General features: G+C 32.9%; 10 protein-coding genes across 15 annotated transcripts; 5 read left to right on the top strand and 5 right to left on the bottom strand.

The window, feature by feature from the left end:
- Window positions 1–5,400: 5,400 nt before the first annotated feature.
- On the bottom strand, window positions 5,401–7,361 carry LOC125073346 (CCAAT/enhancer-binding protein gamma-like). Of its 2 annotated transcripts, XM_047684137.1 has the most exons (3): window positions 7,170–7,361; window positions 6,895–7,063; window positions 5,401–6,570 (listed from the first exon to the last, which is right to left on the bottom strand). In XM_047684137.1, exons 2-3 carry the CDS (start codon window positions 7,006–7,008, stop codon window positions 6,319–6,321), a joined length of 366 nt encoding a protein of 121 aa, XP_047540093.1. In that variant the 5' UTR covers window positions 7,009–7,063; window positions 7,170–7,361; the 3' UTR covers window positions 5,401–6,318. The 2 variants fall into 2 exon arrangements, with proteins under 2 accessions (XP_047540093.1, XP_047540092.1); XM_047684136.1 differs by having other exon boundaries at window positions 6,895–7,361.
- A 486-nt stretch (window positions 7,362–7,847) lies between these two features.
- LOC125073400 lies at window positions 7,848–65,913 on the bottom strand. Of its 3 annotated transcripts, none has more exons than XM_047684215.1 (19): window positions 65,453–65,913; window positions 51,926–52,050; window positions 20,544–20,683; window positions 19,800–20,084; window positions 18,558–18,747; window positions 18,067–18,157; window positions 17,598–17,723; window positions 17,268–17,513; window positions 16,093–16,201; window positions 15,876–15,983; window positions 15,695–15,796; window positions 14,829–14,915; window positions 14,552–14,659; window positions 14,183–14,324; window positions 13,869–14,005; window positions 13,065–13,170; window positions 12,507–12,625; window positions 11,919–12,150; window positions 7,848–11,357 (listed from the first exon to the last, which is right to left on the bottom strand). In XM_047684215.1, the coding sequence occupies exons 3-19, from the start codon at window positions 20,600–20,602 to the stop codon at window positions 11,229–11,231; spliced, it is 2,376 nt and encodes a 791-aa protein (XP_047540171.1). In that variant the 5' UTR covers window positions 20,603–20,683; window positions 51,926–52,050; window positions 65,453–65,913; the 3' UTR covers window positions 7,848–11,228. The 3 variants fall into 3 exon arrangements, with proteins under 3 accessions (XP_047540171.1, XP_047540173.1, XP_047540172.1); XM_047684217.1 differs by having other exon boundaries at window positions 11,919–12,144; XM_047684216.1 differs by lacking the exon at window positions 51,926–52,050.
- A 569-nt stretch (window positions 65,914–66,482) lies between these two features.
- Window positions 66,483–69,460, top strand: LOC125073414. Of its 2 annotated transcripts, none has more exons than XM_047684235.1 (7): window positions 66,483–66,724; window positions 66,795–66,891; window positions 66,969–67,086; window positions 67,181–67,280; window positions 67,556–67,647; window positions 67,787–68,048; window positions 68,172–69,460. In XM_047684235.1, exons 1-7 carry the CDS (start codon window positions 66,617–66,619, stop codon window positions 69,456–69,458), a joined length of 2,064 nt encoding a protein of 687 aa, XP_047540191.1. In that variant the 5' UTR covers window positions 66,483–66,616; the 3' UTR covers window positions 69,459–69,460. The 2 variants fall into 2 exon arrangements, with proteins under 2 accessions (XP_047540191.1, XP_047540190.1); XM_047684234.1 differs by having other exon boundaries at window positions 68,166–69,460.
- An 835-nt stretch (window positions 69,461–70,295) lies between these two features.
- On the bottom strand, window positions 70,296–72,963 carry LOC125073426 (dysbindin). Its single transcript, XM_047684249.1, has 3 exons — window positions 72,344–72,963; window positions 71,732–71,896; window positions 70,296–70,490 (listed from the first exon to the last, which is right to left on the bottom strand). The coding sequence occupies exons 1-3, from the start codon at window positions 72,852–72,854 to the stop codon at window positions 70,405–70,407; spliced, it is 762 nt and encodes a 253-aa protein (XP_047540205.1). The 5' UTR covers window positions 72,855–72,963; the 3' UTR covers window positions 70,296–70,404.
- Window positions 72,964–73,403: 440 nt separating this feature from the next.
- LOC125073409 lies at window positions 73,404–81,390 on the top strand. Its single transcript, XM_047684226.1, has 13 exons — window positions 73,404–73,589; window positions 73,874–74,012; window positions 74,373–74,517; window positions 75,139–75,302; window positions 76,048–76,174; window positions 76,727–76,859; window positions 77,098–77,227; window positions 77,731–77,925; window positions 78,426–78,570; window positions 78,893–79,030; window positions 79,525–79,609; window positions 80,189–80,400; window positions 81,122–81,390. Exons 1-13 carry the CDS (start codon window positions 73,480–73,482, stop codon window positions 81,358–81,360), a joined length of 1,962 nt encoding a protein of 653 aa, XP_047540182.1. The 5' UTR covers window positions 73,404–73,479; the 3' UTR covers window positions 81,361–81,390.
- Window positions 81,391–96,872: 15,482 nt separating this feature from the next.
- LOC125073316 lies at window positions 96,873–104,773 on the top strand. Its single transcript, XM_047684094.1, has 3 exons — window positions 96,873–97,472; window positions 97,917–97,978; window positions 100,046–104,773. The coding sequence occupies exons 2-3, from the start codon at window positions 97,924–97,926 to the stop codon at window positions 103,555–103,557; spliced, it is 3,567 nt and encodes a 1,188-aa protein (XP_047540050.1). The 5' UTR covers window positions 96,873–97,472; window positions 97,917–97,923; the 3' UTR covers window positions 103,558–104,773.
- A 1,094-nt stretch (window positions 104,774–105,867) lies between these two features.
- LOC125073311 (peptidyl-prolyl cis-trans isomerase FKBP1A-like) lies at window positions 105,868–107,193 on the bottom strand. The gene is made up of 3 exons (XM_047684089.1): window positions 107,032–107,193; window positions 106,669–106,829; window positions 105,868–106,425 (listed from the first exon to the last, which is right to left on the bottom strand). The coding sequence occupies exons 1-3, from the start codon at window positions 107,066–107,068 to the stop codon at window positions 106,297–106,299; spliced, it is 327 nt and encodes a 108-aa protein (XP_047540045.1). The 5' UTR covers window positions 107,069–107,193; the 3' UTR covers window positions 105,868–106,296.
- A 2,776-nt stretch (window positions 107,194–109,969) lies between these two features.
- On the bottom strand, window positions 109,970–244,665 carry LOC125073368 (calbindin-32). Of its 2 annotated transcripts, XM_047684171.1 has the most exons (13): window positions 244,545–244,665; window positions 192,785–193,130; window positions 178,470–178,555; window positions 130,517–130,606; window positions 129,734–129,820; window positions 124,661–124,717; window positions 123,583–123,666; window positions 122,360–122,415; window positions 118,856–118,901; window positions 117,853–117,864; window positions 116,616–116,672; window positions 115,348–115,419; window positions 109,970–114,385 (listed from the first exon to the last, which is right to left on the bottom strand). In XM_047684171.1, exons 2-13 carry the CDS (start codon window positions 192,933–192,935, stop codon window positions 114,233–114,235), a joined length of 951 nt encoding a protein of 316 aa, XP_047540127.1. In that variant the 5' UTR covers window positions 192,936–193,130; window positions 244,545–244,665; the 3' UTR covers window positions 109,970–114,232. The 2 variants fall into 2 exon arrangements, with proteins under 2 accessions (XP_047540127.1, XP_047540128.1); XM_047684172.1 differs by lacking the exon at window positions 117,853–117,864.
- LOC125073370 (probable salivary secreted peptide) lies at window positions 140,894–148,631 on the top strand. Its single transcript, XM_047684174.1, has 4 exons — window positions 140,894–140,971; window positions 141,815–141,942; window positions 142,197–142,428; window positions 148,569–148,631. Exons 2-3 carry the CDS (start codon window positions 141,815–141,817, stop codon window positions 142,426–142,428), a joined length of 360 nt encoding a protein of 119 aa, XP_047540130.1. The 5' UTR covers window positions 140,894–140,971; the 3' UTR covers window positions 148,569–148,631.
- LOC125073369 (probable salivary secreted peptide) lies at window positions 147,041–148,631 on the top strand. Its single transcript, XM_047684173.1, has 3 exons — window positions 147,041–147,094; window positions 147,645–147,772; window positions 148,337–148,631. Exons 2-3 carry the CDS (start codon window positions 147,645–147,647, stop codon window positions 148,566–148,568), a joined length of 360 nt encoding a protein of 119 aa, XP_047540129.1. The 5' UTR covers window positions 147,041–147,094; the 3' UTR covers window positions 148,569–148,631.
- Window positions 244,666–246,931: the final 2,266 nt, after the last annotated feature.

The raw sequence follows: 246,931 nt of genomic DNA, 5'->3' as shown, positions 1-246,931 counted from the left end.
ATAATCTGCGCCCTGTTGGCACACCTATAGTGTACCATAAACTTTTTATAGAAAGGACACAACTCATTATTAGGGAAAGAATTTAAACACAATCGTGTAAAAAGACACGCGAAATGAATCGACACTAAGTATTATATTTACGATTAAATTTTGTAAATAGTTCCGTCGTGTAATTTAGTTATAAAATTGATAAAATGTAATTATATTTACGTTTCATATATATTTGTACGTTACGTGCCTATATAGGTACCCTTGATAATTGTACGTTATTATTTTACTCACGTCATTCTGATATCATCCTTGGTATATATATATGAGCATTTTGGATTTTTTGGTGAGGTTTTTACTTTTTTACGCAAACCAATTTCAAAATTTTCTTTTAAATAAAATATGTCACTTTTATAAATATGATTTAATCAGATTCTCAATTACAATGGTAACTACGTGAATTATAATCACGCTATTTTTATTCATGGTGTTGCCATTCATTGAATGATTTATAAAGATATATATGATACCTATGTATTAGAAAAAAATAAGGCTGCATATCTACCAGAGATGGGCGAGGGATACTAAAAGAAATCCACCTATAGTATCATTTCATTTTACTAGCCTCGCTCAGCTACACATTGTTCAACAGCTTTGCTACGCATCTTTGTATCGCGGAGTGTCCTCTCTCATCTCTGGTGGAAAAAATCACACTGTTTTACACCTTCGCTGTACATCCTCGTAAAGTCCATCTTACTCAAAGTTCGCAGCTTCGCAGCCGAATAAAAAACATCCTTCTCCATGGATGAAACTTAAACATATGCATAGTCCTTTATAAATATAAACATCGGGTTTACAAAAGAAACTGTAATTTGGTCTGATTGTAGCTCATTAATTTTTGGCAACTTTTATAGCAGTTTGGTTATTACTATCTAAAAATTTTAGTGGAGATTTTTCTCACTTACTCATAACTGAGCTTTTAACTATAAATTATTTTCAATGCCATAAAATTAAACGACTTACCAATAAATATTGCTTGTGCGTTAATTAGTTAAACGATACTGTCTTATTTGAGAGAAACTCTAAATGAACAGTTTTTTTAAATATTGGTGCTGTTATTTCTATTCTTAGTAAACCTATTTTAATTAAAATTTATGAATTTGTTAGTAATTCTCTTAAACTGATTCAGTCTTAATTTTTGAACCATTTTTGATTTATTTTTGCGTGTGACGATTCGAAACATAGGCTGTCCATAAAGGCCCCTTAATAATAATAGGACAAAAAAAATGCTGTCTTCCTTTTTCGAAGGTTAAATCAGTTAAGACGAAAAGAGAGAAATCAGTATTTATCACTCGAGGAAATTATATATACGCCCGATATTGATGTTTCAAACAGTCCCAGCATGGTCTTGTCTATTACTTACATTTATATTACACTAGCGACTCGCCCCGGCTTTGCACGGGTGCAATGCTGATACTAAATATCTTACAACGTTCACAGTTTTTCAGTCATTAGATAATACAAACCGCTGTCCCTGCGTTTTAAATCTGTAATATCTTCGAAAATATTCATTTAAATTACACGGTGTAAAGGGCCATATTGGTCTATATTAAATGCACAATGTGTTTAAGGTACTTAATTTATTAGGTTATGGATTAATGCTGTATTGCTTTGTAAATAAGCCATTATTTCTCGCAAAAAGTAAAGGATAAATGTAAGTAAAGGAGAAATGGTTATTGTGGGTTAACTCTAAGAGATAGTCATATAACATCGCGGACTTTTTTGAACACCTTTTTAGTGTGTAATATTGTAGTACATTATTTTGATCTATGTCGTAGGGTTCAAACAGCGTTTGCAATGTTAGCGCAAAAAAAAGTATTTATTTAAGACATCACTTTAGGAACCTTTAAAATGATCAGTGTTTCTCTACTATATTGTGCATGTATTATACATATAAACCTTCCTAAAAATACCGCATCAAAATCCGTTGTGTAATTTTAAAGATTTAAGCATACATAGGGACAGACAGCGGTAAGCGACTTTGTTTTATACTATGTAATGATTACTTATACTTACATCTTAACTTAAAAGTTACAAAATTCTTAATGTGACTAGAAACGAACAGCCAGTAACTATGCGAACAATTCGTCCGTTCAGTTAATGGTTTTTTGAAATATTTTTTTAAATTAATACTTATATAAAATGATTCCGTAAAACCATTAGCTGGAGTTATCAAGTTTTTTATGCCATTTAAAAAAAGCTCGATTTTGCGAAATAATTAAGTTTAAATAAAATTCGTAAAATTATTTCTTAAAATCAAGGAAAACGTCAATCTTAATAGATAGGTACATTTTCTATTCCTTTTAAAGTTGTTAAAACTAAATACAGTAGATTTTATCTACAATATTTTTAACAACATTCAGAAAACTATTTTGTCAGAGTTAATCTTTTACAAACTAATTTAACTTTATACAGGTATGCCAAAAATTATTTGTTGGTACAACCTTAACGTTATACCATAATAGCTTGGTTAGTTTGTTTTTAAGTTTTTTTTCAATTGTAAAAGAGCGTCTACTTTTATTTTATTTTGATTTACTTTTATTAACATTATCTTGCACTTCGGCGGCGTGCATATTTTCGAGCTCTGCTAATCTTAATTTGCTTATCACTTCTTCCAGCTTGATGTCTCCTTGTGAAATAATTTCTCTCTGTGTGTATTTGTCCGATGTTCCAAAAATTAATTTGTCCCTCACGGCTTCCTCTTCACATACAAATCTGCAATCTTTTGCTATTTTTTTTACATCTGTTAAAAAAATATCAAATCTCTCCCCAGTATATTGTTTCCTTTGATAAAATATAAATCTTGACTGTAATATGTTCTTTTTAGGTATACAATATTCCCTAAACTGTCTAATTACGTCATCGTAGGTTGATTCCTCTGGATCTGGAAAGCTATTGTAAATTTGAACTCCGTCTTTTCCTATGATATTTAATAAAATAGCGATTTTTCTTTTATCATTTTCTTTTTCTAAACCAGAAGCGATTAGATACAAAGTTAAATTTTGTTCAAATATCTTCCAATTTTTCCATAAATTTCCAGTCAAAATTAAATTTTCAGGAAGATTAAATGACGTCATCTTCACAATTCACAATAATTATAAAGAAAATGTCATAAACGACTGCGCCATGTGTACAGTACACAGGCGCAGTCTGTATTATCATAAGATAATTTTAAAAAAGAATTATGTTTATAAATACAATGTCTCAATCAGAGTCACAATTTCTTATATTATCGATTATATTTCGTAGGTTCTAGGTACGCCATCTTTGTTGATTGTGTTGCCATCCCCTCATTCAAATTTTAGATTACGTAGATATGACAAAATAATATTAAACAAATTATTAATTTGATAGAAATAAGGACGAACCCGAACGAGAACGGAGTTAAACATCGCGCGTCATGATGACGTTATTATGATAAGATCTTAGGGGGCGGAGCTTCGGCTGCGGTACGTAATACACAAAAACTTTGTGTTTTTATTATTAGATTCTGTTTTTATACGTTACGTATGTGTTTTGTAGACTTTGGTATTTCATTATTGGTAATTCTAATACGTTTAGGAACATTGTACCTATTTTTATCTGTTTAATATGTTCTTTAATCAAATCTTTATTAGATATTTAAATCTTCGCAATGGTTGCTGTGAAAGTAGATTTTTTAATTTTCATGGCGCGTTAACTGTAAGTTTTGATTCGTTTTTCATTAATGTCAAGTATAATGTTCATGATTAGAATTTTGAAACGAAAAACAAAGCAGAATTATTATGCATAATTTAAGATATTTAACGTAAAAAATATGAATTCAAAAAAATAATTTTCAATGTAGGAAGTTTATTTTAAAATGTTTTACTCTGTCAACAATTAAATATTAGTATATAATTTATTTGTATTTTATATATTTATTTGTGATGTCTGGAAAATCAATTCAGACTATACTTAATTAATTGTCGTTTAAAAATCGACTGTTTAAAGTGCCAAACAAAGTCATATCTATAATATCGCAATTACCAATAATAATTAATAGTAAATATATGTACAATGGTTTTGTTTTAATACGCAAAACCGGCATCATGGAGACTCGTAGTGCCGGAGTTACAACAATCGCTGTTAGGTATTGCCAAATAGGTTGATGGATATTGCGAATAGATCTGTTATCAGTTACCACCTTTAGGCACAAGTGCTAAAAAGTCCACTGTCCGTTTGCTATCTACGAGAAATATCTGCTAATGAGTGCTGTGTAATTTACGTCAGCTACTGTGGTCGATTAACGAAATAAAAAAAAGCAATATAAATATGTATACCCTATAATATTCCAATGGAAGTAGGAAAACGAACCTTAGACTTATGTCTTTCATGCAATTTGCTAATAACTCTTTGCTATATTGTGCAGTACTGAGAGTTTATGATTAATATATATTTATTTTTAACACAACATTATTGCACTTAACTGCTTATTTACACTATAATCTTACTTCCAAGATTCCGATAACAGTTTCGTCGACGTTCAAAAACGGCATTTTTTCGCAAATCCATAGTGAATATCATAGATTTGATTAATCTCGACCAATGATATCGTGTCAATTTGCTGTCAAATTTATTTGGCTTTTTTTCTGTTATGGTTGGACTATAGTATATGTACTTACTTAAGTTTATATCTAAATGTTCGCAACCGTATCCGTAATATTTAGACGAAAGGACAGGAGCAATGCATAAATTATATATATTATGACTTTTCCTTTGTATGTCGATCACGTGAAAATGACTTACTGAACTTAATCTATAATCCACGCGGAACGGTACGTAGTATTTTTTTGATTTCCATTGATGCTTACTTCTTTTTCAGGTATATTTTATGCCCTGCGAAGCTAGCGGGTAACAAAGTATAGTATTAATATTATATTATACAGTTTTACCCGTATCTAACTTCATTATTCCTTGCCCTGGGTCTCGTGATGTTATAAGTACTACCTTGCTCAATAAATAGGCTGTCTATTTTTTCTTAAATTGGGGCTTTGAAACAAAGTTATAACTATACTAAGTTCTACTTTATAATATTAGTAGTATTTAAATAAAACAGACATGGTAAAGTAAAATATGATTTAATTTTTTTGTATGTATCACAGGATATTTAAAACATACATACATAGATTAATAAATTCTGTCTTGGAGAGAAATTTAATTAAAAAAATTTTTTCATGATCCTCACATCAATTAATTATTAAATTACTTATTTGTACACAAAAAATGTCAATAAGCAAAAAAAAAACATGATTAAAAAATCTACATATAATGTTCTATTGTCTATTACTTTATAAAGATAAAAAAAACTGTTAAAATTACTTATAAGAAAACTGATTTGATGAGTTCTCTGAGTACATTTGAATAGGCTTTATTTTAAATGCAAATAAGAAAAATAGACACTTAATTAGATATTTAAAAAAATAACATATCTATTCAATATATTTGAATTTTGTGTAAAATATTTTACTTATAGTCCACACTAAAGACAACAACATATTTTGATTGTTTATATAATTTTTTAAGCTATTTTTTTAAAATCCATAATGTAATATTTACGAAAATAATAACAATTGACTTTTCTTAGTTTAACACATATTTGAGACAATTATAAAATTAAATCAATATGGTTTTAAAAACCTTTGCAAAAAGACCTGAGCCTCTTTATGTAACATTAAAAAAACTATTCAATAAAATTTATATCAATCAACCTACAGAAATTGTTAAGGTATTTTATAGTTAAGAATTAGTCAGTTTACTAAAATCCATTTCATATAAGCTTAAATCATTTAAACAAAAAGCATGTTTCTTAGTAATTATATATTCTGTACAATAGACTAATTCTAAATTTAATCGACTCAACTTGTACTTTTTTAATTATTTTAACATAGCAAATACCTAAAGTAAATTATGTAAATTTTACTCTCAGTAATATATTGTCAGTGAATTATATTTCTTATGGGTTACACTTTTATGTACATAATATATCCAATTTTATATGCTAGTGTTTACCTAGTGGTCAAAATCTCAATGTTATAATTAATTAATATTAAAAAAAAACTTTTTTTAGTTGGTAGCACTGAAGGTCCTCAAAAGCTACCAAATTAGAAATAATAGTCAGTTGTCAAATGCAAGAGAAAAGACTGGTCTGGTCTGGACTACTGAGGTGTTTCGTCTTTGTGTATATAAATAGATAATTGTGATATTAACGCAAATTGCATTATATTAATATGAGATCTTGTCTTATACTTATTATTTACTGCTATTAGAATCCTTCTTGTCATCTTGCACATCTTCTAGGAGTTTTTCTAGATCGATACCCTCAAATTTAGGGTCTTGTGAATTAGACGCATATTCCATAAATAATTCCTTAAGAAATTGGAGATCTTTCGTTAATGTTTTCACTTTTTCTTCTAGCATCTGGTTTTCAGCCTTCAGTTTATTTACCCGTGTAAATGTCTCCTGTGTCCGCTGCTTAGACTTATATCTGCTCTTCTTGACTGCCTGCCAACATTTTATTTTATTATTATTTTCATGTAAATAACAACCATTAAATAACTTGCATAGAAATGTTTGATTTTATTTGTTATTGTTTACAAAATCATGTAGTTTGCTATAACGCATAATGAGCAGAAATCTTTTTTATATAACATTCTTTTAATTACATACTTTTATGTAGTAATCGTCTAGCCTAATAGATTTAGATCTGCAAGGCATATTAATAAAAAGGTTAACTATAGTATATAGAAAATATACCTTGTTAGATAATTTTATGCAACTTAATTTATTGTGACACAATTTGAATTTAAGTTATAAAAGTAATTTTACCTCATTATTACGGTCTCGACGTCGCCTGTAGTCGTCGTCCTCATCATCAGCATCACTAACCCCCCGTCTCCCGCGTTTTTGTGGTGGCATATCCCAAAAATCGTCTAATATCATCAAAATTCTTTATAATCACTGGATTTGATTGTGCACGGAGAAGACCGTATATTCACTTGGATTTATAAAAATAAAAGTGTTTATTGTAAAAAAAACTATGATGACATTATTTTTTACAACTATATAAAATATGACGCAATTTAGATTTTATATTGACTTACTTTTCTCGCGCAATAACAAGCCACACTAAATTACGTAATAATCGTTTATTAAGATAGATATAAGATATTCCACAGCACTTTACGTATAAAAAAATATTCGAGTAAAGTTCAATTGTTGTGTAAACTGGCGATCCAGAAAACAATAACGTCACTCACTTTAGAGATCTCACTTGTGTCATCACAGACACAGTTGACATCACTGCTAACTGACAATGACATTAGCTATACAGTATCACAAATAGTGTTGTCAAGTGTAATTAAAAATAAAGTAAATAGGAGAAAGGATTTTTTTTATCAAAAAATCTCTTAAAAAATTACACAAAAGCTTACATAGATGTGATTTTTTTTTGGTGAGAGCTCATATGCGGCGTACAATTATACAGTAGGTACACGAAAACTGTAGCAGTGACAGCACACCCGAAAGACATTTATTAATATTGAACCAAAAAAATGTAGTAAAAAAACATCGATTCGTTGATTAAATAAATTGAATTTTCTATAATAATATTTAGAAATACGCCACCTACAATGAACATATAAGGGTATAAAGCGGCATCAATGGAAGCAAAACGATTTAAAATATGAAAGCTGCAGATGCTAAGACCCCGGTTCGGATCTCGAGGCAAGTTTATAAAATGACAATTTATGAATAGGGTAGGATGAAATAAAACCACATTATAATACTCATCAGACCACAATATAATTCTTTCTTAACATTAAAATTCTAACAAAGTACGTAAATCTTTTTTACACAAATAATGGAAGCATCCAATGCTAAACGACCTAATACTGTAACTCTAACCATATTAGTACACAATAATAAGTAAAACGAGTAAACTACGTTTTGGCTAACCGATTAACCATTCATACATATTATATTGAGAAAATTGTTACATAGAAAACGTATTACTTGAACATTTTAAATGCATAGAACACTTTTACTATTACGTAGTACAGACACACAATTTATATTATATTATACTATCACAGAAATAACAATAAAAATGATAAAGAGACGGCAGTCTTTCAGAATCGGAAATATTTTTAGATAAAAACGTTAAAAACTTGGAAATTATAGATACAATACTGGCAATACCTTTTGCACTAAAATTGAATTAAATCAAGTTTGTAGAGTACGATATATTACTAGATTCGTTTATTGATTATATTATTCATAAAAATATAAAGTAACTCTCTATAATATATATATATATATTCATTTCATTTTAATTTTCACATTCAAATTAATTGTATTGAGATGAAATTCTAATTTTCAAACGATCATATATTATTGTCCAACTAAATAAAGTATCATATTATTAATTATTAATAAATATCCGATATTCATTCAAAAGTTTAATGTCATTAGGTATTGTCAGAATTTATTAGACCTCAGTAAAAGTAATAAAGTAAAATTACAGACAACGTATATAAAAACATTAAAGAACACATTTGAAAACAATTACACTTAAAATACTATTTCTATGATACTAAAACGAGAAGAATTTATTTACAGTTAGACCATTGTTTCAATGTAATGTTGAATAAGGCTGCTTCGACAAATGAAAAATTGGCAACTTGCGTTTTGTTGAACCCGACACCAGTTTCTTTAATAACCCTTTGTCAACAAAAATGATTACAATGGATTGTCATTGTGGCTTACTTTCAGAAGATTAAGCAATCACATCACAAATTTCCAACCATTTCATTGGAAACGCACCTTTACATTGAAATCGTTAATATTATGCTTTAGAATAGTAGGTATTCGTTTGTATGATATTGTCATATTTCTCTCAGTTTAAATTATTAATTTTATCCTAGTTTTTTTTTTTATAACCGGTAATTGTACTTTTTGTTTTTATGTGGTTATTTCGATTGATCTATCCTTATTTAGACGCAATATGGTATTGTCTAAAATTCTAAATAATAATCAAATTATGATTTTTAAATGTCAATGATAATTAAAGTTGTCTTAATTTTAAACTGTCCTATTGTGAACATTTTTTTACAGATAAAGATTTTTTTTTTATCAATTGGGCACAGAAAACTGTTTCAGTTATTTTTTTTGCCATTTTGTGCACATTAATCACATGATGTAAATATATTTACATCGATAGTATTAATTTCTATAATCTTAAGTTAGAATTATAATTATAAATAGAGAATATTTAATAATGACCAAATCCGTAACAGGAACATTTTTTCATAAATACCGATAACGTTTTAAATTTCATTGTATTTTTTGGTTTTACATGAGCCAAGCTCTTCAGTAAAAGGCCACAGAAACAGAAAGATAGTATACATTAAAATTAAATTCCAATTATTGACGTTTAATTTTCATCCAGGTAAGGATGGATCCAGATCCTATGCAGATGACGCAGAAATATCATATCGAAGAAGCTTTTTTTTTTTTTTAAATACGTGAAACAGTTAAAAAACACGAAGAGTAAGAATTGAACTGAAATAAGAATTAGAGTAAATATAAATAATATCTTAGAGGCCCGTTAATATTCCAACCGCAACCAAAGACAACCTTAAATACTTGCTGTGTCATTTTTATTTGATTTAATGATTTTATTTTTAACCTATATTTTATATTGAGCTTTTTTACAAAGGCTGGAGTAATTTTAGTGTTACTCGATCTAGCGAACTATATTAAAATCAATAAAACGTAATATATTTGAATCAATACCAACGTTATAAATATAATTTAGAATATTTTTTTAATAATAGCTTCATATCATTTCAATATAGAGTCGAAAACATGATGAAGTAATTTTCTTTGAAATTATTGCCATTCCGAAAAATTTCGACTTTTTAAGAAGGTATAGTACTATAATAAAATACGAATTTGAGTAGGCAACTATCTAGCGATATTACCAATTTAGTGCCTTATTTTTTTTTATAACTAATTTGACTTCTAACACTAAGCTCGCGACTTGTACGTAGAAAAAAGACAAAAATACAATTTATTATTTGTCCTTAGAATATGTACTTCGGGGCTTTAATTAGCTTAAAAATGATTAAAATTATACTTTATTATATGTATTTACAAAAAATTTAATATCAATATATCTACATCAATGACAGACAAGAAAACGAATTTTAAAAAGTTTTATAAAATATGATGCTGCGGTCACACATTTTATTCTATTAAAAGTATATTTTTATAAGTATTTTTAACGTATCCTTTTTTAGAGCCACAGATGCTTTAGGTGACATAAGGTGCAAACTTTTATATAATTCTTCGATGATCTATAATATAAAGATTAAAACAAAACGGTCTTTGAATTAATATTAAGAAATATATATACATTACGATATTATTGTGAGGTTAATACTCGTTGTATGATTTACTCATTATTTTTGACTAGATTTTTTTTTTGTGTACGTAATGACGTTTTCTAACAAAAGCAACATAGACACAAATTAATTCTTTCGACGAGTTGTTATTTTAACTTTATCTAAGTTAATGAACGAGGTTTTGCCAAGTTATTCAATGCCAAAGTTATTTTTACACATGTAATATTTTTTAACGATATTTTTAGATAGTCGTGTTACAGATAAATAAAAATTCCATCATACATCCTTAAGTTTTAAATGAATAATATAACGTTATTATAATTATATGTACTCACATATAAAGACCGTGTAATTGCCTTAACCATTTTTATAACATATTAATTGTTTTAAAAATAATTCGATGACAAAAAGTAACGAAGTAATATTTGGTTTAAATGTTAATTTTTATTTAATTTTCTTTACGAAAATCATATAATAATCTGATTAAATATATAGGAATCTAAAATTTATATGATGGTTAAAAATATTTAAAAGATTATTTTCAACTATGAAAAAAAAAAACTTTTTAAATTGTTAACGTTTTTGCTTACCAAAATACCGTAAGAGGAAATCAAAATATTTTGAATCATACATTTTACTAATCAGTTCCGAAATACATAAAAATTATCCATATAAATATTTATCTGTGGTTTTTTGTTTAACGTCAAATCCTTAAATGTCATAAAACAAAAAGTTTATTTTGTTTTTTTTTTTGGTCTACTGAGGCGGTTGCATTTGAGCTTTGCGACACTGGCATAGCCATTTAATAATTCTCGCGTTTCTTTCGACTACGCTTGGCGGTTCCGTGTTGCGGTAGATCTGTTTCTGGATACCAGGACCTTGGACCTGGAATAAAGGATAATATTATTGGGTAAACATATATTACTGATTAATTCTTGGTCTCATTATTTATAAATATTGTGTCAAAATGTTTTATTATTTGTACTAGATTAAAAGTTTTTCTAGTTTTTCATTTGTATTACTCGTATTATACTTAAACTAATTAGGCAAAGGTAGAGAATTTAAGAACCAATGTTTTTTTAGTGGCAACACACGTATATTTAGATTGGAAAAGACTGAGCGATCTAGTTCTTCATTTCGTATAAGCCCAGTCTTTTATCTAAAAGTCATCGTCATTCGCGTCATTTTCCATCCTCATTCCATTGCATTACGTCATTATTTGGGGTAAGCGCAGTATCAAACTTTTTGATTCTGCAAAATAGGTTTGATTCGCCTTTGCCTTCGTACGCGTCATATATATATCTCTTAAGAAAACATTTCCTTGAACGGCTTTTATGACAATAACATAAGTAAGAATTAAACCTATTCTACACACATCGACAACTCACCAAAGACAATATTACAAAGAGACCTTAATTTTTATTTACTAAGATATAAAAATCTTACCGTGTAGTCTGCTGCTGCTGCTATTTGATTCGAGTCCACGGTGGACGCAGACGAGAAAAATACGGGGCTGTCATCGTCTCCGTCACGTATGAACGCGTCGTACTGTCTCGAGTCCATGCCCAAATAGTCGAAGAACTGCTGAAGCCTCACGGACTCCCCTGACGGACTGTCGGGAGAGTCTTCACCTTCGCATGGCGCTGAGGAGGGACTTCTTCCATCTGCGCGTCTGTATCTAGAGCAGATCATTTTAATATAGTAATTCCAAATTAGATTGCATGACAAAAATTAGTTAATAGCAAGCTTGAAGATTAATTGAAAAGAGTGAAAGATTAAATCACTGCGGGGTGCTGAAATAAGTTCCAAAGCTGCTCCTCAAAAGAAGATGAGGCTTTTGCCATTTGCAGACATTTTTTTTTTTACTTTAGACAAATATATAACCATTTAATGATATTGATATAATGCGATACAATATTTGGCCTTAATCAGTGGCATTTTTAGCACTCACTGGGGATGATAAATATAAAACAATTCCGAATTAAACTTCACTTGTACATGTAATTCGTAGCATAGTAATGAATCGTCACAGACCTGTCAGATATGTCTGATTTCGAGCGTAGAATGGGTCGCGGACGCCGTTGCTTGTAACGAAGACATCTCTGACGTTTGAAAGTACCGAGCGGTGACGTCACCTCTTCCGGAGGACATATCTGAAAAAAAAAAAGATCAGTCATGTAAATTACTGACATTTATTAGTGCAAAACATGCAAACATACTAAAGTAAAATAAAAACTGTACAAATTAAAGATTATCTGATGTATCCAAAGGCAAGGAAACCATGTCTGTGGATCTACAAATATAACAAAAAAAATCTCGTTTCAAGTACCAATTTTTAAATAATTCTCGTTTTTATAAGCTACCTATTATTTATAGGGTCATCCTTTTCCATGGCTATAGGGGAGAGCAACAATAGCTTTATAGCTCTAGGGGCGTCCACTAAAAAGTTCGTTGCCTGTTAGAATCTAAAGATTGAAATTATTTGAGACGAGATTGTTTAGTTGACAGAAAAATATCTTAACCAAAACTTGCAAAATTCGAATCCGTACAAGCATTACAGATTTCTTTAGACCATTTTCATTTTTCATTTACCTGAGCGGTGTTGACGTATTCCTGCATGTCGTCCATGCGAGGACGCATGCGCACCTCCTGGTACTGAGGCTGTTTGCTGATCAGTTCCGTGCTCGGCTCATGGTATCTACAACGAAAACTTTACATTAATTTTTCTAGGTCTTACAAAGTTAAAATCTACAATACTTACAACCCTAAAGTTAGAATTATAAAAATTAACGGTGAGCTAAGAGAAAGTCTATGAACGTTTTTTTACACAATATAAAATATAAGGTGATTAATAATAAACAAAATATTCAAGCAAATGGTTAAGGATTGCCTGTATATACAGTCGAGCAATTTTAATTACGTAAAGCTTATTCCCAATATTGTTCTTTATATAACTATCCCTTGTTCCGCGCACGACCGTCAAACCTAACTAAAAACCGTTCAACAAAAAGTTCGAACCCAAGTTCAAAGAGTAGGCGTTAGGTATTCCAAAAGTAGTGTGATTCAAAGTCCAGTAATTAGAAACTGCTGTAGACTGTAAAAACTCCTTTATTAAGTAGGATTTTACAAGCAATTTTATTTATCTGTGATAATGCACTGTGTATATCGTGATAGGTAGTTTTTCTCCTGTCTTTAAAAATCCGTGAAGCGTCGTCAGTACACAACACAATATCATAAATACTTTTAAGACAGCAAGGAAGATCATTTAAATATACTAGAAAAAGAAAAGGACAGAAGACTTTATTTCATTAATGGAAACTTGTTAAGACTCTTTGACTTTAGTATCAAGTATATTTATTATTTTTATTTATCTAAATAAAAGCGATAGACCATCACCTCGTATATTCCCTTGTGCTGGTATATTCTTTCCTGCTGACGTTCAAACACTTGAGGGGGGTTTTGTATGTGCAATCATAGTCCCCGTAGTCGTACAGCGGCGGCTCGTCTTGGAACTGGGGCGGAGGAGCGCTCGCCTTCAGAAAAAAACACAAGAAGAGTACATTTAGAGACGAAAATCTATAATCCATATCTAACAGAGGATTTGTCATAAGGAAAAACTAAAAACATAAGATTTTTATTTCTTTTCTTTGGTATTTACATTATGGCAATTTTATTTTAGGCTCCTATTAAACCTGAGGTATTTTTGCTACCTGGAAGTGTATCCCGACGCGCGCGTGCGGCGCGTGCGGCGCGTAGGGCGGCGGGGAGGGCGCGCCGTCCTGGAACTGCGGCGGCGCCGACACGTAGCACTGCTCCAGCGCGCTGCCGTTGTTCGCCTGCCACGTGTAGCCTCTGCGGTGGAGTCATACAGTCATCTTTATATAACTTGACATGTAAAGTAAACGTTGAGTACTCAATGTCAGCTGTGTTAATTTTTTTTTTATTAGAAACTATATTGTATTTCATAATTAATCATTGTTATAATCAGTTTTAAAGTCACAGTCAGTAAAAGTCCTGCCTGACGGTGCGCCTAACCCTCTCATGCCCGTCCCGACCGTTTCGCGAGTGTCCGTACGTACCGGCTGCGCTCGTGGTGCGCGTGGTCGCGCGCGTGCGGCGGCGCGCTGCGCTGCGTGTAATGGCCGCTCGAGCCGCCCGAGTCGCGCGCGAACGACGAGCCGCAGCGGCTGCGCGGTAGGAACATATCAGTGCGCGGTAGGAACATTCGCCTTTAGCCGAATAACAACAAATACGAGAGTGCGATCGAACACGGAGCCTCTTCAGTTCAGTAGAGGAATATATAAATTAACTTCTCTACTGATTAAATCTCACTAAGTAGTGATTTTTCGACCTTACCTGTTATAAGATTGATAATTTTCCTCGCCGGGCGACGGATGCTCTGAGAACGCATCGCAGGACGACATCATCGACGAGTGATTTGATCTATCGATAAAAATATATTTCATACAGCATACCATTTGATAAAACGATTACAAGTATAGATAAATTTACTCGGTGGTAGTAAGTAGTAGGTACCACCCACTCATCAGATATTCTACCGCTAAACAGCAGTACCCAGCGTTGTTGTGTTTCGATTTGAAGGGTGAGTGAGCCAGTGTAACTACAGGCACAAGAGACACAACATCTTAGTTCCCAAGATTGGTGACATATTGGCGATGTAAGGAATGGTTAATATTTCTTACAGCGCCATTGTCTATGGACATTGGTTACCCATTTGCTCGTCCGCCTATATATATATCACAAAAAAAATCACTAAAGTAATCATATAATGTAGTTCATATATTTTTTCTGTCTGTACTCTTATGTTAATGGTCTCACGAAGACTTATTTTAAACACGTCACTCAATGTCAAACGCATACAATTAAACGCATATTCGTGGATAAATAGATCTATACTCGTATAATACAAATTACGCTCGAATAGAACACCATGACAATAATACTGTAATAAAATACCATACTATCAGTGTGTAAGTAATCTATACATATAATAAAATTGGAATGTCTGTTTGTAACATTAAAACACCCACTTATTACTAAATGCAAATGTATGTAAACACGGTTTGTTAAATTAAAACGCGCACGAAGTCGCGGGCACGTCTAGTTTATGTTTATACATAAGTCATAAGTACATAAGTCATATTATGTATATTATGTGATTATTCAAGTGCATAATTATTTGATAAAATTGATTAACTCACCGGGTTCCCTTAGAAGAGCAGGATGCGGTACGGTGATGGGCCGAATGTCGTCGTCTACGAGGTGAACGACCGATAGACTCTGTTCCTACGACTACATTGACGCTGAAAGAAAAAAATAAAATCAGGCTCGAAGGACCAAAATAACACTTTAATACTGTTACTTTTTAACTTAGACACTCACTGTTCAGGATAACCATGCGCTTGTGCATGTAAATCAGGTAGAGATTTGTGGCTATTAATATTGGTGCTGTCATCCTCTCTTGCGCTCGGTTGGGAATGAGAATTTGATCTAAAATTATATAGTTAATTTACATTCACCATTATTGACAATTATGTGATTAAATAAAATAAACACAATTTTATACATGATTACGTATGTATGTGTTGTCAACACCCACCTGATATATCTGGGAGCGGAGAGTGCGTACTCAGCGGGGGGACTGATCGCGACGATATGTTCTCCGCTGCGGGAGTCGTCGGGCGCGTGAGGACTTGACTGGGGACTCGCTGCGAATGGCAAAATTGAATTGGATATTTTTTTTCAATCCTTACAGATAAGACGTTGATTTTATAAATGTATTTGAATCGTTTCTTAGATTACATACCAAAAAATCAAAATTAAAATATATTTTATTCAAGCAGGCTTTTACAAGCACTTTTGAATCGTCGTTTAACAAACTATTTAAAGTAAAGCTACCACCGGTTCGGAAAGTAAATTCTACAGAGAAGCACCGGCAAGAAACTCAGTAGTTTATTATCGCACGCACATCTATAAAGCTAGTATGGTCAATTTTGAATAATCATAAGTGCTCATTAATAATGAAATGTAATGCTGTTGAATTAATTATTGCGATCAAATATCTTGTCCAAAAATTTGGAAAACTGGTAACTTTTCTTTAAGCTAGCAGTTCACTGCTGCATAAATAGCTAACCACTAACTACCGCAACGTATTAGCATTAGCAGCCTGTAAATTTCCCACTGCTGGGCTAAAGGCCTCCTCTCCCTTTGAGGAGAAGGTTTGGAGCATATTCCACCACGCTGCTCCAATGCGGGTTGGTGGAATAGACATGATGTTTTCCTTCACCACCGAGCACGAGATGAATTATAAACACAAATTAAGCACATGAAAATTCAGTAGTGCCTGCCTGGGTTTGAACCCGAAATCATCGGTTAAGATGCACGCGTTCTAACCACTGGGCCATCTCGGCTCTACGGCTAACTGCAACGTATTGTGTTAATAAATGGAAAGCACTAAATTATTAATTAATATATGTAATTATTTGATTATTAATTGAGATACATATATGAAATTTTCACTGAGCACTAATTTCTTGATAAATTGATTTGTTATGAGTGATTTATTAAAACCTCTTTCTTCATCCAGGGTTCGAGATATCGCAATACCAATTTTTATCAATATCAGATCAATGGTTCAATCCGTAAACCAAGACAGGAGCTGCTTCATCCAATAAACCCGGGACACACAGGCGGCTTCCATAAGCAAAAAATGTCATTTTATATTCGAAATGATTTTTCTTGTTGTCTTAAAATAAAATAGAAAAAGATACTAACGTATAGAATAAGTATTCTTGATAACAACTTCACTGGGTCTCTGTCTCGGTATCACGAATGACTCCGGGAAGAAAACTCGTGCGTCGCCAAAGCTCAGAGGCCGGTTCTTGTCCTCCTTGTGTTTGGAACCTGAAGTTCCGGACGATGACGTCCCAGAAAATGTACCGGACGTGTGTTGCGATCGAGACACTTCGCGATCCGGATAAGAATCTTTGAGACGACGTGCTTCGGAGAACATTTTTTGAGCTGAAAATAATAACATAAATATGTATTTATAAAAGATGGCACCGGTAATTTATTTTTAAAAATTTACTGGACATTCGTGCTTACAGACATACGCCGGGGAGTAAACATTCTCTCTGCTGTCAGAATGTTCGAGAAGCCGTCTCAAAGTGTTCTGCAGTCCTTCGCCCGCGCTCACCGCTCGCCGCGTACTCGCTATTCTCGTCGTTGCATCTGAAAATTATATATTACATAATCATTTTTAGAAAATAAGATAACAAACTCGCCTTTGCTTTGATCAATATTATGACAAGTAATTTCGGCTAAAGAGTTCGGACAGCGGCTTCACGCGCATTTCAAGGCACTTTAGTATAAACCTTGTGAACTTCCAAACTCTGTTCTGGCCATCTGTAAATTTCTTCTAAGGTTTTGAACCCTAGAGTGTTTGTGTACTGGAAGGTTGTTATTACGTAAACTTAATGGGTATGGCGCTGTTTATAAAAGAACAATTAGGTTTTGAGTATTTGTGTCCGTATGGGTCGACCCTTAGGTTAAAAAGACAAATGGTAAAACTTACAAGGATTACAGCAGGCATCATTATTGAGAGTGCCGGAGCTGACGAGATGACAGCCCCCAGCAGCTATTGCCTGACTCAAGCCACTGCTTACCTAAAATAACCAAAAAATTATACCTATGGCATGGCAACATTAACAGAACATTATCGCTGTAACTAAACAGTCAGACAATTTCCGTTACGGTCGAAACTTATAGTAGTGATTTTCTCAAAACTTAAACATAATAATGATATTTTGTATATAAAAAAAATATATTTAAAAAATGACCGTCCTCTTCAAGCAGAGGTAACTTTACAATACAGTTATTTGAAGGCAGCCAGATTCCTGAAAAATCAATATAAATCTAAAAGAAAACGTGTAAAACAAAAATTAAAGTACTTTCGTTTGGCATTTTAATGAAAATAACGATACAGAATACTTAACACATGTCTCACTGCCCCCTCTAGGCCGGAGATTAGCAATTTATAATAACGAACATAATATCAATTCATACCCTTAGAGGAAGTTCTTGCTTTCGATCAAGCACAGTTTCCGACTTCACGTAGAACGCTTTGGTCTCAGCGAGCAACTCGACTGCGGACTTCCGCTTCTGTTGCGGCTGCGGTGCGAGCGAGCGAGGTGTCGCCATCTCCTTCCTACGCGGTAGCTTGAAACTTGCGAACAACGAGTCTGCTAGACGACGCCTGCAATTTTACACCACAAGTTAGGAGTAATATTCATACATATGTTGTTAAAATTTTTAGTCTTTATTTTATGACAAGCGTTTTGCCGAATGATGGTAAATGGTCACCACTGCCCATAGACAACCTCGGGAACTGAGATGTTCTGTCCTTTTTACCTGTAGTTACACGGGCTCTCCCTTCAAACAGAATTATTTTCTTATAAAACTGTAAACTATGCTCTTATAAAAAATCGGAGGATTTATTTAAGCTATAATAATTTAAGGAGTTCAGATTGTTTAGTTTGACAACATCAAACGCACGATGGGTCAATATGTTCGAATTGTAGGTGTGTTTATGTGGGTCGATTTCAATGTCGGGACGAATAAAGACTAATAAATAAACTTTGATCTTGAATTAGAATGTCGAAATTGGTTGAACTAAATAAAATCTTCGGTGATAATTGTAGATCCGTAAAAGCTTGGTTGGTTTTGAATGACGACGAAGTTGTAATCAGATACTTAGAGTAAAATAAATATATATTAATCAAGAACTGTTTCTAGTGTATAAAATTGCATTGCATTGGTTCGTTTATCTTTACACCTCCTGCCATTGGAATGTACTGTATATATTGTGCATCGGGATAAACTTCGGGAACAATCCAATTGTATTTAACAAAAGCGATTGTCAAAAGTAAAATCGCAAACAAATAAATGTCAATAGTTGCAAGCAGTGCGAGCGGAACTGCAATACGGTTCGTTTTTCGCTCGTGAAATCTTGACAACCGATTTACGATGATACGCTATTTTGAGTCTATGTCGCGAGTCACATTCTGACATTTTCATTTACAGCTTCGTATTCTGTAGTGAGTTTCGAGTTTCTACTTACAGAATTTTGTTTTTATGGAATCATATACAGCAGTTTAACCACTCTTCGTGTTTTTTTCGAAGTAAGATTTTTATGTTCTGTTTTTTTTCGAATCGAATTTCGAAAAAAAACTTTATGACAATTTGGTAAAAGCAGTCACGGTGTGATGTAATGGTAAGTACTGCACTACAGTATGCAGTATGTCTTACCTAGGCGGAGATTCAAAGGATCGAGAGTAGGAAGCCGAGGTCGCAGCTCCCTCAAACTTCTTCCTAACCTCTTCAACTTTCGACCATCCTGACTCGACGTTTAGCCGCCTGGTCAGTTGTTGTGTTTGTGCCGCATGCTTAGCCAACTCCTCCCTGGTCCTCTTGACGGATACCTCAGGTATAAGATCCCTGCTCCGGCCAGTTCTTGCTTCGTGACATCTTTCGACAAATTGACGTCTGCGGATTGATAGTGTTGCTGAGTGATCGTTGTCGTTGTCGAAACACCTTTGAAAAAAAGAGGTTAAATTATATTTTGTGTAGACATCCTAACCAGTATTATTAACGCAAAACCGAGTTTGTTTGTTATACTTTTACACTTGAACTTATCAATCGATCACCAAGAAATATGTAAACACGTCAGGAAAACAGAAAAGTATTCCTCTCCCCTCCCTCCACTAACACTACCACTAACTGTAAAGTTCGAATAATAATTCAGATATTATATGAATAAATAGTAATAATAATAGTACAAAGTGGAACAAGTATAACAAATATTACCATGTGATCGAAGTATGTCCATATGTTTTGGAGCAAAATCGTTTTTACAAATCATTGTTTGTGTGTATCTTGATAAAACCATTCGAATGACATGCATGCATTATTTATTAACAATTATAATTTACGATTTTAGATAGATAGATTCGAAAACAATTTGCTCATTATTATTTATAAACTGTAACTCACCTAGCAGGCTGTGCGAGGTGCGACCGACAAGGTTGGTAGCAGGAGAGCGCGGCCATCATGCCGGGCGCGGCTTTTTACGGCGAGCTCCGCGACCATCATTTAGGTACCACCTACTACCACTCCTCACCGTTTTCAATTATCTGAAACGAATAAATATTACCATCATTATTATGAAGCATTTTGTTGAAAAATCTAAAAATAATGAAGTACAAAAAAGTGGCTGTCCAGGGGACGCTCGGTATATGGAAGCCATTGAAATTGCAATTTTAAATACGATACAAATTTACTGTCACAAACTAAGCAAAATAACTGAATGATATATGCCAAGATTTGAACTCGCGATATTTATTCAAGATTCACGTGTTAAGCCCCTGGATTCTCTCAAAAGATATCGAATAAAAATTCAGCGTATGGTTTATTTCAAGTAAAATTGTTAGGCTTATTGGGCCAACCGACCGTAAGTGGTCACCACCGCCCATAGACATTGACGCTTTAATATATAACCATTCCTTACATCGTCAATGCACTACCAACCTTGGGAACTAAGATGTTATGTAAGCCTTATATGCCTGTAGTTAAACTGTCTCACTCAAACTTCAAACCGGAACAGACTAATACTTAGTATTGAATATCTGACGAGTGGGTGGTACCCTACATCTATACTACACATTTTTATTAGTGTCATACAAACATAGATTCATTGCATATCATAAATAGTCAACGACCCGAGCACGTCTCTTGATAGTCTAAATGCGCTTCGCTAATTTAGGTACCGGCCGTTTATATAGCGTGTGCCTACACATTGATGAATAAATTAGCCTCAAAACAGGCTACTGACCGGTCGAATTAATAGATTGTTACACTGGTTATTGTTATGAGTTCATTCTAATGAAAATGATCTAATATTTTAATACATAGAGTTATTTTAGTTGAAATAATTATTCATGTTAATTGACTAATAATTTGCGTGCGGTTCCCGATTTAAAGACAGGATCCGTTTTGCTTACGTGTTGGAGAAATAGGCGTAAATCAAAAGTGTTCCAATAGAAAACGTAAGTCTTGTGAAGTCATATATTTTTTAATAAGTTTATAATATGTTTTTAATGCAAGAGCCGAAAAACCTTATTACTCAGGCAAGCGCGAGCGAATTTTCATGTGCTTGATTTGTGTTTACAATTCATCTCCTGCTTGGCGGTGATGGAAAACATCGTGAGGATTGTGCATGTGTCCAATTTCAACGAAATTCTGCCACATATGTATCCACCAAACCGCTGTGGAGCAGCGTGGTGCAATAAGCTCCAAAACCTTCTCCATAAAGGGAGAGGAGGCCTTAGCAGAGCAGTGGGAAATTTACAGACTGTTACTGTATGTATGTATGTAATAAAAAATGCAGCGAATGCATATATAATAATCGTTAAGTGAATAATTAACAATTGTTCGTTGCAGGTGGAAGGCGTAATCCCATAATCCGATTGGAGCGCGAATTCGTCACGAACAGAAAAGAGTTCAGATACAACACCATTACATACAACGAGACGTGCCAATTAAAACGCTACAATTTTCGATCTACTGAAAATTCTCGACAAAAAACCAAAAATTTTAAATGGTCCGAGCCGGGATTTGACCACAAGAGCTCGAGATGAGCGGCCTCATAACCACTATACCAACGAGGCGATCTACATTTTTATTAAATTATGTATTTAGCATCATACACATTTCACTGTTGAATAAATAGATGACCTATTTGATGAAACACGAAGATATGTTTAAAGTACGACGTTTTGTATGTCTTGCAAAATTGGAATTTAAATCAAATGATTTATTTGAAACATGCTAAGATACGCGTAGGTGTATATTTATTATACAACAGTTACTCTGTCCGTCTTAGAATGGAATGGCGCCTGCTCAATAAGGATTTGCACCGGTTCGACGCAACTCCATTCCAATCTGCTTTGTACCAGCCGTAAATAAAATATATAAAATCAAATAAATCATTATGCCGAAATATTTAGACGTGATAATAATTAAATGATTAAATTTATAATTAAGCTTTACTGAATTTCGTTTAATTTTTTTCGTCTGTAGGTGTCGTTAAAGTGTCAGTCTGTAATATTTTACATGTCTCTCTGATGGAGAAATGCCTGAGAATGTTTGAAGATTCTCAAAGAAGGATTTATGGAAACTCATGGGGCAAAGGCAGGTATCCTTACCAATATTTATTTTAGCTCCGATAAGAATATATAAACATAGCTTAAGCACATTAAAAATTAGTAGTCCATTATCGAACCTTGTGAGTTGAGATTCACGTTTTCTTTCTTATTAAATGTATTTCTAGGAAATGCATTCGTGACCATCAATTTAATACTAATTTTAAGGCTCTTTTATGTCATCGATATAATCATATCGTTACAAGCCTACAGCCATTACAATTTATCCGAGAAACATAGTCAACGATGATGAACTGTTTTGTCTTTATTTACTTATATACATATATTCCTAAACGATGATATATTATATTCATTTCAATACATGCTAAAAAAGTTTGTAAAATATAACGCAACTAAATGAAAGAGGTAAGTAAGCTGTCATCTCTGATTAGTAAGCATTTTGATCGTGTAGACTAGTCTAAAAATTATATTTTATACTTTATAGTTGTTTTTTGTCATAAAACAAATGAAGTACGTCTATATAAACATACTTAAATAGACGTACTTAATTTGTTTGATTACATACATACTTATTATTACAGCAAACTTAATCCTTTTTTTTTTAAATAATAATGAAGAGATAAGAATAATTTTGCTACAATAATAAGTACTTATATATGTAATTAAAACAAATTAAGTACGTCTATATAAGTATGTTTATTTAGACGTACTTCATTCGTTTTATTACATATATATTTACGCCTATATACTTATTATTATAACAAGATTATTGTCATAAATAGCATTAACAAACGCCTCGTCGAAAAGTGTTATTTATATAATTATGACAATACGAAAACAACATACGAGAAACATCATTAGTTAATTTATTCATAATTATAAATAATTTCAGTAATTGACATCAGTAATTAGACAGTTTAAACACTATAAATATAAATTAATTTCAAACATATTATAATCCACGCGGTCGTTTTGTTAAATTATAATTTGTCTATCTGTCATCATTGTTTTGAGTTAATTATTTGCCAGTAGCCAGTCAAACGTAGTAATATTTTAGTCTTACAAGTATCGTCAAAAATTTACGCAAAATGATATAGTTGACAATTTTGTGCTTTCCGAGGCAGGCATAGATCTGACATCTTCCAACTTTCGAGTTCCTGAGATTTTTTTTGAGTAAGCCTAGTAAGTCGATTTCGACTCGTCGGTGTTTGAACCTAAAACCGCGAGATAAAAAGCCTTACAATCTAGCCACTAGACCAACGGGGCGTTCTAACGTAATTTACCGAATCATTGTATTTCAATATCTCTCTTAATATGTAACCATTTATTGAGAAGAAAAAGTCAGTAAGTCGACTAGGACCGCGTACTTTCATTTTCTTGTAAAACTTTCTAGGCTAACGCACTCGATATAAACGATGCAAAATTAATTACTAGCGGTAACTTGGTGCTTAATTGCAACTTCATTATAAATTAAGTTCAAATATATTCTAAAATTAAAGTAATTTTGTAATTGATTTACGAATACAAAGAAAACTTATACTTAAAGGACTTTTATTAGTAAATTTGACTTAGTGATTAAACACTTTGTGTAAAACGTAGTTTTATCAAAATTACGTCGTCACATCTCAACGCTAGGAAATAAGGGTTTTATTACATAATGCTACTAAATTTGTCTAATGAAATTCAATTTTAACCGAAGTTATTGGATGATACTTTATATTGAACGATTATCGAAATTTTGTGCCATTGTAATATCTCATCATTGTAAAATAGCCTTGCGAGATATATATATATGCAAAATAACATATTTACTTATAAAATCGTTTGTCCTTACTGACTATCAACGGACGGCAAAACGACTGCGTCTAGAAAGTTGAAGGATAGATGAAAATCAGATTTATGGAACACAGGCTTTTTGTATAACGAACTCATTATTTAAGAAAGTATTTTCGAACATAGTTTAACAACATTTTACACGTACGACAGCGTTTTAAAATTATTTAATTATAATTTCGAAAGATCAAAATTCGATTCAATTGGTAAAGTGCAAAGTCGATAGATAAAATGCTTCGAAGACTCAAACCCGTCCGCCATTTTGTTATTAGATACGTAAAACCTACATTGCAATACAATAAACAGAAATGGTCGCTGACACCTGACCTGAGATTTACGCAATTACGAATCACGTCACATCTATAGTATCTATGCAGATCTATGGTTTGCATAACAATAAAACTTTCGCATATTATCTATGTCTGAATTACTATGAAATATTTACCATTAAATAACTGTTCAATCAGATAGGGGTGAATTGAGTAACGTCAAAGTTTCATAGACAATAATAGTTCTCTATTATATTTTTTCCATACGAACAGATGCGAGGGTAATAAATAATCTATACAAATATTTTATAGAGGTGACATTTGTTTGTATGTAGGACGTAATCTAAGGAACTTATGATATAATTAAAAAAAAAAAGTTACGCTGGAAAAAAGTTACATTATTGCTGAGTGCTATAGAGTATATAATTATATGATTGATTTGAAGACATATGATTTTCTTTATTCATAAAATGCATCCGTGCAAAGTTGGAGCGAATCGTTAGTATTAGTATAACATGCCAGTACTTATCTGTAAGCTTTAGGGGTGAACTCAAATTAACATAAATGACTGTTCTGGTACGAATTTTTGATTGAAGTATTATCATAAATAAAATTTCTTTAATTTCGATATTTTAAAATGAAATACTTACTTATCTCAAATAAATAAAAAGAAATTTACAAGTAATAATACATTTAAACGAATGGATGTGTTTGAATCCTTAGGTTACGTTCAAGCATCTCTCAAAAACTCAAAGCATCTTTAAGAATTTTGCTCAAGTTATTAGTGTGCCGCTTTATGTACGAAAATTGATAATAATTAAAATATATAGTTACAGCTACGATTATTCCTTTTTTTTCTTCACATCCGAAATAGAGACCATGAAATATTATCAGGCAGCCAATAAAAAAAATTCAAAATAACATTTAATTAATTTTATAGTCTTAATTTTGCCTTGGTGCGTTATTATTGTTGCTTAACCGCGATAAATGTAGGTTATCCTCTCAGAGCATTAAAAGATAAATAAGTATAAGTTTAAACGTAAACAGAGTGTGACTAACTGCTTATTAACAGGTCTTCCCCTCACACGGTGAAAATTAATAACCGCATTACAATATACAAGTGCATTTTCCCGGTTATTTATGAAAGTTGGTTTATTCGAAGACATTTCAAATTATTTTTCTAGAAAACTATGACAGCTATGAAATATACCGACCGCCATGTTGGAAATTTTGTGACGTCATATAATTATTTATGAAAATATTTTTATATGCCTTGCCCGTGTTTAGGCATCTAGCTTCTAAATGGGCAATAATGAATAATAAATAATTAAAGCCATACAGTCCATAGCCAAGCTCATCCGACAGCCAAATTCATTCTAACAATTATTTAGAATTATGAAGCGCTGAGTAGCGTCGCTCTTAGCTCGAAAGGAATATGGTGATAGGGCATCGTGCAAGCCCGTCGATAGGCACCACCCACTCATCAGATATCTAGTCAAACAGCAATACTTATTATTGATGTTGTCCGGTTTGATAGGCGATTAAACTAGTGTAACTACAGGCACAAGGGACATAACATCTTAGCCACTAAAGTGGGTTGTGCATTGCCGATAAACAATGGTTAATATTCTGTAAGGCACCAATGTCTAAGAACGGTGTCGATCGCTTCAGGTGGCTCATTTGTCCTACACACACTCGCATCATAAAAAGTAATCTCTAATTTACAAAATACTTGATGGCTACAGCTTTTCACATCGCTATGACACGTCATATAAATTATATACATCGTAAATCAAAGTATAGTTAGTTATAGTAATAATAATTTATTCCCTCTTAAAGATTGCACATAAAATACATTTAAACGACCTTTTTAAAGTATGAAAACACTTTTCAAAAGAACTCGCTCCTTCATGACCAAAAAAATCCTAAGCAATATTTTTAAACAATAAGTATAAACTATTATAAGAACAGCTAGTTGTAAGTAAATACTTTTTTATGTAAAGCATAGCTGTTTAAAACAAAAAAAAATACAGTTTTGTATGTGTTTCGTGAGTAAGATTGGGTGTGTGCGACTATGTATGTGTTAGTTATAAATCATCATCCACAAACCATATTTCTTTGATGGACATTATAAGGAAGAGAAGCAATCACACACAATTGTTGTTTGATTCTACATGCGTTTAAATTGTCGGCAAAAGTACACAGTTTATGAGCTATACTCGACATAAAATAACAACTATATTATATTTGAGGGTAACGTCTTAAGTAACACAAGTAAGACAGATGCTGCAATGGATTCGGTCGCGGACTACACAGCTGTAAAGCATTGTACCGTTTTTAGGGTCCCCTTTCCAACAGCGAGCATCGTGATAATATTGTTAATTATACATGAATGCCACTATTAATAGAAATTTACTAGGTGGTAGGGTTTCGTGCTAGCCCGTCTGGATAGGTACCACCCGCTCATCAGATATTCTACCGCCAAATAACAGTACTCTGTATTGTTGTGTTCCGGTTAGAAGGGTGAGTGAGCCAGTGTAATCACAGGCACAAGGGACATAACATCTTAGTTAGAAAGGTTAATATTTCTTACAGCGCCTTTGTCTATGGGCGGTGGTGACCACTTACCATCAGGTGGCCCATATGCTCGTCCGCCAACCAACGCCCTAAATATATATTGTTAAATCATATAAATGACCCGAATAAATAAATTACAGGTGACATAACGGAGAGGTGGCACAACCGAATGGAATGGAAACTTAATTAATTCAAAATGGTTGTTTTTCAACCACACTTTATACTAATGAATATTATATTAATAACTATACTACATATGAGACGGCGAGATTGTGGCGTCGTCTTCGATTGAGACTATCAGTTTTCAGACGAGAGTGAGTGTTATAATTTTTACTGTTAATGTCACTCTGGCGGAAACTCAAACGGGCAGCCATGTCGTGGCAAAACGTCATCAGCGGTATGCCGTTCATTTTGATTTAAATGAACGGCAAGAATAAAAGATACTTTATGGTAGAATTTGGATGGAAGTTTTAAATCATAATGGCATCGAGTTGTAGTCTACTTGTGCTCTTAGATAATATATATCTAATAAGTAACAATGTAAACAACATTGTTTCCATGGCTACGGAACCTAACGACTATAGAACGTGTCGTGAACTTACTTAAGCAGTCATACTAATGTTGTTGGAATTAAGTTTAATTTTTTTATTATTCATAATTTATTCACAGTAAAATGAGTATGTTATGTACATATTCATAGATTACTCATAGTTTTGAATACACTCAAGTTTTTTTTTTCTTGGCAGGCATATGTGCCAATTTGCTGCCTGATACGTGATCTTCGCTCAATGATACTGGCATTGCGCTCTCAACCATGGTGTCAATGTGAATATGTCCCATATGATTTGAGATAGAAGAGATCCGCTGAATTTCTTTTTTTCGAAACTTCTCGAATATTAAATATTTATTTCCGAGCCCGTGTTAGATTTTTGACAATCAATAAGCAATAACGCTGTCATCGTCACGTATTCATATTATAAATACAAGTAACTCATTCTGTCCGTCTAACTATTACTCTTTCACAGCCAAACCTCTGAACCGAATTTGATGAAATTTTGTTTGAAGTAAACTTGAACCCCAAGAAAGGATAAAGGCTATGCCCAACTTCTTACGACCAACCCGTTAAAGGCGAGCGAAAAGCAGTCGACAACTAATATTGAATATAGATTTCGACTTCGAATTCTGTCCTTGTATTCACTTGGAGCACTCACCACTCAAACCAGCAATGATGGTAGAATAACATGAGTGATACAAAACCAGACGATAAACAATCACCCCCTTCTTTTATTTGGTCATAATCGCAAATCAACAACTAAATTTTATCTGTAAAATAGGAAAACATTGACGATGTTTTCAGGGCTTAATCGCATACCTACTTTAAATCATTTCAATTTTATGATTATTTACTAACGTGCCTTTTGCAACAATTCGAGGGACTTCTGTTACAGTCCTACAAAGTAAATATATTTTGAGTAATTTAGCATTTCTTTCTAGAAATTTCAATTATCGTGATAGAGTTAACATGAACCTATTCGACCAAACATTGTATATATTTAGTCTTATCTATTATACCTGTGCAAGCAATCACTAACAACTAACGTTACTATACAATCAAGTAATATAAATAAATTGAAAGTCCGTCCGTTTATTAATGTAGGCGGTTCAAGATATGACCTATAATTTTGTGATAAGTTTGTGAGATTATTTAATAAAATAGTTAATTTAAAGATGTTCTTTTAAGTCTATACAACTGCACAGGAGAGCTATGTGCTTGGTGCATGCCTGTCTGGGTAGGTTCCACCTACTCGACAAATATTCTACAGCCAAGTAGCAATAATTAGCATTATTGTATTCCAGTTTGGGATACAATAATGATATATAAGGGACATATGTCAGTTCAGGTTGGTGGCGCAGTAACGATACACGGCATGTATAAAATTTCTTACAGCGCTATTGTCTATGGGCAGTAGTAACTATTTACAATAAGGTGTTAATTTGCCCTTCCGCCTCCCAATGACGTAAATATATATATTATAGGTCCAAGTATTACTACTAGTATTTACTTGGCGGTAGGGCTTTGTGCAAGCCCGTCTGGGTAGGTGCCACCCACTCATCAGATATTCTACCGCCAAATAACAGTACACTGTATTGTTGTGTTCCGGTTAGAAGGGAGAGTGAGCCAGTGTAATCACAGGCATAAGGGACATAACATCTTAGTTCCCAAGGTTGGTGGCGCATAGGTGATGTAATGAATGGTTAATATTTCTTACAGCGCCTTTGTCTATGGGCGGTGGTGACCACTTACCATCAGGTGGTCCATGTGCTCGTCCGCCAACCATTATTTAAAAAAAAAGTATTTACATATGTATATTATATGTATATACTTTTTTTTTACAGGTGAAAAAAAAATGAAACACAATTGTAAGGAACACTTGAATCAACAATTTATAAATATTTTATATATAGTATTTTTGCTATGATTTATAAAATAAAACACGAACTAAGCTGTGTATTATTAAGAAATAGTAAACAGAACGTGCTAAAACGATAATTTTGATAAATGCAATTTATATGAATAAGACATCCAGACTTTGCCCGAGTAGCACTAAGTAGTTGAACACAGTTTTCCGAAATTTTGTTCAGGATCCATGTCAGAGGATCAAGTCAGCCTTATAGATAGTTTGCAACGGCGTATTCAAAGTAGTATGTGTATGAATAAGTGCTAACACAATTTTGGTGGGCATTGGAAACAGTTAACTCAGCCGCTGTAATGAGCTCATGACTGCAAAGATATAACAGTTAGATTCAGTAAGACCACGACAATGTTCTTTCTTTTTCTCGCTGGAACAACGCATTACGCGTTTCCCCCACGTGGAAGTAAGGGGTATGTGCCGGTTCCTTGGACGCAGAGTGCGCCCCGGTACACTGGAATACCCATACCACCTTTACCTTTTTTGCCTTTTCGGCGGGCGCCGCGGGATCGCTTTCGCATGCTACCGTGACGCCCTGACTCCTTATATATATCAACCCTAATAAACTATACAACTGAACCTTCCTCACGAATCATCTAATGAAAACCGTAAGTCTGTTCGGTAGTTTTTAATTAGTTTTTTTCAGGCAAGCGAACAAGCAAACGCTACCTGACAGTAAGTAAGTCACCGCTGTCCATAGATTTGTATTTAAGAAGTATTAATACTTCCACAAATCATCAATGCGCCACCAACCTTGGGAACTAATGCATCCCTATCCCTCATGCATGTCATGGATCACCCACCTTTCAAGGAGAACAACGCGTAGTATTAGCTGATTCAGAACAACACGAAGTATAACCGTTTGGTGGTAAAACGCATGGGTATCACCATCGCGTTCAGACAGACGACTAGCAGACGTGAAGAAGTGGACATGTGTGTCAATATGTAGTCATATAGATAGCCGATTATTATGTAAGCGAAAAGATTACTTAGTATCAGCCAACGCGATTCGCCAACGCAACGAAGGCGTTTATTTCGCAATTCGACCACGCACTTTGCTCGTTCAGCTAATTTATTTTAGTGACAAGTAATAAAATTCAGTATTGCAATATCTGAACTTGTTCCAATGGTAATATTTTATATATAGCCCGTTTAACTGTTTTCGCTATTTGATTTTATTGTTTTGTTTGATTAGTGGTATTTTGACAAGTTTGATTTTGGTTTACATGTTTATTGATAACTGTGTTTGTTAATTTTCGTTTTATATTATACTAGCGGTTAGCCGCCATCTTCGCTGCGTTTTAAAATTTATTAAAAATTAGTTATTTATAATAAACATAATTATGATTATAGATGGAAGCCATACTTTTTTTTTGAATATATTTATTGAAAATAAAAGATAATAAATAATAATTAATAGTGAAAATAATAAAATTACTAACAAATTAAAAAAGAAATTGAATTTTCGCGACAAACTTAATCGGCCTCTGACTCCGCCTTAACTGTCACTCGTTCAAAAAAACTCGCTCCAAAAATTGAGTGTACAGGCTGACTCTACAGATTTATATTGTATATACATACACTACATACACATAGATTTAGATATATATCATATCATTTGCTCAGTCATATGTTCTTACTGTATATCAATTTTTATAAAGATCAGTTCAACCGTTCTTGAGTTATAGCGGGACATACAGAAAGACAGACAAAAATTTCAAAAATGATAAAACTGATGTCATTAAGTCATCAAAACGAATATTTATAACGAAATTCGACAAAAAAATGGAGTGTAGAGACAGACTTTACAGATTTATATAGTAGTATAGATATATAATAGATTGGACAGCGAATCGCTGGCGCCATCTTTTAAATTACGATGGAACAAGATTTGACAGCTTTGTTACGTCGGTGATTGGTCGGTCTGGTGAAGCGTATCGATGATTGGCGGGAATATTAAACGCCGCCATTATTGCGGAGTAGTTAACTGCAAGCGCCACCACGTCTTCGACGAATGGCCTTTATTCCACATAATTTTTATATTGTTAAATTTTAATTTACCTTTGCTATCTTATATCTAACTACGATTACAACAGCAGTCGATTTCGGTTCGTGACACAATATTTGCCTAAGTGATACCGGTGTTAATTTAGACTGTATGTTTGTATTCGTCTTGTGTGTTTCGCACCTCTGAAACATCATGACTCGCCATCAAAGTACAAATACAAATATGCTTTATTGTACACTCGCAAGAGTAAAATGAGTGGAAAATAAAAAAAAAGGCCATACCGGGTCATACGGCAGATGCTAAACTACTAAATTGATGTTTGTTAAGAGATTTTCTTAATTACAGATAACTAATAAATTAATATGCAGTAAAAAATATTATGTTTTTCTTATAATAACGGTTTACGCACACAAGGGAGTAGAATGGCGTTGGAAGGGGTCATATCGGCTTAAGAGAGCGTCATGTCGTGTGCCGTCACGGCATAAGATTCGACTTTACCCCCTAAGGCGCACCAACTGATATATCACATAAATCCGTGATGCAGTGATTAGATCAATCTGTACATAATGAGTAGGGATGAATGGAATGAGACTAGAAGGGTGATGCATATGAGTATTAAAGGTTGAAAGGAAAACTGGCTCTAGATAATAAAGTTGCCCCGTTTGTTTTGGTTCTGTAATGCGACACTGTCTAGATGTATAAATAATGTAAGGCTTCGTCTTTGAATTACAAATATATTCAACATCATGCGCGTGCGCAGATAATATATAATTGGTTATACGTAAGTTGTTCTTGTATGGTTTTATTACCGTCGGCGATGGCAATTGGCGGTGCAAGGTCAATTAGAAATCCGTAGTTAAATTACCGTTATGTTGTAAAATTAGACACGGCGCATGGTCACGGTTTCGCTTGTACGTTTGAGGCGTACATCTAACTCACCTTACTTTATATTTATAAAATAAATAGTTCTTCTGTACGTGTGTATGTCAAAAAAATACTACAGTTGCTTCACAATATGTTTACAAGAATATTGATATTTTTGATAGAAACGGTGACAATCATTGTGTAAACACGTGGAGGAAAGGTTAGTTAATAACACCTGGTTTCCGAAGTCGACTTTGTGAAGTTAAAACATCCTTCCCGGGGCACGGTATTCCACAGCATTTTTTAACTAACGATAAAAAAGCGTCGACTCAGTTATATACATCAGTTATATCATAGACATACTCATTAAAATTATGGAAAAGAGAAACTACTGAGTTCCTACCCGGTTCTTCTGTACTTTCCGAACCGGTCGGTGGTAGGTTTACATTTAATTCAACACTATATACGATTCAATAGTCCTTTTACTTTTTTTTATGATATCGGTAGGCGAACTAGCGAATTGGCCACCTGACGGTAAGTAGTCACCACTGCCCATAGACAATGGCGCTGTAAGAAATATTAACCATTGGCAACTAAGATGTTACTTCCCTTGTGCCTGTAATTATACTGGCTCACTTACCCTTCAAACCGGAATACAATAATACTGAGTACTGCTGTTTGGCGGTAGAATATCTGATGAGTGGGTGGTACCTACCCAGACGGGCTTGTAGTAAGCCCAAGTACTACGCTAGTACTACTTTACTATTAACAAATTATTTGATTGGTATATAAAAAAACCTAATTTGTATGTTTTTACTGTGTTTAACACTTAGTCGTCCAACACTCACCAAGACGTGTAAGCATTATGACACTCACACATACTAATGCAAGCCGATATTATTTTAACATGAAGGGGGGGGGGGGGGGGGCATGTGAAGAAGAAAAGAAGATAAACGGCCCTAACATTTACGTATTTCACGCGATTCACTAATAGCTCAGCTATATTGTACACTTTGTTCTTGATTAATTTATCTTTATTTATAATACAAGACTTTTTCACTTAACTACTTATATCCACTTTAATTATACTTCAACGAAGACTTTGTCGACGTTCAAAACGCCATCCATAACAATAACATAGATTTTATTTAAGCTCTCCAATAATATCACTTCAAATCGATGTCTAATGTTGTTTATTTGGCATTTGTCCTTTTGTGTTTGTATTCTATAGATACCTATATGTATTATGTAGTTAGACTGCATTTCTAAATTTCAGACGAAGAATTAACATCCCTTAGCAGATTTTTTTCTACTTTTTCCATCGAAGTTTTTTCCAGTGTAACTTGAAACACTGCTGTAATTAATGCGTCCTTCTCTTAATTAGTGGAGCGGTGATTGTCCTTTTTAATTACTCCTATCCAGAGCCCGACTGTTCTGACTCAAACTATAGTTTGTTTCGCTCTTAATCACATTGGTGTAACTAACAGGCTGGCGCTCTACTAAATCGAAATACCTAAAATTATGAAATCAATACTAACAATACCAAGATTTATCATATTTAAGTACACAAAACAAAAAAACGTACTTAATTAAACCACACTTACCTAAATTAATATATAATTATAAAGAGGCTAATTTCCGGAACTAATAATGAAATTCTAAAAATGTTTTCACTAGTACATTATTCCTAAATATGTACTTTGAAAAAATAAAAATTTCTTTCCTGGCGCCTCAAACGATTATACGCACAATACAAAAATCACATCCGTTCGACGTCTGTAGTCACGTCGTATGTAGGAATATTATTAGTATCAGAAAATTCTGATCATTTTAAACTTTAGGTGTAAAGATTACGCCTCAAATTAGGCCCACGCTGCTCCAAAAGTCTAAAATTTGTAAAATGTCAGATGAGTTTTGAGATACCGCCAAATATATTCAGAAATCTTGTCCATATAGTCTACATTTTGTTAAACTATTCCAATAAAACCACATTACAACTCATCGACCCATTTATATCAATTTGTTTAGATAGCTTAGTAAATATAAACAGTTGTTATGAATCGTGAGAAAGATACATATTGTAATAATAAATTCATAATAACAAAGTAATCATCTAATCAGCCTTGGCCTTGTTTATAGATGCTTACGAGTTGCATTTCTTCAGACGAGTACAGTCAGCATGGAAATATGTAAATGTTAACAAAAATAGAGTTTTAGTATCAGCTCAAAATGAGTAAGATATATGTATTATATCACGTCTATGATCACTTTGCTTTAGTTAAGCATTACGATGATATAGTAATTGTTATAAATACCGTGCAACAAAATATCATTATTTAGTTTTCCCCGACTTCAAATATTGAGTACTTTTGACATTTATTTGTACTTAAGAAAAGGATATGTCATCTTACGGCGCCTTGTCACACGAGGCAATCGTATAAAATTTCAATTTCTTACAATTTGTAGATATACATATATAAAGATTAAATGGCAAAACTTGCAGTTGTGACCGCTTATAAGGTGGCACAATTACCGGTCCGCCTAACTATGACTTAAAAAAAGTACTTCATAGTCGACCGATTTGGTTTCTGTGTATAAGGAAGACACTAAGCCGTTGTCTTCTGATCGACGTATTAGTCCATAATTGTGTGCACAAACACAGATGCACTCTATATTATCTCTTTGTCATAATCAGAGGGGAAGGTAAATCGGACACGCCTGGAAAGAGTCAGACGGATTCACATTCGGCACGGGAGTTAAAACACTGCGAATTGCAAGTCTTTAAAAAAATGCGATTTTGAATTCTGGATATCAGGATCTACATTAACGACTTTATACACTAAGCACTAGAGTCTGGAGGAACGAAAAAGAAACCTTAAAAAAAAAAAAAAAATTAACAAGATATGTCTTCAACACAATTAAGCAAAACTACAATTATGGATTTTTTTTCTATAATGTTATAACTTCAACATATATTATAACTACTATGTCGATGTACATGTATAATTATTAATTTACATTCTTATTATATTACCATCAACAAACTAGGAAGTAAGTTTATGCTCTGCGCATGCGCGTCCGCTATTGTATTACTCAACTATATTATTTTTCAAAACATCATTCATAGCTTATATTCTGTTTATTATGCAACTTAAAAAAACCCGATGTTTAATATTATATATGTTTATATTGAGCGGATGCCTCATTGCATTGGCCGCTGATCCCGAAGTCTTAGTTTCAAACACCATTGTGTTTGGCAGACGAGCAAATGGGGCTCCTGATGGTAAGTGGTCAACAACCTTGGAATCTGAGTTATGTCTCTTATGTATATATTAACACTGGCTTACTCATTATTCAAAGCGGAACACAAATTTACTGAGTACTGTTGTTAGGCGGTGGACCTATGGCGCCTTAGTGGAACTCTTTAGCGTTACAAGCATCAGAAATCCCAGAAGCCTCAAAATCGTTAGTTGCGTTACAAAATTGAATTTTATTATATTTATACCAAAGAGTTTAGCAAAGAGTTTTTACACTTCAAAAGTACAAAAGGATTAAGTAAAATAACACGCGGTACATACATCCGTTGCAAAAAGCAGTTTGTTTAATTTTTTTAAGATAAACATCTGTGCAACGAAAGGGTCAATTTGAACGACGTTATTTCATTAACGTTTGCATTAAAACCTTTTTTGTTACTTGCTATTATTTATTACAATTATTATGAGGATTACGATAAGCTAAACTGAGATAGGATATTTAAATCTCTACGTAATATAAAACAAAGTCCCTCCTGCCGCCTGTACGGTTATTAGTTATTTTACACCACGCAACGGATTATCTGCGGTTTTTGCGGGATTTACTGCGGTTATCATCAATAGACTGATTTAAGAGGAAGGTTTATATGTATAATACATCTATATTATAGTAGAGTAAAGCCGAGAATTTCAACTTTCTTAGCCGGAAAAAAAATATTGTGATTGTTATATAATCTTAAAGTTGAATATAGACCCTTATTGACCCGTGTGAAGCCGGGACGGGTAGCTAGTTAATACAAAAATAGATATTGCATATATATTTATATTTCATTATACCACATAGTATATCAAATATTTTATTAAATCATACCAACAGTATAACTGAGATTAAAAGACAGTTTAACTGAGTTTCATGTAAGTTGGCACGTAGGTATGTATTTTTTTAATGGAGAAGAGTTAACTAATAGTTTATAAGACTATTCAAATTCGAGTTACAACTTTCTACTTATCTTGGCATTTATACGAATGCGTTCGACATACTATCAATTTTAAAAAGGATGCGAGTCGTATGATTAAAAAAAAAAAAATTGTCAACGGAATGCATCACTAGTTTCAAATTTCTAAACGTTCGAAATTCAAAATCAAATCGAAACTATCACGTTTGAAATATAAAAAAAAGCGATGTCAAGAAAAGTGTAGCAATCATAATGGATAGCAACCGGTAAAATAAGAAAATAGTAATTACCGGTAAATAGCGATACTTCGTATTGTTGTGTTCCGGTTTGAATGGTGAGTGAGTAGTAGGTACTTAGTACCAGAGTAATTGCAGGCATAAGGGATATATTACAGTTCCTGTGGTAACAGGCGCATTGTCGGTATAGAAAGTGGTATATGTATTTCTTACATCACCAGTGTCTAGGTGGCCGTTTACTCGTGCAACATACTAATAATAAATATATATATATATATTAGGCAGTTTGGGTCTATGCAAATATGACCTTTGCCTTTCAGAATAAAATTAAAAAAACACATAGTAAATTGCTGAAGATATTAATCGGTCTATCTTTTAAACATAAATCTTCACTTTGTGCACTGTTACATTCAATCGATTACAAATGTTATTACCAATAAATCTACTAGTTCTTATTTAAAGTATAATATTGTCTCCGAACATATTATTTGAACTAATATAAAACAATTCTAGATAAATCAGCCATATATTTGAAATGAAATTTTTCTACAATAATAAAATCCAATAAATAAAAAGTTCAAACGAGATCTTGTTGATCGAGTTTTCTTCGAAACGGAAAAGGAAGTCGGTGCGCACGATATAGGAAATAACGATTGCGTCTGGAAAATTGAGTTAACATATAAAAAAAGGGATTTAATGCTGATATATCTATATCATTTCTTAAATACTATGTATATATTTTTTCAAAATATTATTGTGTAAACCAATGGTACAGAACTTTCTAGAACATCCTTTTTTAATTCATATTTTCAAAAATGAAATGAAAAAACCCTAACAACAAAACATTGAATAAAAAAAAAAAAAAAAACTTTTTAAATTTCGAACAATTTAAAGTTTGCACAACTTAATAGAGACGTATGCATGTACATAAAATAAGTATTTCTCCTTAAACAGCATTTCCCTAATAAATATATCAAATAAACCGGTGAGATAACATATCAACGACTAGGAAGAAATAAACTGTTAGAACCGTTTCTAGACGTAACTGAACAGCAAGCAGTTACTGGACAAACTAGATGAACGGGGTGATGCAAGCCAGATCTAAGTGAAATAAACTCACATATTTATTACAAATTCTACAATACTTAAAAAGTAAAAAACAAGGAGCGGCTCTAAGCTATGTTTGCTTATATTTTTTAAATAATTATAATTAATGTTTTACACGACCCCAAAATGAAGTGATATATCGATCAAATCAATTTTCCCGCCATGACGAGTATCTGTCAATGTTTATGTTGCCAGATTAAAAAGACAATATCATAATGTTCATTATACAAACAGATACTCGTCTGTAATATATAGATAATAATAATAATTCGTAAAATATTTAATATTAAGTATCACATTTTAAAGGAGTCTTACATGGTTATAGTATATAGAATTATAGACATGTTAGTAAGCTGAAATAAAAATAAAAAAACATTTGATTTAGTAAACTGATATTAAAAAATATTTCCATTTGATAAGTCGTTTATTGAGAAAGGTTTTTTACCGAGAGGTTAAAACTTAAAACCCACGGGGCGGAACAGAAGCACTTAGTGAAACCGCGAGGAGCGGCTGTTATATCAACAAGTTTGATATGCTAGTATTGTATATATGTGTAGATTGGTAGTTTTATGTATATGTATCTGGATACCGATTCTGTATATCGAGTTATGTAGTAAATAATTAAGAAATAATTAGTATTTGTCAGGACTAGAAATATTGCTATCTTTTACTAATTTCTTATAAGATTTTAACAACAGACAATTATACGAATTTTTACGAACACGTAAACGAATGTAATTAACTTTTTTTAGGTTTTCGGTTCCGACTATCATTCGCTTTGCCGTCCTAGTGCCTTTTTTAATTTTATTAATTTGGTTGTAATGTAAATAAAATGAGCCGAGATGGCCGAGTGGTTAGAACGCGAGCATCTTAACCGATGATTGCGGGTTCAAACCCAGGCAAGCACCACTGAATTTTCATGTGCTTAATTTTTGTTCATAATTCATCTCGTGTTCGGCGGTGAAGGAAAAAATCGTGAGGAAACCGGCATGTGTCTAATTTCAACGAAATTTTCCCAGATGTGTATTTCACCAACTCGCATTGGAGCAGCGTGGTAGAATGTGTTCCCAACCTTCTCCTCAAAGGACATCGTCCTTAGCCCAGCATTGGGAAATTTACAGGATGTTAATGTTGTCAATAAAATAATTATTTGAAGCTGGAACGTACTTACGAAAATTATATATCTCGGCTGCAAACAGCTTTTCCAGATAGCGGTGATCTGTGTACTGTTTACCATTTCGTAAAATATTGCGTATGAAACAGTACTCGCTATTCCGTGCACGTAGTGGCGTTCGTTCACACGTATGTACACAACTACATGTACACACATTGTACGTACATACATTAGGGCTATTACACGCTTTGGAAGCGTTCTACAATGAACCGCATACCGATATGCTGATATGACAACCTTTGTAATACAGATAATATAGAATTTAAATGGAACAGTTTTTGTTTTTTAAATATTTAGAACAGTTTTAAATTATTTGGGCACAAAGCAGTAATACCATATTTTCCTTTTTCGTTTAACTTTAGTAACACAGATAACACACATAATTTAAATGTTTATGTTTTTTTTTTTTTATTTATAGAACATATAGTTTTGGACTCATGTGTATTGATTCGAAATCGAAATGATATTTCTTTTGTTCTAGTCACTTTTAAATATGAATATAATTATATAATTTACATGTAAAAAATCAAAACTAAGATTTTATCACTATGTTTTTGCTTCTAAATTTAAAGTCAGGACCTTTATTTAAGTTACACAGTAATATAAAATTTGTCAAAACATTCATTCTAAATTTGTAATATTTAAAATAGGCAGTTATTCCGTACATTACAAATTCAATTGTCACTTATAATCTAAAGAATATATTCAATTTATCCGCTGATTCAATGTTTGTTTGTAGCGGACATCCGTCCGTCCGTCCGTCCGTCTAGACGATATCACATAAGATTTGTATTTACTTAAATACCAGCGCCTTTTTTACTTGTTTATTTAAAATATATGTACAATGTTGGTAAACATTCCTACAGTGCCAATGTACAAGTTACTTTAAAAGCTCGAACTACCGACCGAGTCCGAGTGTTGTATTGGGTCTGGGTTTATATAGTACCGTCGTTACTTCTGATTTTCCATAACACAAGTCCTTTCCTTAAATGTAAATCTCAAGATTTACTAAGTGAATGGTGGCCAAAGTTCGAATCGCAAGCCGTTTTGGGCATTTACCATAAAAAATTGGTAAATCTTACGATATACCGTAGTTCGAGCTTTTACAGTAACATATATGTCACTACCGAGTGACCACTCACCATCAGGTGGCCCATTTGCAGTCCATTCATGGTTTACGACGTATCGGAAACGATCACCTTATTAGAGATTATTATAATTGTTAATATCAAAGGTTTATGATCAAATATGTACGGAATACTAAGACGTAGTTTTTATAACGCTGAATCAATTGTTTGTTCCATAAATGAGTAGAAATGAGTCGGTATTATGAATACTAATTGCATAGTGAAACGAAAGGCAATAACAACAACTATGTTATATATATTTTTTATTATTAATCGTTAATTTTTTTTCACTCCGTTCTATTTTACCGCCTCGTTGCTATAGCGACCCCGTCTTTTCTTTTCTGTTATCGGTTGCCATGGGCGACAATCCCTTTTGCATAATTGTTAATGAGTAACGTTTGGAAAAGACTGGGTCGGCTATTCAATTCTAAGGCTTGGCTTGACTTGGCTTGGCCTGGCTTGGCCTGGCTTGGCTTGGCTTGGCGTTGCTCGGTTTAGCATATAGCGTTACAATAGTTAGTTAAGCGGCTTATACGGCTGCAGATCCTGAAGTCATAGGTTTAAATGCCGAATCGTGGCAACGAAAAACATTGACTATGGCGAAATTCTCAGTAGTAGCTCATATGAACTCGGTGATGTTGATCGGAACATGTTAAAAGGACGTAAAAGCCTGATCTACCTTTCTCGTGTCAGATTACCAGTTCTTAAGATAATGATATTTACAATATTTTAGTTACGACGTAATCATATTTAGATACATTTTCTATTATTTCAAAATTGGTAACTTAAAACTTCAAAGTGCATGAAAAATATACTAGGATTTTTTTTCTTATTAACATAAATTTACTTAATTTTTAAGAGAATTATTTTCGGGTCATTCTAAAACCCCTTTATATTATCCTTTAACTCTAACAAAATTTAAAAAAAACGCAACATACTAAAAAATCCTAAATGATAACCTAAATCTGTTTTGAAAATTGCTACAAAAAAATACGTCGGTATTTAACAGATTATATGGGTTAGTGATGAAAGGTCAGCAAAAAGGTTCTACATATTTAGTATGACTAGTATATCGAACATGATATATAATAATGCATGAAACGTAAATTACAAGTAAGCTGATAATGTGGGAATGAAGTGACCACAGGACACCTGTTGGATCCGACTTACTCATACCCTTTGCGTGAGAACCGGTATGAGACCAGTTTAAAAAAAAAAACTAATGATACGGCAAAAACTTACAGTTAAGTTATCGTTTACTAGTTTTCCAATTTATTTATATATATTTTATTAATTTCCGACTTCGCTCTCGTGTAAGGGAAATGCCTAAGGTACCTTATGTCCTTTTAAGTAAGTAGTTGAAACATGATAACGTATGAATAATTAAAAAAACCGTCAATAGCCCAATGGTTTACGGTCCGCCTAGTGATGAAAAAAATCGCAGGGTCAACCCTTGGCCTATCGTCGTCCCCACTCCTAACAGTGATAAGCTTAAAAGGAGGGGTAAATAGGAATATTGGTAATTCCTTAATTCATATGGGGCATTGCTATTATTCTTTTTTTAAATAGGCTATTACTTGGTGGTTGGGCTTTGTGCCAGTCCGTCTGGATGGCAACTCATCAGGAATTCTGCCGCCAAACAGCTATGTATTGTTGTGTTCCGGCTTGAAGGGTGATTAAGTCAGTGTAACTACAGGCACAAGAGACATAACATATTAGTTCCCAAGTTTGGTGGCGCTTTGACGATATAAGGAATCGTTAATATTTCATACAGCGCCAATAACTCTGGGCGGTGGTGACCACTTAACAACAGTTGGCCTAATTGCTAGACCTACCCATTACATAAAAAAACACTACAATAATTTCATTACATAAAATGTATTTAATAAACATTGTTCCGTACAGTGAATAGCGGTAAATAAACAAAATTATATCCAGAAACAAATAAATATCAGTACATGTAAAAAAAAATCCATCTCCGTCCGTCTACACGCGATAAACACAACGAAACAGATTTTACTAATGAACGGAAGCTTTAGATATATAATTAATTACGATTCTGTGTAAATTGATTGAAATATGACCATGATTTTTGAAGATTTCGGAAAAAATATGACGACTGGTCCGTATTGACGTGCGCTGCATAAACTAATAGGATTATACTCTATTCCAACCATATCAGATGAAAAGTCAAATAAACAACATTTGTCAGTAAATTGACGCGATATCATTGGTCGAGAGCTTGATTAATCTATGATATTCACTATGGATTTTCTAAAAATGGCATTATGAACGTATTACAGAACTTTTATCGGAATTATAGAAGTAAATTAAAGCGGATATAAGTAGTTAAGTGTAATAGTATTTGTATTATAATAAAAGATTATTTATTATTAATCATAAACTACATTAGTAGTGCACAATATACCCAGTTGAGTTATTAACAAATCGCATGAAATACGTAAATCTAAGGTTTGTTTATCTTTACTCCTACTTCGATTGGATGTATTGTATTATGATTTAATTTGTGGACCTTTATTCTAGCCGTGAAACACCGGGGCGAATAAGATATATCTGAATTACTCAATAACAGGCCCCGTTACGAGGTCATTCTAATTCGACGTGTATTATCAAGCATAACCTAAAATTGCTTACGTTCATTTAGTGTAGGTATTATTGACAATGAGATGAATGGATAAAACATCGTGGTTACAAAACCGGACACTCGGCTCCGATGGAATTTTTAGATCTTAACTTGCATTAAGAATTTATATTTAAGGACATAATAATAATAATCAGATCAATGAAAGAATCCGACAAGTATTATTATAGTGATTAATGGGTCTGTACTAATATTATGAATGCGAATGAACTCTGATACCTCTTCACGCTTAAACCGCTAAACTAATTTTGATATAAAAATGTATGGAGGTAGTTCGAGTCCCGGGGAGATTTTAACATGACAGAGTTACTTTTTTTTAATAATCAAGGCGGGTTGGTTTTATAAATTTCGCGCAGGTAAAGTCGCAGAATGTGTAGTACATAAATATAGGAGAAACGATACGAGACTACGTAGGAGAAAAATTAGTGGCGGCCGATTGTACCCGCAATCTTCGATTTAGATTCGAGTATTCTAACCACTGGACCATCTCTTACATAAGTACGGTGAAACACTGAAACCTACGCTCTATATACTTATATATTTATATTCAATTAATAGATATTTACACAGAAGTGGGTGTTATTATTTGTTGCTGTATATTTATAAGTCCAAAATAACTTAAATACCGTAACACGAGAAATCAATAACGTAATCACTTTTCATTCATTAATTGATTAGTCTTCGCCCATTGGTCGAAATTCGAAAAAAAAAAATTTTTCTTCTCATAGTTTTATAATAGACTTTTTTATTGATAACACTCGTAAAGCCAAAACCAAACAAAAAACTCTTTTTTTTATATATAATACATTGAATGGAATATATATTTTAAATATGCAAGATGGACGATAAAATGGTTATATGTATAAAATTTTATTTTTTATCTATGAAAATAATTTTGAATTTGATTCGAACAAAGAACATCGGTCATTGACCTATCATCAAGTAACGCTTACGCGGCAACAGCCATAAACAGTCACAAATCAAGCGTGTTTATTATCTGAGCTCTGTTTTAACGATAAACATCGATTGGCAATCAAACGCGCAGGCATCGTAAAATAATTGAATCTATTAAATGCAGTTATATGTTGTAGAGTATTTAAAAGCCGTGAAGCTCGGCTCGTGTATTTATTGCACACTTATATTGATTTTTTTTCGAAGTCACAGCTTATGTCAAATTAACTAGACATAAGAAAAAAAAACAAACCCATAGTATTGCCATCTTCATGTATTTCCAATAACTTTAAAAGTAAATAAAACTCGAGGTTTTTTTATAAACAGTATAAATGAATAAGTAGTGTTGATATTTTATAATCACGCTTTACAGTGTGTATAAAATAAGTACGCATCAAAAACACGATCGGATGACTGTTTAAACCGCAGGACGTGTTAAAGATTTATCTATAACTTCTAGAACTATCTAAAGTCCGTTAAACAAACAACTTTGTGAAAAACTATATGATTAGTAGATCTGGCAATTATGATCTAATTACCAATCTCATTCGCTCACGGCCTCCACGCCTGTTGTTAATATCGTATCGAATATGAATACAAAAATTAATAAAAGCTTCAACTATTCTTTAGTGAAAGCTCGATCGGAGCTCGAACAGAGATAGCAATGGCCGCGGCAAGATAAATACATTTGGCACATTATACTCGAGTAGATCATATTGTATTCATCTATATATTATAAATCAGAAAGTAATCTGCCTCTATGTTGCTCTTTCACGGCTAAACCACTGAACTAAAGTAACTTTGAAGGTTATAGGCTTAGTATCCCTAGTATCTATCGATTAACCCTTACAACGCGAATCAAGCCTCGTCGTCATCCAATACACATGATAAGTAACTGATTTCCGCCTGGTGTTGTGATTGGGTGCCTTAACTCTTGTTCTGTACCCAAAACTTCACGATGATCGGTTGAGCAGTGGAAAATTAACTCGCGTTTATAATATAACTAGCGCAGACTGCGGCTTTATCCGTGCGATGTTTATAAAACACAAATTTCCAAAAACCTTTTCACTCGCTTAGTTTTTATCTGCACCCTATAAGAAATCTGGCAAATATCGAGTTTGTAGGTATTCGTTTCTGAGATTTCGTGATTAATCAGTAACTGGTATTTCGCATATTTGTATGTATAAATAGATTTGTTAGAATTTAACTGTACTATAAAGAAAAGCAAGTTTAGGGACGTGTAAATGATTTTGTAAGAATTCACTTTGTATCTTACTCGAGAAATGTTGACACCCGACCTATCCGACAGTAATACGCCATTTTGATCTTGTGAGTATATCCTATAAATTTTATAATTATTATACTCAATGGCACAAATCGGAAAATTCACGCTCGTGTCCTATTGTGAAATTGGAGTTTCTTGTTACAGAATAGTCCTATTGTTATCAAATGGGAACTGAACGATCGAACTAAACGACCCGCGGAAACCGAATATGGAGCCAAATAATATTATAATCATACAATAGTAAAAAAGCAATGAATATAAGAATGAAAAATAATTGCTACCAAATATAAAATTAAAAAAAAAATTTAAGCAAATGATTTCCTCCAGTGACGTCACAGTGTATAACAAATATACATATAGACATGAAAAATAAATAAAGCTACTAATAATATAATGTAATATATAAGAAAATCGATTTTCCACTTTCTAGAACACGTGATGTTCTATATTATGTTAACTCATTCGTTTTGCACTTCCCTACTAAATTATACTCATTTTTTGCTATCGAATTATCGCACCGCCCCAAATCGATTTTAAATTGCTTGCAATCCAATCGTGAAATCGGCGAACTGTTTTAATGGTTACTTAATATTATCATTCTGTGAAAGTATGTTAAGTTAATATAAAATTGACTTCAGTTTATATCAAATTCTTATTAAGCACTTTTTACAATCGAATTATACCTACATGTCCGGCTCGAAGGACCAATTATACATTTTAATATTAATGGTAATGCTCGATTATTTTAATAATTATTAATAATAATAAAATATTTTTAAGCTAATCATGAGCTCTTAGGTTCCTATTGATCAAGGTTTGGTGGTTTCGATGTGATTTCTATGGTCGCGCCTTTGGGTAAGACTGAATCGTTTACCGTAACGACAAACGGCATGACGCTCTCTCTATTCTCACTCGTGTGTCCGTGGATTCTATACAATAAACTCTGGTTTCATCCCCGTGTGATTGTAATCATGATAAACGAATCTTGTGACGTGTTACACAGGATATATTTGTTAGCATAAATTAAGAGTATTGGCTTGAACTTGAACCTGCGATAATTTGTCTGGTATTTACTATTATCATAACTTCAAAATATGTGAAAACATAGTAGATACTTAAGTGGCACATGGCCGCGGATGTGCAGGGGTCACCAATTGTTCTCTCAGCCCATAATAAGTAAAGGAAATGTAAATTAGACAAAACAAATCACTGTCCTTATATTGTTATTCTTTAGAATATTCGTCAGTAAAAAAAACATGATTTTTTTTTAATCAACCAAGTATTCAGTAACCCGACGAAGTCTCTTAAGTATTAGAGATTTTTGGTAACATGCGATAATTATTTCCATATTTCTAACATTAAAAGTAGCGAATTTCCTCAATAACCTTAATCATGAACCAATTTAACCTCCTTAGAGGATGAATTAAAAAAAAATATTTGTTAGAGCTCACATTCATTCCATGAGGAATGAATGAAATGAAATGAAAGTCGGTGTTAAAAAACCTTCGGTGCTATTAAACCCACTGGTATAGGCTATCAGTCAGTCATATTAATATTTTAAGTAGTTTTAAAAAAAGAACATTTTCCACTATTTCTTTTTTAAATCAGAACTAACGATAAATCTATCGACTGTCACAAATATAGATAAAAAATAACGAATACAAGTAGACACGTCCAGATTCACGTTATCTGTAATAATAGCTAAGTGGAACGAACTACACAACACGATCAAAGTAAATCTGTCTTTTGTAATCTCTTTACGTTTTAAGACATCGTTATTTAACGACAAAAAGAAAATTCAAAAGGACGCTAAAAGAAAAGATCGTTGAACTCAAATATTTATAAATCAATCTGGATTTTATTTAAACGAGTGTTTGTCAAGTGGTCGAAATGCTTCCAAAGACATTATTGATATTTTGAGGAATATTGAATTTATGTCGAAGCATCGATCATTTTTTTTTAAATTGATTCATAACATTTAAGTTTAAAAAAAAAAACATTTGACAAACAGGAGAAAAAAATATTCTTCTTTTGATGGAAATAGACTATACATATTATAAAATATTTGTAATTAATGGTCACGCTGGTATCCAAAAGTAAGTTAATATTAATTAGAAGTTAATATCATTGAATATCTGGGTTATGTCCGAACAAAAGCGTCAATAGCTCTTCGGTAAACAATCTGATTGTCGAGATGAAAGTCTAACGTTCGATTTTGATGCTTTGTTCATTGTTGTAAAATCTATTCCAATCAAATTATTTATTTAATACAGATTACAATTGTTTGTTGATTGTCAATAATTAAGCAATGGTTCGGAAAGATTGGAAGATATAAAGGGCATTGTTTCTTTGCCATAAAAGCTATCAATAAAGAAGCTTCGACAGACCACGAAGCAAACGTTTTAAAAATCTATTAAGCTTATATTTTTTCAGCTTATTTTGGTATAAATGTGCCAATTAAAAATCTGTCTAATTATAGATACTTATGTATCATAATAAAAAAAAAATTAAGATATGATTATTTAGCTAAAACGACCCACTGCTAGGCTGAGGCCTCTCCGTTTATATATAGATAAATTCTTAACTCTTTTGAATATATGCTTTCAAGTTTTACTGTATGTATTATATTAAGTCGAGATGGCCCAGTGGTTAGAATGCGTGCATCTTAACCGATGATTTCGGGTTCAAACCCAGGCAGGCACCACTGAATTTTCATGTGCTTAATTTGTGTTTATAATTCATCTCGTGCTCGACGGTGAAGGAAAACATCGTGAGGATACCTGTATGTGTCTCATTTCAACGAAATTCTGCCACATGTGTATTTCACCAACCCGCATTGGAGCAGCGTGGTGGAATATGCTCCAAACCTTCTCCTCAAAGGGTGAGGAGGCCTTAGCCCAGCAATGGTAAATACACAGGCTGCTAATGTAAATTATATTAACTGTAATTATGGTGATCTCATCCTGACATTCTCTCACTCTCACAATCCGATGGGATGGCAGATCCGATACGACTAGAATAAGATTAGGCGCAGGACCAACGTTACGTACTTTCCGAGCTACGAGAGTGTACACACTTCAAACATCCAGACTACGGGCTGTAATTGAGAAATATTCAAAAGAAATACCCAATACCTTTTTATCGGCCCGAACAGGGGGGCGGGGGTTTAATCTACGACCTACAAGTTTAACTAGTCGATCATTGTACAATGGCATGTCAGATAAATTTTCGCCATTCAGTAATAAATGAATTATAAAAACGCCGTAAATGGAAATACCATTAGACCAGCTCAGCTTTTAAATATAAAGACTAATTTTAATGAAATATCTACAGGATCTCTGATTGAAATAACTTCAGTTTCAATGGCGAAACGAAATTCTAAGGATGCTCCGGGTTAACTGATGTTTAAATCTAATTTTGACTTACATCCAAGGCAATACTCAGACTTAGTACTCTTATTAACTGCTGCTTGAAATTGCGAGACACACTGATATATCTCTGATCATCTACTTGAACTTTGATAAATTTTCATGCATTTTTTAAATGATTTGAAATTGTACTCGATTTTTTCTGTCTGATATTGTTTTATAATTCGCCATACAAATATAATACAGTGCAATAACTATCCCATATATTAGCGTATAGGATAGGCGTAGGGTTTGGTATTATTTTTCCCAGGCGACTCCTCTACTGATTGGTAGATATGAATTTAGCCATCAAACTCACTAGCAAGCTGACATTTCATGTTCAAGCAAGAGAAACTTCAAATGGATCGATTTTTTTAATTCTTATTAAAAGCTTATTGTTAATTTTTTTCCTCATTCGGTATAGATAAAGATCTTCATCTGTACAGCCGCAATAAACATCGAAATCTATTTGATCGGGATTGCTAACCTTTGTCGTTGATATAATATTTAACACCATAAATCTGTTTTCGACACTTAACCAACAAGTATCAAGTGTGTTCTTACAAAACAGCTCTATAGTAATCAAAATCGAGACGTGGTTGCTGAGTAACTGTCAAGATTAGCTCACTCCATGCATCACATTCTGGATATCATAGGATTTTCAACTTAAAAGCTTTGACATAAGAATCAAAGACGCCTGAACGAATATTCATAGACAGGTTACTGTCACTGTAGGGTTTTCCATGACGACTTGACTATTAAATTTCTTTAAGCCATTTCATTCTTTATAGCAAGGTCTTACGGTACATTTTCACTTGTATCTAAAATAATAAGCGTATATTCGAAGTCTGGTGCGACTTTTATGTTTCATATCGGATGTTTCTGGACTTAGTTTGATTTATAGCGCGGAATCTTAGCTTAGTATTCTAGAACACGTTTTCGTGGCTTTCTTTGACATTTATAGGTAAGAATTATTATTTCATTTTACAAATTCCTAATTTATGAAAGACATCCTGAATGGTACTGCATTCATCACTATTAACGACAAAAAATAATTACTTATATGTGCAAAAAATTGGCGTTACATTTTTAATCAAAATGATTCTTTCAAGTTATTATCATAGGTACATTTTTTTCGGTTTATTAAATAAAATTTTATTAAATATTATGTTAGAGTACCTAAAATGGGAGATGGTCCAGTGCGCTTACATCTTAATCGATGATTGCAGGTTCAACCCTAGGCAGCCACCACTTTTTATAATTTTGTGTTTATAATTCATCTCGTGCTCTGCCGTGAGAAAACCTTCAACGAACCCAAAATTTCAGCCACATGTGCATAACCAACCGGCATTGGAGTTGCGTGGTAAAATAAGCTACAAACCTACTCGTCAAAGGAAGAGAAGGCCTAAGCCCAGCAGTGGGAAACCTACATTCAGTTACTTTTACTTTAGCCAAAATTTCGTAAAAGTTTTCATGCTTCCAATAACCGTTCATGAGAGGGAATTTTAAACATAAACATAATACGACAAACACTACCTTTGTGTTCATTTGTTGAATTGAAATAAAAATCTCTATCTTGACCATCAAAAAATTCAACCGCCTTTTTATAACGATTTCAACAACTTATAAAAACGGAACTAATTATTTTTTTTCTCTCCACTCGTTGCACTTTACGCAGGCGCAGTCAGTGCACCGTGAAGTTACTTTTTACCAAACCTTAGATACAGACGTCTACGTAAGTCTTTTCGATTGATTGAAATAAATCCTATTAAGCCAAGAAATATTTTCCGTGAAAGAGTCCTTTTGTGGATAAGTTTCAGATCAGCGCTGGAATCCAAAATCTGTCTAACACTTGACAACCACTACAATATAATTGAACATATCTATACTGATATTATATAGAGGTAAAATTTGTTTGTTTGTATGTAGCCAGTGATCTCCGGAACTAAATATCCAATTCTAGAAAAATCCATGAATGCTAAAGGTACTTATGAATTATATTACTTTTATCGCATATTATTTTGTTCATTAATAAATTGCACCCGAGCGAAGCCGAAGTGAATCGCTAGTTTATAATCAAAAGCTATTTTCGAAAAAAATAACGTTTGCAACGAACCATATATGTATTTAAAAGCAAATTAGATAATGTCTCGCTCGTGATACATTATATTCACGTTTCTCGTCACATAACAGAACAATAAAAAAAAACATCCTCGCAATATGGCGAGTACTTTGTGGTCATGCCAATTAAACAAAACATTTCGACACACATGGTTCTTGCGTAAACAAAGGATCATAGTTATTTTTTTGTACAACAAAATGTTATCTTTAATCGGCTGTTTGCTTATGAAATCAAATACATTGACAAAAAAAATATGTCGTCCTAGCCAAACAGGGTATTTTTTTTTTAACTTTAATAATTATCATACAACAATATAAAATAGTTGTGCCCAATGAATATTATGAAAAAATTTTAGTAAAATTTAAACGCATTGTGACATTTTTATAAGAAATATCAATGATATTAAAATCTAAATATTCTTCACTCGAGTAGGCTCATTAAAGCCCTTTTGGATCGTCATGCTACACTGTTGAATTAGATGTAAATCTACCACAGGTTCGGAAATTAAGAACCGGCAAGAAACTTAGTATTTAATCTTTTCCACCACATTTTCATAATTTATATACTCTGATGAATTGAATAAAAAACACAATGTTAGATATAAATGAACAAAGACTACTTAAAACTGGTTTAAGTTAGGTTATGTATATTCTTTGACATTGCTTACTAAATAACCGCCTTACGACTGGCGGAGAAAATGTTGACGTACGTATGTATTTGTGCAAGACACATCACATCACATATTCTTTCGTCAAACTGCAACAATCAGTAATGTTGTGTTCCCAAGTTTATCAATACACATAAGTCTTATAAATGATATTCAATATTTCTTACAGCGTATGGGACAATAGTAGCTTATCATCAGGTAGCCTATAAGTCTACCAAATTAAAAAAAAAAGATCCTGGGTATATACCTAATCTCGTAGATAATAGATTGCTATAAACCCATTAGCTCGTCCTTGGTTAAGAACAGGCAAACGAGAGATTAACTCCCTACTCAGCTGGTCGTTGTCAGGTACTCTGTGAAGCTTGAAGGGCTCTGGAAAGAATAATTATGCCTATCATAAAACTGCCGTCTGGAGTACGTACTGTACACTGTATACATATATGGGAAGGTTTTTATGTATTCAGGTAAATTTTTCATTACTTAGCATTCATATAGCAACTTAAATTCAATTTATGTTTCCCCTGTGAGATAAATACCGATTGAATTATAATTCACACATCCGTACAACTGTTTAGTAATAGTAAAAAGCATGGTTATGTTAACTTATTTAGCGCATTTGGGGTTTTAATGCATTTTGTACTGTTAGATGCAAGTTTAGTTACAGCAGCTGTAGAATACTTTATTTTAAAGAGATATAATTTGTTGTTGTTGTTTGTATACATACATATAATACCTTTATATTATCTGATATTACCTCCTGTAGGAGGTAATATCAGATAATATAACTAATGATCCTATTCCATGTTTTAAATTTCTAATTTCAGATTTAGTGGTCGTTATGTTGTCATTTGAATACAATTTTAGTCTAATTTATTGTATTATGCTGTTTAAAATAGTTTGACTCTGTACTCTGTTACTGCGCTTAGAAAATAAACTAAAATAAAAAATAACAAAAAATAGTTTTGATCGAATTAATACAAGACATATATAAATAATATAAAAGAGTAACTACTGAGTTTCTTGCTGGTTCTTCTCGGTAGAATATACATTCCGAACCGACGGTAGCTTCACTTTATACAGTACTAGTACCTACTTGAATATAGTGTGTGTTTGATTTGATTTGATATAGCAGTCACAGGGAAATGTTATTTAAACATATATGCAAAAGTTCTACGGAATATATGTTTTGGTACTTATTTGAAAAAGCAATATTGTATTGTAAATGGTTATAATCGCACTGGACGGACTTTTTTCATAAATAATGTGACTAATTTTTTGGACGAGTACTTAATATTCAGTGACATTTAGAATTTTACATGAATACAACAAGAATTTTAATTAGAGAGAGAAAAATACAGTTCAGTTCAGACAAGGGTCATAACATATTAGTTCCCAAGGTTGGTGTCGCATTGGCGATGTAAGGAATGGTTAAGATTTCTAAAAGCGGCTTAAAAAAAAATTATGAATAAAAAACACTCAGCTGTTACGAGTAAATAAACATTTAAATCTAGAACTAGCATTATGTGTAATGGCGTCTTTACGTAGTACTTAAAAAAGTGCGTTTTGAAGATTAATTAAAATTTTACGCGTGCTGGCTACCACTTAGGGAAAAGGGTGAAAAAGAGGAGAACATTATTCAGCTATATATAGCGACGCAATTGTTAACATACCAATTATGACAAGTGGTCTGCTCTTTAGAGTTAGGAATTTATAATGGCAAAAAGTAACCGTTTATATATTTTATTAAGCTGTGACTATGTTTAGTATGCTTTGATTCTATCTTTAGGAGAGACATCAAAGGTACATTGAAAACGATGAGGGTACTTATTAACTGCGACAGGAAACATATATCCAAATATAGCCGAAGAAGGTTCAGGAAGCATAGCATATGTTTAATTTTATTTTATATAAAACAGGAGCACCATTTTTTTTTAAATACTAGCTACCCGTTCCGACTTCGTCGTGATGAAATATTAATTTATTTAGTTCCTAATCGCAGTGTAACCAACCGTGTTCAATGAGTCCAATATGAACCACCCAGGGACCCAGTAAAAAAACGTCCAAATCGATCCAACTATTCAAGAGTTGAAATATGTGCAGATAATTTATTTAATTATATATATATATATACTATAGACGTATCTTTATACATGTGTATATATATAGCAACAATTTAAACTACATATCTCAGAACGAAAAGATATTATATCTCTGTGTATATTATATCTTACATAACTGTTTGGAGTTACGCCCATGCTAGTAATTTGATATAGAAAGCAAAAACAAGTCTATTGGCGTATTCAAAGGCAAACTAAATAGACCATATTAAGTTCAAAGGTAAGCCGAACAATGAAAGACGGTTCTAAAGCAAACCTTGGAACTGTCACTTCGCCAACGACAGATGTCACAGAGGCTTTATTCCTTCAACAATGGCGTGTTATTGTTAATAGATAATAGGAAAAATTATAACAGTTCTCACATCTGTAACGGAAAGTTTCACCTTGATTTCTTGGAAATAATTTTTCTTTATTAGATAAATAAAACTAACGTACTGAGACTTATTAATATATCGATGAGTTTTTTTTTTAATTTAAGGCATAATAGCATACAGGCCACTGCCTAGCAAAAGCTATCATTTCGACGAACCCAGTTAGTGATGATAATCTGTAACCTTCTAGAAACATCTTAATCGACAGAGCTTAAGTAAAAAAAAAATAGACAATAATAGTTACATAAAAACATTTATTATTAAGATTTACATTCTTTAAAAATTTTTAAGGATATTTATATTTTATTTAAATTTGTAGTAAATTTTTTAAGCTTGTTGTGAAAACATCTTTTTTAATATAGATTTCGCTTGTTGCTTGAGATATAAGGACGATTTAATGTTGCAAAACTGTGGCGTGTTGGCATATCGATATAAGGGTACACCCACAATCTTGCGCGTTGTAGTCTATACAATTTTATATCGTATTAAAGCCATATATGTATATATCATATCGTTACATCATACAATTTTATATGACATTGAAGCTTATTACTATAATTAGGTGTCTATATGTATATTTCTTAAGCTAAATCCATCTTGGATTAAAATTGGTTCCTTAAGTTTGGATTCTCGGATAACACGCAGTTCAGACTCAATTCTGTGCATTGCTGTGTAAATGGGTAAAATCCATACCAATATTATAAATGCAAAGGTAACTCTGTCTGTCTGTCTGCTCACCACTGAGACAAAATTGATAAAATTTGGTACGGCACAAGCTTAAAATCCATCATCATCCTTCTGCCCTTATCTCAATTTTACTTGGGGTCGGCACAGCATGTCTTCTTCTTCCATACTTCTCTGCCTGACGTCATCTTACAAGTAAGATTCTTTCCAGCCATATCGTCTTTCACACAACCCATCCATCGTTTCTTTAGTCGTCCCCTTCCTCTATATCCATCCACGTCTATACTCAAGACCTTCCTCACAACATGGTCCTCATTCCTCCTTGAAAGCTCATTTCTCAAACTTGAAATCCAAGTACTACTTTTTTATGCCTAACGTCTTACGCGAGAGAAGCAGCGGGCGGCAACTCATAAACTATATAATAGTAACCAAAATATTATCTCTAAAATTTAGTTCAAAAAGGACTAATTATTGGTTAACTCTACTTTAAAATGTTTCTTTTCACGCACTTTTATTTTGATATGATGCACGTGTAATATTTTTATAATATTATTAATAGCAACAGGAAATATGCATAACAGGAATTCTAGAAAGATCGTCGCATCCCGTGGATATTAATAACGTTTCAAGTCAGTGGGCTATGAGAAAAGTTACGGAAGGGATTCACACGTGTATGACGTGTATGATACGCGTTACAGCTAAACACGGCATGTTTAGTTTTTGTCGCGACAGTTTCACCTACATACACGGAAATAGATAGACACGTTGATTTCAAATAAACAATCCGTTCTATTCTTTGAAAACAATGGCAAGATTTACGCATCTATCATGTGTTTTTTTTTACTCTTCTTTGTTTACTTAATTTAATTTCCTACTGCTGTGCTAAGGGCTCCTCACCTGAGGAGAAGGTTGAAAATTTAAGCCAGCTTGACCACTACCTGCTTCCTGCTCCCTCGAACTAATACCAGGTCCTATAACTAAAGTAAATGTCAAAATTCAAGTAATTTTGTGTTGTTAAAGAGAAAGTATATGTACTTTATGTCACCGTGCTATTTCATTATGGACTAACCTACATCAGTTCTTCAGACTTTTATTCTGAACAGAAGATTATATCGCATTAGAACCTCTGTCAAGATAAGCCAAATATATCCTAATCTATGTTCATATGTAATAGCGACACATTTCAATCAACGTATCTTATATACAATTAGCAATATCCAAAAGAAGTTCTGCCCATGATTATGATTATACACAAGTACATATTAAGTTAAACGTTAAAGACGTTGGTGTGCTAGCAGCGAGTTACAAAAAACTGGATAGTGATAAATTCGCTATAAAAAACACACACACACATGTAATTCAGGGTGATTGGTCAAGTTTGGCAGACAAAAGGCTCACGATGAAAAGTGACTAGTGCGCTGCAGTCCTTTAACGTGTAGGCTTATCTTGAAGGTTCTCAAGTCGTATCGGTTCGGAAAAACCGCCGGCGAAAGCTGATTTTACAGAGTGGTTTTGCAAGGCATAAAATGCCTTAGGAATAACACTGTTGTGGACTTTCGGACATCGAGATGGTACGGTTGGAACTTGGAATTTTGACGAGATATCCAAAGGTGAAATTTGTTCATTTTGATATATATTCATTGGTAAATTATTAGTTTAGAAAAATGTTTTTAATGTAATCCTAAAAAACATTACAAATAAAAATGTGAATTTGTTTATTTGTTTGACGTTATAACTTCTCAAACAATCATTATGAAATTTTGTTCACAATATTTCTGTATAAAATCTTCCTCATGCCGGATTGTAAGAGGAAACAAAATAATGTATATTGTGATTCTCAAATCAAGAATGGTTTCCAATTTACAATCTACATTGATATTCAAACGTGAACTCGAGTCGTGATTGTCAAACCGACTGACTACAAATCATTGAATAGATGACGGACGAAAGACTAATTCGAGTGGACTACTTACCACCAAAAATTATAGTGTGTGTAATTGTGACAATACAAAATCACTGGTAACTAGTATAGTTTCATGTAACTGTAACTACCTCGTGGATTTCGTATCTAGCTTATGATCTAATAGTTCACTAGTTTGGGCTACTAAAATGTCATCGGATTTTACTGCCAAAAATTCTTAACATGAATCGGGAGGCGGTTCAGTTAGCAGTGTTTAAACTCTCGCGTCTCGTATAGCACGAAAAGTGTGTAAGCCTGAACTCTTTCCGGTTGTGTGGTTAATGAGATGGAATAGGATGAACGCTTGCGTTTCTCATTTTTTGTTTCGTTTGTCTCTTGTCCACAACAATTATTTCCTACGAAGCTGTAAGTACATGTGGAAATACTTCATAGTCCAGGCCATTTTGAAAGCTGAAGATTTATCGCCCATTTTATTTCCACATAATAAACTGCAACTGTGCAACATGTATTCTTCACTATATCATTAATATCGAATTCTTTGTCTGCCTCTCTGTTTGTTTCATCTGTATTTTAGAGCATAAAGCCAAACCAATTTAACGATTTTTATAACATTTGGTAACAGTGATAACCGATTGCCTATGTTAACAAAGGTAAGGTAAAATAAAACGTAAGGTAAGGTAAAACCTTCTGCACCTTGACCACTTTGACAAGGGATAATACAAAAATGGTTTGTGCAAAAATCAAACCGTCATTATTTTTTTTAAAGTGCTCTAACAACGTAATTTTAAGGTATTATTACGCCAGCAAGCCACACTTCCAACCTAGAATGTGGCATCTCCCTTAAATCGTATAACAATTATGTTTTATTTGCTGTACCAAAAACAATTCATCACAAATAATAATAGTGATCAAATCATTTTATCTATTTTCTGACAATCAAATGGACCTGATGGTAATTAATCACCACTACCAATAAACATTGATATTGTAAGAAAAAATATTCATCTTTCATACGCAATACGTAACCACCCTTGGCAACTAACTTACTCATCCCTACCAACATTTAATATTCGATAGATATATGATCAATTTCACCTACTCAATTTTAACCATCACATATATATATTATAGCATATAACACAAAAACGCAAGTTTATCCGTGTTGCACAACGAGTATTAATATTAGTACAGTGTCATATTGCATTGTGTATGAAGTACATCATGGACAAATACATCGGACATCATGTAACAGTTCTTGCATGCCAGATCAAGTTAAAGGTCACAACGCTGACAATGGAACTGAAATTCTAGTTCCCACTGCCGTGTTGAGATTTCTTAAAGTCCATATTCACACTTTCAATGTTCCATCGCATAACGAACTTTGTAAAACAATGGAACAAAACGGTTATTTTTTAATATTTATGTTAGATACATTCTCTATAATAAGTGCCCATAATCGGTCCATAGGTCCTAGTGGTTACGATTTCAAAATGGCGGGATTCGACTACTATGCCCAATGATTAATTGATTTGAATTTACCAAAGATGTTCCTAACGTTATTTAACCTAAATAAAAACAGGAACGCCTATCAAATATTAGATTTTTTCCAGCCACCTTTTAATTGTAGTTAAGTAATTTATCCATATATATGTGGTGGATCTTTGTGCAAGCCCGTCTGGGTAGGTACCACCCACTCATGAGATATTCTACCGCCAAACAGCAGTACTCAGTATTGTTGTGTTCCGGTTTGAAGGGTGAGTGAGCCAGTGTAGCTACAGGCACAAGGGACGTAATATCTTAGTTTCCAAGGTTGGTGGCGCATTGGTGATGTAAGGAATGGTTTATATTTCTTACAATGCCATTGTCTATGGGCGGTGGTGACCACTTACCATCGGGTGGCCCATTTGCTCGTGCGCCTACCGATATCATAAATAAAAATATATATGTAAGTATATTATTATATACATTACAATCCTAAGCATATAAAACACATGAAATTAATATATTATTTGTTTCGTTTCGACGAAAAGTATTTCTTTGTATTTGACTTTGTCTTTGTTTATTCTGCACGACACCCTTAGGCCAGCTGTCGCGTGTATGGTGGAGACACAAACAGATGTTGTATTCAATAATTCAAACCGTACAAATTTTAAAACCACTTCGGACGATCGACGAGGAAAGTTGCAAATGCATGCAGGGAATTTATAACCCTTTAAAGCTTACATTATTTATATACATATATTCAGATACCAACTTTATTATCTTGGTATGTCAGCTACGCTTAACACTAGTCAAACGTCATATTACTTTACAAGAGTGCGTGTACTTAGTGGCCAACAGTTGACCACATTTTTTTTCGACGCGTTCTCGGTTTTGACAGTACATTTTAACATATAAATAATAATGATTTTTCCTGACTGATTATTAACGCACAGTCAAAACTACTGAGTCTAGAGAATTTATAAATAAATATATTGGACAACATTACATACATTACTCTGATCCCAATGTAAGTAGCTAAAGGACTTGTGTTATGGAAAATCAGAAGTAACGACGGTACCACAAACACCCAGACCCAAGACAACATAGAAAACTAATGAACTTTTTTCTACATCGATTCGGCCGGGAATCGAACCCGGAACCTCGGAGTGGCGTAAGCATGAAAACCGGTGTACACAGTTTGAATCATAGGTTTATTTTACAGCGTAAGTTTCAATCTGTTCACTCACGAAGGCCCCCCATGTCAAATTATTATCGGCTTGCATTAATATGTGTGAGTGTCACTCCTGCTTTAAAGATGTCTTAGTGTATGTACGTGTCATGACTAAGAGTAAAATTGCAAAAAATACTAATTAGATTATATTTCAAGTAAATTTAATTAATAAACGTATTCGTTCAATGTGGAGGGCGGTGCTATAGTGACTTTATAGATCCGTATCCGCTAAGAAAAGACTTTTTGATATTTTAAAATTTAATGACAAACGTAAATTATTATATTTCTAATTAAAATTATACTATCAATTTCATAATGACTTTAGTTTTATAAATGTCCTTGAAATAGATAGCTTGATCTTGATTCCTTCTCAATAGGAATGAAAGCCCAGCTGTGGGAGATTTACTAGCTGTTACTTAGCTTATCGTATCTTTTCCTAACTGCAAAAGAGCGGCAGCGGAATGTTAACGTTCATTCGAATACAAGATTACAATAGCTGAATGAGTGAATGAAAAACAAACACGTTAAACCAGTTTATAAATAGCAACATAGCTTCCTTAGATACCGCTCTTTAAATTTATAAACTTAATATTATGAATATCAAAACACTTAGTTAATGTTTTATTTTAAGCAAACAAACATTACACCAGTAAATATTTAGTATAAAAATATCCTGCGATTGATTTACGAGGAGTCCTATGCAAACAGACCGAGAGTTACCATTCTGACGGGTTTAAGGGTTTCGAAATAGTTTGTTAGTTTTATTGCTATTGCCGTCTCACACTTAAGAGTAGTTTTGTTAAGGGCATTGACACTATCATAGCTAATATTAAAAATGAGCAAGTTAGTTCGTTTATTTCTTATGCTTTGATGGTTTATATGTCTATGTTACTGTAAAAGCTCGAACTAAGGTAAATCTTACGATTTTCCAGTAAAACCTAAGATTTACCGGCATGAGTTGGTAAATGTAAGTATTTATTATAAAAGGACGACTTTTTCGGACTTTCACCATTCCCACCTAACGTAACCTAACATGTAAATCCTAAGTTTTATCAAGTGAATGATGGTAAAAGTTCGAATCCCAAAGTTTAATGGACATTTACCGTTCATAATCGGTAAATCTTAGGTTTTACTGGAAAATCTTAAGATTTACCGTAGTTCGAGCTTTTACGGTAACACAGTCAAAAAGTATGACTTTTGGAGAGTGTCATGCGTAACTGTCACGTACACCAAGATAAAAAAATATCCCGTTTTTTTACTTATTTTGTATTATGACATAATCTAGTGTACTAGTGACTCCTTAACATCAGCTTGACCGATAGACGGTTTGCCTTAAAATAAATTTTAAAAAAAAGAAAATAATTCTACCCAAGAGAATATTAAAAGAAATTTTCATAGATAATAATAAATAAATATTGGACAACATCACATTCATTACTCTGATCCCAATGTAAGTAGCTAAAGCACTTGTGTTATGGAAAATCAGAAGTAACGTCGGTACCACAAACACCCAGATCCAAGATAACATAGAAAACTAAAGAAACTTTTTCTACATCGACTCGGCCGGGAATCGAACCCGGGACCTCGTAGTGGCGTACCCATGAAAACCGGTGTACACACTAGTCGACCACGGAGGTCGTAATAAATAAGTTATCAACTTATCAACTATGAAATATCTTAAAAAACTTCATCTCAAAATTGTTACCAACAGTTTCATCACGATATTGGTTCAGATATTTTCATATTCGGAACAATGCAAGCTTGACCTACTATTATAATAGTACTGGACTTCACAACGTAGATGTTAGGGTAACTGTTCTATATATAGTTTTAACGATCTATGTACGTTAATTTCCTAACTACCTATGATGCTTGTTAATTTTCGTATGCTTCATCGCAGCGGAAATTTATCTGAAAAATTGGGTTAACTGGTACAAAACAAAATGGTACAAATGTCCAAGTTACATTAACGTCTTCCCAAAGGATGAACTTAGCCAATAATTAGTTTATTGATATATTCTTAAGGCTCAGTGGTAGGGTTTTGAGTATACTGTGAATGTCCCAGTATCACAATAGTAACAAGGAATATAACGTCTTACGTCTCAAAGTTGGTGACGTTGGCTATATAACGAATCTTTAATTGCCAGTATAGTTGGCAGTGACCACATACCAGATACCCAAGTATTGAAAAATAGCGGCATTTGTTAACAATAAGTGGTTTACATATTAGGCGATATTCGCAAATATCTCAAACATTTCCCAATATTTGTTTAGTAACGAAATAACTAACACGAGAACAGTCCTATAGTAATGAGCGAACTCATGGATGGATATGGACGCGATCAAATATTACATATGTTTGCTTAACTAAATACTTTACTTGCCGTGAATGTGTACGGGTACACGTAACGACCTTTTATCGTCCCACTGATGAGCAAAAACGAACAGAAATGGCCCAGTGTTTCGGTGTTCTAATTTGTGTTTATAGTCTCTTGCTCTATGATATAGGATTTTTTTTATTGGAACCTGCATGCTTCATTTGAAATTACGTCAAAATGTATCCACAAAACCTCACAAGAGCAGCGTAGTGTGATAGGCTCCAAGTCTTCTCGGAGGACACACGGTCTTAATACAGATATGAGTCATTTATAGGATTTTACTTTAGACAGTGCAAGTTTAATGTTCATCCGTATTTGAACTCGCAATAAAATCCTTGCACCCTACTACTTCTATCCACTACGCTACGTCGAATCTCTTACACATAATATTATAATATATTCCGTTTTTTGCGATAAGGCAATTCGGATCCAAGCGAAAATTACAACATTTAAACTTTATGTGGCATTTAAATCGATTGGCTTCGTAATCGCCAATTAATTAATAATGTAAATTAATATACATATGTGACGCAATTATATTAATATAAAATTTTAAAGCCCCTAAACAAAAAAAAACAATTACCATAATTAAAATATAATTAAAAAAAAATGTAATTGAAAACAAAAATAAAATTTTATAGTGTCAACTTTTCACGGAAATAAAAACAATAATTTTAAATGCTCCACTTTCGATCGTTCGATTCGATATTTAAATTGAATTCGTATTCCGATTGATAAACGGCTATTGCATAATAAATTATACATAGAAATCTCGAAATGAAAACATTTTTAATAACAATAGCTAGAATAATTTATTATTGGCAATGAATATCTATTATTATTAGGTCTCAAATAATAATTCTATTTCCAATAACTCATCGGTGAAAGTTTATCAAATCCGTCAATCATTGCTGTTATCTGTAAAGATAATGCAATAGATGCATCTAGTATCGACCCCAAAAGCAATTTGCTTATAAATGATTTATACTCGGTGGTAAAGCTTTGTGCAAGTCCGTCTGAGTAGGTACCACCCATCAGGTATTTTGCCGACAAACAGCAATACTTAGTATCATTGTGTTCCGGTTTGAAGGGACATGATATCTTAGTTCGCAAAGTTGGTGGCGTTTAGGCGATGTAAGGAATGGTTAATATTTCTTATAGAGCCAATGTCTATTGACGGTGATAACCACTTACCATCAGGTCGCCTATTTGCCCATCTGGGTACCGCTAATATATAAAAACACGTTTCTTTACTTATATTGTTTTATGATTATTTTTAGCAAAGATAGCAAATTATAAGTCTTATTACATACTCGTATCATTTAAAGTACGACAATGCATCCAATATAGGCGATCCTAAATAAAATATATTGAGACTAAACCCCTTATACCTATCTAGTAACAGGGTGCAGACCAGTGTATGTGGGCCAAGGTCATCGAATACTACGCATCCTGAATTTAGGCCAGTTAGGGTCGATTTTTAAACATTTTATACATGAACAGCACTTGGATGTACTAATTTTTTTATTAAATTGGTATTTTGTTTATATAATAGTCACAATCATATTTTTAGTATACTAATAAATTTCCAGATATTAACATTCAGACATCAGTTTAAAAAAATCATGTCTTTTGTAACAAAAATAATCCAAGAACGTAAAAAATTGAAGCTTTTAGCGTTTCTTTGTTAAACTGATGACCCGAAGAATTTTTTTTTTCTTCACGCGCGTCAACCTATTTGCGAAAATGGGGCCAAGGCCATTGCATTGAGAGCCCGGGGAGTGAGATCCATAAGACGTCACTAGTGAAGGGCGCCAAAAGCCGGACTAGCTTTTGTCTAACGACGTCATTATTTTTTTATTTATTTGGTAGCTCTTCTTTACCATTTTAACTATCGCGAACATAAAATTATACTATCTATACGTATCTATCTATCTTTTTATTGGTATGGACTATATTTACCAACTGATTTTTAAGCCCGTTTCATAGTGCTGGTGCAAGTACATTGATTAAAGACGAACTTCTAAAAAGTTTGGTTAATTAAATTATTCTATCCTGAATTTTCCGGAAAACGAATTGCAGCGGCAAAAAGTTATTTGAAATCTGATTACAGTCACATATATGAATTTTACTTTTAAACTATAATAATTACGACATATTTTATTGACTCTGCAATTTAAAAAAATAATGATTTGCACCATAAAACATTGGAATTTATATACAGCTTCAGACTCGTTGAACATTCGATCGAAATATATAAAAAAAAAATAACAAGGAAATGTTTTTACAGACTTTTTTTATGTCATAGGATTGCGTTCGAGCATATGAGCCACCTGATGATAAGTTGTGACCACCGCCCATAGACAATGGCGCTGTAAGAATTATTAACCATTCCTTACATCGCCAATGCCCCACCAATCTAGGGAACTAAGATATTACACGGGCTCACTCACCCTTCAAACCGGAACACATCAACACCGAGTACTGTTGTTTGGCGGGAGAATATCTGATGAGTTGGTGGCACCTACCCATACGGGCTTGCACAAAGCCCTACCACCAATTAAAAACGATCATATTTATCTATTCGAATAATATTCGTATTATTATTGCTCTTTCACGGTCAACATATTGAACCGAATTTGATAAAAATTTGGTATGAAAGCAGCTTCAACTCCAAGGAAGGCTAAGTTTTCATGCCTAATGCGTTGCGTTTAATAATTCGAATAAGATTTCCATAAACACGAAACGTAAAAAGGGTCATTGTTAGTTGTTTAGAAATAAAAAATAAAAAAAAAAACACAATGAATTAGATGAATATTTATATTCAATTTTATTCGAAAATATTATGTATTTATTGCATTTTAGATGCAGGGGAGAGTTAATATTTATTAAGAAACGTAGCAAAATGTGAATTCGTCGCATGCAATATTACGTAAAAAAGCAAACAGCAAAATGAAAAGCAAGCATAGGTAGAAGCTTTATTTTTTATTTTTAATAGTTCAGTGATAAAGGCCCGTATACAATGCAGTCTTAATGACACTAACTCCAAATTCATGTAACCTTTTAAGAATCCTGAAGAAATTAGAATCATTAGTTTACGTATCCTTATTGTATTGATGTAAATATTGATAACAGATAATATTACATTTGTTTATTATTAGCCTAATAACCTACTTTCGTAAGATTATATTTATCAGAGATGTTAATACCATGTCAGACGATAATAATAAAAAAAGTAAATATTTTCGCTGTGACAAATTAGTATTACAATATTCGTGATAAATATGTTTATAAATAACTTAGTAAATATATTTATATTATCTAACGCTCTCTCTACTGTTTTATTTTCATTTATTTTACAATAACAGTGCTTGTTGTTATTTAAATAGCATATACATAGAAAGTGCATCTATTTTGATTGTATACTCTGTACGAATAGCAATCATATTATATACAATACAAAACGTTACAACATGAAACAAATTGTCCCAAAGTAATACCGCTCGTTCAACCGTTACACACTTACGCAGTACTTGCATAATACTTAGAGTCAAGTGTACGAAACTAAAAACAAGCTTTGAACCACTTACCATGCAAAGATGAAATTACGCCTGGCTGTTTCTACAGATCACAGCATCACTAGATCCAACGAGGCACATTCGTTCGACAATCGCAAACTATGTATTCACATACACACAAACAATGAACTCAACAAAAACTATACAGTTTCAAAAACCTGTTCGACCGCACCAACAGTTAGGATCATCTAACTTATCGCAAAAATTAACAAGTTAAAATAAATATGAAATTCAACATAAAGAGGATAGGCCGCTGTAAATCAATATTTTATTCATCAAAACACTAGACGTCGAACATTATAAATGCATTTTTAACGCGTATTTTTAACTTTTTTGAAACCTAATAAGCGATGTTTATATAACGGTTTTATTAAATTTTTATTTAAATAAAAATAAAATAAGGGTAACTGTCACTGCTCATTTATCCGGCTTAACTGATCGAGCGCATGCGTGCACACGACCTCAAACGCCACCTGCGCAAATCTGACTGAACTCTGAAGTGACGTGACGGAACGGCCTATCGCCTGACGGACGACAAGCGCACCAGGCACCGGGGATGCAAGCATCAAAAACACGTTTTAATGTTACTAGCAGTAAACCATTTTGCCGTCACTGCCTTATACACGTTTAAAATTTTATAAATCTTAGCAAAATACATTTAAAAATAAAAGTTAAGAGTCTTATAGTCTCCAATAAGGTGCAACATCATACCTAACTTGTATTCAAGTTAATTGTTTTTTTCTAATACGTTTTCGCTTGCCAAACTATAAAATGCTTTGCATAATGTCCCATATGCAGGTATCAAAAAAACTATCAAAATGTCTTAGAAATACACTTCAGATAAAATAAGAACTCTTTTGTGAAACGTACTATTTTTAAAAGCCATTAATACTTGACACTAAAGACATTCAGCCAAGCCAACGAGATGACAAATTCATTAATTCGGAAGGTCATTCGAAAAGCAATTCAAATTAAAAAGAAAAAAATTGTATAACATGTATCTATCAAAAAAGAGAAAAATTTTGTTATCGTAGATTTAACCTCCAATGTCCTTTAAATTGTCGTCATTTATATTTCCAGTATTACCATTAATCGTTATCTCTAATTTTAGTGACTATTATATTAGTTCATTTCTTATTCTAAAGATAATTGATTGTATGTGAAATGACACCTTGAATGAGCTTCGAAGTGGATCGTTATACGTCTGCTTGGGCACATATAGCCCTCTGTGCTGATCTCACTTGGGCCTCGGAACCACCCGATGATTTTATCGTAGCAAATCAAGTAATCCTAATTCCTTAAGATCCATATCATTAATAGTCAAGCTTAACCTTATGATAATTTTATCTTTCAGCGCCTATGGGCACAACATTGCCGTGTGTCCCATGTTCTTCAAGAAACTGGGATAGAATCAGCTCAGGATATAACGAGTAGTAATTGCGATTCATCAGGTTTTCAAGAGTTTTTCGTGAACACGTGTTGTTGTATTTTTCCTTATAGTAAAGTTAATAAAAAATATATATTCTAGATAAACATTTGGTAGCTCTACAAGATAATGGAAGCAGTAGTAGAAGAAGTGTGAAAGATGTAATACCGGAGTCCAGATTGGCTCAATTTTATGGCAATTTTTACTACGACGACGTAAGGTAAATTGTCGATTAAATATTGTTTATTTATTTTTATGGCAACTCATTCATTTTTAGTTCTTGCTTAGAGGAGAAACACGCATCTAATTTTCAGGGAAAACTGTTATACGTGTTCAAATGAAAAAGGAAACGTGCGTTATAATGGTCACGGCTGTGAAAATTCCGATCTTACAGAATGCTGGATGTTACCGGAGGTATAATTCATTATAGTTAAATGACCTAATAATTTTATAGATAATCTCAAGTGCATACTTTTCCATAACCTTAACAATTCTTCAGTATATTTTCCTTCTTTATAAATAGCTAGAATTATCTTGAGCCAACGTTAAATCAATAATAATCGAATATTGAATCATAAATTTAAAGCAACCTTGTTCAGTGTGTTATCTTAAACAAACCTTGATTACCCGAATAAAACATTTGGACTTTTTTACCGTTTCGGTAATAATTCTGTAGTTCTTGTTTTTAGGTGGAGTATTGGTTTCGTAAGTTAGTGGACAATTCAGATCGTGCGGTACCACGTCGTCGTCGACAGTGCAAGATGCTTACTGATAGCGATTTGTGCGTAAGATTTATAATATTTATTATTTGCTTTATTTGGATCTGAATTTGATTTGATTAGATTAAAAGCTAAATAGAGAAAACGTAAAAATAGATACGTTTTATACTCAAAAATTAACGGGCACCGATCGGCAGCTAGCGAGCGCTGGAACTCGAGCGCTGAGCGAGTCGCGGACGAAGCTGCCCTAGAAGCTAGGATCCGAAGCGTTCGTCCTTTGTGGAACCAACGTTCCGTTATTAATCAAGGCAGGAAGACAGCGAGGGCTCCGAGTCCACCACCAGCTCCTAGGAAGATACGAGCGAGGCGACGACAACCGAAGAGTTTAGCGGCATTAGCGCCGCCACCCCCAGCGTACTGCGTTGATGCCCCGACTAAATTATTCTGCGATCCATCTTATAAGGTATTTTCCAGTATCTATAAATTCCTTATCGTTTTATGTATCTCTTAAAAAATAAGGTATGATATATCTTTATAATAAGGCTTTGTATCTTGTTCTAATAATTGAAATGACATTTAGTTTCAGTTTGATGTAACACGTCCTCCACAATTGACGGATTATCAAAGAGCGATGGGTCGTTTATCAGCTAGCGTGCAAGCGTTAATGCGTTCCAGTGCATCTCGATGCCCAACATATAGAGGGACAAACGTAAGCCGTTACACTCCAACAATTCCTAGACCTACACGTTTTCCTGACAAACGCTATGGAGTTTGGTGGCCACGAGAAAATCAAAACCGATTAAACCAGAAATATATCATAAATCAAGTCCAGAACATGAATACTGCTTATAAAATAGCTCAAAAGACTGAAAAGTCGGAAAGAAAAGAGGAAACAGATAAAGAAGTTGATCAGACAAGTATTACGCATACTGAAAAAGACGAAAATAAATCAGATATTATAAAAATGCAACAAAAGGATAACCTAGTAGATGACGGACAGTTACCTTCAACTAGTGCCGCTGCTCAAGAAGACTTAAGGAAGAAACGACTTTACAGCACTGTTCTCAGCACGAGCATTGCACCACCTATTCACTTAAATACAGTTGGGAGTATCAGACTTTCGAAGAATCTAAACACGCATGGTCTTATAAAATTAAACTCAAAAATAGCTGTGTCTTCTAGAATTCGTATTCCAATCGTCGATACGAAATTTGAGGAACTTGAAAAAGAAGCTTTAGAACAGTATAAGGATTCAGATGAAAGTATAGACACTAAGTTTCGCGAACTCGAAAAACAGGCAGTTGAACAATACAGTAATAGTAACAGCAATACGAGTTGCAGCAGCGATAATTCAGGAAAGAAAAAGCCAGTTAATTTGCCAACAAATTGTGAAGGCATAAAAGAAAAACGTTTGCCAAAATCGCCAGACGATAAATCTGTCGACAGTGTTGTAATATATTCACAAAATTTTCCCGATCTTAATGCGAAAGGGCAGTCAAATAGTTTGAATTTAAAAAACTTCCACATCCCCCCGAGGGGGGAAAAAAAGGAACCAACCCATAGACTTAATAAATGTTTTCGAAATGTAAAAAACGATTCGAAAAGAGCAGCATCAGACACAGACAATGAAGCCAGAGATACAACCGTCAAAGGCTCAAAGGCAAATAAGGGTTCGATGCGATGGACATTACACGTTATGCCACCAAAAAAGAGGCATTTAACTTTATCAGATTTCTCTTCAGACGAAGAAATTAAAGAAAACAGCGGTTCAATAAAAGACGCTGGGCCCTGTATTAAAAAACACTTATCAGGGAAAGTAAAATTGTCTGCTCACGGTGGAGGTGATTTGCACCCAATCATAAGGAAAACATAGCACATTCCATCTTAGTGTGCAGCATCGAAAGAAATTCTATAAGATCATCACTGTTTCGAATCCACTGGCAATAATATATTTTTCACGATTTGATTTTATTGAATTTGTTTTTATATATAGTATTGATGAGGTCTTTGTGAGATACACATTGAAGCATGCGTATAGTGATCCGATAAGCTCATTTTAACGATGTTATTTCTCCTAGTCATACAAACTTTGTACATATTTTTTTTATTTTTGAATTTACAATATTGTTAAGAAAAATAATTTTAGTTGGTGGAAAGAATGTGTGGTGTTTCAAATTCGTTAGGTATTTAGTCAGAGAATAAATTTTTATGGATTATTGATGTGTTGTTTTTTATATGTGCGTTATAAGGGCGCAAAATCGAGCCCCTAACCATTTTAATTCTGGGCAAAGACTTAAGAAGTTTACGAAAGACCAATGTTCTACTTGACCTTAATATCCTATTTAATATGTTTGACACATAACAAAAAAAAAACAATGTATACTTTAAATTGCTTAATAAATATTGCACACGAAAAAAGTTAGCAGACATGACCAATGCAATCTAGAATGCCGACCGAAAAACTGCCCTGCCAATAATAGATTTTTTTATATTCAACTTTTTTGAATGTGTGGCCCAAAACGATGTAAGAATTCCAAAGACACATTCAAATCCGTTGAGACAATTACATCCTATGGAGCATAAACGCAACCTGAAATTCACCTTCTTTCTGAAATTTTTGGGCAGTTTTTGTGTAAAAACATCAATAACGATCTAGAAAAGCAAATATCGATAGACAAGGTAGAGACAAGACAAAAAACACTCATTACAACAACATTATTTAATATCATTTGTAATACAATAATATAACATAATATATCTTATCCTACAATAAAAGCTCTGTGTTTATCACCATCAGGTAAGTCTCTTGCCGTTGTGAATCAACTCTCAAGGAATTTCTCCAAGTCCGTCTTGTCATCGTCCAATTGTATCTGTTCTAACGTTATCTTTGGTGGTGGTGTGGGTGCTGAAAGAGGAAAAACCGTTTAAATCGAATTTAATTCGATTAATTTTATATGTATTTAAAAAAGATACGAGAACTGGACAAGTATTTACTGTTCTTTAATTAATTATGGCTTAATTCATCTCGGGTTGGGCGATGAAGACAAATAACGTCGACAACAACAACAACAACACAGGCATATGTCAAATAAGTCTGTCACGTGTAATTCCAACTACCTGCGTTAGAGCTGCATGTTGGGATAAAACACAAAAATTTGCAATTCCATATCTAACAGATATTTTTCTAATGAGTCGTTTCTCGATCCTTAAGTTACTAATCTTTCAAAACAACATAATAACGTATCAGTAAAATGATATGGAAGTGGACGGATAAAGGGAGTAGTCACGTGGAGCTCGTAACCGTTTATACTTAAACTGACACAAATACAAAATAAGAAAAAATACATGAAAGCTCAGCAAAGCTATTTAGCGACTGTACGTAATCACCGATTACAGAAAACGCTTGATTTTATAGTAATAAATTACTTACGTTATTTAAAAAATATACACCATCGCAAACATTTCAGCTTATGATGTCATTATTACGTGTTCAAAGTTTTTTAGAACTTTACAATACTAAAGTTATAGATGAGAAAGTAACTTCTTTTTCTATGTAACATGTAGCAAACGAGCAAAAGGCTCACTTAAGTGACCACCACTACCCATAAACATCTGCAACACTTGCAGGTAGGCTGCTAGCCTTTAAGGAATGAATTGGTTCCTAAGGCATATTGGTTCAGAAAAACCGCTGGCGAATATTGGTTTCACTGTGTAGTAGTACTAAGTGCGAAAATATATCCTGACATTGAGGTGGTGTGGATATAATTAGGAGTTTTGCGAATGAAATTCAACGGCTAAGATAACTCCAAACAATTTCTCGTAATATTCCCAGTTAAAACTACGGTAAAAGATGTGTGATGGAAGAAGTGACCCAAACCCTCTACACAGAGCCAAAGGATTGATTGCTGATCGTCAATGATTCCAGCCATTCTTAGTCATTATGTAATGTCATTAAACCTTTGAATCAACAGTCCTTGCTGAGTTCTATGCCATTTAATGTTAATGTAAAACTAAAGGTAGCCTGGGACAAGTGTAAGACATAAAAACCTGTGCAAATAAGTTATGGAAAAATAGGGGACCTATGGGAAAAATAAGTTTTGTCCGAAGAGTTATGGGTAACGGTTAAGAAAGATAAATGATTCTTACTGGATGGCACATTTCCACTGGCCAAGTACTTTGCCATGTCACTTTTGAATGCCACTGCGCTGCTTTCTCTCTTCGTCTGTAACTCTGCCAGTTGCCTTTTTTCATTTTCATTATTTTTCTCCAAATTCTCTTTCGCTAATTGGTTTCGAATTTCTTCCAGTCCAGCTGAAGTATTTAAAATTATGATTATAGTATAAGTATTTTTAAATGTGATCATTAAAAGAAATTCCTAAACAATTAATTATATCCTGACTGATGTCAGCCAGGGCAGCTAGACAGGGAGATTAGACATATAACACCTAATAGTACACAAGTATGTCGGCAAGTGCAATTCCAAAATCTGGTGGTACCACAATTCCACACAACCGAAAAAAGAAATCAGGATCAAGGCTCAACTTCATCAATGTTGAAATCGATTGAGAATATCTTTTCTTAAAAAGCCAATTTCATTGCAATAAAAAGTTTTTATTGATTCAATCTAGCATTTGAACTAAAGCCAGGCAAACCATTAGCCATTAGACCAACAAAGTAGTGACTTTTGAATTGTATACACTGAAGTACTCAATGCAAATAAAGGTAATTTTAAAAATTATATTTTATATTCAAACTCACCCATTTTCTTTTCTTTGTAAAGTGTTAAATGATAATGGTGGTCAAGCTTCCATTTCTCTATATTACTCCTTTCAATGATGTCTTCAAATTCAACCAATTGGTTCTCAACCTCATGCAATAATGTATGCACATTTTTCAAGCTATCCATACATTGTGCCACGGAAGCCGTCAAATTAGGCAAGTAGGACAAATTCTGAGCCAACTCTGTTGCACTTTGCAATCGAATTTTTGTAGTTTCGTGCAATTCTATGATTAATTTGTCCACTTCCTCCGCCGCTCTCGCGTTTTTGTCCGCATTATCGTGTAATTCTGCCCAGTTTTCTTGATACTTCTCAAGTAGTTCACCGCCAGCACCATAATTAACTTTGCTTTCGGTTTCGCTTGTAACCTTTTGCTTGTCCCTAAATATATTTTTCACTTTTTGAACTTCTTGCAACGTTTGGCGTAAATTATTATTGGATGTTAAGCCGTCTTGAACCACTGAAATAAACTCTTTAAGGTTACCCAACATTCTAGGTTAAAGCAATATTTGAATTTAATTCTGAAGTAAATAACTGGCCAAAACAAATACAAAGAGTATACTCTTCATTAATACGACCAAACATCTGATACATTGACAGCTGACAGCTAGATAATTGACTGTATTTTTTAAATTGGTAATAAGTCTATTAAGCGTACCACTCGGCTCAAAATTAAGACAAATAAAAAAAAAAATTAATCATAAGACATTTGGCCTTTTTTGGTTTATTATTAGACGCGATTAGAAATAATCGACAAAAAATATTGCATAATATTTCGAAAAATAATATAAAAAGCTCTAAATTCGTATAAGTGCTGGTCGAAATAAAAAATGTTCTATATCCATAACCTATCTATCAATAGAAGCTTGCTATATTTCATTGTGGTGTATGAATATTATTCAATATTGTTATTATTCGCAATGTAATAATAAAATAAAACATTGTTTTATATTTGTTATTATAAATCATGCAAGTATCCAAAACTGGCACTTGACACTTGACAGTGACATTGTATTCAAACAAATTTGATTTGAATTCAGTAAATAACCGTTAAAATTTATTCTACATTGTGTTTAATGTCTGTTAAAGTTAAGGAATTATTTAAATTATATTAAAATGAGCGCGGAAAAGCTAAGTAGTGATGAAGTACCAGAAAAGTTTACCAATTGGCTACTGGCTATGGGATGTCCTGCCGAAAAAGTTCCATCAATTGAAAGAATTACACAGTTCGTTTTTATTAATTTAATTAAGACTGCATCAATTTTTACAATGGATTCTTTGAGAGGCTTCGCTGTTCGCCGTCACATATGTTTTATTTTGAAGTTGGGAGTCCTATAAAACAATCACATAGTCAACATATATTATTTATATTTAATTTATTCGACTTTAAATTGTATTTTAATAGCTAACTCAGAATAGTGCATGCAGCAAGCTTAAATGCCTAAACTTGAGTGGAATATTGGATCAACTTAAATTAAAAAATAACATTTTTTTTATTTTTTATTCAAAGGATGTGTAGAGGCCAGTACTATATGGTTTGGCGCAGCCTTATGGAACACGTTGAAGCCAAAAATATTATAAGACAGAAGAGATTACAAGTATTCTGTGATGATGTGAAAATATGCAAAGAAAAAAATGTTTTCAAGGAGGTACAGGTTTACAAACTTCAATATTAATGTGTGTTGATTAATAATTGATTATTTTAATTAAAATTAGTTAAAATGTTTTTCATTGCTTAATCAATTATTATTTGTTATTGTCGTTACAAGTTGAGAAGATCTTATGTTAAATAATATATTGATCTGCTAATAATTATTGAAAGCTTATGTATATTATATATGTATATAATTTTTGTAACGAAGTTAAAAAAATATTATTTCAAAACACAATAATAGTATCAATAATATATCATCATTTTAGTTGTCTTAGTCTTGCTTAAATAATCAAAGACAATTACATTTAGACAAACAATTTTCAATATTTCACTAATATTTATTTACCTAATACAGTGTAGTCCAAGTGCGGTCGTTCCAGAGCAGCTCGTGGTGTGGAAGAATCAGCAAGAACTCAGAGAGAAAGTGGCTGATGCTGAAGCAAGAGTGGAACAAGCTCGGAATAATCTTAACCAACTTATTAACAAGATATCCTGCAAATGTAAACTTTTTAATTAATTTACTGGCTTTTTTGTTACTTTTTTTTTATTGAAGGTATTTTTATGGATTGTCTGATGATTATTGAATATATAAGTCCATAGACATTGGCCCAGTAAACTTATACGCTCAATGTATTGCTAACTGGACACTGGCTCAATCACTACATTTTATTTCATGAAACCATTCATTGTGTGATGTCAGTAATACCAGACAAGGGCATTACTAAGTGCCTATATGTATTGGTGTACAGTAATTTCCAAAAAAGTAAAAATTATTTTCTATCTATATTTCAATGATTAATTTAAAAAGAAAATAAAGTCCATTACTGCAAATATGTATTATGTCTTAATGACTTTTTTTATTTATGCAGTCTTATATTATATATAATTATATAATAAAAACTCATCCTTTAAGGTTCAAATTTGAAAGAAAAATGTTGTAAAGAAACCTAGTTCAAATGTTGTATGAAATTCTACAACACATGTTCCAAACAACTCAAGGAGTGCCTTAGCCCAGTCAGAACATTTACAGGCTCCTACTACTTATTACTTATACTTGACTAACTGTAAATAAAATACCAATCAGTTCTAAGTAAAGTAATGTTATATATTTTATTTTTCAGTAAGTCAAAGAAACACTTCGCGGCGTCGTATAGAAGATCTACAACGTCGTACTTGGTTGCTTCGACAAGTGTCGAACGAGCTCAATATTAAGAAGGCTAACTTGGAGGAGACAAGATCAATAGCTAAATCACTGTTTGATGTGAATAACGATCAAGATGTAGAGGTATTATTATCAATTTTATATCAGCTTATGAGGCTGTAGTGCCCGATATCCTGGATTGGATTCCTAGGTTTTTCTGTTTAGAAATTCTCAGCTCTTAGTTGCAAGTTGGTGAGATTACACTATCTTGCTTCAGAAAATACGAAAAGCAAATAATGATGCGTCTGTAATATAATATAATGGAAAATAGATTGCGTGCGAAACCCGCGCAACTTCCTCAGTCTAAAACCCGATGAGAGGGTGTTACCTACTCAGATAGTCTTGCTCAACATTTGCACTTGTAATATAATCTATATAAACGCGAAATACCACTCACAAATTAATCACCAAATCTCAGAAACTCTAACACCTACAAACTTGAAGCTTAGCAGGTAGGTTCCTTATAGGGTGTAGAAATCTGTTAAGAATTGGATTTCACGAAACTCGACCCCCAAGGGGGTAAGACGTGGGTTGGAAGATTGTTTTATAAATTTCGCGCGGGTAAAGCCGCAAGTTCTGCTAATATAAATATAAATGCGAAAGTAAATCTGTCTGTTACCTAATCAAGCTTAAACAGCTGAGCCGTATTAGATAAAATTTAATATGTAGAATGTTTGAATTTGACAACTGGGGTAGTTCTTTTAATTTACCCCTCGAGGGTGTAAAATGGGGGTGACATCTTATTTGCTATGGGTAATGTTTAATAAATTTCGTGTGAATAAAGTAGGTTCAGCTAGTATACTTATAAGCTAAAAATTCAATTTTTCAGAGTAAATTAGAGAAATATATTAATTCTACAACGCCAACTCAAACATATCATACACTGCCATTATCAAATCCTATTGCAAGTTCTTCTATAGTATCAACAAATGAAAACGAAACTGCAATTGAAAAAGGTGAGCTCATAAATATTTAATTTTATTTTATCTTCTATACAGCTTATACCAAAAGGGTTTATATGTATATTGCGGTTATTCTGTAAGAACAAAATGAACATAAAATATCGGCAAGTGATTTGCGACATTGACCTATAATAGTAAAAATAAGATCAACAGAATAACGCTGGTGGTGTCTAAATCAGGTTGAAAACTGGCCAAGAAGCACTGAATTTTCATTCATTCGTGTTTATATTTCATTTCGTACTTTGCAGTGAAGGAAAACATCGTGAGGAAACGTGCATGCGTCTAATTTCAACGAAATTCTGCCACATGTGTATACCGCCAACCCGCATTGAAGCAGCGTGGTGGAATATGCTCCAAATCTTCTCCTCAAAGGGAGAGAAGGCCTTGAACCCAGCAGTGGGAAATTTACAGGCTGCTAATGCTAATGCTAAATGCTAAAAACATTATATTATCATAAATATATTGTGAAGCAGCCGTTAATACACCTATTTCTTTATTTTTTTCGCGTAATGTTGATTTAATTCATATGGATACATTATATTACAGAGGATAATATGTTATCACTAGTGACGTGTCGCGGCGACGTTCTGTGGCCACTCTTATACGAGAAACGTTCAGCTATTGTCGCAGAAATGTCCCTTGTGAACGCGAAACATACAACTGACGTTGATAATAATCGGTAACTGTAAAAGTTATATTATTTTAAATAATTTCCCCTTTATCTGTGGTAACTGAAACATAAAATAACCAACTCTTATAAATTTTGATATAGAATTCAAATAATTCGAGGAATAACAATATTAAAAACAGTTTATTTATTAGAATTATGTAGAGTTATTTATATAATTAAATAAAACAAGTCATTTCAATTATTAAAAAAAAAATAGTAGAATTGACATTTATGTGCTTTTTTTCAGGACCACCCCACAATCAGTGCTCGCTCATACTGCAGCTCTGCATGCTAATTTAGCTCTTGAAGTTATGAAGAATAAGGTCTATGTCAAACAAACTCACGACAGATTCGTAGCTGCTGTTGAAGAACTTAATGTAAGTGCAAATTTTAATAGAAAGTAAAGTAAGCATTTACCTCTTTCTGGACTAAACCCTTTTGAAGAAAAGGTTTAGAGTCAGACTGACCCTCTTCTAACAAATATATACATGTAGCAGACTTTTATTTATTTTTTTTTAACCTTCAAGAAAAGAGCGTACTTATTTCTTAAAGGCCGGCAACGCACCTGTAACCCCCCTGGTGTTGCAGATGTCCATGGGCGGTGGTAGTCGCTTTCCATCAGGTGAGCCTCCTGCTCGTTTGCCCCCTATACCATAAAAAAAAAAAAAACATTACCCAAAATTATATTAAAGTCAGGGGTACTAACCGGCAATTTTCATCTTGCTCATCCTGAAATATAACGATTCGAAAGGATTAAGAGCCCACCTTAAAATAGAACATTTGATTTATAATTTAAAAGACAACTATTTTAATAACCTTAACTTATTGTACTGTAAGGAAAATAAATAAGATATTAAATATAAATCTGTTATTTTTATAGAACTATATAACCGGCGAAGCTTGCGAGTTGCTTGTGTTACGCTGTGAGCGAGCGAGATCTGAAGCCAGGGTTAAGTCGATGAAAACTCTTCTAGAAGAACTGTCTACGAAGAGTGGCGTGTTCCGCGTCGAAGGCGACGAGGTTGACGATAACCAAACTACTGCAAAGAAGATTGCTGATATCGATAAAAGTATTGTAAGTATGTATTCATATATATGAAGGAGTAGCTTGTCCTGGCTTGTTTTTAAAAAACATGACGTCAACATTGCTGACGTAACGAATGTCAGGGTTTGGATTTCTATCCATCCTCGAAGGTATGAAATTAAACTCAGGAAATTTTCTTCTCTGATTGAATCTAAACTGAGGAGGGCCGATCGTTGCTCGGCGGGTACTCGGTCTTTTATAACCAAATTGAGTGGGGGCACTATTCACTCAACATAACACTTATTAATGTACTGTAAAATATTTCAGACTAATTTAACATCTCAGAATTCACTAAATGATAATAATAGCTGATAGCTCAGCTATATTGTACACTACTAACAGTTCTTGATTAATATATATTTATTTATATTACAACACTATTCCACTTACAAATTTTTTAGGTGTTTCGAAGGTTTAATTATTTTTAAGTCAGAAGTCCGAACTTGCTGTTTCTTTAAAATGTACAATTCCATAATAATTTTTGTTTGCAGATAAACACAAGGGATGAACTGAAACGGCTGATACTGTCACTGGCGACAACAGAGAGGAAGATAAACAGCATCAAAGAATGCTTAGTAGCAGTCTTCCAAGCCTTTCATAATAATACAAATATAGAAGACAGCGAACGATTTCGTGGTAAGCATTTTATATATACTGAGACAAAAATACAATAGATATTTATTATTAAAGTACTTTTGAGTCGTAGTGTTAATGAATTGAATTTAAAATTAAAACTGGTTTTGCTAACTAACAAAAGTAAAAGTATGTATGCTAATACAAGTACACTCTTCTAATGCGAAGGGTCGACAATTTCGACATCATTGTAGAGAATTCAGACCCATTTCTCAACGAAAGACCCGATAACTTTTTGGCTGGGCCTGGATTTGTATAATTTTGGGATCTGCGTATAAATTTAAAGGAAATAGTATAATTAATAAAGCTTAATAAATTGTAACAGGTGTCCAGTTGGACTTTCCTCAAGAATCGATATCAATGATCCGTCAGTTTTACACCGAAAGATTAGAGCGCAACAGGAACAATGGAAACCTGAGTCTGGATTTCGACGTATCGGACACGTCGTTTAATGAAATGTCAGGTATGTATGTCTTATAATAGAGCAGCCATTAGGGTACAGCAATTAGAGCTTTTACAAAGGGAAACCTCTTTTAAATGAAATTTTTAATATCAAATAGTATACTATAGTTCAGTTAAAATGTTTGTTTTTTTTTCTAATACAGCCGTAGTACCGCTCTCTAACGGCCAGCAACATTTTCCGCTCTTTAAAATTAATTCTTCGTTAAATCGTATTAATTTAGTAAATTGCTATCAAGAATCCTGTTTAATTTTCTGCACATATACGGCTGGAGCTCTTCAAAATGAGACTATAACCGTTTTTTTATGTGCAGCCATCGTCCCATAATCACTGGGACGAAATGGGCTTACGCTATTAATATACATTATATAAGATTTATAAACAAATATACCTCTTTGAGAAGCCGATTTTGCACCTTACATTAAATAACGCGTATATTGTGTGTGATTTATATTAAAAATCAATTATATTCAGTTTATATTTTTCCTTTTTTTAAGATTCAAATCCGAGATTCGTGGACGAATTGAGAGTATATTTAAAGAAATTCAACTTGGAAAAGAACAGAAAACTCGTTTTGGACAGGTAACATATTGGCTAATATTTTTATTATGTATTTTGTATATTTACTGTCTCGCTTAAAGAGACAATATTACACTATATGAACGAAGTAATTCATTAATAAAAAACTAGAACAGTTATAAACTATATGTAATTGCATTGCAATATTTTTTGACTTTTGTAAATTATGGAAGGAATTTTTAAATAATATAAGTTTAATTTATGTTCTATTCAATGAATACATTACAAATAAGTTATGAATTACAATCATTTGTTAACTCTAAGTTTGTATGGGCCTTATTATTGTAACTTTTTCTATGAATTCTTCTCCTAGTACTTCAAAGATTTTCAGGAAGAGAGATCCCTTATCAGCAAGTTTATCCCCTGCTATCTAACTCGTAGTAGTTCTGTGTCATTTCATGTACGATTTTATTTGTACAATAAAAAATTTACAACAATAATTTTCTGATCTGAGAAAGTTTTAATATAGATAATTATTATATAAACAGCTGCCCAAAATAACGATCTTTAAATTAAGACTGTTGACGTGACAAGAGTTAGTTTCATGTGTTTCTATGTGTATAAAATAGTTTAAATTTTCAGCGGTGACAAGATTTGGATATTTGAAACTTTAGAGACGCTCGCATCCCGACTCAATTCCCGATGGCTCAGTGACGATTTAACGCCGCTATTATGTCCGTCTGTTCGTGTGTCGAGCGCTGTGCAGAGCCTCGTCCATAGCGTACAAGAAAAGACGGTACTTACGAATATCGTTAAGGCGGTAAATGAAAAAAGCACCAGAAAGATTGATATAGGTAAGCTTTAAATATGATAATTATTATTTAAAAGCAGTTTACTTGGTGGTAGAACTCTGTGCCAGCCCGTCGAGATAGGTTCCCAAACATCGCATATTTCACTGCCAAAGAGCAATAGTTATTATTGTTGTGAATCCAGCGTAACTAGAGCCACGAGATGTCATGTGACGTCTTAGTTCCCGGGGTTGACGCATTGCCAATGCAAATGAATGGTTGACGTATATAATCTATGTATATAATCTATTCCAACCATAACAGGAAAATAGGAAAAAATTAATCAAACTCTCGCCCAATGATATGTCATGTCAGTTTGAATAATTTATGATATTCACAATGAATTTGCAAGACAATGGCACTTTGAACGTCGGCGAAACTGTTATCGGAATTTTGGAAGTAAAATTAAAGTGGAAATAAGTAGTATATCTAGTATCTCTATATATTTTATATCTCAACAATAATGTTTGTAAATAATGTATTAATATACATATAAAAATTAAAGAATTTTTTATATCAATACTAGTTTCTGCCCCCGGGTGGCACGTGGGCGGTAAAAAGTATCCAATGTGCTATTTCAGACTATAATGTATCAGATCCGTTTAGCCGTTCTGGCATGATTGAATAATAAACCAGCCATCTATACAAACTTTAGCATTTTAATTTTAATACCTTCAGTTTAATTTATTTAGGAATATTTGTTAATTTTTTTTTATTGTTTTTTCAGATATATCTTCTAAAGTACGTAACGAAGAACAGGTCACAGATAAAATAAAGAAAAGCATTTCCGAGAATTTAATCCTTTTAAAGAAAATCTGCAAAACATTCGATCTTAGTCAAGAAAATCTACAATTTTGGTCAAATGACGAAATTAAAAAGTTCATGTCCACCAATAGGACAGTCGACGGAAAGACATATAAAGATTACGAAGGTTTTTATTTAGAAAATATAAAACTGAAGTCATAATACATTGTTTTTATTTTAGAAATAAATTAAATTACGAGATTGGTATATCAATTATACTAATACTTGCCTTATACTGACAGTTAGATTGGTGTATTTATTTATATAGTAAAAGCAAACTCAGTACATATAAAAAAACTTTTTTTTACCTAATTAACAACCAACGTGAATTAAATTAGAGTATATTTGATGAGTTTCAAATAAATATCTTATTTATTTATTCATAGGTACACAAACAGAATACAATCAGAACATACATTAAAATTATGGAATTACACAATTTTGAGCTAGATTACATTCCTAAGCATGTGTACACGGCATGCTCGTATCAAATATATATCAATGCAGTCTGGTACTATTTTATGTAATAATCAAAAATTAATAAATTACAGCAATTAATTATCTAAATAACATTGAATATTCATTAGTATTAAACTAATAACAATACATCCTTGAAATAAAACTAGTTTTTTAACGGATTTAATCGCGTATATTAATTATTTTTAACATCCCGACGTTTCAAGCACTTTGCAGTGTTCGTGGTCACGGGCAGACCGCCCGTCTGATGAATGAATATACGCGATTAAATCCGTTAAAAAACTAGTTTTATTTCAATGTGTAATAATCGCGAAAATCTAAGACAACATTAAACAATACATCCATTTGAATTATGAGAATAAGATAATAAATTAAATCAAGTAATCATAAAATAATAAAATTATCGAAAGAGAAAGGATTAAAAGAGGATTTAAATGCATAAATTCAGAAATATCTGTCAATAAATTATGACGTATTTCCAGTCGATCATTGAATCGTAGATATAATATTCCTTACAATGTTTTTAAATTTCGGGAAATTGGGATTGAATGTGTCTAATACTGTGTTTTAAAAGTAAATCGTTGTAAGTCCGACAAAATCTAGCAATTGGATTATAATATGATGTATTATTACTGTGAGCACTGAGTACGAAACTATTCAAGTGTGCACGACAAGATCTAAATTTTATATTAAAATTAATATATGATAACAAGGCAGAAGAATCTATTTTAGAGTGAATTATTTTGTGTAAAGTGTAGAGATCATTACACATACGTCTTTGTTTAAGTGTAAGCATGTTAAAATATGTGGTTCTGTCGTCATAAAGCTTTAACTCCCTCTGTAATCCCAAATTATGACGTAAGAAACAAATAAACTTTTTTTGTACACGTTCGATTTTATCACTGAGTGATATAGTTAGGAGACCAAACAGTTGAGTTATACTCTAAGATGCTACAAATTAGGGATCTATAAAGACGTAGAAAGCTATAAGGATTCTTGAAATGCTTAGTGACTCTATAAACAAAACCGAGAAGACGTGTGCTCTTATTAATTATGTAATCATAATGACTATTAAACCTCAACCTCTCGTCAAACAAAATACCTAAATCCTTAATGATGTTCTTTCTTTCCAGACAAACGTTATTCAAATTATAGTTGAACTGAGATTTATGCTTTTTATTTGTAAAAGAAATAACATTGCACTTGTCGACATTTAACACCATTTTGTTTTCTTTGCACCAATTATCAACACTATTTAAATCTGATTGGAGTATCATAGCATCCTTAAAATTATTAACAATAGTGAAAATTTTAAGATCATCGGCGTACAATAAGCAAGGAGATTTTAATCTTTCAATTAGATCATTAATGAAAATGATGAAGAGCAGGTGACCTAAATGAGATCCCTGTGGGACGCCAGAGGTAACCTTGACTGGAAAAGAAACTTCTCCTTTGATAGCAACTAACTGGCTTCTATTGTCAAGGTTTGAGACTATCCAACGCAATAGGTCACCGTGGATACCGTATTGCTCAAGTTTAGTGCACAGTATTTTATGATCAACTCTATCAAACGCCTTAGAAAAGTCAGTATTGATAGAGTCGACTTGTAACCGCTTGCCAATAGCACAGCACACGTAATTTTTGTACTCTTAACAGATTTGAGCAAGTAGATCAATGCTTGATGAATCCGTGTTGCTTAGGTGAGATAAATGCCTCAATGTGGTGATATAACGCATCGTAAACAATGGATTCAAATATTTTTGCTAAGCAAGACAATATACTAATTGGCCTATAATTTTCACAACGAGATTTATCACCAGACTTGTGTATTGGAATTATGTGCGCGGTTTTCCAGACAGATGGAAAAATACCGGAACGAAGTGATTTTTCAAATATTATTGATAGAGGCCAGCATAATTCTTTTCCACACATTTTTATGAAAATTGGTGGTAAACCATCGGGCACTGCACCCTTGTTTACATTGAGTTTCTTGATTTTACAAGAAATTTCTTTTTTATTTATTTGGATAGTACTGAGAGCGCTATTATATTTAGCTGATATTTTTGGAAGTGAACCATCTGAATATGTATTGTATGTTGTTGATTGATAAATAGATGCAAAATAGGAGGAAAAAAGCTCACATATACCTTTATGGTCATGAGATATAAGATCACCGTAGGTCATCGTTTGTGGGATTGATTTGTTAGATTTTTTGTTATTAACAAAGTTCCAAAAATGTTTTAAGCCATTATCTAGAGTTGATTCAACAGAGGTGACAAATGTGTTGTAGCCCTGATCCATGAGGGTTTTGCATCTGGTGCGAAGCATAGAAAAGGTGTCATAATCCCTTGGATTGCTGTATATACGATAGAGACGATGATATTTCAGCTTACTTTTTATGTTTCGCTTTAAGGAAATAGAGAACCAATGTGGGTAGCAAGGATCGAGACTTTTAGAGTAAGGAGTATAGTGTAATGAGTTTTTTGAGAGTACTATAAAATTCCGATACACAACTTCCGAAGACAAAATTTCAGACCAATTTACAACGTCTAGTTCAGCTTTGAGAGCAGTATAGTTACACTTATAGATATTGAGCTTTTTGGGCTTATTCAATTTAAGATTTCTGATCTTGAATATATGTACCAATTTTAAATATTTTGGTTCTTTTATTACATTTCTAAATTGATTTACCTGTATTCTGGAAATGCTGGAAACTTGAACGCTGTTCTTCCTACTAATGGCTTGAGGTCGTTTGATTTTAGCTTTAGACAAATATAAGTAAGGAGGACTTGGTAACAGGAGGTCACATTTTAAAATCTGTATGACCAAAGTTTATTCCTAAATCGTAATAAAAATATCTAATCTTCACAGATAAAGGTATTTATTGGCGAGTGTAACATTAATTTGTAAGGATAATGATCCACTGTGTCGCACCGGTCATTTTGGCTAAAAATAGTAAACAAATAAATATCCACCTATCACAAAGACGATAAGATACTATACTACGAATTTAAGATATATGATTTAAGATATAGATATATAATGTTGAAACAAAATTGAAGCTTATTTCGTATTCATTAGAGGAAAAACAAATTTAAAAACCACTTGAAAAAATAGGTTTGCTCCATACTGACCGGATTGCAGCATCGCGTCTTTTCGCTTTGATATCAAGTCGATGACCGATACAGATTTGAAGGGTACGGACGAGCGGCAACCACGCCTTTGTTTTTGTGCGTTGAGAACGTTTCTTTATAAGAAGAATTAGCGGTTTTCTCGAGAGTTTTTACAAGGGATTGTGAGCCAAATATTTTTCAGACATATAAAAATAAAATACTGTATCAAAGTTTAGTCTCCTCCAAAAAAGGAGGTTCTCAATGCAATTGTATTTTGTATTATATTATTGTTTGTTCAGGAACAGGTATGTAGAGGAGTGTTAAAACTACTGCTCTGTATCGAGTAGGAACGTGGAATGTTTGATAATAAAATGTTACCGGTATATATACAAAAGGTTTCGGTGACAAAAACAACTCCTTCCAGAGCCTATCATCTGTTTCTAACACAGTTCTTTGTACATAGATTTGGTATGCGTTTGGAATGGTTATGGAGTGATTTACGGTGTAATGACTTTTGGTGAATTTTACTTGGTGGTAGGGTAGGGCTTTGTGCAAGCCCGTCTGGGTAGGTACCACCCACTCATCAGATATTCTACCGCCAAACAGCAGTACTCAGTATTGTTGTGTTCCGGTTTGAAGGGTGAGTGAGCCATGCACAGGCACATGGGACGTAACATCTTAGTTTCTAAGGTTGGTGGCACATCACCAAGATGTAAGGAATGGTCAATATTTCTTACAACGTCATTGTCTATGGGCGGTGGTGACTACTTACCATCAGGTGGCCCATTTACACGCCAAACCACCGATATAAAAAAAAATTATGGCATGCACATGTGGTATGCGCTTGGAGTGGCTATCGAGGTGGGAAACCTCAACCAACATTTAAAATTTACACATGTTGGCGCCTTTTAAGATCTCTTTGCCAAAGGATCAAAAGCGAACTAATGTCTTAAAAGTATTGCGTCACCGCATATTTGTGATGAACATAATCCTAATCCTGCAGATGACGAGTTCAAAATTGTCGTGGACAATAACAAAAACTATTATTTATTTGTTTTATTTATTTTTTAAATTCATCATTGAAAATGCAAAGGTATTAAGTCGTACAGCCACTCAATTACCTCACAATAACAAGTATTACATTCACATATTTTTTAAACTCATATAGTCTGTTTAATCTGTTCTTCGAATCGACTAGCATAAAAGTATCCACAGTTACTTGTATAGACAACATGTTTGCAACTTTTATATTACAATTATTAATAAATTAAACCAGATTATTGTGGACAAACATAATTTAACTTTGACGTTAAAAAAATTAAGCAAGTCTGAAAAGATGATGTTTCTTTCTTTGATCACATCATATTGCGAAATTTAGAAGAATATTATGGCCAATTTCCCACACATCATTCAATGAGAATCTCAATGTTTTACACAATACTATTAAAAAAATATTAGAAATACGTTCAAGCCATATTCACTCCTTTTTTAAATCAATAATTGGGCGACCATTTGTATTCATAAAAGTAGTTTACAATGAAAGGACGTACAATCACAGTGCCACTTGTGACTATTCCCTGCCTATCTTAGTTAAAATATAATTTTAACTTTTTAATATTTAAATGGGTTTGGCTCGTTATTTCGTATAGTTAGTTAGGACCCATATAACGTTGATTTTGTGTAATAACTGTGTTCTTTTGGAGCGTCAGAGATTATAAGCTCAATCGACTATAGAGACCACTGTAGATACCATAATATCACATAATACGTACCCTTTACAATAAATTCAATTATCGATAATATTGCACCTTATCACGCAATATATATTTAATAGGTAACCAGCGTGGTATATTTCATGACCTGTGAAACGTAGTAGTCATTCCAATTTTTAAATCTGGTAGTTCTACCATTACCTTACCTCAACAAAATATTTTGAATCAATTATTATTTGCCTATATTTACAGGCATGATCTGCTTCATAGAAATCAATTGAGATTTAGAATATCTATGAAGCTTTTATTTATAGGAGATTTAGAGGAGATTTTCTATGACTTATCCAAAGCCTTTGATTATGTTCAACATGAAAGTCTGGTCAGGAAACATTAACACGTGCGCGCTACCTATTGACTTTCCATCTTAACAAAATAATTCAGGGGGTTGATGTTACAGGGAAAGGAGGAGTCTCAGTTGGTATGGGAGTCCCTCAAGGATAAATTCTTGGACCTTTTTAATACCTCATATACATAAATGACTTACCCTTTCGTAGGGAACAAACTTGATATGATAATTTTTACTATTAATATTTCAGTTACATTCACAGTATAATGTCTTACAGTATTATGCTTTGGGGTAACGCAACCGCTATTCATACGATATTTGTGCTGCATAAATGAACTATCCGCACAATCTATTGAATTGAGAGAATCATTGAGGCATAAATTTCAAGAAATCAAGATATTAACTGTTGTTAACTAATGTATATTCTGTAATTTTATATATGTACGGAAAAATAATAATGATCTGAGCATTGGTGCAAGGAGCAAACACAAATTTGTTACTCCTATTACTAGAAGTATTTTTTTCTTACTAGAGTAAGTAGTCTTTTGTGTGGGGTAAACAGTTTTTTTTTAGTTTAACTACAGGAGTTTGATAAGGAATAATGTAAATAATAACAAATTGACAAAAAAATCCCACTGTGTTTCTTGCTCCGGTTCTTCTCAGGTCAGGGTATTTTCTTTTACGAACAGGTTGTAGTGTTTAATTTGACAATAATTAAGTAAGTGTATGTTTTCTATATTGAATAAAGGAATTTGATTTGAGAAGAAAACTAATAAATCAATATGGAGTAAAATGAAAGAAAACGAGCTTCGTTATTAAAATTTTTTTTATTTCTTTTAATTATACACAAAGTTACCATATTATTGTATAATTATCATAATATTATATAATTGAAGTCATAGTATTCTAAAATGTGAGTCATAGCTAGGTTATTCTTGATCAAATATCCTTTAAATGAAAAAAAAAGCTAAATCAAAATCGGTCTATATGTTAAGGACCTGCGAAGCCACAAACAGACACTTAGACATACGTAAAACTTATATGTAGAGAAAGGTAGCACAGATTAAAAACTCACGCTAAAATAACTCACTACTTATGCAATCTAAAGCTTCGTTTTCGCACGCGTACATTAGTAGATCGCAAACACTACTCTAAATTTACGCACACACATGAAGTTACACTCATAGAAAAATTGTACAAGCGCTTCACTATCGCAAAAAGTATACAATCACTAATCACACTACGTGTATAAACCGCGAAACGCTGTCGTATTGCGTCATGTCACTAAATTACCTACACAAATTAGAAACTTGTGGGAGGATAAATTGATAAATGAATATTGATATCTTGGTAGAGATATTTTCTTACATATATAATATATATGAATTATGTCTTGTTACTCTTACTTATCTCAAAATTAAATACAACAAATCTCTAAAATAACTCTCGATTTACAAATTGATTTGCCTCGTTTCATATATTTATATATATTTGTAGCGCCTAATGCATTAATACCTTGTAGCGTGTGCAAAAAAAAAGATTGGCTGTCACAGAGGCTTGGGTTGACTTTTTGGTGCGAACTTGGGTTGCTTAGGACATACAATTTCTGAGTCATAGAAAATAATTATGTCGTTTTAGTTGTTTTTTGTTATTAATTATTCTAAATTTAATGTAAGTTAGGTTATTGTTGATTGTTTTTCGTTTTTATGAAGTCAGATAGTTATACCTAAGACTATTATTTTATAAAAGTCATTTTCACTTCTGGTCAGAAACCAATACATCATAATTATTATTATTTCTTTATGTAATAGGTAGGCGGACCGGCAAATGGGCCACCTGACTATAAGTGGTCACCACAGGCCATAGACATTGGCGCTGTTAGAAATATGAACTATTCATTACAGCGCCTATGTGCCACCAACCTTGGGAACTAAGATGTTATATCCCTTGTGACTGTAGTTACACTGGCTCACTTATTCTTTAAACCGCAATTCAACAATACCAAGTATGCTGCTCGGTGACAGAATAACTGTGGTACGTACCCAGACAGGCTTGCACACAGCCTTGCATAGAGCTTTTTTTATATAATTGTTGTACTTATCGGTTATTATTTTCAGTATGGCGGCATTATGGGTTTATTATTATTAATGGGTAGTAACGAAACGTTTGTCGAAATAAGAATCTCAAGGAATGCTCTCTAGCGCTATCGAATATTGTGCAAACGAGGTACGAAAGTACGTTAAGGACTTGATCAAGTATGAAAGAAGTATCAAAGAATGATTTATTATCAGCCAATAGTCAGAAGCTATATAAAATACAGTCATTTAATTCAACACATTGAGATTTATTTCATTCGAGTGCGAGAACGGGCAAGAGTATATGTCGCTCTCCCTTCGCGTTCTCACAGAAACAGCTGATAATACTGATTATTTGATTTTGGCCTAAAAGCCTCTTTATCTTTGATGCACAAAAAAGATTTAAATTTAAAATAACGTTAGTAATAATTTTAATTTTATTGAATAATGATAAAAGAACTTTCCTGGACTACAAGTTGAACATGTTGCGCAATATTCTAAATTTGTCTTGAACGATAGAATAAATAATGACATAGGCGTTTTTATTTAACTGTATTTGTTCGTAGCATCATTATATATTCCAAACATTTTATTGGATTGGGAATTGAAAGATTTTTTGGAAACAGTAACAATAAAATTAGAGTTTCCAAAAAACCCTGTTCCTCGTCCTCATGCAAAAGAAAATACATCCGGGGAGGAGGATCAGAAGGAAATCGATAATTAAATCTGTGCGATTGCGATGTAATTAGATTGGAGGAATTACGCGAGTATAATCCGCCGAGTACTATTAAGCTACAAGGAAAAATCTATACGATTCTTATCATACATGTTGTATTAAATATATCAGAGAATTAATCGACTTTTATGTGTAATGAAACGCAAATTAATTTAGCAAGTGGGGAACCGAGATGGCCCAGGGGTTAGAACGCGTACGTCTTAACCGATGCTTGAGGGTTCAAGCCCAGGTACATCTGAATTGTCATGTCCTTAATTTGTGTTTATAATTCATCTCGTGCTCGGCGGTTACGTCGGTAAACATCGTGAGGCAACCTGCATGTGTCTAATTTCTACGAAATTCTGCTACATACATACATGTATATCCACTAAACCTCATTAGCCAAACCTCAGCAGCGTGGTGGAATTAGCTTCTCCAAAACCTTCTCCTCAAAGGTAGAGGACGCCTTAGCCCAGCAGTGGCAAATTTACAAGCTGGTACTAAGTGCTGATGTAAAATAAATTTAAAAGCGAAATATAAAAACCAATTATCACGGCTCGGTCAATAATGCGAAGCGTTGAAGGCAATGTTACAACAGAAAGATTGCAAAACAAATAACAATGGTAGAATGTGATGGTCTAAATAACGGTTCGAGTAACTCAAAATCAAAGTCGAAAATCTTAATTCAAAATAAAAGCGTTTCACGTATCTACTTATTGATAGTCAAAAATCTACCACCAGTTCGGAAATACACATCTCGTAGCTGTAGGACTATTCTGTATCTAGAACCTCGAAACTCATTGCAGAATACGGCCTTGAAATCTCAGTAATATGCACCATTGACTAAATTAATTATAAGATGTGTAGGATAAATATTTCAAAATTGCATATCACTGTAAGTCGGTTGTCAATATTTCACGAGAGAGATACGAAAAGATTTCTTACATAATCGCACTGCTGAGAAGAATCGGCGAAAGAGACTCAGCGGGTTTTTTTATCTAGTGTCATATTATTATTGTTTCCATACGACAGCAAATAATATGTTTTGGTTATTTGAAACAGCCTAGAGGCGATAATGATTGAGGTCATAGATAGAGATGAAAGAAATACTACGCGCCAATCCCAAACAAATGTTAAAGTTCCCCAGTAAAGCGTAAAATACAAAGAGATGTTTAAATAGTCTTTATTGTATTTGATAAAATGTAAATTCATAGTATCTCTCACTTAAATTATTCAGATGACTCATTTTTATAAATAATCAATTTTAAATGATCAAGTATTTTCAATAGCTAAAAGGTAATTGACTGAACTGATAACTTTCTTGTAGTTATTGTATTTAGTATTTAATGATATTCAGAATTAATGATATTCTGAAACTATACGATTAATGATGTTATATGATATCTACTTTATGAGATACTATATTATTATAGAATAATAAATATATATTAATATAAAGAATGTTACTTGTGAGATGACGTCAGAGAGAAGTATGGAAGAAGAAGACACGCTGCGCCAACCCCAAATAAAATTGGGATAAGGGCAGGAGGAGGATAATTATTATAAAATAAATTTATTCAGAAGGTATAAATGGTTTGTATATCTTATCTGTAATTTGTATTTGTTATTTTTATTAACAAGCTGCATTTAAAAAGGTTCAAAAAATTATCGAAATGGGGCACCCATGTGCAATCTAAATCGATTATCTATAAAAGTCCACCATTTCTAAGTTGCAAAAAAATGTATCATATATTTTTACCTTAAATTACATTTAACAACAACAGATAAATTAAACTTATTTAGAATCTGAATATATATAATAATTTAATTAAATAAAATTGCTCTAATTTTATTTATTTAAATTATTATTATTATGAGGTCAGTTAAGAATAAAAGTAGAATATAATTCGTTTTCTCCACCAAATTCCTTAGTAGTCTTTGTTTTAGTCGCAAGTATCTTCCTCATACTTCGTTTCGCATAAATCTATTTAGTATCGCTTCTGAAAATAAACTGACAGCGCCGTCGTTTTTTCATTGTGTAAAAGCTGTCGGCCCGATGGCCTTTATAGCGTCACCACGCGTGCGCGTGGGCATCTGTGGCGCGAGTACTAGACTTCACAGTGGTGGGGGAAGACTAAAATTTTTCTGCTGTCTTTTTTTAAATTTTAAAAACTTATTTTAAATTTTATACATAAAAATGCAAATGCCTTCAATTTAATAGTGCAGAAATACATGATTTGAACTCTATGCTACTGCTGACATTACCAGCTCTTTTAATTTATGAAAAAACATTAAATTACTGACATACGTGATAGTTTTTCGTATTCTAAGAGGTAATTTATTACAATTTACAAATGTCCAATGCTAAGGTTAATAACGTATCATAAGCCAGCAGTATTTGCTCTAAACTTTGGTGGCGCGAAACCCTTTAACCGCTAGGCTGTAAGCCGTGGCTATTTTGTTATTGATTTGAAGTTATAATACCTCTAATGTTATTAACGGAATGTATCTTTCAACTCACTTCGAATATTTCCGCTGTTTTCCATAATATTAGTTAAAAATTGTAGCTAGAGTCTTATGATTTCAATAAGCATTTCACTACAAGATTCCGACTAACTTTTTTGTTTGTTACAGACGGAAAATGGCAAATTAATATCAGTAATACAAAATGGGTTTCAACAAGAAAATAATTTAAAAAAATAAAGCCAGCCAGATCGCATTAAAAGAATATAGGAAAATTTTATTAAAACAGTTTCGAAAGCTTACCTCAAACGATGTTTACAAGCAAGTGACGTCAGACCCAACCAATCAGGAGCGTTTTGTGTCACGTGACAAGTTTAAATAAATGCATTTTTATTTACGGATTTTTAAATAAATTAATTATTATTTCCAGCTGACGTTAATAAATAACCATTTTTACATTCAAAATATATACTGATAATAGTAATTGACACTTTATCTTTCGCATTGTCAAATAGCCTATTAAATTTATATAATATAACCTGCTGAAAGTCATCAAGTAGTAGCTCCACCCTTTTTTCTATCATCTATTCAGTATATATCACCTTTGCAGTAATCTTGTTTTGAATAATATACTTTATATATTAATGGTTATTTAATAAATTATTTGAATTTATGGTTCGGCTAAGTTAAAAATATCAGCGGAATTTTATAATAGAAACGAATACCTTGGTCCAGGAAGGACTTAAGACGTTTTAAACTTATCCTTACTTCTCGTGTTCATAAAATGATTATCACCAATTCTATCAAAGTAATCAATTATATGGTGAATATACATAACGTTGTTGTAAATAGACTCTGACGCAACTGTAAATATTTCGTCCGCGTTTTGCAAAAATTCCAATATTATAAATACCCTGTTTCGTAAAATGAATACATATACAATATCTCTAGCGTTACCCAAAAGTAATATACCAAGATAATACAAGATAATGAACTTTTTATTATTATATAATTACTAGATATTACATAAAATATCATAAATACCTTTAACATAGAAAGATAGTTCAATTGTATATACTAGAAATAAAAAAGAACCCAAAATTGATCCTAGAGGAACACCTATTTGTGCCTATAGCATAGATTAAGAAAAGGTATATCACATTTGACATAAAACTGAATCTTTCTTACAAGTTTTGATGTTAAAATTTAAACAGAATAGTGGAAGTACAATTTGGTCACCACAGGTCGTCTTAGAACCAAAGTGAAATTTTCTCTATCTGTGACGCAATTTGTCTTTCTCATGACACGTTTACCGCTTAATAAGTGATCTCAACTAGACGAGATCCAAGTTTTTCGTGAAAAGTTGCAAGAACAAATTCATTTTCATACACATTCTTTTCAAAATGAGCTATTTAATGAACAACCTTTCAGCTCATTTGGCTGTAGCTGTAGTGACGCTGAATTCTGATGAATACACATCAAAATCTCAGTTGTTACTGAACTAGGTTATAAATAAGACAAAGATAACAACTTTAAAACACAATTTAGACATCCAAGTTATAATTCCACAAATATTTGCTTAATAATTGATCCATGTCATATAGTCAAGTTCATATATGTTCCCTAACTGATCGGACAAGTCAAGACAGGGCTTGGTTGTTTTTTTTGGTGTCGTTTTCAAAAGCTTCAGTTACTATCCGATATCTGCCTATTGAGAGGAAATTTGGCACTCTTGAAAGGGGAAGGCAGATTTTCAAATTGTTTCTCCAAGTACCGTCCCACATAGCAGCTGGAAGAAGCTGGCAAACATTTGACTATAGACTCGATTATGCACATTTGATGTCTGTTAAACTAGGTAAGTTGACGATAAATATAAAATATCGAAAATGTTTTTAACACTATTTTATTATTGTATCAGTAGGCTCAGTCGTCGGTGGCTACTTAAGTAACAGCTTATTTTTGTGCAGATAGAAATACGCTCAAAGGACTGGGAAAAAGATGTACTACAAAGTTGCAGATAGTAATTTTGCAAGTTATTCCTGTGATTTTTTTACTAAAAATCGCATATCACATACCTATCATCTGCAAGAGCCTTCTGCATAGTGTTACATAAATACGTCTGACGCACATATTTGCGTTGATAACACAAACGTAGCAGAAAAGAGAATTTTACATTGTGGGAGGATACCGCACTTTTAGCTCTGCGACTCACTCCGCACTTCACGCTCATACATTCTCTTTAATTAAATATTAGTTAAGCAGACGGACAAACGGGCAACCAGATCGAAAGTGGTCATCTTCGCCTAAAGATCGCTCCGCAAGAAATATTAATATCATTCCTTGCAACATCAATGTGTCACCAACCTTAGGGGCTATAACATTTTATGTTTCTTGGGCCTGTAGTTACTCTGACTCGATCACCCATCAAAGCGGAATACAACAATACCGAGTATTGCTATTTGCCGATAGTGAGCGCTGATTACTACATATTCTGGTGGATATGGACGCGAGATTTCATATGAAAATACTTCGAAATGCGATGATGATGCACATTCAACTTATGCAAGTAATGATCGGTCATGATCGCTGGGGTAAAGGATGATAATGTGACCTTGTGACGCCAACCTGAACCTGGGGCGTGACTCAGGATATCATCCAGCATACGGCAAGGCAAAGCCTGGTTCGTGAACGAGGACGAGACCTCTCCCTGTGAGCAGTAGCGTCGGCGATGCTCCACAGGAAATTAGTGTACAGGGCTGTAGTTACTTCTGTAATATGTTTATATTTATATAATATTTATATAATATTCTGTTCCTTATGTTTAATGTCTATATTGTGTGTATGAGTGTACTTCTTGTTGGTGTTGATATTATAATAAATAAATAAATAAATAAATAAGACCGTTATGATCCGAAAGAAGATGGTGAAATGGGACCGAAAAACTGCCAAGCTTCATTTCGACCGTCCCACAGCCAATGTATAAGGCTTAAAAGATGGGCCGTGACCCTGGATTCATGGACGCGTGTGGTAGGCATCTCGTGTGTTTTGTTTAAGCGGCCCTGAGAAGGTATCTGGAGCTGTGCTAGAATGGTCTCGTACTGCCATACGTGCCAGCGAAGAGTACGGAGGTTGAGATTACTTTTGTCCCCTTAGGAGACCTCATCCGAGCAAGTGGAGCACGGTATCGGAGAGGCAATGGTAGCGTATATTGACACAATCTCGCAGTTTCTCAGTTCCGCGTGGAGAGTGGCCATCGCTGGGGTTAGATGGGGAGGGGTTTTAGTGAGTAAGAATCCCAATAATCCATATCTTCCGCTTCCGGAATCCAGATATCCACCGAAAATAAAAAAGAGAACTATAACGGACAAGATCAAGGGGAGAAGCAAGGTAGAGCAGTTACTCTTATTTAAATCTGCTTATAAAATAACTTTAAAAATATTTATATACGTACTACAATCTAAATAAATAAATGTACAAAACCATCACTCCCTTGTTTTTAAATTTAATGTTGTCGAATAAGTGCTTAAGCGGGGTAGAATCTATATCTGTGCCACCTCAAACACCCTCACCCCAGATATTTGCTAACCACGCCCATAATCGATACATCCGCGATGTGACAATACCTGTTTTGCGTCATAACAACAAAATAATTACAATACTGTTCATATTATCATTGAATTCTGACAATCATTATTGTAGAATTATCTCTTGCATGTACTATAATTTTATCTACTGGATAATGATAATAGTCCAGTTCAGACCGGTTGAAACCGTTCTGGAATGTACCGCTGCACGTTGCGCTGTCGCGTCTCACTGCGCAAGGCTAAACAAGTCTCTACGGATTTTCAGAAATGTATTTAACCAAGGCCGCTGTTTCAATCTGTACAATAAAAAACCTGACGTCGTTTTGTCGGTTCACTGTAATTGTTTTCACAGACATATTAAATAATAGTATAATAAACTATAACTTGAGTGCTTAAGTCATTGTTAATGATGAATCAATTAATAACCTTGATATCCTGAGAAGTTGAACAGCACCTTTAAATAATAATATAAAGCCAATTCGTGGTTGACTACGCACTAATTTATTATTATTATACTATCCTTATAATAGGTATAATACACTATAAATCGTGGTACGTTTATGTCAAGCGCAAAGCGAATACTTACAGTATTTTTGGCATTCTTTATATTATTATTGTACCAACTCATTAAAATGAACAGACACATACACTCATGAAATATAGACACACAAAATCCGAATACATTTACAAATATGCATTTTTACTTATTTCTCATGCATTAAAAATAATATAATTGTTTCCAAAGATTAAGATTAGATTATATTTTATTTCATCAACTCAAATCCGGTATTTATAAATAAAATAACAACTTAATAAAGTAACTATAAATAAAAATCGCAACAAAAGTATTCTATCACAAGCAACAAATGTATGGTATGCATAATTAAGCGAGAAGTAGCTTTCCGCTTGCTGATAATATTATGCGCAGTCGATATCTTAGTATTATTATTCCCAGCAGTCAACGCTCTGTTTCTGTACCTGAGCCGAGCAAGCGAGGTCAATATCAAACGAATCCAAACTTATACAAGTTATACGACCCGTTCCGAATGTTTGTGCCCTACGTCGGCGTCGGCTGAAGTCGTCGTAAGTGGCGCCGCAAATAGGTTGCACAGAAAGAGATAGATATATCTTATTTTCAGGGGTATGACAAAGATAGAAAAACAGGCACATACCTAAAATATGCCAGGCAGCCAATACTGGCACTGCGTCATATTGGCAATGGCATCTGTGTCTGTTCTGTGCCTACTCGCCTATGAGTGAACGGAACAGAATTTCACATGCTCAGCCTAGATAGCTGCGGAGTGCGGTCGATCGAAACGACATCGGCCTGAGTCTCAACTCACTAAAAATAGTTGCGATTTCAATTATAGTAGTAATTTGCATAATTTAATTGAAATTGTTTTACAAAAAACTTTTTATTATTAACCCGCCTTTATTATATTAACACGTGATTTGTGCTTATTTGTTATTAGTGAATCGGTAGTCTGTTGTCCCTTGGCGTTTATTTAGCCGGCCATTTTCTATTTTCGTATCGAAGTAAGACCCAGTGACTGATCACTGAAGTTCGATAAAAACTGGATTGTCCTAAATGTTATGTTAACTCTAAGACAGTTGTGAGTGAAAACCGGTAACAAAATATTATTGTGTTTTGATTATTTATTTATTACTGTGACATTTGTGTTTTGTGATCGTAAAATTATGAACAAGACGCATTATTTTCGTAGGAGTTGTTAGTTCATTAAATTTATTAAATCTTTGGATTATTGTTGCATTAAATTGGACAATGAACGTGAGTATATTCGATAGTTTCGTTATTTTGTTTTATTTGTCATAGCATGTCATATTCGTAGTTGTTTTATTGTATAGTTATGAAAGTACATATAAAATTTTCAATGTTCATTTATGTACACATCTTAACTTTCTATTGAATTATTCGTTATATTATATGTACGTTGAGTATTACAATAGGGTTTAACAATCAAATTTAAATACTAACCAACGTATAAAACCTATAAAAGTTATGTTTGCTTCTGTCCCGCGAATCTGAGTTTACTAACAATGTAACAAGTATGTCAAATGATTTGTTTTAATTTGTTTCTTTTATTAAACACAAACTAACTAGTTTACTATTTTATTAGTTTGCATTGGATTTTCATTAAAATTTGCTTTGGTTGCAGCAACTTATGTAGGTTATTAAATTTTTTTTTAACTCGTTAAGACCACTTGTTTTCAGGTTAATCATGACAACAAAGATTGAACCTGATTTCCCTTCATCGCCACCAAACGATGAATCAGGTGTGTTTTTATTTTAATTTACAATTCTATTTAATTTTATTTTTTATACTTTATATATTGTACTTTACAAATAAATGATTCAATCGTAATATGTACATTTCTAGATTGTAGACAAAATTATCTGTCAATACTTTATTTGTTCTGTAGAGTAATTATATATTGTTTCATATAATAATGTACAAGAGGTTTCCCTAAACTATTTAAAAAAATAGAAACTATTAATCATACAAAGTCGGTGCAATGTCTCACATAAGATTAGAATCCTTCAAATAGGTTTATTTTAACTTATTTTTTAATCAAAAATTTCAAACAGACAATACTAAAAACCTTAATTCAATTGCACAATTATATTGCTACAATGAAAGATAAGAGTACATATCATTTCATTCATGAATATTGATAGTATATTTATTATTTAAATAGCCTTCGTCAAATTTTGTATCAAACTTTACTGTTTGTTTTTTTGTATAATGTCAATTTAGTAAAAGTATTATTTTTACTTAATGATAACTTCAATACCAGCTATATTCAAAAACTACTACACGGTAACTGAACTAGAGTTCGAGTGGATGTTGTTTGTCTTATTGTCCGTCTGAAAGCATATCTAAATGCAGCCTTATATGAATAAAAAGTGTTTTACATTCAATTTATTAGGCAAATGTTGTGTAGATTCAGTAAAACCTCTTATACGTTTATACATATAAAAATAATTTATGTGTCCAAAATTTGTTATCTTACAAATGATTACCTATACACAATTAGACATGCAAGAATGTGCAATATCATATGAATAAGAGAATAAAAACAAAGGATTACCATTTCAAAAAGTAAAAAAAGATTAGATTTGATTATGTTTCGCTTTAAGCAGATAAATAATTTAAAAAAAAAATTGCACTCATTTTGTTGGTTACTCATAACAACATGATCTATAGATAAAGATATTGATTGTGGTTACAAACGATAATATTTAATATATTAGCCAGTAATTATATGTAATGTTAAACAGAATACTTTTTTTTCGTAATGCCTGAAACATTACACTAAGACTTTACCGTAACAGATAACATGTTTTGTTTCCTTTTTATATTTAGTTATCTTTATAAAGAAATCAGGTTGTTAAATAATGATTTTTTAAAACTATTTTTGCAATAAAAAGTAATTGGGCACTGTTTTACAGCGCCTTTCCATCACAGTTTAATTTTGCCTCTTAAAAACAAACTAAAAATACAATAACACTTTCAAACTATATAAGGATAATATATGAAGTTATTATTATTTAATTAGCTATTCATAGGAACTATATTAGTCAAAACAAAACGGGGATGTAGATTACTGATAAAATAATAAGTTTCTCGTTATAATCTTTTAAATATATATTTATATATATTTTTCTTATACTTCTATAATATTAGCAAGTAACTAGAACTAATTGAATATTTCTGCTACTAAAGAAATATTTAATTTTTTTTTATATTTATGTAGATTATTTGAATAATTTTATATAAACAAAAGCATTATTATTTTTCGTTTTTATCATTCTTCTTTATAAGTTTTTTGTCAATATTTTATTATATAAAAAAATCATTTCTTGAAATAATTAGACAAACTAATTATAAGATAGATTCTTATGTTATCATAATGATGTTATGATGAATTATATTTCATTACATTTTTATTTGTAACTTTTTTGTTAGATATGTGTGGTTTTACCTCAGGCTCGTTATATACATACATATTATAATATCAACTTTGTCTAAATATCAAAATGTCGTAAATATGTATAATTGAGCATAATAACATTTAGTCTAGATTGTTAGGTCAGATGATGATGTCAGTTTCTTGAAATATAACATGCTTCAGGTATTACTATTCACAACAAAATGCATTTGTTATCAGCACCAGTTTGATTATGAGGTTATTAAGTAAAACACTCATTTCAAGTACGATCCCACTTAACAACACAATAAGTAATTAGTAGTAGTAGCATTGTACTGTAAAAAAAACGTGTTTTAAAACTAATGTAGTATTTTCACTGTAAATTAAAATGTTATTTTCTTATTTTTCTAGATGGAGAAGAACAAGAAATAGAACAAAACTATCAAGAAGAAGTGGAAAAGAAGAAACCTGAAACAAATGTTGCAAGTTTGCTGGCGCGACTCCAATCATCTGGCGCTCTAATAAAAAAACCAAAACAGGAGTATCGCTGCTTCACTTGTGATACAGATTTCTCTGATTGGGAGGAGTTGGAGAATCATCTTATAAAGCACGTGTCACTGCCCTCGGTGGTAATAGACAAGCTGCCGTCCGACGAGGAAGATCTGCCGCATTCGGGTGATGAGAATTGGTCAGATGATGAGGATGTTCCTGCCCCACCAAAAGCTAATGCGCCTAAAGCGCCCCAAAAGATAGACATATCTCAAATATTAAAGAAGACGGGAATTTCTTTGAAAAAACAAAGTGATAATAGTGCAAAAAGTTCAGATTCAGCTTTGAATAAATTAAGTGGCTTGGGTTTTACGATAACAAAAAATTCAACTCCAATAAAAAAAGAAAAACCCGATCATGATACTGAAAAAACTAGTGATGTGATGCAAAAATTGGGTAAGCTTGGAGGTATTAAACTCAAACTAAAGTCAGATGGGAATAACACAAATTCATTTAAAGTTGTCAATGGTCTTAAAGACTTTAAGGCTTCTGACGATGAAGATGAAGGTAGCGGAAATGACGACGACAAGGATGATCAAGAGTATGACGATGAAAATGATAAATCTGGAGAAAATGAAGGTTCTGGAGGCGAACATGACTCTGACGATCAACAAAGTCACAACAATAGTAATAGATCTGATAGCAGTGATTCTGATAAGGGTAAAAGAATAATTCCTAATTTACCCAAAGGCATTCAAGGGAAATTAATAACACCAAAAAAAGAACCTGTTAGTACTCCTACTAAAGTAACACCGGTTAAAATTCAACAGGAAGAAAGTCTAAAAGTGAAGCCACCAAATAGGCCTGCTATCAAACAAACACCTAAAAGGGGACCTAGTGTTCCCATAGCAGTTAAAGAACCTCCTAAAATAAGTGAAGCTATTGTATCAAGACGATCGTCTGATAATGTTACAATAGAAAGGAAAGAATCTATCGATCGGACAGAGAATGTGGTAGTAAAACAAGAGCTGCCTGAAACTCCAAGTGGTGAAACACAAAACAACATACCCTTATTCACAGGTCAAATTAAATCGGAAAGATCGTCACCACCTTTATCAGAAAGAACAACACCCATTTTGGCACGCATTAAATCTGAACCAGAAGGTCCATCATTGGGTGTTGTATCCGATCCAAGTAACCAAAACACTCAAAATACTAAAAGCATACCTTCTCTACTTCCAGTGACAAAAACTGAGGATGTTATAACTGTAATTGAGATTAATGGCGATTCAAATGACGAAGATGATGACTGTTGTGTTGTATCGACTACTCCGGCTCCCGATATCAAGCCAATTGTACCTAAAATAGAAAATCCACCACCTGCTTATTCTACGACACCTCTTACATCTTATGCATCGCCACAATCGTCTTACAACTCGACTACGCCATTACCGTCTCGGTTATCATCAGCACCGTCTACAGAAAAGCAACATAACTTCAATTGGAACGCTCCAGATAGTAAACCGCCATTAGATATGCTTGAAAAAAGTGCAGATGATATTTTTGAAAGTCTTCTTTCAACGTCCACAAAAAAGGAAAATATGTCGTCTTTATCAGATGCGAGTGAATATGTATCTTTAGATACGTTAGGTCCTCAACATTCGTGTGATATTTGCAATACTAGGTTCACTGATATATCACTTCTAGAAGAACATAAAAGGGTGACAGGGCATTCTAAAAGCCTCGTTGCTCCGTCCTCATCTTCACTGTTACCGTATAATCATTCCTCGAATATTCTTTCAAGCTTACTCCCAGTCAAACAATTAGCAGAACAAGTCGGGAAACTTTCAACCATAGGTAACAGTGGTCCAGGATTTACTCACCAACAGAATGTTATGATTAATATACAAGCATATCCTGGTGCGGGAGGTGTTATGGTTCCACCGCAATATAATGCATATAATTCTGGACAAAATATTCATGGAGGCTATCCTCAGACATCTAGCAATATGTATGGTGCTCCAGGTCAACCTATGTCAATGCCAAATCAATATCAAGGACCAAATTATATGAATCAAGGGTATGGGCAATATCAAACGCCAATGTCGAAATCTTATCCAGGACCCATGCCTCCAAATTCTCATTATTCGATGGCTTCTTCTCCATATTCCACAACATCACCTTTACAAAGCATGCAACAAAGTGTTTATGGACAATCACCCGGTGGTATAATGAATCCGCCCGGTTCTATGGGTCCACCAGGCTCGTCACCTAGTCATTCCTACGCATCTGCATCCAGTCCTGGTGGAGGTATTAAACAACAACCAGGAAGTGGTATTAAAATACAAAATATACAAACTTTTCCTCCTGCACAAGGTCCTGGTGGTCAACCGATTACGTGTGGTCCAGAGTTAGGCCCAGGACAAATGGCGCCTCCGGGTCAGACGATGGCTGGGCAAATAGCTGGGGGTACACCGATACGAATGGCAGCCGGTGCAAATATAGCTGGTCCACGGCCGCGATTACCTACAGTTAGAGGACAGAGACCTACAATACGGCCAGGAATCCAAGTACATGGGCAAGTTCGTGGTGGTAAAGTCGGCCCACGAATGCCATTAAAGAGGCCGGGTGCGGTAGTGGGCGGGCCAGGACAAAAGCGACGAACTGATATGTTGCTGCCTGGTAAACATGATAATGAAGATTGCCAAGTGATGGCAATGCAGAAACAGCGTGAGGGCCTTCCTATGATACAGAGTGTGCAGGGTGCGAAAGATAAATTGAATCTTGGTAGTCAAATATCAATAACGAAAAAGACTGTTAATAATGAGGCGAACGCTATGGCGAATGTTCTTGCATCAAGAGGAATAAGTGTTAAACAAAAACAAAAAAGTAGGTCACCTACGCCAGAACGTCCTTTGCCTCATATTCCTAATTTAGGAGCGGGAGTTAGTATAAAGCATACATCCAAATCTAGCAAATTCTCAATACCTGAGGCTAAGATTGGAGGTGGAATGTATGCTTGTAAAATATGTAAGAAAATGTTTATGAATCATAATTCATTGCAAGTTCACATGTCGAATGCACATCCCCAAAGTAAAATACCTGTTTTTAAATGTGACGAGTGTCCTGCCTCCTACCCAAAATCTTTGCAATTGCAGCACCATAAAAGGGTATTCCACAATGTTACAGGACCTAATAGAGAACTGGGTTTGCCTGTAGTTGATCTCTCACAAGAAGATAATTTAAAGAGATTGAGTAATTTAGGAATATATAGTTTTATACCGTTGGCAAATCGTGAGCAGGCTAATGGATGTTTTGGTATACCCGTGATATCAGTGCACAACATGCAAAATGGTCTGACATCAAGTTTACAGGCACTCGGAGCGGATGGTTTGTTAAGCCTAGGGCCGCTCAAACCTTTGCCTAACTCGTAAAGTGATCGATATTTTTTAGGTGTGTCAGAGAAATGTTGAACATTCTGTGAATTTTATTAATATTATTTTTGTCACTCATAACATTTTGTATAACAAACGTATTGTTTTCAACACTATACTCGCATGTAAAAATTCTCAAACAAAAGGGCACAAATAATTTTTGTTTTTAGAGCTTTAAAATTTAAAAATTTTCATGTCACAAGACTTTGTGTTTTGAAATGTCTTGCAGTACATAGATGGTTATAATAGTAAGAATAGAGTAATTGACAAACTAAACTATTAAATATAAAGTATTCTATTCCAATAATGAAGTCTTGTAATATAAATTATGTTTTTGTAGTACTTGACGGATCTAAATTTATCATCTTAAAGTATGTTCTTATAATGTTACTTAATAGATCATTTTTATTTAATATTAGTTTAGATATTTCTTTTATAAAGAGAATATTGTTTATAAAATAAGGTGCCTATATTGGAATGGCGTCGAGCAATGTGTTTTTTGTCAACTTGTAAATATAATATATAGAAAAGAATGACATATGTGATTCGTTTTTTTTCTTTCAAATAAAAATTCCTTGGAATTATTTTTCGAAGGCATGTCCTTTGAATATTTCTAAATTTATTTTGTATGAATACTATAAACATAAGTATATTATACTTATACTATCTATTATTGTAACATATTTTATAAGATTGTAGAATTTTTCTCATTGTAAAGTAATCATTAAATAAATATTGAAATACTTAATTGTAAGGAATTACAGATCTTATGTTTATGTTATAATTATAAGTTCAATTGTGTAGCAGCTATCCTTTAGTAGAAATATTGACCGTTGATATATATTTTTATATTACGAGCCCTCCAAAAAACTTATAAAAATGATTAGAAAATGTATTTTGTTTGCATATAATTGTGTTATTTTTTTTTACACATGACTCACATGAGCCTTTTTTTTATAGTCTTCTTTAGTGCGTTAAAAAATACAATCTAAGGTTAACAATTTTTATTGACTTATATATTAAGAAAAAATGCTTCTACAATACTAAGAATATTGATAAATAATATAGCTTTGTATATAGGCGCACGTCGGTGCAAATAGCAATATATGAAAGGGAAGAGATATTTTTGCGTTACATGTACGAGAAATGAATGTTTTATGTTAATTATTTAATTTAAAGAAAAGAGGTTCTATTAGGAAACATCATTCAGATGAAGACTACAAGATTTATGAATAAAAAAATTTTAATCGAAGTACTGTCGTTTCATTGCTGACGTCAAATCTTATTACATTGTAGGTAATTGGTAAGGTTAATGACGAAGAGTTCGGCTTTGGAGATAAATATGTTATCTGTTTTGGTATCGAAATTAGATTTATTTCTCTTGTTGCAAAAATAAATATATGAATCGATATTCACGTATTTGTAAAAGTTTGCAAACTAGTATTCAGTTTAATAAGGAACTTTTATAATATTTTTACAAAGTATCAAATATTTAAAATAAATTTAAACGTCTTGATTATCCTATATTACTATAATGTTGATTTATTTTATTTGATTATTCATTTTCAAATTTAATTGTTCATTTGTAAATTTAATCGTTCATTTTCAAACTTAATTGTTCATTTTCAAATTCAATCGTTCATTTTCAAATTTAATCATTCATTTTTAAATTTAATCGTTCATTTTCAAATTAAATAGTTCATTTTCAAATTAAATAGTTCATTTTCAAATTAAATAGTTCATTTTCAAATTTATTTTTTAATTTTATATTTAATTGTTCATTTTCAAATATAATTGATCTTTTATTAAATTATGAGTGATCTTACTTTAGGCCAATGAAAAAAAAATGAATAACATTTTATATGTAATTTTGGTGTAATATGAATTACTTCATAATAGTGTATCATGTCTTCTTGAGCGATATAATCCTACACGACGGAAGAGTTACTTTTCGAAGCATGAGATTACGCTGCCAACTATCAAACTCAAGCCGCTTCGTATAATTTCTTAACAAAAACATACCAATATCTTTATCGTTTAGACTCAGGATTTTAACCTAGTACCAAATTAGCTAGCTAGTACATTAAACATTGTTATTACAACATGGATGATTTAGTGTGGAAAATTAAAGAAATAATTTTACAAAAATATAACATGAGTTATTTATAAATGACTGATTAAAAATATTTTCTTTTAATGCAATATGTTTAACCGTGATTGAGTAGGTTTAATGCTTCATTTTTGAAATTCCAATTGAGAGGTCACAGCGGAAGTGGGTACATGGTAAAAAATGCTAAATAAAAGAATATCTGTGTTAGATGATGTTTATTCTTAAAGTATTACATATAATAAAGCTTTTGAAGTATGTACCGGAATACAATTAAAAAGGAAGAAGAAACATCTTTGATAGGCAAATATTATTCAATCTTGTGCTTACAATTAATATGCAAAATTCATTGAGAGTACATAAAAGATATAAGTATAATTGACTTTGAAATGCTCACGGAATGTCTTGCATATAGTTTTATTCATGAATCAAATACAATATTAAAATTTATTATATGAAGAAATTACAAAAATGAAATATATCAAAACTCTTTATTGATTGCATGAAAACCCCCTTAACATAGAAATTCAACTTATGTAATGACTTTGAACACTAAAAGGCAATGCTTAAAACCTCTTTTGTGAACAATTAGTTAAGTGAAACTAAATCTAGTGAACAAAGTTTTGATGTGTTTATTCAAGACGGATGAGTTCAACATCGAAGATGAGTGTGGAGTTTGGTGGGATGACTCCGGGGTGACCTTGCTGGCCATATGCAAAGTCAGGAGAGCAGGTCAGCTTAGCACGCTCACCGACAGACATCTGCACAATTTAATAAATTATATATTTTCTGTTAGAAATCTAATTCTAATTACTTCTTGAAAATTGATTGCTTAACCTCTAGCTACTAAAAATAAATTAAAGATATGGTAAAGATATGAGGTACATTCGCATACTTAATTAAGTAAGTATATTATGGTAAGTATTATCATAAAAGTGAGTTCAACATTCATAGGTTATGTTTTTTTTTTGCTCGCTACTAACTATGACTTTAATGTGTCCTACCTTAGCGACACCTTGATCCCAGCCCTTGATGACCTCGCCCTTTCCAATCTTGAACTTGAAAGGCTTGCCTCTGTCACGGGATGAATCAAATTTTTGCCCGTTCGTCAGCGTACCGGTGTAATGGACAACGACAGTTTGCCCCCGTTTTGGGTAGGTTGCCTCTACAAATATTACAAAGTTTTAACCATTGTCGTGGATTAAATGTTCTATTTCCAAACTGATTGGATCATAAATACAATAATTATGATTATTCTTATAATTAGTATTACAATTTGAAGTAAAAAAAAGGTGGAATTAGAAATATATAGTTTAGGGTTATAATAAAATCATAGGCATTGTACTAGGTAATTAAGAATAATTTACCATCGCCGGGCGTAATAGTTTCAACGTCCACACCCATGTTTAGACAAAATCCTTAATAACTTTTTACTATCCGACACGATTTATGTAAATTACGACCGCGTAAATTGCACCGCAACGATGCGCTACGCCCGGTTATCCTGAAAAGCTTAACAGCGCTTTATTTCTTGTCTATGGTTTTTGTATGCGTTCTGATTGGCTAATTTTATAAGGCGACGCTCGAAACAGATAATATACAATTTTTATGTAATTGCTGAGTCTGGATATTCTTGCCTATTCAATAATTTTAAATTATTCCATGTACTCATTTGAAATGTATTTTTAAGTAGGTATTGTATTGTATTCAGCAAATTTAGATAACAAATTATAAGTGAAGCTTATACTTGCGGATTTTTTCATAAATTTTGTAAGATTTTTCATGAATTTATAGTTTTAAATTTTGTATTTAAAGATATAAATACAAATTCGTCTCGGGATGCCTGACAAAATTGATAAATTAAACTAATCTAAGTTGAACTACTCAATATCGAAATTGTTTAACTTGAGAAAAGCTTAGTTAAATTTTATGTATATTAATATGATAATGTAAGAAAAGCTTATTTATTAGCAAAATCATGTATCGATTATAAAATATATTTTATGTACATTGTTAGTATCATTATTGCTTGTCTACCGCTGCCGTATGCTTAAGAGAAATAGAAACCAGACACACTGGCGCCGTAACGCGTTACGGAACGAAGCACTATACTCTCCCATAAGAAGTTATCACTTCAAAAATTGTCATCTGTATTTACCTACATAGCATATCGCTGTCTATAGCTGGTCTCCCAGGGCGCCCTAAAGTTCCCGGCCTTACGTAACCCATATTAAATTTCATATTAAAGTTATATTATTAGGTTAATATTATATGATGCTGATAATATAACATTTTAAACATTTTTAATGTTTATAGAAATAAAACTTATTTTGACGATTTAATAAATAATGGCAAACTCAGTTTTAGCTAATAAACTTCCCGCCGGCAGAGGTTACACCTACGGGGTTGATACTCATCGCATATTCCAACATCAATAATAATAATATTGTTGTGCTCTAGTTTGAAGTGTGTGTGGGTAGATTAATAACAACAGGTACAATGGACAAACATCTTAGCTTTTAAGACTGGTGGTACGCCTCGGCCATTCATGCACACCTACCCACCTAGCAAAGATAAGAGTTTGAGATCACTCGCTGTGTGATTGTGGCCTAAACGAAGGTTCCGCAACCCATATCCTGTTCTTTTGTTCTAAATTTCTTCATCCCATTTACGACATTCTCCCTCCTAAAGTACCTCGCCCTATAAATGTTAAATGTTTGTTGATGTGTTTAGTCCATTTTTTTTCTTTTTTATATGTAAATATATTAAATGTAATAAAATATGTAAGTTGTGAATAGTCCAATTGAGTGTTATATTTTGGTATATATAGTTTAGAGTACTAACAATTATTTTTACTTTACCTTATTATTAACCCTTAATGTTTGTGTTGTTCTAGGTTAAGGATTAACGAGGAAATTGCTACTACTATGCTAGTCTTGAAAATTTAATTGAGTTTGTTTCCCCAACCGTAACGATCAATCTCTTTCGTGTCTTCTCCATCGTATATGACATTGGCGAAATAATCTGTGCCCTGTCGGCACAACTAAAAGCCATTAAACTAAAATTTGAATTGATTTGAAGACTGATGGTGCATGGGCGATGTAATGAATGGTTAATATTTCGAATAGTCTTTGGACGGTGGTGACTTCATCAGGTGGGCTATTCATAAGTCCACTTACCTATATTATTAAGACACTACCCTATAAACTCCTTTCGTACCTTATGTAAAACAACAACGGTTGAAGTTAACTTTGGTCAATAGAAATGTTATTGTAATCGTGTACAGTATTAACTTTTGTTCGGAAAATGGTTTTAGAAAATCAATTACGTAAAAAATAATATTTTACTCACATTTTTAGTACAAAATTTAAATATGTAGTTACAATAATCGCAATATATTAGAGAACCAATAACAAAACAAATCCAGTGATTATCTAAAACATTTGAGTCAAAGCTTGATAGTGTCATAGACACTTATTCTACATTTAGTGTAATTTTAATATAATTATCATCAGTGGGACCATTACTGTTAGAGCTTAGCAACTGTTGCTATCAGTATAAAATATTTGTTGCGGATTAATAAATGTTGCAGTCGATAAATCAGTATTATGTACATGTCCTATTTAGGACATATTCAATATTCAAATTGCACATTTTATTTAATTTTATATATTAAGTTAAATATTTAAGGGAGATTAAGTCAAAAGGTACGAAATAAAAACACAACTTACAAATATAAACACTTTATAGCAAACATCTTCATTTTTATTTTAACACGTAGTGCCAGCCGCCAGGCGTTGCGACTATATTGACAAAGTTATTTCCCACTAAACAACATTGTGCTACGGCAACATCTTTGTCTATTTCGTAGTTTTTTTGTATTTCAAAGACGGATTAAAATTTCCCTATAAGGTACTCACTTATAATAAAAAGCATGTTTTTCTTATTACTTATTAAAATAAAATTAAATTTATGTATATACTATTGCATGAAAATGTTGTCTACTTTTAAAATTATCATAAATTATATACTATAAGGAGCCATTTTATTATTACAATGTTCCTCGATATTTGATTATTTATTTAGCTTCATTTTATTCCATTTATGGCTTACCGCACCCTATTTATATTATTATATATATGTGACTTGTGAGATGATGCCCGACAGAGAAGTATGGAACAAGAAGACATGCTGCGTTGACCCCAAGTAAAATTGGGATAAGGGCAGGAGGATGGATATATATATGTAATATTATTTTAACATTAATAAATATCTGTCACAATAATCTAATTATTTAATGTTAAATATAATGCACTTAATTTGATATTATACTTTATTAATATTTTAGTAAGTATACTATTCCAATTTAAAAAAATACAATATAGGTGGAACTTATTCAAGCTAGTATTTTGAAGTTTCTAGACAGGAGATGTTGGTTGTTTTTTGTGAAATAACCTTGCTTAGCCCATAAGTTACAAATAATTTAGCTTAGCTAAACATTTAATATATTTAATTACCCATTTAACATTTCTAAAACATTTAGATAGCATAAACACCAACTTAATTAACAATTTAATTTTCAATTTGCAATTATGGGTGCTTGTGTGAAGAAATTTGACAATTATATATATTCTAAAGTTCAATTATTGTACTTGGATATTTTAAAACCAACCCAGAGCCCGAAACTTTTTAATTTGTAGAAATAAACGATAAAATAGCCTACCCGTTGGCACGTTATCACTTTTGTGATACGTCAATTAACATTTGCAATTTACGATGTTTCGTGGTAAAATAACTAACGATTGTACAGAACAACTCGGCCCTAGTATACCCCAGAATCAATTACAGATTAGGGAATTCACATAATATTAAAGGTACGCTTAAATGTGTTTCGAGAATTGTGACAAATTCTTAAAGTTTCGATTTAATTTCAATAAAACACTTTAATAGCGTTTTCACGCATGTGTGGCTTTGACCTAACAAGAATATTAAATCCATCCACGTCTATACAAAGCTAACATCACAACATTAATATACAACTAATAATATATTGATATATAAAATTCTATTATATATAATATAATTATACGTATTTATTAGAACAGCCTTCAAATATAACGTTATTTTACAACCAGTTAATTTCTTTAATTTCTTTTTATTAATGATTAATGCGCAAAGACAAAAAAACGCTTTTGTTTTTTAATTTTACTATGGCAACAAATACCTGATGGGTTTCACGTCTCAAGTTCGGCCAATGAGAGATTGTTTTCCTGAAGTCTGCCAATTGATCTTGATATTATATCCTTGTCAGTTGTCATAGTGTAAATTAAAAAATAATAATTTTGTTTTCTTATTTCAAAATTTAATTTATCGCAAAAAACATAACATTATTGTAAGTTGACATAATGATATGATTATTTGTAAGGGCAAATAAATAAGTATAATATTTTATCGTGAACTCTTCGCCTTTACATTAACTTACAACTTACTTGTCTACTTGACCACGGACCTGACATCAGACTTATTAGGAAAGCATTTTCTCACCTCGGCCGGACATTAAATAACGTAACTGCCTAGGATTGGTAACCGTAGATTTAGTTAATATTTTAAAACGAATTTATTGCGAAACGAAATACAATTTGATATGGAATCGTTAATAAACACTTCACTTTTGTAACAATGTAACGAGTTCCGTGGGCTTAGTCAAAATACACTTAATAATTGTAGAACCGATTTGTCACTTTTGCTAACCGGCCTTAGATGATATATTTAACAGCTTAAGTGTAGTGATAAGAAGTATCTGTTTCTAAAATGTGTCCCTCAAAACAGTTCGTCTCAAAGGACAAACCTTAGGACGTTGAACCATATCTACGATGCGGTGCCGTACGGAGCCACGGCGTCGTGCCATTTTTAAAATTTTTATTTTTATAATCTTCCTTTGACTTGTCCCTTAGAACGGGACGTGCTTCCACTAGTGAAATCAAAAAGTCTAAATTTAAATCTTCCGCCATTTTATGCAAAAAATTACCGCACTATGCAACTGACAACACAATATTAGTGAGCACGTGCCGGTAAATGATGCCGTGGTGCGACACGGCGCCATCTGCCGATGGCGGTGCCGTACCGTTGTACGGCAAACGGCGCCGCACCGTAGACACGGGTCCGAGCCCTTACCTGGTTGACCCTTACCTTAGTTTCACACTATAGTCCATTCCACGAATCGAACTCCTACAGAATAAAATACTCGTACGTCATTGGTCAAAGCGAGAGGTAAGAGATAGCGAGACAAATTCGTCATGTAAGACAATCCTAAGAAATGATTTAAAAAATTGAATTTACGCGTATTAACCATTGAACATTAACTTTAGGAGCTCGTTTCTTGAAATGAACTTTATTGGCTTCTAACCTCCATATTTTTATAACTTCAAATTCATCAATTATAATGTGAATTTATCATAGCCCAACGAAATAAATTTATTATCCTCTAAAACAAACATTTGTGCATATGGCGTTTTTCTTAAATTTATTTTTTTACGAGCAACGAAGTATTTTGTTAAATAAGTATATATGGAAAATGTACTTTTTTGAAATAAGAATATTATGAAAATAGTATCTATGTTCTTTTTAAATATTTGGCATACGTTTTGGCGTCACAATGATGACATTTGTAATAACCTTCCCTTAATAATAAACATTTTTATATATTTTTTAAAACGAAACTAAATAAACAGGCCGCTATAGTTAATAAACTAATGTGCAATATTCATAGTTATTATAGACACGAAAAATCTACACATAAAACAACTTTCTATATAAAATAAACACATACATATATGACATCCATTTGAAACTAAACAAAAAATCTACATATGCAATTACGATGATACAAAATATACGATATTTATTTAAAAAAAAAAAAATCGTTAGTCAATTGTACAAATTTAAATTATTTTTAATCTGTGCAATTGTCTCACGACACCAGTATTTCTACTACAACGATCATAAACGTAGAATGGATTGAGCGATGTATGTGTAGGTTATATGTTTATTATTTCAGAGACAGAAAGCAAAGGGGAAAACAGGAAAGTCCCAAAAATGTACTTGTCAGAAAAACTATGCCTTTTAACTTTGCCACAATATAAAATCGAAATTGCTTAATAATGTTTATTTGTATCTTCATCAAAGAATATGCTGGTTTAGTTCTTCACATGGTCTTCTTTCTTTTGAAATAAATCTGATCTATAGAGAATACTTTTACGCATACATATATACGCATATAATAATTGAAGTTTCAGGAATATTATTTCCTGTCAAAAACTAATCATAGATTTATTTGTACGACATTGGCACTAACTTATTTTCCATCGCTCAAGCCCTTCTATGTCATTTCGACGACAATATCTCATCAAACTATGGCAACATATGCATTAAACTGTAATGGACGAGCTAATAATTTGCACAAATCGTTTGCGCATTATATCAGTTCAAGGTTAATGATACGCGGGCTTATTGTGAAGAGTTTGTGTATCGTGGAGAGCCATGAGATATTTTCCCTGACCATGGGACCAATCCTACTAATTTGTAACAGCCAAGATAAGTTTCCGATTCTCTTTAAGTCTTTTTAAGTCGGTAGACTTCGGAACGATTCGTTCGTTATGTCAGTAGAATGGAAAAATCACGGTCAGTGATTACGTTTTCGATTCAATTGCGATATTCGAAAGCGACATTTTTTTAAGTTGATTGGCCACCAGCTCTGAATTCCACTGTTACAGTTTCCAACTAACAGTGAGACAGAAATATCACGACAGATATCACGTGCAGTATTAAATAGCAAATATTCACAAATGTGGCCTAAGATACAGTGGCGTAGCATCGATCACTAGCACCCGGTGCGGATTACAAATTTGCCGCCCTCTTATTTTTGCAATCGTTATCGAGTTTGAAGTCGACATAACGGGCGGTTTTCGACATTTTGGTAGTACGAGTGTGTTACTCGTACTTTGAAAGATTTACGCATGTAGATTGACGTTTTCGTTAATTTTTTATCGAGTTTGAACTCACTTGATTTATTTAGGTGAGAGCAAGTGAAACTTTATTTTAAAAATTAACTATTAACCGTGTGAGGTAAAAAAAATAATTTCTTTAAAATAAGTTAAACCTCCGCAGTACCGCCCCCGGCAAAGTGCCGCCCGGTGCTGAACGCACCCTCCGCCCCCCCATGCTACACCACTGCTAAGATAACCATCACCACGTAACGTAAAGTTCACTGCTACAATAGGACGACATTTTGTAGGTATTAAAGAACTTAAGTACAAGACACTTCCTTTGTATTTACTTCATAAGTACAAGGAATTGCAGTATTCAGTACTATTCATCCAGAACAGCGCGTCAATTTGAACTATTACTTGGGTTTAATTCTCGATCAGCCCACGTAACATTTAATATAGAAGGGAAATTTGTATTGAAATTTTATTAGGAAATCTTTCAAGGAACGAATCTCAGCTCGTCTGTTACAGATTTTATTTCATTGAACTACTGGGACGGAGTGGTGTGTTTTTTTGGCTTTTCTTATGGAGTCGAGACTTCTTCTTCTTGATTGTGCTTAGCCAGAGCTAGAAGGATCATTGTCAGTTGTTTCCTACTGATTTTCCCTTCGCTACTGTACTCTACTCCTTGGAGAATTGTTTCTTCGAACTCGAGGAGGTCCTGTGCGTCGTAATCCTGTAAAACGAAGTAAATAAATAGATAATTTGCATTAAGCATTGAATTTAACAAACATGAACAAGAATTAAACAAGATGTTCCACTTTAGGGCCAAATAATTTCTAGTTAACGCCTTCATTTACATAGAAATTGAAAGAGCATTACTTCATATTACTAAAGCATCTAGTTCTGTATTTAACTGAGTATACGTATTAACTGTTCATTTTTATTAAATCTATATTATTATTATTTCCTGCTGAAATGAATCTCTTTAAGGTATAAGCTAACTTTCTATACTAAGTTCATATCTTGTAAAATTTTCTGGTACGTATAATATACACTGTATTTAATAAAGAAAAAACACGTAGAATATTATATAAAAAATACGTCGCTTTCACCGCTGAGTACAACACTAATTATGTATAAGAACAAAACACGTACACGTACATACGCTCAGTGTTACCCGAATTTTGAACTCCATTAAAGATTTCCGATTCAATAGGTCAAATAAGTTCTACAAAATCAATTGTTCGTCCGTCACAAATCGTCCAAGGGCTCCGGATAGGGAGAGATCAAAAATAATATTTGAAAAACGCTGATTATTTTTATATATAAGATTAAAAGCTAAATAAATATATTACATGTTTGTACTGAAAAAAATATGAAGGGGCTGGTTTCTGGATCGCGCTATCGTTTGGTTCACAATATAAATAAGGTGTCAACTGTAAAAATTTAATATTTCCATTTTTGGAACTTTATTTTTAATGCAATTACCACCCAGTCTAATAAGTGTCACCCAAAACTAAGGAAGTAGTTTTTTGAATCGTGATTGTACACATATATCGATAACGGTTATGAAAGGATAGACTTTTTAGGCGTCAGTGCTATCACCGATCCCCATGTAATTTGTCTGAAGAATATCTCACCGAAGATCATTTCATTTCGAGAAATTTACAAACTACTATATACAATGTAACTTACTTTTTTAACAAGTTCTAAAAGATCCTTTAGAAATCCACGAAGCTCCTCATTTTCGATAGAGCCGTTATTGTCCTGAAAATGTAAGCAATATTTTTGTTAATAATGTTTTAACAGACGTGGAACATAATTCTGGTGCCGTATTAAAAGCTTTCGCGCAGGTCGCGCTTTTAACTAAAATGGTTCTATAATTCGGGAACATGAAGTTAATTTCTAAAGATAGTATAATAACATATATAAAATATAACATAATTAATTATATTTAAGTGATTAAGTTAATTTGTGATATGTTGTTTTTTCATTGATCTAAAAAAGGCCAATTCTATCTTTCGATCTGCCATTGCTCTCTTATCAGCGGGTATTACCTTTTAATTTCAGCTCTATTGAGAAATATCTATAGTGATAATGTAATAAATTTATGATTATTAAAAAATGGCGATTTATTTTAGTTTTCTATCAAATAATAATAGTCTGATAACACGGCATTTTAGGATCTAACCGAGTTTCGTTATAGAAATAAGCGGACACAGAATACTACTATCTGTACATATAATAAAATTGGAGTGTCTGTTTGTAATATTAAAATAACCCATTTTTACTAAATGCATATGTATGTATACACCGTACATATACCAAAATAACATTTTTTACAATTTTTGTCTGTCTGTCTTTTTGTTCCGGCTAATCTCTGGAACAGCTGAACCGATTTCGACGGGACTTTCACTGGCAGATAGCGGATGTAATAATGAGTAACTTAGGCTACTTTTATTTTAGAATTATATATAGAATAAAAATAAAATCACGCTACAATATCCAAATAACTTAAATTCAATCAACGCGCACGAAGTCGCGGGCACAGCTAGTATACTATATAATATATACTATAATATGCAATAAATAAAGGAGGCGATTTGTGAAAAAAATAATGAATAAAAAATTGGTGTACTGTAAAATTATCAAAACAGGACTTATTCCTGTAGATAAGAAAAATGATCACAGATAATTTATAATAATATTATTATATGTAATTATAAATTACTAAAATATAGCTATAGAAAAAAAACTGCAAGATTTTTATGTAAGTTTCGTTATTGTTTTGGCTAGGTCGATTTAGTTATCATTGTCTAAACATATTCTAACATAGTCTGCACACAAAACATCACAACATTTTTATTTAACGTTGAAATTTGTGAATTAATACAGTAAGAGAAAATCTACCCTTTATTAACTATAATTTTACATTAAAAAAAATGCTATAGATAAATACTTACCCTATCGTAAAGAGAGAAAACACGTTCGATATCGTCCTTTGTTAATTTTGTTGCGCCCTGTTAAATTAAAATATTAGTTTCTTTTCTTTTTTTAAAATGTTTATATCTATTTTTAAATGTATAGCTATAATTAGCAGGGAAATTTAATCATTGACGGTATTTAAGAAAATATTTTTTTGGGTTTTTATTTTTCTTTTCTGCCAATATTCGCCTTCGAGGATATCCATAATTATGACATGTCAAGTTAAGTCAGTTTATAGGCTTGAAATTCAAATCGATTAGAATTTTTAAAAACTACAATAATGGAATCTATGTTGACGGCGAATGTTTTTTTTTTAATTTAGCTACACATTTAAAAATAGCCGATAGCATTCGTATTATTCTCTATTAACAAAAATAAACTTTATAGTTTAAACAAAATTTATAGTTTTTTTAACATAATAATAACTGAATAAAATTATATATTTAAAAAAAAAGTACAGCTAGTTTTTACTCATTGTAAAAAATATATTAAAAATCTATTTATTTTTAAATAAATATAATTAGTAAAATAAATAAAGTAATTATTGCAGATTAGAAAGAAAATATATAAAAAAACCAACTAAGTATATATACCTTTAGACCTTATATTATTACTTTTTTAAATATCTTTTTTAAATATCTTTTTTAAATATATAGTTATTTGAAAATTAAAAAAAATATAACTTAAATAAAACAAGCTTCTAAATATTTAACTAAAAAGTAATCTTTTATATTAAAATATTTACAGTGTTCACCTAGCAACGATGCCGATTACCTATTAAACAATTTGTTTTATCTTTGCATTAAAACCATTCATTTTGACATTTGTTTAAGTTTTGATTCGTTGAACTTTTAAAAGCTAAGGTATTGCAAGTTGCAGCTTGCTATATTTTTAAAAAGTCCTTATAGGTCATTATAGTAGTATAACGTTTTATAAATTAACATTAAAACAAGTATCTTTATTATAAAGGAACATATTTTTTTTATATATTATTTTCTTTGATTAAGAATTAAGCTAATTCATACGTAACGACAATAGTTCAAAGATATATTTTAAAATGACTAGCTATTAAGTTTAATTAGCTGTATTAGCTGTAATTATAATGGTGATGAAAATATTTAAAAAAAGTTTGTAATGTGTTGGCTGTATAATTTCATCCTTAAGTTTTTGTTTCATAATATTTTTGGCATCGTTGTTAGACTAATGAGGACTCACCTCTATGCCCTCCTAAGAGTGCAGTGCAGACAAGCAGCAGTGTTAAGATAGATAGAGTCAGGCAAATCAAAGGTAACATGCTATTTGTCATTTTAAAAATCTATTATTTTAGAATTATATTTTGAAAATAGTTTTCAATAATCTAAATTACACTTTTTTTGGGCTTATGTAAAAATAATTCTACTAAGTATAAAAACCGTTTTATTAAATATTATAAATTGTCAAAGTATTTTTTATACTGTTTTAAATGCCCATTTTTAACTATGTACTATATTGCTTGTAATAGTGCTTATTTCAAATAATATACCTACAAAAAGTGAACATTTTTCTCACTATCATTTGTGATGTATGTGAATCGGAATGTGTTTGTGTGTGTGACTAATGTCAAAACAACAAGCAAATAAATGAATGTAAAGAAGTTATGAAAAGATATTAAATCTAAATAAATAATAAAAAATCGGTTTATTTATTAATTTTTTTATAAATTGTTTATGAATTATTTAAGATGGTTGTGCAAATTAAAAGAAGTTGACTAGTGACATATAAGTGAATGAAAACAAATGATACCAAATAAAAAAAAATATTAATATCTTTTATACAGCATTATGGACTGTGTAACTTTTAACATAGCAAACTCTTTTTATCGGTGTATAAAGTTATTAAACAATAAAATTATGTAACGATCAAAACATTTTTTTTTTTAATAAAACAAATAAATCCTCTAAGCTTACTAAAATATTACCTAAAAATAAATAAAAAAAATTATAAACGTCAATTGTCAATAATGAAACAAAAAATATCGATTTGCTGATATGTTTTAATGTTAAAAAATGGAAATGTACATTACAATTACGTTTTAATTAAGATGTTATAAACACACATTTTAGTCGTTTTCTAACTGACTTAATTAAATAAGTAATTGAACGAAATGCGAACTATCGTTATGACAAAATGGCGGACGTGAAAATGTCGCAGTTTTGGCGGGAAATGAACTGTCACTCACCTTGAACACCTGTCGGCACAGGAAGTTTTCCTTTACCGGTAACAACCTGAGAAATATTGGTTCAATTTTCATTACAACTGTTTAGATATTTTCACATCAATAAAATATATAATTAATATTTTTTAATTTTCAATATCGGAGAAAACCAAAAAATATTTATCATTCTTATGATAAATATTTATTCATTATTTAACCGTGTAATAATAGATAAAATATTGAAACTAGATTTTTATATAGCTTTTTATATATATGAGGTGACGTGTTTTTGTAATGCCTCAATACATAAATGTAATATCAGAAGATGCAACGTGTTTCGGAGAAGATTTAAGAACAGTACAGTAACAACCTGTAAATGATGCTGGGCTAAGGGCTAAGGCCTTTGAGGAGAACGTTTGGAGATTATTCCACCACGCTCCTCCAATGGGGATTAAAATACAAATATGGCAGAATTTTGTTGACATTAGACACATACAGGTTTGAATTATAAAAAAAAATTGAGCACATGTAAATTCTGGGATTGTGGTACTTGCCTTTGATTCCACAATCATCGGTATACGTATTCTAACCACTTTTTTTTTTTTCCACTGAGTTGTCTCTATACTTTCGTTATACAATGTAGCTGTGAGTTCTTTTGTGTACATTTATATTTTATCTTGATAACAAACTGTGTAATTGCAAAAAGAGTTGCGATATAATAATAATTTCTTAATATAATAGGAAGGAATTCTAACTCAGATCTGGGGTTGGCTATTGTTTTATATTTAGGCTTTAAATGTATTTTTCATCGTCAATCCCAATAGTGTGATACAAGAAAAAAAAAAAATTAAATATCAAATGTTTAGAACTTTTAATTCTGATTCCTATTATTATTTAATTTTGTCATTACGCTTTTTTTTTGCACTTATTTTGTCTGCAATGTATTGTTATCAATATAGTTTTCTTTTGTTTTAAAATAATAATTGACGAGTAGATCATATTATCCAGACGTGCTTAAGCAAATATCTTTGTATAACAGTTAAAATATTTGCTATAAGTATTTAATATTTATGCCATATTATTTTGTTAGAAATTTTAATCTAGATTAATACTACTTATTCATAGACAAGTTCGGAATCGGCCTTGATTGTATTAAATATGGCGACTAAAACTTTGATACCGTAAAACGATAAAACAAGCAAATTACATAATCCGATCTCGTCTCCGTCGGGATTAAATCGGAAAATTCGATGTTTTACCGGCTTTCCGAATATTAAGAACGGTCTCGCTTTGTTGCTAATATTTACGGTTCGAAAAAGTATGTCGATGGCTTAATAGTAATTTTTGCCATCCAAATTATCTGGTTTTAACTAGATATTTTCACTTTCAAATATTCATACAATAGTATTAAATGAGGGGACGTATTTTGGAATCCCTTTGTAAATTATTTCTTTTATAACAGTTCGAAGTGCTCACTACTCAAGGGTTTGAAATAAGAGCCCTTAAAAATATTTGTCTTGAGTCTTACAATATTCGTAACTATGTTCAACAAATAAACATTCAATTTGTATCAGATGATGAATTTTTGAGTACAATATAACTATATACGACTCTGGTTTTGCAGTTTCACTTGCTCAATCATTGTTGTCTTCCAGGAAGGATATATAATATACATATATAATTGTATTTAACTAACCTAACTTTGTAATTTAAATGCTGGAAAAGACTGCTTTGAAGTCGGGGCGAAACGCTAATATAATATAAAGATAATAAGATAATATTTGACATATATGACTTTTATAATAAATTGAAGAACGTGCTCAATAGGTACTCAAGGATTTAATACAAGAGCCCTCAAACCGCTAAACGTATGTCTTGAGTCTTGTACTCTTCGTACATGAAGTCACTGCTATTATCATTTGTACTGATAATACCCATCCTTTACCCAATTTATAGCCTGCCTAGCTAACCTAGTTAGTCTATTTCAATGGCAGGAGGAGGTAAAATAAGTAAACAATTTAACTTTGATTTGAATTGACAACTGATACGAGATCCTTAATGGTTTATGGTATTATACGTAATCATAGAATGAGTACGTACAATTTGTAATATTACTCATAAGTTATGATACATACATGTACATTATCTGTTTTTGGTTTCCATAAAATAATTATAAATATTAACTCTTTTTGCTATTGGCATATAATATACAGGAGCCTACAGCTACCTACCCTGGCATGCCTTGTCTGGTTTACGGTTTGACAAGGTATATGTAACTGGTTTTTGAGTTTAAGTTTGTAGATTCGTTTCTGTTCAAAAGAAGTATTTGTGTTATGTTAGATTTATAATTATTATATTCAATAGGAATATAATTATTATTAAAAGTCGTTAATTGGTCTTTGATTAGTATATGATACTACTGGTTGCACGCGGCTACCCTCCCGTTTTAGGGTTTGGTCGTCAGATTAGGCATAGTCAATGTCCTTGAAGTTCAAGCTTAATAAAATTTCCTCAAATTCGGTTACGAGGTTTGGTCATAAAAGAGCAACAGACATACATACAGACAGACAGGCAGGCAGAGTTGCTTTCGCTATTAAAATATTATTATAGATTTCCTAGAGTACGCTAGAAGGCAATGTAGGATTTATGAAGGGCTTTGTAACAATAATTACTTTATATTGTAATTTATAGTTAACCGAGGCAATTACTCAAAAGTGATTCTGAATCATTGGTTATATAGGCTGAGATTATTTATATATCTAAATAGAGCGTCACTTACACAAGAACTAAAACAAACGAGCCAACTTAATATCTTGGTGTGCGTGACACCTACACTTGACACTCGCCAAACGTCATGCTACTTTATTAGTGTGTGTGTGTGTGTGTGTGTGTGTGTGTGTGTGTGTGTGTGTGTGTGTGTGTGTGTGTGAGCGTGAGCGTGTGCGTGCGCGCGTGCGTGTGCGTGTGTATGTGTATGTGTGTGTGTGTGTATAACTCAATCCCAGCTTTGATAGTCTATTTACATTCTACATAAATAAATAATAAAATAATACATGTTGTATAAGTATTGTGCTTGCATTGTTGTGTACTCACGTCTCCTAGCGAGGCTGTTGAACGTGTCTGGTTGTCTTATTTAAAATGTAATGTAGATCAAACGGCCATCTGATGGTAAGTTGTAACTATTACCATTATTGGTGTAAGAAATATTAATCGTTAAGGAATTATATGATGAGTTAATGATAATGACCATTTACTATCAGGTAGCCGATTTAAGGTAATCGCCAATATACTATAAATCTTGGTAACGAAGAAGCTATCCTGTGCCTGTAATACTGACTCACTCAGCCTTAAAACCGGAACATAACCATACCAAATAGCTTTTGCATTGTTTGGCAGGAAAATAAGTGGCGAGATAGGTGTATATCGTTGAACAAATTTCAACAACGATTTTATGTTTTTACTATAATATATAAAAATATATATATATGTGTTAGTTTAAAACGAATTCTAGGATTTAAAAGTACTTACTTCGCCATTTCCGACAGTTGAAGGCGGCCATCTTTATTTGAATCAAATACTTGGAGCTGTGAACACAAACTGCTTTAGTTACTTTTATTATTTAAAAAGCCATTTATTATTACCATTTTAATTAAATGAATATATGAAAAATGGCCTTGAGTCTTGATATTTAAGTAATGCTAAGAATTAAACATTTATTCACTCAATTAAATGAAAATAGTATTCTAAATATAAGTTAAGTCTAAATAAAAATAAGCAATGACGTCGACAGTTCAGTTAATTTTTGTGTCTTCTGTTAACCGATTTAATTATTTATCAATAACTCTCTAATGGTCAGGTTTTTGGTATAAGAAAGTATATATGTCCAAAATTTCAGGTATAGTGGTTTGGCACGTGTTAGAGAAACAAAAGGATGGACAGATTCCGCGTTCATAATATTAGTATATATAACTTCGATTGAATTTCGACCTTTGGGAGTACACTAGTTAATTAAAATTAATATCATTCCTCGACTACAAAACGCGTCACAAGTGTATGTGACGTTGGCATAATGTTAATATGCCTTTGATATTAAATCACACAAAATGGCTGTCTGTTACGAAACTGACGTCGCGTACGCGTTCGGGAACTGTCAGTCGCGTCGGCTATTAATCATTATGATTGAATTAAAATACTCTTCGAAAATATTGAAATCAGATCATTTTCAATTAAAAATATAATTATGACTGTTGTCGCCCGCGTATACGCTCTCGTTTTGGCGTTTAGATCGTCAAGTGAAAATATTAAAAATATGAAAATATAAAAAAGTAACGTTAGGATTTAAAGCTTGCTCTTAACAAATTTCATCAATTTGTTTTCAGTCAAAACGCAACAGACTAAGCTACTTTCGCATTTATAATACATGTATGTATTAGTATAAATTCAATGAAATTACATTTGTTGCAAAATATGAACATCGTCTATCTTGATGTATTTCTAGACATTGTAGTAACAGTGCAAGAAAAATATTCTTAAACAGATAATAACCTATACCAGTACAACACCGGGGGGAGGTATCGCTAATCACGCTAAGAGAATACGAATTGCAATTCAACGGGGATTGCTATCCTATATTGCATCCTTGCCACCATTCCACGCGGTCATGATTTGTAGCGGCTATTTATAATTTTTAATTGTTAAGCTTATTTAAAACTTAATTTGTCTTAGTGTTTATAAATAAACGTTTTCTTCACCATTGTGTCGGTATACTCGATGAGTTTGTCTTCAGATACGTCGTTAATTTTCTTCGCTTCCTTCAGCAAATCTCGGAGAAAGTTCTGGAAATATTTATCAAATTAACGGTTGAATTTAAAATCTTCTATGTTTTTTTTACGATTGTTGGCGGCCAATTTCAATAGAGATCAGCCACTTACGCAGGAGATGTTATAGTGCACAATGTGTGTGCAATTACAGGAGCACTCTCTATTCTGACACTCTCATAATTCGGACGGCAAATCCAACACGACCGGAAAGTGTTCAGACGCAAGACCAACTGATTTACGTGCTCTTTAAATTTATATACATTTTAATCCAATGGGATGTTTTAAAATAACTCGTATGGCGATGGTAGCACGCCAGCTTAAGTAATGTTTTTGTGAGGTTCGCGGTAAAACTCTGCGAAATCCTTTGGTCAATTTAATAAATCCCGCCCGTAAATGGGATATTGGAAAGGCCTGGTGATGGTGGGGTTTTTTGATGATGCACAAAAATTTCATATCTATTTAGCATAAGCATGGTTGTGGTTTACGAATGTATTCATTTAAGATAATTTTATTATTAAATATAGTAAGAGGTCATGTTATTTTATTATGCACATATATAACGTAACGGAGCCGTTAAATATCAACACAAAATACTAAAAGGAAACTCAAAATGTCTAAACAAAAAGTCTACGAAGAAAAATAAATATCATAATAAATATGTTATAATATCTATACAAATAATATACTTTATCATCTCTTTTAATATTGTATCACTAAATTAACGTTTCCGTTAACAATTAATGAATGCAGATAAATAACAATTTAAATCTTTGTTAAACTTATAAAAAAAAATTGAATTACATTTCATTGAATTTTGTTTCAATTAACGTTCTAGTCTAAGACTACAGATTAAAAAAAAAACATATTCAATACAAATCATTGCCTATACACTTTTAAAAAAGTTAAATTTAATAAATTAACGTTCCAGTTTTAGTAAACAGATTAAAAATTTACATTCAATTTAAATCTTTGCATTAACGTTTAAAAAAAGTTGTATGTTATACAATACCTTAAGCTCATCAGCTTCAATGTATCCGCTGCCGTCAGTATCGTATTCCCTCCAGATCTGAAACAATATCGATTTCATCAATAGGAACCTGTTGCTATACGTTGTAATATTTAATGGCTTCATATTTTTTAGCAAGTATGATAAAAACATTGTTTGATATTAACGAAAGTTTGAATAACGATTTAGCTGACGATGTGAACAATATAGATAAAGATTAATGTGTGTATCGTAAGCTTTATATATTTTTCGTTTGTGTTAATAATTTCAAAAAAAAAAAAACGCTTGTATTTTCAATCAGCCCAAACGCTATGAGCTGTTCTGTGATCGGCTTTCCATTGGAAGTACTCATCTGTTGCTCAGAGGTACTGCCGGTCTTCTAGCTCTAGGATATGATGACGTATTATTCGTCTCACATATTGGTGAGTTGGCGAGCGAATTCGTTAGCGTGACGGATTAACAGCTCCTTGTATTAGTTGCCAAGCTCCGAATTTCCTCTTGATTGTTCTCATTTCAACATTTTCAATATTAATAAATATTTAGAATATAAATTATAATAATAAAATTCTTTTTTAAGTAGAAGATTTCAAACCTTACTCAACTAAGCCGTTCTATTCGTTGGTAGGTTTGAATTTCGGGCGAATCAGGGATGTTATGGAGCTCTGTGACCGTAAGCGAAACTATTGGATGTACGAAATAAAAATCTGTCAAGTTGGAAATATCAATTTTTATAGCATATTTTTTATTTCGTGTACTATTTCGAATTTGCTATTCAAACTTTATAATTTAAATGCACGTTAGAAACATTAAACAAGGCATTGCGATCTAAAAACAATAATCCCGCAGTTTGTAGAGCTGAAGAGCTGTTGTGTAACCAAACTCGAAACGAACAGTAGAAAAATCGCAATCATTCAGAAAGTGATATTCGACATCGACTACTATCGAAGAAAACAAGCATCAAAATGTTTTCAACAATTCACAAGTGAGATCCGAAGTCATCTCTTACAGAATGTCATCTCTTACAGAATGTCACTGCAGTGCGGCGCTCAGTTTATAGGAGAGAAAAAAAAAATCCGAAAGAAATTTCATTTTTGCAAACTCTATCGTTAAGTTTAAAATATCAATTTAGTTATAACATCCGAGGGAAGTGTAGTAAAGTTAGATGTACAGCGTTAGTCTCTTGCCCGATGTAAAATAACAATGTCGATTTTTCTACACGAATGCTTTTCGCTAGTATAAAAATATCTTTTAGATAAAATTAGCGAGGAGTTGTGTGGTGCTTGAAAAAAATCTTCTTAAGCTTGTACGTTTTAGAAAATAATATATCTCATCTTATGGCGCCGTTATAGTTATATTTCAAGTTCAATTTTGAGGGCATTTTTGTTTATATTCATCATTACCTCGACAAAGGGTCTCTTGTGTTACGCTGTCTCACTGACCCTCAAAACCGTTACCCAATATGTAATATTGCTGTTTGGTAGGAGAATATCTATTTCATGGCGCTTCTGTAAAGAGTCGGCTGAAACTGATATTCTAGCGGAAAATCGTGTCTATGGTAACGAGGCAATTATCTGATTTTGTTTAAAAAGAAATTAGAATGTCACCAACGTACTATATATTATATTTAACTAGCGATCCGCCCCGGCTTCGTACGGGCGTAATTTATTAATGATGAAAATGATATTATATAAATATAATATGAGCTCTATAACACTCCGGAATAACGCAACTTTATAGCCGTGATTGTTATTAAAAATTAGATTGTTAGTTTCGGAGATTACCCCCAATTTATAAACGAACAGAATTTTTGTCTGGATAATATTAGTATAGCTTATATTTATTTATTTACTAGACCACCAATATACACCCAAAACATCAAAAAATAGACCGAACAAAACGTGTCATTTCGTTATGGATGATAAATCAATAATTTCGACAAAAAAAATGTTGACTGCATCGATGAATGGAATCGTACTTCAGACACGATGGGTTGGGTTTAGGTAACTTGGTTTAAAGTGTACTGTGGTTGTACACTTTACAAGCTAAGTTTGCTAATTGACACGACTATACCCTGTACAAGTTAGCTTGATCTTTTTGACAGATGTAAATTTTACTGATCGACATTACATTGCAATGACGAACATATTATTTTCTTAATTTAATGATTTTAAAAATATTTAAAAAAATACATATAATACAAAAGTTCCTAAAGATTCAAGCGTTATCCGAAAATTTTAAGACTTTTTCTATTATATATTATTGCTTTAAAGAAAAAATTAAATAGAAACACTGCAATAATAGACGCTTGTACAATGTTACATCGGTCGGACGGTAGGGACGCGAATAACAGGCAGTAACCGCTACAAATATCGATTACAAAAATCCTTATCAAAGATCATTGTTAAGTTCTTGTTACGAACGGGGGTCCTTTTGGTTGGTGTATCTATGACTAGCGGTTGGGTCCTCTTTAGCTGGTATAACTCTTTTTAGAAAAATAAGTTAAAAAAAATTGAATTCTAATTTGAATTACGCATTCCATCGTTCCATCGACTGTTATATATGTTATATTTTCTGTTTCTCATCACTAGCCCGTCTGTCAAAAAGATCAAGCTAACTTGAACAGGGTATAATTACCTTTTATTTCATAAGAAAAGTTTTTTTTTTAGTTGCGTATAAATTAAATCAGAAATTATCTACTACAGAATTGTCAAAAAGAATACTTAGGTATTAAAATATCATAAAGTTTTATATATATTGGAGTACATCACATGCGCGTCGTGTTCAGCCGTTTCAGGGTTCTGTAGGTTTTATAGCTCTTAAATATGTCAATGTGGACGTACAAATTTTTATGGCAGGTAGTAAATTCAACATAATGCTGTATTGTGAAATGAGATTATATATGATGAGAATATATATGGTATTGTTAATCAAAACTGCTTTGTGAGCGCTTATTCCAATTGCCGCTTGTCAGTTTGACATTTTTAAGCTTGTGTGCGTGTATCTGCGTATACGTGTATAATCACAACTACTATAGTAAAGCTAATCGATGTAAAGCATTGATACTATTATGTTCTTTATTCCGTATATATTTTCTACGGGTTTGATTTTCAATGGTACACAAAATAAAATTATATACGAATCATAATGAATTACTGAAATAATTATAATATATTGGATATACACACACGAAATATGTAAAATAATAATAATATGAGTATAATATTAAAATCGATTATCACTCATAATAATCGTAAACTTTAAAGTGTTTACGGTTTGGGTAATTTTATTTTCAAATTTGACCGTCAAAACTTGTAACAGTTAAACATTATTTATGCCAGATACGCAAATTCTATAAAAAAAATTACCCTAACTTATAAGAACACTCGTAGTCGTAGTCATTATAAATGGCAATTAAATAATGAGCTTTTTTTTTAAATGCTCTAAATTAATTATAGGATTACTTATATTCCTATGGACATTGCGTTTCAATGTTGATTTTGAGAAATATATTATATAAATTTAAAACAATTATTATATAAAATATAATATTTTAATAATAATAAATCTTAATTTAAACCATAAAAAAAATAATAATTCAGTAATCAAATATTTAAACTGTATAATTGCATTTATTCGGTTAACGATGTAGTTTCGTACAAATAACATGAAGTTTGAAGCTTAATATTGTGCATTTAGCATGGTTTTCAACCCTTTTTTTTCTCACAAATAATCTAAGAACACATTTAGAGGTAAACTGCTCATTTATGTATTGTTTACAGAACACAACACATTTTTTTAATTTTTTTAAAAAAGTTTTTTTTAAAACAAGCATTTTAACAAATAATTTGTTAAATATCAGTAATGTTTATTTAGGATTTTTTCAATATATTCTATTAATAAGAGATTAAACTTTTGTATAGTTTTTAAGTAATTTTTATTATTATTTGGCCCATAATTCCCATAAAAATCTCGCAAAAACGACTAGACCAGTATAAACGCTCTTAACTGCCTCATCTTAAGGTTCTATATTCAAGCCCTAGGTCGGACCGATAAAAAGTTATCGGGTTTTTCAGTTGAAAACATATTCCCCAGTCCGTCTGGAACAGGACACGCAAGGCACGGTCTCTAGACATGTATCAAGTTAGCGTGATTTCACCACAACGTCATATTTTAAGTATCGTATTATAAAATATACTTCATCGTTTATTATGTATAATCAATATAGTTTTGAACAAAATATATTCTTTAAAATAAAAATATTTACAATTGTTTGGTAAAACGATCACGTCTGTATAACTTTAGTAGTAAAGCATTCATGTATGTGCTGTACAGCAAAAGCTGCTACTTTAAATACAAATAAAGCAAATGCCGTCGCACACGAGATATATAATATTACATACAAATTTAGCACATAATCTATAATCTGAGATTCTTGAACCGATTGATACCCGCAATTATCGGTTAATATTTGCGTGTTCGAACCATTGAGCCATCTCAAAACATTCAAATCAAATCAAATTTCTCTATTCAATATACAAGCACTTACTTAGTGATTGACGAATTAAAAACTACCATTAGCATTAGCATTAGCAGCCCGTTAATGTCCCACTGCTGGGATAAAGGCCTCCTCTCCCTTTGAGGAGAAGGTTTGGAGCATATTCCACCACGCTGCTCCAATGCGGGTTAGCGGAATACACATGTGGCAGAATTTCGTTGAAACTAGACACATGCAGGTTTCCTCACGATGTTTTCCTTCACCGCCGAGCACGAGATGAATTATAAACACAAATTAAGCATATGAAAATTCAGTGGTGCCTGCCTGGGTTTGAACCCGAAATCATCGGCTAAGATGCACGCGTTCTAACCACTGGGCCATCTCGGCTCTTTTTGAACTACCACTTGTTCGGAAAAGGAAATAAGTTGACCTGAGAAGAATCGGCGAAAGAATCTCAGCATTATAGAAGAGGATGAAGATTTTTATATTCATTAAAATACGTGCAGTTTTCGTCCATTTGACATAAAATTAAACCATTTACGAATCCATATAATGATACTAAAATTACATTGCCAACTTACTTTCATGAACTCCACACTGGATTCCAAGGGATTGTCGAACCTGAAGAGCAGGAGGAAGTTCTCTTCCATTGGCAGCAGTTGGGCTAACTGTGGAAAATAATACTTCTATGAAGCAATCATATTAAATAAAGGGATGGCATCTCCGTTTGTGTGTGCTTTGGATATTAAATAATAGTTTTTGACTTCCTTGGTTTAATATACTACAGATTCTTATGTAAAAGCACTAGATAGACTGAATAACATCTTTTTCTTCTATTCGATTATTGGAACCGAAATAAAAAAAAATTCTGAACAAATTTTCATATAATTATGGGCATAATCTTCACATCGGTGAAGCACCAGCATACAGCATTTGAAAAGAAATTATTTTACAGAAACATTTTTCATTAAACTAAACATAAGAAGGATTGCTTGATTCGTAGCTACAACTTCTGGTTGAGCTGAACGTGCTAGATCAGAAAACTTTACCAATAGTTACTTATTGACTCTCAAAAATCTTCTACCAGTTCAGTAAAATATACCTCGGACATATATATATATATATATATATATATATATATAATAGCGGCACGACCGTCATCGGTAGGAGCTTCTGGTAAAGGGTTCAAGGCGTAGGTCTCAGGCTCTTAACCACAACAATACAGTATGACAATTCTTGTATTTTATATAGATAATCAGCAATCACAAATTATAAATTAGGTATATTACTGCGTTCACACCTCACAGATACAATAAACTGAATTACTAATTATATTATGTAAAATGGCTGAAGAACGAACTTACTTCTCGTATATCAATTTTTCCGTCCTGGTTGTCGTCGTAAGCTTCCATGAAACAGGCCTTCAGTTCCACCAGCATCGAGTCTGACACCGCCTTTGGACAACATTTCTGATTAATAAATATGGTACATAAATACCCCCTACTGGGCGAATGTCTGTAGGTTTTTCTGTTTGCCTCACATAATCTTTCCATTGTTCTACCATCTTTGCCTGTATTCAATTGTTTTTAATATTTGAATTCAACGAAAATTTTGGGCAGACACATTTGAAGTCTATGTAGTATGTTTGTTTCTGTAAATACAGTAATAGCAGATTGTGATGCTGTCTGGCGATAAAATACAGGCACATTGAAATAATTAAGATAGAACAGCGGCACATAAAAAACAGTAATCAAAAACACAAACTCTTCTTCCGAACAAAACATAAACTTAAAAGATTTGTAAGAGATTTCAACTTAAAATTGATTTGGTGATAGATTTTCCAAAAAGATAGTTAACCAAACAGAAACCGAGAACTGTTTGGTATTTTTTATTATTAATCAAAGTAAAGGTATAGTCGTAGTAGAGTCGTTGTTCTGCTCTACCCATAGACAATGGCATTGTTAGATTATAGAGCATTCTTATATTGTCACTGATTGACATTACACGTCAATTATTAAAGATGTTTCATGCGTGTCTTCTCCATCGCACGTGACATTGGCGAAATAATCTGTGCCCTCTTGGCATAAATAAAAGCCAAAATAAAAAAAAAAAAAAAAAGATGTTTCAAAGTCAATTTTTTTTTTATTAATACTACCACCAGTTCGAAATGTAGATTCTACTTAGAAATACCGACAAAACCTCAATAGTTAATCTTTTTCACCATTTCAATGATAGAGTTTTTCAATAATTAAATAGATTTATATCCTGTCTGAAAATCAATCACAAACTTTCACATCGATTTTTTTTTTTTTTTGTCAGAGGTGGCAAACGAGCAGGAGGTTCACCTGATGGAAAGTGACTACCACCGCCCATGGACATCTGCAACACCGGGGGACTTGCAGGTGCGTTGCCGGCCTTTCAGGAAAGAGTACGCTCTTTTCTTAAACGATCCCAAGTCGTATCGGTTCGGAAAAACCGCCGGCGAAAGCTGGTTCCACAGAGTGGATGTGCGAGGCAGAAAATGTCTTAAAAAAATTTTCAAAATCCACGCTTTTTATCAAAAATATAATATTGTATTGAGTAATACACATTATTTACTAATGATTTATTTGACTATGTTTACTAAATTGTTATTATCTCTCAGTTTTTTTTTTCAAATCATTTTTTCTCAGTTCACTCGAAATCGCTCGACTTGGCTTGATTGCGTAGAAGTCTTTTGTTTAAATTGGTTCACATGCGACTCGTATAATACGGTGTAACCCACCCTCTTCGCTGGTCATAAAATAAATAAGGGCAAAGGATCACTGGATTTCAAACAATTAATAGCCCATAATAAGTTACAGAGGATTCTGTGTCGAGTCTCACACGAGATTTCACGTGATCGACGCACAAAGGAAATAAAAAACATGTGTATAGAAGGTACGCTGCTAGAAATCATTAATCGTAACTTAGTTTTTTTTTTAAAACGTTGTAGCCTGTATAGCGTGCGAACGAATCGGGTATTCATAAAATTCAAATTTCGAAGTTTGTTTTCAAACTGTGATGACAGCACCAACGAAGTTTAAAATTGCGTTCTATTCACCCGACTATCTGACAACAATGGCCGACTCGCCCTGCAGAAGAGCTACAGTTATTTCCGTAAAGTATAGATTTTAAATTTCGAACGGGAATTGTTCATGTTTCTATCGTAGATCATAAATCTGTGAAATAATTCCAAAGAGGTTACACTTAATTGTTTTTTAAGAATCATTTACATAAATACATTTCTTTTTGGAAATTATAAGTTACGTTTTTTTGTTATAATCTGTGAGTCAATTAAAAATAATTCTCATTGCATGATTCCTCTTGAAAAATACTACAATTAGCCTTCGTTTGAAATGGGATGATGTATGTTCCGAGGTCTTGATAATTTTTAACATTAATTTCAGAATAAATATAAAAATGTACTGTTTATTTTTGCTTCAATCAGAGGATTTTCATGTTATTATGTACTTACAAATTTCAACATGAATTATTGAAATTTGTAATAAAATATACATGGTAATTTGAGATAAGGTTTGAAGTTATCTATTGCTAACTTTCTTAGCAGCGTTGCAGAACTATCGATAGTTTGACTATCGATAGTTGACCTCGAAAACTATGGATAGTACTGTCGATAGTATCGTTTTGATCAATACTATCGATAGCTCTCCGTGAGCAATACTATTGATTACGGTAATACTATCGATAATATCGCTATCTCTCTGTAAGCAATACTATTGGTAGTAGCGATAATATTAATACTATCGATAGTTTAGGACTATCGATAGTTTAGGTTAAAAGTAATGGTTTTTACAACACTATCGATACTATTGACACGTGACAATACTATCGATAGTCTATCGATATTCTATCGATAGTGGACTGCAATATGCAACACTAATTGGCAGTTTAGCGAGCAACTTCATCATGTAGTTATCACGTCACCATACACTTCATAAAAACACTATTGTTTCTTAACGCGGCAAAATAAGCGTAACCTTAAAAAATTACAACATAGTTACAATAAAGGTTTCCTATAAGAATTTTTAGTCAAAACGGTTTTGGTTACAAAGTTACGTAATGTTTAAATCCATAAATGTAAATTGTAAATGGCCAATGTTGGCATTGGGCCAACATTGGTCGGTCATATGTTGACAAAACCGATTCTGTATTACCGTATGTATTTTGGCTCGCTCTGAAGTGTATTGTTTCCTGTTAAACTTGAAATTGTTGTTTTTATTTATTTCACTATATACCATTTGGCATAGATTTTAGGGAAAACTGTTCAATATATATTAGAACTATTTGTTGGTCGCGGCTTCGCTCCCCTTTTAGGGGTTACGTCATACCAGGTATAAATGTAGCATATGTCTTTCCTTAGGGTCCAATCTTGCTTCATACCAAATTCTGTTGAGCCGTGAAAGAGTGATATACAGATAGACTGAGTTACGTTCTCATTTATATATGTATAGATAAGAATGACAGGCCAATATTCTATATAATTTATTCGCATATAAATCACTAGCGACCCGCCCTCATTAAATATACTACAGAATGTCTTACAACGTTCACAGCTTTTTTGTCATTAGACAGTGCAAATCGCTATGTCCCTGCGTCGTAAATCTGTGATATTTCTCGAAAATATTAATTTAAATTTCATGCTTCAAAGGGCCATATTGATCTATATTAAATGCATAATGTATTTAAAGTACTTAATTGGATAAGGATTAATGCAGTATTGCTCAAAATCGCTTCGAATATGACCCATTATTTCTCGTAAAAAGTATAGATTAAAAATGGCTTTTGTGGATTATCCCTAAGAGATAGACATATATCATTTTTGAAGACCTTTTTCAGTGTGTAATATTGTAGTACATTATTTTGAACTATCTCGTAAGGTTCATCTAGCGTTTGCAATGTAAGCGCAAAAAAGTGTTTATTTACGACATCACTTCAGAAACCTCTAAAATGATCAGTGTTTCTCTACTAAATTGTGCATGTATTACACATATAAACCTTCCTCTTGTATCAGTTTATCTACTTAAAAAAAATACCGCATCAAAATCCGTTGCGTAATTTTAAAGATCTAAGCATACATAGAGCCAGCGGTAAGCGACTTTGTTTTATACTATGTTATGATGATGACAGTCCCGATTCATGAAATCACAAGCAAAACCGTCGGCAAACGTTGTCTGCCATGTATTACCTATATACTTACTAAAATAGTTTCCGAAACGCGCTTAATCTTCTAGTATTTATGTATATTGGTTTATTATATTTTTCCATTTAGGCGATAAAAACGCTTCCTCATTTATAAACATAGATTTTATACTTCGATGTGTTATAATATCAATGTTATTTTATTCTATTTCAGAGTATGGGAATTCGGAAATGGATCACCGTCCAGACATTGGCATTGTAAAAAATATGAATTAACAATAACCAATCACCAATCAACAATCACCAATGCACCGCCAACCTTGGTGCCTAAGATGTAGTTACACTGGTTCATTCGCCCTTAAAACCGGAAGACAAGAATACTATAGAATATCTGACGAGTGGGTACCTAATCAAATTCTGGCTTGCACTAAGCCCAGCCACCTAACGTTTTATCAGCTTGATCGACTCAGGGCCTCCAGATGTGTGACCTAGCTAATTTTTATGCCGTTGAAAAGTAAGCGAGTCCCTGTGGAGATCTGGGTTATGTGGGATTCCTACCCAGTAAAAAACTGCGATGGCCGTCTTCGGCATGGATTCGAGAGGCTATGGGATCGTTTTGATAAAACACATACGCAAACCCTTTCGTGATATATCCTACTCGTGGCTGGGCAGAGATTACTCGACAAATAATCCTATCATTATTATAAATCAATAAGTTTTGGTATTTTAAAAGTTGATATAAACTATAACAAAGGTGTTACGTAAGCAACGTGGTGAGAGATTAACGTATAAAATATTGAAGAGGGAGAAAAAACCAAACATTTAAGGCAGCATTAATATTTGTCTCTCTACCTTCGTTATCGTTGCTGTGTAACGCGGAAACGCCATTAATCAAAAAGACAGACAAGAACAAGTTGTCATCATAAAAAATTTACTTATCCTATGTAAAGGCATATGCTCAAAAGTTGGACTTACACAAAATATTTAATTTAATTAGAAAAAAAAAACAAAATAAAAACGTGTCCAAAGCCATCTTAAGTTAACTTATGTTACTTCATAGTACGATATGAATAATATTTTAAAAAAATATAACTTTCGCGTGACTTTCACAGATTAAAAATAACAAATAGATACATGGATTATATATTATTTCAGTATGATGCATCAGATTTTATCCGTCAATTCGGGTATCACACAACGAATTGACAATAATGATTATTTTTTTTTAAATTGTGTATATTTTATTACAAACAGTTAAAGGAATAATAATAAAATCACTTATAAAAAGTCTATGTAATTAGAATAAGGTGAAAAAAATAAATCTACATAAAATTAAAGTATCGTGCATCAGAAATGATATCGATAATCCAGTATCGTGTTGCCAAATAACGGTAACTCAAAGGCTACCGAGCTGGCTCGCGTCCAAGTCAGAACCGCGCTAACTTAACATATTACCGAATACGTGAATTTATCGATGCAAGTAATTGGGTTAAAAACAACGCCGTTCTATCTATGGACATGTTTTCGATAAAAATTATTTTAAATCTAGCTTAGATTGACAATACTTTTGTTTAGCTTTTTTTTTTAATTAAATTAATGACTAGGGGGTATTCGTTTATTCAAAAGATTATTTAGGAATTTCGAAACCTATGACAGGTTTTGTTTTGATTTAATTTCATTGTAAACTGCAAGTCACACATCTACATTTGGCGCCAAAATGATAAAACCTCTTCTAAATGAAATTTATAATATCAAATAGTATATATTAGTTCAGTTAAAATTGGAGTTTGGCAAAACGATTTAATTTTGTTTACGGTTTTCAATTTTTTCTTTCAATTTTCTTTTATACATCCATAGCGCCGCTCTCTAACCGGCCAGTGACTTTTTTCAAAATATATTATTCATAACAATTTAGTAAAATGCCATCAAGAATCCTCTTGAATTTTCTGCACTATGTTTGGAGCTCTTCAAAATAAGACCATAACCGATTATATGCAGTTATGGCTCCATATGAGAGCCGAGATGGCCCAGTGGTTAGAACGCGTGCATCTTAGCCGATGATTTCGGGTTCAAACGGCATTCGGCACCACTGAATTTTAATATGCTTCATTTGTGTTTATAATTCATCTCGTGCTCGGCGGTGAAGGAAAACATCGTGAGGAAACCTGCATGTGTCTAGTTTCAACGAAATTCTGCCACATGTGTATTCCGCCAACCCGCATTGGAGCAGCGTGGTGGAATATGCTCCAAACCTTCTCCTCAAAGGAGAGGAGGCCTTTATCCCAGCAGTGGGACACTTACGGGCTGCTAATGCTAAAAAAAATGGCTCCATAATCACAGAAACAAAAATCGAGTTATGCTATTAATATATAAGATACGTCTAGATAGTAAAAAAAAATAGTGGCTAATGGATGATTACTAAGTACACGCACACCAGTAAAGTAGTTTGACGAGTGTCAAGCGTTGCTGTCACGCACACCAAGATAACAAAGCTGATTCGTTTGTTTTAGTTCTTTTCTAGTGCAACATTCTATATTGATATGTAATAAATACTCCAGTACACAGATTATTTATAAATAATTTGTTTTATTTTATAAATATAATAGTTCTGAAGTTAAATATCCAACCACAAAAATCTCCTATTCTCATTCCATGCGCGACTCTCTTTTAATTTTTTAATAATCCTTTTGCGCGGGAAAATATCTTGTATTATATTTTAAAGCCATACGAATGACGTTCTGAAATCGATTACACTTTTATTAAATCGGATACAATAACAAAATATGAGTTTATTAAATATATAATTATAATATAAATGTAACAACATAAATAAGTATTTCTAACATATGTAAATAGACTAAGAATTAATTCAATGATTGTCAAATTAAAAACAAGCGCCGGTTCGAAAAATAAAATAAAAAACTGGTGAAAGAAAATCAATTTTTATTTTTTGTCACCTGAAAGAAACTCAACCTTTGTACAATCGTTTATGGTCTGCAAGTTTTATACTTAACATTTCGATATTTATGGTATGGAAGAACACAATTATGCCAATTTATTTCTTACTTTTTTACTTTCTCGTTTAACAACGTTAGGTGAAAATTTCATATGACCTAAATTATCGGAAAACGTAAAAAAAGGCAACAAAAAGTACGTAATCGCTATTCTCGTACCGTGACGGAGAACCGAGTTATCGCAAAATAAAAAATCAAATAAATTTACTTTTTTTCAAGATGGCGGTGAATTTCAGAGGATACCATTTTTGTTTTAGAATCTGAATATTGTACATTAATGCCGTATTAATTATTAACAGTGTTACCAGAATTAATAAAGATATTTCAATGTTTGGTACTAGTACGGATTTATATATATTACATAATATATACAATAAAACCTTTCAGAAACCCGGTTTTACGTTACGTAACAGATAGTTATACAAACAATTTGCATACTAAATCAACATCGGTTACGAATAGTAAATATATAATTGTTTTAGATATTATTCATATAAACAAAAAGCTTTGTGAACTGACGTTCTACGTGACAAAAGTCATAATATATTCATACCACCCAATTTCAGTATTTTTTTTTTAATTTTACATTTTTTTCGTAGCACATGATCGCCGCATAATGCCAAATAAAATTGAACTGAATTGAAATGTTAATAAATTATATCATATTTTTTTATAATTACAACAATTTGAGAATAACTATCATAATTATGATTTTATTAATCGAAAATGGAATATTAATTCGTTGTTACAGTAACATTTTAATTTCGCCATTTAATTCTATTCTTAATTTAAAAAAATATCTATATAGAATGAATTGTTAAAGACCTTTGCCATAAACATGATTGTAAGCTGAAGTTTACACGACACTATTATTAAGTTAAGAGGTAATTTACATGAAGATTACTTGTGATGACAATTGTAATTTACTCGGTAGTAGGGCTTTGTGCAAGCCCGTCTGGGTACCACCCACTCATCAGATATTCTACCGCCAAATAACATTACTCTGTATTTTTGTGTTCCGGTTAGAAGGGTGAGTGAGCCAGTGTAATCACAGGCACAAAGGACATAACATCTTAGTTGCCAAGGTTGGTGGCGCATAGGTGATGTAAGGAATGGTTAATATTTCTTACAGCGCCTTTGTCTATGGGCTGTGGTGACCACTTACCATACCAGGTGGCTCATATGCTCGTCCGCCAACCAATGCCATAATAAAAACTTTTTTTTTCTTCCCTTTAGTTCTACCAATGGCTTTAGTCGTTTTCAATCTTCGATTTTCAATTAGCGAATCATAATTAAGGCTAATGGTGAGATGGTCTCCTTTTTTCTTTATCTAACAATTCTATTGTAATATTCGTATATTATTTATAATATATAAATACCGATTATTTACAAAAATATTTAATTAGTTTATTATAATACTATATAAAATATTTTATTGTACGTTTATCGTTAATATGTACAATATTAAAATATACGGAATCAACAATTATATTTATTCGCCAATAAAAAAATAAACAAACTAAAATGAGATCTATATTTTATAAAAATAACACAACAATGTTTAACAATGTATTTAACTTCAAACACGATCATAACATATATTATTTTGCCCAACGTTTCGACAGAAGTTTGTTTCATCAGTAGAGGTATTCTGTGAGAATAATCTCGAAACTCACCGCAAAACAGGTGCGTAAAAGGTGAGAATGTTTTATGCGACATTATTATAATATTTATAAATGTATTGAATACACGTATTAAAATGTTGTATTACAGAAGTCTCGTGTAATACGGAGTGAATTATTACAGAAGGTAATTGATCGATTAGAATTAATTAGAACATAGCAAGATAAGAAAAACATACGTAGTTAACTATGTCATCATTGTTTCTGAGTTCGTTTACACAAACATAGGCTCGCCTCATATTCCCGCCGAATATGTTTTTGGATATACCTTTAGTAAAATCAGAAACATAAATTAAAATTAAATTCGCTTTTATAATGTCATATAAGCATCGACCAACCCGCATTGGATCACCGTTGGAATTAGCTCCAAGCCTTCTCCTCAAAGGGAGCTGATCTCGAAACCCAGGAGTGGGAGTTACAGCTGTTATTTTTATCGCACGCTCGATACAGACGACACTATTATAACCATGATATGTCAGTTCACTCCAAGTGAATGGAGACAAACATCTGATAGCATTGTTTGGAGATAAGACGTACTTGAATTTCGTTTGGACAATCTGAACAATCGTACATTTATAAGTGACATCATTTCTCCATTTCAATGATGACATTTTGATAGCGATGATAACTGTGAATTTGATTTCGAATTGTTTTTATTAAAAAATTAAGTAGATTAACGCGAAATGATAAAATATACAATTAAAAATAGCTAAGATGTCATCGAGGGCTGGCAATGATGTACATGCAGAGGTAGGCGGACTTAAAAATGGGCCGATGTAGGCGAGCTTAAAAATGGACCACCTGATGGTCACCAGTGCCAATAGACATTGCCACTGTATGTAATTTATAATATTTCTTATGTGAGAGATGTTTAAAATACGCCAACAACTTTGGGTACTGAGATGTTATGTCCCTTGTGCCTGTTTTACTGCCTTAGTCATCCTTCAAACCGAAACACAATAATACTAAGTATTGCGGTTTGGGAGTGGAATTGATGTATGTAGCTGTTAAAATAAGTTATGTTTTATTTATTTTATTTTGTGCATTGAATCCTTTCTTAAAATTAAACGCCCTGAACTGTAATAACTAACTGTTATTATTCACTCCTGTAAAAACTCTAATGCGCCATTAGAGTTACGCCTTGGTGTTAAGACAGACCCTTATGACGTTCTTTAATTTTATAATTCTACACTTCACAATAATGATACCTTATACCATTATTGGAAATCAGCTGGACATTAAAAAATATACTTGTTCGTAATATTCGAAACGTGCCTTAACGCTCCTTAAAAATATTACAAGTGAATATTTTTTGATCCTGTTGTAAAACCGTCTACATCATCTCACAAAGAAGTTACTGAGCCTGTTTCATCGGGTGATAGAAGTTACAAGTTTATGCTTGTCTATGCTTTGTTGATTTGATTATAATAATTAAACTCTGATTTTATTATCTTTGCTCCAATTTTATTAATTAATATTCTTTAATAATAAAATCTATCACCATCCATTTCCATGTTACAAATACCGAGCGTACTGTGTCGGCCATATTTTTATGAATAATATTTTTAATGAGACAGTGCAACCGACAATTATTGTAACATGGAAAATATAATAAACTGTATTCAATTAAAAGGTATATTTGTAAAATGATATGATTTCGTCATGAAAGCGTCATTTTTTTAATAATTAATTAATCTCTATCTTATCTACAAGGGTCCCTTGATAGTATCGGAGCGTATTGTGTTCAGGTGTCACTTAAATATGTTTACACTTCTAAGAGTTTATGTGTTTCAATAATTTTCAGCGAGTGATTCATATTTAAGAGATAAAATGATAAGTATTATCAGGCAGATATATGTATATAGAGAGGATATTTATTTACGGCTACATGTGATCTGAGTCAGTGTGAAGTTAGATACTGAAGTGTTAACAGATAATAAAGGTGAGATATATTTATTACAACAATTAATTATTATTATTATATTTTTATTGATTATTTCTTCCATGGAACAGTTGGAACATGGAAAAGTTGAGTTATTTGTCGATAAGCTCTCAGTAGCATTCCAAAGTTTAGAATTTGTCAGTGTTGTTCTCCCGTGCCTCGGAAAGGACGTAAAGCCGATGGTACCCCTGAACTCTTTCCATTTGAATTTGCTGTTCCATTGGACTATAAGAGTGAACTTATTATATGTCCCACGAACTTGGCTAGCCTCTCTTGAGAATCTGAAGTCAGTTATAAGAAAATCATCATGGCTATAATATGATATATATTTAACAATGACAATTTAAAATTAAATTTTAAATTCGTTTCCTTTATTTCTGGATATCAAAGGCTCGTTGGATTGATCATCGATTTTATCTGATTCAGCGAAACGTAAGGATACTCGTCTTGAAGCGATGAAATGTGCGAAGTGTTCTATTTGAAATTCAAGTTTAATAATAAGATGAATACCTTCGTTACCTTCAGAAGGCAGAAACGATGTCGTTGATTGTCTTGTTCTGTATTTAGTTTTCTTAGAGCTATTGATTGAATGAACGTACATTGATTTACATATGAATCATAATGTGTAATAATTAAAATAACTCTCGATGTTTTGAAATATATTTACGTCCAAGCAGTTCGATACAAGTTTTTAATTATTACTTTGAATTATGTCAAAATATGTAATAAGCAAATCGAATATGCAATTATTAATAATAATATATATTTATTTACAAATCATTAAAGAGGTTATTAATTGTTTGACAAAAAAAATAAAATTTTAACTGGGGTTGTTTTCTTTAGATGAAGTTCGTTCTCCCTCTGTTATTTTTGGCTCTGGCTGTGTTCTCCGACGCTGCAGTAGTACCAAATGCGAGCAGAAATAATATAAACATCGGTTACGTCCGACCAGGAGACAGACTACTGCAAAGGTATTATTTTTTCTTATTGATTGAAGTTTTGAATACAATGGCAACGGATATACGAAAAACATAAATAATTTATTTGATTATTGCGATTATTTTTAATAGCTTACATTGATCGCCAGTGTTTGTTTTACATAATCCACTTACAGGTGAATAGTTTAAAATTATTTATGCTGGTAATATTCGAATAATTCGTGATTTTAGTGAACAACACATTTAAAAATGATTGGAAAATAAGATTATGTTTTTATTGATTTCAGAGCCTCCGTCTACCAGCCTCCTAGACCGAATACAATTCAGTACCAAGATTACGTATACCGTGGTAACGCCAGGACTCGCATATCGGCTATCGTCGCGACCGAGGTCGGAGCGAGGCAGTTCGCTTCCGCCTGGATTACCCGTGGTGGAATAGGATACAACAACGTAACGATCAGAGTACAGTCAGCTAGAGGATACGGATACAATTACGTTATTGATGTTTGGGGACAATAAATCATCTAGATCTAATAAAAATTATAAAAATATTTTGTTTATATTTTTTTCAAAGGATCTCTAATAAATAAAAATTGATTTATAAATTTGGTTACCAGGAATATCAGATACGAATACATTAAATTAAATAACTGACAAATTACTATAAATCAAATTCCATAGTTATATTAGAAACACAACTATATTAAAAAAACACTATTGTTAAACACCCACACCACTAGGTCATTTAGGCCCTAATACACTGGGTATATACACATCAAAATTCATTGACACGGTAGCAGCAGCTTACTGTTAAGGACAAGCCCGGGCAAGGAGGTATACCTCGAGGCCCGTACCCGGCTTGACCCTCAGCCAAGCAGTCATCGTATTGCTGTATTACAGTTTGAAGGGTAACGGTCCAGTGGCAGTAAGGGGACAAGGGACATAACATCTTAGTGACTAAGGTATTTTTTTTCAGTTGACATTGAGCTCATCTGACCTTATAGCATTGACATAAAATAGGAATTAATGATTCTACAAAATATCAATTGAATTATCATTGGCCTAATCATTTCTCAATGTAACAAAGTTTAAAGGTCCTGTATTTGATCCCTGTGGTACGCTTACTGTAAAAATTTTAGATGAATAAAAATTACCTCAATAAGAAACGTTTTGTCATTAAATTGTGATTAAATGGATGGACCATTTTTTTCGTTTTGAATTATTTTCTTAGAATCTTGACTCATGTTCAACATGATTTATTTTTCCTCTCTAAGAAATCACCGATTCACATGATTTTATCTAAAGCTTTGATGAAAGGAGGTCGATTGTGATAGACCAGAATATTTATGTAGTTATTATTTACTCGAAAAGATGCATTTTGTCTGTTATTGTGTACAATGCAGTTGTTAGTCCTTTGCTAATGTAATTTCCTTGAAATGTGAATATTTATAAGCTTTCGTCCAAGAACGCTCTCACCAATTTATTACGTTCCTTTTTATTATGCCATAGATACATTAAATTATCAAGATCCATGTTATAATTCTTGTTATACCCCCAAAACATTTGAAGTGTGATCTGTGTTTTTGTCGTTTCATATAGAGAAAACGTATTTTTATAAAATATTTATTCTTAATGGCATGGAATTGACGTTGATATTGATAGCAGAATTATATCATATGTGATAAAAATGCCATCAGCCTCATGGCATATGCCATATGCCATGAGGCTGAAAGTTTCAACAAAAGAAACAAAGAAAATTAAAAATTTCGCAAATTCCACAGAATTTTTAGACAAATTTGAATCTTTATATGATAATAGAAAGAATATATAATAGATGTTTAACGGAGAAACGTATATGTTATTAAATACTTTTATGTGAGCCTCCTCATAAACCCTAAGGGAGAGGGTAGTGAAATTCTGTAAATATTTACTTCATATAACACTCCTGGAGTGCTGACAACTCACGCCAGTTTGCGTTGATTTTTTATGATTATTATAAGAAATGTCGAATATAACATTCTGACATTACACACTAGTTCTGTGGCTAGTTTCCAGTTTCTACTTACAGAATATATCTGAAATATAAATGATGTAGTACTAGCACATATATTAAGGCATATTCGTAGTAACGGATTTTGATTTATCTTAGGAAAAATTAGATCTCAAGACTAAAATATCTCGACGATAATTATTGTCTTTGTTATCAGACGAAATAAATATCTATTTGGATTGAAACGTTGATTTTTTAAATAAGTAGACTACACAAAGTACATTTATACTACAAATTCACAAATTTGGGGACGTCCACACTTTAGTATTCATAAAAGGTGTACAATTCAAACAATTTACGTCAAAGTTTAGCTTCCCTTAACCGTGTCGCAAAGTGAAAGCGCGCGGCAATTTTAAATTATTTTGTTTAAAATATTCTGAAAGGCGTTTTATCAGGAGATTTTGTGTTTTGTCGGGAGTCTGGGTATTATGTAAAATGGCGGCGGAATCTAGAGGAATCTCGATCATTTGACAACCCTAAATGTAATTGATGAGGTCACGGTTTTTGCTAAAACACCCGTAATGGTTGTATCTTAGACGAATTAATTGAGTAGATTTAATTTATAAACAAGACCATAATTATTCTGAAGATGTATATAATTTGGTCAAATTATTTCTTTTACATTGATTCAGTTAAGTTTTATGACTAGGAATAGTCGTTGTACTGTAATGACAGGGCTGTCACGCAACTGTTTATTAATTAATATTTTGAATGCTAATGTAACTCTGTCTGTATCTGTCTGTTCGAAATTAATGAAATTTGATATGAACTCCAAGGACAACTCCAATTACTTTGACTTCTTTGTATGCCTATCATAGGTATAGGAGAACAATTAAAGGGTTCGGAAGATAAAGTTCCTCCGAGTACTACACAAAAATAGTTATATTATTGCAGTAAATAAGGAATTGAATGTTATCAACATATGCCAAGGGATAAGCAAAGAGCTATTTGTACAAACGTCAAACGTCACCATTTCATGCGGTCATGATTTGTAAATCTATTATTTAATTTTTATTTGTATTATGTATAAGGCCTTAATGTATATATTTCTTGTGTAAATAAAATAAATTGACTATTAATTATAATAATATTTTATTTACCGCATAAAATCAAAATCAAAATATTCTTTATTTAAGTAGGCTCATAAAAGTACTTTTGAATTGTCACGTTACACTGTTGAATTTAAAGCTACCATCGGTTCGGAGAGTAGATTCTACCGAGAAGAACATAACTATCAACTCCAACAATATTTTGTTATTTCTAAAATTATGTTGTTCATAATTTATAACAATCAGTAATCAGTCTATAATCATCAGCTGTATGTACGCGACGTAGAAGTTCAAGTTTGTCTTACAGAGTTAGCCCCGTCTTATTTATCATAAGCGCCTTGACGCAGGCAGTGCTATGGCGATCTCCCCTTCCTCCCCAAAGTATTATTAAAGGACTTTATGCAGCGTCACACCGACCGCACAAAGCTTGGCCATCATCGTAGATACCCCAACACGAGGTTCCCTAGTTTTCGGATCCCTATGTTAAGACACAGAGTAACTGAACAGTATTGGCTAACAATGGATTAGGAAAATCTTATCATTAGAGTTGTGGAAATGATATCTTTGCTTCCGAGAAATATTATTCTTTTATAAATTGATAAAGTTAATGATAAAATAAATAATTAAAAATAGCTAAGATGTCATCGAGGGCTGCTAATAACAATTTAATTTTGTGAATATATGTTGCATATTTTGTATAAAAAATAATAATAAGATTTCATAAATTTCTAGACTTATTTATGGTTTACGATTATACAAAGATATTTCAATAATTCCTCAATGAACCTAGTACTTTCCAAATAAGAAGTTAAAAACGTTAAGGATTACCTAAAGCAACTAGAAATTATTAAGAACTATCATGAAGGCAAGACGAACCATAGAGGCATTCATGAATGTTATCTAGCTCTGTACAAACGTTATTTCTGGCGAAAATGAAAGACCAAGTGATAAAATTTATTAATGAGTGTCTTATTTGCGATCAAGCAAAATATGACCGAAATCCTGTAAGACCTAGATACCAAATTGTACCATCACCTACCAGGTCTTTGGAAGTCGTACACTTGGATCTATTTAGCGTAGATAGTAACAAGTACCTAACAATTATCGATGCATTCTCGAAATATGCACAAGTATATTCTTTGAGAGATGCTACAGCCGTTAGTGTAGTTCAGGCTCTATTAAAATTCTCTCCATCATGGTATGGCTCTTAAATACATAACGGATAATAGCCCTGAATTTACAAATCAACTATTTTCTAAATTCACCAAATTACATAAAATTGAACACCATACAACATGTCCCAATACACCCAATGAAAATGGGATGATAGAACGCTTTCATAATACCTTACTCGAGCACTTGCGTATCTTAAAATTAGAACACCGCAATATATACGTGCAAATAGGGCACCTGATGGTAAGTGGTGACTACCACTCAGGGGCTGTGAGAAATATTAACCATTCCTTACATCGCCAATGTGCCCCTAAACTAGGGAACTAAGATGCTACGTCTCTTGTGCCTGTAATTAAGAGCTGGTGCTCGACGGTAGAATATCGGATTAGTATCTAACCAGGTGAGCTTGCACAAAGCTCTACCACCAAGTAACAGTTACAGTTAGAGGAACCATTTTTCCCATGACATATCCAAATAAAATAATGTATTGTGATTATTATTTCTTATAGTGCCAATGTTTAAGGGCGGTGGTAACTTACCACCAGGCACAATGGTCACCCTGCCTTTACAATAAATAAAGAAAATGATGTCATATTATGACAAATATTTGTAAGATCATATTGTAAATAATATTTGATTTAATCATTAATTGTTTTTTTTTATTATCATAGAATTTAATTCGTCTATAGCTTGACCTTTCAGTAGTATCCAGACATATAATATTCAGGTGTCTCACAAAAGTGGTTGGTTTATATTTTGATTTAATCCTTGTCTGATTCATAGCTTAAAGATAAAATGATAAATGTAATCAAGCAAAGTGCTTAAGCAATATATAAGGAGAGTATTTGTTGTGTTTTTCATATTCACTGAGTCAGTGTGAAGTTAGCAACTGAAGGACAAACAAACATACAAGGTATGATACGAAGTATTAATAATAATAATTTATACTGAGCTTGTGTTCGAAATTAGTTAAAATTATTTGGAAGATATTCTGCCATTTTTATGGTTCCGTAGGTAAAACGGACCCTATTACTAAGACTCCGCTCTCCGTCCGTCTGTCCGTCTGTCAAGGGGCTGTTTCTCATGAACCGCGATAGTTAGACACTTGAAATTTTTCTACGTGATACAGAAGTTGCCTCTATAACAATAAATACTAAAAAAAGGTATAAAATAAATCTTTATAGGGGCTCCCATACAACAGATATATTTTTTTGCCGTTTTTATTATTTAGATAATGGTACGGTACCCTTTGTGCGCATTTTGTCGGTTTTTTGAAAATATTATTGTTATATTATAAATAATATATGAACAGCAATGCTATTCAATAAGAACTCACTTCGTATCTCACTCGAGAAATGTTGATATCGGTATTTTTATTCTTTAAATGGTATAATTAAATTATTAGCACCAAATTTATAAATAATTAATAAAATAATATTTAACCTTTGATATCTGTTTTTCAGATGAAGTGCGCACTCCCCCTGTTATTATTAGCTCTTGCTGTGTTCTCCAACGCTGCAACAGTGCCAAATGTCAGCAGGAATAACATAAACATCGGCCACGTTCGACCGGGAGACAGACTGCTGCAGAGGTAGGATATTTTCCTCAAATTTAACCCAGAATTTTAGATTTGGTATTGCTTAATGAAATAGCTAATCTTAAATAAACAAACTAAACTAAACTAGTCCTTAAAAAGGGGGCATATATACACAAACGTGTGAGCGTGTGTATATTTTGCGATGTGACAGCGTTTATAAATCAAATCGCATACTTTATTCCGATCAAAGAACAATAAAAGATAATCGAACCTAAGAATAGATTCAGTTATTCCATGCAATTTGTTGATAGCTCACCTAAATTGTGTACCAAAAACGGTTCTTGATAAATATATATTTATTTAACGCAACAATATTGCACTTAACTACTTTTTAAAGCTAGATACTTGTTGACATTCCAATCCTTTTTTTTTTTACGAATCTTTCCCAAGTACCATAGACTATAATTATATTATTCAAGATCTCGAACAACGGTATCACGTGAGTTCTACGTCTATGTAGTTTCTTTGTTATAACATAGCATTTATTGCAATTAGGAAATAAGATATGATGAATGATTTAAAATTTATCTAATTATTTTGCCTTACTATTGATTCCAGAGCCTCCGTCTACCAGCCTCCTAGACCGAATGCAATTCAGTACCAAGATTACGTATACCGTGGTAACGCCAGGACTCGCTTATCGGCTATCGTCGCGACCGAGGTCGGACCGAGGCAGTTCGCTTCCGCCTGGATTATCCGTGGTGGAATAGGACAGAACAACGTAACGATCAGAGTACAGTCAGCTAGAGGATACGGATACAATTACGCTATTGATGTTTGGGGACAATAAATAAATAATAACACACATTCTGCTATGGATAAATGTACTGAATTAAATTATTTTAAATGAGCATTCAATGATTTTTATTTTTCGTTATAACCGAGACAGCCCTGTTAGATCGCGTGCATCTTAACCGATAATTGCGGGTTCAGGCTCAGACAAGCACCGTTGAAATTCCATGTGCTTTATTTGTGTTTAGAATTAATGTCGTTTTCGACTGTGGGGATAAACATCACAAGGAAATCGGCATCTTAAATGCGCATTAAAGCAGCTTAGTAACATAAGCTCTTAATCTACTCCTCAAACTTAGAGTAAGCCCAACAGTACCCAGCAGTGTAGCTCAACAGTGGGACATTTACAAACTGTTTTTATATTTATTTTTTTTACTTTAACCTTCTAAAAACCTCGTAGATAGTATAAACGAAATCGGTTCCGGGTCCGGGTTTTCGGGATCAGTTGAAGGAGTATTGGAGCAAACATTTAAAACATTGTTATTGCATTTTTCTTGGTGGTAGGGCTTTGTGCAAGCCCGTCTGAGTAGGTACTACCCACTCATCAGATATTCTACCGCCAAATAACAGTACACTGTATTGTTGTGTTCCGGTTAGAAGGGTGAGTGAGCCAGTGTAATCACAGGCACAAGGGACATAACATCTTAGTTCCCAAAGTTGGTGGCGCATAGGTGATGTAAGGAATGGTTAATATTTCTTATAGCGCCTTTGTCTATGGGCGGTGATGACCACTTACCATCAGGTGGCCCATATGCTCGTCCGCCAACCGATGCCATAAAATAAAAAAATAAAATAAAAAAAAAGTAAAAAATAAAATGCATCGCGCGAATTCAACATTTTTTTATCTTTAAAAGAGAAATTATATCAATGATTTTAAAATGAAGAATAATTTCCAAAAGCACAACATCGCAATGATTCTAGCCACGAGAACAGTTTTTTTTTATATACTAATTTTATAAATGCGAAAGTAACTCTGTCTGTTGTCTTACACAGCCAAACCACTGAACCTGCTGTGTATGTATTGAAATATGTTTCCGTATAATAATGTTCAAATAATAATAATCAGTTCTATTGTAATTTTAAACATGTCACTGCATTAAAAACCATGACGTGTCGTGATAAATGGTTTTAATTAATTTTACACTCTACAAATTTAAAACGCCACATTGGTATGACACTGTTTTTGGGTTCCTTAGAAAACACGTGATTTTTGTATGTGGACATGGGACACACCAGTACCAAATGCAGCAGAATATCCACTATATAACCAGCGGTTTCAACTGCGTCTTTTTGGGAGGCGTCATTGGATCTCTTGCGCAAACCATCTTGCCATTAGACCGCCTGATTGTTTGCAATCACCACTGGAAATTGGTACTATAAGAAATATTGATTATCCCTCATATTTTGGAAATTAAGATGTTATTTGCCTTGTGCCTGTAGCCCTGACTCATTCACCCATAACCGGAACATAACAGTATTAAGTATTGCTAAACGGCGGTAGAATATGCAATAACATATCTACCACATACCCAGACTAACTTTAATAAGGTACTTCCGTGTCAAATTATATATCTTGACAAATTATGGTGTCAAAAATATACGAAAAATATGTAAATCATTTCAGTTATATTACTAATTCTATGAAATTAATTTTTAATTTCAAGCAAAATCAAGGTCGACAGACGATAAGTACCTAGATCAAAAGTATCGCAATTTTGTGTTCCACGTTGATTCCAGTAATTATATATCACTTGTTTCCTTCGCTTTATAACTAGCTGAAACAGTAAACGTAAATAACAAATCAATCTAAACGTACTTAACTATTATTTAAACATAAGTATATCATAAGGCTGAGAACATGATACTTTTTGGACTAAAGATATAGTATTCTATGAATAAATTCCGAAAATTAATTAGAAGTGGATATGTTTATATTTCAAGAAGGTAGACTGATGATCTTGAAAGCGTTATCGGCAGCCGTTGAATGAGGACAGCGTGAGATCAGTTATCAACTTATCATGGAAATTCTTAGGGAGGCTTTTGTCCAGCAGTGGACGTCTGTCAGACGCTGAATTATTAGTTAACACCTATTATAACCTTAATTTAAAGATATATAAATAAATAAATTAAAAAAAGACTTTTATTTCTCATTATTAACAGCCCGCAAATTTCCCACTGCTGGGCTAAGGCCTCCTCTTCCTTTGAGGAGAAGGTTTGGAGCATATTCCACCACGCTGCTCCAATGCGTGTTGGTGCCACATGTAGCAGAATTTCGTTGAAATTAGACACATGCAGGTTTCCTCACGATATTTTCCTTCACACCGAGCACGAGATGAATTATAAACACAGATTAAGCACAATTTGAACACGCAATCATCGGTTAAAATGCACGCGTTTTAACCACTGGGCTATCTCGACTCTATTATTTCTCATCGATTCAATAATAATATTTAACAATGTAACTTTATGTTATTAAATTAAATAAATTTTATTAATTATATACATTCACTATTTTAAAAATAATTTATTATTTATAGACAATAATTATATAAAACTTGTATTTACCATTATTATAATTACTTTTTTGTATGAACGTAAAAGTCTCCTCCAGACTTTAAATATATGCTTCAATGGAAATGTAAAACATGAATCTTATTGAATTTTTTAACAAAAAACTTAGCAGCTAATAAAATTCAGCGATTTTTTTTTGTAATTGTTTACAATTTTACGATATGGTATAGAAACGGGAGGCGATCGCTTTCTTACTAGAAAAAAAAAATGTAGACGATACATAGAAAAAGTTTTTAATAAAATTTTTACTCTCCGATTAAATAAACGTAAAATGCTTTCTTTAAACGCAAGGTAAATCATCGCATAGATATCCGGGTTTCTGGGAAGTAAGCTCGGTTTTGAGCTAATTAACATAATTCAAATTCTGACTCTGACCCATAAAATGTCATAATTTTAATGTATTGTGTGGGTCTGTTTATATAATAATGTTTTTGTTTATTGCATATATTTTGAATTAAGAATCAAATTAGACTAACTTGGTTCTGCTTGTATAATACAAGTACATAAATACTAATATTTAAATACACCCTTTATTTAGAATTTGTGATGTAACCGTAGCCACTTTTAACTCTAAAACTTTTTCATAGAAACCATTTATATACATTCCTTTTCCGTTATGGCGGCGTTCGTTAGAAACGTGCGTTCGTTTTTTCGTCGACTTACGTCTTAAAATCTCCACGAAAAATTCATTGATTCAACGGGATAATGAATAACCTATACGTTTCGATACGGCTTATTCAAAATATTGGAGAAATAATTTTAAAATTATGTTGAGCTTCGTAAATTACATCGTACATCCTGACTTTGTATGTTGTTACTCCTTTACAATACATATAGAAGAACATACATTCAATTCAATTCTTAGTTTAATGGCTTTTAGTTGTGCCATAGGGCACAGATTATTTCGCCAATGTCACGTAGGAAGAACATACATATAGTATTACCACTTATTTCTGACAAATGACAGTTAATCTGATTGGTAGCAAATATGTTCCGTCACATTACTTTGTACAATCATTATACAGGGTTATTGGTAATTCGACGTATTCCCGTTAGGAGGTGATAGGGGTGACTATTTGCGATAATTATAACCCGCATATGCATGATGCAAAATTGAAACATTTTTGAGTTATCACGTTTTATAGATTTTTTCAAAATTGCAACTTCAAAAATTTATTTAAAAAAAAGTTGCATTTTTAACCCTGAACAAATATTTTTTATTATATATTTTATTATTATTTATATATTCATGTATATTTTAATTATGTACGTTATTGTTTTTAGTGTCTTCTTTTATATTGATATATTTTTTAGACTTATCTGTGAAGTAAAAGAAAATCCATTTTCATTCCTTACATATTCATTTCACTTTTCTTTTCTTCAATAATCATAATTTTTTATCCGAATCTCGACACGTAATTTGTGGAATGATTGGAACACGAGGGAATTTTATAGACAAATACGGTAACTGTCATATAAATGGGATGTAAGGCAAGCCTGCCTTATAAATAAGATATAGGTATGTTTGTGTAACACATCAACATCGAGGTCTTACTGTGTTAAAAAATTGTAATATTACTTTTAGCAATTTTACGATTCAATTAGTTTTTATTACACCGATAAAATCACAGCCTGTAAATCTCACTGCTGGGATAAAGATTTCATTCCTTTTAAGGAAGTTAGGAGATTATTCCACCACGCCACTCTAATGAGGATTTATCATCCGAGACTTGCAGGTTTTCTTCCATTGTTTTCCTCGATATAAATACAAAATACGAGGTGAAATATTAACACATTTTGAGCACATAAACGTTCAAAGGTGCTTGGTTTTGAATCCTCAACTCTCTTTTCACTAGTCCATACATTGTATAATACCGACAAGATGTTTTTTTTAAATTTAAGTTAAGACATATTTCGAAAATCGAATAGAACCTTTTCTTAAGACAATTTGTCACAAAATGTCGGTCAAACGTGTTCACTAAGAAGCATGTGTAAAGCGAGCTGAGAGTGGAAACTACAGTTATAAAGTCAAGGATTTTATAGCAGTCATTATTTATTATTATAAAGTGGAGCATAGAACCTCCCACTGTGGCTAATGTTCAAATTTGCTGCCAAGTTATCAAAACACTACTCGTGCACCGTCTTTGCTTGTTTTATATCAATATTTACTTGGTGGTAGGGCTTTGTGCAAGCCCGTCTGGGTAGGTACCACCCACTCATCAGATATTCTACCGCTAAACAACTGTAATCAGCATTGTTGTGTTCCGGTTAGAAGGGTGAGTGAGCCAGTGTAATCACAGGCACAAGGGACATAACATCTTAGTTCCCAAGGTTGGTGGCGCATAGGTGATGTAAGGAATGGTTAATATTTCTTACAGCGCCTTTGTTTATTGGTGCTGGTGACCACTTACTATCAGGTGGCCCATATGCTCGTCCGCCAACCAATGCCATTAAAAATAATAAAAAATAAATAATTTTGGAGCGAAGATCTTTTACACGAACTGCCACAAATGATCACGTAAGGGCTTTAGGCCCCCTACACGCGACCTTGCCTCTCTTTCTCTCCGCCTCTTTCTAATATGTACGTTTATATACAATATTATTTAATCTTATTTTTCGTTATTGTTTATAAACACACAGGAATTTTAATAACAACTTTATTTCTCGTCATTGAATTTTTCACTAACCTTGGTGATTTGTTTCAATGTTTGTCATTTAATACATAAAGCAACTTCGTTCACACCGGATGGCCCACTAAACCTATATTTTTTAATATTACTAATAGACATATATGTATGATGATCCTTTGATTTATATATGCCATGCTTTGCCAATAGCTCTGTTATATTATCCACAACAACTTCTTATCGGATATAATTATTATCTTCCTTTTTAATATATCAGTGTCCAACTTAACTTTAATTATGTTAACTTAAATTTTACTCCTAAAGTTTTAAGAACTTCAGCGACAATCAAAAGGCAATTTTATCGAGTATTCATAACAAGAGATAGATTATTCAAGATCTCGACCAATTATATTGTGTCAATTTGATATCAATGATGTTTATTTGACTTTACTCTTCTCGTGGTTGGAAAGGACTATACGTACAGTACATAAAGAAATAAATTCTAATTTAAATTGCCAACGTTTATAGAATTTTTATAGTTTATTATCGATTGACTAAAATATACAAGTGATTCGAAAATAAACAAAATGAATTCAAGATCTAAGAAGAACCGAAGAAAGAAACTCAAGGGAAGTTTTTTTAAATCTAAAAGGCATATAAGGCCTGCCTGGCTTGCTCTTCCTTGGACAAAGCAGTGAACCGAGTTTGATCTTTGGTATGATGCGAGCTTGAACCCCAAGGATGTATGTATATAGGCTACTTTTTTATGTCTGACACCTTTCGCCCAACACCTATACCCTGGACCCAATAGGTGGCGCTACGATCGGGATATAAATAAATTTATTATTTTACCCGTTTAAATTCGGGTTGCTAGTGATTCTATAAAGTTATAATAACTTTTGGCAAACAAACGTTCGGTGCCAGTAAAACATTTTGAGTGTTTTTTGGGATTGTGATTTACATCTATCTATATATCTATTACTATATACTATGTGATTATATATATGTATATATATGTGTGATTTACGTATCTATACTATCGTACATTAACGTCAATATTTATTACTTTGTTAGTAATAGCAGTACTAGTACTGATACTTGCATTCTAGTAGTACCAATATATTGAAATAATTAAGTATATTTCAATAAATTAAAGTAACGGCAACGTCAATGTCTTACTGCTGAGGTAAGGCTCAGAGGGCTCCTCTCGTTTTGAGGATGTTTGAAACTTTTTCAACGAAGCCTCAATGCTAAAGGATACACATGTATAGGATATTTTACTTGACATCTGAACGCAAGATGAATTACAAACAAATTGCCTGTGCACGAGTTTCAACATCTGGATTCCCTCGGCTACATCTAATTGAATACTAATGTTCATTATAGAATTAAATACTAAATAAAATACTGTACTTTAATCCTCTATGAATGAAATTTCTAAATATTTTGGCGCAGTAGCAATAAACTTCAACAGAAAGCCTATCGATTGCCGCTCGGACTAATATTTACGACGAACAAACTGTTTTTGATTAAATCAGCGAAAACTTGACGTTTTTCAATGACGTTAACCAACAACAAAACTAGACAAGTGGTCAACCACTTTACGTTGTAAGTCTAGTCTAATAGTCAATATGTTAACATCTTACAGTGATGATACGAAAGGCTTCATCATCGATTTGGAGATTTAGAGAACTTTGGAATTATTTTGATTGGATAAATTAAAAATGAATGGGGCATTTAAAAATTGTATCTTTTAAAATAAATTAAACTGCAAATACAAAATAATGTAGAGGAGGATTATTTTTTTTGTGAATTTCACAAATGATTCTACTAATATAACGTTCAATGAAGAAAGAATGAAGTTTAGTTAAAACTGAAGTTTTTTATTTAAATCAGTAATCCATTTTATCCTCACATTATTCATTTAATAAAAAATTCAAGAAAGCCCAGAGCATTAGTTTTATATGATTATCGATTTATTTTCAATCCACAGCAAATCATGTTGAATCAGTTTTTTTTTTTTGTAACAACAGGCACAAGGGATTTTAGAAGGACACATCTTAGTTTCCAAGGTTGGTGGCGCATTGGCGATGTAAGGAATGGTTAATAATTTTACAGCGCCATCTTCTATGGGGGTGGTGACCACTTCCCATCGGGTGGCCCATATGCTCGACCACTAAACTATGCCATAAAAAATTATATATATATGTCAAATATCAACAGAATTGTCAATCAACGTTTAAATACCGTAAACGGTAAATAGTCTCCTGTCACAATGAGCAATCCAAAATTATTATTTTTTTTCTACATAGTCTATTAACCGTTCAGATTTAAGTAGAAATGATATACGACTTAAGATTTGACAAGTGTAAAACACAAAAGTTACATCAAAGTCAACTTGTTTTTCATCTGTGTCTCATTTTTGAGGTTAAAAGGAAGTAAGTCAGATCGTTTACGGAACCCTAAATCGTCCGTTAGGTAATATTGCCATACATGTGAATACTTGGCGTGTTGCCAGCTCGATTTTGGCAATTCGCTGGCTGTGGCTCTATGCTGTAATTATTACCAATTTATGACTTCAAAATCACAGTAAACATTTTTTTTCTTACATTTATATTACTGGCCAATGGGTCTGATAGGAAGTGTTCACCACTCGCCTATGGGCCACTGACCTTGGTAATGAAGAAGTTATGCCCTTTGTATCTGTAATTAGACTCGGGCACTCTTTAAAGATCAAACCAGAAAAAAAATACTAAGTACTGCTGCTTAGAAGTACAATAAGTGTTGAATGGGAAGGTTCTTTCCCTCCCTGGACCTTCGAATGACTGAAAAATTGTGAAGTTTTAAGACACCCTGTGGTATATTTAGTATCAGTATTCCATCCGTGCGAAGCCGGAGCATGGCGCTAGTATTATATAAAGCACTACCATCATTTTATAAAATTTGGCTTAGGTCACATTGGGTCAATAAATTTGTTAACAAGAATTTAATGAAAAATTTAAAAAGTTCTCAACACAATTGTGTTAAACTTTTTAAATGTCACTTTCTAAGTTACGTAACAACTGAAACGCAGCCATGATGCCGAGAATTTTTATCAAACATCTAAAAACCATTCCAACCAAACCTATAATAACGAACAAAAGTGATCAGGAAATCAATATCCAAATTTTTATTTGAAGCATTCATATACAAAATCTTTTTTTATACATTAAAAATCTTTTTATAAGCTTTATTTTAATATCATTTTTTTCTATGAGATAGCACAACCCTGCACAATTTTAAGCCATTTACCATTCGCCAAATGTAACTTCATTTGAATTTTGACTTCAAAATGTAGTTGAATTTCAAAAATTTACGAAATTAATTTACTTTTTCGAAATTCGATTTATTAAATCATTATACTAAGTCGGAAGACTATAAAATTTCCATTCAGGGAGCCTGCGAAATGTAAGTGAATGTGAATGAATGGCGACCGAAAACAGTTGAATTGGAATTTATTAGTCTTTTGGGCGCGCAGTAACCATTCGTTCGTGAGGATTCATTTCTCGTATATTGCCACGCTGGCTCACAAACTGAGGATCCCCTGATATTACATTTTTCCTCACGAATTAGGCTTTATTAGTTTGTCGAGTTCTAAATTCGGAACAGTTTAGTTATTGGGAAATTTTAAGAAGATCTTTTTTAACTTTTTGCATTAATTTGGGTACTTTGATAGTAAAATTTCAAAGTCGAATTTGGTTGCAAAGTCAAATGCTTTTGGGTAAAAAGTTTATAATGCAAGAAGTTTTCACGTGCTTTGAGTACCCCTTTGAATATGTTTTTAGGTACATATAACACGACGAAAAATGTCAATCAAAATAAGATTCACTAACTTTCATATAAATTGTCCTCGGCGATATTTCTACAGGACTAGCAATGGAGCGTTCAGTATTTAGTTACACTAGTAAGACTTTTGCATAGTTTTAGATTTAAGTCGAGCGTATAAGATTAATAGTCCATTAAGATGCACAAATGTATTGTATATTAGACGCGTCGTTGGTAAATAAATAGTTTTCTAAGCCCACGGATTTCAAGGCCCTGGTTTCCTACCCTGGGAATTAAAACTTATTGGGTTCTCTCACAAAAGTCATAGCAGTAATAGCGTGGAGTCCCAAAATTTGAAGTGTGTACTTCCCATTCCTCAGAAAGTACGGAAAATCCTTTATAAAGAGGGAAAGGGAGGGCATTTTCTCACTCACTTGTACACTTTAATGTTAGGAGGGCATTATTTGCTATCTACAATGTATATACGCATTTAATTTAACCAAAAACGATAGCTTCAGTCAGATTATAAAATTTTGGACAAATAGATTGTATCTTATCGTCTTTTAAAATTAATCACGAACAGAAGTTTAAATTAAGGTATTATCTACATTATTGTTATATGTATTGTATAATTCTGAATAATCATTAACATTATTACACTTGCCAAGATAACAACACAACAACAACAACTTTTTAAATAAACATAAATATTTTGTTTGTTCTTATGGTCTATATATTGCGTCGCTTAGACTGTCTCGTTGGCTACAGTACCCGAGTTACACAATAATTACTTTTTCTGCTGAGATATTCTAAGCAACAGGCCAGAATTTGGAAGTTGGTAGTGTTAAAAATCCGTGTCTCGGAAGTACGCATAACTGTTCCTGAATTTGCGCCTGACCTTGCTAGATAAAATCCACTTATTAGATTACATCTCTCCAATGAGCAATATTGTCATATAGTATTAGTATTGTTGTGTTCCGATTTGAAGACTGAGTGAGCCACTTTAAATACTGGTAAGGGACAAAACCTATAAAAACCTAGGTTTGTAGGACACTGACGGTGTAAGGAGCGGTTTTGTGGTAGCAACAATGTCTATGAGAGGTGGTGACCGCACACCATCAGGTGACCCATTTGCCAATTCGCCTACCGTCATTATACACGAAAAAAAAAAGGTTTTCGATGGTATCGGATTGTCAGACGGTATCCGACGAGACCATCGGATTATAAAAAAAAAGATTCTTTTACTTTATTTTACTTTGGCTAATCAAGATGGCTGATATATCAGGTGGACAAGATTATAATATCAGCGTTTCTTGAGTTTCGTTTATTTTTCAGCTAAGCTTCATGGCTGATCATATCTTCAGCTATTCTTCTCTTGTACATGTCATTTCAATATTATATATACATCAATTTTCCGGCCGTTTTATTATTAATTTATGCTCATTAATCCTCATAAAAAACGAACTTTATTTTACATTTCATCCTTATAGACCGGGAGATGATGACACAAAATACTAGGTCATTTGTACCATTATGTCGGTTCAGTTAATCTAGTAAATACACAAACTTTAGGCATCCCGCGATCTTGACTACACTTTGCTAAATTGGTTGACGTTTATGGTTAAAAGTTATAGTTATAAACCTTATTACAATCTTCCATAAATCTGACTATTAAACTCAAAAGCAATCATATACATTCTCAGGTTGATTTACTTCTTATTCTGGATTATCTGTAAAATCAACTTATTATCAGAGGATACTGCTTCGCTTGAGTTCACAGTATTTAGCCCACTTAAATAATATAAGTACGGATCTAAAAGTTAATATTAATTTATAATTGTGGCTCAATACTCTTTATTTATAAACATGTTTTTATGATTTGTCTCATATTAAATGAGCCCAAATAAAAAAACTACATAAAGAAGTACACTGACATACGCAATAATATAGACAGTTGTCGTAAAGCAATTTGCATTAACTATAAAACAGACAGATTCTTAAACATTTTGTAAACCGACAATAAACTTAAATAAAATAAAAACAAGTATATATATATATATATATAAAGCTGGATTGGTTTGGTTTCAATAGGTCAATAATTACAAATTATAAATAAATTTTAATGCAATATTTTATTGAATCTTTTATAATGTATCTATCTATAGTAATAGATATACAATAAAGTCTATAGTAATAGACACCAATTCTCATACATAAAATTTTCTATATCAATACATTTATCTTGACTCATAAGTAAACCATCTGGACAGTCGCCTTTAAGAGAAAAAGACGTTGTATATATTTTACTTCTACCCGTATGAGAGTGTTAACTGTCTACATCGTCTTTATCAAAGTTGTTCCCAATTAAAGATAAATCTTTCTTGACTGACCTTTTTGGTAATAATTTTTCCATAATTCTATTTTTAGTTTTCGATATAGAACCTTCTGTAACGTCGAGAATTTTTTCTTTAAGTCGTTTATGTACTGATGCAGATAATACTAAATGGATCGTAAGAAAGATGAGTATATATCTTTTCATTTTAAAAAGCTGAATATTTATTATTTTAAAAGTTTAATGCAATATATATGTATATATAAACACTATACTAGATATACCTACGACTTCGTTATTTTTTTATTTAAAATAAAGATATAGTAGAAATATTTAAAGGTAAGCCAATGGGCCATCTCATTATTGAAATTATCTGGATCAAGTAAATATATTTTTATTTGTGGTGACTTCAACATAAATTTATTAGAAAACTGTAGCACAAGTATTAGATTCAGATCATTATTATATTCATATAACCTCATTAACTTATTCTTAGAGCCAACTAGAATCACTGAATCCACTGGAACATGTAATGACAACATATTTACCAACTGTGTACCTAATCATAAATGTATTATAAATATGTTAAGTTCTGATCATTGTGGACAGTTGGCTTCATTTAATTCGCAAATAAATAACAATGCTAAGGATTTAAAACAGACATTTGTTCCAATCAATTTGTATCGAATTGAGAAGTTCAGAAGTAATATCATGGCAAAGCTCTCATATTTACAATTAAATGATAATTCTAATGAGCTTTATAACAATTTTTTTAAATTAATTAAAACAGAATTTAATGCCATATTTACTTCCAAGACAGTCTATTCTAGGAATTTTCTTAAATTTAATGATTGGGCGACTGTCGGAATTCACAAGAGTAGGCAGAGGTTGTATGAACTTTATAGTGAAAGATCATACAACCGGTCTTTTTCATTTATCAGTTATGTTAGTGCCTACTCTAAACTATTCAAACGTGTATGTCATACAGCTAAATCATTGCATATAAAAAAAAAAATTATTGAGGCACCTGATAAAATTAAAATGACATGGAAAATTATTAATTGTGAAACTGGAAGAGTCAAAAATAACATCTCCGACTTTAGCTTATCTATTGACAACAATTTATTTTCCTCAGATCGGGATGTTGCAACTGTTTTTGAAAATTTTTTTGCTGACATTCCATTTTCGACAACTAACTCATTAAATTCCTCTCCTACCGTTGCTGAATCATTATTAAAAAACCATGTGGAAGAATGTAATATTAGCTTTAAATTTAATACAGTAAGTGTAAGTGATGTAATAAGTTCCTTCAGATCACTAGATATTAAGAAAACGGCCGATCTGTGGGGGATCTCTGTCAAGGTAGTCAATTCAATAATTGATGTAATCGCACCCTACCTTGTCACTATATTTAATAAATGTGTCCTTAGTGGCGTGTTTCCTGACCTCATGAAACATAGTAGAGTATTACCAATATTTAAATCAGGTAGTACATCAGACCCCAACAACTATAGGCCCATCTCTGTACTACCAACTCTTAGCAAGATCTTTGAAAAGTTGTTACTAAATCAAATGCTAGTACATTTTAACAATAACAAGTTGCTACACAAGAAACAATTTGGATTTACAAGGGGTCGCTCGACAACTGACGCTGGTGTTGAGCTCGTTAAAAATATTTACAGGGCCTGGGAGGAGTCACAGGATGCCTTAGGGATATTTTGTGATTTATCTAAGGCCTTTGATTGTGTGCAACACGAAACTTTGGTCAGGAAGCTACGTCATTATGGAATTAGGGACACTGCACTCAGTCTTCTGATTTCGTATCTGAGCAATCGCATTCAGAGGGTTGATGTAAATGGAAAGAGATCTCCCGGGTCTCCAGTTACTGTGGGGGTCCCTCAAGGATCAATTCTTGGACCATTTCTCTTCCTTGTTTATATAAATGACCTGCCACATCTCCTAGGTGATAAACTCGAGATAGTATTGTTTGCTGATGATACTTCTTTAATTTTTAAAATAAAAAGACGTCTTTCAATATATGACGATGTGAACAATACTCTCTCTGAAATAGTAAATTGGTTTAGTGTTAATAATTTAATGTTAAATAGTAAAAAGACTAAATGTATTAAATTCACTACTCCCAATGTAAGATGTGTCAAAACGAGTGTACGTTTAAACGGGGAAGCATTAGATGTTTTAGAATCAACAGAGTTCCTTGGTATGACAATAGACTCTAAGCTCCAATGGGGCCCCCATATAAATAAATTGGCGAATAGACTTAGCTCTGCAGCCTATGCGGTAAAAAAAATTAGACTTTTGACTGATGTGGATACGGCACGCCTTGTGTACTTCAGTTATTTCCATAGTATAATGTCGTATGGCATCCTACTCTGGGGTAATGCAGCTGACATTAATACTATTTTTGTACTGCAGAAGAGGGCTATTCGTGCAATTTATAACCTGGTCCCAAAAGATTCGTTAAGAGGTAAATTTAAAGAAATTAAAATAATGACTGTCGCTTCTCAATTTGTTTTTGATAATGTTATGTATGTACGCAAAAACATAAATGATTTTCCCAGAAATTGTGACGTACATTCTATTAACACTAGGAACAAGAATAAACTTGTTACTCCAAGTACCCGATTACACAGGGTTAGTAACTCTTTTTTGGGGCAATGTATACGTTTTTACAACAGGATCCCAGAAAACGTTCAAAATTATTCAATTATAAAATTCAAAAGAGTCGTTAAAGAGCGTTTGTGTGCTAAAGGATATTACAACACTAATGACTTTTTAGTTGACTGCACACCTTGGGAATGAAATGATCGCCTCCAGGCTGTTTTAAACAACTAATATATACTTATCATTGTACCTACATGGAAAATGGTTAAAAAAAATGAAAAAAAAATATATCCCGCTGAGTTTCTTTCGCCGGTTCTTCTCAGGTCCGAGGTGCTAAATTCCGAACCGGTGGTAGATTTTTGACAATCAATAAGCAAGTGCAAACACTTCTATATTGAATAAAGATTTTTGACTTTGACTTTGACTTTGACTTTGATGGTTAGTATCTTTCGACCGTAAACTAGCACTGCAAAAACTCCCCAAAAACCTATACGTCATCAAAAATGGCATCTAAGATGTTATGTCCCCTATGCTCTTGATTACACGGGATCATTCACCTTTAAAGCCAATACACAATATTGATGACAGGTGAAATAAAATTATAAGGTATATGTGAAATATACCTTATAATTCACTCGATCAAATGTTTGGGATCAGTAGAGATGATATAACAAAATTGATTTAATAACTTATATTTATTTTTATTGAGTACAACGAACGGACAGTTAGTAAAAATGGTATCGTACAAAGTCACTCATTATCTTGTCTAATGTGAATCGATTATTAAAACATTATATCGATATATTTAAACAACATTACGAAATCGTTATGTCATTCTATGACAGTCTGTAAATTTCCCACTGCTGGGCCTCCTCCCTTTAAAGAGAGGGTTTAGGCATATTCCACCACGCTGCTCCAATGCGGTTTAATAATAATATAGATACATGCAGGTTTCCTCACGATGTTTTCCTTCACCGATGAGCACGAGATGAATTATAAACACAAATTAAGCATATGAAGTTCAGCCCGAAATCATCCGGTTAAGATGCACGCATTCTAACCACTGGGCCATCTCGGCTCAATTGTTCGATAACGCCGTCGATTTTTATGGAATCATATACCTAAAATAAAATTGATTTGATTTGATTGAATTGATGCTGTTGACTATTTAGGAACCTAAATCTTACATAATGAATTATATGGTATAGTATGGTGGCTTTAATAATTTATTTATTTATTCTTTATTGTACACCATATACACAAAATTTTAAAATTAAAATAGTATATATTTAATGTGTTGTACAATGGGCCTTATGGCTAATTAACCATCTCTTCCAGACAATCCAACTTTACTTTACTTTACTTTACTTTACTTTTAATTTAGTATGTAAAATGACAATTCAAAAGTACTGCGAGTCAATAATAATATAATTAAATTCAAATAATCACTAAGAATGTTGTTAAATTAATTCTCTTTAATCTGTAATTATCGCCATTTATTTTCAATTAAATGTAATTATCTAATTTGATTTTAATGGTAAGAACAATTATTTAATTCAGGCAATTAAATAGTTTCATAAGAAAACGGTACACCTTAAATTTACTACGATATAATCAGTGACAAAGTTGCTGTGTGCGGTTGTATCTCGCTAATATAAAGACCGAATTTTCGATTCAATGCACATTACGCTTCTAAAAATGAAGACCTACTTACTTCTCCTTCTGACTATCCAATCAGTTTTATCTCACTCATTTCGCAGGCGAATTATGGAAAATGCCATTGAGAATGCATTGAAAATTCAACAACTCGCTCTGCAGAAGATAATAGACCAAAACCGTGAAATGAATTACGTTGAAGCTTTATCGCCAGTTCGTAATGTTATCCATGAAGGCCCCGTTGCTGAAAAAGATTTACCAGGAAGAAGAGCCAAGCCAAATTTTATAGTAGATAAACAATCAGCGTTTGCTGGAGGTGCCTGCGCGACTGGATTCGGTAAGGTTAATGGTCACTGTGTTACTATTGATTAATGTTATTGTATACGTTTTATATAAGAAGATATACGAAGATATATATTTTATAATATCAGTTATCGACCGTTCTGAATTGGTATTTGTAAACGCGTCAAAAAATGGAAACACATAGTTTGTTTTCACACTTATTTGTCAGTTAGCTGAAACTCTTAAGCAAATATAACAGTATTCATGTTCGTCGTTTTTCATACTGTGGTTCACTCATGTCTTTCGCTAGCTTTACGTAATATTAGTTGTAATTAATTATTATCTGTATTTATTTATTACAAAATTACTCGACTTGTAATATGTATTTGATTAAATAAATAATGTAATTTCTTTGTATTTTGGTTCATACTTGTAAATGTATTTATGCGACTTGTTTTGTTAACACGTGACATGACGTAACAAGAAATATATAATTTGTAACAATAAATGTAAATATAAAATTTTATTTCAACATTTTATCTGAATTTTTATTATAACATTCATAAAGATTTCGGTCACGCTTTCCATCCTCGTGGAAAACATCTAACAACTCAATTACGTAGTAGACAGCATTTGAGTGAACATACGTGTTATTTATATTCTGATATCCTCATTATCTAACGGAAAAACTGTTGCGACCTTCATATGGAACCGCCCGAGCCCGGGGTTTTAATACATCGGGTTTAAATTTAGAAACTTGTGTTATTTAGGCTTTTAATTACTCAACCGAATCATAAATAAATACTTACCCAACAAGTAAAGCAATTACAGGTCATAGATATCAACAAAAATTATGATTATTTTATCGGTAGGTGGACGAGCAAATGGGCCATCTGATGGTAAGTGGTCACCGCCAATAGACAATGGCGTTGTAAGAAATATTAACCATTCCTTTATATCACCAATGCGCCACCAACCTTGGGAACTAAGATGTTACGTCCTTTGTGCCTGTAGTTACACTGGCTCACTCACCCTTCAAACCAGAACACAACAATACTGTGTACTGCTGTTTGGCGGTAGAATATCTGACGAGTAGTTGGTACCTACCCAGACGGGCTTGCACAAAGCCCTACCACCAAGTAAAATTAAGAAATTTACAAATTATACTTATAATTTTCAATGAATTATTAAGTACATACATTTTGTAATATAAAATAAGAAGTATAATTTATTTAGTTACGATCAGGTATAATGCCATGCAGAGCCGAGATGGCCCAGTGGCTTCTGGTTTCTATCAAAGTGTTAGGTTCTGGAGTAGATGATTCGAGCCTTCGTCACTTTACATGCTAATTATCTTCATTCACTTTCGTGCCAAAGATGTGCAAAGTAAAATTAGTCGAATTTTGTCCAAAAAGAAAATGTTTAATCTTGGCGACGTGCTATACAAGTTTGAATTAAATCGTCATAGAAGGATAAACTTGCATACACCATTGTAATCATTTTCTACTTCAACGAACAGTAACATTGCAATACAATAATCACAATTTTATGATTGTAGTCGCGATTTAGAAAATTGTTGTAAATTCGCATCCGTTTCCCTGTCAGAATCAAGCCGTTACCGTAATTATTTACGATGGCGTAGATGTTTATGGCAAATTATAAAATAATTACGAGTTACATGTAATAATAAAAAAATACATCATCGTAGGAAAACCTGCATGTGTTAAATATTTTTTTCGGTACAACTGTTTTATCAATGCCATAAACAGCAGTGTATAATAAGCTCTAAAATATTTGTGGCATTGTCAGGCCGTTGGTTTACTTTTTCATTGTTTATCTAATCAGTTGGCGGACGAGCAAATGGGCTACCCGAAGTGGTCACTTAAAACACCGATGCGCTAATAAGCTTGAGAAGTTATATTGGCTCACTTACTTCCAACGAAACACAACATTACTGAGCATAGTTATTTATTGGGGGAAGGAAAATGACAACAAAAGTATAATTACAGAAGAGATGAAGAACATTTTTTTATCAATTAATAGATAGGTACGGCAAGCAGTCACAATGCTTAAATACATTTATCTCATGTCTTTCGAATTATAAGATTTTTTTAATAGATATTAATGTAATTTGTCTTTGTAGTGTGGCTTAATTATTTTTCTGAAAACTAAGATTCGATCTTGTCCAAATGGTTCAACAAAAAATATTAGTTACATTTTCACAAAATAGTAATCTCATTTTTATTTCGGCTCATTATTTAATAATTTAAATTAATATATGTAAAACTTTATTTTATTAAACTTAAAATAGTCTATTCAATTTTCTTCAAGAATTCTCCAAAATATTACCGGTTTAGACCCAATGGTGCATTTCAACCCAATTATACTAAGATAATTTTAACTTTACATTTAAAAAAAAAACACTCTAGAAACTTTGAAGATTTAGCGAAAAGTTTTCGACGTAAACATATTTTTCTTCTTGTGATTATTCTAAATTAAGTTTATTTTATATAAATTAATATTAACAGCGTATTTTGTATTTTCTGAAAGGTACTTTTTACAAGAAACAGACAATCGTAAGTTATATATACGGAATTGTAAGGACGATGAAATTGATTTTAAAAGAATAGATATTAATCTTTTGACATAGAACTAAGTACTTGTTATGTTACAAATAAATTATTATTAAAATAAAGTGATTACAATTACTAATTAATGTTACTTTTTATTAACTACATAATCATCGCGATTTATTTTTGATGACATGCCCTCATCTAATGAGCTATTAATGTTTCGAATTCAAAGAAAATAATTACTGAATTATTACAATGAAATTATAAATTTTGTCTGTTTCGTTGTAACAGAACATTTATTTTTAAAAGGAAAATAATAAATTTTATTGAATTATTTGATTAGTGTTTTAACTTATACGACGAATATACATACTGTGTCTAGTGTATGAAATTGTTTTATAAGAAAGGTCAATACGTATAACAATGTATGTATATTTATTTATTTATGCTTTTCTGCGCCAACACTTAATACAACATTATACTTAAGGATTAACATTAAAAGTTGCATGAATGCAACAGGCGGACTTATCGCTAAAACAGCGATCTCTTCCAGGCAACCTTTGGGCAGAGGAACGGTTGTAAAACTAATTTGGGAAGGGGTACAATAATTTTGATAATTTATATATTATACTGCATATAAAATATAATAGTACACATAATATACATATAACTATAAATATAAATAAATACATACAATATGTACATATAATACGATAAATACTGACAACGTTGCCGAATGTGCTTGTATGGATTTAATATAATGACCGAATTTCTGATCTAATGCCTATTATACTTCCGAAAATGAAGGCATGCGTACTTCTTCTTCTGATGATCCAATCGGTATTAGCTTTACCGCTTGGTAAGCAAAAATTAACCAATCGTGTTACTGATAAAACAGTGCCAAAACAAGATCTTGCTATTAAACATAAATACAAGACAATTTGTCAGTCCGTGGCGATCAGTGGCGAGTCCTTATTTAATTAAAAACAATAGCTGAGATAGTATAACTCCACGAGTTGAGTTCAAGCTAGTATCGAAGTTACCCAGCGCATCAGCTTTTAACGGAGATGACTGTCCGTCAAGACTCGCTAAGATTTCTGGTGTTTGTGCAAATGATTGATGCCAAGTATGATTTTGAGCCGAGATGGCCCAATGGTTAGAACGCGTGCAACTTAACCGATGATTTCGGGTTCAAACCCAGGCAGGCCCCATAGATTTGTGTTTATAATTCATCTCGTGCTCGGCGCTGAAGGAAAACATCGTGAGGAAACCTGCATGTGTCTAATTTCAACGAAATTCTGCCACATGTGTATTCCACCAACCCACATTGGAGCAGCGTGGTGGAATATGCTCATCTTATTGTAATCGCCTACTTGAAATCTACTATTTTAAACTTTATTTTGAACCCTAAAAATAAAGACTACTCAAAATTCTTAAGTTGTCACAGTTTTTATGTTCAATAGATATGTTTAAATACCTGTTGGCCGCGTCAAATAGTTTACGGGCCAAGAATTTAGCGTGTATGCAAAGGCGTCCGTTAACATACATGTCGCTATTTTTCAGCGGCAAGGCTGTAGCTTCAATATTAAAATGTCCGTACTCATTGAAGGCACGCGCTTGATCAAATTTATGGTGTGCATGGTTATCAGTGTAGAGTAAAATTATCTTAAAATAAATAAATATTGGACAACATCACATACATTACTCTGATCCCAAAGTAAGTAGCTAAAGCACTTGTGTTTTGGAAATCAGTAGTAACGACGGTACCACAAACAACCAGACCCAAGACAACATAGAAAACTAATGAACTTTTTCTACATCGACTCGGCCGGGAAGCGAACCCGGGGCCTCGGAATGGCGTACCCATGAAAACCGGTGTACACACTACTCGACCACAGTCGTCAAACGGTCGTTCTTTACGCTAACGTTTCCACCGCGATTCACGCAACAGCTTGAAGACCGCTCAAACTGACATTAGTGAAATTATATTTGTTCATAAATGAAAAGTAAAAAAATACGTATTTTTTATTACTCGTATTGATTTTTATTGAATTCCATTGTATTTGGGCTCAAGAAATACCTGTTCGTAAATTAAAACTTTTAAATGTAAAATTACTTGTCAATTGTAAATATATTAAATTAAATGACTTAACATCTGCATTTTTATTACATATGATTATATATAACGACACATTGCCATTATCATTATTTTCTGTATCCATCTGTGGTTACCGAGCGATCGTGGGTAGGCGGGCGAGGAGAATTAAAACCACGTGTTTGAAGGTTTTACAATATAACAGTAATACAACCAGCAATTTCGATTTACCACCACCAGGCACGTCTTGCTTACACGATATGCAAATGCATTACACAAAAGAGCCTGAAGTTGCGTCAGAGTGAAGAAACGTCCCACCGCACTATATCCAATGTTACTGTCAAAAATGACATTATTACTTTTTTTCGTTTCTTGACACTCTCAAAACACAGTGGCCCGTCATATATATATAACGGGGCGCGGTTACTTTGGTTGTTGATTTGGATAATTAATGAATCGAGTAGTTGGCAATAATGTTTGATGGCTGATTTACTTTTAAGAGCGGGTCACCCCGAACGGAGTTGTAAGTGTCATGGCAACGCGAGTCGTTATGTTTGGACAGGCGATTCGAATGCGATGGTTGCTTGCAAACCCATTTGCTCTTAATCGAGATGAATTATTGTAATCCTTTGATATTATTATATTCTTCTAAAATGTCGGATCAATCCCCGAACCCAACTGTTCGGCGTCCTGCTCCTCCGACAGATGTATATTTATAATTTTTTATAAATAATTTATAATCTATATTAATTTAATTGTAAGCTTAAGTGCATAAGCCAATGTTTTTTTAACATAAATACATATTATACTACGACCGAAATTATAAACAATGGAATTGAAAATATCTAGATTTAATATCGAAATCTTGAATATTTTTAAGCGTCAGACATCAACATTATCTCGTTGACGTTTGTTTTTTAAAGGACAGTTAAGGATCAATTACAGGCTAATGTCCCACAGGCGGGCAAAGATCTACTCTCCCTTTTCAGTAGTAATGGGAGAGTTTTTGGGGCAGGAGCAAAAAGAAAGAGAGCTTTGGAGCTGCTCCAATGCGGATACATGTAGCGGATTCTCATCCACTACGCGCAGGTTTCTTCACGAAGATTTCCTTCACCGCCGAGTACGAGATGAATTATAAATATAAATTAAGTAGGTAAATTCAGTAGTTCTTGCCCCAGGTTTGAACTTTCTCGTCTCGTCACCACTGATCTATCACGACACGTCACGCAAGGACCAGACGATACCTTAAATAAAACCTAATCAATTTCATTGACAAATTAATATATGGGACCGAATATATCTTTTTTATATTTATATAAAACCGACGTAATGGATTTGTCGGTATTTAAATACCATTTATTTAAATAAACTGTGAGGATAAAGACTCGATTATTATTTATGTAAATGTTAGGGTTGAAAATCATACTTTATAATTATATATTTTTTTAAACATCTGTATATCGTACTGTTTTACCATTGATTTCTGTTGAATAGGTAGGCGGTAGTACATTGGCGCCAACAATTCCTTACATCACCAACACGACATGTCCGTTTTATCTGTTGTTACAACAACTCAATCACCCTTCAAACCGGAACACGACGATACTAAGTACACCTGCTTGGCTGAAGAATATACATATTTTTTTACATTTTACATTAGCAGCCTGCAAATTTCCCACTGCTGGGCTAAGGCCTCCTCTCCCTTTGTGGAGAAGGTTTGGAATATATTCCACCACGCTGCTCCAATGCGGGTTGGTGGAATACACATGTGGCTGAATTTCATTGAAATTAGACACATGCAGGTTTCCTAACGATGTTTCCCTTTACCGCCGAGCACGAGATGAATTATAAACACAAATTAAGCACATGAAAATTCAGTGTTGCCTACCTGGGTTTGATCCCTAAATCATCGGTTAAGATGCACGCGTTCTAACCAATGGGCCATATCGGCTCTAGAATATATTATGATGACTGAAAACCTACCCGGACGGGCCAGCACGAAGTCCAACCACCAAGTAAACCAAAAATGTACTATATAAAAATGCTTCATCTATGAAATCGACTATGATATATGAAACCCTCCCCTCCAAACGATGTAAAACAATGGAAAACGTGCTCTTTATTGAATAAAACGTTAAACGTCAGTTCTGAGTAAAATATGACACTTATTGTAGTGTGTTATTGTATAAAACTAAAGTCGCTTCCCGACGTCTGTGCGCTTAGATCTTTTAAGATTTATAATATAAGACAGGTTCTCGTCGCCATTCGCCTGTTGATTCACGAATTTTTAAATATGGTTAAGGACAACACAACACTACAAAAACATTGCGAATAAAAAAAAAACATTCTGACAATATGTCGCAATTAACCAACGCTATGAAATAAATAAATAATACTTTTACCGTCATACGAATAAATTATTTTTTACTTTTAAAATATTAATCATACAACTGACAGCCCTAAGTTTAAAATTATGATAGTGTTAAGCTGGGAGCTAGATTGATACGTCTGGTCTAGGATTCGTGCGTTGGAAAGTGCCTAGGACGGACACGCAGAGCCAAAAACATTTAAAGCAATTTTTTTCTAAAACATTTTACGTAAAATACAAAATGATAATAACATTACTAGTACTGATACATACGCAAATAATATTTGGTATATCAACGGATAATCCGATGATCAGTACAACAGAAGGTATGGAAATAAACAATGCTACCAGCGACGAAAAACATTTACCAGATAAAGTGCATTTTACGTTAAAAATTCCTATTAAGTTTGAAAGTATAGAAAAGCTGCAAGAATATATATTAAGGAATCGAGATTTAATTGGGGAATATTTTATAGCACAAGCTGCTTTTGTAGGTGATCAGTGTGCAACAGGATACGCTAAAGTTTACGGTCAATGCGTTGAAATAGATTATGATTAAAAAGAAGAAATAAATTGCGTGCAAAATAAAATTTATAAATGTATTTTTTATGTGTCATATCCACTCTAGATAGATCTAGAAGTTTCCTCTCGTGTGAGTGTGAGCGCTAGGGATAAAAAGTCACCTATGTGCTATTCTTTACAATAATCTATCTCTGTAACAAATTTCATCAATATCAGGTAAGCCATTCGGCCACTCTAGATAGATCTAGAAGTTTCCTCTCGTGTGAGTGTGAGCGCTAGGGATAAAAAGTCACCTATGTGCTATTCTTTACAATAATCTATCTCTGTAACAAATTTCATCAATATCAGGTAAGCCATTCGGGCGTGATTGAGTTACACATATTCTGAATGGATGTTCAGCTTCCAAGTCTTATCATTTATACCTAAAATTTGTGAGATTTATTCACGAATACCCCACGCACGCAGCCCTTTACGTCAAATGAACTTGCATTAGTTGCGTGTGTGACATTCGTTCTTACGAAAAGTCTTAGTGTGCGTAAAACGACTATCTTAACACTAAGACAGCTAAATAATTACAAACAAGATTACATATTTTAAGATTACTCTATTAAAAGATCCTGTTGAACACGTATTTGCTCACATTCATTATTATACTCTTCAAATAATTACAAAAATTTTCATCATGTTGAAGAAATTGAAAATGAATACGGGATCCTTCAGAATGCACTTCGCGCATGCGTGAGTGAATATTTCTGTACATGAAATATATTAGCAGGCTTATGGTGTTTGAGTTTATCGCGAACAGGCGCGCCGGGAGAACTACTTTAAAAGGGGAATTACAGTGAAGTTGAAGTTAGAAAGCGCCTGATATTTATTTTGTACAAAATGTTGGATTATCAAGGAAATGAGAGAAAAGAAGAGATTTTCAGACGCGTGCAGTTACTTGACGAAGTATTCTATGAAGTAAAAACGTACAAATCTATTTCTAGAAGGACACACCTGAAATAATCACCTCGTGGTAACTAAGACAGCCAATTTGAACATATTATGAAGTTTTAGCGAAGACGACTGTAATTGACGTCGAAATTCAGCGAATATCAAAGTTCATAATTATATTCATAGCTCTTTCGTATAAATAAATATCAACCACAGATAAAAAATAACTTAGACCTGACCGAAACCTGAAACGAATGTAGAATTAGTGTTATTTTTAAAAGACATTGATATTTGATACGTAACATTATTCTTAATTGAAAACTAGTACTCCTATTTACTACTATATTATTAATATTTTTTTTTAAATTCGTTTTAAACTTTTTTTTTAATGTAATATAAATACATTGTCCTTGAAAGAATAACGTATCTGCAGTTATTATTATTATTCCTGAAGAAAAAGTACTTATTATATCTTAACTGAAATTTTATTTCCTGCGTATTCTATATTATAAAATTCATAATGTTTGTTTTTTTATTTAGTTTCAGCGTTTATTACATTGATGATACAAGTCGTTGGGCTTTGACTAGACTATTTGAACTTAAGATTAACTTTAGTTTTGTCTGGAAAGCACATTATTTACGTAAGGTCGAGATACGAAGGATTATATGTACAACATAGTAAGGGAAGCGGTCTTTGTGCACCCGCACAAGGGACATAACATCTTAGTTCCTACGTCTGACGGGACACTGATAGTGTATGGTGGGGGCTTAAATACTTAACTTACAGTAATCACCTTACAAACAGGCATACTATGTGCCTGTACTTGTAACATACATTAAAAAAATTAGATTCGAGGTTCGTAACACTTTTCATGCTAATATTCAATTTAAATTATTTATTGATACGAAACCTATGCTTGTAAAGTGACGCTTTATTATTAATCTATATAAAAATCGTAATAAACGAGTATCTCGAATGGCGAAGTTTTTTCGTCATGCAGAATAGGATGGTGACATTAGGCAGTATCATTATTGTTGTCTTTTTTTTTTAATTTGTCTTACGATCTTTTTTTTTTAATTCTGGCTTTTATTTGTGTCAAGAGGGCAATCTTATGATCGTTGTCTTTAAGATTGTCAAGTCTAGCTGTCAAAGTCAGTTTGGCAGCAAGGTAATAAAATATACTGCCGAATGAAAAAAAAATCTTTTATTAATGATATCCAATTAATTTTTCTTTAAAATATTTAACATAAACAAAGGTAAATTTATCGCTAAAGATCCTCCAGTCTTCTTCAACGACGCAAATAATATGACTACGAAATTAAACTTCAATACCAACAAATAATAAATTAATTATTATGCACATTAAAATCTTATTACAGGCATTAAAAAAAAATTACATAAATTTTGAACAAACGACCTCGAGATCTGCAGCTACGAATATATAAGCTAGCCACTATCAACTTAAATAATTTATATAAGAACGGAATTATACGTGTGTTCTGATAGAACTATTAAGTTGACTATCGAACTTCAAGTTAAATAGTTCAAGCCACTAATATGGTTCTGTTATAATGATAATTCGGTATATTTGCGAGAAGCTTCAAGTTTATTGCATAATAGAGCACCTGTTCTAGTGCAAATTATTAAATTCATCTTGTAATATATAAGACAAATGTATGAGCAAATATACACCTGTATATATCTATATTATCAAGTATACATATATATGTTTGTATTGTAATAAATATAATAGAATAGAAGATCCAGCGCATTTCGAAGGTTTTAGTATATAATATTATTAATAAAACAAATTTACTTTTAATAAATTTATTACATGAATATAAAATAATAATTAATTAATAACAAAATACTTTAATCAATTGATCGTTATCTTAATCTGGTTCACTTTAATAAATGTCTAGTTTAACAATTATACGCCTGACCGTATATCGCGCTGCCTCCCGCCAAAAAGCGAATGAATTTAAAAGTCATCTGGCAGCATGACGTATGACGTTCGGAAAGTCACACTAATTCTCCACATAATATTATTATAAAATTTAGACAATTGACGTGACAATAAGGGGATATTTCATGTGTTTGTCTTTTAATAATTTCCTCCGTACGTTTATTCAGAGCGAGGCTTTATATTTTAAAGTATTAAGATTATGAAGCCGCAAAACCCATGCGTCATTAATTTTGCACACGAGCGGCGAACAATTCACGCGTTGGGACACAGATTTTACGGATTTTTGTCGAGGATTCTCGCGTAATCCCAGGGTATTCAATATTGTTTATCTAGTAACATTGGTTACTTTTTTAAATACAGAATACTGAAAGAATATATAGTGAGCTATAAATAGCCAGGGACCTCAAAATGTACGGTTGATTTGTAACATATATAGTATTTTTTTGGAACGAAGTTTTTTACGCGAATTACGGTAGAGTAAACTGGCTGAAATTTTAACGTAGAGAAAGATCGTTATCGTCGTGTGTCTTTTGCCTGGAGCCATAATCCTGGTTATAGTATCAGATTTACCATAAATATGCCTAACCATCAGAGCTGAACCAGCATGTACCGAATCCATTTTTAAGTCCTTACGATAAGAGAAAATGATTCTAAAACAATTTGCAAGATTGATATGAACAAAATAACGATAATAACAAATTAAATATTTTTTTGTAAATAAGACATAGTAAATAATACACGTTTGTTATGTATATAAATGCAGTAAATGATGACAATAGTTAATTTAAATCCTCTAGTTCAAAGAAAAAATGGGTTAGTCAAAATAAATCGGTCCGAAATTGATACGTTACTCAATATATAAAGTAAAGTAAAAGCCTTGAGTCTCATCTCATTTGGGGGAGAAAGCTTGGCTTCCGCTACGCTGCTTTAATGCAAATCGGTGGATACACATATATCAGAATATCCGACATATTCAGGTTTCCTTACGATTTTTCCCCTCCAAGCACGAGATAAATTATAAACACAAGTTAAATGAAAATTGTGTTGTGTTTGCGATAAATATTAATCATCCCTTATATTGCTAATGCGTCATCACCAGATGTAACTTTTTTATAATTATACTGGATCAATCACCCTTCAAACCCGAACTCTATATGGAAATATGTTAAATGAGCTGGATTAGACTGTAAAATTTGGGAACGCGTTGAAAAAAATTGTAAGCAACACTTGGGCACTAAATACATGCCCACTAGTAAAGTATTATGATGTTGCTGTCACGCTCACGAACAGAATAAAGATGGCTTAAGTTATATTTTTTTAGTGCGACACTCTCAATATATAAATGATCTAAGATTATGGGTATGTATATAATACAGCATAATTTAATATCCGTGTCATTTATACGAAACATTGATTTATTTTGCATCAATACGAATATTTAAAACATTACCCATAGTACACAAACCGTCACTCCAAATTTTATCATGTCGCGAATGAATTAAAAAAGTAGCTTATGTCCTTCTTGGGACTCAAACTGTCTCAATATCAAATTTCATCTAAATCGGTTCAGCGATTTCAGTTGAAGAGGTAACAGAGGTACTTTTGTATCTATACATATTACATATAATAAAATTGTAATTTGAATGCAATAGATCTGTATGTTTGTTCGTTTTTAACCAACCTCGAAAAGGATGAGGTTATCAATTCGTCTGTATTTTTTTTAAGTTTGTTACCTCAGAACTTTCGACTTAATGAACCGATTTTGATGTTTTTTTTATTTGATGACACCGACTCGAAAACTAACAATAATTGTAACTACAAGACATTATTTTAATATATTTGATTTCATTTTACTTAGGATAACTACAAAAAATATTTTATTCATTGTTTGTTATTCATAGGTATATGTTGAGTTAGATTTAAAGTAGGTAGGTACCCATATATCTTCGCGCGTGGTAAACTCATAGATCGTACCTACATAGTGACGAGCCGAGATGGCCCAGTGGTTAGAACGCGTGCATCTTAACCGATGATTTCGGGTTCAAACCCAGGCAGGCACCACTGAATTTTCATGTGCTTAATTTGTGTTTATAATTCATCTCGTGCTCGGCGGTGAAGGAAAACATCGTGAGGAAACTTGCATGTGTATAATTTCAATGAAATTCTGCAACATGTGTATTCCACCAACCTTCTCCTCAAGGGAGAGGAGGCCTTTAGCCCAGCAGTGGGAAATTTACAGGCTGCTAATGCTAAAAAATTGATGTAAAAATTGAATGTAAGTTGATTATTAAGTTGTAGAAGAATACGTAATTATTATTTTTTACTTTTTAGTGCATATTAATTTGTTTTGGAATAGTGTTTTATTTGAAGTCGGTTTTTTTTTATTAAATTTTTTTTTTATTTACCGATAATCTCAGGAGACGCGGACACCATCTAGTTGATAATAGAAGTATAAGTCATATTCGATATTCAAATTAAATTCATAATCATGAGATTACAAATCAACGTTGTGAGATCAGCTGAAATAGAACTCAAAATATTTATAGGTAGATCTATTCTATAAGACAGTATTACTTAAGCTTAGACAGTATGAAAGTTAGAGTAATTTCGTCTGTACGAATATTATTCTGAGACCGATTTACGAAGTTAAGAAACTGATCCGAAGCACTTAAGTATTCCTGTAAGTACGTTACGAGTTGTTAATCTTGTTAAGTAAAGAATGATTCACAGACTAAAGTGTAACTGATAATTTGACTGTTTGAAAATACCTAACTCTCTAAGGATACTCAAAGATTCGTACGTATTTCCATTTGATTATTTGTTACCGAGAGAAAACGTTAAAAGGAATTAATTTACATTACAAAATATATATAGAATCAAAGTTTACGGGTTTAAATGAAATTCCGTGAATAACTGTACCAACGACTTCGGTCGATAGGGCTGATTGGATTCGGCCTCGGTCGAAATAGATCTTCGGTCAGATATTAGCTGTATAGCATATAAACAGATGATATATACAAACCGACGAACGGTTCTTGATTAATATATCTTTATTTATAATACAATAATACAAGATTATATTGATGATAAAAAAAGCGTGGAGTTAATGCTTGTTGACTTCCAGGCAGGAGACATAACATACATATAATTGTATTTAACTAACACGACTGTATTTTTAGACGTTGAAAAAGAGTAACTACTGAGTTTCTTGCCGGTTCTTCTCGGTAGATCTACATTCCGGATCGGTGGTAGATTTACTTTAAATAGTTTGTTAAGTGACAATTCAAAAGTGCTTGTAAAAATCCTACTTGAATAAAGTATATTTTGATTTAATATTTCACTTATACTTAAACCTTAAATTCACTTAAATTTTACTTCGAAAGTTTGTTTTGACGCCATTTTTTTTTATAAATCCATAATAAATACCATAGATTATTAGTTACGTATTTGTCTATACTCTTCCTTTCATAGATATAGGTTACGACTGATGTGAAAGAACACATATAGATATGTATATATATATATATATATATAAAGTACTCACGTCCGGGCTTATATCCGTGAAGTTAGCACTGGAAACGAATTCCCTCAAGAAGCCGTCCAACTCCGTGCCTTCAATGTAGCCATTACCTAGAGAAAAAAGAAAAATATTTATTAATCACTACATTGTATAAAACAAAGTCGCTTCCCGCCGTCTGTACGCTTAGATGTTTACTACGCAACGAGTTTTCATCAACCGACTGATTTAAGTGAAAGGTTTATATGTATATATGTATAATACATGTCTATTATAGTTTTTTTTTTGGTAGACAAACGAGCAAATGGGCCAATCTGATGATGTAAGTGGTCACCATCGTCCATAGACAATGGCGCTGTAAGAAATATTAACCATTTCAAGAAGAAATATTAACAATTAAAGGCGCAAGGGACACAATATCTTAGTTCTCGAGGTTGGTGGCGTATTGGCGATATAAGAAATGATTAATAATTATTTCTTACAGCGCCATTGTCTCCATAAGCTCGTCCGCCAACCTGTGCCATAAAAAAAAACAACGATTTAAAAGTGGACGAAAAATTATCGTACGATAAAAAAAGAATATTGTTTAATTTGAATGGTTTTAGTAGTTGGACTTTGATTCAAAGAAAAAACATTGTGTTCATTAAAAACTTTTTGGTAAAAGTTTAAACTTAAATCATTATTTATTTAAGAAACAATGAGAGACATTTTTTAAAGACCGCTTAAGAATGTTGCCAAGGAATAAAAGTCAGATACTTAAGTCAACCAAATAGGTCGTATTTGAAGAACATTAAGAGTAATTGTTTTCCGGGTGAGCTGTTAAGAAGGTCAGCAGAAAAAGGGATCACAAAATTTTATAAAACAGAAAATATGCCGTCGTGAGACGCTGATAAAAATCAGTCGTTTTAATACGTAATTGGGCAATCAGTTGGGCAAAGATTGAAGGCTCAGAAATTATTGCACGCTGCAACAATGCGCGTAATACACGTGCTGTATTTTATTGACATTGGACATATGCAGGTTTCCTCACGATGTTGTCCATCACCGGTGAATTTGAGGAAAAATATAAGCATCTATAACATATTAAGGTCAATGTGAGTTATTTTTTAATATTCTTCAATATTTGAAACAATGCGTAATGGAGTGAAAAACTCAAGTATACATCCATCGATCCCAAGTTATTATAATCATTATAATCGACTAAATTTACACTATAATAGCGTCATAAATTAATTTAATTTTGAAATGTATGTTGTTAATCTTCATATGAATAAAAATTGACGCATATATTATATACATATAATTGATCCTTGTTGAAATTTCTCGGTCACGATTACAGTGCCAACTACCGGCTTGAATCTAAGCCATCAAAGGACTCCCTTAAAATATATTAAAATAAAGTCCCTTAGGGGGAGTTCAGTAATAAGCACACGTATAGAATTGTATATATAAAGCTATATGTATAACAGCAGAACCTCCCCTTTTTTGCAAAATGCAAGCAAAATGCTTCCAAAATAGCGCATAAGTTATTGGGTCGTTCTTTACAGAGGAACGAAATTTTCGATTTTGTACAATAGTTGGAGATTGTATGGCAGTAAAACGGACGCTTCCTGACAGATATATGGTAGCCATTCCAAATCCCATTCGCAAATATATTCGGATATATTCGAAATATTGTAAAGGAAATTTCAAGTAAAATACATAAATGGAGAGAAACTTTGAACGTTAGTAACTGAAATAATAAAATCAATAATGTAAGTTTAAAGCTTAAGTATCCTGGGAATGTTTCACTGCTGAACGAAGACCTCCTTCGTTTTAAGAAGAAGGTTTGGATTTTGGATCTCATTCGCGGATACACACACAGATTTTCATTAGATACTCACAGGTTAATTTATTTAAAACTAATTAATAATTCTAAATTTTAGCGTTACTAACTTCCGTTTGAATCTGAAAACATCGGTGGGAAACCTTGGAAAATATAAGCTATTTTTTAGCCATTAATACTTCAAAGAGCTCTCAGCTCTTAACTGTAAATTAAACAAAATTGAAACTAACGTTAATAATATATTCAAGAGTGATATTTGAACGTCAATCTTCTATCATATATATTTTATATGCGTGACACGCTAATACTTTTATCAAACATCAATTTTAGTCCGCGGTTTGCTATTTGGCGCAGGGGTCCTTATATATCCTTTTCACGTGTGCTAAATATCATGATGATCGGATTAGGAGTTAAGGCGTAACAAACAGACAAAGAAATAATCTCACTTGGACATTATTATTACAATATTAGTTAATATATAACACCTTGTCTTGATTGACAACCTCCGTGGTCGAGTAGTGTGGACACCGGTTTTCATAAGTACGCCATTCCGAAGACCCGTGTTCGATTCCCGGCCGAGTCGATATAGAAAAAGTTCATTAGTTTTCTATGTTGTCTTGGGTCTGGGTGTTTGTGGTGCAGTCGTTACTTCTGATTTCCATAACACAAGTGCTTTAGCTACTTACATTGGCATCAGAGTAATGTATGTGATTGCTCCCGCTGGTGACTGAGCTGGTTCATTTTTCGTCCAGAGGAACGGAATTGCAATTCAACGGGGAAATATTGATAACATTTTTATCACCAATACACGATGTTTAAGTTTTATTTGCTTATTTAATACCTAAAAATATTTTTTTAAATAAATTCTAAAAATGTCACTTTCAAGGTGCTGTTCAAACATTGTATCAAACAACACGAGGTTCGTCTTTAATACAAAAAAAATTGTATAGGTTATTGTATGGGGTCCATTAGCGTAATGAACGTCTGGAACGCCTCGTCTCCGCAAAATCTCATTTAAGATACGACGTCCTTAAATAATTGTGACATTAAGATGACGTTCACATTAGCAGAGATATCTCAAAGAAATAAAACTAAAAGCTCGAATGAAGGGAAAAGTTTCGTTTGTCTTTTGTATTTACGCAAACTTTTTTGATTAATATAAGTGTTTGTTTTGTTCAGCAGCTAAGGTCGCATATCTGGAGGTCATGAGTTCAAGTTATTGGGTTTTTCTGAATAGAAGTTCACAGTAGCCCAGAGTTTAGCACGTAAAGCCGTGGATGTTACGGAACTCCCGTGCTCTTGGATTTGCCGTCTCATGGGAACTGGGCACTGTCTCTTGAGAAGCCTCCTAGCCTCCTTTGCCGAAATCATTCACGAGGACATCATATTAAACTCAGTTATATAGAGATTGGGATTATTAAGATTTTTGTAAAAATCTCTTCTAAAGGACATGTACTAAAAAATTTTAAAAATCTTGAACCTAAAACATATTGCTCTTTTTGAAATCTAAAAATCTAAGTTTATCCTGTGCTATATCTATAAAATATTTAAGCGGGCTGTCAACTGATGTTAAGTGGTCACCAGCGCCCATAGACACTGGCACCGTACGTAATATTAATCATTCCTAATATCGTCAATGCCCCACCAACCTTGGGATTTAAGTCCCTTTTGTGTGTGTGTGTGTGTCTGTGTGTTTTATTGCTATGTTCTCTTATAGTTACAATGGTTCACTCGCCCTTGAAATGTAACCTTAACAGTACTAAGTATTACTGCTTTGCGTTAGAATATGAGTAGACGTTCCTTAACTGGATGAGCACAACGCTCTACCACCAGATAACTTCTATTAAAGAGTATGGAGATACTATCTAGAAACTAGAACATACATCATTCGTCTAGAAACACTCTTACAGGCTTACGATATCCAGTTACTGGTATCTAAATATACTGTAAATTTTTGTACACCTTAACGTAAAGCTATAATTTTCTTTCGGTTATCCGTGGTAAACAGTATTGGATAACTTTGTATGAGACCATTACTATAAAAGGGTCTTAAAGAGTAAATAGATTGGGTTAAAAACGCTCAGTTTTTTTTTTAATATATGATTTCGTCCTGACCGATTTTAGTCACGCCGGCCAATGGAAGATCAGCCAACTACGCAGTACGTATTATAGTAATGTTGCATATCTATGGTCCACGATTGATAACCTATCGATAGTTAAGGTGTTAGCGATAGTATCGATAGATCCCCATGAGTAATACTATTGATCCTATTGATAGTATTGCAAAAACCATTACTTTTAACCCAAACTATCGATACTATTGATCGTATTAATAGTTTTGTGCTATCGATAGCCAGTTATTTTTCGATAGTATCGCCGTTAATAGTATTGCTTACGGAGAGCTATCGATACTATCGATAGTACTATTAAAATCCTGCATAATTTTCGAGGTCAACTATCGATAGGCAAACTATCGATAGTTCTGTCACACAGTATTATATTGCACAATTATGTGCACAAAAACACTATTCCTTCACTCTCATTATCCGATGGGACGGCAAATCTAACACGACCGGAAACTTAAACTATATAACTCTTTACCTATTCCCTAGTTTTATTTTTATTATGACCATAACTACCCCCACTTCAGAGCGAAGACCTCCTCTCGTTATAAATTGAATTACTATACTTATTGCAATTGTATATGTATTTAATATATTATGAAATAAATCAACATCGATATTAATCTAACAAATTTACGTAATATATAACAAAATCTAGGTTTGTAATGTCATATAACCAAAGACATTCGCAGAATTGACGAAGGTTTTTTTTTTAAATTGTCGATGCTACATTTAAATGGTGTCGTACTATACATAAGAATTATTAACATTCAGTCGTATTATGAATTAAAAATAGTTACGGTATAAATATTTTTACACTCTTATCTTAAGGTCCAAGTATCCATTGCATGAAAACTCAGTGGTATTTGAACCCAAAAATTCGTGTCATGATCATCATGTTCTACCATTGGGTTCCTAAACTATTACTGATTGACAAGAAGGCATGTAATTGGACATTTTTTTTATTGTTTTCGTTTACAATAGTCAAGTATCGCCAAGTCAAATATAATTACGCTATTTCGATTCACGGCCGAGGCCCCGAATATAACTTATTTACCAAGGTTTCATTCGGTATTGACTTGTTTATTTACGTCCGAGCCGCGGGTCAATGCAAAGGTGATATTTATATAGCACATTATAACGCGAAATTGTTTTGACACTTTTTTTTATGTCTACGCGAGTTCTTTTGACATTATTTTTTTTTCAGACGTTTGTCTACGCGAGTTGGGCGCGAAATATTCTGCCAATGTCACGTAGAAGAGTTTAATATTGAAAAGTATGGCCTCTACTTGTTTTAAAATTTTTGGAAGTCATTCTTAATTCCAAATTTGAAATTCGTCTTTTGACGTTCGATTTTACATTCTTAACGCTGAATGTCTGTCCTTTTATCATTTTCTTTTTGTGTGTGTGTCTATTGTTACACGTGTACATAGGAACGCTTCATTGGCCTCGCTTATATTGATTATTAATAATTATAATATACAGTATAGTCTATTTCAGCTATCAGAGGATAGAAACCAAATAAAGAACATTTGACATCGAGGGCTTGAAAAATCTATCTAAACAGTTATCAGAACTTTAAAAGTAAAATTGAAGTGGATATAATTAGTTAACCAGAATAGTGTTATATTATAAATAAGTATACGTTCATCTAGATCTGTTATTAATATACAATATATCTGAGTTATAGCAAATTGTATCGAATCCAAGGCTGTTCATACTGGGCTATACATAGGTTATAAGGACAATATATTTATTGAAATTATTTTTATTGAAACAGTTACAATTAGCGCTAAGTTATTTTTAAACTAAATATATACTTCAGTGATAATAAGACATATAGTTTGTATGAATTGGGAAGTCTACTAAAAGCTCCGATCACACATGACAGCGCCGATTGAATTCAATAAATACTGTACCTAAGTTTTCATTTATATTCTACCCTTAGGGGTGACCATATTCATTACATTTAAATAGTAGGGTACCATGTTACGTTATTATTATAATACGTTAAGTATTCTTTACCAGCTTCGTAGTGCAGAAAAAAATGTCTTATGTTGCTATGTGATACGGAGGGTGTATAATTTGAACCCTGCTCATCTATTACCAAATAACTTCTAAACTACTTATCATAATTTGACTTAAATGACGTATCGTTAGAAGCGTCCGTCCTCTGGCATATATGACGTCAGTGTAAATTCAGTGTGAAGACCAATAGAGGTCATAAGGTCATATGTAAAAAATGTTGAGTATCAAATGAAAGGGCTCAATCAAATTTCAAATGTATATATAACTAGCTTTTGATCTTTGCTTTGCTTGAATTAACTCGTTAAGCCGGTGCTAAAATCACGTCATACTTTTATGAGCGCGATTGTTACGTAGTCGAATTTAGGTTTTGATACTTTTACATATAAGTGTTTAGTATTTAAATAAACGTTAATATTATTATATTTCCCTTGATATTATATTTATAAGAATTCAATTTGTTTCTCACTCGTGAAATGTTAATAGCCTACTAACTATGATACGATACGGTGGCCTTAAACCGAGAAGAGATATTAAAAATTTGAAATAAGAACATACTTTCGAGCGCATTCAAAATTTATGTATTCGTTACATATTTGGTTTACGCAAATATGATCATATATCCGAATTTCGCAAGAAGCTCAAGTGGCTCCCAATTCGCCTTCGCAGGAATACTCATATTCTCAATCTGCTATACTGTATACTGTTCAATCCTGTTTCCCCTCCATACCTAAAAGAACGATTTAAATTCCTTAGTGATTCCCACGAGCGTTCCCTTCGATCTGAAAGCAACTTGCTTCTTGAAATTCCTTCCCACTCCTCTAATTTTTATAGCAAATCCTTTACTGTTCAAGCATCCCGTCTTTGGAACTCCCTACCCCTGACCATTAGACGTGCTCAATCACTGCCAGTTTTTAAAAAAGCTGTCAAGAAACATTTCCTAGAAATGTAACTTTGTAATATATAAATATTTCTTTATATGTATTTATCGATTAGTTTATATATTATTTATATATTTATTGATTATATATGTATGTTTGCCTGTGTATATGTATCTATTTATTTTTGTATGTATATTTGTATGCACAAATATACTCGTATGTATGTATATTGAATATTCCATTTAAAAAATGTACACCTATGCCGTTAATAGACCATTTCCTCTGCCCCAAGGTTGCCTGGAAGAGATCGCTCTTCAGCGATAAGGCCGCCTTTTGTGCCATGCTTTATTTTGTTAAATTTATTTCCTGTGTGTTTTACTTATCTTGGTGTACAATAAAGAATATATTATTATTATTATTATTTTGTGAAAAAGACAGCAAAGCGAGCATTTTTTGAAAAAAAAAATAATCAACATTCGAAAAAGGTTTTAATTTAACATTTTCCTTACCTCTGCCGTATGTCATTCCTGAATTTGATATTTATTAGCGAAACTGTCAAATGTTGTAATTATACAGACTGTGTTTTTTTTTTTTTAATAAACGGTTTCGATTCGTGGCGAAGAATGATTTTTCAAAAATCTAATTGTGCCGTTTTAATTTTTATCAAAATCGGGACTGTGTGTATTATGCTGATTCGTATAAATCTTGCTACGGACTTGTGCTCCCAAGTTGGCGCCGGTCTTAACGCGTCTTTTCCGGCAATCCTATGCATTCGGCGTCGTCCCGAACTCCTGGAAGACTGCTTTGGTGCATCCGATCCCTAAAAAGGGCAACCGCTCAGACCCGTCCAATTATAGGCCTATAGCCATCACCTCCTTGTTCTCCAAGGTAATGGAGTCCATTATAAACTGCCAGCTCCTGCGGTACCTAGAGGAGTACCAGCTGATTAGCGACCGCCAGTACGGTTTCCGTCGGGGTCGCTCAGCCGGTGATCTTCTAGTTTACCTTACTCATAGATGGGCGGAAGCAGTTGAGAGCAAAGGGGAGGCATTAGCAGCCAGTCTGGACATAGCGAAGGCCTTCGATCGCGTGTGGCACAAAGCGCTTCTTTCGAAGCTTCCTTCCTATGGGCTTCCCGGGAAATTATGCAATTGGATTACCAGTTTTTTGGCAGATCGGAGCATCAAGGTCGTTGTCGACGGTGCATGCTCTGACTTAAAATTCGTCAATGCTGGTGTTCCACAAGGCTGCGTTCTATCACCCACTCTGTTTCTTCTGCATATAAATGACTTGTTGCAAATCAGTAACATTCATTGCTTTGCAGACGACAGCACCGTAGACACCTCATACACCGGCCGTGCTAATATTTCTCGGGAAAACGTCGAAGAAAACCGGAACAAACTTGTATCTGAAATCGAGTCTTCGTTAAACAAAGTCTCGAACTGGGGTCGGCTAAACCTAGTTCACTTCAACCCCAAAAAGACGCAAGTTTGCGCGTTAACTGCTAAAAAAACACCATTTGTCGTATCTCCACGATTCGAGAACATTCCGTTAGCCGCTACAGCTAGTATCGGAATACTTGGCGTTGATGTTTCGAGTCTCGTTCAGTTCCGCGGTCAATTGGAAGGCAAAGCCAAATTGGCATCAAAAAAGCTTGGTGTGCTCAGCAAGGCAAGACAGTATTTCACGTCGGCCCATCGTCTAAGACTATACAAGGCGCAAATTCGGCCTCACATGGAATACTGCTCTCACCTCTGGGCGGGTGCTCCCCAGTACCAGCTCCTTCCATTTGACCGTATCCAACGTAGAGCGGCTCGAATTATCGACGATCAAGCCCTTTCCGATCTGCTTGATCCTTTGCGTAGATATGTTGGATCGCTCTGCATCTTCTACAGAATTTATCACGGGGAATGTTCCGAGGAATTGTTCGGATTAATCCCGGCTGCTGAATTTCACCTTCGGACATCTCGTCAAAATTCCAAATATCACCCGCACCACCTAGATGTCCGAAAATCCACAACAGCGCGATTTTTAAGACATTTTCTGCCTCGCACAACCACTCTGTGGAACCAGCTTTCGCCGGCGGTTTTTCCGAACCGATACGACTTGGGAACCTTCAAGAAAAGAGCGTACTCTTTCCTGAAAGGCCGGCAACGCACCTGCAAGCCCCCCGGTGTTGCAGATGTCCATGGGCGGTGGTAGTCACTTTCCATCAGATGAGCCTCCTACTCGTTTGCCACCTTATGACATAAAAAAAAAAAAAAAGATTCGAATTTAACTAACCCGGTGGAACAATTCCATTAGCATTTTTTTTAGCATTAGCAGCCCGTAAATGTCCCACTGCTGGGATAAAGGACTCCTCTCCCTTTGAGGAGAAGGTTTGGAGCACATTCCACCACGCTGCTCCAATGCGGGTTGGCGGAATACACATGTGGCAGAATTTCGTTGAAATTAGACACATGCAGGTTTCCTCACGATGTTTTCCTTCACCGCCGAGCACGAGATGAATATAAACACAAATTAAGTACATGAAAATTCAGTGGTGCCTGCCTGGGTTTGAACCCGAAATCATCGGTTAAGATGCACGCGTTCTAACCACTGGGCCATCTCGGCTCTCGGAACAATTGATTCCGTGTATAATGAATGTTACTATAGTAAATGTCACATATGTGTCCGTCTGTCTTATCAAGTTAATGATCTACACTTACGTACTACTAGTTGACTTACGAGTTATTATAGCTTCAGTAATTTAGCTCCGTGACCTTGTTGTCGAAATACATATTACTTGTTTAAATAGACAGACAGATACTAAAATGTTGTATAATTATATAGGTATTTCAAATCTTAATCAATATACTTTGTTTATATAGATTTTCTTTATTAGCACTTTTGAATTGTCATTATTATTTGAAATAATGAAACTACCTAAAGGAACTCTACTCCTAAATACAATATTATAATAATTATTGACAAATGATTATAATCGTAGTCCCAAATCAATGACATTTTTAATATCTATGTATAGACCGGCGATTGAAAACGTAACAAAATGCATTTGCACTGACATGGCTGTTAAGTTGTACCGTTTTATATATTAGCAAAGATCAACAAACCTAGGATAAAAAAGCTGTACAGCGTAAAAAGCAACAATAAAATACCGGCCAAGTGCGAGTCGGATTCGCGTACGAAGTATTCCGTACCATTGACTAGGTAAACAATAGTAGGTTCACACAGTTATTGATATCGAGCATAAGTAGGCAAAATATGGCGTTTCTTGTACATGATTTTTTTTTTTTAGTTAAACATTTATTTCATTTTAATTTTATTATTTTTAATATTAAAGTAAAAATACAACTGAGTATTTTGTGAATATTTTAAGTACCTAACTGTCGGCAAACAAACAACAAACGGCAAACAAATCGCATTTGTTTTATGGGAGCCCTCCTTAAATATATAGTTTATTTTGTTTTTTGTATTTGTGGAAATAGCAGCAACAGAAATACATAATTTGTGAAAATTGCAACTGTCTAGCTACCGTGGTTCTTGAGATACAACCTTGTGACAGACAGACGGACAGATAGCGGTCTTAGTATTAGGGCGCCGTTTTTACCCTTTGGGTACGGAACCCTAAAAAGCAAATAAGTGAAATTATCTTATCGTATCAAGATGGCCGAGTTTTAAAATGGTGGAGCAAGAAGTCTCATAGGAAATCTTGGTCGACAATTTCAACCTTACTTATCTCAGCTTAATTTACGTACTCGGTTCTTGTCAAAAATTTGCCATTTTACTCGACGTATTGTCGAACTCTTAATTAATTGCATTCTTGTATTTTGTGAAAAATATTTTCATTAAAAATTAAAGAATTTAATGTAACTGGCGGTATTCAATTAATTAGCGAAATATGTATGCTAATTCAAAAAAAAAAAAAAAAACAAACATTTGATGTCCATAAATCTAGATAGATAACTCAAATTGATTTGAGTTTTGAGACTCAAATGTCTATGAATTCAATTATGAATGTATCCTAAAGTAAACTTTTAACAATTATTCAAATAATAGTATAGATTAAATAATTAAAAGAAGGAAATAATTATCCTTCTTTAAAATAATAATGATATTATTACCGTCGAGTATTTTAATACCTTGTAGCGTAATATATTTAAAAAAAAAAAACGCCTGTCACAGAGGCTTCGGCTTGCATTTTGGCGGGAACTTTGCTACAGACATTCAATTTCTGAGTCATAGAAAACATGCAGTTTTAGTTTGGTTTTTGTTCTTAACTATCATTCACTTGAAGTATTTAATATTATGGGTGATTATTAGTCTATTTAAGAAAAGTTATTTTCACTTTGACAGAATATTTGTTTTATTATTATAGATGTGTTATTCTTAAAGCTATAATTCTTTTGAGGCATTATAAAAAAGAAAGTTAATTTTTATTATGCGTATGGACAGGGTGACACGTAATCTACAGTCACTCGAAATAGACAACACTTACATATTTGAGCTATAGTTGTCAAGAAATACGTAATTAGATTATTTTTATTTTATTTTAATTAATTATCTGTATAGAATTAAAAACTATGTTTAGTTAGGTGTATAAAGTACGCGCCTTTTTTTATGTATCAACTTACACATAGTTTAGTCTTAAGGCTTTTTTAAGTTCTTTGTATAATTATTTTATAATTTTTGTTTCAATTACTGGCAAATTTAAATTCCAGGTATATTTTATTTTATTTCTTACAATAAAATATTTTATAGGCTAACTAACGTAACATGTTTGCGTTAGTATCGGGAGCAATAGCTTAACTTAAGACCCGATATATATGATATGCATGAGTGCACTGCGTCGGAATATTTTTAAATGATTATATATTTTTTTATCATATCTTAATTAATAAAAAAAAATCTATTAATTATTCAATTTACGTGTACTTACCAAAAATTGTTGAGAAAAATTAAATACACTAATAGGAAAACTTTTTGCAACGTAAATTTTTCATTGAAAAAATCGATTCTGAAATTTAATTTGGTTAATTTTTGCCTAACCTTCCTCCTCGTTAGTCTAGTTACTAGCTGTAAGACTGCTGTATTCCGGTTTAAAGTGTGAGTTAGTCGGGGTAACTACAGGCACAAGGGACATAACATTTTAGTTCCCCATGGTGACAATTGTGAAAAAGTGGTGAAAATTGATAAAATTAATTATAGTAAAGATGATACAGGTGATAAGCACTTATTTCTTCATAAACGGTGTTGCCCATGTACCATCCAAGTCTTTTCGCCAATCCGCCTATCAAAATAAAGAAAAAAACTTATTCAAACAATAATGACTTGTTTTGTGTTTTGATAGAGATTTGTTTACAGATAGAAAAACATGTGCCCAATATTAAAATTAATTATTTATCCTATAAAAGCAAAACTTTTATTAAAAATTCGAAAGTATGTTTATTTGCTTGTTATGATTAGGTACTCAACCCATCATCATGATTTTTTGGATATACATACATATTACTATCAAAGATACAGAAAAGAAAGCCTAAGCTAACTACTGCCCCCCTCCATAAATACAAAAACATTAAACACTTTTAACACCCATGCAGGCGAACATGCACAATCGTACCAGCGATGGAGCTTATTTATACCATATGAACATTATATTTTACTTTTTATACGTTTGAAAATTAAATGCTGTCATGCAAATACCCCACAGACAGTTTCCCGCTTTTCTTTGTGAGCGATAAAAATTAAAAAGTTACAAGGAACAATACACGGACGCTCGGTGCATAAAAACAATGACGGAAATTGGAATGCAAAGATCTGTGCTGTTAATATTCGTTCCGGAAATTTCACCGTAGTGATGTGCTGTTGAATCATGTATTATATCGATATGAGAAAAAATACTCATTGTTTATGAAGTGTAATAAGTTATTGTTTTGTACGATTTAAATGTTCGTGATGTATGTTTTCCCTTTTATATGTTTTATTTTTATATGTGTTTTACCTGCAGTGGTTATGAGTTGATTGAAACGTAGGGGGAGGTTTTGTTTTCATTGATTGCGATGTGATAACTTTCTATTGTTATTTTAATTAAAAAACAACCAATGATAGTGTATATTAAAAAAATAAAAACTTTGGGGGACTTTATGCCTTATATACTACCTTTTTTCTACTGTATATTTTTTTAAATTTAACGAAATATTAATAATCTGTTAATTGATTTCTAATTTAAAAACACGTATAATTATTATTTTTTAAATTAATATATATAAATTTCGCAAATTTTTTTTACCAAGTTGCACGCGCTTACGTTTGACATTTATTTGGTCTTTCTCTTTTTAAATAAAGAAATAGTTCTTTCGATTCACAGTTACTGTATCAATTTGGACGAAGACTCAAAAATTCAAAATTCGAATGATATATTCTAAAACAAATAAAATTGGTTATTTGTAGAGATATTTCTCTAGCAGATTTACAACATGACAGATGGCTTCACGTTCACCAATTTTAAAAATAGAACAAGTTTATTAGAGATTTTTTTTAGTAATAATCAACTGTTACAAAAATGGTTGAGAAAATTACTAAAACGTTTTAAGGTACAGTATTAGATTATGTTTAATTTTAGAAATTATATATTTAAATAGTGTACAGATTTATTATACATTTGCATAAAATGTTTGAATACCTAATACGTTTACCGATTTAAGGCACCACAGTTAAAAAAATGGTTATTACGTCCAGTACGAGCGAATTAGCCGTTCGTTGAAGTATCCAAATCTATTAAGAGTGCACTTGCGTTTATTTCCTACTAGCTACGTACCGTCACCACACGAGTACATTACGGTTTTATATACTTCTTTTATATTAAAAACAAAAAAAAAGGAAAAAAAAACCTGTTATTTTCGGCCAGAAACGGTGAAAGGTTCTCGGCTTTCGTCTCCTTTAATATGTATGTGTAATACATAAATAAACCTTCCTCTTGAATTATCTGTTAATTGATGAAAAATGAATTACATTTTAAAAGCTGTAAGGGTACAGATGTCGGTAAACGACTTTATTTTATACTTGTAGAGATATATGGTATAATTTAGGTATTTAAATAACAAAAATACCACCCATTAGGTAGGCTCGTCTGATCTGGAGAATATTGGTTCAGAAACATGTGACTATGCTCAAAGAGCTGTTTTCCAATGCTCGGTTGTCATTAGAAAAAAAAGGTAGAAGAAGAGTATTCATTTTAAAACTTTTCAATGTTAATTTAATATATATATGAACACGTCACAATCGAATGACGTATAAATATATACACATACATTTAAATACATACATATATATAAAATTATGTATTATGTATGACTAACGATAAATGACTAAATAAGTTGTATGTATTTTTATGTCTTAAGTTTTTATGACGGTGAGCTGGTAACCGGGTGGGATGGTGGCCATTGCCACTGTTATCTAAACTTGTATTATATATATCAAAAAACTTACCATCTCCATCGTAGTGACTCCACACTTCCATGAATTGATTTGCGGACAGTTTTTTCAATTCTCTAGAATCCGGATCTCGGAATTGTCTCATGAAATTCGAAGCTCTTTCTAAATTCAATTTTTTCGCTGAAGATGGCGATTCGGAACTCATTTTAGTTTTTTATCGATTTTTTTTTATCGATAAACGTGAATCACTATTCAAATTTTATAACTATTAAATATATTATTTAATTGAATATGCAATAAATATATGTAAATAATTTGGCTTAATTTATTGTCTGTACATGTAGTTATGTATTTTTGTATATATATTTTGTTGTTGTATGTTAATGGCTCATGTTTTCATCTGTAACAAAGAAATAATTAAAGTTAATTATGATTATAAATTAGAAAAAGAAAAAAAACACGACTGCCAAAAAAGTATTAACTTTTTCGACATTTAAAAATGGAGTTATACAGCCGCCATTTTAATTTTTTCTAGATAAAAATAGCGCTAGTATCACACGGGATGATATTAGAATTCGAATCATACCCCTACATCCAAATCTCTTCAGGTAATTTAACACTTACGGTCGACTAAACTCATATACGAACTCTGAAAACTACACACTCCTTAGCAGTCGTGTAACAAAATAACGATCAAAGTTCTCATAATTAAATAGGAATCAATATATATAAAACTCTTCCGTAACTGAGTGACTGACAGACAACGCACAGCCTAAACCACTGGACCTAGAGACTTGAAATTTGGCACACGTATACCTTGAGTATTCTAGAGGTGCACTAAGAAGGGAATTTTCAAATTCCCTCGGGATTGGGATTAAATGGGATTTATATTTCCGAACCAAAGTAGCTCTACCTCCGTAACTATAATTATTAGGGGTTTCGAATTTAGCATGCTAGTTTGTATATATTATTGAAATCTTCAGTTACACGTCATGTGTTATGGAATCAGATGTGAATGGAAAGAAACATAGTAAAAATGTGGTCGTAACGGATCGGATCGGGTAGGATAGAAAATTTACGTAGAAATTTATATTTATTGAACAAGTAAAAAAATCAAGACGTAGTGTTTTGTTAATTTATATTTATAAAAGCGAAATACAACTCATTGATTAATCACGATATATCAGAAACTATAACACCTACAAACTTGAAATTTGGCGGATAGGTTCCTTATAGGGTAGGGATAGGGTAGGGGAAACATTCGCTATGAACAGATTTTACGAAACTCCGTCCCTAAGGGGGTAAAACGGGGGTTGGATGTATGTGTTTTATAAAATTCACGCGGGTAAAGCCACAGATTCAGTTTGTAATGTAAGGTTTCGATAGATGTGTTCGTTAAAATTGCTATGAATTTCTCAAATTATTTAAGGTATTATAAAGCTATTCTATTATATAACTATTATTAGTAACTAATTGAGATTTTCACTAGATTAATTAATGTTTCGATTATTAGATGTTAATTTGACTAAATCTGCGATAGCCAATCAATCAAAAAAATCGTTGACCAATCACAGCGACTACTTTGTCTTAGTTGAGCCCGACTGGACACTGGTACTCTGACTTGAGCATCCAACGAGGACGCAACTATAAAGTGCAATAATATATTTCAGTTAAAGAATATTATTAATCTGTTTAATTCGAATGATCCCTATAGTAATATATATATTTTTTATTATTATGATAGTATATAGGAAAGAAGTATATAGAAAGTGGTCGAAGATAGAATTATGCCGAATGCAGTTAGGACTTAAAAGTCGGTTCCTCCCCCGAGTCTCGCAAATATTTCACAAAGGTAAAAATAACACAAATCATGTCATATGAATGTATATAGATGCTCTTTTACACATAATTCGTCTGCATATTTACGTTATACTAATTATTTTATTAGTATTTACTACGATACGTCTGCATCTTTAGATGAAGACAATCAACTCCAGGCAATTTACCGAAAAAAAATATAAATGTACGGGTAGTCGTATATTCAATCATATAATAATTCACCACCAATGTATGTAATTCAAGCTAAATACGTTGAAGGGAATAGTTTAATTTAGTTGTAAGATTTGACTCATACATACTAACTTCCCACACGTGAAACTTAACCGGAAATTGCTGGTTCAAACTTGGACAAGTGGATTGAAACTTGTATGTAATCGATCTGTGTTTATTCCCCTGTTTGGTGAATGAATCGAGAGGAAACCTGCATGTGTCAGATGAGAATTTGCCATATTTACCTAGCAATCCGCATTAGAACAGCGTGGTTGATATAGTTCCAAATCTTCTCCACGAGGTTTGAACGGAAATGAGGTTTTAAGTCAGCAGTGGTGATACAGGCTGTTGTTTTTTAACTCACAGGTACAGATATATGATTTTAAAACTTAAACTTATTACTCTGTATGAGATTGATGTGACAAAATGTTTGGTAATAAAGATCGCTAGATCCCAAGTCGACATTAAGTAGATGAATGTAATTTAGAATTCTAATAGAGCTGAGATGGCCCAGAGCTTAAAAAAGTTGAATATGATTATTAATAATGAAATAGAAAATCTAAATATGACTTAACAATTCGAATGAATGAATTAATAATTAAAATTTCAACAGCTGGACTCTTTTACGCTTTTTATTTTAGGCTTTCAAGTGTAATTTCAGATAATTTTCTCCTGAGGTTGATCCTGAAAATTTTCCAAGAAATAATGTGGTAAAACAAATGGAGGTCGTTAAATAAAGTTTAAGCTTAGCGTGGAATTTACCAACGGATATAAGGTCAAGAGTTAAGTCTATCTACAGAGATACCTCGGGGTTTATTTCATTACGATCTTACTTTAAAATAGCAAGTAAGTAGAATGATTTTTTTATGATTAATAAATATTAACCATTCCTTAAATTGCTCTTAGAACCTTGGAAGCTAAGATGTTATATCCCTTGTTACTGTAGTTAATTACACCACCTCATTAACCGTTTAAACCGGAAGACAAGAACCAGAATACTAAGTTTTGCTCTTTGGCGGTAAAATACCCGGTGGGTGGGTCAGACGGGCTGGCTCAAAGCCATTTATTCTAAATTTCAGGCTATATATATAAAAGCGAAATACCCCTCATGGATTAATCAAGAAATCTCAGAAACCATTACACCTACAAACTTTAAATTTGGTATGTAGGTTCTTTACAGGGTGTAGACATCCACTAAGAATTTTTAGAAATTCCACCCCTGATGGGTAAAGCGGGGTTCGAAAATATGTGTTTTACAAATTTCGTGCAGGTAAAGACAAAAGTTCAGCTAGTATATTATATATTACTTTTGCCATTACTACAAGCTAATTAGTTTGTCATAGATATACATGGTGTTTTCTTTAACGCGGCATACAGTAGAGTGAACAGCCAGAAAACGTCATGTAAGGATAAAGCGTTCTGCCCCCTCCAGACTACCTTTCCCTCTCTTTCCTATCTCTGTCTCATTCTATTGTAAACGTATACAATATTTAAACTTATTTTTTGTTAATTTTGTAATTCGCACGGAAATTACAATAACAGTTTGATTTTTTGTAATTTTTTGTCAATACATAATATACAGCCAAAGCAACTTCATTCCAACTGAGTGTCGCACGACAATTCCCTTTTTTTATTTTAAGCAAGTCCAGATTGGCAACGCAACGCCCTTTATGACATTAGAAAAGGCGCTACATGTAGCTTTAAAGTCGCATGTATTCTTTTTTAACTTTTCTTCCAGGCAAAGACACGACGTATAATGCCAGTACTACCCGTCAAATTCTCATATAGGTACATCTATATACCTTACTATAACAAATCACCAAATTTAAATACAAGAACAAAGCGTTAAATAATGTCAAAATAAATTGTTAAGGTTCTTATTTTTTCGAGTTACAAAGATACGAAGAATTCTTTCAGACTGGTAATGAGATCCTCTACGTGGTTAAAGATAAAACGTCTGAAAAATCGTTTATTGTTCACCGTTAACGCGTTTTTAGGCTTTTTTAACATTGTTCAGTATTTTCATTGTTTAATTTAAACATCTAAAGGCGGTATTACACTTGCTTCGTAAGTTCATTTTTTTTTGTTGTTTGTTCAAATTTGGAACGGCTACTTCGTTTGCTAGTGCAATTATTATTAAAAAAAAAAATATTTGGCTGCAAACCGTGGTGTTCTTAAATTTGAACTTAGAACGAAAACAGTAAAGTATCAGCACAGAGTAAAGTGAATAGTAAATAAGATAATTCCAAACTTAAAAAATAGCAGTACAAAAACACTAAGGGGATACTTTGACTCCTTCAATGTGTAACTTAAAATTAACATGACGCGAAATACTTAAGATATTTGTTATTTCTACTATTTGCCATATTTGTGCAAATGTTTCCAAAGTAAACCTAATCAATCGAGCTTAGATTGTGATGCTGCTTGGTAATAAAAACATACACACACTAAAATAAAAACAAAAATACAAATTTAAGGTAAGACCAAAGGCTCGGACATATGAGAACCTTATTAATTCAATTCAATACTTTAAACCTAACATGTTACTTGGTGACGTGCTCAAAATAAAAAAAGGTTGCGTGTGACTTATGTACGCGCGTGGGATGTTGTACTTTTCCAGCGCAATTAAAAAATAATTATGAATTGCATGCTAATAATTAATTACAGTAACATTTTGATAAATTTAATGTCCTCATTTTCAAAAATACTTGAGACTTAATTAGCGCTTTAGAGAGAGAATTATCATGATTTTACGTGTGAGTGTGTACGCGTGCATCATCAAAAATCACACTCATCAATCAATCAAATCATAAAAATAAAAAAGAAACTTATACTTGGTAGTAGGGCTTTGTGCAAAAACATCTGGGTAGGTACCATCCACTCATCAGATATTCTCGCGTCAAATAACAGCACTCTGTATTGTTGTGTTCCGGTTAGAAGGCTGAGTGAGCCAATGTAATCACAGGCGCAAGGGACATAACATCTTAGTTCCCAAGGTTGGTGACGCATAGGTGATGTAAGGAATGGGTAATATTTCTTACAGCGCCGTTGTCTATGGGTGGTGGTGACTACTTACCATCAGGTGGCCTATATGCACGTCCGTCAACCAATGCCATAAAAAAAGACATGAGCACTTTGAATCTTATGAGAACACCTGTGTTTGTCAATCGGAAGATGTTTTATTCGAGCAAGTACTCTTATGGACAAATTTGAATCGTTATGTTTGAATTAAATGAAATCTAAAGCTCAGTTCAGAATTTAGATTCGGGGAGAAACCGGAAATATACAAAGCCAACTGTCAAATAGGTCAATGAGAAATGCAAACACGCAAAAACGTTACGCTGAGTGAATCGCGGCGGTAAGATATTTTTTTTTTTAATTTGGGAAATGTAATTTTATGAGATCGAAGTGCGAAATGTCTTTGACATTTTTTTTAAAAAAAATAGTGCAATGCCCCAAATTAAGGAATAACTGATATTTCTATTTACTACTCCTTTTAAGCTTTTCAATTTTGTTGGGGATGACAATAGCCCAAGGTTCAGGATCGATCCTGTGACTTAGCACTGCGACTTACATCTCTAGGGGGCCCGCAAACCATTGCTCTATTGACGCTTCAAATTCAAATTCTGTAATAAAACTTACCGTTTTCTTGAAAATCGCGAAAAACCATTTTTTTTTTTGGGATATTCGACCTTTTACTTCAATTAAAAAATAATCCAGGTACCGGAATGATTTGGAACTTCTGAATATTATTTTTAATTATGTTTTAAACAAGTGAAAGCATTTTCAGCTTGTTTTAAATTTATGTAAATTTCCTCGTCTTTTTTGGTCTAATTTGTCCGGACTACTGTGCATTTTATAAAATCGGTAGGCGGATTGGCAAATCTGTCACCTGATGTTTAATTTCGGTTAAACCATTCCTTACATCGCGCTACCAACATTGGGAACTAAGATGTTACGTCCCATGTGCCTGTAGGAACACGATTTCTTAATTACCAAAACGAACGTACGTCTATAAGGTATTTGTATAATGTTTTTGTTCGACTTAAAACTCTCATTGGTAGTTTATTAAGAGACCAGCAGACCGCAGAGACCGAACTCCTTGTAACTGGCTTATTTTGTCAGAAATATCTCAGTAGTTGCCAAGTCTTGAAGATGGCAATATTTTCGATTCTCATGCTTCGGAAAAACGGTAAACTGTTCGGACTTTTTTGCTGTTTCCGAACTTATTTAAAATACATCAAACATATATAAAAAAAATTAAATGTGTATACATATATATTTAGATGTCTGTGTGAATCTTTAACTAATTTATGTTAGACTCTTATTATTCTACAATTATTCTCAGATTCTAATATTCATAAAATCATTACTTGAATTTTACAAGCACTTTAAAATCGTCATTTTATATTAAATGTAATGTTACTAATAATTAGGAATGTAAATACTAGTAATTAAATTAATATATACATCCTCTAAAACAATTCACTTGACTAATGTAAGTATTGCAAATTACAAATGCAATTATTGAACAATCTTAATAATACGTCCGTTAAGTAAATCCAACAACAGCAATTACTTAGTAAGTGAGGGAATAACTTGATCCGCTGTTGAAGAGAAGGATTACGAGCCTGATCCGTCAAGTAAACCGCTGTAGATGTACAAGTTTGAAAAATTCTGCAGAAAAATCAATTTACGATATAATTTTTATTTATGACGTGATGGAAAGTGACCGACCATGGACATCAGCAACAGCGTTGGTTTTGTAGATGCAAATGCCTTTAAGGAATAAGTAGGCTTGTGCTGAAGGTTCCCAAGTCGTGCCACTATTTATTCGTGGGCTATTAATACAATAAATTTAGCTCATAAACGCTCATAATAATTTTATCTATCTCTCTTATTATATTTCCTTATATATTATTTTTGAGTATTTTTTATTGTTATAATATTTATTTACATCAGAATTTTTTAAATTTAGGCCTTAATTATATACAAATAAAAACTAAAAAAACATAGTTACTGTACAGCATGATCGAGTGGAATGGTGGCAAGAATGCTAGCAGTATTTTCCCGTTGAATCGCAATTCCGATCCTCTGGGCAAAAATGAACTAGACAATAAAGGTGTTATATTATTAATAAAGGTATTATTGTATTGGGCTTATATTTTAAGTTATGTTTAAATTTAGAATTCATGTTTCTTTTTAATCGAAGATTGAGGTTTCAATCTGACTCTGCTCATTTTGTTTGTCCTTAATTTGTGTTAAGAATTAAAACTGCACATGTAAGATGAAATTCTGCCATATGTTCAAAAAAAAAATACCTCAATCACACGTGAAGTTAAATAAGAGCCGAGATTGCCCAGTGGTTAGAACGCGTGCATTTTAACCGATGATTGCGGGTTCAAAGCCAGTCCTTAATTTGTGCTCGGTGGTTAAGGAAAACATCGCGAGGAAACCTGTATAAGTCTAATTTCAAACTTTCACCTCAAAGGGGGAGGAGGCCTTAGCCAGCAGTGGGAAATCTACAGGCTGCTAATTTATGAAGTTAAAGAAAATATTATAACAATGGAACATAATATCTATTGAAACAACAGCCAAATTTGAAATTGTTTAATAATGGTAATCTAACAAACATACCATGGTCCCATTCCGATGGGACTCTCTATTAATTAATTCATCAAGGACGAATCCATTTGTTGGTGTATCAATTACATCGATAGGAACGATGTTCAAACTTTACCAATGAGAATCAAATTTACGACTGTCTGTATAAACTTGTTTCAATGTCATAGAAATTTTGAACGGAATACGAGTTATTTTAAGAGATAATGGTCCAGAGGTAACAAGTGAATCTTTACTGAAATTTCTGGTTCAAACCCAGGTAACATTTCAGTAAACATCGTGAAACTTGCACGTGTCGGATACCATGTGTATCTACCAAACCGTAGAGCCTCAACAATAAAATCGTTTTCATTTTGATAAATATTTCTGTAATTTTTCTCTTTTATATATTACCATCGCTCGTTGCTTTGCTCGCGTGTCGTCAGGTATAAAAAAGGAGCCCATGTCCTCGTTTGTGGTTCAATCTTGCTTCATAATAAATTACATCGAATTTGGTAGAGTGGTATTGCCGTGAAAGAGCAACAGACAGAGTTACTTTCGCATTTATAATAATGGTATTGATGTACTATAAATGTATACGCATCTATCTTAAACTAATGTCGGAGTACGTGACTATGAATTGAATTTATCCCAAGGTGACATTTCTGTAAAACACTTAAGGTATCAAGATAAAATTTCAGTTTATTTTGTCTTAAATCTTGGACTTAGTTTTGAAGAACGACTAAACAATTGAAAATAGAATGTAAACAAGTTTGTTATTGGAGACATTAAAACATTTTGTAATTACCCAAACGGTCGAAATGGCAAAGTGATTAGAACAAGTGAATATTGAGGGTTCAAATCCAGGGAAGAATCGGTCACTAAATTTGCGCCGCGGTTGAATAAGCACCGAGGATTTCTATTAAAAGGAGAGGACCTTTGATTACCTACTTTCATATATTAATAATTGCAGCTGAGATATTATCTGTAGCTTGTAACCACCTACACATATGGATGGAGTCACGAGTACTTCTAATGTGTATAAATAAAACGTATAACTAAGAGAAATTAATCAACCACATTCCAAGCCACGGTAAGACAACAAAAGAACTCTTGAAATCATTGTTCTACAAACACAGAATGTATTTACAAAACTGAAACGATCAATATTCCGTAACCAGATTCCGTCTGATCACGTTCGCGATCACGTCGTATGACCTTGTAATATTTATTAGAATTTAATTTAACACAATTTATCTTGTATGTCTTAGCAACACGAAACCGAATTGAACCCTTCAATATGGCGATTCAAAAGTGCCTGTAAGAGTACTACTTGAATTTAATTAAATTTTTTGCAACGAAGTTCTCCTTAAAGGCTGACAGTAGTTAGTTGGAAATCTTCACGTGAGAAAAAACCGTTATGCCTGAAGGAGGAATTTAATTTTTTGTCATTCATGTTGTTGTTTTAAACATTCACGAAAGTTGTTTAATTATTTCATTGTTTCTATTTTTTAATAAATATATAATATATAAAGAAAGGGACTTTCTTCCAACCGATTTTCTCACGACACTTCCTTTTTTAGTACTTTTATGGTTGAATTATAAACAAGAATAGTTTCATTTCAATAAAGATTGTTTCTAAAATATTATCCTTGACTGCATGGGATTTAAAATACTTAGAAGTCCTATAATAATCATTCATATTCATTATTCATACATACTTATTACCATTGTAAACTAAATATATTATCTTGAAAGTTTCTGAAATATCGGTCATTACGAACACAATGAACTCCTCCAAGCTGTTATCTTAATACGAAAAAGTTCAAGAAGGAAATTTCCACTAGAAAGTGATTTATTGGCAACACTGAAAATGCTAAAGAATTATTTCGAATTACGTTGTAAATTAAATTAATTCGATTCACTTCAACTTTTTTAAACAGATTTGATTGATTGCCAAAATAATTCAGCGGTTTTTTTTTTCTATTTGTACTTAGCCTTACGACGCATTCATGGATATATTTTAAATACCGTGTTATACGTTTTACAGAAGAACGATGTCGACATACCGCCGGACGTCCGGTCTACATGCGCCGGTTGTATCCATTGAAATGTATTTAATTCCATACCTTGACTAGCGGTTAGCTCGCTGCGTACAGTAACAAGACGTATCTTTGCTGAATACTAAGCTGTTCCATTGCGAAGTAGTTGATGCAGAATTAGGAATATCAATATTTTTTTTAAATATTTTAACTTCTTAAAGGATTAAATGAACGATGAACAAGAACCTTTCAAAAGCTTAGGTATGGTCTAAATTTTGAATATATCTTTACATTAGCAGTCTGTAAATTTCCCACTGCTGGGCTAAGGCCTCCTCTCCCTCTGAGGAGAAGGTTTGAAGCATATTCCACCACGTTGCTCCAATCCGGGTTGGTGGAATACACATATGGCAGAATTTCGTTGAAATTAGACGCATCCAGGTTTCCTACGATGTTTTCCTTCGCCGTCAAGCACGAGATGAATTACAAATACAAATTAAGCACATGAAAATTCAGTGGTGCTTGCCTGGGTTTGAACCCTAAATCATCGGTTAAGGTGCACACGTTCTAACCACTGGGCCATCTCGGCTCGAATATGCCTTTACGTATAACAAATAAGATCTCTGATGGGCTCTTATTTGTCACGTGGAATACGTGAATTTTAACCAGGAATTGCGGCAACAGCAACACCACCAGAGCAGTAATCATAACCTCAATTAAGTTTTAAAAGTCCATATCTTGTTGATGAAGAATTCGTTAGGTGAAATATGTTCGATGAGATTTATAAAGCACGACTTTATTCTGTCATTATTTCTTTTCCTAAATAAGAAAATAATGCCTTAATTTAATTTATCTCAGACTTCTGTACAACTGAAAGCTTAAATTAAACTTGAGGTTAAGGTTACAGCTTAAGGTTAAATTTAACTTGATTTAGTAACTTTATCAAAATAATGATATTGTAATTTTAATGGTTTTTCATAGATAAGGAATGCTTTGAAACATTTTAATTTAGAATAGTAAACATGGTCGCCCGCCCGCCGGTAGCTTAAGCGCCCGCATGCAAAGCTGTCTCGCTGGAGATTAGATGATGTGTAGTACTTAAAAAAACGTAAAACGACGGAAAAGCTTGAATTTTGAAGAATTAATCTTCCATTTTATTACATTTTTCATTTACATTCTCAAAGTTTTTGCACCCTTTATCGGATTTTCAGGTATTTTGCAGCTCCAATTTTTATTACAAAGGCGAAATTACAATTTTTCGTAACTATTGCGATGTTGTACAGGGGTCCAATTTATGGAGGTCCAAACTTTGACGGCAAATTAGGCTTCGCAACGAAACTAAAACGGATACTGTAACCAATTCTGACTTTCACAAGCACATTTCAATATAATTTAACAGAATTACATTAAACGTACAGCTGTGGTAGTTGTAGTGTGGAATGTAGATAAGAATATAAGTTGACCGAGAAGAACTGAAAAGAAACTCAGTAGAAACAACAATGAAGATATGTAACATTGTATAAACACAACACTTAACATTTTTATCGAGGTTATTACAAAATGCTCCTCTCTAAGACTTCATTTAATGAGATAAAGATAATTATCGGGATTTCAACGACAATCTCGAGGTAACGAAGGTCGGAAACCTCGCTCCGTGTTGCTGAAAGGCTTCAGCTGAGGAAAATTTAAATTTAAATCTCCGTGAAGATAAAATAGGATGTTCACGGAAATGAAATGTAGGGCTGTAGGTTTCATTCGAGAGCTAGAATTTTCGCGGTTATTTTTAAATATTGATTTGTGAATAATGAGTTTAGCTCTCATTGTAAATGATCATATTTTAATAAATATAATTTACTCAAGTAGTGTTTATTTTTTACAGCTGTTCCTCTAATCTACCTTAGGGTTGCCTGGAAGAGATCGCTGTTTGGCAATAACAGGCCTTTGTCTTTGCCTTTGACGATTGGTCCACTGTGTAAGTGGTCACATTTGACACACCCTTAGACAGGCTTAAGCTTGCACAAAACCCTGGTAGGTTACTCAAGTAACAATAAATAGGTGCTAATATAATAACGTAAGTTTATTTTTCTTTTAACTTACCCTAATATGATTTTGTTTCTATAGTAAAAATACAAGAGCCACGATGGTCCAATGGTTAGACGTGATTTTTTATTGACAATTAAGTATATCCAACCAACCTACACTAAAGCAGAGTGGTGCAAGCTCCAAATCTTCTCATCAGAAGAAGGTCTTGGCCTAGTCGAATATATATGCCAAAACCTTAAGGATTTTTGCGAATAGCAGATAATTAGACGATGATGATATTGGCAAAAATAAATCTTAAAATTAATTATTAACAGTTTTGAAAACCAGCCTTAAACGCTACGGGATATGCAAACCGAAGGTATGGTGGTGACCTTAAGATCAAAGCATACACAGTAAAGATGTTATCGACAAAAATGATTTTTTTTTTCGTTTTATGTTATGTTATCGGTGACAAATGAGTAGGAGGCTTATGACTTTACTCCACCTGATCATAAGTGGTAGTGGAGTCCAAACGCGAAGACGGCCAGTACAGTCAGAAAGAATGAACTGCACTAGTCACCCTTGCCATGGCTAACTGATGCCTCTTCATGCCTCGTTTGAAGAAACCCAGGATATAAGACCAGGGGAATAGGAGTGCTGGTAGAGAATTCCATTTTTTAACGGTGCAACAGTGAAAAGAGTTGCCGAATATCTTCATGCGCGATGGAATTGATGTCACTGTTAGGCGGTGACGTCGACTTTACTATTTCGAATTATATTTATAGGCAATGATTGATATGTGACGTTTCTATTGTTGCCGATTAGATTTAAATCAATCATTATCTTTTGTCAATATCCATTCAATGAACTTTCGGACTGATAGTGCCAAAGTTATATGAATCTTGAAAATGTTTCCATAACAGACGAGACGAGATAAGATGTTACCTTAAAAAACTTCTTAAAAGACAGTTTTATTTAAGGGTTAAAAACTTCCCCGTGAAAATGTAACTATTTAAATACAGCGAAAATTTTCTCTGACGGTAATTTCTATTTTAAGCTCCAACATTTAAGCACCCTCTTACAACACGACGGTTTAAACGTGTACTAAGAAAAATAGCTCCTATTTTATTTGCGGCTAAGAAGCTTAGTAGACTATTTTATTTTTTAATCATGGTTCCGCATTTTATGTTTTATTTTTTACAATAACCTCAAGTACATCAATTATATAATTAAGACTGCAATGTAAATAATTTTAATATTTTGTTTTATTCGTAGTTTAACTCTAGTTTATCTATAAATGTTATTTATGATGTTATTTAAACAATGTTCCGTCTTCTTCTTTCGACTCTCAAATCGAATATGAGAGAAAGAGACAGATGATAATTATGAATATTTACAAGTACGATCATCGACTTTTGGGAGTCGGTGTCTGGATACTAAGCAAAATACATGGTGTAAATATAATCCAAAACATTTTTTGCTAGATCTTACAAATGGGCTATCTGATGGTAAGTGGTCACCGTCGTAGTGACGCATTGGCGATGTAAGGGATGGTCAATATTTCTCACACGGTCTCCCCGAACCCTTTCTATCAGGTGGTCCATTAGTAAGATCTACCTATTTCGAGTTTTAAAAGAATGATGTTTTATTCAAAATTATTAGTAAGTTTAATTTACTCTGCCGGATCCACATTAAGATCTATACGTATGTATACGGTTTTCTATAAAGAAATTACTTCATATTAAATAATTTGGGCCTAATCTTAATATATCTTAATAGAAACCCGCTAAGTGTTTTCCGCCTTTTGCCGACGCACTCAATGCTAATATCGCTCATTGAAATCTCTTTTAATATTTTCGTAAGTATAAAAATGCTTAAAATTATTAGAAAAAGAAAACTATAGTCGAGGATTAAATTAACAGTTACAGCAATTTGTTAACTCTAAAGTAACGTAAAGTAAATTTAACACTGATGGGTTGAGGTTTCCTCTCCCATTGAACATAATGTTTAAGAGCAGTTAAGCAATAGTATATTGACCCCTTTCGGGCAAAGGCTAAAGGAGAAGGTTTGGCGATTATCATACCATGCTATTCAACTTCATATGCAAATATATATGTAAATAACAGCTATATATAAAAAATATATTATATACTAAAACCTTCACTGAAACGCGATATAGCTTCGTACATATTTCATGTACCTATATCCCTTTAAACATTACAAATTAAACGTTTTGCCTGTATTTACACTGGCTCACTCACCATTTACGACAATAGTAGGTATTAATTACCGCAATTGATATCGCTGATATAATATATGGTGAGTAGATACCTACCAAGTAAATAATAGCGTTACAAAAATAAAAGTTATAAATTTAAACTTTGTAAATAGGAGAAGCTAAAATAATTAAATGGATTATCCACTTTAATCCGAGTTTAGATATCAAGAGCACGTTCATTCAGGCTGCATATACACTAGCAATTTAGGTGTGCGACTGGCTTGTCTCGCTTAGAAAAAAATCACATATTGAAAAAGTATACCGGTTTTACTAAATTAATATACATAAAAATCTCATTTATTTTTGTTTATTGTATTTTTTTTTTTAATGTTAGGATGGTAGACAAAATACCAATTGACCGTAAGATCGGGTTCGGCGTCCATGCCCTTGTGTGTGTGTGTGTCATACGAATATAATAATAAAGTCCATGTACAAATATTCAATGACAAAGGAAAAAGGACAAATAAATTATTTATAATATTGTTAGTGTCGAGTAACTGTATAATTAAGTATGCTACAACTCAGTATAACAATAGATGGCGCTGATTGAAATTTTCACTTTTCTGAATCGCGCTGTCTAGATATTCACTGCTCTACTAAAGACTACTACTACTAAAGACTAGCTTCAGGAGGCACCACGCGTATTCTAATCTCTAATGTTTACTAGCATCTAGATTTGAGTAATTAAACTGACCTCCCCGCTCAATGACGCTGTAGAGATCATTAGAGCCAACAGTATTATCCAGTTCCAAAAAATATATATGTAAATACGATTAAATATAGCAAATAGTGCAAAGCAGGTCCCCAATTTTGTTTAACTTTTGATCCCTCTATAATTAATAACTTATTTACATTTATTTTTTAATCACTTTTATTGATTTAAAAGAGTTCTATACATTTATAATTCTACATGATAATAAAACAAACTCTTAGAATTAAACTGCGCAATCGTAGAAAGACAAAGTAAGTACTTATCTAGTCGATAGTCTACAAAGAGCCTTAATTGAGTGCCCTTCAGTATAATCCCGCCAGCGTATGGTGACCAATCTTATTTATTAACGGCCAATAGTATCGCTTTTGTGATTTATATTACGTCATGCCAGTAATTGCTCGTGATCACTTTAAATAGACTTACTTTTTATTTATGAAGTTCAAAATATACATTCTCAATAGTAGTTGTATTTTTTTTTCTTCGTTTATTATCACAAACATCTGATTTTTAGTCTACCAGTTTTTATTTATCTAGTTGGATAAACGCATTTACAATTTTCGCCCACACGAAATGGGAGTGGGACTTATCGACGCCAAATGTGCCGAAATACCTACTAGAAGTACCAGCGGTACCCAGCGGTTGCCAAGACCACATCCTGTCAGGTTACCTCTTCCGTCCAAGTTTTCAGAACGTTCAGGGCGTCTACCGTTGAACGCTAGCCTTTCTTTTTTTTATGGTATAGGGGGCAAACGAGCAGGAGGCTCACCTGATGGAAAGCGACTACCACCGCCCATGGACATCTGCAACACCAGGAGGGTTACAGGTGCGTTGCCGGCCTTTAAGAAATAAGTACGCTCTTTTCTTGAAGGTTCCCAAGTCGTATCGGTTGGGAAAAACCACCGGCGAAAGCTGGTTCCACAGAGTGGTTGTGCGAGGCAGAAAATGCCTTAAAATTGCGCTGTTGTGGATTTACGGACATCTAAGTGGTGTGGGTGAAATTTAGAATTTTGTCGAGATGTCCGAAGATGTAATTCAGCTGCCGGGATTAATCCAAACAATTCCTCGGAACACTCCCCGTGGAAAATTCGGTAGAAGATGCAGAGTGATCCAACATCTCTACGCAACGCCAAAGGATCGAGCCGATCAGAAAGGGCTTGATCGTCGATAATTCAAGCTGCTCTACGTTGGATACGGTCAAATGGAAGGAGCTGGGGAGCACCCGCCCAGAGGTGAGAGCAGTACTCCACGTGAGGCCGAATTTGCGCCTTGTATAGTCTTAGGTTTCCCTTCGACGTATATCGGCCCCGGCACGACATGCCTATTGAACATGACCTTGGTCTTGTCCAAGTTCATACCGAGACCGACACGCCGGGAAGAATCGCTTAGGCTACGCAGCATTTCGGTTAGCTGTTCCAGCGACTCTGCTATGATGACGATATCGTCGGCAAATCGAAGGTGTGAGATGCACTCGCCGTTTACATTGACTCCATATCCAGTCCAATCCAGCGTCTTGAAGACGTCTTCCAACGCGTTGGTGAACAGTTTCGGGGATATTACATCCCCCTGTATAAAGTCGCTCAGCGGGCTATGGAGCGAGCTATGCTCGGAGTATCTTTGAAGGATAAGATCAGAAATGAGATTATCCGGAAAAGAACCGGAGTCACCGACATAGCTTGCAAAATTAGCAGGCTGAAGTGGCAGTGGGCTGGTCACGTATGTCGTAGGACCGATGGCCGTTGGAGCAGACGAGTCCTAGAGTGGAGACCGCGAATCGGCAAACGCAGCGTAGGGCGCCCTCCAGCCAGGTGGACCGATGACCTCATGAAGGTGGCGGGGACCGACTGGATGCGGAAGGCGGAGGACCGGGAGCTTTGGCGCACCTTGGGAGAGGCCTATGTTCAGCAGTGGACAACGATTGGCTTTTGATTGATTGATTGATTGATAGTCTTAGGCGATGGGCCGATGTGAAATACTGTCTTGCCTTGCTGAGCTCACCTAGCTTTTTAGATGCCAATTTGGCTTTGCCTTCCAATTGACCGCGGAACTGAACGAGGCTCGAAACATCAACGCCAAGTATTCCGATACTAGCTGTGGCGGCTAACGGAATGTTGTCGAATCGTGGAGATACGACGAATGGTGTTTTTTTAGAGGTTCTAGTCTAACTACCTTATACGGCTAAACAATATAATTATTCCCGAGTTTTGTGGATGGTTTTGTGGAGTGGATTTTATTTATCAGACATCTTTCCGTTCATTTCTTTACCTAAGTAGGATATAATGTTTTGGGACACAGTGCGAATATTAAATAACAAAATTTTTAACCGACAATTTTTTATGTGAAATATTTTGTCTTCTCATAGGCCGTGATGGCAGACGTTAGTTCGCTCTTATATGCCGTCATACCACCCTACATTCTTCATTGCTATATATTATTATAATTAAAAAGAAAATATATGAATTTCAGTAACGAAATGTGATTTGTTTTACTTAGTCCATATTAGTTTCCTCTTTTTATATACAATTTTAATTACCATTAGTATAATTAACTATATGTATGTTTATGATTGAAGAAGATTAGCAACTACTTTATGTCAATAAATAAATTATATGTATTAAAAAAAATACTAAATATTGGACAACATCACATACATCACTCTGATCCCAATGTAAGTAGCTAAAGCACTTGTAATATGGAAAATCAGAAGTAACGACGGTACCACAAACACCCAGACCCAAGACAACATAGAAAACTAATCAAACTACTCAAGCCTAGTGTTGAAAACCCACTTAAGGGCTCAAAATACGCGCGTCCTAAGTGTGCCTCCTGTGAAGCCGGACCTCGGCATAGGACGCTGTCGTCGACTGGATGCAGGAATGACGTGTGCATTCATCGTCGTACGCCTAGGCGTCGACGAGCCGGTAAGAATGAGGGACCTAACTCCGCCGGCGGGGTTGGTGTGTGTTATCTGTGTCGAGATAGAGTTGTCGGCAGTGAGTCTGTCGACGTGCTTAGGACGCCTTCAGATCGGATAGGGTAACTTTTAGGGGCTATACTTGCTCGCCTCGGATATAAGTGAGATAGAATGTTGTGACGCTTTGTCGAAATATCTGATGGAGGTCTTTGAAAGTACTTTATCCACAACAGCGCGATTTATCACACAATTAATCAGTGGAAGCAGTTTTCCGGATACGACTTGATGCTGCAAATGGCCATGGGCGGTGACAGTCATTTGTCATCAGGTAAGCCTCCTGCTTGCAACCTATGACATAAAAATCCAACGAAATTATATTCTTGAGGAATCTTCTCGGTGACATTTGTAATTACCTCAAATAAAGTTTATTTTTGATGACGGTGCCAAATTTTCATTTTATACAATCTAGATCTAGACCATAAATAAAAAAAAATCATATGATAGAAGAAATCCATCGTATAGGAGACATTAGTAATGGAATATGTAACGTTAGATACGACAACCCTCACATCCCCTGGGGTCAATAACACAGACAACCTTTTAAACGAACATGGATAGTAATATATTAATAATACCCGTAGACCTATTCTGTAAGAACAAACTCGAAAGTCACCGTCGAAGATCGTAAAATGTTAGAAATTATGGAAGTACCTATCTGTATCTTACACGCAACAAAATAAGGTCGATCAGGATCGTTGTCAGTCGGTTTTAAGCAATACACGAGCGAGTTTTTAGTAGCAAAACTTTCCGCTGCCAGTTCTTTAAATAAAGCTTTGCTGCCTTGAAGTGGTATATGAAGATAGCCTTATTATATATACATATATTAACAAACCCTTACATTGCCAATACGTCACCAACCTTGAAAACTAAGATGGTATGTACATTTTAAATGTTGTTACACTTACTCACTTACTCACTAGCCCGTACTAATTCGGCAAACAACAATATTACGCATTTGTTGTAGGGCAGAAGTATATATGTTCATATGTGAGTGGTAGAAACCATCTTTAAAATCCAGACGGGTTTGTATGAAGCCCTACTACCAATATTTAATAATAATAATTACTTGATGTTAATAATTCTTATGTAAATAAATCAATAAAATCACTTTGAATCGTCATCATCAGATTTAACTCAACGTAAAGGTATAATAATAATAAAATCAATTGAGAGTTAATATCAATCTACATACCTTAACGGGAAACTGATAAGTTTAGCCTTAAATGATGGTTCATAAATGCATATAAGAGCCTATTTAAATAGAGCATGTTATAATTGATAATAGTCGCACTCTGTTAGCGTAAAATGAAACGTACATGATATAAAACTTAACGCAGATCCGAGTTGGAAGTACATTAATTAAATAACATCCCGTATATATAATCTAGTTATTAACAAAGTTCTACCACAAACCAGAGATCAAAGGGCGCTAAATACGAAATTCCCTTGTCGATCAAATGCACGGTTTTGTGTAATCGATGTTCATTCCAACTAACAAGCAATTTCTGATTCACCAATGATTCAGTTGACTTGTAGTTCTATTTATAGCAAATACTAGCTGTGCCCGCGACTTCGTCAACTGCTCGCGTTGTAGCCTACGTTACCCCTAATTACATGAGCTCAGTCAGTCCAGCCGTTTCAGAGATTAGCCGGAATAATCAGAAAGACAGACGAAATTAAAAAACAAAAATTTTGGTATATGTACCGTGTATACATACATATGCATTTTGTACAAAGCGCTCATTTGATATTACAAACAGACACTTATTATATGTATGTATAGATACGTACAGTAAAATAGTTACTACTAATATCCCAAACCCATTGTTCTTGGTAGAATCTACATTCGGAACCAGTAACACTGTGCTTATACAAACCTTCTTGAATAAAGATAATTTTGATTTGATTTGATCTCATCTCAAACGTCAATTGTAAATAATTGGTAAAGATGGCATATTATTCGATACAAGATTATATTGATGATAAAAAAGCGTGGAGTTAATGCTTGTCGACTTCGCCTGGAAGTCGACGGAGACATAACATACATATATAATTGTATTTAACTAACATGACTGTATTTTTAGATGTTAAAAAGGAGTGACTATTGAGTTTCTTGCCGGTTCTTCTCGGTAGAATCTACATTCCGAACCGGTGGTAGCTTTACTTTAAATAGTTTGTTAAATGACGATTCAAAAGTGCTTGTAAAAGCCTACTTGAATAAAGTATATCTTGATTTTATTTGATTAGATCTTAGTTCTAAGGTATGCGTGATGTAAGGGGGGATTAATTGAATTACAATTCTATTATAGATGGTATATTAATTATGACTCTATCACATGAATAATATTAAATAGAGCGATTTGTTTTAGTACTAAAGATTACATTTATATGTTCTACGATTTAAAATGATTTATAGTTGTGATCTTTAATTGATATAGGATATAATTCGAGTATAATCGTAGTCAATTATAATAAAATTAGTAACCCCATTCAATTATAAACACGAAACAATGCTGCCGAAACACTCGGCCCTTGGAGTAGTGGTGCTAAAAGCTTCATCAAAAGTATAAAACCTCGACTTATTGCCTCCACTGGTGACAGGAGGGCTGGTTCGTTTTTTGTTCAGAGAGTCGGAATTGTTGTTCGGGAAATGCTGCCAGCATTCTTGCCACCATTCCACGCGGTTAAGATTTATACAGAAAGTATTTTTAATTCATATTTGTATATATTTAAGCACTTAATGTTATTAATTCTTATGTTAATTAATGTATTATTTTGAAAATAATAGTAAAAAAAGAAAACAATCTTAACATCAGATAATATTTTATTTGTTGTAATTCCGCAAAAAACACATATTTGATTGATTCAATAGTGTCACTAATAAGGCTGAAAATCATGACAAACATCAGAATAAAGATGACCTTTAATCTAATATATTTGATTTACACAGTATCCATAGCTTGTTCGAAAGGTAATTTTATTTTTTCAAGGCATATCTGCCGCGTAATCTACTTTACCACATTATGCTCTAATTTAATTTTTTTACTTTCTCTTCGCGCTTAATACCAAAATAAAATAATAAACAAAAAAAGCGGTTGAAAAATTCAACCCGTATACACATATATTTTGTAGCATTTTCAATATAACATTTTTGCCCTGAAATTTATACAAAGATAAGATTTTAAACAGACATGGTTATTTTTATTGCTACAATTATTTAAAACGGTGTAAAGTATTTAAATCTCGTGAACAAGACATTCGTAGATAATGTCGAAATATCGAGCTCCACCAATTAAAAATAAAAAAACATGGTAAATATCCCGTTTTAAATACTTGTAGTTATATAAAGATAATCCAAGATGGCGTATTTGACGTACAGGTGTATGTAGTTTAATCACCACAAACATGAAGGCCGTTGCTTAAAATTTATTGCAAATACCTGAAATCATGCGCGGAGCATGATCCATAAATATACGGATTAATAAAATTAATTACTACGAATATAAAACTGAGTTTTAAATATTAAATAACTAAAGAAAACTCCTTATGATTATTTCAACGGTTTTTCTCCAGTCGGAGGTATATAGAAACTGTGGTAGGATTCTTGCTTGTGTGAGATAATATTTTTAATCAAGTTCCGGTCTTATAACACGGTTGTGTAATTGACTCAAATGACAAGTCTTTATAAGAAGCTCGACAGATGTCAACAGATCAGAAGTGGTATTGTTGTATTTATTCTGTAAAAATAATGTAATTTAACTTAATTATTTTATATGGAATTCATTGTAAAGTGTTTAGAAATAAGTATAAATACCTGCTATTATATTAAATATACTTTGTTTACTTATAAATTGCTTTTACTATTTATTTTGCCTTCCGTTCTCTCACGTGCTAATAAGTAATACCTTCTGATTTTTACACATAATATCTACAAATAAGATATAAAAAACCAAGACACCAATCCACTTTTCGATCTGTTTTTTATTTATCAGGATAAGGCGAGACGTGCTTAAACTAAATGCAAGTTCAAAAGTAAATCTAACCGTGCTATTTGCGAGTACTCAGTCATGATTAGTTTGAAATACGTGCTTAAGGCATATTTCTTTAATAATAAATTTCTTCATGAGTTTATCGCAGGGGTGAATGTAACGGAATTTTAATTAATTAAAACTTTTGCTCATTTTGAGTATGCAAAATTGTACACAGAGAGCATGATAAATGAGCATTCTAGTGGTGAATATGTATGTTTATAATATATATTAAAAATATATATATATATAATAATACTAGCTCAACCTACGACTCTACGCGTGCAATATTTATAAAACTTTACCTATAGCACAATATTCGTATAGAAAATGTTAGAGTTACTTTTTTTACACATTGTATAACTATAATTTATTAGAATAATTTAATTAATAATATGCCGATTGACTATTTTTAGAATATGTTGTAATGTAATATGTTAATTTTGATGAATACTGGCCGAATGTCTGATACTGGCCGTTAAGAAAAAGAATGTCTTGAAATCGAAATCGCAGTGTTTTTTTATAATGCTAATTATTTTTAAATAATTAGAATTATAGGGAAATTCGGAGAATACGGGATGTATTGTGAAACACGGATTAGTGGGTAAAATCAATGTGAAAATAGTGTTAATAAATGAATCTGGAAGAATATCGTTGTTTAAACTTGCGGTTATCCTAAGAAAAGTAACAAATTCTATTAATAACATTGCATTTAAAAATATAGTACCTGAGCTCTAATACTTCGTTCTCTTGTGTACGAAAAACTTCAAAAATAAAACCTTATGTGAATAAGGATAAGAAAGATCTTTTAAAATTAAGAAGCGATGACAAGTATTGGATTTATAGGAATGTTTAAGAAGCTGTAAAAGGGCTTAGGTCAATGTACACAAGAGACTATCCCTGATAAGGGCCCCTTTTTGTGTTAGAGTCTCTTAAACCCGTCGAAAGCTGTTCGTATTCACCAATATCATCGTCCAATACCTTTTTAAGGCTTGAATCTATCAACGAGTTTAATATTATGATTATTTCAGAATTTTGAGCCGAAGCATTAGAGTTGCTTCTGAGATATATATATATATGACGGGGAGCCGGCAAGATTGTTTGGTTCGGGGTCACCATCTTCGTCATACATAAATAATACAACAAATCTATAGCTGGATATTGATTTTATCGTATATCGTGTATTGATTTTTACAATCTTTCATTGGCCGTGACAACATCTGTCATCCCCTTCTTGAAAAACCAACATTCCATGTTTTTCCTAACGTGAATAAGAGTGACCGAACTCACTGGCCATCCAGAAATCGTCAAATCTCAAAACTAAGTGACATATACATTAATAAATATATCAAAAGTATTTTTTATTAACAGCCTGTAAATTTCCCACTGCTGGGCTAAGGCCTTCTCTCCCTTTGAGGAGAAGTTTGGAGCTTATTCCGGACTGACTGACCATAGTGATTGAATTTCGTTAAAATTAGACACATGCAGGTTACCTCACGATGTTTTCCTTCACCGCCGAGCACGAGACGAATTATAAACACAAATTAAGCACATGAAAATTCAGTGGTTGTTTCCTGGATTTGAACCCGAAATCATCGGTTAAGATGTACAAGTTCTAACCATTGGGTCATCTCGGCTCTTCAAAAGTAATTGCTAATTTAATATTATAAGATATAACATAATATGAGTTAATATCATTAAGGCATTAGTGTTATTATATCAATAAAGAGCGTCAATCAAATAAGATACTCGCTATGAAGTGATTGATTCGTAGCGAGGTCCACACTGACAGGATGATGAATTTAGGAGCATCGGTATTAAGATAAATGTCCAATTGCATTGTGGCCATAACTCATGATTTAATATCAATAAAAATAAGTGAGCAACCACACCTGCGCGATCACTCACGGCAGTCATTATTTATTATACTAGTTTATTCCAATCGCAAGACGACAAAAGTAAAATAAATAACATTTGACATCGAATTGAAGCGATATCATTGGTCGAGAGCTTGAATAATCTTTGATATTTACTATGGTGTCGCGTAAAAATGACATTTTAAAGCATCGACGAAGCTTTTATGGGAACTTTGGAAATTAAATTAAAATGAACAAGTAGTTAAGAGGAATAGTGTTATATAATAAATTAATATATATTAATCAAGAACTGTTAGTAGTGACGAATATAGCAGAGTTATTAGCAAATTGTATGAAATACTTGAATCTAAGGTTTGTTCAACTTTATACAGCGAACAAGCGAGATAATTCAGAAAATTCGCTTGGCTCGCTCATGTGCGACAGAAGCTTTATAGAATATTCTAATTGGCGTTTTCTTCCACTTCGCTTAGTTGCTTCATGCTTAGAGTTATTCGTAGCTAATTAAATTTTAATGAAAAATATGTTCAAGCTAAATTTATTTAAATTAAACGTACAGATAATACAAAACACAAGTTCGTTGGAAGTACGAGACGTTTTTTCGCGGTAAAATAAATTTCTGAGATAGTCGTCGACCATCGTCATCTTGATGGACGTAAATCAGCTATCACCTGAGTATAAAGGTATATATTATATGAGGCTTGTGACCCGGCTTGTTTTTAAAAAAACATGACGTCAGCATTGCTGACGTTTTTTTTTTTTGATATATTCATCTGTCACGAGAGATAATTAAATGATTGGAAGTTATAAAAAAAATATATATATTTGTTGGAGAATTATGATAAAACGTGATTTTATTATGAAGTAACACAACAAGTAGACTGTAGAATAATGGAAAATAGTCCTTTTACTATATTGCAATTGAAAACAGGATAAACAGAAACCAACCCTAAATTTACATATCTCATGCAATATGCTTATATATGTATATATAGGAAGGCATTTATAAGTTTACCACTGTCAAGCTCTGCACTATTCAATGCTAATAATCATGTTACAAGCCTCGAAGCGAAGCGGCGTGCTAGTGCTCTATCATCGCTATAGAATAGAAATACCGATTCACTCAACCTCAATTATTATTTCTCACAACGAAATCAAAATATTCTTTATTAAAGTAGGCACTTCATTTAAATCAGTACTTTTAAATGGTCATGTTATTCTGTAGATGTAAAGCTATCACCAGTTCGGAGAGTAGACTCTACCGAGAGGAACCGGCGCGAAGTTCAGTAGTTACGTGATAAATAAACACACACACACACTAATGTCATATTAATGTTTAATAATTTCAGTTATTAGGTACATTAATATTCAGAAAAGTTGATCGAACATAACATTTCGCGGATTTATACAATATATATATATATATATATATATATATATATATATATATATATATATATATATATATATATATATATAAATATATTGTTGAATGGGTACCACCCACTCATGATATATTCTGAAATTACCCATTAAAGTATTATGTATTATGCGATTTTTTCATTTAATTTACACAGAAAACGCTAAATATATATATAGATATATATATTTTATATTAGGTATTGTGTTCCGGTTAAAGGTTGAGTGGGTTTAACTGCAGGCACAAGAGACATAACAGCTTAACTACCAAAATTGGTGGCGCATTGGCGATGTCAAGAAATGTGAATATTAACAGCGCCCAATTCGCCCGGCCGTCTAGATATATCATATAAATCCCTTTTAAAAAATTAACATCAATAAATAAGTATTTTCCTTTCTATTCTTTAACCAAACTCGTAATTTTGTTATCAGTACAGAACTCCTGATGTTGTTACAAATAAACCAATTGTACAAACGCAGATAGATCTCTAAGAATAAACATACCATTCTCAATTTTTTATTTATTTCTAATTCCAGTAGCATACATAGAAAATGTTCAGTGAATACAATGGACCGAGGGAAAATGTTCAACCGTTCCTCATTCATACGTCCGCAGCCGCAGAGAATAGACCCCGGTCTACATTAGTTCGATACATTACATACATTAAATTAGCAGCCTGTAAATTTCCCACTGCTGGGCTAAGGCCTCCTTTCCCTTTGAGGAAAATGTTTGGAGCATTCCACTACGCTGCTCCAATACGGGTTGGTGGAATACACATGTGGTTACATTTAGTTTCAGAAATTAGACACATGTAGGTTTCCTCACGATGTTTTCCTTCACCGCCGAGCACGAGATGAATTATAAACACAAATTAAGCACATGAAAATTCAGTGTTGCTTGCCTGGGTTAGAACCCGAAATCATCGGTTAAGATGCACGTGTTCTAGCCACTGGGCCATCTCGTCTCTTAGTTCGATAGATACTATTTTATGACATACGTAGCGTTTTCTGTGTAAAAAAAATGAAAAAAAAATCGCATAAAACATAATGCTTTAAACAGCAAAGTGTGGATATGCAATACTAACTATATTATCACGTTTAATATAATTATGTTATTTAATTGCAGCATGTATCCTAAGCAGTTAGTGAGACTCGGAGTGAGTTCTTTAATAATAATTCATTAATGTATGAAATTTCTTATGTACTTAATAATTATAATGGGAAATATTGACGATCTCCGTGGTCGAGTAATGTGTACACCGGTTCTCATGAGTACGCCACTCCGAGTTCCCGGGTTCGATTCCTGGCCGAGTCGATGTAGAAAAAGTTCATTAGTTTTCTATGTTGTGTTGGGTCTGGGCGTTTGTGGTACCGTCGTTACTTCTGATTTCCATAACACAAGTGCTTTAGCTACTTACATTAGGATCAGAGTAATGTATGTGATGTTGTACAATATTTGTTTATTTATTTATAAAATATATTAATTTATTATTGAAACCCTGTTGTCATTTATTAAAACACCATTTTTATGTATCATTTTCCTTAATATTAAATCATCGCACCGGGCTTCACTTTCATGTTACGAGTTACCTCATTAGGTGACCAACACCTAATGAGGTGCTAGGCATAAAAGTAGTCTTTGTCCTTGAGGTTCAAACTTGCTTAGTATCAAATTTCATCAAATTCGATTTAATGGTTTGGCATGAAAGTGCAATGACAAGCAGACACACAGAGTTACTTTCGCAGTTATTGTCATATTCGATTCATATCTATCGGGGATCCCGTGTCGGTGACATTTTTTACTTACATATTTATAAAACTTGTATTTTTAATTTGAATTTGTGAATTTCGGTATGACAAAATAGTCATCATATATTATAATTAGAACTTTTTCTAATTACCAAATTGCAAAAGATCAGATAGCTTTCGAAATAGTGGTCATTAAATAAAAAAAAAATTCAATTTCCTTCGCCTGATTCGAACCCACGTATATTAATATTCCAAGTATTCTATCTTCTAAGCCAATTTGGTTATCAATATTTACTTCCCGCTATGTAATTTATGAGTCGCGTCAGTCACGAATGTAGAGTCGTTTATCAAGTGCAGAATGTTTATTTAAAAACTTTAATACCTCCTCTGCTTCGTAACGTCTCATGAATGTCTAAAACTTTGACATTTCGAAAACTTTAACACGACAACACGACGGAGTTGGAAACGGTTTACGTTTTTCTATGTCATATTAGTAACGTATCAGAATTTTAAAAGGAAGACTGTCTATTTCTGAATCTTTATTTAACCTGTTTGGTAGGAAACTCATCACTTATTCAGCACTGGTGATGCAGTTCTGATCAAATTTGGCCAAGGCGATGTATTTCAAGTGAGACCAACTAACTATGCAAGACATATTCATAAATTCAGTTATTTGTAAAAAATTGCATGAATAAAAAAAAAAATATATTATACAATACAAGATTATGTAGATGATAAAAAAAGCGTGGAACTAATTCCAGGCATGATATGTATATAATTTACATTAACAGCCTGTAAATTTCCCACTGCTGGGCTAAGGCCTCCTTTCCCTTTGAGGAAAATGTTTGGAGCATTCCACTAAGCTGCTCCAATACGGGTTGGTTGAATACACATGTGGCAACATTTCGTTTCAGAAATTAGACACATGCAGGTTTCCTCACGCTGTTTTCCTTCACCGCCGAGCACGAGATGAATTATAAGCTCAAATTAAGCACATGAAAATTCTGTGGTGCCTGCCTCCGTACTTATTATTGCTGTATCAATTTCATGTCAGGCTTTTCTTAACACAGTTTTACTTAAATCAATGATACGAACTTGCTGAACTATAATAATTTTTATTGTATTGTTTCCGTCGAATTATGACGCTTTAAAATTATTCTTTCTTATTTTTTGTCCCATTTGCTGTCGAAACACTTGGCCCTTGGAGAAGTGGTGCAAAAAGCTTCATCAAAAGTATAACACCTCGCCTTATTGCCTCCACTGGCGACAGGAGGGCTGGTTCATTTTTTGTTCAGAGAGTCGAAATTGCGATTCAACGGGGAAACGCTGCCAGCATTCTTGCCACCATTCCACGCGGTCAAGATTTATACAGTTACTATTTTTAATTCATATTTGTATATATTTAATCACTTAATGTTATTAATTTTTATGTTAATAATGTTTTTATGTATTTTATGATGAAATTTATGTACTAATCACTATATACTTATTATGAAAAGCATTGTTATGTAAGCCATATCTCTTTTATTTTATAAGACATTTATAAATTGTTATTGTCGTCGATATTTTAACATTTTAGATACAAAACTAGTCTTGGTGAGAGTCGGAACTTTCCTATTAATGAATCAGTGAACTTATCCTATTAGTCTAATCTAATGTTATAAATGTGAAAGTAACTCTGTCTGTGCGTTTGTTGCTCTTTCATGGTCAAACTACTAAACCGAATTTGATGAGATTTTTTTTATGAATGCAGCTTGTACTACAAGGAAGGCTGTAGGCTACTTTTTGATGCGTAACAACTGACGATTCCACCAACCCGCATTGGAGCAGCGTGGTGGATTATGCTCCAAACCTTCTCCTCAAAGGGAGAGGAGGCCTTAGCCCAGCAGTGGGTAATTTACAGACTGCTAATATATGAATGTAATGTAACTGGCGCCGCGGGTGACAACCAGTAATCATATAAACGCGATAACTTTTGGGAAGGAATGGATCTCTGTTCCTTTACACGCAAAAACTACTGAACGGATTTGAATGAAATTCAGAATAGAGATAGCTGATTACTTAACAGATAGGTTACCTCACCCTTCCTCCTCCATTCACACGCGAGTCGCAGACGGAAGCTTAAGCAAAACACTTTGACATCATTAGTTTCATTATATATAATTCTGTCTGAAATACTGCCCGCGTTCTTGCCAACATTTCCCATGGTCATGATTAGTACAGTTATTATTTGTATCCAAAAAAGGGCATTTTTAAAATAATTCTTATGTAAATTCTGTCTGTTTATTTGTAAAAATAATATAACTTAATTTTGAACGAGTACGTAAGCTGATCTTGATTGAAATAAAACTAGTTTTTAACGGATTTAATCGCGTATATTAATTATTTTAACATCCCGACGTTTCGAGCACTTTGCAGTGTTCGTGGTCACGGGCAGACAGAGGCAGGCATAATTAGACAATCAGGACATATTAAATGTATATTTAATTTAATAATATACTTGGTGGTAGGGCTTTGTGCAAGCCCGTCTGGGTAGGTACATCATCAGATATTCTACCGCCAAATAACAGTACTCTGTATTGTTGTGTTCCGGTTAGAAGGGTGAGTGAGCCAGTGTAATCACAGGCACAAGGGACATGACATCTTAGTTCCCAAGGTTGGTGGCGCATAGGTGATGTAAGGAATGGTTAATATTTCTTACAGCGCCTTTGTCTATAGGCGGTGGTGACCACTTGCCATCAGGTGGCCCATATGCTCGTCCGCCAACCAATGCCATAAAAAAAAACGATAAGTGACATTTGAATTGTTTAGAGAATAAAAAACACGTACAAAACTTACTTCTCAGTCGCTACTGACTTACACATGCAGACTTCAGACGTTTTATTCTCACCTTAAAGAAATGCCTTTTAATATAAAAGGTCACGAAAGACGAACCGTCTTACCGAAAAAAAAAAAACTCGACACGTTGTTCGTACACATAAAGAGCGATGTTTATTTTGTCAAAGAACTGAAAAAGAAAGCCCTGTGACGGATTGAAAATGTTACTTTTATTTATAATTCAACTGCTATTCCCTTTTGTTCGTAGTTTCACTTGAAATTTGGACTGAATTTTCAACTCGACAATTTTCGCGTGTTTTTTTTATATATCCGCGTGTAAAATACATTTGACGTTTTATGTAGGACTTATAAAGTATTTTGTTACATTTTTACATATAGCTAAGTATATCTTATTTTCTTTTTGTGAAAAATAGGCAGGAATACTGGCAAAAGGGCCACCTGATATGAAGAAATATTAAGATTCCTTATAACGCCAGAGCCCCCGTGTAGTAACACTGGTTCACTTTATAATTTGATCTATGTAAAAATCAATATCCGTTTAAGGTAACATTAGCAGCCTGTAAATTTACCACTGCTGGGCTAAGGCTCTCCCTTTGCGGAGAAGGTTTGGAGCATATTCCACCACGCTGCTCCAATTCGCGTTGGAGTACACATGTGGCAGAATTTCGTTGAAATTAGACACATGCAGGTTTCGTCACGATATTTTCCTTCACCGCCGAGCACGAGATGAATTATAAACACAAATTAAGCACATGAAAAGTCAGTGGTGCCTGTCTGGGTTTGAACCCGAAATCACTGGTTAAGATGCACGCGTTCCAACCACTGGGCCAACTCAGCTGAAGTTTAAGGTTTTGTGACATTAATTTACACTATTGGTCATGTCAAAATTAAGAAGCAAATCAAACGTATTTTCACATATTATTATATTTTATTAATAGAGATGTTTGTTGCCCTACTTTCTGTTTTGTATTTCACGGTTTAGACAATATTTTTCGGCTGTATATTGTCGCTCTGTGTCCTTGTAACTTTGCGCTCCGGGCGTTTCCTTAGTCGCTGTCGTTGTAAAACTTTAAACGATTTTACATTTTAGACGAAAATTCTAACACAAAGCTGTACAGTGATATACCTTCGTCTTTTCTTATGTAAATAAAGATATAAAAAATACTTTACGCTTTGACATATCGTTTTTTTTTTTCTATTTACATCCCATTTAAGACAAGCAATGGTCTGTGACGACATAACCTTAAATATATCGCATAAATTAATTACAAACAGGCGCTATAACGACTTACCGCGTGCGTAAAACGTTCAAAAATAGAACTTAACTATTCGCATTGCTATAACGCTTCAAAACTCAATAAAAGTGTATGAATGTTACATGTAATATTCATTCAATCAAAGGCCATTCCGTTTGCTAGATCCTTGCATAACCGTTTTGCATATTTCGACGGTATTGTATTTAGAGGTTATAAATGTTTTGAATATTATTCGTACGTTCATAAAGTAGATCATTATATCTTATAAAATAAAAGCGTACCGTGTCTGTCTGTGCATTTGACTAAGATAAACTCAAACCGAACAGTTTTTTTACAGGATTTTAGATGTATTTTTAGGTTTTGGATATATTGGCTGAAAAATGATGATGGTTGTTGAAGAGTGCGGAATAAATTATGACGACTGTAAGCTTTAAATATTTATGTAGTACGATATTTAAACATATCCGTAGACGCTTATTTGATTCGTGCGTTGCCGGGACGGATAGATAATAAAAACTCACAGATAAAATAAATCTACAAATATTTTGTCATTTTATTTCAATTTTTTTTTCTATATTTAAGGGATTCTGGAGAAAATATCAATAATTAATATAAGGATACCACCTCAATGCTTGCGATTTTACTCTAATAACTACATAGTTTTGTTTACTGACCATTACTACAGAGTCCCTGTAGACACTACTCCAACATAGCTTTCTGGCGTACCTAATCAAAGACAATGGGATTTCGACATAGACAAATTTATTTCTTTTTACTTATTTGTCTCCTTACAAACATGTATATGCGTAAGCTTTCTCTGTCTCTCAATTCCTCTGGTTTTGTCCATGATGATTACCACCTATTCATGAGCTCAGCTCAATTGAGTTGAGATAAGTTGATAGGGATGTATCTCCCAGATTGTATACATGACTTTAAGTTAAATCAATCGTTTTTTAAATAATAAACAGCAAAATATCGTGTTATTTCAAATATGTACATTGACTTGGTTAAGCTGTAAAACATAACATATAACATAACAGCATAAATTAATAATTTATGAAATGTTATCATGTTTAAAAATAATTAAAAACTTTTTATTTGTTCTAGTGTGAAGCGTTCTGTTACCAATTCTGATGTACTGTCAGCATCATAAGTCTAATCAAATTATAATTTACTCGATTAAGGTTTTATAAGCACTTTGAAAATGAAAAATAAAAATTAAATTAAGTTTTTATTTTTTACGTCAGACGTAGACGGATCAACAAATGGCCCACCTGGGTAAGTACTGTACCCACTGCCCATTGATTTTGTCCGTTGATTTGGAACTAAGATGTTATGTTCCTTTAGCCTGTAGTGACACTGGCTCAACGCCCTTCAAACCGGAGCACATAAATACACCTAAATTACCTTGTATTGATTAACACACTATTATTATTAACATATTTTTATATAAAAATTTGTATTTATTAATTGGTTACGATAAAAATATACGCGGAACACGTATTATAGACAATAAAAAGGCTTGAAGCTGCATTTTAATTAACTTCGACATATAAACGAGAATTAAAATACTGAGAATCAACAGCTGCAACAATGATTGTATGTTTGTCTTCGTATATTGAAAACTTATGTTAATAAAGCATCGTAGTCCGGCCGTCCGTTCATCCCGGTATACATTGACGAACCTAGTAAAATGACAATTCAAAAGTATTTATGGAACATCAATGATTAAAGTATTATTTTATTTTTATTTCGTATACGTAATTTTGACGCTGACTGTACATAAGATAACTTCTAGCTTTGAGAATACTTTGTAAAGAGATGAAAAGTTTTAATTAGTTCAGCACAAATTTTATAAATAAATTAAGTAAACCTTTGTACATATTATAAAGGTAAATTTAAGTTATTTGTTCTCCTGTGACGTCTTAATGCATCCACCAATCACAACTTTGAAAAGGTTGAAGAAGAAATATCAAGATAGGATAAATATAAATACAGTAAAGTATACTCAGTAGTTTAACACGTAAATTTTAACCCATGACTGAGAGTTCCAATCGGAGCAAGCAGCACTGAAATTTATACGCAAGGTGGAAAACATCATAGGAGAACCGGTTCGGACCGGATGAAAATCATATGTACCAACATGCTTTGGATCATCATCTTGGAAAAAGGCCAAAGTTTTCCTTAAATAGGAATTGAGACCTTAGTCCACATTTGAACATATTCAAAATAAGAGACCGATTTTTATGAAAAATGTATTTAGAATCTTTAGATTAGCCGCAATAATTGCTACGTATTTTACGTCACTACACTTGACAGGATCCGGAAATATAGTAACAAAATCAGATTAATAACAAGCGTACCATATAGATTTACTTGGTGTTAGAGCATCATGCAAGTTGTTGTGAGTAGATACCAACTACGCATCATATATAAAATACCGCTAAACAGAAATACATGATGTTTTTGTGTTCCGGTTTGAATGTTGAGTGAGCCAGTGTAATCACAGGCACAAGGGACGTGACATCTTAGTGTTTTAAATAAGGAATGGTGAATATTTCATAGAGCACTAATGTCTATGGGTAGTAATTATAAATCACAATCAAAATGCTACCATTTTAAGTAGATTCGATTCAGTGGTCTGGTTCTAAAAGGGCCAATATCGATAATATTTTTAGTAATCAATATAGTGATGGGACTTTCACTGGCAGAAAACTGATTTAATAAGGAGTAACTTAGGCTACAACCATAACTTTTTTTAATATCAAACGCGCAAGAATTCGCGGCCACAGCTAGTACATAAACAAATAAATATAAAGCCGGTTAAATAATTTTAATTATTGTCGGTTTATATAACATAAGTAGTCGCCCGTGACTTCGCTCTTTATCGATTGGTAGTCGGGTTTCAGTCAAATATCATAAAATAACGTTAAGCTTATGCTGTTTTAGCACAAATAAATGTATTATTTAACTTAAAATGTAAAGCACATTTAAGTAAACTTAAAACTGTACTTTGGCCCTTTTAACCACGGTATTATTATTAAAAGTTCCGTCAAAAATCACAGCACAATCCGCTGATTAAGTCTCGGGTAAAAACGAATATAATTTTTTGTTTAAAATTCCCCAATAACGGCCTCGTATATTAATACCATCGTTCGTAATTCCCCTTACCAAAAGTTTCATGTTTGTAAGTGGTTAAATAAATTATTTACCAAATCGATCGTTTCTATAAGCGTGAATGGGTACACTTAAAAGGAAAACCGTGAGGTCTATAAATTGTATTGTCTAGACTCCAGATATATCATCTTTTTTATTTATAATTCTTATGTATGACTATACACATATCACTGAACTACTGAATCCCTGCTAGACGAGCAAGATTTTGTTGAAATTCCTTATATATTTAAATTGGACACGCGAAGGGTGCTGCAATCGAGTTCTAGGATTTTTTTAATAAAAAACAAGAACGTAATAAATATTTTAATCCGTACGAAGTCGGTACGGACAACTGTAGTAATAATAGCTTATTTATTCCACGAAAAATAAATTACAACCGACAATTTTAGTAAAATTGAATAATTTTAATTTGTGTACCCCAATGTAAAAGCCTCCTCCAAAGAATTCCATTTTTTTCTGTTTTTGGCAGTGGTCATCCAGTCCTACGTAGGCCTCTTGTCCTGCCACCGAGGGCACGGGTGACCTCTCTTTCTAAAGCCAAACGGTCCTTTCCATCTCGTGATGTTGATTGTTCATCGACAGTCATCATATCTCGCCACTTAACCTACTCGTCTCCAATTTAGACTTTGAGAGAACTGTAGAGCATCCATTAGCTTGGTGAACCTCCGGATTTCTGTTTTTCTTACTCTATCTTTCATTTTTATATTTAAACATTTCCTTTCCATTGCCCTCTGCGTGTTCTGTATTTTATGTCTCGTCGTTGTGACCATAGAAACACGTTTGGTAACCATAGGTAAGACAGGGTACAATTGTAGAGTTTAGAATTATCCTTTTCATTTTAATTGGTAGTTGCGACTTGCGAATCTCCTTTTGGTCTCCTTTTTGCATGTTATAGCTACTCTTTTGTCTATTTCCCCTATAATTGGGTTTTCCTAAATGAACAACTACACTGACAGACAACTATACTCTATATAAGATTTTAAATTAACATGGTTATTTTTATTAATTATTAAAATATTAATGTCTTGTTCACGAGACTAGTCTCGTGGACAAGACATTCGTAGATAATGTCGAAATATCGAGCTCCAACAAATAAAAATAAAAAACATGGTAAATATCCCGTTTTAAATACTGTTAGTAACTATACTCTATTTATAAAATCATTTTTTCTGACTTATTATCAACAAACAGCCAAAACAATCTCTCGCCTCAAAAGTTGAATCTGGGAATATAGTGTTAGAGACTAGCCCTAGCATCCAATACGGTGCTGCGTCATAGGATATTATAAAAAATTATATCATTAATAATATCACATTATTATTATTACATATTATAAAACTATAATTAATATTATTTTACATGGAATAACATTTAATACTGGCATGTAACACTATTTCTTATTTTAAAAATGATTGAGCTGTCATAAGCAAAACAATTGGATGATTGTGAGGCATTGTAAAAATATAGAGAGAGATTGGAACATCATTGTACAATATAATTTTATTTTGCCATCCCGACTAATGAAATTACAATAGATTAATTTTATAATGTAAGCATCATCTTTGGGAGGTTTTTTGAAGATATTACCTCACACGTCACATATTACCTCACCCTTAGCACATGGTATATAAAAAACCAATAAAGGATGATATGATTAACTCTTTGTAAAGTGCCAAACCGTATATAGAGTACTTAGCCAACAATATTTAATAATAACATGTACACATATGTAACATTTGCTTTGTGCACCAATAAATCCTCATTATTGGAACGAAGTTCTTTAACGCGGCTTAAAGTAGAGTAAATTAGCAGAAATGGTCACGTTAGGACGTTCAAAGGAAAGAAGGACGTATCGTCCCCTCCATGCGACTTTTCCATCTCTCTTATATCTCTGTCCCTTTCTATTATTGTTTTAATTTAACATTATTCAAAGATTTTTGTTTTTGATTTTTTTCGCTCAACATTTTTGATAAGATTTTTTTTTAATTTATTTGTTCTCGAACGTTCTTAATTTATTTCGTTGTGAATATAGTTCATGTAAATAATTCTTATGTAAATGTTTCATTGTGTCTGTAATTTGATTATATAATATAAAATAGAAAAAGCAAATTAGTTCGTACCGGGTAACCGACGATTTTTTTTTAGCATTAGCAGCCTATAAATTTTCCCACTGCTGGGATAAAGGCCTCCTCTCCCTTTGAGGAGAAGGTTTGGAGCATATTCCACCACGCTGTTCCAATGCGGGAATACACATTTGGCAGAATTTCGTTGAAATTAGACATGCAGGTTTCCTCACGATGTTTTCCTTCACCGCCGAGCACGAGATGAATTATAAACACAAATTAAGCACATGAAAATTCAGTGGTGCCTGCCTGGGTTTGAACCCGAAATCATCGGTTAAGATGCATGCGTTCTAACCACTGGGCCATCTCGGCTCTTACAACCGACGATACATCACCTTTTTCTTATTAAAATATCAGTGATCATTTTGATAAATTTTATCTAATTCGATGATAATTATATTATTTAAGTCAGGACAGGTCAGCTAACTAGTCTTTATAGAAAAAGGCGAAGACAAAACCGTTCCTTTTCCTCCATTGTTCTTCAACCGATTTTCTTTTTTAGCTATTGACAGGCTGACGGGGCAAAAATTGGAAATATGAGTTGCAAAAGGAGTTCGAAACATACAAATCTCCGTATATATTCTTCAAGAATTTCAATATTTATACCTGTGAACTTCCATTTTGAGATTTGTTACGGAGGTTTTTAGTAAAATGTTTTCAGGTAATAAGTGGTCCAATATCTACCCTACCTTTATTTCGATATGATCGATCGACATTGTTTTATTTGAAAACGCAATTTTTCAATATATATGAATTTAGCTTAAAGCTCCTTTTATTATTAGATATCCTTATAATACGGTAATTTCTTCAACCGGAAGTCGCTAAATTTCTCTTTTTATAAACCATTTCATTCCAATAAGTTATTAATTATTCATAATTATAATTTTATGGTTATTCTTACTTTAAATCGAGTTTTCCATTGTAATTTTATTAATTGATTTCAATGGTACAGTGGCAATGGTATGTGTTCTTTCTGCCAAGGATTGGTGTGTTTTTTTTGTTATATTCGTGCGTTGCTTTCAATTATATTTAAAAAAAATATATATTAAAATGGCGTGTTTTCTTTAGCATGTTTATATAAGAGTCAAGGGTAAACATACACGCGAAGCAAGAAATAAAATAAAAATTTCATGTTAAAGATTTTTTCAAGGTTAAATTCTTGAAGATTCTTAAAATCAATAGTAAAATGTATTAACTTTTTTTCAACGTTTTCTAGGAAGGAGTTTTTATGAGCGGCATTTATTTTGCGTTCATATGTAGAATAAGTTGTTTTGAGATTATTTGGAAAACCTTACGCATATCTGAATAAAAGACCCTTCCCTGATCGGATATAACCATCGAACCGGCTTTTATTTAAATCCACTTCTTTTCAATCAAATTCTCATCTTCACTGAATATGACATACGAAAGTATGCGAAAATATTTTATTAAATTATATTTAATAAATTGTTTCCACGTGCGGCTTCACTCGGGTCTGAGGGGAGAGGGGAAGGGTAATGTCCTTTCCTGTACTCCTGATAACCTTTATGCTTCATGATGATCAGTTGAGTAGTTTAGACGTGAAAACGTAACAAGCAATCAAACAAATAAATAAGGTTTTACAATTATTAAAGTATAATATTAATTAAAGTAATTATATCTTTAAAAAAAACGTATTTTAATCGCATTACAAGTGAACTATGTTCTTTAATGAGTAATAGTAAGGTTATATTGTTTTTATTTGGGATTTGATTTATTTTACATATAATATACAGATATTTTACATATATATATACGTATGTATATATATATGTAAATCAATATCTATATATCAATATCTATATCTTTTCAGTCATAAAAGCGCGCCTCTATGTCAAATTTTATCGTGCGCATCAACAAATATAATTTAATTGTATCTTGTATTTTTTTGCTTCCTCTATTCTTACAAAAGCCATATCTCACGCACACTAAGACACCGTGTAAATACGAGCGTTACGCACACTAAATTACGTTGATACTTTAGCGTAGAGGGGCGCGCCCTCGTGCGTGAATAGACGCATGAATTTAGTGTTAACGCATACTATACGTTATTTCTCGTCCGTGATGCGATTTTGACGTATGACGTACTTCCCTGGTTGTGTTTTAAAGTCGGATAGTGGAACGAATTATCATCCTTCTTAGATCCCACAAGTACTGTCACCCAAGAAGATGAAGTTTATAGTACATACCCAAGAATAGTGTCTTCACCGAGAGGCCGAATATTAATCCCATAGTTCAATAAGTCCCGAGTTCAATATAGTATCATTTAAATACATTAATAACTACTGGCTTTCTTGTTCTGCTCAGTAGAATCTACGATCCGAACCGGTAGCTCTACATTTATTTACGTATGACACGACGATTCAAAAGCCTAGCTCGATGCTTTCATGAGTCTACTCGAATAAAGAATATTTTGATGCTTTGTGTTTAAGATAAAATAAGGATAAAACGAGTTACTTTAACAAAAGTATTTTAACAACAATATAAAAAATACGTAAACATGGTAAAGTAAAGTAATAAATAAGTACACACAAAATACCTTTATAATAAACCGAAGTATTGCGGTGAATTTACTTAATAATATCAAAATTGTATACTGCATTTATGTACTGACAGCTTTAAGTGCTTGAACACGCTCAGATACTAATTTTCTAAATATGAATATAAAATGAATGGTTATTAAATGATATAGACAGCAGAACCCGCAGCTTCGTCCGTTTAAAATTATGTTTGTGACGAACGAGCCGAGATGGCCCAGCAGAAGGCGATGGCCCAGTGGTTAGAACGCGTGCATTTTAACCGATGATTGCGGGTTCCAACCCAGGCAGGCACCACTGAATTTTGATGAGCTTAATTTGTCCTTATAATTCATTTCGTGCTCGGCGGTAAAGGAAAACATCGTGAGGAAACCTGCATGTGTCTAATTTCAACGAAATTCTGCCACATATGTATTCCACCAACCCGCATTGGAGCAGCCTGGTGGAATATGCTCAAACCTTCTCCTCAAAGGGTGTCTGTGGTGGTGTCTGGGTAAGGTCTTAGCCCAGCAGTGGGAAGTTTACAGGCTGATGATGATGTTGTGATGGACATGCTCTAAGAACTAGCCTTTGTTAATCGTTTAGGTTCATACTTTCTTCGTATAAAATTTTATCAAAATCGATCCAGCCGATGAGCCGTGAAAACGTAACAGAGAGAGATTACTTTCCCATTCATGTTATTCGCACAGAAAAAAATATATTCGCTTATTTTCTGGTGGGTTATATATTATTTTACAAGGCTTTGTGTGAATCCGACTGGAAGGTTAATAAGCCTTTCTATTTCACCGACATGAGCAATATTTAGTACTACTGTCTTCCAGACACAGGCACAAGAAACATAACATCTTAATTCCCAACGTTGGTGATGCATTGACCATGGGCGGTAATGACCACTTACCATCTAAATTAATCTATACAATCTCTAATAATATTATGAACTCTGTCTGTCCGTCTGTTTATCTTTTGCGGCTCATCCACTGAACCGAATTTGATGAAATCTCTTATGACGGAGTCTTGAACCTTAAGAAAAGACAAAGGGTACTATTATGCCTAATACCTTGACGACCTCCGTGGTCCTTCCGTCTACATTCCCGGCCGAGTCGATGTAGAAAAAGTTCATTAGTTTTCGATGTTGTCTTGGGGCTGGGTGTTTGTGGTACCGTCGTTACTTCTGAGTTCCATAACACATGTGCTTTAGCTACTTACATTGAGATCAGAGTAATGTATGTGATATTGTCCAATATTTATTTATTTATCATTAATACTTGACGTCCATTCCCTAAACAACTAGACTACATAAATAAATACATTTAGAACTAATAAACACAACTATCATAAATATCATAATTACGGTAGTTTAATTAATTAGTCTTAATACTTAAAATAATATTGATATATGTTACAACATATATATCAGAATTAAATATTGCGGAGCAAAACTAATTACATTGGCTCCGCTTTATATTATCACTTTACTTTGATTAATGCACTGAGGATAAACCCGCTTTTAATAACGATTTTAATTTTATTATTAATTTAGTAGTGGCATCAATTTTCAACTTAAAAATATATATATTATATTACATATTTTTACAGTAAAATTTAACATTACTTTCAGTTAAAATCGTGACTGAAATAATCCAATGTATTTTCTTTGAGTAATAATTGCTTTTCCTGTTTAAATTTTTTTGTGTCATACGATTAAGGCGGACAGGAAAATAGGTCTGATGGTCACCACCGCTATAGACATTAGCTCTGCGCACCTGATGGTAAGTAATAATAAATAATAATGGACGCTCTACGAAATGATAAAATTTCGCTGCCGAACTGTGCCCCCAATTTTTGGAACTTCGATGTCATGTCCCTTGTGCCTTTAGTTAAACTAGCTCACTTACCCTTCGAACCGGAACACAGCAATACTAATTATTACTCAACTGGTTTTTACCTTCCCAGGCCGTATCGCACAATGCTCTACCACCAAGTAAAAAATAATACAATTGTATCTTGTTGATATTTTTGTGAAAATTAATAAAGAAAACGATGTTAGTCTTCTGACATAAAATTATATATTAAAACAACATTTTTAAATTTTGACAACAGAAGAATATTTTCTTAAATATAAATTCTAAAATAAAAATAAATTAATGCAATGAACCTCCTTTTAAAATTTAACAAGTTAATAGCAATAAAAATAGTTTCAACTAAACATATCTTATATATTAAGATGTGTGCATGTGTCTAATTTCAACGAAATTTTGCCACATGTGTATACCACCAACCCGCATTGGAGCAGCGTGGTGGTATAAGCTCCGAACCTTCTCCTCAGAGGGAGAGGAGGCCTTAGCCCAGCAGTGGGAAATTGACAGGCTGCTAATGTAAAAAAAATGTTACAGTATCAATCTATATGGACAGGGGTGACCTTTAAACTTTAGATAGCCCACATGCCAAGCCTACCTATTTTAAATAAAAACTAAACACTTGTTAAGATTTGAACTCGGTGATCTTAGCTTAAGAGCCAAGTATTCCAGCCACTATAACTCGGTTCAACGTAACATTTAAATAAGTAAAATTAAAAATGTTAATATTTCGATCAAGCCGTCAAAAGTTTTAACTTACCTAAAGCGCTTGAAGCGCAAACGAAGCGGTCTCGGCACTGCGTCAATCAAAGATTGTTTTACGGATTAATAATGCGTGATTAAATTGTATAAACAACCTTTCCATGTTAACCGCAATCCTCGAATATTCTTAATAATTTCGTTATTATATTCTGATTTTACTGTTCGTGGAACCGACCAGAAAAATTCGAGGAAGTACAAAATTAAAATATAGAAATTAACTAATAAAATAATATACAATGCGGGTTTTGTACGAACTATTTCATAATTGAAATTAATTTATCATCTTGCGCTAGAAATGTATTGTATTCAATCACACCATTTTATTTGTTGACCAAAAAACTTGTCCTTTATATTTTATAATTAATAAGAATAGTAATTATGGGTCATTAATTACGTATATTCCTTCTTCCTAGAGCTTGTGCTAGCGAGGACAATTGCCCAAGAGAAGAAGAAGTTTACTTGGTGGTAGGGCTTTGTGCAAGCCCGTCTGGGTAGGTACCACCCACTCATCAGATATTCTACCGCCAAATAACAGTACACTGTCTTGTTGTGTTCCGGTTAGAAGGGTGAGTGAGCCAGTGTAATCACAGGCACAAGGGACATAATATCTTAGTTCCCAAGGTTGGTGGCGCATAGGTGATGTAAGGAATGGTTAATATTTCTTACAGCGCCTCTGTCTATGGGTGGTGGTGACCACTTACCATCAGGTGGCCCATATGCTCGTCCGCCAACCAATGCCATAATAAAAAGAGATCGAGGGTAAACTATAGCGCTTTTGATGCTTAGGGTCGTCGCACACGAGGCATCGGCCACAACCACAAAACGCATGTATATAGACTCGCCGCACACGGTTGACGCCGGTCGCCGCTACACGCTACAATCATAGAGAGTCCATAGAAGGTATGAAAACTACATGTAATATAGTGGCCGGTGGTGGTGGTGTGGTTGTGACCATTAAACTAATAAATTTAACACGCTGTACTTTCACCAGCATCAAATCTGTGTGCAAAATTATAGCTAAATCAATTTAAGATATTGTTTTCTAGTTTTAATAATAAACAAAAACATCAAAATTCAATCAAGGTACTTCACTACGAAGCCTAAATAGTTTGTCTAGCATTCTGAACCGTTTAGCGGCTGTCTGGATCCCTTTTTATATTTGCTTTTTTTACCTTAAATTCACCATTAATCTTACGAAAGCATGACGTTTAACCAATACGTCAATACATAAACAGGTCCAGTGAAAAAACGCCTTTTGAAAATAACTAACAATTTATCTTACCAGCAAATTTACCAAGTCAATGAATTAATAAATATATCAAAAAAGTTGAGTAAATGGGCTATTACATAGTGGGTGGTACCTACCCTTGGCTTGCACCTTAACCTACCACCTAAATGTGTCGCGAATCATTGAATCTTTAGTATATTCCGATGGTAGGAGAACTAAATATATACAAACCTTAGATTTAAATATCCCTTCAATATTATACATTACATTTATTTCGTAAAAAAGTTATGTATATTTATAATACATCACTGTTCAATTGAACTGCTAATATCCACTTTAATGTCCAAAGTTCCAATTCCCAAAAAAAAACACTGACAATAAAAATACGTAAAAAATAAAATTAACCATCATTGGCCAAGACCTAAAAAAACAGTGGATTAATTAGGTCTTGACCAATGATGACAAATTAGTTCGTTTATACTCCTCTAGACATTGCAATCGACTACAAGCCGTTAAGTCCCTAATTACACCGGGACATAAATCCTTCAAACTGCAACATTGCAGTACAAAAGTATTGACGTTTAGTAGCATTTACTACCCAGAGCACGTTCCGTAAGCGGGCGCAGCTGCTGACTCTGCTCCAGTATTCGAGCACAATTACTTATTCTTATCTAACGAGTATGAATTGACAGGACTGGGGTTTAGAACGTAAAGTCCGTGGTCATCGGACACCGAAAATAAGAAAAGATCTTCCAAGAAATTCCAATATTAAAGGAATTTTCTGTACTTCTATTCTATACTAATATTATAGATGAGAAAGTATCTATGTCTTTCTGTTTCTCTGTTGTTCTTCAAGCTCCAAAGAAGGACATGAACTTACCTAATGACCAACCCCTACAACACGTAAAATAACACATATACTGTAATATTCTTTATAATTTGTATATTTCTGTTTAGTTTTAATTATTTACAAGTTTTCATGGCTTCGTCCGAGTGGGATCGATAGTGGGCTTAAAATGTTGGCCTATGTCCTTCTTCAGGATCCAATCTTGCTCCATACTAAATTTTATCAAAATTTGTTTAGTGAATTTTCCGCGTAAGCGTTGCAATCAGACAGGCTGACTTACTTTCGCGTTTATAATATTAGTATAGATAAGACAGCGTGATAGGTGTATCGTGATACCTAAATGTATATATGTAGGACATTATCGTTCATATTAGAATACAGAGAATACAGACAGACACACAATTTTAATTATTCTTATTCAAAGTCTACATAAAAAGCAGGCTGATCGAAAAATACGATGAAGTAATTCGTGATAAAAATCCCGGCCAATAGTCCTTTTATTGTTTTCGTTGCAGCCTGCGGTAGAAGTGAGCACCGAGGGGGAAACTGCATATGTCGCAAAATAAATTCGATCAACGAACTTGCCAACCCGCAATACTTTGATTTATTTCTTTCTCTTTAATGCAGGAATTGGGATTAAAGAGCCATTGAGGTAAGTTTCGAAACGTTTTAATAAATTGTCTGTTTATCATAATTATGTATTTACATTGATTTACTTTGATGTTTTCGTAATAAAATCCGCTTAAACAATTACAGTAATTCGCAACCGAAGCCGCAGGACTTACGACAGTGTGTGTGCACACACAATGCCCTCAGAATACACTCATTGTTTCCACCCAGTTTGAAGAGTCTTTTGTTATTAAATATACATCGACTAGCCTTTCAAAATCATTCATAGATTTTATCTTTACTAATGTTACGTATTGTTACGAAACAAAAACATTAGTTCCATTTATTGTATTGATCTTGTTGTTACCGGGCTGATGTTCATTGGCGTAGGCGTTTGATATGGTAGGTTTTGATACGAAATCAAAATCAAAATAATTTTATTCAAGTATGAAGGCAGTAATCTTTTTTATACATATAAATATTGGACAACATCACATACATTACTCTAAACCCAATGTAAGTAGCTAAAGCACTTGTGGAAAATCATAAGTAACGGCGGTACCAGACCCAAGACAGCATAGAAAACTATAGAACTTTTTCTACATCGACTCGGCCGGGACTCGAGGCCGGGACCCATGAAAACCGGTGTACACACTACACGACCACAGAGGACGTCAATCATCGTTATCAAAATAAAACACTCTGTATAAATATCATGCAACTAGTATTATACTTGATCCAGCAAGTATTCAATAATCTATCTCAGGCTTTGGAGGATGAGGACCGGCCGGAACCGGAAGATGAAGAGTGATTAGGGAATGGCGGATCGAGTGGATGGAGTACGACTCCGCGCGGTCCTTGTTACAAGTTACGCAAACTTTTGGCAAACTCCGTATCGTATCGCGCCCATTAAAATTCACAAAAAATACACAATTCAAATGTAATTCGTAGCAACGAAAGATTTGAGATTTACACAAAGTGGAATATTTAACGTTGTACCACAATATGCTTATAACAATAAATATCAAAAATAATATAGACCTTTTTAGAAGAAACGGCGATGATAAATTTATTATACATGATAAAAAAACGTAGAGCTAATACTTGTTGATTATGAATTTCACACAGGATATGTTATAAAAATTTAATTGTATTCAATTGACATAACTTTGTATTACAAATGTTAGAAAAGAGTAACCACTTCCTTGTCGGTTTTTCTCCGAACCGGTTGAGCTTTACGGCTTAAGATTCCGCAGATATTTTTAACTTAGCCTATTCGTAATGTTATAATCTAATGTCAAAAAAAAAACAGTATTCCCAAAAAGGTTTTCATTTAATTCAATCCTATGAAATGACAATTCAAAAGTGCTTTTATTATAGGCTCAAAGGCTAGGCTTGAGTGAATAAAACATTGATATTATATGGTAAATGTTTGGGAGTACAATTTTTTTTAAAAGTATAGCAAAAGACTCTATGTCCCGCTACTGGGCAAAGATCATCACCACGAGAGTATTTGGATCATATTCGACAACGCAATTCCTGTGAACAAATTAGGGTGAGTTTATTCACGATGTTTGCAAATTAATTATTAACACACATTAACCACTGAAGAGGTTAAGATTTGAACCAGCCTTCGGTTGAAATCTACGTATACCTCTTGGCTTTATCGGTTTAATAATTCAAACGAGTACGGTTTCCGTGTTCAATTAAATCACTTAGCACGTTATTTGTAGCGCGTAGTTGTGTAACGACTTGGTGTACCATATGTTTAAACTTATTTATTGATTTAATAATAAGGAATTCCAACAGAAGAACATATAAAAATACAAAGATACGTGTTTAGAAATATTAAGGTATAAATGAATACAAGAAGATTTTTATTTGTAGAGATAAAACGTGTAATAAAACAGAAGTTGAAGTGACAAGAAGAAAATCTTTAAAAAGAAATATAATTAAAACAGTTATTGCCAAATTAAACCTCTTTTAACAATTTATAAAAAAAAGACATCGCCTTATTAATTTAACCAAACAATAGTTCAGTAGAAAGCGTTTGAATGTACATGTTATTCAAAACTCAACTCAAACTCAAACTCAAATTCCTTTATTCAATATAGAAGTATTACACTTTCTTATTGATTGTCAAGTTAAACACTACCACCGGTTCGGAAAAGGAAACACCCTGACCTGGGAAGAACCGGCAAAAGAAACTCAGCTTTTCTTTTTTTTTACGTCAAATTAATTATATACATAATTGTATATGAATAGAAACAGCCAGGAGGCGATCGTTTCGTTCCCAAGGTGTGCTATCAAACGTCATCATCATCCTCCTGCCCTTATCCCAATTTTACTTGGGGTCGGCGCAGCATGTCTTCTTCTTCCATACTTCTCTGTCAGACGTCATCTCACAAGTAACATTCTTTCTAACCATATCGTCTTTCACACAATCCATCCATCGTTTCTTGAGTCGTCTCCTACCTCTATATCCTATCGTGTGCTATCAAACGTGAACTCACTAATTGTATAGTAACCTTTCGCACACAAGCGTTCCTTAACATTTTTTTTAAATTTCGCAACAGAAGCATTTTGAACGCACCAATATTATGAGAATCACATTTTCTCATAAAAAACATTACAGAATATATATTGAGAAGCAACAGACAATATCTTAATTTCTTTAAATTTATACCTTAATGATTCCTTGGCTCCTAGGTTATAGCCCTCTTCTGCAGTACAAATATAGTATGGATTGATGATGATAGATTCGTAAAGATTATCCGATTATACGAATATATATCTAGACCGACTAAGATATCTAAACTCTCACGAAAACAAACCACTCATTATAAAATCCAGGTCATTGAAGTCCTTTGGAATAATGCAAATTCATATATATATTACATCATTTGCAATTTATACCTTCCATATTTGAATTGGTACCAAAAAAAACCTAAAACTTATATTGTGATGCTGCCTGGTAATAAATACATGCCGGCACACCGATACACAAATTGAAGACAACACACGCCAAAGGCACCAATAAATAAAAACTAAAACTAAATTAATTAGCAATTCCATAACTTCATTAAATCATGTCGATTACGAGCTGCCCTTAAAACCTAACAGTGTTGCTATTGTATTAAAATTTCAGAATATAGGGCTAAGGGCCAAATATATACCATAAATTCTCAATTGTTGGACCCTGCGTTGTAAGTTCATCTGAAGCCCTATAATTCTGAGGCGTGGGCGAAGTTAATGAGGTAAGTAATTTGCGAATCTTCAACTTTATTTAAGACTTCCTATTTAACACCAAAGTTGAACGTTAATGACAAAATTATATCCTTTATTTATTAAAAACGTTTTTTTTTTTTTAATAATTAATTATCGGGAAAAGGAAACGATTCAAAACTTCAATTGATACTAACTGTTGTACAAAATACAGACTATGGTCGCAAGATTAGAATTCATTGAATCCGAAATTTCCATGGTTGACTAGTGAAGAATGCCTTTAGCGATTAACTCGCGTTTGGTGCACTATATTATAACTAGATGAAAACCCGGCCTCGTTCGGATTAAATAAAAAAAAAATAAACGAATACGGTTTATCCTTTACTTTTCATACAACATATAACTTTTTCATAAACTTTGATCTATAATTTCTTGTGTATAAATTTCCATAGAGGCTACCGTACTTATATATAATTATTATTTGAGACACATTTTCTGAACGCACCCGTAAACGTCAAATATGGCCGCCCGTTGAAGTGTTATGTCATTGAATTTTATGGTTTTATTATCGAAATATCTCGATTATACGAATTTTGCGGATGTATGTTATCGACTAAGAAATTATTAGTTCTTAATGATCTATAATTTTGGATAGGTTTCGATCGGGTCTATCGTAGACTAGCACGAAATTAATTATATGTTATAATGTATTTATGAAATAAATTAGACGATAAACATATATCATGATAGACGTACAGCACTATTTTAATACTCGTAATAATTTCGACGTTGGAACAATAAAAAACGAAGGTTTAATCAAAAATCATAAACAACGTGACAACATTTCTCTGGACATACCAGCTGATAGTTAAACAGTATCAGAGTACAAAGCGAAGCTGCTTTGGTCCATGAAGTCCGACGAGACATTTTTTGAAAGCAATTCTATCGAAAATGGTCTGCTTGGAATGAACCATTTCCATCTGTGTGAACTAAATGAAAGACATTGAGGAGAAGCGGCTGCGTCACCATTCAAATAAAAAAAATAAAAACGTAAAATCCTCACTTAACGTCCATAACAAAAGCCTACAGTGTTAAGTATCTGTGCCAGCACAAGGGATATAACATCTTATAGTTTAAGCTTTGCGTTTATAGACATATTAACAGGACATTGGAATTTAAGTACTTGTAAATTAGTAGCTGTTCCACGAAGTTTCGCCCACGTTAAACCTTACTGTTCGACTAACGTCGGTCGTAGCGTTAAATGAAGTATTTCACCTTTCTCAATAAATGGGCTATCAACGCTAAGATTCAAATCGGGCTACAAGATCCTAATATTGAAACTTCCCAACAAGCAATTTTCGGCTTAAATAAAATAACAATATAAAATAGTTTACGTTGCAAAATAGATGAGTTTTCTTGGTGGTAGAGCTTTATGCAAACCCCATTTAAGTAGGTACCACACAGCCATTAGATATTCAACAGACACCGACTAATATATAGTATTATTGTGATCCAGTTTTAATGGAATTAACATTATCTTATTTTTCAAAACTGGTGATGTATCGTCGATTTAACGATTTAAGGAATCATTTATATTTCTTACGTCTTGTTTTAACGTCTATAAGCGTTAATGACCACTTACCATCACGTAGCCAGTTTGCCAGTACATAAAAATATTTCAAAATACATAAATATATATTAAAGAAAATTTTGGGTCAAAATTCTATGAGTACTCTATTTAACTAGGATCTTTATTAATAGAAAATAGGTACTTCGATAGAAATCTTGGTTCTGAAACGAGATAATTCCAGACTGTTTCTGGGCACTATTACTAGACAAAATAATTAGATAGGTGCGACCTTTCAGCTCGTCCTTCGCCATTCTGAGAAAACAGTATTACAATATATCTCTAAAGATAGTTTCTTTGTCAGAAACTTGTAAAAGTCAGACATCTGAAAGAGGTTTTATGTTTTCTGAGAATAATAAATACCTTTTTGGTATGACTTGTGATAATTATTTGTTGGTAGGGCTATGTTCAAGTCCGTGTGATGTCTATCATGGTGATGACCACTTTTCATCAGATGCTCCAATATCCAACTACATAGTATACAAAAAAATTAAAAGATTTACTAAAAAGGCGGTAGCTGTGTGCACAGATAACAAAATAGATGGTTATTTTTTGGATTAGAGAGTTAGTTGTGTAATTAATAAATATTCAATGTTGATTTTTTTTTGCTTTAAGAACAGCTGATCTCTAAGGCTCTATCTCAATCATATTGTTAGTAGACATTGTTAAGTCTTTATTAAAAGATTTCTTTTAGAGTCAACTTTTCTTAGAATTCTCTGCTCTAAAAGTATAGTTATATGTCAATTTTGTACTTAGATACGTTTTTTTTTTCAAATCATAATATAATTAAGTTTCAGACAAATGTGAATATATATGAGTTTACACGATTTTCTGTCGAAATACTTTTTAATGAATAGTTCATAAAGCTTTAACTATATTATATCTTAATACCTAAATCCGAGTTATTTTATCTCTTTCTATTTAATGTTTAAATGTCTGATCCGTATTTGATGAACGTTGGGATTATTTTTTTTTCTTAAAAATAAACCACAAATATTATTTATTAATATTTAATTGTTATTTAAATTGCAAATTGTTCGAACCATGACGCCATTTTCTTTCTCATTTTGTCTATACAATCTCGTTTCCCGCGTTCTAAGTTCGAAATATAAACATATTTAAAATATTTTATATTTGTATAATGTCTGCGTGCGTGCTACGTGCCAGTATCTTATATTTACAATAATAATAATACCCTTTCTTGCACACAATTGTATTTGTAGTCTTATAAATATTAAACAACTTCAGAAAGTTAAATTTAAAATAAAAGTAATTCAACACATGGGAACTAAGTTATTGAGCCAGAATAAAATCCTTTCGACCGATGGTACTTCATTACCGCTCATAGACGTGGACAGAAAAAAATATTAACCATCACATCGTGAATACTCCACTTATCTTGGGAACTAAGATGTCTTCTATGAAACAAATATATGTAAGAGCAAATACATACATATTAGCAAGGTTACTATACACGGGGTTAGTATCCAGGGCGACAAAATTTAGCAAGAGATAAAAATCTTCACGCTATCGATTTTCTTATTTTCCAAAACATATTTAAAGACGAATAAGTGTTTTTATTAAATTAATAATTCTATATCCATTTTCGATATTAAGCAAAATTTCAATAATGCAGCGACATTTTATACTCGGCGCTGCATATTCTTGAATTCTATTTTCAAAAATTTATATTCTACGCGATGTGATGTTTATGACCGAAATATTTTCAAAGAATTTCTGTGTTTGTCCTTTGCTCACATATTCATGATCGTTTTTTTTTTAAATATTTTTTTTCATTGTTGAATTATTTATTATTTTCATTCAATGAAACCACTGTAACGAAACAAATACATATACATCAATGTTATTATACATATACAAAAATAATTAATGAATCATAATTAAACTTTTAATTAAATTTATATGAAATCTTTGGTATTTTATACATTATATTATCACGATGAAAGTTAAATTGTATAGAATGTTTAATGAGTTACAAATTTTTGTTTAACAACACCTTATTAGAGCTTTTTTTTTCATAAAATTACCAAGTGATTTTATAATTGGCAATAAAGATTTAAAACCAGGGAATCGAAACTGCGATCCCAAAATATTTGTTCGCTATTGGTGGAACATTATTGATTTAAACAATGATCGAGCGGTTGACGTTCTCTATTTGACAGATAATAAGAATGAATGAAATAAAAATAAAGATCATAATAATGCTATACTTTTTTTTTAAATGTAAACTTGGACAAAGGTGTGAGTTAAGTCGTCATTAATAATACTGTATGGAATTGAATAATTAAATATAGGAAGATTTATTGAATAATAAATTAATGTACGGTCAATGTTTTTTTTTTATATATATATTATTAAATACCTAAATTGCAAGTAGATAATGAAGAAAGTAGAAATAAATAAATTAGTTAATTTTAAAAATGATTTTGTAAAATAAAAATTTAAAAATGCGTATACACATTGTATCTTAAATATGATATAGCCTATCATATTGATTTTATTCATCCCAAAATAGATGAATCTTTTTTTTAACACCTGCTACTCCTAAGGATATTTTACTAATAATTACAAAGAGGATGTAAATATATTGTAAGGGTATTTATATTTCTCTACACTTGAAAAGTAACTTATTTTCTTGAATATTTTGTTTAGTACAAATAAAGCCTTATTAATTTAAATATTTTATAATTTGTAAATTGACTTATTTTTATCTTTTTAGTTTGTTTTTATTTATCTCGATTTAAAACCAATCTTATATCGATATTGTCGATATAACATTAAAATATTTTTTTAAAGCTTAAAAAGTTCCTCGTTTAAGCAAAACACGGTCGTCACAAGATAACCAGCTGAGAGTATGAAAATACTAACAATTCACCTTCGCAATAGTGTTTTGTAAACGTAAGGGAATTTACAAATACACGTCATTATTTACAATTTACAGTACCCACCTCAGTACAGCGTTGATTTCTTTCTTCTCAGTCAGATAACATCAACTGCTGATAATTGTTTATGTGTTTGACACGATAACGCGTTTCTGTAACGAGGAGACGTGTACCCGGTACGGGCTCCGAGCCGCGAATGAATGAAGCAGGGGTTGTTGGAGGGCGGGGCCGAGCCAGACAACCGTACTGAATTCGAAAGCCTCAACAAAACGTATCTATGGAAATAAAAATCGGCATTTCAACTTGGTCGGATTGCGGAAAACTCTAGCTGATTTTCTGAAGATTAACATGCCAGATGCGAGAGTCTCCACCCTGTAAAGATTTACAAGGGAAATAGTGATTTCAGAAATTTCCGCCTAATAGCGATGTTTACTGTTGTAGTTGTCAGGGCCATTGAAATCTTGGTATTCGGTATTAATAATCTCATATGAACTACCAAGAACGCGAGATATTCGCATTATGTTACAAGTTATGTACAAATGCGTCTTATTAAAATGTATTATCATATATAATAAATAATAACGTTACGAATCGTGCAAGTACGCTTGACGTCGTTAACTTGCTTCGATGAATATTTTCACTTAATATATAACCTCCATGCAGTATTACGACGAATAAGGCCACTCCTTCGCCCGTGTTCACGAATTTTTTTAAAAAGCTTTACCATATTTCAACCGTTCGATTTTTATTTGAATCAATAACAATGTTCCCTAAATATCAACCAATAGCGAACGAATATGTTGGGATCTCATCGTCGATTCTGATTTTAAATTTCGAATAGCATTGTGTATCACACGACTAAAATCAACATTTCTAATTATGTAATTATTTTTAATCAAGAATTAACATTTGGACTTGGACGCGAATGTTAAAATAAATTATGTTAACTATAAGAGGCGCGATGGCCCAATGCTTAGAACACATCAATTAAGGACTTTCATTCATCTCTTGATCTTCGATAATGGAAAACATAGGAAGCAACATCTATGTATCCGCTAACCCGCAGTGCCAACGCTTCTCCTATTATAAAGTTAAGTAAAAGCAATATTACTTTACTTTACTTGATAATTTTAAAATTCTTTATTAGAGTGTAACTCCACACCCTAATGTCTCCTACTGGTGACAGGACGGCTGGTTCGTTTTTTTTTTCCGAGAGTCGGAATTACGATTCAACGGGGAAATGCTGCCAGCATTCTTGCCACCATTCCACGCGGTCAAGATTTATACAGTAACTATTTTTAATTCAAATCTGTATATATTAGGACTTAGTTTTAATAAGTCTTATGCAAATAAACAATTTATTTATGATGTTACCTTTTCATTTTGCTGAGAAGCATTTCATAAATAGAATTTCGATATTTTATTTTAAAGCTCCCGAATCAAAGGTCACGCTGATTGGTTATAATTAGACCGAAGAGACCAATCAATATTCGTCTTATTTATACATTACTCGGGGCTTAACTGAACTCATTCCTTTTTTGAATAAAACATATAAATTTCGTAATTTTTCTATATGCAACGTTTAACGAGACATTTGAATGAGTTTTATCTTCTCCATATACAACACTGGCGCTATAAACATAAGAAAAAATACAAATAGGAATACCTAGTTGTTGCCCGCTGCTTCGCTCGCGTTTTAGGGGATGGTAATCAGGTAAAAAAGAGGCATGATGCAAGAGAGAGTATATTTGTCATAATTAAGAAATATGAATAATACTTGGTGGTAGGGCTTTGTGCAAGCCCGTCTGGGTAGGTACCAACCACTCATCAGATATTCTACCGCCAAACAGCAGTACTCAGTATTGTTGTGTTCCGGTTTGAAGAGTGAGTGAGCCAGTGTAACTACAGGCACAAGGGACGTAACATCTTAGTTTCCAAGATTGGTGGCGCATTGGTGATGTAAGGAATGGTTAATATTTCTTACAACGCCATTGTCTATTGGCGGTGGTGACCACTTACCATCAGGTGACCCATTTGCTCGTCCGCCAACCTATACCATAAAAAAAAACCTTATAGCCTTATAGCATACTAGCCCCTAGACCAACGTTTCTATAAGTTGCATATTATTAACAAAATCCACAGGCTCACAGTTGCCCGTGCTTTTTTTAACATTCTACTTTAATACATTTTTGCGGTTTATAATTTATATTATTACCGAACATCACTCGACAGTCTCCTCTGTACTGTCTCCTGGCATACGATATGGGGGTAAGTTGCATTTTAGTGAAGACTTCAGTTGAAAATGGTTTGAATTATATCTAGTGCATTGTGTTACGTGGTTTTTCATTTGTTTTTTACTCGTCGTCTATATAGCGAGCGAGCGTCGAGCATATAAGGATATATGCTCGTGTTCGCCTAGACTGCCACACATTAACATCTTATTGTATCATACA

This window comes from Vanessa atalanta, chromosome 24 (genome assembly GCF_905147765.1).
Source record: "Vanessa atalanta chromosome 24, ilVanAtal1.2, whole genome shotgun sequence".
Classification (NCBI taxonomy): Eukaryota; Metazoa; Arthropoda; class Insecta; order Lepidoptera; family Nymphalidae; genus Vanessa; species Vanessa atalanta.
The sequence above is the reverse complement of the archived record's forward strand: the minus strand, read 5'-3'. Positions and strand labels throughout refer to the sequence as shown.

Coding starts and splice junctions, on each gene's coding strand:
- LOC125073426 (XM_047684249.1), bottom strand. CDS start 72,854: ATGTTGGGTAACCTTAAAGAGTTTATTTCAGTGGTTCAAGACGGCTTA. Junction 71,897..72,343: donor TTACAAAGAAAAGAAAATGG/GTGAGTTTGAAT, acceptor TAAATACTTCAG/CTGGACTGGAAGAAATTCGA. Junction 70,491..71,731: donor CAGTGGAAATGTGCCATCCA/GTAAGAATCATT, acceptor TTCCTCTTTCAG/CACCCACACCACCACCAAAG.
- LOC125073414 (XM_047684234.1), top strand. CDS start 66,617: ATGAGCTTCGAAGTGGATCGTTATACGTCTGCTTGGGCACATATAGCC. Junction 67,648..67,786: donor ATGCTTACTGATAGCGATTT/GTGCGTAAGATT, acceptor ATCGGCAGCTAG/CGAGCGCTGGAACTCGAGCG. Junction 68,049..68,165: donor TCTGCGATCCATCTTATAAG/GTATTTTCCAGT, acceptor AATGACATTTAG/TTTCAGTTTGATGTAACACG.
- LOC125073346 (XM_047684136.1), bottom strand. CDS start 7,008: ATGATATTAGACGATTTTTGGGATATGCCACCACAAAAACGCGGGAGA. Junction 6,571..6,894: donor GTCGAGACCGTAATAATGAG/GTAAAATTACTT, acceptor AAATGTTGGCAG/GCAGTCAAGAAGAGCAGATA.
- LOC125073370 (XM_047684174.1), top strand. CDS start 141,815: ATGAAGTTCGTTCTCCCTCTGTTATTTTTGGCTCTGGCTGTGTTCTCC. Junction 141,943..142,196: donor GGAGACAGACTACTGCAAAG/GTATTATTTTTT, acceptor TATTGATTTCAG/AGCCTCCGTCTACCAGCCTC.
- LOC125073400 (XM_047684215.1), bottom strand. CDS start 20,602: ATGATGGCCGCGCTCTCCTGCTACCAACCTTGTCGGTCGCACCTCGCA. Junction 14,916..15,694: donor TGCTCTTCTAAGGGAACCCG/GTGAGTTAATCA, acceptor TTTTATCGATAG/ATCAAATCACTCGTCGATGA. Junction 12,151..12,506: donor AAATCAGACATATCTGACAG/GTCTGTGACGAT, acceptor GATCTGCTCTAG/ATACAGACGCGCAGATGGAA.
- LOC125073311 (XM_047684089.1), bottom strand. CDS start 107,068: ATGGGTGTGGACGTTGAAACTATTACGCCCGGCGATG. Junction 106,830..107,031: donor AACTATTACGCCCGGCGATG/GTAAATTATTCT, acceptor TAATATTTGTAG/AGGCAACCTACCCAAAACGG. Junction 106,426..106,668: donor GGGATCAAGGTGTCGCTAAG/GTAGGACACATT, acceptor TAAATTGTGCAG/ATGTCTGTCGGTGAGCGTGC.
- LOC125073368 (XM_047684171.1), bottom strand. CDS start 192,935: ATGAGTTCCGAATCGCCATCTTCAGCGAAAAAATTGAATTTAGAAAGA. Junction 178,556..192,784: donor GAGTCACTACGATGGAGATG/GTAAGTTTTTTG, acceptor TTTTTTCTCTAG/GTAATGGCTACATTGAAGGC. Junction 123,667..124,660: donor TTGAAGCTGATGAGCTTAAG/GTATTGTATAAC, acceptor AAATATTTCCAG/AACTTTCTCCGAGATTTGCT.
- LOC125073369 (XM_047684173.1), top strand. CDS start 147,645: ATGAAGTGCGCACTCCCCCTGTTATTATTAGCTCTTGCTGTGTTCTCC. Junction 147,773..148,336: donor GGAGACAGACTGCTGCAGAG/GTAGGATATTTT, acceptor TATTGATTCCAG/AGCCTCCGTCTACCAGCCTC.
- LOC125073409 (XM_047684226.1), top strand. CDS start 73,480: ATGAGCGCGGAAAAGCTAAGTAGTGATGAAGTACCAGAAAAGTTTACC. Junction 76,860..77,097: donor ACTGACGTTGATAATAATCG/GTAACTGTAAAA, acceptor GCTTTTTTTCAG/GACCACCCCACAATCAGTGC. Junction 80,401..81,121: donor CACCAGAAAGATTGATATAG/GTAAGCTTTAAA, acceptor TTGTTTTTTCAG/ATATATCTTCTAAAGTACGT.
- LOC125073316 (XM_047684094.1), top strand. CDS start 97,924: ATGACAACAAAGATTGAACCTGATTTCCCTTCATCGCCACCAAACGAT. Junction 97,979..100,045: donor GCCACCAAACGATGAATCAG/GTGTGTTTTTAT, acceptor TTATTTTTCTAG/ATGGAGAAGAACAAGAAATA.